This window comes from Mesoplodon densirostris, chromosome X (genome assembly GCF_025265405.1).
Source record: "Mesoplodon densirostris isolate mMesDen1 chromosome X, mMesDen1 primary haplotype, whole genome shotgun sequence".
In the NCBI taxonomy this organism is placed as follows: domain Eukaryota; kingdom Metazoa; phylum Chordata; class Mammalia; order Artiodactyla; family Ziphiidae; genus Mesoplodon; species Mesoplodon densirostris.
This window is the reverse complement of record NC_082681.1, coordinates 34,711,571-34,999,928: the sequence shown is the minus strand read 5'-3', so window position 1 is coordinate 34,999,928 and position 288,358 is coordinate 34,711,571. Positions and strand designations below refer to the sequence as shown.

General features: G+C 38.7%; 1 long non-coding RNA gene, 2 other non-coding genes and 1 pseudogene across 3 annotated transcripts; all 4 read left to right on the top strand.

Annotated features, from left to right (window-relative positions):
* The first annotated feature begins 14,138 nt into the window (after positions 1 to 14,138).
* On the top strand, positions 14,139 to 14,245 carry LOC132482821 (U6 spliceosomal RNA). Its single transcript, XR_009530985.1, has one exon. It is a non-coding gene; the product is annotated as a U6 spliceosomal RNA (small nuclear RNA).
* A 48,181-nt stretch (positions 14,246 to 62,426) lies between these two features.
* Positions 62,427 to 241,386, top strand: LOC132482747 (uncharacterized). Its single transcript, XR_009530945.1, has 3 exons — positions 62,427 to 62,545; positions 175,554 to 175,616; positions 241,285 to 241,386. It is a non-coding gene; the product is annotated as an uncharacterized LOC132482747 (long non-coding RNA).
* LOC132482806 (small Cajal body-specific RNA 20) lies at positions 114,494 to 114,624 on the top strand. The gene has a single exon (XR_009530972.1). It is a non-coding gene; the product is annotated as a small Cajal body-specific RNA 20 (non-coding RNA).
* Positions 165,529 to 166,029, top strand: LOC132482568 (ADP-ribosylation factor-like protein 5A; annotated as a pseudogene).
* Positions 241,387 to 288,358: the final 46,972 nt, after the last annotated feature.

Genomic DNA, 288,358 nt, shown 5'->3' with positions numbered 1-288,358 from the left:
TTCATGTATGCAAATCAGATTCCTGCTATATTTTATTTAATGGGTTGTAATTTTTTTTTCTTATTAAAGTAGCACTGAATGGAGTTAAGCTGTGAATGAGAGGCAGGGAAGTAGATTATAAGGAGCCAGCGTCCTCAAGTCAGACAGAAGTTTTTCCAACTTCAGGGCTACTATTAACAAGTTGAGAACCTCAATTTATTCATCTGTGAAATGAGACTAATAACAGTACCTGCTCCACTAGGTTGTTGCAACAGTTAGGTGAAAAAAACCATACACAGCACCTGCCTAGCTTTCGACAGACACAAAACACTCAATGAATATTTGAGGTTATTAAAATTAGAGTCATAATGATGGTGATAGCCTTATGTTTGACCATTAGGAGCAGCATCTTGTAGAAAATTCTGGAAAAGTATAGATACTATGTTAGTAACTCAGTTTTTTTTTCTCGATTCTAATTTTATATTTTATATTTTTAAATGAGGACATATAGGCATTGTTGTATAGAATTCGAATTACTGTGGTGACAGCAATCCTGGTGCATTTACTGGCAATTCAGAAACTCTGAGCCACTTTACCAGGAGATTTGATTTTCCAAAATGTCAGAGAATTCTTGGTAAAGTTCTGAAGAACTGTGAGAACAAGCTTTCCAAGAATCACATCGTTGTTCTATTCCTGCAAAGTTCAGCATATCTTAAAGCCATATAGAAATAACTTGTGTGTAAAACAGAACAGAGTCAGATTCTCAGCTCAGAAAACCAGGAGCAGGTCCTTCCCAGGAAAGGCAGGCAGGCACAGGACAGTGCCTAAAACAATTGTCAAATACATAGTTCTATAAGATCAGTGATTGTAATAGTATAACTCTAGATATGGGAAGACGCTACAAGAAGGAACCATTTCCTGGATCATAACAGACTAGTAGGACAGACGGCCCAGAGGCTTCGGGCTACTGAGTAACTCAGTTTTGAAGGTGGTGTTAAGCCCTGAGCTGATAGACCTTGTGACTGCTTTGGTTCCAGGGGGATGTTCATGACCAGTATAACAGGTATAACTGTGAACAGTACAAGACAGTTGTTCATGAAGTGCTAAATGCTAAATACATATTAAAGGCTATGATTGATCAGAGAAGGCCTGGATTCATCAAAGGAAACCTAAGGAAATAAAAATAAAATTAAAAAATTAAGCTGGTTATTGAAGGAAGGGGAGGAATTGAGTGGAGCAGGGGAGTTTAGAAGGAAGGGGAATACTTCAGCCAGGGACCATGACAGGAGTCAAAGTAAAGCATCACAATGGTCCTAACACCACTAGCTTGTACAGGTACTCCACTAACTCCCTCCACCCCAATTCCTTTCTAGCCAAAATAAAGTAGTCATTTGTCTCTGAATTCACCCTTAGCTTTTCTGCCTCTATATGTTTGCCAACACTGCTCTGAAATCCTGTCCATCTCTCAAAGTCTGTTGTCAGTCCTGCTTCTTTTTTTTTTTTTTTTTTTTTTTTGCGGTACATGGGCCTCTCACTGTTGTGGCCTCTCCTGTTGCGGAGCACACGCTCCAGATGCGCAGGCTCAGCGGCCATGGCTCACGGGCCCAGCCGCTCCGCGGTATGTGGGATCTTCCCAGACCGGGGCATGAAGCCATGGCCCCTGCATCAGCAGGCGGACTCTCAACCACTGTGCCACCAGGGAAGCCCCATTCCTGCTTCTTTTGTGAAGGCTTTCCTTATCACAAGATGATGTGTTCCTACTATCCTTACTATAAGGTCCCCCTAGTATCTTAGGTGGTCCTGTCTAATGCTACTAATAACACTTGGCTTCAAATTAGAGCTCTTTGTATAATTGTTTATGAGTTCTTTGAGAGCAGGGATTGGAACTTATTCATCTTCATACACTTTGGAGCAACATGCAGAGAGCCTGGGCATACTGATGCTCTCACATTTTTAATACTGAACTGAAGGGTGTTGATCTCTATGTTCCTTGAGAACTCCCCAAACTGGAGTGGAAATGATACTCACTCCATATATCCGTATAATGTTGGAACTGGAGAGCCCTGTAATTTATCCAAATATTTTATGTCTTCTACCCTACTTCCTGGTTTGCTTGTTTATGATGAAGTGTAGCTCATTGCTGGGTATATAGTAGGTACTTTAATAACATAATGAAAAAATGGTAATTCTCAACTGATCTATTTACAAACTGCTACCAAACATGACATGTACAAACACAGATAAAAATTCTTTATTCAGCGATTCAAATTATGATGGCAATTAGAATTTTGTACTAAACAATCACTTTTTGTATTGAGCTCTAAATCTTCCTTTCTTTACACTTAAGCAGGTGTTGATTAGAAATGTACAGATCTTCTTTAGAAGATTAGGTTAGTTTCTCCATATGGGCAGTAATACATACATTTATATATTTCTGGCATGATTGTTTTTATTCATTTTTCTTTCTCATTGATTATAAAAGCCATCAGGGCAACCAATCCATCCTCCACTTTTTTATAACCACCTATACTCAGGTGTATAGCGACCCACCTGCTCATTGTCAGCAGTCAGTAAATGCTAACTTGCTAAAATACAGTGACCTTAAGAGGGTTATGGTGACAGAAACAGTTGGTGAGAATTGTTAGGCAGTAGACCCTGGTTCTTTTAAAGAGAGAGTAAAGAGCGAGACAATTTTAGAGGATTGATTCTGAAGCCTAGTTGTCTGTGTTGTAGATAAACTGGAAATTTTCTTTTAATCTCATTAGATTCTATCAAATAAAAACATATTTCTCACAGTTCTTCGTGGTTGTTAATGAGAGTTAAGTAGAATCATCTCCATTCCCTCTTCCCTGATTGCTGCTGTTTTCAGGCTACATAAATCCTGCATTGATTACTTGTCTATGGCTTGGTCCACAATTATGGAATTTTTTATCTTGCATAATAAGTCTAGAAAAGGGCCTTAGTTTTCTTTATGCATTGGATTCTAAATGACAAAGCAGATTATCCCTCAATGATAGTTATTTCACATACTTGACTATATTATTTTTCAAGGATCTGCTGTGTTTTGCCCCTAAGCAAAATACATAATCCCTGCCACCCAATAAAAAACTTAATGGGCAAAGTACCAATTCCATTTTATCTTTGGAGACTTCTAACACTGAATACATGAAGCTTAAGAGAAAGGTCAGTAAGAAAATATCTATCTCAAAAAAAAGACAATTGCTGTGTCTATGTAGAAAAGCATCATATGAACCAATTTCACTGCAAAGTGAGCTATTTAATAAGTCAGAAGATGTATCCTCAGTAAAAGGAATCACACACGTACTCACAGCTCTTCATTGTCATCAGTTATATATATATATATATATATTTTTTTTTTCTTTCTGGTACGCGGGCCTCTCACTGCTGTGGCCTCTCCCGTTGCGGAGCACAGGCTCCGGACGCGCAGGCTCAGCGGCCATGGCTCACGGGCCCTGTCGCTCCGCGGCATGTGGGATCTTCCCAGACCGGGGCATGAACCCGTGTCCCTTGCATCAGCAGGTGGACTCTCAACCACTGCGCCACCAGGGAAGCCCTGTCATCAGATCTTAAACTGGAGTATCATTTGTGACTCTCCATGTTTTACAGATTAGTTAGATAATAAAAGAGTCCTGCTGATATCTTCCCAAGTATTTCTTTTTACTTATATCCCTAACTATGGTTAAACTAAATGAAAATAATACATTTGAAACTGAAGTTTTTACTAATTGATTTTTAATAAAGGCAATTTCTGGATGATACCAAATGGAAAGGCCTAAATCTCATCTCACATCTCTCTCTCTCTCTCTCTCTCTCTCTCTCTCTCTCTCACACACACACACACACACACACACACACACACACACACACACACCGTGTGTCTATATATTTTGTCTAACTAAGACTAACCACCAAATTTTCTAACTGGATTTTTCAGATGACAACTGAAATCTGAATTGTGTAGAACCAGCATTTGCCAGTGAACTGTATTTATTTTTACTTTGCAACTGACAGACCCATGGAGTGAGCTTTGAGGCATATTTAGAAGAGCATACTAGTCTCTACTCCACTTTCTGCCTCTTGGCATTTCTTACTATAGGTTTTAAGAGCTCCAAGTATTGAAAATGGCCAAAGAAGGCCAGAATCCACCTAGGAATAATACAATAGGACTCCAGTTCCAATTTTTTAGGATTTGGGGATGGGAGCTGTGATTGAGAGGATCAGCACTCTAGACCATGCTTCTAGAGTTTCTTCAGTGACTACAGACCTTCCTACTCTTACCAAACAGAAATTGCCCTTGCTCTCCACAGGGACTCTGAACTCCTGAATTGCCACCCTGGTCTTCTCCTTTGGAAGGTAACATACCAGGCTTACTGAGAAATAATCACATCAGTCTGGTAGCAGAAGAAGCTGTCCTTACTCACTATGCTAATGAAAATTATGATGACACCAAGACAGACTTCTTGCAAAACCTAATTATGCAACAGCAGTATAGCAGAAAGCAATTTGAAGGATAATGTTTACTGTCAAGCATCAGGAAATAAACAGTTTCAGCAGGTGATTGAATGCTCCCTAAGAACTGGAAACATTTGATCACCATAAAAGCACCTTATTGTAAATATTCTCAATTCTGAATGGTATTACATCCCATGACACAAAGAAGAGCATGCAATAAAATACACTTAAACCTTTCTTTCAGTCCATTCATGATCCAAGGTTGAGTTCTATTTTCTCAACCCTGGCTCACGAGTCACTTACTAGCTATAAAAACTTGGGCAAATTGGTTTGAGTCTCAGCTTCATTATCTGTAAAATGAGAATAATAACAATGGTTCTACCTAGCTGGCAGTTTTATTTTTAGCATCAAATAAAAGAATTGATGTAAAGGTACTTCGTAATAATACCATGATGGAATTACTTTCTTTACAGCTGAGCCTCATATCTGTGACTATGAACCCTCCTTTATGGAGAAGGTGAGGGAAAGGAGGCTTATTCCCCCTCTCCACTGATATCCCCATTTTCAAGTTTATAACTGCCTGTGCAAAGGAATAGAATGAGAATACCTTGCAAAATCTGATTCTAATAATCAGCACATCAAGAAACATTGGTTCGTCACTTAATCTGAGATAGCTCTATGGAAATAAAGAACAATGATAAAATACAATCTCTATCCTTAAGACGTTTGTAGTCTCCATGGGATGAGGCAAAAGGAACGCACGCTAAGCTAGTGGTTCTCAAAGTAGGGTCTAAGGACCCCTGGAAACCTCCAAGAACATTTTAGGGTATCTAAAATGTCCATGCAATTTTCATTATAATACTAAGACATTATTTGCATTTTTCAATCTTGATCTTTCACAAGCGTACAGTGTAGTTTTCCAGAGGCTACATGACGTGCAATACAGATTGCATGCAGAAACATATAAGAATCCAGCTGTGTTCTATTAAGCCAGATGTCAGAGATTTTTTAAAAAATGTAAAACAATGCCATTCTTCTCACTAACTTTCTTTCTTTTGAAAAATGTTTTCATAAAAAAATATGTTATTTATGTTAACATGTAATGTGTTTATTATTGTTATTTGAAATGAAATAAACATCTTTTAAAATTCCAGTTTAATTATAAATATGGTAAATATTAAAAGATTCAACCCATATAAACAAATCTTTTTTTATTCCATTTTTAAAATTAATTTGTACTGGAGTATAGTTGATTTACAATGTTGTATTAGTTTCTGCTTTACAGCAAAGTGAATCAGTTATACATATCCATATATCAACTCCTTTTTAGATTTGTTTCCCATATAGGCCATTACAGAGTATTGAGTAGAGTTCCCTGTGCTATATAGTAGGTTCTCATTAGATACCTATTTTATATAGTGTGTATATGTCAATCCCAATCTCCCAATTTAATCCCTTCCCCCTTTCCCACTTGGTAACCATGTTTGTTTTCTACATCTGTGACTCTATTTCTGTTTTGTAAATAGATTCATTTGTATAATTTTTTTAGATTCCACATATAAACAATATCATATGATATTTGTCTTTCTCTGTTTGCCTTACTTGGTATGACAATCTCTAGATCCATCCATGTCGCTGCAAATGGCATTATTTTGTTCTTTTTTATGGTTGAATAATATTCCATTTGTACCACATCAGCAAAGCTTTACTGTGGGGACAGGGCTCTATAATTTTAAGAGTTCTGAGGGGTCCTGAGACCAAAATATTTGAACACTACTACACTAAACAATACAATCTAAGCACTAATCTATGTGCTGCTGACTGTGAGAGTTCCTTAGGACATTGCTATTCAAAGTATGGTCCATGGACCACAGAGTTAGCCTCATCCAGGAGCTTATTAGAATACGAATTTCAAGTTATCTACCTTTTAACAAGAGCCACCATCCTCCCAATGATTCATGTGCACATTTAAAGTTTGAGGAGTATTGGGCTAGATGACACAGGGGAAGTTTCAAAGAAGAAGTGGCTTTGCATAAACACAAGCAGAGGATCAAATCTACAAATTCAAGCTTTGCACACTAGCCAATATTCTAGACCACTGGTCTTTAATCCTGTCTGATCATTAGCATCACTTGGGGGATTTTGTAAAAATCTACAATTCCTAATGAGAATTGGCATGTTTTTTTGTGGAAGGGTGTTTGGCAATATTCATTCAAATAAAAAATTCACATACCTTTTGATCAGAAAATTCTATTTCTAGGGATTTATACTATGTAGACACTTGCACATGTGCAAATATCTTAAGTATGAGAATATTCACTGTAGCATTGTTTTGTGATTGCAAAAACATGGGGAAGAAAATCTAAATCTCCAGCAGTGGAAGACTTTTTAAATATATTGTTGCTTATCCAAACAATGGAATGCTGTACAACGGTAGAAAAAAAAAAGTGGTATTCCTTTGTGTAATAATATGGAACAATTTCAAAACATTATGGGAAGAGATAAATCAAAGTGCAAAGTGGTATGTATAGCTTGTTACTCTGTAAAAAAAAATGATATATACACACATATTTGCTTGAATATACAGAAGTTGTTTTCATAAAATACTCAAGAAACCAGTACCCGTATACTCACTAAACTGATAACTGTGGTTTCCTCAGGATAGGGGGGCTAGAGGAGAGGAGTGAACAAGATTACTTTTTATTGGATACCAACAATTGTATTTGTATCTTGTGAATTTAGAACCATATTTATGCATTGCCAATTACAAATAAATAAACAAATCCCTAGGTAATTAAATATTCTGATTTAGCAGGTCAAGGTGGGGCTCATAAATGTGTATTTGGAGGAAAAATACAAACTCCTGGAGTGATTCTGAGGGGCAGTCCGGTTTGGGAAGTCTTGAACTTATTGACAGTCACTCAGAACTCTCTTCCCCACGAGCACATCACTGTGGGAAATAAAAGGGAATGTGCATACTCTTCCCTCCTCTCCCTATCAATGGTAATGCCCATCTCTCCCAGAAAATAAGAATTTTAGCCCAACCCACTTTGAAAACACGGACTGGTGGAGGGTAGGAAGTAATCACCAGATGTGTTCTATTTAAATTTGTACAAGCTTTTATTGCAGTTTTTTGGCCCGTATCTTCAGGTGTAAAACAAAATATACTATTTTGTAAAAGTTGTTTTCTAATTTAAAAAATCTAATATTTATTATGTGTAGAGATGTAAAGATTTGGGAGGAAAGAGGTTACTTTTTCAATAAATTGTCATTGTACAAAACATTTTTCAGATGTTCTTCCCCTCCCTCCCAGTCCTTACATTATTCATTTCACCCACCTAGGAAGGAGGATACCAATGTACTTTTATTGAGACAGAGGATGAATGTATGGGGAATTGGCTTAAGTCTATGCACCTATGTGTTTTTATGTGTATATAAGCATATACATGTCAAAGTTTATAACTTTCAACTCAGAGGTACAAGACGTAGCTTTATTTTCTATAACACCCCTTCTTGCTCTGGAAGCCCCATCCCTATAACTATAAAGAGAATGACTTCATTTGGAATCAAGGGTGGTAGACTGTTGTCCTCCCTCAAACAGTAGGAGTCCAGATGCAAACTTGCTCAGTTTAGCAAAGCTTCCCCATTGTTCCCTAAGATTGGGTCACGTTATAGCTCATCGAGAATTTCCTATTTCATTAAGTTGAGCGGCTATCAGTAGACATACTTTCTTATCACTTTAAAATGCCTCTCACTTTTCTCCCAGTTTATAGGTAGGATCTTTTTAATCTGGGAGTATTTGTCTGATCTATTGATTCTTGACAAATGAGAGAAATGCAAATGGAAGGATGTTCAGCAGATTGTTAACAAGGTGCTCTGAGTGCACAAGGAGATAAGAAGGGTCCCCCTCAGAACTGACTGTCCAGATTGAGGTCATAGTGGAAGGTCATAAATTCTCATTACGTCTCTGGTTGTTATGGTAATAAGAAGGTGCTGACCTGGAAAGGGGTTATGCAATTTTACAATGGGAATATAAAGTTTTCTCTAAGCCTTTTGAAAATTTTTTTTTGTTTTTTTATTTAAGTATAGTTGATTTACAGTATTTCAGGTATACAGCAAAGTGATTCAGTTATATATATATATATATATATATATTCTTTTTCAGATTCCTTTCCATTATAGTTTATTACAGGATATTGAGTATAGTTCCCTGTGCTATGTAGTAGGACCTTGTTGCTTATCTGTTTTATATATAGTAGTGTGTATCTGTTAATCCCAAATTCCCAGTTTATCCCTCCCTCCCCCCCTTTCCCCTTTGGTAACCATAAGTTTGTTTTCTATGTCTGTGAGTCTGTTTCTGTTTTGTATCATTTTTTAAGATTCCACATATAAATGATATCATATGATATTTTTCTTTCTCTGTCTGACTTCCTTCACTTAGTGTGATCATGTCTAGGTCCATCCATGTTGCTGCAAGTGGCATTATTTCATTCTTTTTTGTATTAAGCCTTTTTTTAATATAGGCTTCGGAGCTAGGCAGGAGGCTATCTTACTCCTGTGGCAAGACAGGAAAAATATTAATTAAAAGCTTTTCTGAATAAAAAAATGATAATAAAGGGGGTGGGAAGAAACTTTGGGAGGTGATGTGTATGTTTAAAGCCTTGATGGTGGTGATAGTTTCACAGGTGTACACCTATCCCCAAACACATTGAGATGTATATTAACTGTGTAGAGCTATATATGTGTATATGTAGGTTCTTCTGATCCTGCCAGCCAAACTTGTGTCTGGCTTCACAGAGATGTTATAGCACCAGTAAGGGCTACAGAATATGGGGACCCTGTACTGGTAATAGATAAGACCATTGGACTGACTCAGTTGCAGCATTTCTTATTTCAAAGCACCCTATTTTATTATGTGTTAAGCATTAGTGATAATGTATATTTAGGAAGGATGTGAAATCCTAACGTTTTAATTTTACAAAATAGGAAAGTAAAAGACATTTTCCTTGATTTTTAGCCTATTTTCTTACTGTATAGGTAAAACACATATCTAATTATTTATTTTTGCTTGAGGGTTAAAAGTTTATTTCATTGTAATTGGGGAAAAAATAAACTGTTACTCCAAGTCACTTTATTTTTCATAAACTTGTTTTCTGTTGGACCAGCTTCACCTTATATAGTAGCTTTTTAAAAATATTTATCTATTTATTTATTTATTTGGTTGCACTGGGTCTTAGTTGCAGCAGGCGGGCTCCTTAGTGGTGGCATGCAAACTCTTGGTTGCGGCATACATGTGGGATCTAGTACCCTGACCAGGGATTGAACCCAGGCCGCCTGCATTGGGAACATGGAATGTTATCCACTGCGCCACCAGGGAAGTCCCTACATAGTAGCTTTATGAAGTCACAAATGTGACTCCATATGCCATTTGGATAGCAGGAGAAAATTATTTATATGTTTAGGTAAATTTTATTCATGATTAGTCAAGACAAATAACATTTTAATGTCTGAAATGTATTCTGTCAGTTCTTAGCTCTGTTGGCCACTGGGAAATGCATGCTAGCCTGTTTTAAGATTCTGGAAGGAAAAGAACCCATCTCTGAGAGATGTGTGTGTGTTTATATATATATATATATATATATATATATATATATATATATATATATATATATACACACACTGTTCTCACTCTATAGGAGGCAAAAAGTCTGTATCATTTTATATCAATAGAGGCACATCCCAGTTCTAAGTTTTGAGCTGTGTCTGCATCAAAGCCCAAAACATCATTATGACCATGAGAAACTATGTCAGTGCCACAAATTATTAAAAGCAACTCTAAGTATACTTTTCACTCTAGTGCCATATATGAAGGCCAAAGGTCCCACAAGTACTTATTTAATATGCTGTACAAAGCCTCTGGATCCCATTTTACAGAGTGTGTGCTTTGCTGATGTCTGGATAAATCCCAGGAGCAAGCAATTTACCATATAAATGGTTTAGATCAATAAAAGAGAGAGGCTTCTAGAATTTGGAGCTGTGAACTCCCCAAGCTCTAATAGGAGATGTGATGAGGTATTAGAAGTTAATTACAAGACTGTGTTAAACCTGCTGTTTTCGCATTGCAGAATAAGACACAAAACAAAAGGCCTCATGACAAATTGGATTGTTTTAAGAGGAAGAATGTTGATGGTGAACAGGATCAGGGAATCCATGTCACAGGAAAATCACTTGAAGGCCTTTGACAGGTTCAGCATACAAAAATGAAGTCCTGGAATGGAGGTGTGGGTGGGAGAAGGTTAAGGGGAAGATGAGAGGATAGATTTTCCCCATGTTTGGAGGTTTTACACAATGAAGAGGTATTAGATTTGTCCTTTGTGATCATGTGAATTCAAATTGGGAGCAGTGGGAGAGCCCAATTTAGGAGGTAGTGAATTCTCAACTACTTCTTGACATTTTAGGGGGATGATTAAGCTTGAGAAGGGTACTTGGACTAGATGACTTCATTTCAACCCCCTTTGTTCACTAATATTTTACAAAATTACAACTACAATTAAGGTAGGAAATTGCTTAGAGTCGACTGAAGTTACCTTCAAGGTTGAAAAATCACCAGCAAACTGGAAAAAAATTACAATACATCATAGATAAGAGTTAAACTCTCTACTATGTAAAAGCTTCCTTAATTTAATAGACAATAAAGGAAAGCTAGGCAAAGAATACAGAAAATAAATTTATACTAAAATTAATATAAATAATAGATAATATTTATATAGCACTCACATTAGGCATTAAGTGCTAAATTCACCTAATCCTCAATTTTTTTTTTTTTTTTTTGCGGTATGCGGGCCTCTCACTGTTGTGGCCTCTCCCCTTGCGGAGCACAGGCTCCGGACGCGCAGGCTCAGAGGCCATGGCTCACGGGCCCAGCCGCTCCACGGCATGTGAGATCTTCCCGGACCGGGGCATGAACCCGTGTCCCCTGCATTGGCAGGCGGACTCCCAACCACTGTGCCACCAGGGAAGCCCTCAAAATATTTTAAGTTGAGTTCAGATGAATAAAAATTGAGGCACAGAGAATTAAATATATTGTCTCAGTCAAATAAATAGCAGATGGTGGAGCAGGTATGTGAATTCAGGAAGTCTTGGCTCTGAAATCTATCCTCTTAATCATTACTTTCTACCACAGGTTCATAAAACTTTTTCTGTGAGGACCAGATAGTAAATATTTTAGGCCTTTCTGGCCACACAGTGCCTGTCAAAACTATTCAACTTTGCTGTCATAGTGAGAAAGCAGCCAGAGATATTATGTGAAAGAATGGATGTGGCTGTGTTCCAATAAAGCTTTATTTATGGACATGGAAATTTGAATTTCATGGAATTTCCATGTGTCATGAAATATTCTGCTTCTTTGGATATTTTTACCAGTGATGCAAAAATATAAAAGCCATTCTTTTTTTTTTCCCCTTGGCCCTACTGCATGGCATGTGGGATCTTAGTTCCCTGACCAGGGACTGAACCTGAGCTCCCTGCAGTGGAAGCATGGAGTCTTAACCACTGGACCACCAGGGAAGTCCCTAAAAACCATTTTTACTTGCAAACCATACAACATCAGAGGGTACTAGGCCAAGTTTGGCACATTGGCTGATTCTGGCCCACAGCCTATAATTGGCTGACCCTATTTCTCTACTGCCACTCAGTAGAGTTCATATAAATGATCAATAAACACATGGAAATATGTTTCATATGTTTATTAGAAATAAAAGGAGTGTCAACAAAAAACAAGATATAATGAAATACTCATCAAATTGAAACAGATCAAAGGAGGAGACGTAATTAGCGTAAGCTTTCTGGTGGGGGCAGGAAACACTTTGACAGTATGATAAAAACTGTGAATGTGTGTACACTTTGACCTAACAGTTCCACGTCTAAGTGTTATCCCAAAGAAGGAATTAGGTGCACAATGATGTGTGTAAAAATATGTTTTCTGGATCTTTGTTTATAATAGAGAAAAAGCAGGAGCAGGAGACATCCTAAATATTCCTTACACAAGATTATTTAAATAAATTATGGTACAACGTTACAGTGGAATAATATCTATTTTATTTATTTATTTATTTATTTATTTATTTATTTATTTATTTATTTATTTATTTATGTGGCTCTGCCGGGTGTTCATGCAGCACACAGGATCTTCGTTGCTGCATGCAGGATCTTTGTTGCAGCATACAGGATCTTTAGTTGCGGCATGTGGGATCTAGTTCCCCGACCAGGGATCAAACCCAGGTCCCCTGCATTGGGAGCATGGAGTCTTAGCCACTGGACCACCAGAGAAGTCTCAGTAATATCTATTTTAAATGATCAATATTTACTGATATAAAAAATTTTTCCATATTATATATATATTATTGCAGGAAACGTCAGATTACAAAAGAACACGTATAAGGTAATCATTTTTTGTTCGTGGCTTTTTATACATGCCAAAAGAGATGTTGGCAGGTCTGTTCATTGAAATGTTCACAGTGATCATCTCTAGACATTTAAGTTTGGGGTGATTGTGTTTTTTGGAGAGAGCAGGGTGAATCTTTTTCCGTAAACTATTTTGTGTTGCTTCAGTTTTTAACCATAATATCTATTGTCTTTATCTTTAGAGAAAAATCAAGGTAAACTTATTTTTGTTTGGAACAATAGTAGTAAGGTTGGATATGAAACATCTACTATACATTTTTTGATGCATAACTTACAACCTATAGTCACATCATGCACCTCATTTCTGCCTCCAGGCCTTAGTGCTCCTCTCTTCTCCATCATTTGTTTCACTGCTTTACTAAGAAGCCTTAAAGCCATGTTGTGTTTTCCCATCCATCTTCATTGTCTCACTAGTTCCATGCTCATAAACTAATTTATTGACTCCTTCTATTCGCCGGGTAGAAATCCCTCCCCCTGCCAGTTCTCTGGTGCTGGGGCAAGATTGCAAAGACTTTTTCTTATAGATATAGGGAATAAAAGAGAGAGGATCTGATCAGCATCACTCTCCAATGTTAATTCTAGAATCCTCTCTATCTGCCTTACAATTCTTTTTAAGTCATTTTGCTACTGTCTTTTGGCCCCCAGAAATGATTATATCCTCCCCAAGGGCTTCAGCACTTGGCTCAGATATTTCTCCTCCATTCTGAAACACAGCTTCACCTCTGATGCCCTGGAAATGTCTATGATAGTTTCTAAAGATTGATTCCTTAAACATTGCCATGGTTTTGCATCCTCCCCAAGTAGCAGATACATCTGAGGTTTCCATTGTCCCAGGATACTCTAAGGCCGGGCCAAGTCTATTCCAGAGTGAAACTTAACACTCTCCCCTGAGGTGGATTCTGTATTGAACTACCCTTTCACCCTAGGATCCTTGGGCTCCAGTAGTGACTTGGTATATCCTGGATTTCTGCTGGCTTCTGCAGATCATAGGGAGGTACCACTCTCTGTTTTGGTTCAAGCCTGATTGGTGTCTGAAGGAGGATGATAAAGACAGGTGAGGAGAGTGGTGGTGAGAGAACTTGCCCTGTACTTGACCGTATTTGATTTGCCACAAAACGTGCCAACTGTGAGATTTGGTTTCCAACTCCATCTTGTCTTAACTTTCCCTACATTGTCCCTCTTCTCATTTAGCTTTATCTTTGATGCCCTTAAAATCCATTTCAGTGCTCGCTTCGGCAGCACATATACTAAAATTGGAACGATACAGAGAAGATTAGCATGGCCCCTGTGCAAGGATGACATGCAAATTCGTGAAGCGTTCCATATTTTTTTATACTCCAATAAAGATGTAAAAAAAAGTCCTAATTATAAATGAAACCTCTCTATTTAGTTGTCAAGCACGGTTTAATCTGGAATCCGAAATATTTTGTATATAGGCAATTCATACAACAGTGTGTACTCAGAAAAAAATAAAACTGAGTTTCTTAATTAAAAAAATCCATTTCAATGAAGTATCAGAGATTTTTCTGTGCTTATCATTGATCCTTGTTTGCTTCTGTAAAAAATATGTATATGACAAAACCAAACCAGAAAGACTGGCTGCTATGGAAGGCCTACTATATAATAATATAACATCACTGTAGAAAAGGTTTCATGGAAAATGTAGTTGGAAAATTCCTGAGAACTGTAAAAGCTAATGACTCCAACATGATCTGCTTTCCTTACCTGAAATGGTGATGCACAAGGATTGGTAATCCATGCTGGAAGTGATTGTGTACAGCAGTGGAGAAATGACAGTGACCAGCTAGCACTGTTCTTTGGTGACCTCCTGTCTTCTATCAGCTGTTAATGGCCATTCAGAAAGAGAGATGAAATTGCACCAGTGTGAGATCACCTGGGCTTTGTCATAAGCACAGGAGGAAGCACTGGGGAGATCCTGAGTCTGAGCCATTTGAAAGAGGTTATACATGTTTGTCATGTCCTACCTGCTGGAGCTGAGAAGGAATGTGTAATCTGACATAGGAGCCTGTTTTCTCCTGTGGTCTTACATTTATACCCCAGGAGAATAGGTATGCGTGTTAATGGTATCATATGATAAGACTCTGAGGATCAAAATCTTCCCTACTGGTGCCTAGAATTCCACCATTAGTGATCCATTTCTTTGTTTTAAGCAATCATTTCCATGCAGAGTTCATTTTAAATAAAATTGTTCCTGGGAAGGAAAACACACAACATCATAAATACTTATTTTGAATTTACTAATTAATGTATCCAAACAGTCATCCCTTAAAAATGGGAAGAAATATAGAGGCTTGCTGCTATATGTTAGACACTGTTTGTTACCTGGGGTAGAATGATTACCCAATCTGTAACCTCAAGGAACACAGTCCTGTGAAGAAAGAGAGAGAATGACTAATTCAACATAGGGTGTTAAGGACGAGATTAATATGGGTTCACAGTCATTTTTACTTAAAATAATATTAATAGACAAAGATAATCTTTGCCTTCTTCAGTTTTGCTCATTTCCCAGTGGCTTGAAGACAGTCATCTGTTCCCCGACTGCAGACACATTTGTAGCAACGTGATGCTTTCCTGCTCATTAATAACTAAACTGATTCTCTCATTTGCCGGGATTTATGAAAAGAGACATTGTAGAATCCAAGACTTGGAAGGGATTTTAGAGGTCACTTAGTAAAATTTATAATCCCTTGCAAAGATTCCATTTAAGACATCTTCACAAAGCACCTTTGCTTGAATAATTTTAGTGATTGGAAACCCCCTTCTTCCCAAAACAAAAAAACGAAAAAACAAAAACAAACAAACAAAATAAACCCTTATGACCCACCTTTATTCTTTAGATCAGGACAGATTAATTTTTTAAAAACTTAAAAAAGTTAAGAATTACCTGTAAATAATAATTTAATTCATTTATATAACCTAGAAGCAAAAACATAAAAAATTAGATGGACAGGATATCGTTTAAAAATTCCCATCTTAAACCTTCCTTATGGGCAAAGAACATAATAAATTTATTTTCCATTAAACTATTTGAAAACCAAAAGAGCTCAAACTTGGTATCCTGAGTTCAAATAATGAAAACGTTCCAGTGTAGGCATATGTACATAGTTACATGTAAAAGGATTTGAAATGCATCATTATTTTTCTCTTGTTAGTTTCATCTTGTGTTGCACCTCAGCATCTTCAGGGCCCCAAACAGTGTAGACAGAGCTATTTTTAAATGATCTACTGTGCATCAGATAAATAATGGGTTTGGAGGACAGTCTGATTTTCACCATGAAATTTGGAAGATAGGGAACTGAAAGCGTAGTCATTTCTTTGAAATGCTATGTGGAATCTCTCAACCCTTGAGCAAGGTAACCACTCCAAAAGCAAACAAAAACCCATTTTAACTAATCCTAATAAAAAAACAGAAGTATTTATCTTTGGCAGATGCAGAAAACATTATATTCTGCTTCACAAGGATTTTTTTTACAATGACTCAATTATGTAATTATATGTTATAGCTGATTACATGCACTTACACTAATTATGTAATAAAGCATAATTATACTAATTACATAAACAGATGATCAACTAAAAATCAATTTTATCCTAGAACCCAAGGATGTGCTCAGATAACAAAGGTAAGAGACTATTTTCGTGAAGCTACCATTCAGAATAGTCTTTAATATTCTCTGACTATTAACATTATAGGGGCTTAGTGTGTAACTTTTTCTGGCCTTTCCAAACCTATTCATCCTATTCTAACTTTTGAAACTCCAGGCCTTTTGGTAACAGCCAAGAAGGTGCTCTGTATTCAGATATGTGTTCAAAGTAAAAGGAGCAGAGAATTTGCATGAAATCTTGCTGTGGAGAATGGACCTAAGTCAGGAAAAGAACTCCAGATGTACTCAGCTTTATGAAATCACTATGTTCCTAAAAAGTTACATAGAAATTTATTTTCCTTAAGAACAAAATGGCTTTGGAATAACACTGCTGGCTGATTTTCAACTGGCAATGCTGCCCATACTCTAACTGTTCCATGGGAGAAACTTACAGAGGATAAGACAGGCAGATGGACTTTTCAGCTTAAAATTTCTCTGTAAAGAAATAAACATGCTGAACAGTACTTGATATTTAAGGAAATCTGCAACAAAGTTTTTCGTAAAGTGATTACTCCCTCAGTGATATCAGCCTTTCTTAGTGTAAGGACACATGTAAAAGGTTAAAATCAGAGGTTCATGTTTATGTGACAAAAATAAGAAGTAGTAAAGTCCTTGCCAGATTAGGCCCTTTTTCCAGCATGACTGCTAGAGCCCGAGAAGAAAAAACATTTTCAAGCTTCACATTCATCAATCATGCTACCAAAATTGCCAGATCTGTCATAGGTCTTTTAAGAATAAAACTCTTTTGGGGACTTCCCTGGTGGTCCAATGCTTAGGACTCTGTGCTTTCACTGCAGGGGGCACGGCACGGGTTCGACCCCTGGTTGGAGAACTAAGATCTCGCATGCCGTGCAGCGTGGCCAAAAAAAAAAAAAAAAAAAGAATAAAACTTTCCCCCTATATTTAGTAGTTTCCCTCAAAGACAGATTCCCTGAAGTAAAAGCTACAGGGCCAAAGATATCTTAAGGCTCTTGATACATATACTGCAAAATTGTTCTCCAAAGGGGCTGTATCAATTTCCACTGTCATTAGCAACATGAGATCGTCGGGGAGGCACTCCCCCGACTATCAACACTTTTCCAAACACATGTCGTTCCCTCTTTCCCTTTAGCCTCTCAAGAACCAAGTGATCATTCTTCTCTTCAGAACTTAACATGGCTCCACCTGTGTTCATGTGCCCTTCCCTTTTGATTCATATTGAATGGTTGGGGTTTTTTTAATTGAAGAACAGCTGATTTACAATGTTGTGTTAATTTCTGCTGTATAGCAAAGTGATTCGGTTATACATATATACATTCTTTTTCATATTCTTTTCCATTATGGTTTTTCTCAGGATATTGAATATAGTTCCCTGTGCTATACAGTAGGACCTTCTTTATTCATTCTATATGTAATAGTTTGCATCTGCTACCCCCAAACTCCCACTCCATCCCTCCCCCATCCCTCCATCCCCCTTAGTAACCACAAGTCTGTTCTCTGTGAGTTTGAATGTTTTTTTAAAAGCCATTCCCAGCAGAGGGGTAGAGGGGTTAGATACTTTGGACTTGCCAATAATTCTTCCTTCATTAACTCACTTTGCCTCCCAGGGTTGACCATGCTCAAAAAGCCCAGTAGGTGTGTGGTCCTCTAAAGAAGGCAAAGAAGAAAGAAGCTGTTGGTTTAGTCAGTAGTCTCTGGGCTATTCCTGAAGTTGATCTTGTGGGGATGGCTGTTTGATTTAGAATCCTGCTGTGGCTTCTAATTTTAGGCTTATAACTTGGACCGTAGTTTAGTTAATTTTGATACACTTGGACTAAAGCAGACTGACAATTGGTTGTACCCTCATTCACATTCTCTATCCTGTTCTCATGCCCAAATCCAGACTCTTCTCTAACGTTCCATGTTACTTACCCTATGAAGTGGTGTGATATGGTAAGAAGGCAGACTGAGTTCTAAACTTGGTTCTGTACAAATTAACTGTATGGCTTTAGGTGAGTTATTACTTCACATCTCTTTATCTGAAAGTAGATACAATACTATTTGTCTTGCTTTTGTGAGGATAAAGTGACAGAGACGACGTGATTATGAAAATAACAATAAGCACAGTAACGATAATATTAAGGGCTATCGTTTGTTGTGCACTGACTATGGAATGCTTTACCTACATCACCGCATTTAAATTACATTTCATATAAGAAGTTCAAAGAAGTTAAGTGACTCTCCCAAGATTACAAAGCTAGTAAGTGGTAGAGACAGAATTTCAACTTCAGAGCCCATGTGAACAACTACATCAAAAATAACTAAAACATGAAGTAGAACGTGACACGATCGAGTGCAGAGAATAAATATGTGATAAGAGTACAAAATCTGTTAGGAATCTCCATATATTGGGCAGTGTGGTATTCCTTAAAATGGACCTTCACACCTTAAAAACTAGGAGTGATGGAAGGGAGTTGGGCCAAGACAGCAGAAGAAAGCCAGATGGTCTTATGGTGACAAAGAGGCCCGTGGTGGGCTCTGGTACTGAAGGCAGGGAGCCAGGCAATCTAGAAATAACTATCATGCTTACTTCTCAGGATGGTGGTGAGGAGAAAGTGAGAAAGGAGATCAAGAATATCCTAATAGCAGTGACTTCTGATGTAGGAATACTTACTATGAAACAGGCACTGTGCTGAATGCTTAGCATATGAGAATTTTGTTTAAACTGAAGATTTTGATTCATTAAGTCTGGGGAGGGGTCTGAGATTCTGCATTTCTATCATACTCCCAGGCGATGCTGATGCTGCTGGACTACACTTAGTATAGCAAGGACGTGCATTACCTCATTTAGTCCTCAAAACAAACACATTGTACAGAGGAGAAAATTGAGCAAGGGAAAGGTCAATTTGCCCCATTGTCATACAGTGGCAGAATGAAGATTCAAACCCTATCTCATCCTCATAACCATAACACTACTGATCCTCATTTATACTTGGAAGAAAACAATACTTTTACATTTATATGACAGTTTTCCATACTCCTCTGAAGGGTCAGTTGTACAGATGAGTTATCAGTGGACATACCAGGTGATCTTCCTACAGTAGTGGTCACCAGGAAAGTCTGGGAAGGATTTGGCTGGTCTTTGTGTTGGCCTGTCATGGACATAAATGGTCAGAAAATTTCATCTGTAATTGATTAACAATCCAGACTGAGAAGTCAGGGAAGTGGTGGAGGTAGATTTTCCTCTCAACTCAGGGACTGGCCTTTGGCAGAACCCTCACTTGGAACTGTGGCCTTGGGCAAAGTCCAGCTGGGCTGATTCTCCATCGGGGGGAGTAAAAGCCCATTGGGTTCACCAGACTTGAAAGGCCAGCAAATGAATGCTGCCTGTATGGAAACCTGGCGTGGCTTAGTTATCCACCTTAAAGTAACTTTAGATTTTCCTTCAACCTAAAGAAATTATGGCATCTCTTAGATTTAAGGAAAAAATGGCTAAAACAGAGATTTCAAAGTGGAGAAAATCATCTGCATTGGCCAAGTGTTTCCTAAGAGGAGAGAAAAAAGTGTGAGTGCTACAGTAGAACTTAGAGATCAACTATTTCTTTTTTTTAATTAAAATATTTTTAATTGAATTATAGTTAATTTACAATGTTGTCTTATTTTCTGGTGTACAGCAAAGTGATTCAGCTTCCTCTCTCTCTCTCTCTCTCTCTCTCTCTCTCTCTCTCTATATATATATATATATATATATATATATATATACACATTCACATACATACATTCTTTTTCAGATTCTTTTCCATTATAGTTTATTACAGGGTATTGAATATGGTTCCCTGTGTTATATAGTAGGTCCTTATTATTTATCTATTTTATATATAATAGTGTGTATATGCTAATTCCAAACTCCTAACTTATCCCTCCTACACCCCTTTCCCCACTGGTAACCATAAGTTTGTTTTCTATGTCAGAGAATCTGTTTCTATTTTGTAAGTAACTTCATTTGTATCATTTTTTTAGATTCCACATATAAGTAATATCATATGATATTTGTCTTCCTCTGTCTGACCTACTTCACTTAATATGAGAATCTCTAGGTCCATCCATATTGCTGCATGTGGCATTATTTCAAGATCAACTATTTCAAATCCTTTCTTTTGGACCAAAGAAAAAGGAGGCTAACAGACTGCCTAAGTTCCCACGCATAGAGCTAGTTAAGGTAGAGTCCATGCTATAAACTCAGGATTCCTGACACCAAATCCAGGGCTCTTTTTCCTAGAGCTCTATGCAAAACTGGGATAGCAACTTTTAAATCATCTGGCTGTATTACCTTTTGGATATTTTGACATATTTCCTCAGTTTTTGAATTGTGTGCACGTCTTACTTTATTCATTAGATATATTATTTTGATTTATGCTTTTGGCAACTTGATATTTTCCCATTTTTTATGTCTTTCCTAGTCCCAGAAAGGATATAACTTGTAACAATAATATAATAAACAAGAAAAATACAAATTACAAGCATTATGTGTTATAATAAAATCAAAACCTGAACTCAGATTTCTTCACTTTCTTACGACATAAAAAAATGTGGTCCAAGAAACATCAGCCTCAGCCTCACATGGGAGCTTTTCAGAAATGTGGAATCTCAGGCCCTGCCCCAGAACTCCTGTATTAGAATCTGTGCTTTGACAATTTCCCCCAAGTGTTTTGCATGCATATGAAAGTTTGAGATGTGCTGCTTTATAGCATGCCATAGTTCGTTGCTCAATGTGTCTCTAAATTTCCCCATGGCACATATGCGCCACTATTTCTATATTTCCAATTATGTAGGCTGTTCTGAGATATAACAGGAGTGTGTAGGTAAGGGATTATTTTGTGTAGAGCATACCTTAACCACTTTTGCAATCCTGATGTAAGAAGAATAAAACTGCTCCAACAACTATAGCTAAGTGCAAATGAGATTTATTGACCCATTTCTACTTCTGTTTCATTATTAAGCCAAAGAAGAGGCATTTTTCCCCAAATTGGCAAGATTGAAAGGCAATTTAGTTAAAAGGACTCTGTACTTGTAAATATCTAATTACAAAAGCAATTTTCCCTCTTGTTTATAAGAAACTGGAATAGTATGCCAGTTTATTCCTTTAGGTGATATCTGTCAAATGAGTGATCCCCGAAAATGTATGTAGCTTTCTTAATATCAATTCTCAGTTTTCCAATAGCCAATTATTTGGTAAGCGGGTTTGCTTCTCTCTTTGTTAGCTCTTTTATCAGAAGATAACTACGTGAAAGAAACCCAAGGATTTAGTCAAATATTTGTTAAGGGAGGTTGAAACCCTGTCCAAACAAAGATTATTTTTTCTTTCATGCATGTTCCATCCTTGCAAGAATAACAGAGTGTACTCTAACATCACAGAGTTAATTAACTCAGACCATCATGCAATGGAGGCCAATGTTATGGGTTCTATTCCTGTTAGACCAATTAAGTTTACCCCTTTTCCTGACAGCTATGTTCTATTTATCATGAAGAGACTGGATCTGGAAATGCAGATAAACAGGTGTAGATTCATCACGTTACTATATTAACAAGCTTTGTGTTGCATTGGCAGCATCATTTCAGTAGAGAGAGGATAGTATTTAGCAGGTATGTGAGAGAGAGATCTTCTATAAGACTGTCCCATTAGTAACTTTGCTACCATTCTTGGATTATATTTAATATTCTAAATACATTAATATCTTCTCTTTTTGATCTGGTGTAGAGACAAAAAGATAAAGCTTACTACCAGAGTTTGGAAGAGTCAAGTCACACAAGAACACTGAATAATAATTGCCACAAATGTGAACCACTGTACAACTTCTGGATGGTAGAGTAAAGACCTCTGTAAATGTGCCCCTCTATAAAAACAGCAAAAACACTGTCAAAGTCATCAAAATTAACTTTTTCAAAATCAACTCTGGAAATGAACCAAAGTCTTTCAACAATCTGAGGATCATTTATTTTAAGAAAAACTGCTGAATGTTGGTAAGGAAAGCAGGGTTTATGGTCTTGTAGTTTAATCTACTCCCCATCTCCCTCTCTGCAGCTCTGCAGTAGCCTTGAAAGTCAGAAGCCTCACAAATATTGGTCACTATGAAAATGAGCCCACTTGCAGTTACAGGAAGGAGGAGACTGTGTATAAAGTTCCTCAAAAAGTCCCATCCCTGGAGCATTCCCATTTCTAGAGCTTTGACACTATATGACCTGTCTCACAGCTCCCTGAAAAAGCCCCACTCCAAGTGTATTATCATTATTAGGACTGGACTCAGCACTCGCTTTGCAGAACAGCCCTATCCCCAGGTCATTTGTCAAAAACAATCAGTGGCAATTGTTTAACATCTCAGTTGCCTGAGGCAGCAATAACAGTTGGAGCCAAGAAGAGGCAGACCAAAAAACTTTTTTAAAATATTGTGGGGAAAAAAGACATTTATAGGGAAATTTGAAAAGCTGTGAAATATTCCCAGGTAATCTAAAAGGCCCCGTGCACATGCAGAGCTGTGTGTATGCTCAGGAAATACCTGAGAGGAAGCCAGTCTTTCATCATTGGCTGGTTTTGAGGCCTTGTACAAGCAGGATATGCAGACTTGTAAACTACCTGACTGAGTGTTGAAGACATGATCCAATATACACAGAACCGCTTGGCAAATTCTGGGAGACTTACTGGATCCAAGCTTTTAAGGAAGTCTTAGCTCAATCATTAGTTGACCAGTAAACTAACAAAACAAAACTTACACTGGCCACACACTCACATACAACAAAGAATACAGACTTTACAGGATTAGCCCAGGAAAGTCATTAAATAAAGAGCAGCAAAAACAACAAAAACAGAGTAGTAACAACAAAACGTGAGAGAGAGTGAGATCTTATTTCAAGAGTTGCCACGTTATCTGAAAGGTCTAGTTTTCAACAAAGAATTGTGAGATACACTAGAAACAGGAGAATAGGTTCCATACATAGGAAAGAAAAAAACAGTTAATAGAAACTATCCCTGAGGAGGTCCAGATGTTGACCTTGCTATACAAAAACTTTAAATCATCTACTAAGAATATATTCAAAGAACCAAAATAAATCATGTCTAAATAATTAAACCAAGTATGACAATGATGTTTCAACAAAGGGATACTATTAACAGAAATTATTTTAAAAAGAAACCAAATAGAAGTTCTAGAGTTGAAAAGTGCAATATTTGAAATAAAAAATGCACAAAAGGTACCACACTCTCACCAACACTTGTTATATTTTGCCATCTTGATAATAGTCATCTTAAAAGGTATAGGTAACATCTCACTGATGTTTTAATTTGCATTTCCCCAGTGATTAGTGACAATGAGCATCTTTTCTTATACCTGTTGGCCATGTGTATGTATTCTTCGGAAAGAAGTCTATTCAGCTTATTTGTACTTTGGTCCTGAATTGTATGTTTCTTATCTATTTTAGATATTAACCCTTTATCAGATCTATGAGTTACCCTGTACCAAATCCATATAAAAACATCACAAGAAAAATATAGCCCTATATCTCCTGTAAATATAGATGTAAAAACCCTCAACAAAATACCAGCAAACTAAATTCAGCAGCATATTAAGTAGATTATGCAGCATGAAAAAGTGAGATTTATCCCAGGAATCCAAGGGTAGTTCAATATACAAAAATAAAGTAATATGCTATATTAACAAAATGAAGGAAACAAATCACATGATCATCTCAAGTGATGCAGAAAAGGCATTTGAGAAATCCAATACTCTCATGATAGAAATCAAATTAGGAATAGAAGAGAACTTCCTCAGTATGATAAAGGATAATTTATGAAAAACCCATAGCTGACAACCATACTCAATGATGAAAACTAAAAATTTTTCTTCTAAGATCAAGACTGAGACAACAATGCCCCCTTTCACCACTTCTATTGAATATTGTACTGAAGTGCTAACTAGAGCAATTAGGCAATAAAAAAATTAAATGCATCCAAATTGGAAAGGAAGAATTAAAATTATCTCTCTTTGCAGATGACATGATCTCATACATAGCAATACTAAAACATCCACACACACCAAGAGAACACTTATGGCTAATAAATGAATACAGCATATTTGCAGAATACAAGTTCAACATACAAAAAAAATAGTTTTATTTCATAAAATATAGTTTTATTTCTATACACTAGCAATGAACATTCCAAACTTCTTCCAAATGAAGTTTATAAGAAACTTCATTTATATTAGCATCAAAAAGAATAAAATACTGGGGATAATAAATTGAACTAGGGAAGTGTAAGACTTGTTAACTGAAAACTACAAAACATTGCTGAAAAAAACTAAAGAAGGCCTAAACCAATAGAAAGTCATCTATTTTCATTTATTCAAAGATTTAATATTGTTAAGATGGCAACACTACCCAAGATGATCTACAGATTCAGTGCAATCTCTATCAAATTCTCAATGATAATTTTCACAGAAATGAACAAACTGATCATAAAATTCATATGGGATTGCAAGGAACCCAAAATAGACAAAGCAGTCTTGAAAAAGAGAAACAAATTTGGAGGACTCACACTTCCTGGTTTCAAAAGTTACTCCAAATCTACAGTAATCAGAAAAGTGTGATACTGACACAACAAAAGACATATGGATAAAATGGAGTGGAACTGAGAGTCCAGAAATAATCACATACATCTATGGACAATTGATTTTCAACAAGGGGGCTAAGACCATTCAATGGGGAAAATAGTTTTTTCAACAAATGGTGCAGGGATACCTTGATATCCACATGCAAAGCGAGAAGCAGACCCCTACCTTACACCATATACAAAAATTAACTCAAAATGGATCAAGGATCTAAATGTAAAAAGCTAAAACTATAAAATTCTTAGAAGAAAACATAGGGATGAATCTTCATATCCTTTGAATTGATAATCATTTCTTAGATATGATGACAAAAGCACAAGCAACAGAAAGAAAAAAAAAGAGAAATTGGACTTCATCAAAATAAAAAAAAATGTGCTTAAAAGGATACTATTACAAAAGTGAAAAGACAACATATGGAATGAAAGAAAATATTTGCAAATAATATTTCTGGTATAGGCCTATTATAGAGAGTATAATAATGACTTCTAACAACAAAAGGACATACAATCCAATTAAACAATGAACAAAGTACTTGAATAGACATTTCTTCAAAGAAGATATGCAAATGATGAAAAATCACATGAAAAGATTCTCAAGATCATTAGTATTAGGGAAATGCAAGTCAAAACCAGGAGGTGTCACTGTACATCCAGTAGGATGACTATAATAAACAAAATTGAATATAACAAGTGTTGGCAAGGATGTGGAGCAATTGGAACTCTTGTATATTGCTTGTGGGGATGTAAAATGGTGCAGCAACTTTGTAAAACAGACTGATGATTCCTCAAAAAGTTAAACATAAAATTACCATATGACCCAGCAATTCCATTCCTAGGTAAATATTCAAAATAATTGAAAACAGGTATTCAAACAAAAACTTACACATAAATGTTCATAGGAGCACTATTCACAGTAGCCTCAAAGTGGAAATAACCCCAAATTTCATCAAATGGTAAATGAACAAAATGGGTATATCCATACAATGGAATATCATTCAGCAATAAAAAAGAGCTGATACATGTTATAGTATGAATGGACCTCAGAACACTAGGCTAAGTGAAAGGAACCAGATACAAAAGGTCTCATATTATTTGATTCTATTTATATGAAGTGTCCAGGATAGATAGATCCATAGGAGACAGAAAATGAACTGAAGGTTTCTGGAGATAGTGGAAGGGAGTAACTGGGTGTGACTGTTTAATGGGTGTGGGGTTTTCTATAGGAGTGATGAATAGATGGAGGTCATGGTTGTACAGCATTTGGAATGTAGTATGTGCCACTGAATTGTACATTTTAGAATGATTAATTTTATGTGATGTAAATTTTATCACAATTAAAAAAATACTCTAATGAAACAGCAGGCATCCTTGTGGTATGCACCATAGATGAAAGGCAAACTCATTCCACTTCCTGCTCGCTACTTGGCTTAGGCTTATTGTCCCAGTCATCCTTCAGGTGATTGACGTTTTCTTTTGCTTTCTCTCAGCAGTGCATCCTTTCTGGGTTTACCAGGGACATAGGTGTGAAGGGTTTGAAACCAGCGAGGCATGGTGGTGCAAGCAGCCATATCTTCTCACTCTTCAGCAGCTTTGTTATGGCGGGTCAGTTGGTGAAGGTGTCAGGAGAGGCAGAGTTGGCTTTAGAAGAAAGCCTTGGGAACAATGCTTGAATGCAAAGGCACCAAGGATGTGGCTGATCCTTTCTTTAGCAATGTTCATTTAAAATTTTCTGTATGCCATTTTATAAATTATGTTACTGTAAATTAAACCCATTGTAAGCTATTAGAAGACCCCTGCTCTGAGCCCTCTGGCAAGACAAAACTGACCCTCTTAGTTACCTTGTAAGTTGTATTTATGGACAACAAACTGGACTGATCATTTGGTGGCATGGTTGTAATGGGGAAAAGGTGCATTTCAGAAATTGCTGTAAAATTTAAACTAGTCAAAGAGCTGAGACTGGAAATTTTAGACTTAAGCTCTACCCTCGGGCTTTTAAATTCCTTTGTATTTTTAACAGTTGAGAAAACATTATTGTGCCCATCTGAGACCAATATTCTGTTATTTTATAAATTTAGCTTAGCAAGTACCTGAGTTCATCCAGCAAATCAAACCTGGAATTAGAAATTTATCCTCAAGAGAAAACATGAGATAGTGGAAGGGACAACTAATCCTGCCTTGGAGGCTGACCACAAGATGATTTACTTCACTTCTCTGGACTTATTTTCCCCAGGTATAAGATACAGGGGTTAGACTTGTGAGTCCAAAGGACTCTTGCAGATCTTTTATTATGTTTTATTCCATTGTGTAGCATTTTGAAAGATGTTCCCCTAATTGGAATCACCTTCCTCATGCTTCTGAAGTATCCACTGGAAACAACCTCTGTCCAAAAACATTTTTTCCCCTTGAGCTTATCCTAATTAAAGTTAGGGTAACAAGACACTAAATACAAACTGTTATGTAAAATTAAATCCAGGAAATGGCAGCATCTGGATGCTCATTGGTGTAACTGCCAAGTTCAACCACTGTTCTTCAAAGGGCTTTAAAGGAAATTATGGCTTAATTGAGGAATTAGTGAATTTTTAACAAAGATATTACAAATATTTATTTTTTTCTGATTATTCTGGGAGAATTTGTGAAATTCAAACATAGTTTTGAAAATATTTTCAAAATAACAGTATTTATCTTAAATACTATTTAATCTGCTTAAAACTTCATAAGAGAAATCATTTTCTTGGGTACAAATATTCAAAAGATAAATTTAGAAGTGTGACAGTCAAGTCAGAATATGTATAATATTAAAGTTTAGCATTCTAAACATCACATTTTAAAACCCAATCTGCCCCTAAATTTGTAATATGTGATTTGTCACAGGGTTATCCTCATTTATACTTCAACTGCAATTTTTAAATGCAAAACAATTTTTTTAATTTTAATTTAATTTAGCTTTAATTTCAATTTTAAAACATTTTCTTTTTTTTTTTTTTTGCAGTACGCGGGCCTCTCACTGCTGTGGCCTCTCTCGCCACAGAGCACAGGCTCCGGACGCGCAGGCTCAGAGGCCATGGCTCACGGGCCCAGCTGCTCTGTGGCATGTGGGATCTTCCCGGACCGGGGCACGAACCCATGTCCCCTGCAATGGCAGGTGGACTCTCAACCACTGCGCCAACAGGGAAGCCCTAAAAACATTTTTTAATTTAAGTGCTAAGCAAATTCTGTGTGTGTGTGTGTGTGTCTGTGTGTGTGTATTGGAGATAATCTAGTAAGTGTAAATAGACAAATTCTGATTTTTAATCATACATAAAAATTGTATACATAACTCTTTTTTCCAGGTCTCTGATCACAATTTATAATAATTATAATTATAATGATGCCATAAAATATATTTTGACACAAGTTTTTTTCTGACAAATACAGCAATATCTTTAAACAACATGTGCAATTCTGCTACTCAGCCAAACTTGGCATTTGAGTTGGTTTCACTCACGCTAGCACCAAAACATTGCTTGACATAGTTGGTCTTAACTGCCTTTGAAGGAATTATTACAATGCTTTAAATCAGTAGCATCTGTAGCCACTAAAAGCTGTGTATGGTCTACTTTGTCATTGATCTGAGATGGAAAATTTCTTCAAGTAGTTCTCACATCACAGACTTTCCACTGTGGTAAAGATCAGAATCTTTTTCACACATTGGAATTTGGAACTCTTAGGAGGAACCAGCTAGACAAAGAATTTGTATCTTTTTCCCAACATAAATCCTTCTTGCAGAACTGTTTGGTTTTTGCATGTGTGGGGGAAAAGTCCCAAACTTCTGGGACCAATTTCTTCCAGTAGAAGAGTAAGTGATGAGGAAATTAACAGGATTGAACTTCTACCCTTGCTCAGCACACAGAAAATTCACAAACTGCCCAGTGGTACCTCAGGTCAGGAGGTGAGATTGGCTGTTGGTGGCTTAATCCAGTATCATTCAGCCTTTGATTTATTTAACAAATACTTGAGCAATATGTTTGGTTTTGAGAGGATTGCAAAGACTTTCTCTCAGCCCTTAAGGAGTTTAAACCTAATTAAGGAGGAAGGATATGTACTGCTTGGTATGATTATTTGTCTTTTCACATAGATAGACTGGCGCCAAACGAAAAAATGAGGACAATTTACCTTGGCAGAAGGAAAAGGGAAAATTTGTGACGTACTTCATGACTATGAGATACAAATGTGTCTAGACTGCTCTTTTAGGAAATGGGGAATCATCAGAAGTCTTTGAGCAGGTTTGTGTTTTTGCCAGTCTTGTCTGGTGGCAGTGCATAAGAATTGTGGGAAAGAGTGATATAAGAATAAAGGGAGCAGTTAGGAGGTCTTGTAATAATCCAGCCATAAAATGATGGACATTAAAACTGTGGTCTTTAGAAGTAAAGCTGAAGAGAAAGACATATGAAAGAAATATTTAAAAAGTGGAATAAGGAAGTTGTGTGTGTGGAGGTGGGAGTGGCTCTTGAAATATAGGAGCCAATGGCTCAAAGAAGAAGAATAAGATGTCTTTGAAATTTTCAGCTTGAATTTCGGGGAGAAGAGTTTCTTCTTCCAGCTAAAAATTGCTAAGCCCTCCTTTTTAATTAAAGTATAGTTGATTTACAATGTTGTGTTAGTTTCCGGTATACAGCAAAGTGATTCAGTTTTATATATATATATATATATATATATATACACACACACACACACACACATACATATATATTCTTTTTCATGTTCTTTTCCATCATGGTTTATCATAGAACATTGAATATAGTTCCCTGTGCTACACAGTCAGATCTTGTTGTTTATCCATTCTCTATATAATAGTTTGCACCTGCTAACCCCAAACTCCCACTCCATCCCTCCCCCACTTCCATCCCCATTGGCAACTACAAATCTGTTCTCTGTGTCTGTGAGTCTGTTTTTGTTTTGTAGATATGTTCATTTGTATCATTTTTTTAGACTCCATATATAAGTGATATCATATGGTATTTATCCTTCTCTTTCTGACTTACTTCACTTAGTATGATAATCTCTAGGCCCATCCATGTAGCTGAAGATGGAATTATTTCATTCTTTTTGATGGCTGAGTAATATTCCTGTGTGTGTGTGTGTGTGTGTGTGTGTGTGTGTGTGTACGTGTACTAGATCTTCTTTATCCATTTGTCTGTCAGTGGACATTTAAGTTGTTTCCATGTCTTGACTATTGTGAATAGTGTTGCTGTGAACATAGGGGTGCATGCTAAGCCCCTTTAAAAGCACTAGGATTTCATGCTTTAGGGGCCAATTAGTTTTAAAAAGCAGACCTCTTCTAGCCCCTACAGTCCCTAGGGTTGCTTTCACTTTTTCTCAGAGTTGCTTTAGGTCTTATTCCACAGTGGAACTGTACTGGAAGACTTATTTCTGAACTGTAGCCCCTTTAGAATCCTTGGGGGTACCCTAAGTGAGTTAATTTCCGAGAAAGGTCTTGGGTTCTTTCGGTAAAATAGAGGAGATAAGAGGTGAATTTAAAGACCAAACTGGGGTCCTAAATTCACTTGAATGAAACAGCATTTAGGTTGTCCTAGGGCGGTGATGCTTATACTGCAAGTGAGCCTGCAGTCACTGAGGATCCATGGGCCTCACCCCAGAGCATCAGGAGCTTACTGATCCAGACTATCAGTAATATAGATATCAGTATGTGGATACCCAGATTTGGATATCTTTTGACAAGCACCCCAGGACATTCTAATGCAAGCAGTTCAAGGACTTCACTGAGAAACACCATCTTATACTGATTACAGATTTCTTAGCTTAATCTTGTCCCTACGGTTGAGAATTTTAAATTTTTTGCAGGCACAGTGTTTGAGTTTGTAGTCCACTAGTGTGTGTGTGTGTGTGTGTGTGTGTGTACATACTCACATGTGTACCACGATGTGTAATAAGCAAACACCAGGAGGTTTGCTATTCCTTTGAGATGCACCCCTGCTCCAGCCTGCTCTTAGAATCACTAGCATGTTACTACTAAGTGGGGGACATGAAATGAAAATAGAGACTTGAAATGAAAAGCTTAATGTGAGAGAAGGAATCTTTCTTTGGCTTCCCATCTGTGTTTTCTTTGTCTTAAAAATCACTTTCCTCCTCCTTTATATTTTGACCAAAGCCTCAAGCAGTCCTACCCGTAAGATCCATGAGCACTGAGCTTTGTTATACACAGTGGAATTTAATAAATACGAACCTCAGAAAGAAAACTTTTACCTTCAGACTTCACAGGTGATAGAATTAGCAACTTTCTATTATCAAAAGGGAGGTGGGGGAATCATTTGGTAACCTTGAAAGATACCTCAGTGACATCCTTTAAAAATAAATGCCATATGGTCCTGATTTCCAATCTGGAGGAAATGGCTGATTTCTCCACCACTGTGAAAAGGTGTATGACATGCCTTTTCAGTGCTGACAGCACCCTGGCTGGAACTCCCTTTTTATGGTAACACCTGCCAGGGAAGCCTGCAGCAGGCAAACATCTGGGAGTTCTCTGATGTAAGGCAGACTGTGATTGTTTCCAGACCAGCTTGGCTTGTTCTCTCACTGAGTGAGTACTGTTCCAAGATGATTAACATATGTCTAGAATGGATACCTAAATCTCTGTATTTCAGAAGCTTGAACGGTGTCAGTGGAATGCCAACTAATTTTGGACCAGCTCAAAAGTGTAGCTAGGTGCTCACAATTTTAATATAGAGAGCACTTCTTTTTATACATGGGCTGATTAGGTATACATCTTTGTCCTGGTCTGTATGCTTAAGGCTAGCCCTATCTGCCATCAAGGAAGGGGATGAGCCAGGCCCCCATGTGGCTGTTTTGGTTGACATGATGCCAAAACTGCTTTCAGGCTGTTAGTGATGGTATCGATAGTTTTGAGGCATGAATGAATACTATCTTAGTTGCTCAAGAGACCCCTGATGCCTTTCAGAGGGCACTGTAGGGAAGTGACCATTAAACTATCTTGCCTCTGCTCAGAATTTCCTCATTGGTGTCATTGCACACAGAAATCTTTCAAGCGATTGCTTGCTAAGATAGCACATGCAGCTGGGGAAAATGAGACACATCTGCTGTTTTTTAGTTATGATTTTATAGATGATATTAGTGAGGGAAAATAATTTTTGACAAATGAATATTACCTTGTAATTCTGCAACAAAAATAAGCCATGAGCTCGCTAGAAGCAGCATAATCAGGTGCTTGTACAACAAGATAGTCACCTGCATTTTATTTATTTTTTTTCTTGTAATATTCTCATCTTTATTTAGTTGTTCAAAAATGAAACTATTATTTTTCCAATCATAAATGTAGTATATGCTAGTCATAAAAAGCAAATAATATAGATATACACACTATATATAAAATATATAATAAACATACAAAGTAGAAAGCAATATTACCCTTCTGTAGTCACCTGTATTTTAATAACCCCCTATGGCGCATGTGGCCATCATGCAGCTTCTTCCCCGGCATTCTCACTTAAGCCTCAAAATGATCTTGTGCTATACTCCATCATAAGTAATGGGATTAAGTGACGGAGATGTCTTTCTCCAAAAAGGTAAATGTAGAGTTTTATTTCCCAAGGAAAAGAATTACTAAAGCCAGGCAGTTCTTTTGTATTTTTCCTATGTTATCAATTCACCCGCAACTCTACCCACTTCTGCTCATTACTTAACTGCAACCCTGTTATGTGTCATTTTTCAAAATATGAGTCATTTCTCAGAGGCAGTAGGAGCCTAGATGGATACCATGAGGCAAAAATCAGGTAACAGGTAAATTTATCTCAATGTATTGAGGGCAGAAGTAGCCAAGAATTTCTGATGAATATGAAGCAAATCAGTTAGATAAAATTTTAGAGAAAGATAAAATGTAATAGTGCCACAGAATTAACTATAGAGGACTAAGAAAAGTGATTTATCAAATTAGAATATTATTGCTTTGGTCACAACATTTCCTTTATTTTGTATGCTAACAGTTGATAGACATCTAAATAATTTAATACACACAGATTACACATGTAATGAATGTGCATCTTTAGTGTGGTATGGCATATTGAAAGATTATATGGTTGGTATAATCATCTACGTACAGTTGCAAAGATGATTTTGAGACCAAGAGACTTCTGTGCATTACTTACAGATCCTTAAATTTAAGTACAATGGGAAACCATCTTGACGTATTCCAACAAACAACATCCAAAAAGAAGCCTGTTAGAAATTGGGAGACCTTTCCAAGTAGCAAATCAATAAGCTTAAGTGTTCGTTGGAAATTACAATTTTAAATAAAAATAGGCCTTAAGGACAGAAAAAGTCTTGTAGCAAAAATTACAATAGGAATATGTAATCATGGTATAAATTTGCATTTATAATATTTCTTTTGCTGTTTTTGTTTATTTGTTTCAAAAAGGGAGGGACATGGAAAGACAATCTCCTCCTGAGGCTATGAGGCTTTGAGAGGAGTGTTGTTAACAACAGATCTTTATCTTGGGGTTAGAGCAGCACTTGAACCTGAAGAGCTGGGGTAGGAGGCTTGGGCACCCGTATATGTTTGTTTAGGTCCACAGTCCCTTACTATCTGAAGCAATATGAGCAAAGGGTTCAGGGCTGGAACCCTGAGCAATGGAACTCAGTGAGTGCTATGGACTAAATGTTTGTGTCCTTCCAGAATTCGTGCATTGAATCCCTAACTCCCACTGTGATGGTATTTGGAAATGAACCTTTGGGAGGTAATTAGGTTTAGATGAGGTCAAAAGGGTGGGGTTCTTATGATAGGATTAGTGGGGCATAGCACAGGGAGATCAGCTCTGTGCATTGTGACCGACTGGAGGGGAGGGATAGGGAGGGTGAGAGGGAGGGAGACGCAAGAGGGAAGGGATATGGGAACAGATGTATATGTATAACTGATTCACTTTGTTATAAAGCAGAAACTAATACATCATTGTGAAGCAATTATACTCCAATAAAGTTGTAAAAAAATAAAATAAAATAATAAGAGATCAGAATGCTCCCCTGCCACCTCTCTTTCACATGCATGCATGCATGCTCCCTCTTTCTCTCTCTTACCCCCCACCTCCCCACTCAGTCTCCCTCTCCTCTCCTTCTCCCTCTCTCTCTCTCTCTCTCTCTCTCTCTCTCTCTCTCTCTCTCTCTCTCTCTCTCTCTATCCCTCTGTGACCCCTGCCCTCCAACCCTCATCATGTGAGGTTACAAAAAGAAGTCTGGGGCCTCCCTGGTGGCGCAAGTGGTTGAGAGTCCGCCTGCCGATGCAGGGGATACGGGTTCGTGCCCCGGTCTGGGAGGATCCCATATGCCGCGGAGCGGCTGGGCCCGTGAGCCATGGCCGCTGAGCCTGCGCGTCCGGAGCCTGTGCTCCGCAACGGGGGAGGCCACAACAGTGAGAGGCCCGCATACCGCAAAAAAAAAAAAAAAAAGAAGTCTGCTCTCTGCAAATCAGGAAGAGAGCTCTCATCTGGAACAGAATCAGCCAGCACTTTGACCTCGGACTTCCCAGCCTCCAGAACCATGAGAAAACAATTTTTTTTGTTGTTTTTTATAAGCATCTTTATTGGAGTATAATTGCTTTACAATGTTGTGTTAGTCTCTGATGTATAACAAAGTGAATCAGCTATATGTATACATATATCCCCATATCTCCTCCCTCTTGCATCTCCCTCCTACCCTCCCTATCCCACATGGCTAGGTGGTCACAAAGCACCGAGGTGATCTCCCCGTGTGAAGCAGCTGCTTCCCACTAGCTATCTATTTTACATTTGGTAGTGTATATATGTCCATGCCACTCTCTCACTTCGTCCCAGCTTACCCTTCCCCCTCCCCATGTCCTCAAGTCCATTCTGCACATCTGTGTCCTTATTCCTGTCCTGCCCCTAGCTTCATCAGAACCTTTTTTTTTTAGATTCCATATATATGTGTTATCATACAGTATTTGTTTTTCTCTTTCTGACTTACTTCACTCTGTATGACAGACTCTAGGTCCATCCAACCCACTACAAATAACTCGATTTCGTTTCTTATTATGGCTTAGTAATATTCCATTTTATATATGTACCACATCTTCTTTATCCATTCATCTGTTGATGGACACCTAGGTTGCTTCCATGTCCTGGCTATGGTAAATAATGCTGCAATGAACATTGTCGTACATGACTCTTTTTGAATTATGGTCTTCTGAGGGTATATGCCCAGTACTGGTATTTCTGAGTCGTATGGTAGTTATATTTTTAGATTTTAAGGAACCTCCATACTGTTCTCCATAGTGGCTGTATCAATTTACATTCCCACCAGCAATGCAAGAGGGTTCCCTTTTCTCCACACCCTCTCCAGCATTTGTTGTTTGTAGATACTTTTTTGAATTTTTGAATTTTTTCTTTTATACATCGGGTTCTTATTAGTTATCCATTTTATACATATTAGTGTATATATGTCAATCCCAATCTCCCAATTCATCACACCACCACTCCACCCCCGCCTCCCACAACTTCCCCCCTTGGTGTCCATATGTTTGTTCTCTTCATCTGTGTCTCCATTTCTGCCTGTTTGTAGATTTCTGATGATGGTCCTTCTGACCAGTGTGAGGTGATACCTCATTGTAGTTTTGATTTGCATTTCTCTAATGATTAATGATGTTGAGCATCCTTTCATGTATTTATTGGCAATCTGTATAATCTTTGGAGAAATGTCTATTTAGATCTTCTGCCCATTTTTTGGGTTGGGTTGGTTGATTTTTTGATATTGAGCTGCATGAACTGCTTCTATGTTTTGGAGATTAATCCTTTGTCCGTTGCTTCGTTTGCAATAGTTTCTCCCATTCTGAGGGTTGTCTTTTCCTCTTGTTTATGGTTTCCTTTACTGTGCAAAAGCTTTTAAGTTTCATTAGGTCCCATTTGTTTATTTTTCTTTTTATTTCCATTTCTCTAGGAGGTGGGTCAAAAAGGATCTTAAGGTGATTTATGTCAAAGAGTGTTCTTCCTAAGTTTTCCTCTAAGAGTTTTACAGTGTCTGGCCTTACATTTAGGTCTTTAACCCATTTTGAGTTTATTTTTGTGTATGGTGTTGAGAAGTGATCTAATTTCATTCTTTTACACGTAGCTGTCCAGTTTTCTGAGCACCACTTATTGAAGAGGCTGTCTTTTCTCCATGCATATTCTTGCCCCCTTTATCAAAGATAAGGTGACCATATGTGCGTGGGTTTATCTCTGGGCTTTCTATCCTGTTCCATTGATCTATCTTTCTGTTTTTGTGCCTGTACCATACTGTCTTGATTACTGTAGCTTGGTAGTATAGTCTGAAATCAGGGAGCCTGATTCCTCTAGCTCCGTTTTTCTTTCTCAAGATTGCTTTGGCTATTCGGGGTCTTTTGTGTTTCTATACAAATGGTAAAATTTTTTGTTCTAGTTCTGTGAAAAATGCCATTGGTAGTTTGATAGGGATTGCATTGAATCTGTAGATTGCTTTGGGTAGTATAGTCATTTTCACAGTGTTGATTCTTCCAATCCAAGAACATGGTATATCTCTCTATCTGTTTGTATTGTCTTTAATGTCTTTCATCAGTGTCTTATAGTTTTCTGCATAGAGGTCTTTTGTCTCCTTAAGCAGGTTTATTCTTAGGTATTTTGTTCTTTTTTTGCAATGGTAAATTGGAGTGTTTCCTTGATTTCTCTGTCAGATTTTTCATCATTAGTTCATAGGAATGCAAGAGATTTCTGTGTGTTAATTTTGTATCCTGCTACTTTACCAAATTCATTGATTAGCTCTAGTAGTTTTCTGGTAGCATCTTTAGGATTCTCTAGGTATAGTATCATGTCAGCAGCAAACAGTGACAGTTTTACTTCTTCTTTTCTGATTTGGATTCCTTTTATTTCTTTTTCTTCTCTAATTGCTGTGACTAAAACTTCCAAAACTATGTTGATTAATTATGGTGAGAGTGGACAACCTTGTCTTCTTCCTGATCTTAGTAGAAATGCTTTAGATTTTTCACCATTGAGAATGATGTTGGCTGTGGGTTTGTCATATATGGCCTTTGTTATGTTGAGATAAGTTCCCTCTATGCCTAGTTTCTGGAGAGTTTTTATCATAAATGGGTGTTGAATTTTGTCAAAAGCTTTTTCTGCATCTATTGAGATTATCATATGGTTTTTATCTTTCAGTGTGTTAATATGGTGTATCACATTGATTGATTTGCATATGTTGAAGAATCCTTGCATTTCTGGGATAAACCCCGTTTGATTATGGTTTATGATCCTTTAATGTGCTGTTGGATTCTGTTTGCTAGTATTTTGTTGAGGATTTTTGCATCTATGTTCATCAATGATATTGGCCTGTAGTTTTCTTTTTTTTGTGACATCTTTGTCTGGTTTTGGTATCAGGATGATGGTGGCCTTGTAGAATGAGTTTGAGAGTGTGCCTCCCTCTGCTATATTTTGGAAGAGCTTGAGAAGGATAGGTGTTAACTCTTCTCTAAATGTGTGATAGAATTGCCTGTGAAGCCATCTGGTCCTGGGCTTTTGTTTGTTGGAAGATTTTTAATCACAGTCTCAATTTCAATGCTTGTGATTGGTCTGTTTTTATTTTCTCTTTCTTCCTGGTTCAGTCTTGGAAGGTCGTGCTTTTCTAAGAATTTGTCCATTTCTTCCAGGTTGTCCATTTTATTGGCATAAAATTGCTTGTAGTAATCCCTCATGATTCTTTGTATTTCTGCAGGGTCAGTTGTTACTTCTCCTTTTTCATTTCTAATTCTGTTGATTTGATTCTTCTCCCTTTTTTCTTGATGAGTCTGGATAGTGGTTTATCAATTTTGTTTATCTTCTCAAAGAACCAGCTTTTAGTTTTATTCATCTTTGCTGTTGTTTCCTTCATTTCTTTTTCATTCATTTCTGATCTGATCTTTATGATTTCTTTCCTTCTGCTAACTTTGGGGGTTTTTTGTTCTTCTTTCTCTAATTGGTTTACATGCAGGGTTAGGTTGTTTATTTGAGATTTTTCTTGTTTCTTGAGGTAGAATTGTATTTCTATAAACTTCCCTCTTAGAACTGCTTTTGCTGCATCCTATAGGTTTTGGGTCATCATGTTTTCATTTTCATTTGTTTCTAGGTATTTTTTTATTTCCTCTTTGATTTCTTCAGTGCTGTCATGGTTGTTTAATAGCGTGTTGTTTAACTTCCATGTGTTTGTATTTTTTACAGTTTTTTTCCTGTAATGGATATCTAGTCTCATAACATTGTGATCAGAAAAGATACTTGATATGATTTCAATTTACTTAAATTTACCAAGGCTTGATTTGTGACCCAAGATATGATCTATCCTGGCAAATGTTCCATGAGCACTTGAGAAGAAAGTGTACTCTGTTGTTTTGGGATGGAATGTCCCATAAATATCGATTAAGCTCATTACATTTAATGTTTCATTTAAAGCTTGTGTTTCCTTATTTATGTTCATTTTGGATGATCTGTCCATTGGTTAAAGTGAGATGTTAAAGTCCCTTACTATGATTGTGTTACTGTCGATTTCCCCTTTTATGGCTGTTAGTATTTGCCTTATCTATTGATGTGCTCCTATGTTGGGTGCATAAATATTTACAATTGTTATATCTTCTTCATGGATTGATCCCTTGATCATTATATAGTGTCCTTCTTTGTCTCTTGTAATAATCGTTATTTTAAAGTCTATTTTGTCTGATATGAGAATTGCTACTGCAGCTTTCTTTTGATTTCCATTTGCATGGAATATCTTTTTCCAGCCCCTCACTTTCAGTTTGTGTGTGTCCCTAGGTCTGAAATGGGTCTCTTGTAGACAGCTTATATACGGGTCTTCTTCTTGTAGCCATTCAGCCAGTCTATGTCTTTTGGTTGGAGCATTTAATCCATTTACATTTAAGGAAATTATCAATATGTATATTCTTATTATCATTTTCTTAATTGTTTTGGGTTTGTTATTGTAGGTCTTTTCCTCCTCTTATGTTTCCTGCTGAAAGCAGTTTCTTTAGCATTTGTTGTAAAGCTGGTTTGGTGGTGCTGATTTCTCTTAGCATTTGCTTGTCTGTAACGGTTTTAATTTCTCTGTGAAATCTGAATGAGAACCTTGCTTGTTAGAGTAATTTTATTTGTACATTTTTCCCTTTCATCACTTTAAATATGTGCTGCTGCTCCCTTCTGGCTTGCAGAGTTTCTGCTGAAAGCTCAGCTGTTAACCTTATGGGGATTCCCTTGTATGTTATTTGTTGCTTTTCCCTTGCTCCTTTTGAGATTTTTTTCTTTGTATTTAATTTTTGATAGTTTGATTAATATGTGTCTTGGTGTGTTTCTCCTTGGATTTTTCCTCTATCAGACTTTCTGTGCTTCCTGGACTTGATTGACTATTTCCTTTCCCATGTTAGGGAAGTTTTCTACTATAATCTCTTCAGATATTTTCTCAGACCCTTTTTCTTGGTCTTCTTCTTCTAGAACCCCTATAATTCGAATGTTGGTGCCTTTTTTTTTTGTGGTACACAGGCGTCTCACTCTTGTGGCCTCTCCCGTTGCGGAGCACAGGCTCTGGACATGCAGGCTCAGCAGCCATGGCTCACGGGCCCAGCCACTCCGCGGCATGTGGGATCTTCCCGGACTGGGGCACGAACCCCTGTGCCCTGCATCAGCAGGCAGACTCTCAACCACTGAGCCACCAGGGAAGCCCTGTTCGTGCCTTTAATGTTGTCCCAGAGGTCTCTGAGATTGTCCTGAATTCTTTCATTCTTTTTTCTTTATTCTGCTCTGCGGTAGTTATTTCCACTATTTTATCTTCCAGGTCACTTATCCGTTATTCTGCCTCCGTTATTCTTCTATTGATTCCTTCTACAGTATTTTTAATTTCATGAATGTGTTTTTCATCATTGTTTGTTTGCTCTTCAGTTCTTCTAGGTCCTAGTTAAACGTTTCTTGTATTTTCTCCATTCTATTTCCAAGATTTTGGATCATCTTTACTATCATTTCTCTGGATTCTTTTTCAGGTAGACTGCCTATTTCCTCTTCATTTGTTTGGTCTGGGGGATGTTTTAGCTCACTCCTTCATCTTCTGCATACTTCTCTGTCTTTTCATTTTGTTTAACTTACTGTGTTTGGGGTCTCCTTTTGGCAGGCTGCAGGTGTTTAGTTCCTGTTGTTCTTGGTGTCTGCCCCCAGTGGGTAAGGTTGGTTCAGTGGCTTGTGTAGGCTTCCTGCTGGAGGGGACTGGTGCCTGTGTTCTGGTGGGTGGGCGTGGGTCTTGTCTTTCTGGTGGGCAGGGTTGTGTCTGGTGGTGTGTTTTGGGGTTTCTGTGACCTTATTATGATTTTAGGCAGCCTCTCTGCTAATGGGTGGGGTTGTCTTCCTGTCTTGCTAGTTGTTTGGCATGGGATGTACAACACTGGAGTTTGCTGACTGTTGGGTGGTGCTGCGTCTTAGAGCTGAGGTGGATATCTCTGGGAGAGCTCTCACCAGCTGATATTATTTGGGGCTGGGAGGTCTCTGGTCGTCCAGTGTCCTGAACTCAGCTCTCCCACCTCAGAGGGTCAGGCCTGACACTCAGCCAGAGCACCAAGACCATTTGAGCCACATGGCTCAAAAGAAAAGGTAGAAAAAAACAATGAAAAATAATTAATTGATTAATTAATTCATTAAAAATTTAAAAATAATAAAAAATAAGAGAGCAACCAAACCAGTAAACAAATCCACTAATGATAACAAGCACTTAAAACTAAACTAATATAAACATAAAAATCAGAAACAAATCAGTCACAGGCAGCAAACCTCTGGTCTACATTTGCTTCCAAAATCCACCACCTCAATTTTGGGACAATTCGTTGTCTATTCAGGTATTCCACAGATGCAGGGCAGATTGTGGAGATTTAATCTGTTGCTCCTGAGACTGCTGGGAGAAACTTCCCTTTCACTTCTTTGTTCGCACAGCTCCTGGGGTTCAGCTTTGGATTTGGCCCTGCTTCTGCATGTAGGTCACCCTCTGGCATCTCTTCTTTGCCCAGACAGGAGGGGGTTAAAGGAGCAGCTGATTCAGGGGCTATGGCTCACTGAGGCCGGGGAGAGTGAGGGGTATGCAATGCAGGGTGAGCCTGTGGCGGCAGAGGTTAACATGATGTTGCAACAGCCTGAGGCTCACAATGTGTTCTCCCAGGGAAGTTGTCCCTGGATCATGGGACCCTTGCAGTGGTGGGCTCTACAGGCTCCCAGGAAGATGTGGATAGTGACATATGCTTGCACACAGGCTTCTTGGTGACTGCAGCAGCAGCCTCCACGTTTCATGCATGTTTCTGTTGTCTGCGCTGATAGCCGCAGCTCACACCCGTTTCTTGAGCTCATTTTGGTGGCGCTCTGAATCCCCTCTCCTCGCACACCCCGAAACAATGGTCTCTTGCCTCTTAGGCAGGTCCAGACTTTTTCCCGGACTCCCTCCTGGCTAGCTGTGGTGCACTAGCCCCCTTCAGGCTGTGTTCATGCAGCCAACCCCAGTCCTCTCCCTGGGATCTGACCTCCAAAGCCCGAGCCTCAGCTCCCAGCCCCCACCCACCCCAGTGGGTGAGCAGACAAGACTCTCGGGCTGGTGAGTGCTGGTCGGCACCGATCCTCTCTGCGGGAATCTCTCTGCTTTGCCCTCTGCACCCCTGTTGCTGTGCTCTCCTCCATGGCTCCGAAGCTTCCCCCCTCTGCCACCCGCAGTCTCTGCCCGTGAAGGGGCTTCTAGTGTGTGGAAACTCTTCCTCCTTCACAGCTCCCTCCCAGAGCTGCAGGTCCCATCCCTATTCTTTTGACTCTGGTTTTTCTTTTTCTTTCACCCTACCCAGGTACATGGGGATTTTCTTGCCTTTGGGAAGTCTGAGGTCTTCTGCCAGTGTTCAGTAGGTGTTCTGTAGGATTTCTTCCACATGTAGATGTATTTTTAATGTATTTGTGGGGAGGAAGGTGATCTCCACGTCTTACTCCTCTGCCATCTTTAAGGTCCCCCCAAAATTTGTTTTAAAGCCACACAGTCTATGCTATTTTGTTATAGTAGCCAAAGCTAAGACAGTGAGGTTAGATGAAACAAAGCTAAAAATTTAAGTGGGGTAAGGAAGCTGATTTTGCCTCAGGGTCCATTTCTATCAGTCTCTAAATTTTATAATTCTTAAAGTAGATGGCATGATTATAATAGTGCTTGATTTACAAAAACTTACTTATGGGGGAAAGTATTACATATGTACAGTTTTTACTCTGTTTGCCATGTCTATAGGGAATCCCACTTCTGACGATATGAACATGACCTTGTATCACCCTTTACCTACTGGCATCTTCTGTGAATCTCAAGCAGTGAGGTCAGGAAGAAACAAAAGACCCTCAAAAGGCAAATATTGCAAACCAAGTTCTAAGCAATGACTGCAAATATCCCTGGACTGATGATTGCCTTCTGAATTATTTTAGTATTCCCAATCAGTGTGAAAGTAGTTATTATATGCCCTCTGACATTTTACATATCCTTTACCTGAAGGCTTAAGCCAAAGTTATAAAGGGACACTGATTTAGTGGTATAATTATGCTGTTGCATACGACTTATGATTGTTTTAAACTTAAAAATAGCACAAAAATGTAGATTTTAAAGTCTCTGGGGCTTCCCTGGTGGTGCAGTGGTTGAGAGTCCGCCTGCCGATGCAGGGGACGTGGGTTCGTGCCCCGGTCCGGGAGGATCCCACATGCCGTGGAGCCGCTGGGCCTGTGGGCCATGGCCCAGAGCCTGTGCTCTGCAACGGGAGAGGCCACAACAGTGAGAGGCCCACATATCGCAAAAAAAAAAAAAAAAAAGTCTCTGGTGGCAGTTGCATTAAATAAGTAAAAATTTGAATGGATTCAGTTGCGAGGCGCTCTGGGACTTTTGAAGTGGACACAAGGAGGGGAATTATTTGTGGGGTGCTTATCATAATGTAAGAGGGAGAGGGAGGACTGTGCCCATTGTAGGTATCAGTACCTAACTGTTAAATGGGGTTGGGTTAAGCAGACACAAGGATGAAATAAATATTTCCCAGCTTTGTCAGGCACCACCCATCCAGGGTAAGATACAAAACTGCTTCATTTTAAGGATTTCTCAGTAGCAATGTAGTTTATCAGACAGTAATTTCGGCTGGGAATAAAGACAGAGAGTGTTGGGCTTCCCTGGTGGCGCAGTGGTTGAGAGTCCGCCTGCCAATGCAGGGGACACAGGTTCGTGCCCTGGTCCAGGAAGATCCCACATGCCACGGAGCAGCTGGGCCTGTGAGCCGTGACTGCTGATCCTGCGGGTCTGGAGCCTGTGCTCCGCAATGGGAGAGGCCACAGCAGTGAGAGGCCCACGTGCTGCAAACAAACAAACAAACAAACAAACAAACAAAAAATAGCCCGTAAAAAACAATCCAGAGAAGTTGAATGATCACAGGCTTTGGAGCCAGATAGCCCTAGCTTTATATCCTGGCTCCATCATATACCAGTTATGTGACCTGGGGCAGTTTACCTAACCTCTTAACCTTGGGTTCCTCATAAATGGGAAGAACAATGTCAACTCATCAGTTTGTGGTAAGGGTTAAATCACAGAGCCTATGTGAAAACACTTGGCGAAATGGGCAGGCACATAGTATATTTTTAAAGTTAAGTTCCCTCCTTTCTCCTTAAAAAATAAAGTTTTTAAGACTTAGGGTTCAAATGTTAAATGTGGTTCAAAGTGGAAGTTACTGCAGCTAAGTTCAGTATTCTCCAAATAGTCATAAGGGTCTTCACTCAACGTTAATAAGAAACATTATTTTTGGTAGAAGAATCTGAACAATTGAGATGCATTCAGAATTAACTTTCAATTTCATAAGGACTACATTCTGGCCAGTAAAATGAGAGTGGTAGTATCATGTGCAGCTTTGGGGAAATGTCCTTAAAAGAAAGGAGACACGTCCTTCTTCACGTTTTCCACCAGTCTGGTAACAGAACAGTTCAGCAACAACTTGGACCATGAGGTGGAAGATGTATGTTGAAGATGACAAAGCGACAGAGTATAACAAACCAGGGTTCCTAATACGTTTATGAATCTCCCGTGCCCACACTGAATTGCTTATCTTTTAATCAGCTCTTTTTGTTTAAGTTATTGTTGCAGTGAAATATTATTCAGCTTTAAAAGGAAGGAAATTCTGACAAGGGCTACAACATGGATGAACCTTGAAGACATTATGCTAAGTGAAATAAACCAGTCACAACACAACAAATATTGTGTAATTCCACTTATATAAGGTATGTAGTATAGTCAATTCATAGAGACAGACAGTAGAATGGTGGTTTCCAGGGCATGTGTGGAGGGGAGAATAGGAAGCTAGTGTTTAATGAGTACAGATTTTCAGTTGGGAAAGATGAAAAAGTTTTCGAGATTGATGGTGGTGATGACTGCACAACAATGTGAATGTACCTACTGCCACAGAACTGTACACTTAAAATTGGTTAAAATGTTAAGTTGTATATTTTATATACTTTATGGCAATTTAAAAAATGCCAGAAAAAGTCAATGTTAGCAACAGTCAATGTGCATGATGGGAATATTTTCCAAAATCTTTGAGGTGCTCCCTTGGATACCAGTAAGATCAAAATTCAAAATGCTATTGTTAGAGACAATGTTACTGGGCTTCACTCAATTTTATTTAATGAAATAAGAAATTAAATGTTAATATAACCACAATTACATGCCAAAGGAAGTGTTATCACCCAACTATTAAATATTTAAATGCTTCAATGCTCTATTCTTACTTCTATTTCAGTTTGTACGCCCTACACTGACATGAGGGAATTTCTTACACATCTAGAGCTTCAATTATCATTTATATGCAGATGCCTCCCAAATGTATGTTTTCACTTATTTTCCTGAGATCAATTATTTTATGTTTCAAAGTCAAACTCAACATGTCCAACACCAAATTCATGATCAGCACCCCCATACTTGGTTATTTCCCATCCATTCAATTGAGTAGGCCATAAAGCCAGGACCTATACTCTCCTTTACATCTCATATCCTAGTATAAGCTACTGTGTCATCATGTACTTCTTGTTATCACTTATCTCATTAATACTTTTACATGATTTCTGTGAGTATTTGATTGATTAATGTCTATGTCTCACACTAGAGTGCACATTCCAGGTGAGCAGAGACTTTTTTTTTTTTTGGTACGCGGGCTTCTCACCATTTTGGCCTCTCTCATTGCAGAGCACAGGCTCCGGACGCGCAGGCTCAGTGGCCATGGCTCACGGGCCCAGCCGCTCCGCGGCATGTGGGATCTTCCCGGACCGGGTCACGAACCCGTGTCCCCTGCATCGGCAGGCAGACTCTCAACCACTGCGCCACCAGCGAAGCCCCGAGACTTTATTTTTGCTCAAAGTCATATTCCCAGAATATAGCACAGTGCCCACCCTTTATGTGGGTGTTTAATAAATATGTGTTAAATAAATCTTTAAGCTCTGAACTCATAATTGGGAAATAAGTTTGATATGAAAAATGTATAAATGTAATTCCTCTCCTTCCTGTCTACATGAAGATTTGAGTTATTCCCCAAGCAGGGTTAGTGTATTACACTTTGACACTCATCTTGAGATTACCCTGGCTATTGCTTTTAGTTCTGCATTTTAGTTCAGTGCCATTTTGTACATTTACCTGAATTTCTTGAATGCTTCTAACTTGTCTAGTACAATGATTCCTGTATCTATCCCCTCTCATTATCTAATCCAAATATACTGTTCAATTCCTTGGGTGGAGAATAGTATATACTTGAGGCTCACAAGTGTAGGTAGAAGTCCTGGGGACGGGGATGAGGGTAAGGGAATGGGAGAGTTTATCTCAGGACTCAAACTCTGTGGGTTCAAGTCGTGCTTTTGCTGCTAGTTTCAAATGAGTTTACTTAACATCTGAATCTGTTTCTGCATTTCCAAAAGTAGACACAGTATTAAAAATACCTATAGCACAAAATTATTGTGAGAACTATGTGGAGGAATGACCCTGGAATTACTTTTTAAACTGTACAGTGACACAAATATACATTAACTATCCCAGTGTGAATAGGGTTGGAGTGAATCCTAAAATAGCAGCGGGGGTAAGGAGGAGGTATTTGGCCAAGACTCACAATTTGTAGGTAACTACTTTTACAGCATTTCTACTTTGTTTGTTTGTTTGTTTTGCGGTACGCAGGCCTCTCACTGTTGTGGCCTCTCCCGTTGCGGAGCGGACACACAGGCTCAGCGGCCATGGCTCACGGGCCGAGCTGCTCCGCGGCATGTGGGATCTTCCCGGACCGGGGCTCGAACCCGTGTCCCCTGCATCAGCAGGCGAACTCTCAACCACTGCGCCACCAGGGAAGCCCTACTTCGTTTTTGAACTTGTTTTTGAAATGAATAATGGAGTGGTTGCAGCAAAGATAAATTTATCTTAACAAAAAAATGGGGGGGGGAGCATTTTTAAAATCTAGTATTTAACCAGTCAATTTAGAGTCTGTACTTCTACCATGTTTCAGCTTCCCGAAAATCCCAAACTCTCCCGTCATCTCTAACACTGTAACCAGGTGGGCGGTTACTAGGCGTTGCCAGGTTTCCTGAAAGCCGGTGTTGCGTCATCAGGTTGTGAGTAGCGCCCCGCTGCGTGTGCTTAATTGTGAGGTCACAAGCCCTCTCCAGTATAAAAGGCTGGACGCTGCCGCGCGTCCCAGTCGCACCAGGCGGTGCAGCGCGCTTAGCATACTGGCCAGCAGCTTCCATGGTCTGGGCGGCTAGCAGCCCCCTGCTTCCCAAGTGCCAGCTGAGTGTTTTGGTGCCCAAGAAAAGTGAAGAGGCCGTAGAGGAGCCATGAGCGGAGTCCTGTTCCTGCTAATGAGCTACTTTCTGTTCACCTTCATGTTTGTCTTCTGGAAAACCCTGTTTCAGGTAAAGTGTACAAGAGCAATTGGAATTAGATGAAGCTCGATGAATACATGGACTGGGGAGGGGCCGTGTTTAAGAGAGTAGAAAGATAGTAAAATAAGAGTAAGGGGGGGCTTCCCTGGTGGCGCAGTGGTTGAGAGTCCGCCTGCCGATGCAAGGGACACGGGTTCGTGCCCCGGTCCATGAAGATCCCACATGCCGCGGAGCAGCTGGGCCCGTGAGTCATGGCCGCTGAGCCTGCATGTCCGGAGCCTGTGCTCCATAACAGGAGAGACCACAACAGTGAGAGGCCCACATACCACAAAAAATAAATAAATAAATAAAATAAGAGTAAGGGGGAGGTCACCTCATTCCTTTTTCTTTTGAAAGAGCCCCAGATGTTGAGTTTTTACCTGCACACTTCTCTCATATTGACCAGTGGTTCCACAGCTGAAGTATGTTATAAAAAGCCCCAAGTCACTAAGTGATATGGTCAGCTTTTCACCCACTTGAAAAGTACAGCAGAAAGCACCCACTCCCCAGCACCACCTCCCATTTTAAGAATCTGTACTTTCTCTCTTCTTTGGCTTCTACTGCCACATGTGTTTCTGTTTGCCTCTTCCTCCCTTGTATTTGCCTTTTCAGCCATCTTTATAAGAGCTTTTGGGGGCATTCACAAGTAATTAAGGTCAAAATGTGGGTTTCCTGGTGATATTTAAAGTTCCAAGTGAAGTACCTTTAGATAGGAATCAGACAGTATCCAAGTATAGACCTACTGGAATGCCCAAGAAATGTAAGCCAAGGGTATGGCATTTGGGCATTAAAAGGCTACTTTAATTTTTTTTTCTCAGTCTGTGTTTGGGAAGGGCATATTTCCAAATCAGTGTATTCATTCAACAGATTTTTAATCTTGGGGGAGGACCATCAGTTCATTTTGGTAAACCAAGACTAAGGATGTTATTTGGTGGTATTTGGATATTACTAAACTCAATAAACTACATATGTATAATTTCCTTCCCTTACAGAGAAACACTGGTGGGGCTTCCCTTGTGGCGCAGGACACGGGTCCGCGCCGTCGTCCGCCGCCCCCTGTCCGCGAAGAGCCTGCATGCCGCAGACCAGAAGAAACAAAAAACAAAAAAAAGTGAAACACTGGTGAAATATCATCAAAATCGACTTCTCTTGTGCTTGTGAGATCATCCTCTTCCACTCAGTCAACTAAGAGCAATACTGGTGTCTTTCAGTCAACAGTCAATGGATATTAATCTCCAAAACTCGATAGCCATGGAGAGGAAAGTATTTGTAAACCTCAGCATCGTGGAATACAATCTGGCTGAATTGGAACGATTCCTAGTTACTAAGGGTTTAAATCGTGCATTAAGTTAACCAGAAATCCAGTAACAAGCCTACAGAATGTAATGACACTGGAGGCAATCATTAAAGGCACTTTGAGTGGAGTCATTTGATTATATGTGTTTAATTATAAATGAATTATTATTTAAAAAGGTGAGGGGAGGGCTTCCCGGGTGGCGCAGTGGTTGAGAGTCCACCTGCCAATGCAGGGGACACGGGTTCATGCCCCAGTCCGGGAAGATCCCACATGCTGTGGAGCGGCTGGGCCCGTGAGCCATGGCTGCTGAGCCTGCGCGTCTGGAGCCTGTGCTCCGCAATGGGAGAGGCCACAACAGTGAGAGGCCCACGTACCACAAAAAAAAAAAAAAAAAGACAGGGAGTGTTTTCATTCGTTTTTTTTTAACAATATCAAAAATGTATTAGGTACTTGTAACATGGGAACGTACGTGTACGTTGGAAGTGTGAGCACAGTGGACTGTGGGATGGGGAAAATGTAGTCACAACACATCTGACCATAGCAGAGTTGCTGAGCACAGGAACTGTTTTCCTTTGCTACTTCTGGTGTCTTGGGCACCCCGTTTCATCCCAGCTTTGGCTCCTCTGGTTCCTACATCCGGCTCTCAGAAGTCTGGCCAGTCTACCCAGAGGCAGCCTCTGCTCTCTGACTCTGGCAGTTTCCCTCACCCTGTTGGTGGTTAGTTTCTTAAGACAGGAACCTCTGCGTTCTCAGGCCAGGTCCTGAGCCCTTGTTGTGTGTTTATTCCCTCATGGAGCATCTGTCACCTTCCACTTCCCTGCAAGGTTGCAGATTCCCATCTGCCAGAGCAAGGGTCATGTGATGCTGCAGGATTTTCCAGGGACTCTGGCTTCATTGTTGCCCTGCATGACAGAAAGTTTTGTGGTTGCCTCTGGGCTCCAATACCTGCACTATCTCCAGTACCTCTTCCCTACTCTGCTTCCAGTGGTTTCTTGCCATGTGTCACCAGGGCCCTTCTTCCTGAACCTGGCTGCCCTGAAAGTTGGAAGCATAAGACTTGGCCCAGAGTTGCCAGTGCATCTTCCTCCTTAGCCCCAGCCATTGCTGTACATTATCTTCCCAAGCTTCTCTGAGACCATCAGCTCTCCAATCTCTCATGTTATCTAATGTATGTCTAATGTATCAGAGGCATCTTGGCATCATTCATAATGATCTGTCTGCTAAAGAGTAGATGACAACCAAACTCCTAAGTGCCTAACTTGAATTTAAGATAAGAACAAGAAACTGAAGTGAAACGAAAACAAGTACTGAGTTTCAGATAAATATTTCTTTAGCACAGGAGGTAGTCATTTCCAAAAGATCTCTCGATGGTTATAAAAAAGATTATTAAAGATTATTAAGGAAAATAATTAGGAAGTGGAGGAAGTCATTGTATTCTTTCTTAACATCACCTTTTAGTTCCAAACTGTATGAACTCTCTGCTGTGAAAAAGTGAAGAAATTAACACCCTAACACTTCTTTCTCAGTCTGCCTTGAAATTTTTATTATTTTTACTTTTTCAAGATTGACAACATTATGTTCTAAAACCATAATACCCACATTTGTTTAGTCTATGCAAATAGATTCAGTGCTCACCACTAGTATTTTTTCAAGAGCTTCTGTAAGTTTTTTTAAAGCTCACCATGTGATTCTGATGCACAGTGAGGGTTCAGATCTGCTGCTGCTTTAGGGTCATTGAGTGAGGACTTTAAAAATAAAACAACAAACCAGGATCTCATTAAATGCCAAAATTCAGAAGATTGCTCTGGAGTTGTGTAATTTCTTTAGGGAAGAGCTCTTTGAGTTTTACATGAGAGGGATGAGAGGGAGAGGCCGGGCCGTCTGCAGTTCTGAGTGAGAGACACAAATAGGGGAAGAAGCATTTACTTTTTTTGTGTGTGTGGGACACGGGCCTCTCACTGCTGTGGCCCCTCCCGCTGTGGAGCACAGGCTCCGGACGCCCAGGCTTAGCGGCCATAGCTCACTGGCCCAGCCGCTCCGTGGCATGTGGGATCTTCCCAGACCGGGGCATGAACCTGTGTCCCCTGCATCGGCAGGCGGACCCTCAACCACTGCGCCACCAGGGAAGCCCCAGAAGCATCTACTTTTAATTCAACTATTGAGATCAGACTCTGCAGAGTTTTGGGGGATTTAGTAGCTTCCTCCTAAGCTGAACATAACAGTGGTTCTCAGAGTGTTGTCCAGAGACCGGCAGCATCAGCATTACCTGGAAATTAGTGAGAAATGTTAATTTGGGGGCCCCGCCCCCCGACCTACAGAATCAGAAACTTTAGGGGTAAGGCCTAGCAATCTGTGTTTTAACACCCCCTCACTGGAGATTCTGATGCACCCTCAAGTTTGGGAACCACCAGGCTACAAAATCAAAATGTGGTCTGTGGATCATCAGTATCCAACATCACCTGGGAGCATGTTATAAACGCACATTCACAGGCCCCACCCCAGACTTACTGCATCAGAATCTGCATTTTAACAAGATCCCTACATATTTTATATGCCTGTTATCATATTTGAAAACTCATCCGAAAAGTACTGCTTTGTGTAGGCCAGTGGTTCTCACCTTGGCTGGACTTAGAGAATTACCCAGGCAGCTTTAAAAAGTCCAGAGGCCAGGGCCTCACCCTGGACCAATTGAATTAGAATCTCGGGGTGAGGGGGGAAGAGGGGTGTTGGACTGGGCACTAGTGGCTGCAAAAGCTCACCATGTGATTCCAATGTGCAGCTAAGATTGAGTACCCTTTCTCCAAGCTGTGGCTTATTGAACCCTCTTTTATCAATTATCACTCCTCTGTCTGCTTCCTGGAATTATTGGTAAAGTGCTCATCTGCTGATGCCACCCATTCATTCACTTGTATTCTATTGACTGTTTTGTGTATATGTATTGTTTTTTATTGTTATTTTAACAGTTCTGTTTCTCTGGAGACCATTAATACAATGAATACACCCTCCTTCCCCAGTATATAGCACGGTCCCTTCTCTAGAGAGGTATGTAATAAATGTTTATTGAACCCTAGCATTCAAAATTCATTAACGTATTAAAAAAGAGTACCATAAAGCAGTGGTCCCCAACCTTTTTGGCACCAGGGACCAGTTTCGTGGAAGACAGTTTTTCCACAGACCAGGGGGTGGGGGATGGTTTCAGGATGATTCAAGTGCATTACTTTTATTGTGCACTTTATTTCTATTATTATTACATTATAATATATAATGAAATAATTATACAACTCACCATAATGCAGAATCAGTGGGAGCCCTGAGCTTGTTTTCCTGCAATTAGATGGTCCCATCTGGGGGTGATGGGAGACAGTGACACCCGACATGTGTTGCAATGTGTCCAATCTACTCCATAATCTCGTTTTGGTTGCTGTCACTGCAGAAAACCCTGCTTCACAAAGATAAGATGTTGGAAATGGAAGCAGGCTTTTCAGTGCTTTTGTGGCAATCTCAGGATATTCCACCTTGACTTTAATCCAGAACGTATGGAGATTTGAAGTTGTCTTGAAAATACTTTTAAGGCCACCATCATTAGGCATTAGATTCTCATAAGGAGCATGCAACCTAGATCCCTCACATTCGCAGTTCACAGTAGGGTTCATGCTCCTATGAGAATCTAATGCTGCCGCTGATCTGACAGGAGGCTGAGCTCAGGCAGTAATGTGAGCAATGGGGAGCAGCTGTAAATATAGATGAAGCTTCGCTCACTTGCCCACTGCTCACCTCCTGCTGTGCGGCCCAGTTCCTAACAGGCCACAGACTGGTACTTGTCCATGGCCCAGGGGTTGGGGACCCCTGCCATAAAGTGATTTTTCTCAATCCCCAAAGGTTATTTATTTATTTTTACATGTGAAGTTCGATGTGAAAAAGGAAGTTTTCGTGGTTATTTTACTTGATTTATCCATGTCCAAAGTATGTGGCAAAAGTTCAAAGTGAAGGGTCCTTCTTGCTGAGCTTTGTTTGAGTTCCCTCAAACAACATATGCCAAAGAAACAAAAATAACAAGCAAAATTTAGTATGCCCTTGGCTTCCTTTAGTAAACTGCCATTTATTGAGCAACTACTAGGTCCTCAACATGGTCAGAAACTGTTCAGAGAATGTAGAAGAGACTTTATTTCATGGGTTCCACTTAAAAATATCATGCAGTTTCTGGTTACTAGAGATAAGTAGTTTCTGTGGTCTTTGTGTATCTGCATGTGTGTGTGTGTGTGTGTGTGTTTTCTTTTCTGCAAGTGGAGTAAAGGAGGACATTTTGATGGCCTAAAGTCTGTCTCAGCATGTAAAAGCGTAAGCTTATGATTGATAACTGTGGTTCAATACCCTACTTTTATTTTTTATTTTTTATTTTTTATTTTTTTTTGCGGTACGTGGGCCTCTCACTGTTGTGGCCTCTCCCGTTGTGGAGCACAGGCTCCGGATGCGCAGGCTCAGCGGCCATGGCTCACGGGCCCAGCTGCTCTGCGGCATATGGAATCTTTCCAGACCGGGGCACGAACCCGTGTCCGCTGTATCGGCAGGCGGACTCTCAACCACTGCGCCACCAGGGAAGCCCATCAATACCCTACTTTTATAAAACAAAATCTAATTTGACTTAATAGCATGCTTTTACATGATGACATCATTAATGGTGCCTACTGCAGAAAATAAAATAAATGTTTTCCTGTGAAACTAAAGTTTAGACTAGTTTTAGATAGATCAGGATATAGCTATAAAATACAATAGTGTCTGGCTTGTCATTAAATATTCCTTATTACATTAAACTCCATTAAAAACAAATGATAGGACATTTCCTATTATACTGAGGGAGCTATGGTAATAGGAATGCCAGCTGTTTATTGACAAAGGAGTATTGAACTGCTTTCTCATCAGAAAATATGAGTGGAGATATTTGCTAATATAGGACAGCAATCCAACAAAGACCACTAAATTCAGATTGGAAACATGATTCACTCTCAACTTGGGCAGTAAAGGAATTAAAATTGCCCTGAAAGTTTAAGTATTTCACATACCTGATTGCTTTTATCCTAGATGGTGATGACAAAAATTTGACTGTGTATCTTATAACAATCATTGTCACTCACTGGATTGTTTTAAGGTCAGTGTTCCCAAAGCTGAACATCAGCTTTACCCAGAATGCTTGTTACAAGGAGGCTCCAGATCTCACCCCAGATGACCTGAATCAGAATCTCTTGGGGAGTGATCTAGGTATATGTATTTTTAACAAGTCTCCCCTAGTGATTCTCATGCTCAAATTTGGAAAACACTGTTTCAGGCTATCAATATTCATACACAGTATGATAGACCAAGAGACCAGGACTGGCCATACACATAAGTCACAATTTACTGGTTTGGCTGTAGGGGTGTGTGGGGTTTAGTGGGAAATTAGATGAAAAGCATCCTCCTTTTCTTGTATCTGAAATTCTGCTATTTGAGATCAGTATTTCCCTCTCTCCATAGTTCTTTTTTGTATGTTAAACATCCTGGAAATATTTGTGTTATAAGATGTGAAAAAGTTTTAGCACATGACAGGAAGAACTGGGCATAATGAAAGCTCTGGGCCTGTATGGGGGATGGGAGCAGAGTGGACACACATAGGGCGGGATGTGTGGAATATCACAGTTATACTGTGCCTGTCCCCAAACCTCCACAGGAAGGCAGCTCCATAGCACATACAGTTCAGAAAAACATCAGACATTTGATCAAGGAGCCAATCTTCTTACTGAAATATTGGACCTCGGCTTTATTCAAATGAGAAAATATACGGAAAAATCAGAGAAAACATTGTACATATTAGACTATAATCTAGTGAAATAATTAGTAACCTATGATTTTTGGCAGGCAATTATATGCTCATGCAATATATATATATGCACACACACATACCCAAACACACACATATATACATATATGTATATATTTAAGTATACAAAAAATAACTTTTGTTTCCAAGAATCATCATAAAATGCTTTCCAATGCTCTAAAAACCTTTGTCATATGGGGAAGTTGCTTATACGAAGCAAAGTCTCTCTCTTGCCAGGGGGATGTTTGCTCATGTCTTTAGTTTATAATGATAGGTGAGTAGTTAAGGTAACTAATGTTCAATGAGCTTTTCAAAACTCCCTGTCCAGGGGCACTCGGTACACCTTCCAGTGCTGGCCTCCTCCTGATTCGGTCATACAATTTAGTGATAAAGAATATGAGCTTTGGGCTTCCCTGGTGGCGCAGTGGTTGAGAGTCCGCCTGCCAATGCAGGGGACACGGGTTCATGCCCCGGTCCGGGAGGATCCCACATGCCGCGGAGCGGCTGGGCCCGTGGGCCATGGCCGCTGAGCCTGCGTGTCCGGAGCCTGTGCTCTGCAACGGGAGAGGCCCACATACCACAAAAAAAAAAAAGAATATGAGCTTTGGTGTTAAAGAATATGAGGTTTGGTGTAGGTTAAACCAGGGCTTGAGTACTGTGTGTATTACTTACAAGTTAAGTGTTAGTATAAAATAATGAATACAAGTTAGTATTTCTGAGTCCGTTTCCACATCTGTAAATTGGTGCTAATAATTTTATAATGGAAATAACTCTTGGGATTAATATAAGGATGAAATGAGGTTTTACATTTAAAGAGAATTTTCAACTTGTATTATAATTATTGAGAGAAGCCTTCTAGGATGCTTCTACCTCTTACTAAAGGGCTAGTGGCCTGACCTACAGTCCATTACTTTCATTTCCATAGGGATCAGAGGAATTCTGGTTCTCCCTAACAGGTGGTGGAGAAGAACAAATTCAGCTGGTCCCCAGAGATGGTTGTGTCTGCCTTCAAGGAGAGAGGCGCTTGGAGTAGACTTATTTGGTAACAGTGGCTCCTTATTACAGAATTGGGATGAGAACCCCTCATTTTGGCCCCAAAGTTTGCCCAGGGGTCATAAGAGTAGAGAATGAGATGAAGAGTGAAAACATACAAATACACCAACATGACATGACCAAAGAAAGCACAGATACATTTCAATAAAGTGATAGTTCAGCATCTGAGATGGAGGCTCTACAATGGTGAGGGTAAAGCGGGCTCAAATTCCGAGACCAAAAAGGTCTGATTAAGTCAAAAAATCAGACATACATATTTCTCTTTTAATGGCATTGTAATGGAGTAGAGGTCTCATCTAACAAGGTAGAAATATTAACAGTTATGTGGTAGAGATTTTTTAGCATGGTCCATTTTCATGGAAGTCATTTTTATCCGGTTCTAAATTATATGTGTTAAAAGGATACACGAATTCATTAAATTATTTTTAACTCAGCTCATTATTACACTCAGCTTAACATCTCAGACAGTTGCTAATTTTTAACCAATTTAACAAAACGTCCTTTGTTAAGAATCATGTAGCAATGCTTCCAACTTATTATCGTTGAAGTAAAAGAAAGCCTTTTAAAGAGAAGATATATGTTTTGAAGGTATGTTGGTATAGAACCATAGAGAATCAGAGCCAGAAAGACCCTAGAAATGATATAGGTCAACCTCTCATTGGATAGACAAGGTAACAGAATCATTCCCTGATACCCACATTAGGGTGATAAACAGCAAATAAGCCATGAACCTATCACGTATTTAGAGACTGTCTAATATATTCAAGGCACTGTGCTACAGGATGAAAGATAAGGAACTGCGTAAGATGTGCCCTCTGCCCTTATAAAAGACTTATGATCTAACCAAAGGATCAAACATGTGCTCGTGTAGCAATGCATAGTATGAGGTAGCTTATTATAAGTGGTACAAAGTGCTACACGAACTAAGAAGTTGGAAAGACCTCTTTGTAGAGTCTTATATTGAGGGAATCTTCTTGGGCAGGGTGATATTTTAATTGACTCTCTGACCTTTGCCCCTACTGTGATTGTATATCAGTTCACTTAGTGATGATGCTTCTGCAAATAGGGAGAAATTCATGGTTCAAATGATGCATAGGGACTAAGGAGGTCTTCTTAAAATATAGCTTTTATGCACGTTATGCTTCTAAATGTGGATGTTCATTAATTTGTTCAACCCATATTTATTGAATGCCGACTATGTACTAGAAGCTGTGGATAAAATAATGAATGAAACAGAGTGCCTGTACTCATGTTACAGTCTAGTCAAGGGAGAAAGACAAGAAACAATGACACAAACAGCCATTGAGTATTTCAGATTGTGGTCAGTCCTATGAGGAAGCAGGGTAAGGACCCAGAGAAGAGTGCTGTGTGAGGTGAAGTGCAGAGACTTGAAGAAAGTGGGGGATTGAACCATGCAAACAGCTGGGGGAAGAGCAGTCTATGCAGAAGAAACAAGTGAATCTCATTAACATGGTTTTTGAAGGAGCACAAAAGACATTTATTTGTCAAGCCTGCTTTTCTTCCCAATCACAAGCCAGGGGAAGGGCTTTTACTCATAACAGAAAGGAGGTAATGAACTGACCACCGTACCAATATCAATGCAGACCTTCTATTGAAGGTTAAGAGGAAAAACAGAGAGGGTGGAAAGGAGAAAAAGGAGACAAGGGCAGGATGGAGCTGAGTGAGGGAAATGAAGGAGTGGAGACAGAGGGAAAGAGAATAATGACAGATAAGACAGGAAAGTCATGGATTTAAATCTCCACATCATCCTGTCCAGAAAAGCCTGTGGTCAGGAACTTATCTCCTGCATCGTAAACAGCATCTGCTGTTGTCCCTGAAACTGCCTGTGCCAACAACACCCTTGTGTAGTGCACCAGGTTCTCATTCTTAAGCCAATTTATTCAATAATACGATCTCTTTGGATACCTGGTGTATGACTAGACCTGAGATAGGGAAGAGACAGAAGAATGATAAGGCACTGCCTTACAGGCAGAAATGACTAGTTATAATAGTCATTTATTTAATATCTTTTTATATAATATCTTTTAATATATCATTTATACAATATCTTTATTTTACAGTGTACATTTCTTTGGATTTCTCTTGTATGCCCCCTACAACCACCCCCCCAACACACACACACACGCACACACACATGGAGTACAGTAAGGTTGTTCTCAAACTTTTATCCAGCCCAACACATAACACAATTGAGGGATATCAAAAAATCCCACGATGACCAGTGACTCACTAAGGCAAAGATTAGCATAGTATCGGAGGATGAATGTAACTCTGATCTGACCTCTCGAGTAAAAAAAAAGCCTTCCCAACCTTTGTGACATCCCAGCATAGGTAGAAAATTATACAAGTGTGCCACGGGTACCCTGAAGTGATGAGGATGCCCCAGGTCCCACTCAGCTGCCCCGAGGACCGAGGAGAACAATGTCTGGGCACATTAGGGACCCATTCGAGGAATATCATTTGGAAGCTCTGGTTTAAGGGATAAAACACAAGATTTTTATTTCAGTTTTTCCCCACTCCTCCCTCCATCATGGTACCTTCTGAAGGAGAAATCAATTTGAAGATGCTGAAATATTACAAAGCCACACATATGAACTAGGCCCTTGCATTGGTATTGTGACCTTTTTCCACGTGAGGTCCATGTTACCTGAAAGCTCACCATCTAATGTCAATAAATAACAGCTAATAGAAAATGCATGAATGAGGCTCCCATTGTATTGTGGTTTGTGATTATCTGCTTAAGACTTGGGCCTTTCTGAGAACCAAAGCTGTGGCATAATACTGCATGGAACAAAGCACAGTGGATTCTCCTTAGGAAACACAAGATGTGAGACTCACAACTTGTCAGATTGAAGCTTATTATGAAACATTACCCCCCCTCAGATGTAAAAATCACTCCCATTGAAACAAAAGATTACAATTCAGGACAAGTGTAGAGAGGATGCTAATTAACAAAGCCGTTTACAACTGCGGCATTTTGAGCTGATGCTAGCCTTCGCCTGCTGCGCAAGGTTTCAGTTTGCAATTGTGGTCCTGTCTTTCTTCAACTCCTGCTTGGAAATAACAAGTTAAGACAATTTCTGTTATTTAGATGGCAAAACATCATACTGAGGCCAGTATTTATGCTGTCTGGAGTAGTTTTCAGAGGGAAAAAATACCCTGTCTTTTAAGGCTAAACTTCTTTTCCTCTTGCAGGCAGTTATACTATTTATTACATGTATAAAGATAGTGATTAATTAATAGGAAGGAGTTAGGGCACAGCGATCTTCAGCTGTAATGGAGGAATTTGCCGATAGAATGGAGCCCTGAACATAATGAAGGCTTGAAAATGAAATCTACCTTATCTGGAGAAAAGCCCTCCCAGCCACTGAAGATATAAATAGGGAAAAATCAATTAGCACAGACTGGAATTGAAAATCATGTGGTTTATTAGATAATGAAATTGTTTTTGGTGAAGGAAATGCAAACGAATCCATGACCAAGATTGATAACACTAATATCCTTCTCTTGAGGGACCGTGTAAAAATGAATGCTGGCCAAGTGACACCCTTCTTTCCTCATTAATTTAACTTCCTACTAGCATGGGGGCAAATATGTAATTTTCATACCCAGATGATAGTAGGAGGCTTAGGTTAAAACCTGTGCTGGAAGGGAGAGGAGAAAAAAATGCACAATCTAATGATTCAGCTCAAGGCAAATGTTTTAAAGAAGTAGAGACTGCAAAAGTGGACGCTAACAAAAGAAGGAAGTAAAAGCTTTATTTAGTACTCTCCCAGGTCACCTATACCCTGACACCTTGATGAACCTATATGCCTTTCCACATTATAGTTTTAAGGGGTATTGGTGGTGTGTACAGTGGTTCTTACCTATCACAGTGAGGGTTATTGACAAAATGAATGGCTGATTATCACACACACCTGGGAATTTCTTAAACTACAAGTCCTTAGGTCTCACTCTCAAAGGATCTAATTTCATAGAGCTGGAATTTAAGCCAGCATCCTAATGGCACTCATGCAGGCAATCTGGGGACTAAACATGACAAAACACTGGCCTAGGATATGTTAAGACAGCACTTACCTCCCTTCCAGTGCCAACCTCTTTCTGTTCACCTCTTATTCAACCATAGGTAAGTCCCCTTCAGTATTTTACCACCCCCCCCAATTTATTGCACCTATGTAGCAGTCTCTTTGATAGCCACTATTTTCTCCTTTTATTTTGTTTGAAGTATAATTGATTTACAATATTGTGTTAGTTTCAGGTCCAGAGCAAAGTAATTTGGTTATGCATATATACGTGTATATCTATGTGCTTTTTTTCGATTATTTTCCTTTTTAAAAAAATTTCTCCTTTTAAACATAAATTCCAAATTATGTGGTAGCTTCTAATCTTCCTCCCAAAATGAGGTTGCTAGGTGGTTGGAATTCATGTCCCTTTATAAATCAGAGGCCTGTCCAGGTTACTTTGTTTTGACCCAGCCTACAGCCAAGTGCACAAACTCCAGTGGGAAATTTCAGTGGAAACATTAGAACTCTTCCTCCACCCCTGTTCCTGGATGTCATATCCAATGCCCTCCTGTACCCTAGGAATGATGCCTCCCTTTTCTGTCACCATGGTAGATATCTCATCAAGAAATTCACCACATTGGTGGTTGAATTTGAACTGTTCTCGGAAGTGTGAGCTAGATTTCAACATACAGAGATAGAGGGGTAAATATGCTAGAAAGAGATACCATCACTAACAGTTTGAAGTTTCTATAACCTGAGTTATCATCAGAATCACCTGGAGAGTTTGGTAAAAATTTATTTGGGGAGAGTGTTAAAAATCAGTCTCAGATTTAAAGTATGGAACGGGCTCTAGAGGGTGCTTTTTTAGCAAACTCCTCAACTATGAAGTATAATGAGGTTTAAGAACTATTTGGGCTGAAGTATGAGGACCTGGAAAAAAAATAAGTAAAGGACCCTGGGACCTTGGCTACACTTGAATGTTTTTTTTTTGGCGGGGGGTTGGGGGAGGGAGGTGTCCGGAAATAATCAGATGGTGACTTGCTACATGCTGTAACTCTCCTTGATTCCCACTGCTTTGCCGTTATGAAGTCTGACGTGGTTTAAGGGAATGCAAACACGTGTTTTACTCCTATACACTCAACAACAAATCTGCTAAGGAGAGGAGAGTGTGGAAATGAAGGGCCGATCTACATTAACTTAAATAATCACCACTCATTACTTCAACCATCAGAATCAGTAGAGTGCCGAAAAATGACCGTGCAGGATTCAGCAATCTAGATGTGCTTTGGAAACCTCCTCTGATGGATTTGACTTCCTTCAGTGTGATAGATGGTTCAGACACCATATATCTGGTGACCCAGGGAAAGAGATTCAATTTCTATCTGTGGAGATGATGCTGAGGCTTTGGTGGCACTTGTATGTCTATGGTAGCGAAAACTTAAATCCCAGCTTTTTAACCTGGAACCAGATATGATGTTCTGGGGTTAAAAAGGCAGGGCTTCCCTGGTGGTGCAGTGGTTGAGAGTCAGCCAGCCGATGCAGGGGATGCGGGTTCGAGCCCGGGTCCGGGGGGATCACACATGCTGCAGGGTGGCTGGGCCCGTGAGCCATGGCTGCTGAGCCTGCGCGTCCGGAGCCTGTGCTCCGCAACGGGAGAAGCCACAATAGTGAGAGGCCCGCGTACCGCAAAAAAAAAAAAAAAAAAAAAAAAGGCTGACGTGGCTAGTACAATTAGTGAGCTCAAATAGTGTCAGTTGTGGGAGTTGGGGAGAGATCCTTATTGCCTATTGATACACTCATGGTGAGATTCTCCCCGTGATGTTCAGATTTGTAGGTATAAATTAAATCCCTCTGGAATAATAACAACAATAACTACTCCTACTGTCATTTTTGGGGGTGCCTATGTGTGCCTGTACATGTGTTATTTAATTCTTAAAACAACTCATACAGGGAGATAGTATTAGCTCCATTTCATGAAAACAGGCTTAGAGAGGATTCCTTCATTCCTTCATCCATTCATCCATTCAACAAATATGCAGTGAAACAAACTAGGCACTGCTCTAGGTGCTGAGATTACTGCAGTGGTGTCCCAGTAGATCACCCTACTTCTAGGCTTCTCCCCGCCACCCACCCCATTTCTTTCTTCCCCACAAAACAGCCCATTATTTAAAAAACCCTCTTTGGTTTCTGCTGGTGGGGCTTTGAGGGGCTGAAGTGAGCTTCTCCAAGCTGAGCCACCTGGTACCTCTAGGTGGGGGAAGGGAATCTCTGGCCCGATGCGAAGAAGACAGTTTCCTAGGCAGGTGCTTGATGCAATGGGATGCTTCCCGTCTGTAGGAGATGAACAGAGGTTTCCAGGTCCATGACTTGTAGTGAGATTTGTCTTGCTGGTGCTGACTTGGTATCTCTGGATAGGGGTGGAGGGTCTCAGGCCATTTTTGGTCTGGGTGCTTACTGGTGTGAGATCCCTTTGCTGGTCCCCCACTGGCCCCTCATCATCCCTCTGGATGGGGGAGGGGAGTCTATATATCTGTGAATTTCCAAGTTTCTACCTTCATCCTGCACCTCCTATACTCCATTATTTACTTAATATGTCCACAGTAATGTCTAATGGATATCTCACATCTTATATATCTTGATTTCTTTTATTATCAACGTTTACTTATTCAATCCCTGCCATAAGGTAGGGTCCTCTGGAATCATTCTTTAAGACCCAGTTGAGCTTAGCTGGTAGGAGGTTAACTAAGAATTGTTATTAATAGCAACACTGGTAGAAGGGAAAGGAAGGAAGCGGGGCTAGACAAAGGGAAAAGTCAAGCTGTGATGCACACCCAACAAGATCCCACAAGGAGCTCTGGAGCCAGAACAATCCTTCACAGCTGTCCCAAATTTGGCCAAGATTACTGGGCCCTGACATTCCCCCGTGAATCATACATTGGATGTGGGCCACCTGGGGAGGGGCGTGGCCTTGGGTGGGGCGGCTATTACGCAAAGCTGCCGCTAAAGGTTGGCTTCAAACAGCACTGGCAGCGTCTGGGGCAAGTCCTTCACTCAAGTGGGGTCCAAACCGCGCGTCAGTTCCAACGGGATCCCCATGTATATGACCATACTCCTGACCACGTGGTCCTCGTTAATCCCAGCACGGTGGAATCGCCCAGGCCGGCACAGGGTGAGTGTTTCCAGTCCTGGAGGCTGGCGGGTCAAGAGTTCTTCCCTCAGCCTTGTGATCTGCTAAAAGTTCTCCTGGCCCCAGTGGTACTCCCTGGGTGCACATCAGAGAAAGTCCTTCCTAGTCGTGGCGAACACTAGCGGAGAGTTTCCCCCAGCCCTGCAGGGCCTGCCAAGATTTCCTCCCTAGCCTGCTAGCTAGGTGAGAGTTCACTGCCTAGGTCACGGTGCACTCTCAGCACCAGACATCCGCGGTCATGAGTGGATAATTTCTTCTTGGGCACCAACCGTCTAGCCCTCAAGAGTTTCCTTTTAGCCCCCCATATGCCCAATTAAGAGCCCTCCTTTTTAATACTGTAATTAGTGTGGGTTTTCTTTTCTGTGTGGTGACGGAATAACGATGAATAATGTTTTGTATGTTTTCACGTGTGCTTACTGGCCATTTGCATGTAATCTTCTGTGAGTTTTTGACTTAGTTTTTTTGCCCAGTTTTGGGGAAAGTTGCTTGTGTTATTATTGACTTGTAGGGGAGTTTTGACTTCATATGGGATTTCATATATGTATATATGAGAGAGACAGACAGAGAAAGAGAGAGACAGAGAGAGGATGTGAGAACAAGATTGATTTATTCCTGGGCAAGCTTGTCTTCTCTTTTGAGTGAACATTACCAGTGGAGAAGCTAATTATCCTGCTGCTCTCTAGGCAAGAACTCATTTTTGCTAACTTACTTAAAGGGCACAGCTGTTTATGATTTGACCACAAACAACTCTGGTCTTTTGATGTGATGCTTCTGACTAGAACCTACAAACACAAGGGCCCTGATATAATTTCAAAACAGCATAATTTTTTAAGTTGCTCTGTGTCATTTGTCTGCATACATAGTTCCTCCCTGAAAACATGACCACCGTACCGCTGGATATTCCAAGCCTAAGCGCATGCCTGAGAATTTAATTCACAAAATGAGACCACAAGGCTAAACCCACACCCAAATGCATTGCTTGAAATCCTTATCTCTAATGAAAATGCAGTGTCACTGCTCCTTAAACAGCAGTCATTCTCTAAGAGGAAGTTGCAGATAGAAGTTATAAACTGATCACTGCCTTAACACAGAACAGAGGTTAAGACTGGAGTTTTTACATTGAGAGATTTAGAGGTGCCAGGTGCAGAGAAAGATGGGGAACAAGCCAACTGAACTGGAATTAACATCGATTTGTTCAGTTGCCATTTAACCTGTCTTGTACATGATATCCAAGCAAAGCCCATGTGTGGTTTTGCCTCTCTGCTACTGGGACCCAAGCAATGGACCTCTATCCTGCAAGTGCATCATATCCTAGAAGATAGTATATACTGGAGTTGAAGCTGAATCACAATAGCCGAAATAGACCAGGCTTAGAAGTTATATAATCCTAAGCCCTCACTTCATAAAAGGTGAAACCGCTTGGAGAGGAAAAAGAAATTTCTAAAAGTCGATTGACTTCGCCTCTGAGCTAGGTTACCAGAGGATTAGTCAGAGATGGTTTCCCCTACACCACTTATTTAAATTGTGTTGCTTTTGGCAATTCAGGTTGGTTTGTGTTAGCAGTGAGTTCTCAATCTTGTTCCTAGGGCTGTCCTTCTGAAGTGGAAAAGGACATAGCTGTTTTCTCGTTGCCTTCCAAGCCAGTTTCCTATTGCTTCTATTTCCTCCTCTTGTGGTGGTATCATTTTTCTGTTCTCTGGGGCCCATTCTGTCTTTTAGAATTTTTCTATTTAAGATTCTGTTGCTAATGTATACCGCTGGACTGTATATCCTTGAAGAGTTCCACTGTCACTTCCGAGAAACAAGCCTGCTAATGAGAGGTGTTTTACAAAATGGTGTACAGGCTCTGAAGAGGAAGCTAGATTTACAGAACCATCTGTAATTCAAAAGCATATAAAGGCATGGTTTTGGTTTCTGTAGGCTCTTCCCATTATGTGCGCTTAGAAGAGAACTAAAATAACAAAAGAAGCCCTTTTTTGACAGTTTTATGGCAGGGGAAATCTATTTCTGGAAGATGTGACATAATTGTTAATATCATAGCCATGTCCGTGTATCAACAATTCACAGTTCTAAGCAGGCATGGGCAAGTTCATTTGGACGTGGGGATGGATTTCTGTACTAAAAGATGCTGTGAAAATCAAACTACTCTATTTTGGTAGCAACTTCCCAGCTGATATAGGAATGGTTCTCATAGCAGGTCAGGGGTTCTCAATATTTGGTAATGAGTCATAGGATTGTATATTAAAAAATAATCCTAGGTGCTTCTCATGTGCAAATAGAGTTGCGATGCACTGAGCCTCAAGAGTATACCACTGGTGTTCGACAAAATTTTAATTTATGTGAGGTTTCCTTTGTTCGATTAATGAGGTATAATTTCCATACCATAAGGTGCACTGATTTTAAGTGTACAGCTCAATTAATTTTGACAAATTTAATACCTCCCTCCCCCAAACTCTGATCTGTTTTCTTTCACTCTAAACTCATTTTGCTTGTTCGAAGACTTCATATAAATACCATCCTACAACCTATACTCTTCTGCATGTGGCTCTGTCACTCAGCAAAATGTTGGTGAGATTCATCCATGTTGTTGTATGTATAGATTGTTCCTTTTTGAATAGTATACCACTGTGTGAATACATCACAGTCTGTTTATCTGTGTTCCTGTTGATGGACATTTGGGTGCTATGAATATTTTTTCACAAATGTTTTGGTGGCCATATGTTTTCATTTCTGTTGGGTAAATACCTAAAACTTGGAAGGTATATGCTTAACTTTATAAGAAACTGCCAAGCAGTTATTCAGTGTAATTGTATCACTTCACATTCCTCACAGAGACGCATGAGGGCTCTGGTTGCTCAACAACCTTGCCAGCATTTGGTAATAGAGACATAATTTACAACTGAGCCATTCTAGTAGGTGTGCAGTGCTATCAGATTGTGGTTTTAATTTGCATTTTTCTCATCACTAACGCTATTGAGCATCCCTTTCTTTTCCAGAGTCATTGAGATATTGTTGACATATAACATGTGAGTTTAAGGTATACACTGTGGTTAGATACATGTATATATTGTAAAATGATATCATATGATATCACTTATATGTGGAATCTAAAAAAATGATACAAATGAACTTATTTACAAAACAGAAACCGACTCACAGACTTCAAAAACAGACTTATGATTACCAAAGGGGAAATGTGGCAGGGAGGGATAAATTGGGAGATTGGGATTGACATATACACACTACTTTATATAAAATAGATAACCAACAAGGACCTACTGTATAACGCAGAGAACTCTGCTCAATACCCTGTAATAACCTATATGGGAAAAGAATCTGAAAAAGAATGGATACATGTATATGTATAACTGAATCACTTTGCTGTACACCTGAAACTAACAGAACATTGTAAATCAACTATCCTCCAATATAAATTAAAAATTAAATTAAAAAAATGATTACCACAATAAGGTTAGTTAATGCTTCCATCCTTTCTCATAATTATCGTGTGTGTGTGTGTGTGTGTGTGTGTGTGTGTGGTGATAAGGTTTAAGATTTACTCTCTTAACAACTTTCAAATACTGTTAATGAACATCATGGTGAATATAATTAGGTTCCCAGAACTTATTCATCTTATAGCTGGGAGTTTAAACCCTTTGACCAACATCTCACCATTTCCCCCACCCCCTGGCAACCACCATCCTACTCTCGGTTTTCATGAGTTTGGCTCTTTTAGATTCTGAATATAAGTGAAAACATACAACAATTACCTTTCTCTGCCTAACTTATTTCACTTATGATAATGCTCTCAAGGTCCATCCATGTTGTAGCAAAAGGCAGGATTTCCTTTTTTCTGGCTGAATAATATTCCATTGTTTTTATATACCATATCTTCTTCATCCATTTATCTGTTAATGGTCACTTAGGTGGTTTCCGTGCCTTGGCTATTTATTGTGAATAATGTTGCGATGAACATGGAGGTGCAGACCCCTCTTTTAGATAGTGTTTTCATTTCCTTCAGATATATCCCAAGAAGTGGGATTGCTGGATCATATGATACTTCTATTTTAAGTTTGTTGAGGATCATACAGTAGTTCCATTTTTAATTTTTTGAGGAACTTCCATACTGTTTTCTGTAGTGACTGTACCAATTGACAATTGACATTCCCACTAATAGGTCACAAGGGTCCCTTACTCCACATCCTCAACACTTGCTATCTCTTGTCTTTTTGGTAATAGCCATTGTAACAGGTGCATGGTGATAGCTCATTGTGGTTTTGATGTGTGTTTCCCTGATGATTAGTGATGTTGAACATCTTTTTCATGTACCTGTTGGCCATTTGTATGTTCTCTTTGTAAAAATGTCTATTCAAGTCCTTTGCCCCTTTTTAAACCGAATTTTGTTTGTTGCTATTGAGTTCTATGAGTTCTTTATTATTTTGGATATTAACCCCTTAACAGTTATATAGTTTGCTAATATTTTCTCCTATTCCGTAGGTTGCCTTTTCATCTTGCTGTTTATTTCTTTTGCTGTCCAGAAGCTTTTCAGTTTGATGCAGTCACATTTGTTTATTGTTGCTTTTATTGCTAGGTTTTTGGTGTCATACACAAAAAGTCTTTGCCAAGACCAATGTCAAAGATCTTTTCCCTATGTTTTCTTAGAGTAGTTGTACAGTTTGGGGTCTTATATTTAAGTTTTTAATCAACTTTGAGCTAATTTTTGTGAGTGGTGTAAGGTAGAGGTCCAATTTCATTTTTCTACACATCGTTATCCAGTTTTCCCAACACCATTTCTTGAAGATACTTTCTTTCCCCCATTTAGTATTCTTGACTCCCTTGTCAAAAATTAGATGAACATATATGTGGATTTATATCTGGGCTCTCAATTTTGTTCCATTATGTCTCTTTTTATGCCAGTACCATACTGTTTTGATTACTATAGCTTTGTAATAAACTTTGAAATCAGGAAGTGTGATGCCTCCAGCTTTGTTCTTTCTCAGGATTGCTTTGGCTATTTGAGATCTTTTGTGGTTCCATATGAATTTTAGGCCTGTTTGTTCTATTTCTGTGAAAATGTCATTGGAATTTTGATAGGGATTATATTGAATCTATAGATGGCTTTGAGTAGCTGGACATTTTAACAATGTTAATTTTTCTGATCCACGAAAATGGAATATCTTTCCGTTTATTTGTATCATCTTCAATTTCTTTCATCAATGCCTTGTAATTTTCATTGTATAATGCTTTTACCTCCTTGGTTAAATTTATTCCTAAGTATTTTTTTCTGTTGCTATTGTGAATGTGATTGTTTTCTTTCTTTCTTTTTCAGATAGTTTGTCATTAATGTACAGAAATGCAACTGATTTTTGTATGTTGATTTCTATATTCTGAAACTGTACTGAGTTTATTAGTTCTAATAGTTTTTTGGTGGAGTCTTTAGGGTTTTCTATGTATGAGATCCTATCTGCAAACAGAGACAGTCTTATGTTTTTCCTTCCAATTTGACTGCCTTTTTTTTTTTTTTCTTTTTCTTGCCCAATTGCTCTGGCTAGGACTTCCAGTACTATGTTGAACAGAAGTGGTGAGTTTGGGCATCCTTGTCTTCCTGTTCTTCATGAGAAACCTTTCAAACTTTCACCTTTTGAGTATGATACTTGCTGTGGATTTGTAATATATGATCTTTATTATGTTGAGGCACGTTCTTTCTATATCCAATGTGTTGAGAGTTTTTAATGATGAGGGGATGTTGAATTTTGTCAAATGTTTTCTTTTTTGCATTGATTGAGAGGATCATGTAATTCTTATCATTCATTTTGTTAATGTGCTATGTCACATTTATTAATTTGCATATGTTGAACTAGCCTTGCATCCCAGGGATCAATCCCACTTGACCATCATGTATGATCCTTTTTTCCCTAGTTTTATTGAGAAATAATTGACATACATCACTGTATAAGTTTAAGGTATACAGCATGGTGGTTTGATTTATATATATTTTGAAATGATTACCACAGTGGGTTTAATTAACATCAATCATATCATATAGATACAATAAAAAGAAAAGAAAAAAATTGCCTCCTTGTGATGAGAAATCTTAGGATCTACTCTCTTAACAACTTTCCTACGTATCATATAGTAGTGTTAACTGTAGTCATCATGTTGCACATTGTATCCCTAGTACTTATTTATCTTTTTTTTTTTGTGGTACGTGGGCCTCTCACTCCCGTGGCCTCTCCCATTGCAGAGCACAGGCTCCAGACACGCAGGCCCAGCGGCCCTGGCCCACGGGCCCAGCCGCTCCACGGCACGTGGGATCCTCCTGGACTGGGGCACGAACCCACTCTCCCTGCATCAGCAGGCGGACCCTCAACCACTGCGCCACCAGGGAAGCCCCCTTATTTATCTTATAATTGGATGTTTGTAACTTTTGACCACCCCCTTTAATTCCCCCTCCCCCTGCCTCTAGTAGTCACAAATCTGATCTCCTCTTTTTCTATGAGTTTGGTGGGGGTATTTTTGTTTCTTTTCTTTTCTTTTTTTTTTTTTTTTTAAGAATCCACATATGAGTGAGATCATACAGTATTTGTCTCCCTCTGACTTATTTCATTTAGCCTAATGCCTTCAAGGTCCTTCCATGTTGTTGCAAATAACAGGATTTCCTTGTTTTTTTAATGGCTGAATAATATTCCATTATATATATATAATCTTCCTTTATATATATAGTATATTCCATATATATATAATATTCCATATATATGTAAGATACAGATAACTTCTTTATTTGTCCATTGATGGACACTTAGGTTGTTTCCATGTCTTAGATATTGTAAATAATGCTGTTATGAACATGGGGGTGCTGAGTTTTTTTCTAATCATGAACAGGTGGTGAATTTTGTCAAATGCTTTTTCTGAATTTGCTGAGAGGATCATGTGGGTTTTTTTTTCTCCTTTTTCACTTAATGTGATATATTACATGATTTGACAATCAAATATTGAACAAATCATTTATTCCTGGGATAAAGTGCACTTTTCTTTGATGCAGTGAACATTTTTATTTGCTGGATTCTATTTGCTAATATTTTGTTGAGAATTTTTACATTTATTTTCATGAAGCATACCAATTTGTAGTTTTCTTGTAATGTTTTTGTCAGGTTTTGTATTAGGGTAACTCTGACCTCTTAAAATGAGTTGTGAAGAGATCTCTCTTCCTCTATTTTTCTGAAGAAGTATATATGAGATTGATATTACTTCTTCCTTAAATATTTGATAGAATCCACCATTGAAACCATCTGGGTCTAGATTTTTTTGTAGGTTTTTATTACAATATTATATTCCCTAATAAATATAATTCTGTAGAACTTTTCTATTTCTTCTCTGTCAGTTTTGTTAAGTAATATCTTGCAAGGAGTTTCTCCACTCATCCATTTGTTGAATTTATTGACCTAAAGGTTTTTCCAGTAATATCTTTTAAATGTCTGTAGGATCTGTAATGATATTCCCTCTTTCAATTTTAATGTTAGCAAATTGTGGGTTTTTTTCTGATCAGTCTTGCTAAGGATTTATCATTTTGATTACCTTTTTCAAATAACTTTGTTAATTTTTCTTTCTGATTATTATTTTTTCTATTTAATTGAATTTTGCACTTAATTATTTTTCCTTTCCATTTATTTTAATTTTTCTTTTTTTAATTCTTAAGGCAAAACTATATAATTTTTTTCAAACCTTTCTTTTCTAATATAGTCATTAAATTTTACACTTTCCTTTAATAACTGATTTAGTTACTTCCCACAGATTTTGATATATTTTATTTTCATTATCTTTCAGCTGAATAATTTTTAATTTTCCTTTTGTTCCTTTGACCTGTGGTTATTTTAGATGTGTGATATTTACTTTTCAAACATTTGAAAACTTTCTAGACATCTCATTATTAACTTCTAATTGAGTTTCATTGTTATCAGATAATACACTTTATAAGATTTCAAACATTTTTATTAATGAGTTATATTTCAGCACTTAACATATAGTCTATCTTGATGAATATTGTATGTGGAGTTAAAAAGTTGTTTTCTGGGGCCTCCCTGGTGGCGCAAGTGGTTGATAGTCCGCCTGCCGATGCAGGGGATACGGGTTCGTGCCCCGGTCTGGGAGGATCCCATATGCCGCGGAGCGGCTGGGCCCGTGAGCCATGGCCGCTGAGCCTGCGCGTCCGGAGCCTGCGCGTCCGGAGCCTGTGCTCTGCAACGGGGGAGGCCACAACAGTGAGAGGCCCGCATACCGCAAAAAAAAAAAAAAAAAAAAAAAAAAAGTTGTTTTCTGACATTACAGAGTGTAGTATTCCATAAATGTCATTTAGGTCCAGTTCATTGATAGGGTTGCTCATATCTTCTGTGTTTTGGTAGTTTCTTTTCAACTTCTATCAGTTACTGAGAAAAGGGTGCAACATGTCCAACCAATAAGGTAGATTTCTCAATTTCTCCTTTTAGTTCTGTCAGTGTTTACTTCATGTATCTTGTAAATCTATTATTAGGACCATACACATTTAGAATGATTATGTTTAACTCTTAAGGTACCCTTTTTATCACTTGCAACATTTCTGTTTATCTCTGGTAATAATCTTTGTTTCATAATCTGCTTTGTCCAATATTAATACAGACACTCTGGCTTTCTTTTTACATTATTTTACTTTCAATCTATTTTTGTCTTTATATTTAAAGTGTAACACCTGCAGAAAGTATATTTTTAAGTCTCATTTTTATCCAGTTTGATAGTAAATGATTCTTACTGTGCTTATTCCATGTATATCTAATGTATTTATCGATATGACTTATTTTAATTCTATAATTTGCTGGTTGTATTTTAGTTGTTTTATGTGTTCTTTTCATTCATCCATTCCTCCTTTTCTGCTTTCTTTTGGGTTAATCACATATTTTTATTATTCTATTTCATTTTCTCTATTGTCCCTGTCATGCTCTGCTTGGCCTCCACCTCTCTGTGTTGAGGTTGGAACTATACACTAATAGAGAACATGGTTCTCATCTCCTCTGTTGCTCTTCTTTGAGTATTGCATTCTGTGTTGCCTTTTGTTCAATGCCTGAAGACAGTTGCTTCATATACTTTGTAAAATTTTATAACTGTTTACAGTGGGAGGCCAAGTCTGGTACCACTTATATCAGCATAGCTGGAAATGGGATTCCGAGGCTTGCTTTTTAGCTTCTCCCAGTCTTCTTTTTTGGTCCTTTTTCTACATCATGGCCTTCTCCCTCCTTTTCCTATCCCCCTTGCATATATCCTGCTTCTAGTGTCTTACTCTCAGAAGCTATGAATAAATAACTTTAATAAGTTATAAAAGCTTATTAAAGCTTTTATAACTTATTATAAAAGCTGATAAAAGCGAGGGTGTGATATTTTCCTGAGTCATTTTCATGATTATTGGGATGGTAGAAGATTTTATAGCCTCTAGGATTCATAGGACTTCATCTCTGGTAGTGGAATGAATACAAGTAAGCTATGCTTCTTGGATGTTTATTGGATATCTACTATGTAGTAGCTATCTTGAGAATATCCATCATAATGCTAACCCATACGTTTCTGTCTTTCTCTACTTTTATGACCAAGACTGTAGGAAGGAGTATGGGATTTGATGGCTAAATGAACACCTTGAAGTGCCAGCACAAATCCTTTGTGGGTCAAAAGAGGAAAGCCAGGGAAAGGATAGAGTGAGAGTTGTAAGAGCTGAGATTTCAGTGTAAGAACTGAACTCAAGAACAGACAAAGCAGAAAGAGGCAAGACATTTGGAAATACATCTCCCACATTCATAGTTGAGCTTCTCTAGTCTTCACCACCTATTACTGGGCTGAGCAAAAGTTTCTGTTTTTACTTCTGACTGCCTCATCTCTTCTTGCTGTTTTCTTGGCTTTTCCCTTTATTGTGCATCTTGATGGGTATATTGGTGTTCTTTTTTCTAGTTTGGCATTTTGTAGATATACCAGGGAGTGAATTTTGTCTACCAGGAATTGATTTGGGTATTATCTTAGACACTTCCACCATATTGGGATTCTCACTTATTTTAATAACTTAGAACTTCCTTTCCAAATAACCTATTTAATAAATACATTATAAAAATTTTTATATGGACTCTACTTATGATTTATGGTAAACTAAGAAGAACACTAAATCATGAATCAAGAAATGGAAATTCTGGTCCTAGTTCTGTCATTAAGTGTATGACCTTTGGGAAGCCATTTAATGTGGAAACTAAGCTTAGATGGTCCTTAAGGTCTTTTCCAACTATAAGATTCCATATGCAAGTAAGATTCCTTTATTTCTTCTTCTCCTCTCATTCTTGGAGATGAATAATACATTTCTCTTTTACGACTCCTTGGTATTACTTATACATGAGAACAGAATATGTCCCAGTGGACAAACTTGTAAGCCCAACACAAACTTACTCCCTGTCCTCTGCTTTGCCTTAATCCTTTTGTCTCCTTTACCCCCAGTATCCTGCAGCATCTTTCCAGATGATTCTGGTATGATTGGCTACTATTAAAAAAGAAAGAAAGAAAGGTGTATGTCAAACTGAAATCTTTGGGTTTTTTCCATTGTCTTTCCAGATCAGACTTCAGCCTACTTTTTAAAACACTTTTTCATAGCTCTGAGAGTATCTTGTAAAGTCAGAACTTGCATTTTTGTATATCAATGATTCTGAGTAGCTTGGTGACCAACAAAACAACTGCATCGATTCCCAGTCTTAAGAAGTAGCCCTTAGAGAAGCAATGTTCTCAACTAAGCCTGCATTGCTGGTGCAGTATAAAGAAAAATGTTTATCAACCTCTCCCTGGAAGCCGAAAGGACTCTGCTTCAATCCTGAAATGGCAGACTTTGTCCTTAGCTAAGCAAAAGGGAACAATAAAAGTTCAGCGTATAGCCAAGTGGGCTGTGTGTGTGCATGTGCGTGTGTGTTTACAAAAGTAGAAGAAAGAACTTTTTGAAACTATGTTGATGTTGTGCCTTATGCCGACGGGTGATCTTTAAAAGGAAAAGGTTTTTGCTATAAGTACAAGGAGTTAAGAATTTTTTCCAATGTCATAGGTAAAAGTATTATTATAATTACTTGACATTTAGAGAGTATTTACCTCTCAGTAAACCCAGTTCTACTTAAAGTTTAAGTTCTTAAAAAATAGTTATGGTAAGCTTGACACATTAAGGCTCTATTCAGAACATGCCAAAAGATCCAGTTCATTCTATCGAAAATTCAGTCTCTAATCTGGTTGGTTTGATTCTAGAAATCAAATTTCTATTTCCCACTAGATCATAAACTGCATAAGGGCAGATACTACGTGTTATTCGTACTGTTTCTGTAGTTCCTAGGACAGTCATGTACTAAATACTTTTTGAAATGAACTAGACTGAACTGAACTGAAAGTTTAGTGAGATTTAACAAATGAAGAATAAAGCATCCAGAGAAAATGACTTCCTCTTTTCATATAATAAGTCCAAAAAGAGATCTGCAACAATTGAGTTCTTTTGGTTCTACCTTCAGTGATCTCCAGGCTAGGTGCTCTTCTTCAACCACACAGGATAAACTGCTGTACCAAATGATGCTGTCAGCTAATAGAATTCTGAAACCTGTAGTCCCATGCAAGTATGTCCTGCAGTCCTAAGACTCCTGATGGTTTGACCCACTAAATCAACCAGACTGTGTAGAACAGATGTTCCTTCACACCTAGTAGAATTCAACCACATGGTCCAAACAAGAGAACCATCAAAAATTGTTTAATATGATAATAAGCTAAAAAACTTATTTTGTGAATAATATATTATATTTGGCAAAACCAAGAAACAATTCATTTTTGTTCAGTCTTTAACATCCTCAAGTGTAATCATTAAGCTCTTGTTACTTTTAATATCTAGTGTGGTTAAAGAGGATTGGACTGAATTGATAAAATGATAATTACATCTCTGTGCTCTTTGCATTTGACTAGGAACATATTTAATTTTCTTGCAAGTGTAGGAAATTAAAGGGCTGAGATTCTAATTGGAAATAGGTGCATGGAAGTTTAAGTGGGAATTTCCAACAAAAGTCACATGAGAGTCAACTTGAGAAAATAGAGGTTATAATGAGGGATTAGGAATCATTAAACTTTATGTTTAAGGTTGAAGAAATTATAAAAGCACACCCAGTTGTTGATCCTTAATATCCATTACCACTATGAGTCTCGGAATGACTGATATATCCTTGCTACTCAGTGTAGACATTCACCAGCATCAGTAGTCACTTGGGAGCTTGTTAGAAATGCCTCACCCAGACCTACTGAATTAGTTATATACTGCTGTGTAGTAAATTGCCACAAATTTAGCATCTTAAAACAACACACTATTATTTCATAGTTTTTGTGTCAGGAATCTGGGCACACCTTAGCTGGGTCCTCTGCTCAGGATCTCGCAAGGCTGCAATTAGGATGTCAGCCAGGGCCGGGCTGTGATCTGAGGCAAGGAGTTCTTTTTCAGGCTCACGTGGTTGTTGGCAGATTTCATTTCCTTGTAGCTGTAGAACTCATAGAAGCTTACTTCTTCAAGGCCAGCATGAGAGTCTCTGACCTTCCCCCTCTGTCCCCTAGACACTCTTTTAATGGGCTCCCTTAATTACATCAGGCTCACCCAGGACAAGCTAGTATTTCTTGTCCATTGCTATGTACACTACACTGTGCTTGGCACTTAGCACATGTGTCATTACATTTAATTCTCATGATAACTCTACCAGTGGGATGGTAGCATTATTATTTTACTGATGAAGAAACTGAGGATCAAAGAGATTAAGATCATACACCTAATATATGGACCTAGGAGTCTAAGCAAGCATGCCTGACCGGATTTTTCTACCACATCATGCTGTGTCCAAAGTGGGAGGAAGGGGCTGCCCAAAGAGAAAGCCCCTGAAGACACAGCTCACAATTTTGTCAAACCCCAATGGGTCAGGGGTTCGAAGACACCTTTCTTTGCCTACCTTGAAAGAAACTGGGAACTCCTGGGTTCCCTGGAGCTTTCAGAAACCAGTAAGTGGAGATGTGACCAGTAGAGAGCACCACTCTCTCCCAGCAGCCTCTGCTGCATTCACTGAGATTTCCGGGAAGAAGACTGTGACCTGAATATGCTGTCAGTGTTCTGAGAAAACCAACTTAAGGGACCCAGCCTGATGATGAAGAGAAAGGCTCCATTTGGTGAGTGCATTGAAGTTCTTGAAAGCCAAAGTGAGGGTAGAATAAATGCCAACTTCACTTTTCTTTTATAATTTTGTATTAAGATATTTTAGAAATGTTGATTAATTTTGGTGAACAAATATCTCCAAGGCTGACATTATTGAAATTTTAAAAATTTTGTTCTTGCTAGATTATTTATTTTGGTTTTAGCATTAAATGTCATCTCAGGTCAGTCTCTAAAAGGGGTTTGTTTAATTCCTAATTGTATAGAAAGCATAGTTTAGTGAATTGTATTGGTGCACTGCCTGTTTAAGTAAGGCCTTACCAGGTGAATCTAAAGCCTACTTTTATTTTAGTTAAAGAAAAAAAAATCTATCAATAATCCATTTTGTGAGTTTTCTCAATTTATTAGCAGGCAAACACAAGACATTAATGTATTCTTTTGATTTACTTCCTAATTATAAAAGCTGCTTCTTTGCAAAAAGAAAAAGAAAAGAAAATAGGGATAGCAGACTTCACATCAGACAATGTGGTGCTATTCTTTTTCTTTCTATTTTGTCTTTCTCTGGCAAAAGTTGACTACTTCAGATATTCTCCAGAAAGCTTTCAGGATAGTACTGATCTCTTCAAAACCAGAAAACATTTAGGATTTTATCTCTAAGTTGCTTTGTAGAGATAGAAAGTAGATTAGTGGTTGTATAAGGTTAGGGTTGTTAGGAGAGTTATGGGGTAAATGCTAAAGAGCAGGAGGTTTGTTTCTTTTGGGCAGTAATGTCAATGTTTTAAAATTGATTTTGGTGATGGATGCACAAGTCTGTGAAAATACTTAACAGCTATTGAATGGTACACTTTAAATGAGTGAATTTGTTGGTATGTAAACTATATGTCAATAAAGCTTTTTTTGATGCTTTTTATGAAATTTTAGTGGATGAGAACAGGTCTCAGATTGAGATTAAAACACTGTATTCCAAATAATACCAAATCTGCAGCATAAGCTTTAAACTAATTTTATAGGAGGATGGTCAGGAACCTTATTTGTAGATTTTCTCTTCACTTTCTTCCTTCCGTGAGGAAGGAAAAACGATAATCAGCTCCCTAAGAGACACTGCTTTGACCCAACCCCTGAATGAGTGGAAGTAATTACTTTTGGCAGAGCCGAAAAAGCAACTGCCAAAGAGTGTCATGTAAACTATTGTTGGCTAGTCTCCTTGCCGTCATGGGACCTGAAGCTCAGAAGGATTTTATAAAGTGGGAGAGTGGTTTTATTTTGATCCACAGAATGAGTATGGAGTGTATTTGGTCAAAATTAGTTGAAAGATGAGTGCGGCTTACTTGGCTTCTCTTTCCATGCTCCCATCTCTCTTCCCTCCCAATTTCTAACTTCTTATGTTTCTTCAGTGCCTCTGGAGAACAGGGCTCACTTCTCTAACTTCTTCCCACAGATATCTCCATGGTTTTTAGGCAGCAGCTCAGCACAGTGGAAAGAGCACTGACTTTGGAATAAGAGCTGTGGTTGACTTCTGGCTCTCTCAGTTACTCTGCTACCTACCTTGGGGAAAAAATAATTTTTAACTTCTCTCAACTTGTTTCATTTCTCAACTGGGGACATAGTTCACATAGAGTGGGTATTAGGTTTACCTGGTGCTCAGTAATAAATGGTAGCTGTTACTATACATATTATTCACTGCATATCAATCTGGAATGTTTCCAGTTTCATGTTTTTGTTTTTGTGGTACGCGGGCCTCTCACTGTTGCAGCCTCTACCATTGTGGAGCATAGGCTCCGGACGCTCAGGCTCAGTGGCCATGGCTCATGGGCCCAGCCACTCTGCGGCATGTGGGATCCTCCCGGACCGGGGCACGAACCCGTGTCCCCTGCATCGGCAGGCGGACTCTCAACCACTGCACCACCAGGGAAGCCCCAGTTTCATGGTTTTTAAACAGATTTAAGGCTTCTAGGTTCTGTGCCTAGAGATGCCACTATCACATTTTACATCCTTGCAGCTCAGTAATATATGAATTAGGTTATCTAGTAGAATATCATGAGGTCTTTCCTAGAAATGTTCAATGTACCCATTTCCTAGGAAGATGTAATTACGAATGTGATTAACTGGTCCTATGTTCTCTATGAGGGAAGGAGGGATGGGGACAGTTCATGTTAAAATAGTCAGCAAAACAAGAAAATGTTTGGAATACCGAAGAATGCTATATATATATATATATATATATATATATATATATATATATATATATATATAATACACACACATATATATATATAATTTTTTTGTCTTGGGTTTAAATGGTATGATATATCTCACAGAATCTGCAATGTGGTTGACATCAGGTATAGCTTTCTCATTCCATTCAGCTTGTCCCCAAACCTCATGGATGTGTGGCCTTAATACTAATGTTTTGGGGTACATCATGTAGCCAGCACTTCAGTTCTATCTATTTTCTTCCATCCCTCATAGTTTCTCGATCATTTGAAAACCAAACAAAGTCCTGCCTTTTGTGTCGGGCCATATGGTAGAAATTGTTAGTAAGTTTGTGTCCTTTGTTCCGTTCAGCTACTGGATGGAGAGCTGGGGACTTTGGATCTTTGAGGTGGGAGGAAGGGACAAAAGTAAGCGCTCACTGACATCTGTGCTGCAGGTGAATGCTTGAAAAAACAAAACCAGGCCCTTTACAATAGGAAAAGTAGTCTCCTCTCAGCATTATATCCTACACTTTATCATGCTTTTTTTTAAAAAAAACTGTACCTTCTTTTCAGCCTCAAGTTATGTCACAAAAGTTCCCTTTTATAGCCTCCAGCTTTCATAATCTCCAGGAAGACAGTTGTGAGGAGGAAATACATCTTGCCCTGCAAAAAAGTTAATAAAAAATGGGACATTCAGGCAGTGTGTTACGTATATATGTGCAGTTTTATTTCCTCCTTTTAAATATAATGTGATTTGAATGTTTTTCCATGGAGATATGTGTCATTTTTAATGTTTGCATAATATTTTATACACATATTATAATTTAGTTATATAACTGTTCTCCAGTTGTTTGGAGTTTGGGCTTTGCACTTAGCAAAGCAGTCTATGACTATTAAGTCCCTATGCACAGATCTAATAAAATAAAGACAAGTGGAAAGAATTTGGTGTGGGATTCCCAGGGCCATTTTCTACCTTCTAATATTCTTTATTTTATTGTGAATCCTTAGTGTGGCCATTTTTGTTTACATCACACTGATTTCTGGATTTTTATTATGAGAAGAGAAGATGGATATAAAGAAAAACTTGGTTGCTGACAAAAGCAGAAGCATTAGTGGTACACTTTCATCATCCAACATGAAACCAAGTAACATGAAGTAAAATACATTAGGCAGTTTTTACCAGAAGTCAGCACATCTGTCAGTGCAGAGGTAACACTTTAAATGGATCTGTGTAAAGTGACTTAGCAAAGCAGTTTATGACTATATATTAGGTTTAAAGCCCAAATGAGAAGTTGTCACCTTTGTGACTTTCTGATGCGAATTTAATACAAAACATTCTGATCAAAGATCACAGGGGAGAAAGTAGAAGAAAACTGTAGCATAATCACATTCTAACTGTGATTTCTTATAGTTGACATCTTGGTAAGATGAATTTGTTCTCAGAATATCTTTATGAAATTGCAATAAGTTATATCACTTTATCAAAATACAGATGCAGTGGACAAAGTCGAAAGAATCACCTGGGCCTTGCTTGGGAAAATTGTCGTGGATGTTCATTTTTGTGGTTGAAATATATCTGAAAGTTAAGAAATGCATCACTCATCACACAGATGCTCAGCATGTGTGGGCCCAAACAATTGATCATTTCCATACAAATACACTCTGTGGATAATGTCTAATAAACTTGTACTTCCCCTGTTTAACCCAAGCTAAAGCTCTCATTAGAGGCTTTTATGGTACAGGTAGAGTGGATTTAATTCAAATTAACCAAGATGTTTAGCTCCTACTCCTTAAAAGTCCCAGTTCCAGGACTCCTCTTGGGTGCCACAGAGAATAATACATCACTCAAGCATCATGTTGTTACCCAAACATAACCTACCTGGTAGTGGTGAGGGGAGAAAGAGATGGTGGCACAGATACGACAAGGGCACAATGAGGAAGATTGTGATTAGTGTTGTAGAAAAATGCATATGACCTGTTATATAATTTCAGAAGAGGAAAGAAGAAAGGGAGGAGTTGGGGATAGGAAGGGAAACATAGCAAGTAACAGTTCAATGCCAGCCGATTGGGAAGCACTGTGAAAAGTAGTGGGGGCAATAGAAGGGTGGGTGAAAACACAATACTTGGCTTAAGGAGTCTATAATCTAGTGGGAGAAATAGACCCGAATGTGGCATGCGCATGTGTGCGAGCACACACAGGCCATGATTGAATTCGGAGTGTGGTAAGCAGAAACTCACATCCGTTCCGGGCCCTCCTGTGGGTCGGGCACTGTACTTGAACTTTCCCTATTCTCAGAACAACCCTAAGGCTTAGTTTTTATTATCTCTATTTTACATAGGAGGAAACTGAGTTTATATAGTTAGTAAGTAGCAAAGTGAGTAATTTAAACCCACAGTCAATAGCATTTTAATAGCTATCATTTATTGAGTGCCTGCTAGATGCTTGCTATGAGTTATGTTTATGTTTTATAATTCTGCAAGGTGTGTATTAAAACCATCATTTTACAGATCAGGAAACTGAGAAAGACATGTAATAACTTTCCAAGATCACAGCTATTATTGGAACAATTAGGATTCAAATCTGGGTCTATCTGATTCTAAGGCCTGTTTTTTTTACAATGCGACTGCTCATTGGAGGGATAGAAGAGATGAATTATGAAGATCTTGAGCAGGTGGCTTTCAGAAAGGGTAACATTTGACATAGGCTTTTAAAATGGCTAGAACTTACACAGGTAGAGTTGGAGTAGAAGAATATTTAAGGTGGCAGGATGAACACAGAGATAGCAGTGTAGTACAAGGCATATTTTGAAGAATGGGTTGAAGTGGTTTGGTATGGCTAGATTGTAAGGAACCTCAGACAAAAAGAAGATAGGAAACAGAGCTGGACACTGGAATAACTCCAGTGTCATAAAGAGTTGAGTTTTTTCTGTTTTTAATGAGGAAATATTGAAGGTTTTGAGCTTAGAATGGACACAATCAGACCTGTGCCTTTGCTTATTATTGTCTGCTTCCCATCGGTAGGTTGAGAACTCCAAGAGAGCAGGGATTCTTTTCTGTTTAGTTCACTACTGTGCCCCTAGTAACCAGAGTAGTGTCTAGAATATAATTAGAGCCGCTGTCTATAGCCCTGAGGTTTATAACCTGCATAATTTCAGTGGGTGGCATTCACATACACTACAATGCAAATATTGTCCCTGAGAGTTGTGCAGTTTTATAAATAATGGACATAATGGGCACTCAATAAAAATTTGTATGAATGAATGATTGATTAATTTGCTTTAGGCGAGTCTGGATGGAGTTTATAGGATGTATTGCAGGAGGGAGAGAATCAGGGAACAGGGAATGTTAGGACAATTTTTAAGTAGTCTAAGCAGGAGATAATGATCTGAGCTCCCTAATTGGAAGTAGAAAGGACAGGGTAGAGGCAAGACATGCTTCCATGGTAGAATTAGTATGTTTTTTTTTTTTTCTTTTTTTTTTTTTTTTTTTACTGACTGGATATAGAAAGGGGAGGAGTACGGGCCAGGGAAAGTTGAAGATAACTCAAGGATTTTTAGCCTGAGTGACTGAAGGATGATAATGGCACTGAATTAGAAAAGGAAAATAAGAAAGAGAAGCAAGTTTGATGGATGGGGTAGGTGGGTGGAAGATGAATTCAGAGATGTATGTATTGAGTTTGAGAAGCCTCTGGGATACATAGATAGGTCTATCTATTTCCTGGCATTTGAATATGCTGACCTGAAACTCAGCAGAGAGATCGAGGATAAGAAGATAGATTATGGCAGTTTTGAAGCCATGGGAGGAAAAAAGATGTAGAGAAATTGTGGAATGAGAAGAGGAGGCAGCAAAAGGTAGCCCCTTAAGAAATGCCTGTAATATTGATAAAATAGTGGACAGTAAAAGCAAAAATACAAGGGCACTGAAGAGATACAGTCAGGATGCAGAATAGGAGCGTTAAGTGTCTCGGAAGCAGGAGAGATGGAGGTAGCCATCTTATGCTGACAACAGTCAAGAGGTCAAGCCAAAAAAGGACAGAGAAGAGGTCGCTGGATTTATTAATTGGAAGGGCATTTCTGTTGAGAGTAAGTCCAGTAAACCAGTGAGGTTAGAAGCTAGATTGCAAGTTATTAGAGGGATGTGAGGTGAGGAAATGGAGACCGCAAATGACAAATGGAAGGATTAGAAAGATAGAACTGTACAGTATGACCCTACTGTATAGCACGGGGAACACTACTCAATACTCTGTAATGACCTATATGGGAAAAGCATCTAAAGAAGCGTGGATATATGTATATCTATAACTGATTCACTTTGCTGTATAGCAGAAACTAACACAACATTGTAAATCAACTATACTTCAATAAAAAATAAATTAAAAAAAGAAAGAACTGTAACTTGAAAAAGAAGCAGGGATAAAGAACAGTTTTACAGCATAGAGGAAGATTTGCATATGTCTGTCGACTAAGGGGAAGGAATCAATGGAGATACTGAAGATGGAGATGATTGATGAAATAAGGTCCCAGAAAGACAGGAAGAGGTGGGAACAAGAGCACAGCAAAAAGATTACAACCTAGGAAGGACACTTCTTTCAAGCTAGGAGGGAAGAGGAAAGGATAGGTAGAGTTAGAAGATATAAAATGGAAGCAAGGCAATTTTTAGGAGTTCATGGTAGATGGCCTCACTCTTGTCTGTAAAGGAGGGGGCAACTCCATCTGCTAAGCTATGGACTCTTTCTTAGATTAAAAGGTTTATGGTATTAAAATACAAATACCCTTAAAGTTATTTGCATTTTGACAGCGAACTTTCACTATACTTATAAATTCTGCTTAAATGTGTTTTTCAAAGTTTTGTTCTAGAAAGCTTGGTTTGGCAACTCTAAGCCCTTTATCAGAAAGCAGTCATATCAGAAAGCAGTTTTATATCTAATCCTATGTGTGATGGTTGCTATGGAAACAATCGAATGCAAACTTCATTTTACATAACACCCAGCTAAGCTATTGATCAGGTGGGAGGAAGAGAGCTTCAAACCATTTCACTCAAGGAGAAGAAAACCAAGAAACATTAGAGATGTGGTTAGGTGAAAAGAAACCTTTTGGTTGGGAAAAATACAGTGAAGGTTTTCACATATATAAATATAGGGCTTAGGCGGTTGGGGCTTTTAACAAAGGTGTTGCAGTCCTGAGTGTTCAGAGTCAAGCAGGGAAGATGACAGAGAGCAGTAATAGATAAAACTAAGCTCACGGCAGTGAAGGAAGGGGTAGGACTGGATCATTAAGTCTTAGTGAAATTAGAGCGGAACGAATGCCTGGGCTTCAAAATCAAATAGAGCCACTACGTAGAAAAGAACCAGAGAAAGTGGCAAAGCTGAAAAAAACAAACAAACCAACCGTGTTTAACTGGAACACATTTAATGTAAATCACACATATCACTGAGCTTTTTTTTATACTCATAAGAAAGTATTAAGTAAAAATAAGGTTATTACCATTGGGTTTTATGTAAGACTGTAGTTCGGGTCTACATGGAGACAGCAAAATCCCCTTTACTTTAGTCCCAGAGATAGTCTGGGACTACCTCTAGTCCCAGACCACGTTAGGGTGTTTATGGAACATAATCGGCTATAGTTAGGTAATTGTACTCTCGTCTCTCCATGTCCTGAGATAGAAATTCTCCAAAACCAGAAAGAAATGAATGTAAACTCAATACATTAGTATAGCCCAAGAAAAACATGTCAGTCACAAAGGACCATATCAGCATAGAAACAATACTGTCACAAAAGATAGATGTCCAAGGAAGTCACAGTAATTTGAATCTTTTAAATAATTCCCCTGGTTCTAAATCCATGCTCACCATGCAGGCTTTTTTGGTTAATGTTATATCATTCAATTGTTTATGCATTATAAAAGTCATATACAAACAGTATAAAGTATAAACTGAAAATTGACTATAGTGCTACCACCTAGAAACGAACATTGTTAATATTTTGGTATATTCCCTTCTCATTTTATGCTTTTAGAACTATGTAACTTGATATGGAGATATATTTCCCCAGGTACACAGAAATATATGTTTAATATATATACAAGTGTTACAAAATTGGAACATTATATAAATCAATATGGTGGTATTTTACTTAACATGCTGTAAAGAACTTTTCCCCCAAAGTCCTTAAATATCTTTTGAGAACATGATTTTTAAAGGTTCCTTAGGAGCATGTAGCAGGGAAACATAATTTATTTCATCAATTCCTTACTGTTAGAAAACTGGCTTATTTCCAGTTTTTTTACATTTAGAAATCTTTGATCAACACCTTTGTCCATGAATCTTAGTGTATATTTATGTAAGTAGAATTTTTAGGTTGATGTTTATGTACATTGTTAAGGCTTTTGTCAAATATTGCCAGACAGCCTTAAAGGATAAGTTTTCAGAGGGACATATTTTAGATTAGAGATTATGCAGATTTTAAGGCTTTTGATTAATAATGACAAATTTCCCTCCAGAAAGATTTTAACAGTTCATCCTCTCAACCAGTATGTGAAGTCTGTTTGTCCCTTAGTCACATCAACACTGGATACCAACATGTTTTTACATGTTTGTAAGATTCATAGATGAAAAAATTGGTGTCTGGATTTAACTTATGTTTTGGATAAATTTGGACACTTTTACATGTTTATTTACCTTTTGTCTTTATTTGTGAATGTTCTGTTCATGTCTTTTGTCCAAATTTCTTTTGAGTTATTCATTTTTGACTTGTTTGCCAGAAATCCTTTACATATAACATTAACCCTTTATGTGTAATGTATGTAACAAATATATTTTTCCAGGCTCTGATTTGCCTCTGACTTTATGGAGCTTTAATGCATAAAAGTTTATCATTTTTAACATAGTCAAGTATGGGAATCATTACCTTTATGGCTTCTTTCAGTGCTTTTATTTTTTTTATTTTTATTTTTTTTTTGCAGTACGCGGGCCTCTCACTGTTGTGGCCTCTCCCGTTGCAGAGCACAGGCTCCGGACATGCAGGCTCAGCGGCCATGGCTCACGGGCCCAGCTGCTCTGCGGCATGTGGGATCTTCCCGAACCGGGGCACGAACCCGTGTCCCCTGCATCGGCAGGCGGACTCTCAACCACTGTGCCACCAGGGAGGCCCCGTGCTTTTATATTTTTTTAAAAATGTTTCTTCTGTTGAGTCAGATACATTTTTACCTTTTATTCTGCTTTTTATGATTTTATTCATTATATTAAATTTTAATGTATCTGGTTTATGTGTATGTGTGTGTATATATGCACACATATATTTGCAAGGGCTTTTTAACTATAAAAAATTGGGGGTTTTTTTGTTCTTGAGCCTCATCCCCTAACCTTCTACTGGAGTTAAATATTAATTCAAAGGCAATTCAGAGGCCATATTACTAAATAAGATGCAATGATTTGTTATCAATCACGTAAATGTTTTTGGTGATTAGGAATCAATGTTTTAAGCAGTTTATATCATAATATGATAGTTTTACTGTGTAGTAGTTTTGTTTTAGGAAATTGGTTGAGGGTTTTCGGTAAAGTATATTGCACTATAATTTTTTCCCATTTAAAGAATTGGAAATATTGCAGTTATTTCCAATATTGCAGTTAAATATTCTTGGTTAGGTCTTTTACACAGAATATCTGATTTTCAGATATGGATTACTGATGTTAAATAGAAGGTGACTGTATCTCTTCGATATCATACTCCTATACACATCCAAATGTAACAATTTGGGGACATCATACTCCTATACACATCCAAATGTAACAATTTTGGGAAACTCAGTTCTTTTATATTCATTGTCTGAATAATGTGTCAATGTAACATATTCTGATAATTGTTTCTTTTAAAATATATTTGGAGGGCTTCCCTGGTGGCGCAGTGGTTGAGGGTCCACCTGCCTATGTGGGGGATGCGGGTTCGGGCCCCAGTCCAGGAGGATCCCACATGCCACGGAGCGGCTGGGCCCGCGAGCCATGGCCGCTAAGCCTGCGCATCCTGAGCCTGTGCTCCGCGGCGGGAGAGACCGCAGCGGTGAGAGGCCCGTGTACAGCAAAATATATATGTGTGTGTGTGTGTGTGTGTGTGTGTGTGTGTGTGTGTGTGTGTGTGTGTGTGTGTGTGTATATATATATATTTGGGATCTGGTACCCTTTTTTTCCCAAACTTTTTTAGTTTTACAATTTATCCTTATAAATGAATTGCTACTTGAAATATCTAGTTGTACTTTGTGTTGTAATTCAATGAACTTATATGTTAAATTTTGGAAATTTTGCAATTCTGTCCACATTTATTCTTCCTGTCAAGGAACTTTTATTAAAGTAAGGTTGTATGTCCTTTGGGAAAATTTTGAAGATTTTCTCATGTAGCCATTGCACTTTTCTTCTTTTCTTGTTAATTTTTTGCATTAATTTTTATTTACATATATTTATATACATATGTATATATAATGAATTATGTATGTATAGTGGGATTTCATACACGTGAAAAACATTAATATTCATATTATAAGGAATGGAATTTTCCTTACTATATCTTCTATTTCTAGCATCTAGAGTAGCTCTTGGTACATCTCATATTTATTCAGATGATTCTCTAGTTTTCTAAGTAGTCATTATCTATAAATAGTGATAATTTATTTCCTTTCCAATAATTTTGTGTTTGCTTTTTGCAACTTATTACTCAAAACTTTCAGAATTTTTTAAAATTCGGAATGGGTGTAGAATTTTATCAAATGCCTTTTGAGCAGCTATATAAATTTTTATGTTGTTTTTTCTGCTATGTCTTAGTGATACTGTGATTCATTAAGTATGCCTAGTAAGAGACCATACCTGCATTCACTGCATAAATACAAGTCAGATATATTATTTGCTAGTACTTTATAGTATTGTTCATATATATTAATAAGTATGATTGTTTTATAATGTCTGTTTTTTCCAGTATTTGTTAAATTTTGGTATCAAGGTATCTAAATTTCATGAAATCATTTGAGAAACTCCCATTTCCATCTATGGTCTAAAATAATTTCTATGCCATGGAAATTATATGCTACTTAAAATTTATAGATCTATCTGGGCTTGGAAACCTCTTTAATGGTAGCTGTTTCACAACATTACCATTTTTATCCTATGGTTATTGATCTTCTCAGGTATGTTGATCTTCTACTAACTAACTGTGTTAATCCAGTCTTTTAGAAAATTAATCATTTAATTTTTTCACATTTATATTTGTATTATTTTTATTAGAGACTTTTTTGTTTGTTTGTTTTTGCGGTACGCGGGCCTCTCACTGTTGTGGCCTCGCCCGTTGCGGAGCACAGGCTCCGGACGCGCAGGCTCAGCGGCCATGGCTCACGGGCCCAGCCCTTCTGTGGCATGCGGGACCCTCCCGGACCGGGGCACGAACCTGTGTCCCCTGCATCGGCAGGCGGACTCTCAACCACTGTGCCACCAGGGAAGCCCTAGAGACTATTTTTGTAGAGCAGTTTTAGGTTCACAGCAAAATAGAAGGGAAGGTGCAGAGATATCTCCTATCTGGTCTACCACACACATGCACAGCCTTCTCCATTATCAACATCCCCCAACAGAGTGGTATACTTGTTACAATTGATAAGTCTATACTGACATATTATAATCACCCAAAGTCCATAATTTACATTAGAATTCATTCTTTTTTCTCTTCCAATTTTATTGAGTTATAATTGATGTACAGCACTGTATAAGTTTAAGGTGTACAGCATAATGATTCTTTTTAGTTTGACTTTTTTTCCCATTTTTTAATGGACATGTAATTTACAATATTGGTTTCAGGTGTACATCATAGTGATTCAGTATTTTTATAGACTATACTGTTTTTTAAGTTATTTCAAAATAATGTCTTTATTTCTCTGTGCTGTACATTATATCCTTGTTGCATATTTATTTTATAACTAGTAGTTTGTATTTCTTAATCCCTCCTTCCCTCTCCCCACTGGTAACCACTAGTTTGTTCTCTATATCTGTGAGTCTGTTTGGGTTTGATTGTTTTATTTTTTTAGATTCCACATATAAGTGATAACATAAGAGTATTTGTTTTTCTCTGACTTATTTCACTAAACATAATACTCTCCAGGTCCATCCATGTTGCTGCAAATGGCAGAATTTCATTCTTTTTTATGGCTGAGTAATATTCTATTGTATACGTATAACATGTCTTCTTTATCCATTAGTCTGTTGATGGGCACTTAGGTTGCTTCCATAGTTTGGCAATTGTAAATAATGCTGCTATAAACATTGGGGTGTATATATCTTCGAATTAGTGTTTTCATTTTCTTTGGATATATACAGAGGAGTGGAATTGCTGGATCATATAGTAGTTATATTTTTAGTTTTTTGAGAAGCCTCCATACTGTTTTCCATAGTGGCTGCACCAATTTGTATTCATACCAACAGTGGAGTTCCCTTTTATCTACATCCTCACCAACATTTGTTATTTGTAGACTTTTTGATGATAGCCATTTTGACAGGTGTGAGGTGATATCTCATTGTGGTTTTGATTTGCATTTCTCTGATGATTAGTGATGTTGAGCATTTCTTCATGTACCTGTTGGCCACCTGTATGTCTTTTTTGGAAAAATGTCTATTCAAGTCTTTTGCCCATTTGTTAATTGGTTCTTTGTTCTTTTGAAATTGAGTTGTATGAGCTGTATATACATTTTGGATATTAACCCCTTATTGGTCATATCATTTGCAAATATTTTCTCCCATTCACTAGGTTGCCTTTTCATTTTGTTGATGGTTTCCTTTGCTGTGCCAAAGCTTTTAAGTTTAATCAGGTACCCCATTTTTTTCTTTTATTTCTTTTGCCTTAGGAGACAGATCCAAAAAAATATTGCTACGGTTTATGTAAAAGATGTTCTGCCTGTGTTCTCTTTTTGGAGTTTTATGGTTTCGGTCTTACATTTAGGTCTTTAATCCATTTTGAGTTTATTTTTGTATATGGTGTGAGGAAATGTTCTAATCTCATCCTTTTACATACAGTGTCCAGTTTTCCCAGCACCATTTATTGAAGAGACTGTCTTTCCTCCATGGTATAGTCTTGCCTCCTCTGTCATAGATTAATTGACCATAAGTGCATGGGTTTATTTCTGGGCTCTCTATTCTATTCCGTTGATCTATGTGTCTGTTTTTGCGCCAGTACCATGCTGTTTTGATTACGGTAGCCTTGTAGTATAGTCTGAAGTCAGGGAGCATAATACCTCCAGATTTATTCTTTTCTCTCAAGATTGCTTTGGGAATTCAGGGTCTTATGGACATTTTAAGAATATTAATTCTTCCAGTCGAAGAACACAGGATGTCTTCCCATTTCTTTGTTTCATTTTCAAGTTCCTTCATCAATTTTATAGTTTTCAGAGTACAGGTCTTTCACCTCCTTGGTTAAGTTTATCCCTAGATATTTTATTCTCTTTGATGTGATTGTAAATTGAATTGTTTCCTTAAGTTCTCTTTCTGATAGTTCATTATTAGTATATAGAAATGCAACAAATTTTTGTATATTAATCTTGTGTCCTGTAACTTTACTGAATACATTTATTAGTTTGAATATTTTTTTTCATGGAGACTTTAGGGTTGTCTACATATGATATTATGTCATCTGTAAATAGTGACAGTTTTCTTTCCCTTCCAATTTGGACATCTTTTATTTCTTATTCTTGTCTGACTGCTGTGGTTAAAACTTCCAATATATGTTAAATGGAAATGGCAAGAATGGGCATCCTTCTCTTGTTCCTGATTTTTAGAGGAAAAGCTTTCAGCTTTTCAACATTGTGTATGAAGTTAGCTGGGGGGTTGTCATAAATGGCCTTTATTATGTTAAGGTATGCCTCCACTATACCCACTTTGATGAGAGTATTTATCATGAAGGGATGCTGAATTTTGTCAAATGCTTTGTCTGCATCTATTGAGATGATCATGTAATTTTTATCCTTCCTTTTGTTAATGTGGTGTATCACATTGATTGATTTGTGAATATTGAACCATCCTTCTGTCCCTGGAATAATTCCCACTTGATCATGGTGTATGATCTTTTTTATTTATTGTTGAATTCTATTTGCTAATAATTTGTTGAGGATTTTTGTATCTATATTCATCAAAGACATTGGCCTATCATTTTCTTTTTTTGTATTGTCTTTGGTTGGTTGATATGTAGGTAATGATGGCTTGGTAGAATGAAATTATGGCTGAAAACTTCCCAAGCCTGTTGTTCATTCCTTCTAGTGAGTTTTTTATTTCAGTTATTGTATTGTTCAATTCTGACTGGTTCTTTTTTATATTTTTTATTTCCTAGTTAAAATTCTCACTATATTCATCTATTCTTGTCCCTAATTCAGTTAGCATTCTTATTACTACCTCTTTGAATTCTTTATCTAGTAAATTGTTTATTTCTGTTTCATTAGTTCTTTTATTCAGAGCTTTTCTGTTGCTCTTCCAATTAAGACAAATTCCTCTGTCTTTTCATTTTGCTTATCTTTCTCTGTCTCTATGAAAATAGGTGAAATAGTTACCTATGGCAGTCTTGGACGGATGTCCTAATGTGGAAGCTTCCCTATAGAGTCTGCATGTGCCCAGTTGCGTGGGTGGGAGAGCTGGATTTGACCTGAACACAAGTCATATCGTTTCTCAGGATTTGCTGCCAGCTATTACCTTGGTAGGATATGGGGCTGGAGAAGGAGGGGTAGGACCAGAGCCAGGAGTGAGGTGGGGCTTCATCTCTGCTCAGTGGCTGTCACCATTCTATTGAGGGTGGGGTCAGCTCCAAAATTGCTGGGGCAGAAGCCCTGAGGGTCAGGTCTTAGCTGGCTCAGTTCACTTTAAGTGTGTGCTCTTCCCCCTCCCAGTACCAGCACCCCCAGCCCCCAGAGGAGAGCAGTGTTGGAGTAAGAGGGGCCAGTGTGGGTATTTAGCGAGGCTTGAGGCATGAGGTGTGGCAGTCTGGCTGCCATCAGAGATCTGGTCTTACTCTGGTGCTCCACCTGCACAATTGACAGTAATGGCTACCTCCTCCCTCTTCAGACACCTCTTAGCATCTGAGCCACTACAGTGACTCACAGCCAAGTGTTTTCCTGGGTCATGGCAGCCCTTGCTCCAGTGTGGAGCTGTGACACAAGGTGAATGGTTCTGGAGCATTTGCTCTGCTCAGGCTGGGGCATGCAACAGGGTGGTCACAGGAAACCAGTCAGCCAGCAGTGCAGTTTCAATCTGCCCTGCTCCAGGAGCAAGCAAACATTCTCGTGCTCCTCATGAGCAGAATCCAGGCCTCCCATCACCCTTCTGTTAGTTCCACCAGCCCCCCAACCCGCCAAGAGGGCTTGTCTTCCCTTTTTTGAATCCCAGGGCTGGGAAGCCCAAAGTGTAGCTTGAACTGTTCATTTCTCAGGGAGAGTCTCCACTGTGTAATCTCTCTTTTCCTCTGAGTCTCTTCCCAGGGGCACAGGTCCCAAGCTGATCACTTCTCTTCCCTTCCTACCTGCTTCCACATATAACCTTCTTACAGCCTTGGTTGTACAGAGGTCTTTCTGCCAGTTTCCAGTTAGTTTTCAGTGAGAATTGTTCCATATATAGATGTATTTTTGATGTGTTCATTGGGGAAGGTGAGTTCTGCATCCTCCTACCCTGCCATCTTGATTCTAGTCTCTAGAATTCACTCTTGGTTTTGTACATTCTCTGGATTTGGACAAATGTATAATGACATTTATCCACCACTGTAGGATCATACAAAGTATTTTCATTGCCCTAAAAATCCTCTATGCTCTACCTATTTATTCCCTCCCCACCCCATCCCCACCATCCCTAGCAAACACTGATTGTTTTACCCTCTCCATAGTTTTGCCTTTTCCAGAATGTCATATAGTTGGAATCATACAGTATGTAGTCTTTTCAGATTGGCTTCTTTCTCCTAGTAATATGCATTTAAATTCCTCTGTGATTTTTCATGACTTGATAACTCATTTCTATTTAGCACTAAATAACATTCCATTGTCTAGATGTGCCAGTTTGTTTATCCACTCACCTACCGAAGGACATCTTGGTTGCTTCCAAGGAAGTGCTATAAACATGCATATGCGAGTCTTTGTGTGCACATAAGTTTTCAATTTCTTTGGTAGATACAAAGGCCTGAATTGTTGAGTGTACAGTAAGACTATGTTGGCAGTTTTTTACAAAACTAGACAGTCTTCCAAAGTGGCTGTACCATTTTGCATTTCTACCAGAAATGAATGAGAGTTCTGTTGTTGCATATTCTCATCAGCATTTGGTATTGTCACTTTTAGATTTTGTCCATTCTAGTAGGTATATAGTGATGCTTCATTGTTTTTTTCATTTTGAATTACCCTGACAACGTATTATGTGGAGCATCTTTTCTTTTCAATTTTTATTTTTATTGTTATTGGAATATAGTTGATTTATAATCTTTTGTTACTTTCTGCTGTACAGCAAAGTGAATCAATCATATTCATATATATATATATATATATATATATATATATATATATCCACTCTTTTTTAGATTCTTTTTCCATATAGGTCATTACAGAGTACTGAATAGAGTTTCCTGTGCTATACAGTAGGTCCATATTAGTTATCTATTTTATATATAGTAGTGTGTATATGTCAATCTCAATCTCCCAATTTATCCACCCCCCTTCACCCCCCGGTAACCATAAGTTTGTTTTCTACATCTGTAACTCTGTTTTGTAAATAAGTTCATTTCTACCATTTTTTTAGATTCCACATATAAGTGATATCATACGATATTTGTCTTTCTCTGACTTACTTCACTCAGTATGACCAGCTCTAGGTCCATCCATGTTGCAGCATTATTTTGTTCTTTTTTATGTCTGAGTAATATTCCACTGTATGAATATTTATGTGTATATATATATACCACATCTTTTTTTTATTAGTTTCTGCTTTATAACAAAGTGAATCAGTCATACATATACATCTGTTCCCACATCCCTTCCCTCTTGTGTCTCCCTCCCTCCCACCCTCCCTATCCCACCCCTCCAGGCGGTCACAAAGCACCGAGCTGATCTCCCTGTGCTATGCGGCTGCTTCCCACTATCTATCTACCTTACGTTTGGTACTGTATATATGTCCATGCCTTTCTCTCGCTTTGTCACATCTTACCCTTCCCCCTCCCCATATCCTCAAGTCCATTCTCAAGTAGGTCTGTGTCTTTATTCCTGTTTTACCCCTAGGTTCTTCATGACATTTTTTTTTCTTAAATTCCATATATATGTGTTAGCATACGGTATTTGTCTTTCTCTTTCTGAGTTACTTCACTCTGTATGACAGACTCTAGGTCTATCCACCTCATTACAAATAGCTCAGTTTCGTTTCTTTTTATGGCTGAGTAATATTCCATTGTATATATGTGCCACATCTTCTTTATCCATTCATCCGATGATGGACACTTAGGTTGTTTCCATCTCCGGGCTATTGTGAATAGAGCTGCAATGAACATTTTGGTACATGTCTCTTTTTGAATTATGGTTTTCTCAGGGTATATGCCTAGTAGTGGGATTGCTGGATCATATGGTAGTTCTATTTGTAGTTTTTTAAGAAACCTCCATACTGATCTCCATAGTGGCTGTACCAATTCACATTCCCACCAGCAGTGCAAGAGTATTCCCTTTTCTCCACACCCTCCCCAGCATTTATTGTTTCTAGATTTCTTGATGATGGCCATTCTGACTGGTGTGAGATGATATCTCATTGTAGTTTGATTTGCATTTCTCTAATGATTAATGATGTTGAGCATTCTTTCATGTGTTTGTTGGCAGTCTGTATATCTTCTTTGGAGAAATGCCTATTTAAGTCTTCTGCCCATTTTTGGATTGGGTTGTTTGTTTTTTTGCTATTGAGCTGCATGAGCTGCTTATAAATTTTGGAGATTAATCCTTTGTCAGTTGCTTCATTTGCAAATATTTTCTCCCATTCTGAGGGTTGTCTTTTGGTCTTGTTTATGGTCTCCTTTGCAAAAGCTTTGAACTTTCATTAGGTCCCATTTGTTTATCTTTGTTTTTATTTCCATTTCTCTAGGAGGTGGGTCCAAAAGGATCTTGCTGTGATTTATGTCATAGAGTGTTCTGCCTATGTTTTCCTCTAAGAGTTTGATAGTTTCTGGCCTTACATTTAGGTCTTTAATCCAGTTTGAGCTTATTTTTGTGTATGGTGTTAGGGAATGATCTAATCTCATACTTTTACATGTCCCTGTCCAATTTTCCCAGCACCACTTATTGAAGAGACTGTCCTTTCTCCACTGTACATCCCTGCCTCCTTTATCAAAGATAAGTTGACCATATGTGCGTGGGTTTATCTCTGAGCATTCTATCCTGTTCCATTGATCGATCTTTCTGTTTTTGTGCCAGTACCACACTGTCTTGATTACTGTAGCTTTGTAGTATAGTCCGAAGTCAGGGAGCCTGATTCCTCCAGCTCCGTTTTTCGTTCTCAAGATTGCTTTGGCTATTCGGGGTCTTTTGTTTTTCCAAACAAATTTTGAAATTTTTTGTTCTAGTTCTGTGATAAATTCCAGTGGTAGTTTGATAGGGATTGCATTGAATCTGTAAATTGCTTTGGGTAGTAGAGTCATTTTCACAATATTGATTCTTCCAATCCAGGAGCATGGTATATCTCTCCATCTATTTGTATCATCTTTAATTTCTTTCATCAGTGTCATAATTTTCTGCATACAGGTCTTTTGTCTCCTTAGGTAGGTTTATTCCTACATATTTTATTCTTTTTGTTGCAATGTTAAATGGGAGTGTTTTCTTGATTTCACTTTCAGATTTTTCATCATTAGTGTACAGGAATTACCACATCTTCTTTACCCATTCATCTCTCGATGGACATTTAGGTTGCTTCCATGTCCTGGCTATTGGAAATAATGCTGCAATGAATATTGGGGTGCATGTATCTTTTTGAAGTATGGTTTTCTCTGGATATATGCTCAGAGTGGGATTGCTGGATCATATGGTAGCTCTATTTTTAGTTTCTTAAGGAACCTCCATACTGTTCTCCATAGTGGCTGTACCAATTTACATTCCCACCAACAGTGTAGAAGGGTTCCCTTTCCTCCACACTCTCTCCAGCATTTATTGTTTGTAGATTTTTTGATGATGGCCATTCTGACTGGTGTGAGGTGATACCTCATTGTAATTTTGATTTGCATTTCTCTAATAATTAGTGATGTTGAGCATCTTTTCATGTGCTTTTTGGCCATCTGTATGTCTTCTTGGAGAAATGTCTATTTAGATCTTCCACCCATTTTTTGATTGGGTTGTTTACTTTTTTGATATTGAGCTGCATGAACTGTTTGTATATTTTGGAGATTAATCCCTTGTCGCTTGCATGGTTTCCAAATATTTTCTCCAATTCTGTGAGTTGTCTTTTCATTTTATTTATGTTTTCCTTTGCTGTGCAAAAGCTTTTAAGTTTCATTCGGTCCCATTTGTTTATTTTTGTTTTTATTTTCATTACTCTAGGAGGTGGATCAAATAAGAAATTGCTGTAATTTATGTCAGAGTGTTCTGCCTATATTCTCCTCCAAGAGTTTTGTAGTGTCTGCCCTTACGTTTAGGTCTTTAATCCATTTTGAATTTATTTTTGTGCATGATGTTAGAGAGTGTTCTAATTTCATTCTTTTACCTATAGCTGTCCAGTTTTCCCAGCACCACTTATTGAAGAGACTGTCTTTTCTCTATTGTATATTTTTGCCTCCTTTGTCATAGATTAGGTGACCATAGATGTGTGGGTTTGTCTCTGGACTTTCTATCTTGTTCCATTGATCTCTATTTCTGTTTTTGTGCCAGTACCATACTGTTTCAATTACTGTAGCTTTGTAGTATAGTCTGTGGTATAGTCTGAAGTCAGGAAGCCTGATTCCTCCAGCTCAGTTTTTTTTTTTCCTCATGATAGCTTTGGCTCTTTGGGGTCTTTTTGTTTCCATACAAATTGTAAAAATTTTTGTTCTAATTCTGTGAAAAATGTCATTGTTAATTTCATAGGGATTGCATTGAATCTGTAGATTGCTTTGGGTAGTATAGTCATTTTCACAATATTGATTTTTCCATTCCAAGCACATGGTAATCTCTTCATCTGTTTGTGTCATCTTTGATTTCTTTCATCAGTCTTTTGTAGTTTTCTGAGTACAGGTCTTTTGCCTCCTTAGGTATTTTATTCTTTTTGTTGTAATGATGAATGGGATTGTTTCCTTAATTTCTCTCTTTCTCTTTCTGATTTTTCATTTTTAGTGTACAGGAATGCAAGAGATTTCTGTGCATTAATTTTGTGTCCTGCAACTTTACCAAATTCATTGATTAGCTCTAGTAGTTTTCTGGTGGCATCTTTAGGATTTTCTATGTATAGTACCATGCCATCTGCAAACAGTGACAGTTTTACTTCTTTTTTTCCAATTTGGATTCCTTTTATTTCTGTTTCTTCTCTGATTTCCATGGCTAGGACTTCCAAAACTATGTTGAATAATAGTGGTGAGAGTGGACGTCCTTGTCTTGTTCCTGATCTTAGAGGAAATGCTTTCAGTTTTTCACCATTGAGAATGATGTTTGCTGTGGGTTTGTCATATATGGCCTTTATTGTGTTGAGGTGAGTTAGCTCTGTACCAATTTCTGGAGAGTTTTTATCATAAATGGGTGTTGAATTTTGTCAAAAGCTTTTTCAGAAGCTTTTTCTGTGTCTATTGAGATTATATGGTTTTTATTCTTCAGGTTGTTAATGTGGTGTATCACATTGATTGATTCGTACATATTGAAGAATCCTTGCACCCCTGGGATAAATCCCATGTGGAGCATCTTTTCATATGTCTGTTTGCCATCTGTATATCTTTTTTGATGAGGTGTCTGTTAAGGTCTTAGGGCCATTTTTCCACAACTTTATTGATAAATAATTAACATATATAATGTAAGTTTAAAGTATATAATGTCATGTGTAGGTGCACATATGTACAGTAAAATGATTACCAGATAAGGTTAGTTAACACATAGATCACCTAATATAATTACCTTTTTTTATGGGAGAACATTTGTTACCTACTCTCTTAGAAACTTTGAAGTCCATAATACACTATTATTAACTATAGTCACCATGCTTTACATTAGATCCCCAGAACTTATTCATCTTTTAACTGGAAGTTTTTACCCTTTGACCAACATCTCCCCATTTCCTCCCAGCCTCCAGACCCTGGCAACCACCATTCTACTGTCTGTTTCTATGAGTTCAGCTTATTTTGATGCCACATATAAGTGAGATCATACAGTATTTGTCTTTCTCTGTCTGACTTATTTCATTTAGCATAAAGTCTACAAGGTCCATTCATGTTGTTGCAAATGGCAAGATTTCATTCTTTTTTATGACTGACTATTATTCTGTTGTGTGTATGTGTGTATGTGTGTGTGTGTGTGTGTGTGTGTGTATATATATATATACTTCATCTTGTTTATCCATTCATCCATTGATGAACACTTAAATTGTTTCCATGACTTGGCTATTGTGAAATATGCTGCAATGAATTTGGGGGTGCAGATATCTCTGGCATCTGGATTTCATTTCCTTAGACATATACCCAGTAGTAGTATTACTGGATCTTATGCTAGTTCTGCTTTCAAGTTTTTGAGGAAGCTCCATACTATTTTCTATAATGGCTGTACAAATTTACATTCCTACCAATAGTGTACAGAGGTTACCTTTTCTTAACATCCTCACCAACACCTGTTATCTCTTGTCTTTTTTGTCATAGCCATTCTAACAGGTGCGAGGTGATATATCATTGTTTTAATTTGCATTTCCCTAATGATAAGTGATTTTTAGCATCTATTCATGTACCTGTTGGTCATTTTGTGTCTTTTTTGATATACGTTTATTCAGGTCTTCTGTCCACTTTCTAAATTTTTTTCTTTTTTGCTGTTGAGTTATATGAGTTTCTTTTATATTTTGTATATTAACTCCATATCAGATAAATGGTTTGCAAATATTTTTTTTCCATTCTGTAGGTTGCTTTTCATTTCGTTGATTGCTTCATTTGCTGTGAAGAAGCTTTTTAGTTTGATGTAATCCCACTCGTTTATTTTTGCTTTTGTTGCTTGTCCTTTTTTGTGTCATATGCCAAATACTGTTGCCAAGGCAGATGCCAAGGAGCTTTTTTCCTATTTTTTCTTCTAGGAGTTTTATGTTTTCAGGTCTTACATTTAAGTATTTAATCCATTTTGAGTTAGTTTTTGTGAGTGGTATAAAATAGGAGTCCAGTTTCATTTGTATGTGGATTTCCAGTTTTCCCAGCATTTATCGAAGAGAGTTACCTTTCCCCATTGAGTATTATTGGCTCTCTTGTCAAAGATTAGTTGATTGTATATGTATGGTTGTGTTTCTGGGCTATAGATTCCATTCCACTGGTCTTTGTGTCTCTTTTTATGCCAGTACCATGTTGTTTTGATTATGATAACTTTGTGATATAGTTTGAAATCAAAAAGTTCAATGCCTCCAGCTTTGTTCTTCTTTCTTAAGATTGGTGTGTCTATTTGTGGTTCTTTATGCATTTTAGGATTGTTTTTTCTCTTTCTGTGGAAAAGGTCATTGAATTTTGATAGGTGTTGCATTGAATCTACAGATGACTTGGGTAGTATGGACATTTTAACAGTATTAATTATTTCAATCCATGAACATGGGATGTTTCCACTTTTTGTGTGTCTTTAATTTTTGTTTTTAATCAGTGTCTTATAGTTTTCAGTGTATACTTTGTTTACCTCCTTGGTTAAATATATTCCTACTGATTTTATTGTTTTTGATACTATTGTAAATGTGATTGTTTTCATTTTTAAACTGAGGTATAATTGACATTGTATTAGTTTTAGGTATAAAACGTAATGATTTGATATATTTATATATTGCAATATGATTATGGCCATAAGTTTAGTTAATATCCATTGCCACACATAGTTACAGATCTTTTTCCTGTGATGAGGATTAAGATCTACTCTCTTAGCAACTTTCAACTGTACAGTACAGCACTGTTAACTATTGTCACCATGCTGTACATTATTACATCCCCAGGACTTATTTATCTCATAACTGGAAGTTAGTACCTTTTGACCACCTTCACTCATTTTGGCTCCTGCCCCCACCCCCCCCACCACCTGACTCTGGCAGCCACCAATCTGTTCTCTGTACCCATGTGTTTGTTTTTTTATATTCCACATATAAGTGAGATCACACAGTAGGATTGTTTTCTTTCTTGCCTTTTCAGGTAGTTCATTGCTAGTATATAGAAATGAAACTGAATTTTGTATGTTGATGTTCTGTCCAGAAATTTGAATTTATTGATTAGTTTTTAACAGTTTTTTTGGTGGAGTTTTAGGATCTTTAATATGTGAGATATCATCTGCAAAAAGAATCAATTTTATTTATTTCCAATTTGTATATGTTTTTATTTCTTTTTCTTGCCTAATTGCTCTGGCTAGGACTTCCAGTATTATATTGAATAGGAAAGGTGAGAGTGGGCAACTTTGTTCCTAATCTTAGAGGTAAGGCTTTCAGCCTTTTACTTTTGAGTATCATGCATCCCCAAACTCTTCCCTTTTACTCTCTTCCCACCATTTTGTTTTTAATGTCATAATTTTCATTTTTTCTATTGTGTATCCATTAACAAATTATTCTGAATTTGACTATATACTTGCCTTTACCCAGTGCGTTTTATACTTTCATGTTTTCATGTTACTAATTAGGGTGTTTTGTTTCAGCTTTAAGAACTTGCTTACAGCATTTCTCTTATGGTAGGTCTGGTGGTGATGCACTTGTAAACTTTCATTTGTCTGGGAAAGTCTCTCTCTCCTTCATTTCTGAAGGATAACTTTGTCAGATAAAGTATTCCTGGTTAGTAGCATTTTTTTCTTTCAGCATTTTGAATATATCATTCTACTTTCTCATGGCCTGCAAGGTTTCTGCTGAGAAATCCACTGGTAAACTTGTGGGAGTTCCCTTGCATTTGAAGAATATTTTTCTCCTGAGGCTTTAAAAATTCTTTCTTTGTCTTTGCTTTGGACAGTTTTATTATGATGTGTCTTGGAGAAGATCTTTTCAAGGTGAAATTTTGGGGGGACCTATGAGCTTCATGAACTTGAATGTCCAAATCTCTCCACCGATTAGGGAAGTTCTCAGCCATTATTTCTTTAAAAAAGTTTTCTGCCCCTTTCTCCCTCTCTTCAGGGCCTCCAATAGCACACAGGCTGTTTCACTTAATGGTATATCATACTTTATGTAGACTTTCTTCATTCTTTTTCACTCCTTTTCCTTTTTCTCCTCTGACTGGATAATTTCAAATAACTTCTATTTCACAGATTCTTACTTCTGCTTGATCTAGTCTACTGTTGATGTAATCTATTGCATTTTTCATTTCATTCATTGTATTCTTCAACTCCAGGATTTTTGTTTGTTTCTTTTTCATGATTTCTCTCTCTCCGTAAATCTTGATGGGTTTTTGTGTATTAGTTTTATGGTTTTTTAAATTGTCTTTCCATGTTTTCTTGCAGTTCACTGAGCTTCCTGAGAATAACTGTTTTGAAAGCTTTACTGGACAAATTGCAGATCTCCATTTCTTTATAGTTGGCTTGGAAAATTATATTCCTTTGGCATCATATTTCCTTGAATTTTCCTGTTCCTTGGAGTCTTGCATTGCTGTCTTCACATTTGGAGAAGCAGTCACCTTTTCCAGTAATTACCAGTCTTTACTGACTTGCTTTGAGAGAGAAATACCTTCCATCAGCCCTGTTAGGGGTTCTGAGGCCTTCCCAGAACTTTCATATGTATATGCCTGCTCCATAATTCTTGTTCTCGCTTGTGGGGGAACTCTTAAGATTGTATGCCTCGTCTCAATCTTGCAGAGCCAGACTGGGTGCTGACAGCCTCTATTTGCTTTCCCTAAGGTGTTGCTGAGTACACAAATCTGTATACTTTCTCCCATTCCCACAGCGTCAGGCTGACTTTCTGCGCATGCTCATGAGACATTTGCAAAGGCTCTGTCTGACCACCCTTGGAGGCATTCATGGGGAGCTAGCCATGGGGTGGGTGGATTGTGGGGGTGGGACACATGGAGTGTTGGGAGTGCCTGTCGGCCAGCTGGGGGAAATCCACAGCTTACATGTCCTCAGCAGCTCATAGGCAGGATTGCTGATGGAGCCTGATATATGGTTAATTGAATGCATGCCTCTTTGATACCCTCCAGGAGCTGTGGATGCTATTCTCTCAGCTGCTCCCCACCCCACAGTCATGAAGCACACCTCAGTATTCTGGATGGGGTGAGAAGCAAGTGGGTCTCTTTGTCAGTGTTCTACATAGCTGGATTAGAGTATTTTTTATTTGGTTTGGCTCTGCTGGAATTACCTATTAGACAGAGAGATTTTTTTGAACCATTGTTTGCCAATAAACAATCATGTGGCCTGTCCTTTCCCCTTGCCAATATCCATTTAGGTTACATTGCCAGATCATTTCTAAATAAATACTACAGCTGACCTTTGAACAATATGGGTTTGAACTGTGTGGGTCCACTTATATGTGAACTTTTTTCAATAAATACTACAGTACTACACAATCTGCAGTTAGTTGAATCTGTAGATGCAGAACCATGGATATGGAGGGCCGACTATAAAGTTATATTTGAATTTTCAACTGCACAGGGGGTCAGCACCCCTAACTCCTACATTGTTCAAGGGTCAACTGTATATATTAAGAGTCCCACACCTGTTAACCCCATAGCAAATTAGCATATATCACATGGTGAAAGCCTCTAGGTGTGGAAAATGCTTGTGCACAGATCCTTTCCGAGTACTTCCTTATATGTAGGACAGGAAAACTGAAATTCTGGACTCTCTTGCTAAAAATCAGGTAGAATTAGGCCGTGATACCTTTGGATGTCCATAGCCTCCCCATCTCAGATCTGTCCTTAAGAATAGGTTGCTATGAATAACTTCTAATTTCCAAAATTCTTACTTTGTTTTAATATGGCTTTGCTCAACTGAGGTCCAATTGTGTACCTTCTGTGGAGGAATGGCTTCAAACTCTGGCTTAAATACCATCTTCAACTAAAGGCAAAGAAGAAAAGTGGGGGTGTGGGGTGAAGGGGACAGCAGTAGAACAGTTATGTGGAGATTGCCAGGAAAAGCGTGGTAAACAAGGGTAAGGTTTGTTACACAGAAGTCAGTGCCTTCTCCATTGATTTTTTTTCTCATGATTTAGTCATCCTTCTCTTCCTTGTACAGAGAGAGAGACACCCTTACAAATGGAGATTTCCTTTCCAAATGTAGATTTTCCTTACAAAAAGGTTTCTACTCTATTTTCAGAACGTCTCCTGTCTCTACTGTTCCTGAAAACAATCAGCTCAAAACGATCATTATGCCAGCCACATACTTTGTTGTGGCAAATTCTGCTACCCTTCAATAAAAATGAACACTTTGATATTCTGATTATATAAGTCAGTATCTATGATATTGGCTTAATATTCCAAGCTTGAGAGTTGTACTTATATTTGCAACTTAATAAAATTATTTGTTCAAGCCTGGCAGTAGGAGAATAAACCTTGGACTGTGATGAACTTAGAGTGATGCCTCTTGGTGAGGACCTGTCTTGGAAACTAGGTGGCATTCCCTGGCATCATGCCAGTCTCTTCATTGTTTGGGTATCTTTTCAGGGTGACTTTTACAAACAGTTATCATCAGCGTTTATGATCATCATGCAGGTGCCCTATAATATCCTTAGTTGGCAGAGAAAGATTATTATATCTATTGTGTAATTCTTTTTTTCTTCTTTTTCCTTTTTCTTGGCCACGCCACACAGCTCGTGGGATATTAGTTCCCAGCAGTGAAAGCACCAAGTCCTAACCACTGGACCACCATGGAGTTCCCCCATTGTATCATTCTTTGCAAGAAAGTGCAATGAATATTCTAGAATTAGTGCTATAATGAAGTCTGAAGCCAAACAGGTTTTCTGATCAACCTTCAATTATTGAAGAAGGCTCCATTGAGAACAACCTCATTTGACTTAAATGAGGATTTATTGAAATACCTCTTGAACATAGTGAGGTTGGAGGGGACATGTGTGCCATGCAGCTGGGAAGCCTGGAAGCCTATGTCCTTTATTGGTTGCCCTGAAGATTTCTGTTGTTAGTCATCTTCCACACAATTCAGTGCAGGGGAAACTCCAGGCTCATATCTGCTCTCCAGACAGGGCTCTGAAAGGGATTTTTGCCCAAACTTGCATTTTGCTCTTCTCACAGCTGTTCAAGACATTAGAGTTTGTCTGATAAATTCTCAGGCACTCACATCCATTGCTTTGAAGTTGAAACTTTAATTTTGATGCAAACTTCAGACAAGTTAAATTAGCACATTTATTTCCTCTCTATCAAGTTTTGCCCTTCACTTGTTCACCCTGCCCAGACAAGCAGAAATTATTTACAAAAGATAATAACCTGGCAGGGCCAACTCACTTGCTATCCTGGGTCCCTGAGGTGTCAGTGATGCATTGTGCTAATCTTCTCAGGGTTCATTGCCCTTTATATGAGGCTCTTGGAGAGGGATTGCTTATCCCACTGGAATGTATCTCCAAAGCACTCTTGCAGTGTGGCAAGAACATAGAATTTGATAACATAGAGAAGTACATTTTCTCTGCTATATCACTAACAGATGTGTACCTTGCACAAGTCCTTAACCCCTCAAATCCTCAGTTTCCTTATCTGTCAGTTGGGGGTAATGATAGTTTTTATTTATTTATTTTTATTAAGTGATTATCATGGTACCTTGCAAGCAGTACATAGTTAGAACTTGTTAGATATTAGTACTGTAAATAACACTTTTCCTCTCCAACACAACTAAGGATACAGCATACATTCATAAGTGACTGGCTCAGTTAGTGGCAGTGATTCTCAATAAAGGGGAATGAGACAAAGTCTCAGAGGCAATTTGAAAAAGCCCCTAGGAGATTCTGAGATGTTCCCTAAAGGAAGTGTGCTTCCACAGAGGGAAAAAGCATTACTCCAGTGGTAAAATTTCAGGAATTGTGGCAATGAGAGTAAACATTCTGGGACAGCTAGGGAATTGCAAGTCACCCCTGAGATCCAGGGATATGTCATTGTTTCTCAAAATGTGGTCTATGGATCACTTTCATCAGACTTGCCTAAGGAACTGGTAAAAAAAAATGCAGATTCCTAAGATCCACCTCACCCCAAAACTACTGTTGTAACAGAAGTTCTACAAGGTAGGACCTAGGGTTATATATTTTCAAAAAGCTTCCCAGGTAGATGTTGCTGTACTAAGGTCTGAGGACCATTGAATGGTTCAGCTGTATAATCTAGAACCTTGGGGGAAGTGATTAACTGTCTCTGATTGTAATCAGTATAGGAAGAATTGGGATATATTGGGTTGGCCAAAAAAGTTCGTTCAGGTTTTTCTGTAAGATGTTACGGAAAACCCAAACAAACTTTTTGGGTCAACCCAACATTTTGCAGAGCTCTTTAATGTAACATAGGCTGGGGGGAGGGAGGAATGCCAGGAGAAATCATAATAGAATGTTCTGTTCACTTGTATCCAGGAGAGTCCCAACGTCATGTGGATACTTCCTTCTCAGTTTCAAGCGCAGCCTGACCCTTCATTCCACCAAGGAATTTACCTGGCTTGTCTCCCTACAAAAAAAAAAAAAAAAATCCTCAGAATGTTCAGTCAACTCTGCCTTCTTCTTACCATCTCTCCTGTTGCTTGGTCTTCTTGGCTACTCAGTGCCCCCCTCCCCCAAAGTATTTTGACCTTCCCTTGTTGGGCACAGGTTAGGCAGAATACAGACCCACCACTATCTGTAGGACACCCCTGAAGCTTTATTTCTTCTCCCTTTGCCTTTTTTTCATCATTGTCACCAAAGACAACATCCCTGGCTGCTGCCACTCTTGATCTCTCTCCAAGAGGTGAGATTCCATTTTTCTACAAAAAAAGCAACCACAAGAATAATAACCAGTAATAAAACAATCCAGTCCAATCTAGAGCCAGAAAACGCTCCCACAGCATGCACCTGGTTCCTTGCAATTCTCCCCCAACTTATCTCCGAAAGGTGAGAAATAATAATCCCTGAAGTTACTGCTTTTCCATGCTTTACCACAGATTTTGGAGACTGTCTTCTTGGGAAGGTGTTTGGGTTAAGAGAAGTATCCTCATCATTGACATAGATAGTACCCCCTACTTTTTTGATTCATGGTCAAAGGCAACTTACAGCAATAATTCTAAAGATACTATACTATCACTACCTATGATTGTTGCTACTACTACTACTGTTACTATAGTACCACCACCACCACCTGTAGTATGACTGGTTAACGTTTATTGACTTCCTACATTGTGCCAGATGCTATTCCAAGTGCTTTACCTATAGTATAGCATTTCATCCTAACAACAACGTAAGTTGGGTTTTATGATTATCACCAGTGTTTTTAAAATGAAAAAACTGAAGTATCGAGGAATTAAACTAATTGTCAAAATTCATACAGCTAGTAAGTAGTTAAGCTGGGTTTAGAATCCAAGCGGTGTGCCCAGATTTCTACTCTCAATTAATCCAATTTTCCAGCAAGAAGGAAATCTTTTTTTTGCCCTCTAAGTAGTCCTGGCCCATGTATATAGTCTTTCACGGAATATTCACAGGGCCTCATACCTTGTGTCCATAGCCTCCCTCAAGTAGTAAGTAATTTTATGTCATTGATTTCATTGTTGTTTTTTGAAATTCTTGGCTATACTTTTTCTTGGTAAGGAAAACAGTCCAGGGTTTAGTTTGGTTTTTGTTTGTTTTGTTTTGCTATTTTTATATTTTGCAAACCAAGACTTGGAGAGATTAACTAAGCCTTTGGTATTCTACTGTCAGACTAGTGGTTAGCAGAGAATGAAAGATGCATTAGGGTCTTACTGTAAGAAATATAAGTTCCCAGCCATGGGAGTATTTTCTGTGTTGTCACTCAGCAGACACAAATACATCACAGTACAAATTTATGTTGCAATAGCAATTAACTTCCTGTCATCTATTTTGAACAATTAATTCTGTTTATCATGTAGATAAAGAGTTATATGACTTTTGAAGATGCAATTTATAAGACATTGATCTGTGTCTTAACAGCCCAAACACATTGCTTTGTATTGAGCATTGTTTTGTGAAGCCAAATTGTGACTTATGTTGTGTCCAAGTCAACTAATCAAGATAAAAATTATTGGAGAACATATAAAAAGGTGAGCACTCCAGCTGAAAATTCAAATCGATGTATATTTTTCAAACAAAATGAAAATGATGGAAACAGCCAGGTTTGGAAACCTTGAAATGTCTTGTAAAAACTGTACTTTGTAGGCGACAAAATTGAATTTAACCCTTAGAAGTAACTTCCTGATATGAAGATGCACGCTTCAAATCAATATGATTTACCTTGGAGTATTATTTGACTGAGTGGTACTGGTAAAATGACACATAAAAATACATGAATTGAAAAGTCAGAAAAATCACAGATTGTCTTATATTCTGAATATGAGAACATGACTAGGAAGACCACAGAATTGCCTCTTGACTTTGGCCTTGAAAGAACGCAATTTAATGTTTTCATGACACGCTGATGCATATAGAAATGGGATGTTATTTTGAAAGTGGATTGGCAGAAGATAGAGCTGAAGAACCAAGAAGGGTTTTTTTTCCCTCATGTTTTTCATTTATGATATGTATGATTGAAGATATTTATACTTCAGAGTCCAGTGGAATTGGTGAAAAGCCTATGTATTAAGCTAAGTCAAGAGCTGTATATTAAGGATACCAGGTTCTAAACTGCAGCAGTTGAATTTATACAAAATCTTCAGAAACACTCAACTGGCAAACTGCTTGACTGATAATCACAGAACTTAAATAGAATTTCTGGAAACCAAAAGCTGGATCTGCCATGATGATGAAGAGACAGCTGAGAAGTATAGTGATGATTATGATTAAGTGGTATAATTAAGAATGAATACAGAACTATTGAACGGAGGACATGGAGAAATGATTTAACATTCTATTGATAATGTTAGAATTATTGTATGAATTACTGTAGGTTATTGTATTGGGTTGAATAGTGCCCCTCCCCCAATTCATGTTCACTTGGAAACTGTGAATGTGACCTTATTTGGAGGTAGGGTCTTTCCAGATGTAATCAAGTTAAGATGAAGTCACACAGGAGTAGGGTAGCCCCTAATCCAATGACTGGTACTCTTATAAGAGGAGGGAAATTTGGACACATACACACACAAAGGTAAGATGGCCATGTGATGATGGAGGGAGAGATTTGAACAGTGCTGCCATAGCCAAGGAATGCCAAGGATTGCCAGCAACCACCAGAAGCTAGAAGAGACAAGGAAGTATTCTTCCTTAGAGACTTTGGAGGGAACATGACCATGTTGACGCTTTTATTTTGGACTTCTAGCCTCCAGAACTATGAGTGAATAAATTTGTGTTTTTTTTTTGTTTTTTTTTTTTTTTTTTGCGGTACGTGGGCCTCTCACTGTTGTGGCCTCTCCCGTTGCGGAGCACAGGCTCCGGACGCGCAGGCTCAGCGGCCATGGCTCACGGGCCCAGCCGCTCCGCGGCATGTGGGATCTTCCCGAACCGGGGCATGAACCCGTGTCCCCTGCATCACCAGGTGGACTCTCAACCCCTGTGCCACCAGGGAAGCCCTAAATTTCTGTTTTTTTATGACACCCAGTTTGTAGTAGGTTGTTATGGCAGCCCTAGGGAACTAATACAGTTATGTTCCTTGAATTCTAGATACAATGTAATGATACACACTGAAGTGCTAGATTAATTTAGCTTTGTAAAATGGAGTTACTGCTAGGAAAATGTCTTTAAAATTTTGATGCCAATAATGATGAATGGAGGACATAAGCAAAGAAATGAGTGTTTCCTGAGATTCCGCAGGAAGGGGCTGGGGTGATGAGACCATACAGGAGAGAGACGAACAGACCAATATGAAGATTCTGGGAGGCTAATGTCCCTACTTAACTGAGGCCTTCAACAAATGTTAGAAATACAAATAAGGATTTTTAAAGCTAGGATGACCAACCATCCTGGTTTTCCCAGAACTGAGGGGCTTCCCAGGACATGATACTTTCAGTGCTAAGCCTGGGACAGTCCCAAGCAAACCAGGATAAATTGATCACCCTATTAAAGCTACATGCAGAACAATAAAGTGGTCAAGAAAGAGAAATTTTGCTGCCTGAGGTATATTAGGTAATGTTTTATAAATGCCAAAAGAAATCACAGTTATTCAACTCTTACTTGACACCTGTGTTCTCTGTCAGTGAGAATTATTTTCACATGGAAAAGGAGAGAACAAAAATGGCTGTGAGGAATTTGAACTTGATGGAAAGATAGCACGTAACTTTATCAAATTAGTTCCTATTTCATTCATTCAGCATCCAGTGCTCCAGACACCAATTTAAGTCCTGAGATACATGGTGAATGATGCTTCTTACTGTCTACTTGGCACCTTGTAACCAACAATAGCGGGAGAGTCTGAAACCTGTCATTGGCATTGCCTGTACCCCTCCCTCCCAGACCATCCTATAGAACCTCTGCAGCTCTGCTTCTCTGCAGTCCTCCCATCCTCCCAGGATTCCTGATTTGCAGCTCTAGAAGTACCCAATTACTTGCTGTCTCCACCCTTCCCAACACAGCCAGCTTCTCCCTCCTCTGGGTTTTGCTCCTGGTCAGAGCCACCACCTGCACTGTGGTCTTTGAATCTGAGTCCCTCCCTTCCTTCGAAACCTGCTCAAAAAATCACCTACTTGGGACTTCCTTGGTGGTCCAGTGGTTAAGACTTTGCCTTTCCACTGCAGGGGCCATGGGTTCAGCCCCTGATTGGGGAACTAAGATCCCACATGCCCTGCGGTGTGGCCAAAAAAAAAAAATCACCTACTTTTGTGATTTACTGGAAATTTGCTAAGGGTTTTTCAGGTGCTCTCGCCACAAACACACACACACAGAGGTAACTATGTGAAGGGATGGATATGTTAATTAGCTTGACTGTAGTAATCATTTCACTGTGCATATCAAAACATCAAGTTGTATACCTTAAACAAATACAATTTTTATTTTTTTAAAAACTCGCTTCCTCCAAAAACTTTTTCTTGATCAAGTTCACTCTACTCTAATCACTTATTATTTCATGTCCTGAGTTCTCATATGCTTTACTCAATAAGTATATTCATTGTAACTGCTATGATTAAAATTGTAATTGTGAGTTTGGTTCAGCAGTTCCAGGATTGGGAATCCTCTGGCAGTCCAGTGATTAGGACTCTGCAGTCTCACTGCCAAGGGCCCGGGGTTCAATCCCTGGTTGGGGAACTAAGATCCCATAAGCCATGCGATGTAGCCAAAAACAAACAAATAAAAACAGTTCCAGGATTATGTATCTGATAGGAGTCAAGGTATGGGTTGTCAAAAGGTAGGTTGATTATCTCTGATCACTTGTGTTTTACCTTGTACATGCTCTTAATTGCTTCCTCCCAAGAGAAGGGGCAAGACGTATATCTCTGTCAGAGTGCAGCAAAGATTGGAGCCCAGTATTCTGTCCTGTGTACTATGTTGTTGATGGCTGGCTAATTCTTGTGAGTGATCTTTTGAACCAGTTAGAATTTGCTTTCCCCTGACTGCTTTGCTATGCAGGAAGAATCTAGGAACCCCTCACACGTGTTGCATCCTAGTTTCCAGGCTCAGATGAATGACATCTCCAGAGCATTGGCAGATACTTCATCACTTAACAGCCCTGAAGGCTACTATCGGTATCTACTTTTTATTAACATTGTTTTTTTACAAGCGTGTTTCATAGAGCTAAATGTTTCACTGTCTCCCTCATTCCAAACTGGGTGATGGAAGATTAGAAATAGACCGAAAGCATCTCAATTTTTAAGAGACAAGAGTGAGCCTGACATTGATCCTGAGGCAAATTCTAGAATGATTTATTAAAAGCATAGATTGTGAGCCAATAGACGAAATGATCACTGGTGTCCAATTTTAGCTTACTAAAAATAAGTCACACCAGTATAACCTAATACCCTTTGATATCAGGGAAATTCACTAAACAAGTGAATCTGAAATTCTTCAGTGAGATTTGATATTTGACTAGGTATAGAATGAAGTATATGTGGAAAAAATAGAGAAATGTGTCTTGTTGTTAGTACAATTATTACGAGGGGAATTATTAGCTGCTTGAATGGCCACACCCAAAGAGAATAATTAGTAGACTGCTGTTCTGAAGAGAGATTTCCAGTGAGGAATCTATTCTCAGTCTGATCCTTCCAGCAGTTTATTAAAGGCTTGCATGTTGTAACAAAGGCATAATTATAAAACCTGTGTGTGTCTAGTAATTGGGAAGGATAGCAAATACATTAAATGACAGAATCAAGATATGATGTGATCTGAATATACCAGAGTGATGGTCAAATCTAATAAGATACAAATTATATACTTAAATGCAGAAAACCAACTGTGGAGCAGCCTCTGTGAATAAGACTTAAATGTTTTCACTGATCAGTATCAGTACTGCTAAGACAGCTAATGCAACCCAAAGCTACAATAGAAATGCAGCATCTGGATGGAGTGAGATGAGAGGTCCATATCTCATAGTCCTTTGTGCTTAACAGACCACATCTGGAGTATTGTGTTAAATTCTGAACCCTACGCTTTAATTGAATCTTTCCTTCTCATTCTACACATTAAGGTAACAGTTTCAATTCACCTGGAAATCAATGATTCTCAAGTCTGTATCTCCAGCCAGAACCTTCCTCTGGTTCTCACACCTACATTTGTTTATTTCCAGTTGCTCACCAGACATCTCTAGTTGATTGTGCTCTTGACGTCTCAAATTCAAGACGTCAAAAGTCAGAGTCATCATTCCTACCCATATGTCACCATCTCCTACAACACCAGTGCTCACACAATAAAACCTGTTCTTCCATGAATTTTTAAAAATCTCTGATAATGGCATCCACCTGCTGTAATCAGAAGATCCTGGGAACTGGGAATTATCCTTGATTCCATTTACCTCACTCCATGTACCCAATGTTAATTACCAATTTCCTATCATTTCTACCATTGCATCTCTCCTTAATCCCTTTATTTTCTTCATATCTGCTTGTCACTGCCTGAATTTCAGGCATCAGTTCATTTCTCAGTCAGATTTCCTGCAGTTCCTTGAACCCCAAATTTCCCTTATGTCTCTGTGCTTTTGCATTTACTGGTATTTATTTAAACCTATGATAGATACACATGTTGAATATTATGCTATGTGCTAGAGATTAAAAACATGTATTTGCCCTCCATTTGCTCATGGTTTAGTGAAAGAAAAAGCCATAAAATTATTATAACATTAAGTGTAAAGATCGAGGTCTTATGGAGTAACAGAGGGGAAAACCTACGTAAGTCAAGGCTGGGGTAGGAAACTTTCTTGAAGGAGATGAGACTTGAGTTCAGAGGGCATAGAGATTAGCCAATTCTGGAATTCCTGGTAGAGGGTATAGAGCATAAGCAAGGTTATGAAGATCAGGAACAGACAAGTATATGTGGGAAAACAGAACGTTTGGTATTGATATACGGTAGAGCGAGAGATAGAAGGCTGACTATAGATGAGACTGAAGAGGTAGGCAGGGCCCAGCTTACAATAACATCATAAGGACCATGGACATTATTCTATGGGCAGCAGTGAGCCATGAAAAGATTTCATGAAGAAAAAATTGAAATCATCTCATTAGTATTTGTAATTTTAGTGATCTTTGATAACAGTGTTTCATATTTTAGCATTAACTGTTTTTTCACAGCCTTACTGAGATGTAATTCAAATGCCATGCAGTGCACCCATTTAAAATATACAATTCAATGTTTTTTCAGTATATTCACAGATATGTGCAACAATTCCCGTGATTTTAGAATATTGTCATCATTTCAAAAATAAACCCCTTACCTTCTTTCTAGATATCACATGCCTATCCTCCCAACCTCTTCTCCCTGCCCTAAGCAAGCACTTAATGTCCTTTCTGTCTCTATAGATTTTTCCTGTTCTTAGACATTTCATATGAATGGAATAATATACTGTATGGTCTTTAGTGACTGGCTTCTTTCACTTAGCATAATATTTTCAAGGTTCATATATGTTGTAACATGTATCAGTACTTCACTCCTTTCTATGGCCATTTTAATATTCCGTTTTATTGATATATATTTTGTTCACTCATCAGTTGATGGACATTTGGGTTGCTTCAATCTTTTGGCTAATTGCAGTATTATGTCTATACATACTCATGTCCAAATTTTTGTGTGGACATATTTTTTCATTTCTCTTAAGTATATACCTAGGAGTGGAATTTCTGGGTCATATTGTACCTCTCTATGTTTAATGTTTTGAGAAACTGCCAGAATGTTTCCAAAGTGGCTGCAGCATTTTACGTTCCCTCCAGGAACATAGGAGGGTTCCAAATTCTCTACATCTTGCTAACACTTGTTAATTTCTATTTTTTTATTAGAGTTATCCTAGTGAATGTGAAGTAGTATCTCATTATGGTTTTGATTTGCATTTCCCTCATGACTAGTGATGTTGAGAACTTTTTCATGTGCTTATCGGCCATTTATATATGTCCCTTGGAGAAATGCTTAGTCAGATCCTTTGCCCATTATTAATTGGGTTATTTTTCATTTTATTACTGAATTGTAATGTTACCAGCTGGAACCGGAACTGAACTCAGGTTCAGCTTCTCATTGCCCCAAAGTCAATGTTCAAGAGACAAGTGTTGGTAAAAAAGAAAGATGCTTTATTCAGGAAGCCAGCAACCTGGGAACATGGTGGACTAATGTCCCCAAAACCATTTCCCCATTGCCGATCGGGGGCAAGAGCTTATAAGGGAAAGTTTCAAGGGTGTGCAGGCAGGGGGCTATGTGTAGAACAGCACAGTCAACTCTGACAACCATCTTGAAACTGGTCGTGTGGTGGTCTGGTCAGTGTCATCTTGATTGTTTTAAGCACAGTTAATCTTTAACTCCAGGATTGATTTGTTCCCATTTCCTGAGGCCAGTTCTGGAATTCTGCAAGATGGAACAGCTTATGTCCAGCTTTTGGAGGTTCCTTAAAAAACTAAAAATAGAATTACCATATGACCCAGCAATCCCACTACTGGGCATATACCCAGAGAAAACCATAATTCAAAAAGCCACATGCACCCCAATGTTCATTGCAGCACTATTTACAATAGTCAGGTCATGGAAGCAACCTAAGTGTCCATCGACAGCTGAATGGATAAAGGAGATGTGGCACACATATACAATGGAATATTACTCAGACATAAAAAGGAATGAAATTGGGTCATTTGTAGAGATGTGGATGGACCTAGAGACTGTCATACAGAGTGAAGTAAGTCAGAAAGAGAGAAACAAATATCATACATTAATGCATATATGTGGAATCTAGAAAAATGGCACAGATGAACTGGTGTGCAAGGCAGAAATAGAGATAGAGATGTAGAGAACAAACATATGGACACCAAGGGGGAAAGTGGGGGGTGGGGGGTTGTGGTGGTGGGATGAATTGGGAGATTGGGATTGACATATATACACTAATATATATAAAATAGATAACTAGTAAGAACCTGCTGTATAAAAACATATATACAATTCAAAAAAAAGATCAAGCAGCGTATGTTATGCCTAGAGTCTAGTCATCATGCAGTTAGCTTTTTCCCTCTGGTGGCAGTTTTAGTATCTGCAAAACAACTCAGGAATGTGCATCAGACACTATTATCTACGTCCTTCAGGGAAGAACTAAACATTCTGTGACTGCCATATGGCTGATTTACTGTTTAAATTGTTACCAGTTCTCCTGGCCCAACTGCTACTTTTGTCACTACATGTTCACATCCTTTCAATCATTAATTCTTGAGCCAGGCTTTTGTGACTTGGGGGAGGCCTGGGAGAGTACTGCTTTTCTACAAACAAGAGGCAGGCATAGGACATGGTGGTGGGGGGTTTTTCCCCAGAAGGCCCCATAGGGTCCTGCTCAGTTACATTAAGAGTTCTTTATATATTCTGGATACAGTGACTTATCAGATATATGATTTGAAAGTATTTTGTTCTATTATGTCCTTTTACTTTCTTGATGTTATTCTTTGAAGCACAAAAGTTTTTAAGGTTGAGGAAGTCCAACCTACCTATTTTTTCTTTTGATGCTTGTACTTTTGGTGTCATATCTAAAAATCCTTTGCTAAATTCAAGGTCATCAAGTTTTACCACCATGTCTTCTTCTAAATGTTTCATAGTTTTGGCTCTTACATTTATGCCATCGTTCTAAGGTGTGTTAATTTTTGTATATGGTGTGATGTAAGGGTGCAATTTCATTATTTTTCATGTGGCTATCCAGTTGTCCCAGCACCATTTGTTAAAAAGACTATTGCTCTCTCCCATAGAGCTGTGGGAGGTCCCTTTTCTCCTCAGCCAGGACTGGAGGCCAAGATCACCCCTTGAGGATCGTTGTCAGGGCTGCCACAAGCGGGGCAGCCTTGTTTTCCTACCTCAGACACCTGTTGTTGCTGGGAGCCCCAACTTGGTCTGTACCAAGCGTGCTGGGCTCACAGCCAGACTAGGGCCTGCTTTCCTTGGATCGGCTCTTGTGAGTCCCAAAAGTAGCTTGGCCCCTGCCTGCCCCACAGACAGGGTCCCGTACAGGATGGCAAATCAGGGGGTGGTGAGGAAGAGCCGAGAGTGGGTGCTGGAGAAGAAGGAGCACCGCCGGTGGCAGGGCAAGGAGGTACGACCTGACACTCAGTACACCGGCCGCAAGTGCAAGCCCTGCTTCTGAGCAGGCGGCCGCGTCCAGTGGGACAGCTCGGGGACCACACAGTTGTGAGCTGTGCCATCCAGCCCAGGCACTTGCTTCTGGAGCGTTTTCTATATTGAAGTGCCTACTTTATCAGCCGACAAAAATAGTGATTTAGAAAAGTTCGAAAAATGTTTAAAGTTCTAAAAGTATTTTCTTTACTAAAAAAAAAAAAAAAAAAGACTATTGGATGGTCCTGCCACCCTTGTTGAAATTAAGTTGACCAGAGATGCATGGGTTTATTCCTGGACTCTCAGTTCTATTCCATTGATCTATACATCCATCCTTTTTCTTTATTTATTATGTTTGCTTTCATTAAGTTTTGAAATTGTGAAGTATGTTTTTCACACTTTGTTTTTCTTTACCAAGATTGTTCGGCTATTCTGGGCCCCTTGCAATTCCATATGAATTTCAGAATCAGCTTGCAATTTCTACCAAGATATAAGCTGAGATTCTGGTGGGAGTTGCTTTGAATCAGTAGATAAATTCTGGGAGTATTGCGACCTTAGCACATTTTTGACCGGAGACGTATTACAGCCACAGGCATTAGTTTCTGCAAAAATCCCCTGGTCAATAATGTGTTAACAATGTTAATTCTTCTAGTCATGGGACATTTTCTCTTATTGAGTTGTTCTCTAATTTCTTTCAGCAATGTTTTGTAGTCATCAGAGTATATCTGTTTCACTTTTTTGTTGAATTTATTCCTAAGGATTTGATTCTTTTTGATGCTATTGTAAATGGAAGTGTTTTCTTAATTTCATTTTTGGACTGTTCATTAAAAGTTCATAGAAATACAACTGATTTTTGTATATTGATCTTGTATCCTGCAACTCTTGGACTTCTTTATTCTAATAGTTTTTAAGTAGATTTCTTAGAGTTTTCTATATATAAGATCATGTCATCTGCAAATAGAAATAGATTTACTTCTTCCTTTCCAGTATGCATGCCTTTTTCCTTTTCTAGCTTAATTGTCCTGGCTAAAATCTCCAGTACAGTATTAAATAGAAGTGGGAAGAACATACATTCTTGTGCCTGATCTTAGAAGGAAAGCATCTAATTTTTCACTATTAAGCATGAAGTTATCTGTGTGGTTTTTTAGATGCCCTTTATCAGGTTGAGGAAGTTCCACTCCATTTCTCAGTTTGTTTTTATCATGTAATGGTGTTGGATTTTGTCAAATGCTTTTTCTGCATCTATTAAGATGATTATGTGACTTTCATTTTAATTCTGTTGATATATTAATTGATTTTCAGTTGTTGGACCAGTTTAGCATTTCGGGGATACATCCCACTTAGTCATGGTATAAAATTCTTTTTATATGTTTCTGGATTTGGTTTCCTAGTATTTTGTTGAGGACTTTTACATCCACATACATAAAAAATATTGGTTTGTAGCATTTTTTCTTGTGATGAGTTGAGAAATCTTCCCTCCTCTTCTGTTATTTAGAAGAGTTTGTGAAGAATTGGTATTCTTCTTTAAATATTTGGTAGAATTCAGTGATGAAGCCGTCTGGGTCTGGGTTTTTCTTTGTAAGTTGCTTTTTTATTACTAATTCAGTCTCTTCATGTGTTTTAACTGTATTATTCAGATTTCCTATTTCTTCTTGAATCAGTTTTAGCAGTTTGTATCTTTCTAGGAATTTGTCCATTTCAGGTGAATTATGTAATTTGTTGGCATACAGTTATTCATTGTATTTATTTATAAGCCTTTCTATTTAGTTAGGTCTGTAGTAATATCCCCTCTTTCATTTTTGATTCTATTAATTTGAATTTTATCTTTTTTTTCTTGGTCAATCTAGCTAAAGATTTGTCAATTTTGTTGATCTTTGCAAAGAACTAGCTTTTGGTTTTATTCATTTTCTCTACTTTCCATTCTGTATTTCATTAGTTTCTGCTCAATCTTTATTATTTCCTTCCTTCTGCTTGCTTTAGGTTTAGTCTGCTCTTCTTTTCCCAGTGTCTTTAGGTGAAGTGTTAGGTATTGATTTCTTTCTTCTTATAGGTATTTACAAATATAAATTTTCTTCTCAGCACTGCATTAGCTGCCTTCATATTTTAAAGATAGCTTTTCTGGATAGAGGATTCTTGGTTGACAGTGTTTTTCCTTTGAGCACTTTGACTATATTATTCCACTCCCTCCTAAACTCAATTGTTTCTGCTGAGAATTCAACTTTTAATCTTATTGGGACTCCCTTGTAAGTAATGATTCATTTTTCTCTTGCTGCTTTGAAGACTTTCTCCTTGTCTTTGACTTTCAGCATTTTTACTGAAACAGCATTTCTGTTTGTGAATCTCTTTGTGTTTATCATCCTTGGAGGGTTTGTTTGTTTGTTTGTTTGTTTGTGGTTTTTTTGTGTGTGCTACCTCAATGTGTAGGTTAATGTTTTTCAATAAATTTGGGAAGTTTTCAGCCATACTTCCTTGAATATATTTTTCTGCTACTTTATCTCTCTCCTTTCTTTCTGGTGCTCCCTTTATGTGTATGTTGGTGCATTATATGGTGTCTCACATTTCTCTGAAACTCTATTTTTCTTCATTCTTTTTTCTCTGTTCTTTGGCTTGCATAATTTTTGTCCTCAAGATCATTTATTCATTTTGTGTGTGCCAGTTCTAATCTACTGCTGATCTCATCTAGTGAATTTTTTAAATTTCAGACCTATATTTTTCAACCCTATAATTTCCATTTGATTCTTTTTATAATTTCTTTCTCTTTGTTGACATTCTGGATTTGATACAACATTGTAACCATACCTTCCTTTTATTGCTTAATCATGGTTTCCTTTAGTTCTGTGAACTAAATGGTTACTTCAATGACTTTTTCTGATAACTTTTGTATCTGGTCTCTCACAGGCAATTTGTGCTGCCTATTTTTATTTTGGTGTATGGATTATACTTTCCTATTTCATGCATACCTTGCAATTTTTTGTTGGAAACTGGACATTTTATATTGCAGCAACTCTGGGTACTGCCCCCACCCTGGGGCTTGTTATTTTTACAATTTCTTTATTTAGTGACTAACTGGGTTATTTTAGTGAAGGCTGTTCTCCCTTACCCCACAGAATTCAACTTCTGATGTTGCTGAGGGAGGCATAGCTTTGGGTATGCCCACAATCACTCTGCAATGTCAGTAGATTTCTCTTACTCTTTCCCTGGCCAAATTCAGCTGTTAAACTCCTCTAATTGAAGCCTATTGTTCTGTTGTTTTCAATAATGCTGTGGGGCATAAATCACTCTGCAAACTAACCCCATCAAACTCTGGCTCTTTTGAAATATTAATTTCTGAAGTTGGTGTGTGATTTTTGTTCTGACCCTGGGAGGGCTCTCCCTAGCTCTTTTATTCTTTGGTTCTCTCCAGCAAACTAGCTGGCCTACAGTTTAGTCTGTATCTTCAGTCTCTTCCCAGTTGCCTTTCACCACAAACTCCTTTGTTTTTGAAAGTGCTTTTAGGCTTAAATTTTCATTCTCTCTTGCAAATGAAGTTAGCTCCTTTGGAAAGAGATTAGGATTTATCTGTTTTATGGTTTGTTTCTTCCCCCAAGTTAAACCTCTGAGTCAGTGTTCTGGAGTGAGGGTTGGGGACAATGGCAAGCTTCTTTCTGAGTGACAACCCTGCTCAGTGGAGTGGGTGGGCAGCAGACTTAGGTATCTTCACTTTACCTGTCCTAGCATGGAACTACCATATCACAAGTCAGGGCAAGATTGATCAGCACCTCAGTATCTCAGTATTCTATACCCAAGGTAGGGCCTCTGTTCCACAAGTGGGGGTTAGGCAGAAGGGAGCCCCAGTCTCTTAGCCACACTTGCCTGGGAATTAGCCTCAATATCAGGTAGCTGAGAGTAGGATGAAAATCACTGCTATCCTGTTCCCCCTAGGAGGAAAGCCTTCTGTCAGGATATTGGGTAGAGAGGGAGTCCTGTATTCTTGGCTGAAAACAGTCTGGAGTGGAGTCTTTGCCTTGCTGAGCTGATGGAGAGGGAAGGTGTGATCTTGGTTCAAATATCACAGTCTCTTGCCTTTCTTACTGAATTTTCATAGATGTTCTTGAATAGATTATTCATCAAGATTATTCATCAAGATTATTGCTATTTTACCCCTTAGGACCATTTCCAGAGGCTTTAAAATGTTTGTTTTGTTTTGTTTTTAGTTTTCACCAATTTCACTAAGGACTGGATCAGTGGAATTGCTCAAGCTGTTGGTGCCGGAAGCCAATTGCCCTATTAGTATTTGCTATAGATCATTTTGGTAGGTGTGATTAGAGTTGATGAGTGATTAAAAGAAAACGACTAGAGTCAGGCGTTATTATGTGTCAAAGATGTAAATAATGAGAACCTGAACTAAGGTAGTGGTTTAAGAGAGATTTGAGGATTTGGTGATTGTATGTATGGAACAAGGCAAAGAAGTCAGAAATACCCCCCCAGGTTTCTAATATAGGTGATTGTGTGGATAAAGCTAGTTCCATCTAAGTGACGAACATGGAAGGAGGACTCTGGTTTGGACATGTTGAGTTTGAGGTGCTTGTGGATCACACACAGATGTGTGAACCCCAGGGGAGAGGTCCAGGATAGAAATATATGTTTGGAAATCACCAACATTTAACATGGTAATGAAAACCACAAAAGTAAATGGAATTGCTAAAAATAAATAGAGAATAAGAAAAGCAGTGTACAGAGAACAGAACCCTGGAGAAGAACAACACTGAAGGGGAAGAGGCAGGCCCAGAAGGAGTCCCTGAAAGGTAAAAGGAATAGTGAGAGCAGAGTGCAGTTTAATAGGAAGCTAGTGCTTCAAGAAGTAACTGATCAACTCATTGTCTAATGTAGCAGAGTTCCTATAGGATAAAGATGTTAAAATACAGATTTAATTTAGCAATTTCTGCTTCCTGTATCCTTGTTCAAATGGAAAATTCCTGTGTAACTTTCAAGACTGATCACACATCACATGCTAAGCCTTCTGTGAATCTTCCCCCTGTCACCCATTCTCCCCTTTCTTTTCCAGGTAGATTTGGACAGTCCTCCTCCATGTTCTCAAAAACTGCTATTCATAATTTTATTATAGCACTTGTCAAAGAGCTTTGTAAATGTTTGTCATTTTCTTGCATTAGACTAAGAGTATCCTGAGAGTTGAGGAATTTTATGCTGTTCATTATAGTGTCATTTCACTTAGTACGGTGCCTGGTACATAGAAGGTACAAAAAATCAATATTTGGTAGTGCATAAGATGACTTGAAACAATTTTTTATAAAAGATAGTTGAAGGAACTGAAAATATTTATCAAAGAGAAAAAAGAATCTTAAGAGTGGTCTACTGTCTTCAGATATTTGAAGGGTTGACATATATATGGAAGAGGGATTTAACTTGTTTTCAGTGACCACTAAGACTGGGATGAATGGAAAAAAAAATGTCAAGAAAGGAGTATTTGCTTTATTTGAGAAATGGTTTACTAAATGATCAATGCAGGCATCAAATGAGTTGTCTTTTAGGTAGTGACAATTTCCTACAACTGAAAGTATCCAGTTAAAAGATGGATGACTGCTTGTGGAGGATATTGTAGATTGCATTCACACATCAAATGTGTGGCTGAATTTGATGATCTTAAGAATATTTTTATCCATCCTAGAGTTTTTTATAATAATGTTTCAAAATTCCATATATTGTCAGCCAATGTACATGTTTCAAAATCAGCAAACCATAGTCTTGGGATCCTGGTCTCAGAAAAAAAGAAAATCAGTGTTGTCAGATTTAGCAAATAAAAATATAGGAGGCCCAGTTTAATTTGAATTTCAGATAAAAAAGAAAATGTTTTAGTGTACGTTTATGCCATGTAATATTTGGGGTATACATACTTTAAAAATTCACTGTTTATCTGAAATTTAAACTTAACTGATTATCCTGAATTTTATCTGGTAACACTATCTCTGATGTCATGTACAAAATATTCAACTGCTATCATTGATAATATAGCAGGTGGGGGGCTTCCCTGGTAGTGCAGTGGTTAAGAATCCACCTGCCAATGCAGGGGACATGGGTTTGAGCCCTGGTCAGGGAAGATCCCACATGCTGCAGAGCAACTAAGCCTGTGTGCTACAACTGAGCCTGCACTCTAGGGCCCGCGAGCCACAACTACTGGAGCCTGTGCGCCTAGAGCCTGTGCTCTGCAGCAAGAGAAGCCACCACAGTGAGAAGCCCATGCACCGCAACAAAGAGTAGCCCCGCTCGCCGCAACTAGAGAAAGCCCATGCACAGCAATGAAGACCCAACGCAGCCCAAAAAATATAAATAAATAAATAAAATTTAAAAATATTATTAAAAAAGAAAAAATATAGCAGGTGGGTTTTTAATATTGTGCCACAGGAAATGTCATAATTCTCAGGTGTTGCTGTGTAAAGAAGGGGTTCCATTTTTGGCTCATATACTAAGGGAAAGTGACCTTTTCTCACTAAAAGTTGCTTATAATACACCACCATCACCACAGTGGCAGAGGAACATTTGGTGTGCAGAGACTAAACACAGAACTGCACCATCATGCAGCAATAGACATCTCCTTTTGGGCATATGTAGAAGCAAAGTTTCCCTTAGAAATAAGTAGATGAAAAACTCACAAGTAAATATTTGTAGTTTGAGCAAGTATATACACAAAAGCAAGAGTTGGTAATAAAAGCCTTGAAGTAAGAAATGGATAGCCCAGTGCATACCAGATGGCATGAGACAACTCATATACAAAGGGTTAATCACCCCAATATACAAACATCTTCCAGTGAATAAGAAAAAGCTAACAGAGAAGTAGACAAAGGATATGAACAGATAGTTTGCAGAAAAATAGATACATATGGCCCTTATTTCCATTTAATTTAATCATATACACTCATAAGAGACCTGCTAATTCAAGTTATATTGAGATGCCATTATCACCTTTTAGATTGAAATAAATCCAAAGGCTAGTGAGGCTCTGGCATGGGGAAATAGCTACTCTCACATATTGCTGATGTGAGTGCAAATTGCACAATCCGTACGGAGTCCAGTTGGGTGATACCTTGCAATATTCAAATGCATTCACTTCTAAGAAAGTAGTCTACAGACTACTATTGACTCTCACAATGTGCAAAGTGAAATATGTGTTGATATATGTACCTGTTTACTAATCGCAGCATTGTTTATAATACCAAAAGCAAGGTAAATATCTACCATTAGGGGCAGACTAGATAAATTATGATATATCCATACAATGGACTGTTATGTAAATGTAAAAAAAAAGAATGATGAAGCTCTATTTACCAATGAAGATTTCCAAGATAATACAATTAAATGAGGAGGAAAAACAAGATGCAGAAAATTGTGTTCAGTGTGCTGCCATTTTAATAAAAAGGAGAGAGCAATAAGACTCCTTATTTTTATGCCTAAAAACTACCAGACAGCTATACAGGAAACTCAAAAGAGTATTTACCTGTTTGGAAGTGGGGTTGGAAATTGGGTAGAGATGAAAAAATGTATGGGAGGGAGACTTTTCAATTTCTACACTTTTAAACTTAATTTTTGCATCATGTGAGTGATTATTTTCAAAAACGTTGAATAAAGAATTCTGTGATCATTAGATTTGGTTGAGTAACACATTTTTTAGTAAGAAACTCTTCTTACTACACCCCATGGACCTACCCATCTAGAACTAGGGATATTATATTGGGCTAGATTGTTACAGTGTCAGTGGCATTTGTCAACATTGAGAAGAACTCACATTTTTTTTGCAGTACGCAGGCCTCTCACTGTTGTGGCCTCTCCCATTGCAGAGCACAGGCTCCGGACGCACAGGCTCAGCGGCCATGGCTCACGGGCCCAGCCCCTCCGCAGCATGTGGGATCTTCCCGGACCGGGGCATGAACCCATGTCCCCTGCGTCGGCAGGCGGACTCTCAACCACTGTGCCACCAGGGAAGCCCAGAACTCACTCTTTTAATCTAACATGTCTTAATATCCAAAACATTAATGTATTAATGTGAAGCTTTAATTTATTTCTTTATAGACATGTTTGTGTGAACTTGTGGACTTGTTCTAATTCCTCTGCTCTGTGATATTATCATTTCTCTTTATATGAATCCCTGTTCACCTGATTTCATTGCCTTTATTTTTCATTTAAAATTTTCTCTTGTTAGTTCTGCCTCATCTCACCTTGGTTCTTCCTGCTTCATCTTCCTGCCCTTTCATTTGCACATACCATGTCTATTAGTCTATCACTTTCAGTATGACAGGGTGCATATGCTTGCAAGCATGCACATCTGCATGGAATTGTGCATACTTATTTCTTGGTTCTGTGAATCTGTGTTGGTGGCATCAGCCTACTCAAACTTCCATGTTTTATATTCTCAAATCCCTTCCAGTTGAAAAACGTCAGTAAACTAACAGATCACATTCAGAACTTCCTATACATATGAAATGATAGCCTGGTGGCTTGGAAAGAGTATGTGCTGTTGAGAAGATGACCATTTCGTCTTTCTTATGCTCTGTGGGACTAGGGTAGGAGCAGGTAGATGTTGATAATAAGAATCTTGACTCTACTGGGATTGGCTCAGGAAGTGGGACAGGCTTGAGTTTATAGGTTGGCCCATCAGATAAAGAGAGAATTGAAAGAGACCAAAAGGGCTGAAAATGTGATGAATGGTAGATTGATGTTAGCTCTTCCACATGCTTTTGCCTGAACCAAGGATCATGTTCTTAAATTAGGGACAGTTTTAGCTGTGGAATTTCTGGGATCAGCCTGTAGATGGGGAACATTTTTTCAGGATAGGGAAAGAGCAGGGTATTTTTTTAATGCTTCTGATATTTACCAAGTTGGTGCCTCTGTGAAAGGTCAGCCTTATTAACCTCCCCTTTCTTATACCTGCTGACTCAAGAAAAAGAAAAGGAAACCCCAGTGGTGGCTACTGGCCTACCATTCATTGGCATGACTCAGGATTACTAGAGGCAGTATTAAAGAGGTATTGAGAGGAGGGGGTTGAGATCTTGTTCCAGGGCATATGTGAGTGGGTGTATGTAAGTGTCCAGTCAAGGTCGATGGGGCTGAGAGTATCGGGTACAGGATAAAGGCATGGCATAGCAGGTCACAGCACAGGCTAAAGATGGTTTCGATGTTTCAATCAGGTGGAGAGAATCCAGTCAATCAAAAACCAAGTAGGATGTATAGAAGATAGGTAGGTGGGTGGTAGTCATGCTCTGGGAGATCTGTGCATAAGGAGAGACTATAGTTGACTAGGGAAAACTATACCATTATCTACCTTCTTCCTTACAACTCCCCATGCAGTCACATGGCTGGGTGAGAAGTTCTAGGAAAGCTCTTGACCCCTAAGGGGATCAGGACAGCAAGCAGGTTAGTTGAGCGATTATGAATAGTAACAATGGGTAACAGTAACATTTAGCATGTCCTTGTCATGTTGAGACCCAGTTAAGTGTGTTAAATGTATCATCTCATTTAATCTTCCCAATGATCCTATGCAGCATGTATGATTATTTTCCTAACTTTACAGTTTTGAAAATTGAAGTTCAAACAAATTGAGTTATTTGTACAGTCTCATAGCATTTCAGTGCTAGTTAGGATATGAACCATGAAATCTGATTCTAGATCCCAAGCTCTTAAACTTTAAGGACCAAAGTAAGAACTATGGACTCAGTCTGGGATGACAGTGGCAAGGGAAAGATGCAATTTGGGGGCAAACCAGGCACCTCTCTGTCTTTAGGCACAAAATCACCTATATATCTGTCAGCCATGTTGAACTGGGAAGCAATTTAGGGACTCCTAACTTGTGACTGGAATCTAGCCTGGGGCTGGTAGTTTAGTTTTTTGTTTTGTTTTGTTTTTGTGGTACGTGGGCCTCTCACTGCTGTGGCCTCTCCCGTTGCGGAGCACAGGCTCTGGACGTGCAGGCTCAGCGGCCATGGCTCACGGCCCTAGCCGCTCCACGGCATGTGGGATCCTCCCAGACCAGGGCACGAACCCGTGTCCCCTGCATCGGCAGGTGGCCTCTCAACCACTGTGCCACCTGGGAAGCCCAGCTTACTTTTAAGTCCCACTAACTGTTATGGTTGAGATTACAGATAAACTGTCTATCTCAGTCAGGAGCTGGGACATACCTGGGCCTAATAGAAGCACCCATAAACTTCAGCTTTGAGGAAAAGAGGGAAGCAGAGGCAACACTATGGCGTAAAAAGCCCTGCTTCCCAGCCAGCGCAAGTCCTTTTCATGTGGAAAGGAGGCCTGAAGTGGTGTCAAGCATGGGGGAGGAGAAGGGTTTGCTGTATTTTCTTTTCTCTGGCAGTCCTGTTGTTCTGTATTTGCCATTCAGTTTACATAATCTTCCTTTGGATCTAGACATTCCTACTTGAGAATGACTAGGTCTTTCAGGTCATCATGGTACCCTTCAATAAACGACTTAAATTTGCTCAACTGGACGCTTGATGACCTGAAAGGCTAGACATTTATTTTGAAAGTGAATACTACTGAGAAGCTGCCAGGGAAATACAAACCCCTCTATTTGAGTGAAAGCACTCCTTGACAGCAGATTTGTGGCCATCTAGCTTTCACCCAACAGGAACAGCTGCTGAAGGGGGACGGTGGCTTTCTGTTATTGTGAATCACTAAGGACCACAGACATTTCAGGAAGGGATTTTGAATGATGTATTAGCAGATTGATTGCCTGCTGTCAATCTAACTTTGAACCCTCTGGGCTTCCTCCTTAAGCTTTAGCACCTCTTTGTAGATACCGATTGGACTTTCCAACAGTGGCAAAGCAGCAGGAGGCAGGAGTCTGCTCGTTTGCTTTTTCTATGTTTGGATAAGCAGTGAATATAAAAATAAAAATTAATATATGACCTGAGTCATCATGTGCCTTTTTTTAGGTTGAGTACTATAGCGCAAAGGCAGGCTGATATCAGCACTGTTCCAAAACCCAGAGGAGTTCTGTGTTGTCACTTGTTCAGCAATCAGCAATGGGCAGACCTTGCACAGTAACTTGCTTACTAAGGACATTTGCACTTCTCCCAGAACACCAGGTCCTGCAAGATGAGTGACAAAAATGAGACAATCAGTATAGCGAAGGACTTCAAATGTCTTTCCTCCTTAGGAACTTTTCCATAATCTCAGTTTGTCTCTTTGATCATAGTTCCCTTGAGAGGTAACACTATTGACAGGGGATTTAGTCAGTTACCAAGGAAGAAACTTAGCAACCATCTCACTCTCCTTTTGCAGAGCTCTCTTGATAGATACAGAAATCCCATGCATTGTGGAGGTTATCAGTCAGCTGGATGTTCTTAGGGGACAGGAAATAAGAAGTCACACTGATGGATGAATCAAGAAAGACCTCCTCAAAGATCACTCACTGCCTGCGGGTAGCCAGGAAAAACCATTGCATGCAATGACCTAAAATCTCAGCAAACATAAATCTGAAGGTCCTTGTCAATTGTTTTACACAACAAGACAAAACACACTGCTTTGTTAAAACACAGAAACTCCAGATGAAGTTCCTCCTGAAATAATCTGTTCCTTAAAGATAAATACCTAATCAGATCCCAGTGCTCACCTCCTAGAGTGTTGGAGTCCCTGTTTGGAATGCAGATTTGAGTGAGGCTAGAGTGGTGCTATAGTTCTGAGTTTGGATTCAGACAATCTATAATCAAATCCCAGCACACAATTAACTAGGTTAGCAGGGGCAGTGCCTTTAACACAGCCTTCCTTTGCCCGTAATACCCATTAACCACTAATTAAAGCCACCATCTTTGCTCTGCCAACAAAACTTCAAGACAAGTCCCTTTGCTTTTCCCTTTGATTACCATTCCTAAAGCCCTCTTTTCCAGAAATTCTAAAGTTATTCTTTGACCTTGCTAAAGGTACTTAAACTTTCATTTTGAAAAAGGTAATAATAGCTTACTAAACCACGTTTCAATGTGGGGAGGTTAAATCAAATAATATATGTAAAGAATTTACCATAATTGTTGAGATATATTCACCACTAAATAAATGGTAGCTTATTATCACCTTTTAAAATTAATAGCACTAATATTTTAATAATAATAAAAATACTTCTTGTTTTTATTATTGGTTGTGCTTAGCTTGACTGAAGGCATTCCCTTTTACCTGGCACTGTTACTTCTTGATTTTTTTTCTTTTGGTTCCAATGGTATTTATACCACATAGGGGACATCCATACCTGAAACTGAGCAATTAAGACTTCTTGCATGCACATTTTTAAATGCTTCCTATTAAAAACTCACTATTTGTATAACCACTTCAAATGTGTATTTAGCTCTACTGTGTGCTAGGCTCTATGTCAAGCAGTGTCATGTTTAGATCAGGCTTGATTTTTTTAATGGCATTAAAATGGAAAGGACTGAGAGGGGTCAGGACCAGGGAACTAGATGTCTCCCTTGGATTGGAGTAGGCTCTGTGAGGCAAACTCAAATGTAGGTCCTAGAAAGAAGTCCAGGTCAACAAATCAATCATGATAATCAGGAGAGAACATCACATGCAAGTAGTTCACTACATCAGTCAACATCAAAGAATCCATTCAGGAAGCAATCAAGTGAGCCCAGGACAGCAATAAGCAATCCTGGATCAGTAGAAAGTCAATTGAGGCAGAGAATTGGAATAAGGGATGTCTGCTATGTGACCATGTAACAGACCATGTCTGGTTGCATGATCCCATTCACTCACTTAGAATATACTATTAAGAGCTGGTCCTTGGGCTTCCCTGGTGGCGCAGTGGTTGAGAGTCCGCCTGCCGATGCAGGGGACATGGGTTCGTGCCCCAGTCCGGGAAGATCCCACATGCTGCGGAGGGGCTGGGCCCGTGAGCCATGGCCGCTGAGCCTGCGCGTCTGGAGCCTGTGCTCCACACGGGAGAGGCCACAACAGTGAGAGGCCCACGTACCGCCAAAAAAAAAAAAAAAAGAGCTGGTCCTTGATAGTCAGCATATAGAATAGTAGAAGAGACATGAATTCTGAAGCCAGGTGAATGTGGTTAAAACTCCAGGTCTCTTACTTATTTGCTAGATGATTTTAGACACATTATATAATCTCTCTGACCTTTGATTTTCTTACCTCTAAGGTAGAAGTAATATATATATATATATAATCAACAATTCAGGATTGTACACAGAATTAAAACAGCTAGACTGTATCTGGCATTTAGGGGGACCGTTCCCTTATTAGTGTTCACTAAAGTTGTGATCAGGTAGTAGAAGCTCCAGTTTTGAGCTTTCATTTTGAAGGTCTTTAGTCCCTGGGAAAGAAACTGGCAAGGGCAAAGCAGGACTTCAGTCTTAGAACGATGGCCCTAGGCTGGTTATAAGACAGGGAACTGTACTCTAACACAGGGAAAAAGTACAGATAAGGAATCCAACTACAAGGACTAAAGGTGGCCACTTTGTCATAAAAACAAGTTAGAAATCCCATCATCAGGGGAGACCTTCAAGGTGGTGAATGAGTAAGACGTGATCACCTTCCTCCCCACAAATACATCAGAAATACATCTACATGTGGAGCAACTCCTACAGAACACCTACCGAACACCGGCAGAAGACTTCAGACTTCCCAAAAGGCAAGAAACTCCCCACGTACCTGGGTAGAGCAAAAGAAAAAAGAAAAAAACAGACACAAAAGAATAGGGACGGGACCTGCACCAGTGGGAGGGAGCTGTGAAGGAGGAAATGTTTCCACACACTAGGAAGCCCCTTCACGGGCGGAGATGGGGAGGTAGTGGTGGTGGGGCGGGGAAGCTTCGGAGCCATGGAGGAGAGCGCAGCAACAGGGGTGCAGAGGGCAAAGCGGAGAGATTCCCACACAGAGGATCTGAGCCGACCAGCACTCACCAGCCTGAGAGGCTCGTCTGCTCACCTGCTTCCATTTCTGCCAGACTATAGGCAAAGTAGACTCTAGTAGCCTGAAGGGAAGACCTCTGAAAAAGTGGAGGTTCCTTAAAAAACTACAAATAGAACTATCATATGACCCAGCAATCCCACTACTGGGCACATACCCTGAGAAAACCATAATTCCAAAAGAGTCATGTACCACAATGTTCATTGCAGCACTATTTACAATAGCCAGAACATGGAAGCAACCTAGGTGTCCATCATCGGATGAATGGATAAAGAAGATGTGGCACATATATACAATGGAATATTACTCAGCCATAAAAAGAAATGAAATTGAGTTATTTGTAGTGAGGTGGATGGACCTAGAGACTGTCGTATGGAGTGATGTAAGTCAGAAAGAGAAAAACAAATACCATATGCTAACACATATATGTGGAATCTATAAAAAATGATTCTGAAGAACCTAGGGGCAGGACAGGAATAAAGACACAGACCTAGAGAATGGACTTAAGGACACAGGGAAGGGGGAGGGTAAGCTGGGAGGAAGTGAGAGAGTGGCGTGTACTTATATATTCTACCAAATGTAAAATAGCTAGCTAGTAGGAGGCAGCTGCATAGCACAGGGAGATCAGCTCGGTGCTTTGTGAGCACCTAGCGGGGTGGGATAGGGAGGGTGGGAGGGAGATGCAAGAGGGAGGAGATATGGGGATATATGTATATGTATAGCTGATTCACTTTGTTATAAAGCAGAAACTAACACACCACTGTAAAGCAATTATACTCCAATAAGGATGTTTAAAAAAAAATCCCATCATCAGAACTGGAGTGCAGAACAAGGGTGGGATTATGAGTAAGAGTAACATAATACTGAGTCTTGTGACCCTGGTTAGAGCTCCTAAAATCCCTCCCAATTTACAGGATTATGATTTATTCTATAAATAAGCGTAAGTGTATAGACATCTCGGGAGAGAGTGGGAAGAGTAGCTTTAAATAAGGAGTTAAAGGGATTCAGGAACTGGGAGCTAGGAAGGACCAAAAATCTACATAAAAGACGCTGGCCTTGTATTCTAGGTCAGTGTTGTCCAACAGAACTTTCAGCAATTATTGAAATTTTCTATATCTGCAATGTCCAATATGGTAGCCATTAGCCACATGTGGCTATTGAACACTTGAAATGTGGCTTTGTAACGGGATTTATTTTTTAATTGTATTTAATTTATTCTACTTGGAGTTTCAGCTTCTTGGATTTATAGATTAATGTTTTTTTCCATCAATTTTGGGATATTTGGGGCTATTCTTTCTTCAAACATTCATTCTTCCCCCTTGTTTCTCTCTTCTCCTTCTGGAAGTCCCACTGTGTGTATCTTAGTGTATTTGTTGTTGTGCCACAGGTCTCTGAGGCTGAATTCATTTTTCTTCATTTTTTCCTTTCTGTTCTTCATGTTGCATAATCTCTATCAATCCGTTTTAAAATTCATGGATTCTTTCTTCTGATTGCTCAGATTTGCTGTTGAGTCCTTCTAGTAAAATTTTCACTCCAGTTATTATACTTTTCAACTCTAGAATTTCTACTTAATTCTTTTTTTTGATAATTTCTATCTCCTTATTAATGTTCTCTATTTGGTAAGTCATTGTTTTCATACTTACCTTTAGTTCTTTAGTCATTTCATTTACTTCTTTGACCATATTTAAAAGCTCATTTAAAGCCTTTGTCTAGTAAGTCCAATGCCTGGGCTTCCTAAGGGGTGGTATCTATTGTATTTTTCCTGTGTATGGGTAGTACTTTCTTGTTTTTCTGCATGTCTCACAATTTTTTTGTTGTTGAAAACTGGACATTTTAAGTAACATGGAAACTCTGGAAATCAGATTCTCTCTCCTCCCGAGGGTTTGTTCTTGTTGCTGTTTGTTGTTTGTTTAGTGGTATTTCTGAACTAATCCTGTAAAGTCTGTATTCTTTGTCACGTGTAGCCACTGAAGTGTCTTGTTTGGTCAGTTTAATGATCAGCCAATAATTGGCTAACTTAAAATAAATTAATATAATTTAAATATAATCACTTGTGACTACTTTATTGAAGAACGCAGCTCTCAGTTCTTAAAATTATTTAGACAATACTTATATATATGAAAAGCTAAATAATTCATCAGAATCAAAAATAGTCAACTTAGTGTTATCTCACATGATAAAAAAAAAAAGTTTTCAGAGTAAGCTCATTAAAAACAAAGAGTCTTTCCCAAAGAAGTAAGACTTGATTTGGGCCTTGAGGGAGTTTTAAGGTTTGTAATTGCATGTATTCCCAGACCAATGCAGGTTTTCCAACAAGTTGAAAGAGTGTTTATGGTAAATTAACCTGGTGATGGTGTACAGGATAGATTGAAGGGGATGAGAGTTGTTTGGTCTCTTCCAAAGCAGAGAGGTTGGTGAAACTTAGAACATCTTGGAGCGTGTCTCTAAGAAATGTAGAGAAATAATTGCCACTCGGGACCCATGTATAGGCAAAAAAAATAAAATTATAAAGGGGGAAGTGTGTTCTTCCAAATAGGTCACTCAAATCATAACTCTTTCTAGAACATCTCCTCTATGCTGTGTGTTCTTTCAGAAACAAAATCTTATATTTGGCAATGTACCCAAATTAAAAATACATATATGTTTGACCTAACAATTGCACTCCTAAGAATTTATCTTAAAGAGATTACAGTTACCCAAAAGTTATACGTACCAGATGTTCAGTGAACATTTTTTAATAGGAAAATTGGAAATACTGTTAATAGTCATCCAAAAAGGAGTTATTAAATAAATACAATGGAATAATATAAAACTGTTAAAAAAGAAAACAGACCCTTTTTTACATACTGATGTGGGAAGATTCAGAGCAGTATGATTAACATGATCTGATTCATTCATTCAGTAAACACTTAGCGAGCCTGGCATTGTGCCAGACACTGAAAATCCGACAACAAAAAAGACATAGTCACTGCCCCCATGAAGTTTACATTACAGAGGGGGCATTTTAAAAGTCACATGATAAGAAAGCACTATATCAATTCATGAAATAATAGACCTTATAATAATTAATGGCATTTTAGGTTTTATGAGATATGCTAAATAAATAAAATAATCATACATTGTAATTTCTACTAAAGACCCCCCAAAAAAGGAAAAGATGGGACCTGAGAGAATGAACAATAGGAATAGGAATGGCCGCTTTAGAAAAGGAAGGCGTCTCTGAGGAGATCATACTGAAGCTGAGTCCTAAAGAATGGGAAAGAGCCGGCCATTAGAATTTTTCTAGAACATTATAAGTTTTTTTTATGACTTGACTTTTTTAAAAATCATGAGCCTGTATTGTTTGTATAATTTAAAATCTCATTAACCAATAGTTATTAAAAAAATAACCCACCATACTTGCTATTTTATATCCAGTATTTATTATTCTAAGATGTAATAATGATGACACTGCATAATGCCATGGATAAACCTAAGGGCCCATCCAAGTGTCAGATTGCTCGTGGGCTCAGAATGTGCTGCTCCTAGGGTTTCAGGGGAACTTGAAAAAGCTACTTCTTATGGCTTTTTATATTAGATTTAGGATACCTAGCAGTGCAATACATCAATAGCATGTGCTGTTTGATGAAGCTGAGCAGCTTCTTATTCTTTCAGTGCCTGGTATGTAGTTGGGGTGTGGGGGGCATCTTGAGGGGTATAATCAACCCTTTTTTTCTAAATGCCTCTTAACTCCCTGAAGAGACATACATGAATTTGGAAAGTAAGTTTCACTGTTTTTATCTTTTGCTTAGTTTTTGTTTTTCCCAAAGGGTGAGATGATGATCAGGGATTTGGGAGGCAGAACTTCTTACTTTAAATTATTGTATGTAGCACTGAAAGGAATCCCTGGGGCTGATATTTGCTGCATTCTCGGTCTGATCCAGTTTACAGTTGTTGCTGTATAGCTGCTGTCCACCAGACAGGGAGACTGATTTGCAAGGATATTAGGCATGGTTTGAAAACATTTCTAGTGAATCTGATTACTCAGTTTGGGAAGTAGTACCACAAACTTTGAACTGTCTCTTTGGGTCAGGGTATAGTATCCTTTTGGGAAAATCAACTGTGGCATAAGTGATTCCATTGTTCCTCTGAGTGACTTCAGGTTGCTAAGTGACTCAGTTCTGTGTTCCTATCCTGCTGTTTCTTCCCAGTCTGTTGTTAGAGTCATGTTACTGTAGCAGCTCCGTCCATTACTAGAGCCACATTATTTATCAGCAGAGGCGTGGGGAAGGGTGAGTAAAGAAAAAAAACCAAAAACCAGAAATAAGGGAAAGTGATTAAATTAGGTATACATACAGTCATCCCTTGGTATCTGCAGAGAATTGGTTCCAGGACTCCTATGGATACCAATATCCATGGATGCTCAAGTCCTTTATATAAAAACGTGTAGTAGGGCTTCCATGGTGGCGCAGTGGTTGGGAGTCCGCCTGCCGATGCGGGGGACGCGGGTTCGTGCCCCGATCCCGGAGGATCCCACATGCCGCGGAGCGGCTGGGCCCGCGAGCCATGGCCGCGGAGCCTGTGTGTCCGGAGCCTGTGCTCCGCAGCGGGAGAGGCCACGGCAGTGAGAGGCCCGCGTACAGCAAAAAAAAAAAAAAAAAAAAACGTGTAGTACAGTTGGCCCTAGCAGCTGGTTCCACATCCATGGAAAATCGATCCCCTGTTAGTTGAATCCCCATATGCAGAACCCGGGGCACTGGAGGTCCGACTCTGTGGAAGAATATTTTTGTGTACTAAAAAAGGCATTAGCTGGAAACATCTTGGCTGTTTCTAGACATTTGGGACCTTTCCCTGTTCAGCCTTATCCCACCTTAGAAATCATATGTGGAGATCAGGTTTTGAAATATCTTTTCCTTATTTAGTTACAAACAGTGGTGTGTTGGTAAATGGTTTTTTGTGTTTTTTTTTTTTGCGGTATGCGGACCTCTCACTGTTGTGGCCTCTCCCGTTGCGGAGCACAGGCTCCGGATGCGCAGGCTCAGCGGCCATGGCTCACGGGCCCAGCCGCTCCGCGGCATGTGGGATCTTCCCAGACCGGGGCACGAACCCGTGTCCCCTGCATTGGCAGGCAGACTCTCAACCACTGTGCCACCAGGGAAGCCCCTGGTAAATGTTTTAACAACTGGCTGGAGGGGGCAGAGTGAGGGAGGCTGATTATAACATTTGCTGACTTCTATGGTATAAATACTCCCACCATAGCTGATTTCAAGCTACCAACATAACATCCCTGAACACATACTCAGGAAGGGATGTGCACAACCAACTTTTGAGGTCACTGTTGATTCTGTGAAAACCTGAGAAGTCACCCTGAAATTGCCACTGGTATTTAGTTCCAACTGTTGACAGAAATAAGCAATAAACAATCTATAATAGGAATAGAAAAGGGTTTTATTTGAGCCAAACTGAGGACTATAACCCAGGAGACACAGATTCAAGAAGCACTTGAATTGTGTTCTGCCAGACTACAAAATGGAGGAGGCTTATATAGGCAAAAACTGCAAAGTTACATAAGTTGTTTGTCAAGAATTATAATTAGAGCTGGCGAGAAGTAAGGATTGGTTGGGGTCCAGAATGGTTGCATAGTTACAAGGGGAGACCTTGAGAGACTATAAGTTTATAGCTGGCAGCTGCTAGCAGATATGATTTTGAGAATGGTTGGTGATGTCCTTGAGTACGATATAGTTCAGGAAATTCAAGTTCTCAGTGATCCAGGAACATGTCTGAAACCACATTCACAATGGCCACCCAGCTCCATTTTGGATGCCTGAATCACAGCCCTTCCATTTTGGGTTTTCAAATGCATTATTTTCTCAAATGGTTAAAGCAGACATACAGTGCATGTTTGACAGGCCATAAGATAGGCTGCTCTAGTTAGCATCAAGCTCAAGCCAAATCATGTATAAGCCAGAATGACTTCCCCATACCTCAGTATGTGAAGCTGTCCTCCATTACAAATAATTCCTACCTCAAGCTCTGCTTGTTGGAAACCCAACATAATAGAGCCCCCCACCCAAATATTTTTTGCATTCATCATTTTGATAATTGCTAAAACTAATTGATAATGTTTATTGAGCTCTTATGAAGCAAACACTTTGCTAAGTGCTATTTGTATTTGTAGTATTTTTTATTTTATTTATTTATTTTGGCCATGTCCCGTGGCTTGCAGGGTCTTAGTTCCCCGACTAGGGATTGAACCTGTGCCCCCTACAGTGGAAGCGCGAGTCCTAACCGCTGGACCGCCAGGGAAGTCCCTGTATTTGTATTATTTCACATAATCCTTACAGCAACTTATGGTAGGGTTATCATTATCATCATTTTATAGATGAGAAAACTAAGGCTTAGAGAGGTAAACTAGTTTGTCTAGTGTCCCAGTTTTTAGGCGGTAGAGCTGGGATTCAAGAACACAGTTCTGTCTGGTTTCAGTGCTCCTGTGTTCTATGAAGTGTTCAGGAGGCTTGGCTTATGGGCCTGCACTTTCTGGGTTAGTGCTTCAATTCTTGCCTTTCCTTCATCACTCTGCAGGCACACAATCAGCCAGGGGCCCTGTAAATTATCTCATTAGCTATCACACTGAGCTTTCCAAGTTTTCTCTTCACAGAATATGTTAGTCCTGCCCACATGCCTTGACCTGCCTGACTGTCCTGGCTCTCAGTCCATTAGAGAAGGCAAATACAATCAGACTTTTCATCACACAATTGCCATCTGCTCACAAATGCCTTTTTAGCTGTTTGGGATCCAAGGGCACTTTGAAAACCAGCATTCGACTACCAGGGAGATGTTTGAGCACCATGATGCTCAGTACTAATGCCATGATGTCTGCATATGCAAATTAGGAAGGCTGGAGCCTCTCACACCCTCATTAGGAGGCCATGAGAGGCACTTCCTGCTTTATTGTCCAGAGGAAAAACAACTGCAGATAGAAACTGCTTCTCTCTGTCGTTCCCTAACAACCCTTTTGTTTTTTTCTCCCTCCTTTGCCCTCAGACCTATCTTAAGCTTATGAAAAACTCTTAAATTTCTGACTAACAGTTCAGCGTTTCACCAAGAGTGGTCTTGTCGCTGGTGATTTATCAAAGGGTGGGTGGTTTGACCTTCAAGCATGAGTGAAAATCATTTAGCTTAAGAACATGTCAATAAGCAATACACCCAGGCCTTGTGCATTTAATAGCATCTATCAAACATTTTCCCTTAAGAATTTGCTGACCTTCCTGTAAGGTGTTCTCTGAAACACACAGGTTCTATTCATCACATTGATCAAGAAGATTGAAGTCTACTCCTTTCCCTAACTGATAAATTAGGTCAACAATTAGTAGAAGCAGCAGTGAAGATTCTAAGTTTGCTCTCTTGTATTATGTTAAGCATAGTGTCTCAAGTCACCTTTGAAATCCCAGAATATTATTTTTGCATGCCTTCTTTTGGTGTCACCAGGGAGAAAAGAAAAGGATCTGTGACACCACCTTGACAGTATCTTTGTTTTTAGTATCAAAGATCAGTAAATAAATAGATGTCAGTTCTGCAATATTGAATACTTAACAATAAAATACATTTTAATGAGTTAGTCATTAAATTATTTTGTAGTTGTCATATGGAAAAATGTCGTGGGAATTTTACAACTTGCAGTTTTTAATTTAATAAGATAGCTGGTGAGAATGGTTTTTCTTAAGAATCTAGACTTTTCTTTGATTCAGATTAATTTCAAATTTTGGGGGCAGAGAACTTTTAACTCCTGAAAAATGTACTCTCTCTGGGGGGAAAGAAAAGAGATTCCAAATGCTGACATGAACATTTAAAATTGAAATTATAAAAGCTTCCTGAATACCTAATGAATTATTACATGTAATGATGAAATTCATTCAAATAAATTCTGGCATCTAAAATTAGAAAAGGAATCTGCCCCCAAATAGAAGCATGAGATCAACTGACATTTGGGATTTTTTGATTAATAGTTTATAAACTTTGATGAGATTCACAGTGCTGTCTGTAATAATTTCAACTAGAATGTCTGATGAAGAAAAGTAACCTCCTTGATTTCTGAATCAAGACAAATAACATCAATGAAGTCTGTACCGGCTGTACAAATATTACTTTATTGACTAAAATTCCCACATTTTAGGGAACAAGCATCATGAGACTTTTCAGTGGTGGTATACTTTTTAAATACTTCAATCTTTTTTAAATATTCTAAAGCTGTACAGCTCTCCGATCTCTCTGTCACTGAGATGGAACTTGCAGATGCACCGAAAGACTGAACAGATGGTGTGCTGGAGGAGTTTGAATATTGAAGGGCCTTACAGAATAAAAAAGCATTTTTATGAGTCCACTATGAATTTCCTGAAAGGGCAATTAATTTTCATTTATCTCAAATTCTATGTAAATATAGTGAATTTATATTTAATGTCATTTAGCCAGAGGTCCTTCCAAAATGAATTGGGAATATACAACGTAAATGTTCATACTCAGATTAAAGCCTGAGCATTGAGTTAAGTCACATCAAATTCTCTCTCCAAAATAGTCTTTCAAATGTTTTCACCATCCCATTAGGCTACTTTTCATCTCCTTTTGCAGTAGTCTGCCAAACTCCTTTATTTCCCAACTGCATGTAACGTTGCCTTTCTCAAAAATGTCTTGAAAAACCAGGGAAAATATTAAAGCAGGCCACTTTTTCTTAGAAATGGTGGGAGCCAACTGATATGCTGATACCATCACCAAAACCATGAGTCATTGTGTCTGAGAGCATGGAAAATTTTATGACATTGATTTTATATTCTGTAATATAGATTCCTGAGGTACATCAGAATCACCTGAGAGATGTTCTTATCCTGCAGATTCTTGGACCCCACTTCCAAGGGATTCTTTTCCATTAGGGCTAGGGTTGAGCTCAGAAATCTTAATATTTAAAATCTATGTATTTGGTGGCAAATACTCAATAAATAGTTTACATTTGTTAAACATTTCTTTACTTGAAAAAAATGCATATATATATGTGAATATATATATGATCAGAAGACCAAGATGACTTGGTGTAATGTCTAAAGAACTTCTAACGGGAGCTTATTAGCAGTTTATCAGATAATAAAGCAAAAAGAATTCCTAAAAAAAAAAGTAAACAACAAGGTCCCACTATATAGCACAGGGAACTATATTCAATATCCTGTGATAAACCATAAGGGAAAAGAATATGAAAAAGAATGTGTGTGTGTGTGTGTGTATATATATATATATATATATGTATAAATAAATCACTTTGCTATACAGCAGAAATTAACACATTGTGAATCAACTAGACTTCAATAAAATAAATTTAAAAATAAAAAACACTACATTTTGAGACACATTAAGATGTTTATAAAACACCTAGCACTGCATTTTCACCACACAACTATCCATTCTTTTTGCTCATATTGGTGCCTACTCTTTAGGACTCAGCTTAAATGCGGCCTCCTCTATGAAGCCTTTCATGAATCCTGCCCTCAGGCCCCAAGCTGTGATCTGTGGTGTTGTGATGGAGTAGAATTCAGGCCTTGAGGAGGGCAGGTGAGAGGGCAGGATTGAGGTGGTCATGAGGACAGAGAGGAGGGTTTCATAATGGGATGTGATATCTTAGATGGATCTGGAATATTTTATTCTGAGATTCTGTACCTTAGATTGTGTAGTGGTATTGAGGTTGTTATAAGTGTTGTAACCTGAATCGACAAATAACAAACAATGACTCTGAGTGATTGGAGCAGTGAGATCCAGCCACATAGTTTTCATGTCTGGGGAGGAGGTTTAGCAGACATTTTATGGGAGTATATGAAGGAAACAAAATGGCTACCCATTAGGCAATTGTTCATGTGCAATGAGGAGGGGGCAGGTAGCACTTAGTGAGAGAATAGCCCGTCTCCTATATTCCTAATAATATCTAGATTATATGCATGCAAGCATGCTTTCCAGTCAGAAGCAAACTGCTTCTCACTGGGATGTTGCTTTCCCCACCTCCTGAATTTTATTTTCAATATATTTCAAAAAATAAACAAAAGCAAAAAATATTTTAAAAAATACCCAGTTACACAGTGCATTTCTTCCACTATTTGGTAATTTGTCATGCATGAAAGAACTATCCATAATAGTCCATGTGATGGAGACCAATGGGTGATGACTGTACATTAGGAAGCCAGAGGTCAAAAACCTTGAGAAAATCTTTAAGTCCTCTAAGAGGGAAATAAATGAAAAGTGTCCTGGAAGAATAATAATAACAAAACAACAACAACAATTATTATTATTATCTAATACTTGTATTTTTTCTAATAGAAGAAGCCAGTTCTAGACATTTGGCTATAAAGTACATATATTTAGACTGCAGGTTAGGGACTGTGTAATGCTCTTCTCAATGTAGCCAGTCCACCTAGGAACCTATTCACTGAAATATTTGCTTGTAGGAAACTTCCAAGTATAGATGATATTACAACATTTAAGAATGATGCACATCTTTTAGCTAAAGTAGATACATTTGAGTGTCTTTCACTTTAACAGTCAGTGTTTGTTTGCCAAGAAGCCTTTTCTGGAATTATGAATTACCATCATCACCATCACCATCTATCTGCATAAGGATGTTGATGGCTATTATTCTCCTGGTATCATTATAATAGTTTCCTTTGCTGTGTTACTAAGTTGTGGTGTAAGTTATCAAGTGTCAGTGTTGTTAGGAATTCCTAAATTTCTTCGTTTAGCTAAATTCTGTAGATAGTAGAGTTTTGCTTGGAAAAAAATAAAACGTTGAATAACAAACCTTGCAATATTAAAAGTCTTGTCTAGGGAGAAATGGAAAACAGTAAATTCCAAATGTATTTTCAGTTCCAAACTGAACTCTATACTCATCTTTTGCATCTAGGTCTCATTTACAGTTCTTGCAGGTTACATGCGTTTTTCATATCAGTTGATTTTCTGTTTCCCTCTTTTAGACTGTTAAGGAATAAACACAAACTAGAGTAAGCGTTCTAGCCCTGAGCTGCTCATTTGTTTGTCTGTAATTTGATCCCTCGAGGCTGATGTTCTCAGCTGAACTGGATGGTTTGTCCTATTACTGTCCCCACATCCTTCCTTAGAGTAGCTGGCTATGCTTAAAGCCTAGCGGTTCGTTTACCTTCTCTCATCATTCTGGCTAACTCAAGGAAGGAAAAATTAAAGAACATAATTAGGATGTGCAAAAGTGAGATGCATTTAGTTCTCTCTCCTGTTTCTTCTTACATCTTTTTGGAGCTGGTTCTTTCTAACCCTGTCCTCCTACCCGATGCCTATTCTGATTTTCATTCATCATCTTAATTACCAACGAATCCCTCCCCATTCTATTTAATTCATACTTATGTGTATGCATATTATATCTCCTCTCCCAAGGTGATAAAGTTCTTGAAAGTAAGGATCAGATCATATTTCTTTTTGACCCTCTCAAAGTACACTGGGCATAGTAGAAACTCAATATTTATTAAAAGAGTGAATGGACTAATGAATAAAAAATGTTGGGGGCTGTGTCCCTACATAAGAACATTGCTATTTTATTTGGTCAGACTGGAATGCTCAGGCCCAAAGGAACAAACTTTTCGGCTGTAGCCCTGTATGGGGCCTCTTAAGCATACTTTAGAGGCAGCATCTACTCATTAGGCCACCTCTAGTAATCACTGTATAGATTAGCACAGTCAATAGCTCAATTTCATAAATGGCTTCTTGCAGTGTTCCAGGGAATTACAGTCTATGAAATCAAAGAAGCTTTGTCAAGTGTTCGTGCTTAATGACTGAACACATCAATTTCAAAGCTATTTGACATTCCCGAATGGAAGCAAGATTTCATGATTTCAAAGACAGCAACATAGGCTTTTCCCCAGTGGATGGTCTTAAGTCTTTCAGTTTCTAGGAATTACACAGTTATATTTAAGAGAGTCAACTCACTTGAATTTAAATGAACTGAAATTCTCAAGCCAGAGCATAAAGTGTGTTTCTCTATCCAAGATCCATGTTAGGCATTTCCTCCCTCTATTCCTCTTTAAAAATTGTCTTCCCTGGGCTTCCGTGGTGGCGCAGTGGTTGAGAGTCTGCCTGCCGATGCAGGGGACACGGGTTCATGCCCCGGTCCGCGAAGATCCCACATGCCGCGGAGCAGCTAGGCCCATGCGCCATGGCCGCTGAGCCTGCGCATCCAGAGCCTGTGCTCCGAAACGGGAGAGGCCACAACAGTGAGAGGCCCACGTACCGAAAAAACAAATTGTCTTCCCTGTGTAACACCTGCCTGCTTTGTAGTGATGAATGATTATTTCTGAGGGTTGATCATTCTGTGCACAAGCAAATCAATCATCCTATATCTCATTATCAATTCATTGCTTATTATTTTCTAGATGCACTGTGTAGGGGAAATGTTAGGCCAAACTCATTAGTGTTTATCACTTAGTACAACTTGCTTGTTTGTTTGAACAAGTATAATTGAATAGATGGCTGTGAAGTATCTTAGTGTGTCCTGAAAAGCTTTTTTTTTTCCTGAAAGTGTCCTGTAGACAAAGCCTTATAAAAAGTTTGTTTGCAAGAGGTTTCCAGAGATAAAGAGAACCTGCCTTCTCATGGGCATATGAGATCAAAGAAACTTCACCTTGGAAACATCGAAGTAAGATAGACTTTCAGATGGGCAGATCAAAGGAAATTGATCAAATTCAAAACCTTGTGTGCTTGGCATAGCAATAATTTAACCTAATGTTTCTTTTGGGTGGCTGGATTGAAGATCTCATGGATTAAGTGTTTTTCTACGAGACATAATTGTTATATTTAAGACATTTCCTCAAACTAACAACCACATGAGAAAGACCAGTTTGTTTCCTTTCTGCTAACCTATGGAACCAGAAAGAAATCACATGGATCATATTTTTAAAATAATGGGGGTTGAGGTCACAATTATTCATGGTTCCATAATCTGTATGCTGCTAGTAAGGGAAAACAAACAAACAAACTGAATTTTAAAATGCCCAAATAACATGTCTTATGGAGTTAATCCATCTGTCAAATATATCTTGTCACAAAGGAAATAGAAAACTATATTCGCACACCAAGAAAACCTTGGTATAGAATTTTGAATAGCTGGCTTGATGGGGTAATTATGCACCCAAATATTTTCACATAAAAGACTATTGGAAATCAGTTATAGATGTGGTTTGTCACACAGGTTTCTGCTGTTTCTTCCATTCTGCTAACATTGATTTGAACTCGTATTCAGATCCTGTGCTGGTAGTCTCATTTTCTTTATTTCCTTTCTTCTCTGTTTTCAGATACCCTTTCTCAACCACACTGGCTGTTACATCACTGGCAAAGAGTTCTGTTTCTGCCTTACCAGTGAGATCTCCTCATTTCCCTGTGAAAAATGAAGAGATACATTCTGTCTCTCATTCCTGCTCAGCTATGAGAATCTTGTCCTTATGAAGGAATCAGTCATTTTATGGGCACTCATTTGCTCAGCAGCCAAAACAAAAAAGACTTTTGGGTCAAATTAGTGCTTTGGTGGGTGGCCCTGTCTGTACAATGGAAATGGTTGATTCAGTTGACTGGAACCGTGGAGACTGCCATCAACTTGCTGAAAAAGGCTGGCTAGCCAACCCATATCTGGAGAAGGGTGGATCCTTCTAGGCCTTCTTTCCCTATACCAACCCGGTCAGGGTGGGCCTGGGAACCAGACACATCTATCAATGAGATTCAACCACGGGCAGACAGCCTTAACAGAAGCCTGAGCTACTTGACAATATCTAAACTGGTTTTCTCTGCCACACTGAAACAGAGATCCTCCTGTTTGAATGAAAATTCTGTCTTTTCTCTTTTCCCTCCTACCTCTTCCCTTCCCCCCACTCTCCCTTGCCCCTCCTTCTCTGTCTCTCTCCTTCTCCCATGCAGTCACTTACACAGAGGCGCAGTACTAGTAAAACTAGTCATGGGGATTTTTGAAATTGAATGGTTTGAAATTCAACACTGCCGCAGTGTCTGGTTGTTGTTGGGTTTTTGTTTTGTTTTTTTCTTTCAATTATTGAATTATTTTGCTTCTTTAGTGAGAATTTAGGCAATTTTTCAAGAGACATTATTAATACCTCTTTCACTTTTTTAATCATCTTTTTGTCAAAACATAGCCTTCTAACTAAACTAATATTTGCTTACAAAGAGTTAGCCAACAGTGATTACAGGTCATAGTAAGAGGGTCTTAGCTGCATTTCTAAGAGTTTGCCTAGGCTCTGGGTATCCAGGCAACTTTATGCCTATGAGTACGCTACCACTGTAATTGTATTAAACTGGCATAACCCGATTCTTTCTCTCTCCATCACAAAATATTTTGACAACAGTTTTCTCTGCCCTTTGGAAAAGGTTACAGATATTCTCACTGGCCTTCTTTTTGGTTCCCTGTTGCTAAGTATCTGGATGAAGATTACAAAATGCAGTCAATTAGCTAGATTTTTCTAAACAAATAGGTATTTAGTATCATAGCTAGGGTCTGCCTTTCTCTATATACAATTAGGGGGACTTTTGAGTTAGGTCTTCATGTCACTCGAGCCTAAGATACACTTTAGTTTAAATGTTCGGCTAATTTTAATAAAGGTGTGAAACTTCTGGAATTATTTAAAAACCACCTCATATCTCTTCATTTTGCATGTTTAAAGACAGACTTTTCCAATATCAGTGCCAGCTGCTAGATGCTTTACATATTTGGCTTCTTTCCCCTCTGCATTGAATTCAAGCTCTTTGATGTAAAATTTGTTTCCATTTGAGAACAGCAATTTCACTTTCTAAAAAAAGGAGTGTAATGCCTCATCAAAGTTAGAGATGTTTTAAACTATCTAGATTATAAAAAAAAAACAAACTTTTTGAAAGAAAAAGATTTGGCATTATAGGTAACCCACACGGAAATGTTAAATGAATAAGTAAATCTGATCAACTCTGCTTTATGAGAGTAGTCAACAGAAATCTCTCCCCTCCAGCCAAGCCTGCTATCTAAGCTGAGTACCCTTTTTTCAGAAGCCCCCTGGAGGGTATTCTGGCAGGCCAAGTTGGGACTGTGCCTAGCTATTGAAGGTCATCTCCCACAAGACTTCAGAGATTCAATATTGGGTGGGACAGATCTCTTTGTTGACTCCATGTGACATTTATTTAGGTGCTCTTGTTCCCCAAGACACAAACCGAAGGGTTTCACCAACCTGTCATAAGAAACACCTAACAAACTACTTTGCAGGTTCCAGTTACTTTCTTATTAAATGTCACTCAGTGTCCCAAATCTGCCTTTGTCTATCCTCTATACAACTGTATTGGCATTCCCTACCATTACCTGAGATGTTGATCATTAAGTATTAATCTGATAGTGTTTTTGGCATTATGGGTTGATGGGCAAATATGGACTCGAGACAAAGGTAGGAATTGTTTATCATGGAGTTGGCCTCTATAATAAATCTCCTTTCTTTAACGGTCATGATGCATTCGAGTCTGGTTAGAAATAGAGGACTTGGTCTGGAATTAAAATATAATGCATCAATTAGGAGTTTCTCTAGTATATTAATTGCCTATATGGCAAACCAAGCTTTGGAGATGTGGATGGGATTTTCTTGGGTAGAAATAGCACATCTGGGCATGAACAGATCTGCTAATAACACTCAGTAGTAAAAAGTGGAATCATATTAGTGGAGAGACTGGGTGGTAATGAGTTCACTAAAATAATAAAAAATAAAATTAAGCACAAAGTTAGGCAATAAAGAGGGAAGGACATAAGCAAAAGGAGATATATGTGTTGGTGGAGATAAATCACTAATTTCTTTTTTTTAATTTTTATTGAAGTATAGTTGCTTTACAATGTTGTTAGTTTCTACTGTACAGCAAAGTGAATCATCTGTCTATACGTATACATATATCCCCTCTTTTTTGGATTTCCTTCCCATTTAGGTCACCACAGAGCACTGGGTAGAGTTCTCCGTGCTATACAGTAGGTTCTCCTCAGTTGAGATAAATCACTAATTTCTATTCATTCATTTAGCACATTATGTTGACTATTGTGTTCCAGGCATTGTCATTCGTCTTAGGGGCATAGTTATGAATAAGACAGCTCAGGAAACTTCCATACTCACTCAGAGAAACTGCTGGAATAGGTACACAGAACCTTGAGAAAGGCCTGGTAGAGTTTCTTTCAGAGCATAAGTCACACTGAGTCAGAATTGTTGGAGGAACAGACTAAGAAAAGGGAATTGTGAGAACCTATTTGGACTAAAAACTCAGGAACTCATTCAAAATAGAAGGCAGATTTTCTAGGACTACAGGTAACAATGAAAGGCAGGGAATCTTAGGAATGAAGACATAAGCAAACAGACAGTGAACATGCAGGCTTGGGCTTGAAAGACAAATAAAACATTATCTCAAACGTTGGGGCTCCGGGAAGGAAATGGTTCTATCTTTCAGAGCTGTGCCAACCTCAGCATTGTGAGATGGTGTGCTTCTTCATTATCTTTAACACACACACACACACACACACACACACACAATGTACTGATGAGGCCAAGAAACTAATTATTGGGTTGGCCAAAATGTTCATCCAGGTTTTTCTGTAAGATGTCAGGGAAAAATCCGAATGAACATTTTGGCCAACCCAATACATAATCAATGGATAAAAGTAAGCTGCCTACTTTGTAGTTTCATCTCACATAGTTTGTACTCTGAGAATTCAACGTTCTACAACAGAGAATATTTGATCCCCTAGAATGAACTGTGAACAAAATGGTAGGTGAGGGTTGCCACCAGCCAGGAGAATGTTTGGAAAGGCCATGAACTGGAAGCATAATGATAACAGTCCCTCCTGCTTCTCCACTTCTCCGCCTACCATGCACCAGACACTACTGGAAGAACATTACCCACATTACCTCATTTAATCCTCAGAACAATCATGAGGAAGGTTCTAGCCCCATTTTAGCGAGGTAGAAATTGAGGAAAAGAGAAGCTACATACATTTCCAGGGTCATACAGCTAATAGGTTGCAGATGATTGAAACCCAGGAATTCTGCCTCCAGAATCAGACTTCTGTTATGTTAAATGCACTGCTTTCATTCCCACATAGTAAAAACAATTACCCAAGAAATGCTGCCACACCATTTTGTAATAGATTCATCTTAGTTCCTTCTGACAAGATGGAAATCCAGACCTCTTAGAGTTAACGCAGAGTAGAGAATCAAAGATATTTGTTATAGTGGGATAATCTTACAAAGACATGTTTTTTTTTTTTACAACAATTAAGGAACTTTTTTTCCCTCCTAGCTATCTCTGGATGTGTGGATGTGTCCTTATGTGATATCTGTACACACCAGGGTTTAAACCATTCATAATCAGGTCAGTCATAATCTAGTTCTGGCCCCCAAAGCAGTCAATCTTTGGTCTAATGACAAATTAGACCAATTTTTTGTCTAATGAACAACTAAAGTTGAACTAGCTATGCTTACAATAACAACTTCTGGTGAAGGTATTAAGTGTTAACTTTAGACACACTCTAAAAGGGGAAGTATTGAAATACCAAATTAGGAAAAACAAGACTATTGCAGAATATTGAATCCTCACTGGAGATGAGCTTCATGTAGGAGTTTTATGCAGTGTTCTCTGACCTTTTAGTCAAATAGCAGATTGAATCAGATTAAAATAATTAGCTTTCTCTTGTCAGAATACTTCCCCATGCTGCTGCTTCTCCATTCTGGTTTGTTCTATCATTGCCATGCCTAATATTCAACAAGTCATTTCCCTTTATTAAAGGGAAACTGCATTTTATTTTTGTTGAGAATGCTTTAATTCATATCTGAATGTGATTTAGTTGAATTTTCCTCCCTTTCACAAAAATTAATGAAAACCAATTTCATGACCAATTTAGCATTAAATGTGTTAGTCAAAGAAGTATTAGCAGAGTAGTTCAGAGTGAGTCTTTTGTGTGGTTAGAAGAGCAGTGTTCAAGTTTTAGTATGTTCATAAATGAATGATGAGTGGGGAAATTCTGACATCCAGGTAGTTATGATTTCTGCATTTGTAGGAGAAAGTTGCAGTGTTTTTCAAAGTATGGTCCTAGAATACCTGCACCAGAATTACTTGGGTTGCCTGTTAAAGGTGCAGATGCCCTAGCCTCACCCCAAAACTAGTGAATCAGAAATTCATACAGTGGGGCCTCCCTGGTGGCGCAGTGGTTGAGAGTCCGCCTGCCGATGCAGGGGACACGGGTTCGTGCCCCGGTCTGGGAGGATCCCATATGCCACAGAGCGGCTGGGCCCGTGAGCCATGGCCGCTGGGCCTGCGCATCCGGAGCCTGTGCTCCACAACGGGAGAGGCCACAACAGTGAGAGGCCCGCATACCGCAAAAAGAAAAAAAAAAAAAAAGAAATTCATACAGTGTAGCCTAGGACTTGACATTTTTAAGAAATTCCCTAAGGGATTCATGAGGAGAGTGAATTTTGAGAACCACAGCCTTACAAGCATATACTCATATCTGATCCACGTAGGCACATAGTTTGCCAGCCTGGTCCTGCAACAGAAATCTGGAAGTTTCCAGCTGGAAGAACTTTTAGAAGTTACCTATGTCATCCCTTCCTGAACTTCCCATTTTACCACAGTGTTGCTAGATTTAGCAAATAAAAATATAGGCCTCCCAGTTAAATTTGAATTTCAGATAAACAATGAGTAATTTTTTTAGCATAGTTATGTCCTATGCAATATTTGGAATATACTAAGAAATTGTTGTGTATTGAAAATTCCATTTTAACTGGGAGTCCTGTATTTTATCTGGCAACCTGTGATGATGAAATTGAGTTCCAGAAAGCTGAAATGACATTTTACAATGCTATGCTGTCCCTAGGATTTCTAGGACTTTAGTTTCTACCTTTGCTATAAATCATTGATTTCTGCTCTACTGAAGGCTTTCTTTCTTTTTTTAATTTTTATTTATTTATTTATGGCTGTGTTGGGTCTTCGTTTCTGTGCGAGGGCTTTCTCTAGTTGTGGCAAGTGGGGGCCACTCCTCATCGCGGTGTGCGGGCCTCTCACTATTGCGGCCTCTCTTGTTGCGGAGCACAGGCTCCAGACGCTCAGGCTCAGTAATTGTGGCTCACAGGGCCAGCTGCTCCATGGCATGTGGGATCTTCCCAGACCAGGGCTCTAACCCGTGTGTCCTGCATTGGCAGGCAGACTCTCAACCACTGTGCCACCAGGGAAGCCCCAAGGCTTTCTTTTTTGACAAGTAAACACTGTTGTAAAAATACATAAATATAGTATCAACTAACTTGCAAATGCCTAAAGACCTAGAATATTTATTTTAGAACAGAGAAATTACTATACATCAAAGTGTCTTCTTTTCATAAATCATCCAGTGCTACTTAGTTTGTCACAAGAATAAAAAAGAAACATGATTCTATACAATTATGATTTTATATATATACTCCCCCTTCTTCTTAGAACTTCCTGAAAATCCTTTTGTCTACCTACCTGCCTCCTACGGACCTATCTCACAGAGTGTCATCAGCTAACCAAGAGCGCATGGGTGGAATTCTGAGACCTCAATTCTGCTAATTTCCCAAAGTATGAGGTTTTAGGAACTATGATAGGTCAGTCTGAAAACAGGATCCTAGAGTTTGGGTGGTTTGAGCATGGAAAGGAAAGCTTGCCATTATGCTTCAAAAAAAATGTGTTTACTGGCAGAGTCGAGTGGGTAGGGGACGAGGGCCATGCCACCACACGCCCTTCCATCTTAAGAATAGAAGGGCCTAGACAACCTGTTAAAAATGTTTTCTCCAGGGCCTCCCTGGTGGCGCAAGTGGTTGAGAGTCCGCCTGCCAATGCAGGGGATACGGGTTCGTGCCCCGGTCTGGGAGGATCCCATATGCCGCGGAGCGGCTGGGCCCGTGAGCCATGCCCGTGAGCCATGCCCGTGAGCCATGGCCGCTGAGCCTGCGCGTCCGGAGCCTGCGCGTCCGGAGCCTGTGCTCCGCAGCGGGGGAGGCCGCAACGGTGAGAGGCCCGCATACCGCAAAAAAAAAAAAAAAAAAAAAAAAGTTTTCTCCAGAGATTGAAGGTTTAAAGGTAATTGGTTCAATTCATTCATGGGCTGTTTCTTTGGGTGCTAAAAGTGTGATAATTCATTAAAAAACAAAAACAGTTTGCTATGTTTGATTTTTAAATAAATGGATTCCCAGAGCATTTGATCCAGTTTCATATACTTATCCAAACTGTATTGTCCTCCACAGAACTCAAATAGATGTGGAAGAGATCATCCATGCATACAGATAAGGGTGTTCATTTAATACAAGGACCAATTGTACCCTGCAACATGTTTCAGGTACAAGTCAACTTCAAATACAGGACTCTGTTTTGTCCATAGAAAAACTTTCCAAGGAGTGGTTAGATCACACCTGGCTTCTTCTCTAAGCCCAATTCAGGTCCATATAAATGCTATGGATGACGTTAAGAAGAAGCTTTATGTCAAGTGACACATCTTTATTACATATTTGCCTAACACATGACTGCTTTTTGTAGTAATAATCTTTTAGGCTTCTATTGAATTTAGTAGGTATCAAAGTACTTTCACATCCATTATCTCATTTAATTCTTACAACAGTCCTGTGGGTAAGCATACCAATTATTATCATCAGATTCTAGGTTTGCACATTAGAAAACTGAGGCAAGTTCAAAGTGATGAACTAACTTGCTCGAGGTTACACAGCACTGTGGCCAAAATCTGTGTTCTTCACCACCATTGCACAACCACCACTACTGCTTTCTTCTACTTCTCTTCCTTCTGTATTTTCTTTTCCTCCATCTGTCTCTTCTTCCTTTACCATCTTTTCCTCCCCCTCGTCTACCTTCTCATCCACCAATAGGATTTATTGAGCTTAATAGGTGCTGAGAATGATGCCTAGTGCTTTAAATCCAGTTTCATTTAATTTGTACAATGATGATTATCCTCATTAAATAGATGTGAAAACTGAGTCTAGGAGAGTGAAATATCACACTGTTAATATGTGATGAGCCACAATTAGAACATAGGCCTCCTAAGAGCTAATTCATTGGTTTCTGACATGAGTATCTGATCAACCAAAGCACACTAAGTATAATGATGCATGTTCTTTCATTGAAACCAGATGAAAAAATGTGATGTAGAAAGGACTTGTCTTTGGAACTTGCATTTCCTCTGCTTTGACTCTTTGGATTTCCTATTAAGTTGAATGTACCTAATGCTATAATGGTATATAAATAATGGTTTAGGCAAGGCCTGGAACATAAGGGATAAAGGCAGTATCCTGATACTGAAACGAGGAGGCAGGTCAGTTGAAAGGCAGTAACACTGACTTGATAATAAACCTCAGAACTTTGGATCTGTGAGTGCAGTTCTTATACTTAACTCATCTAGAAGCTAGGTTTTTCCCTAGAGCAGCAAACCAGGCTGAACCTGCAGGCAGAAGTGAAGTGGCTTTTGCTGAAGATCTTGACAGTGGAGACAGTAAGCCAGGCTTGTCATTATGGTATGTGGATGAAGTGCTGCTTTCATGCTTTGAGAGGTGAGAAAATGCTAACCTGCTATAAACTCAGAAAGTTTACAAGTATCTTCACTCCCCAATGCCTGGCAGATGTGCCTACAGAGCTTTCATAGCCTGTTATAGCTGTCTTTAGTTTGCTTTGGATGAACTCTGGATGCCAAACTTCCATATAAATAATCAGTATTTCCTGCATATTCTTAACTATCCTCAGGTTGTGCTTTCTGGTACCTTACAATTTTCTATTTTAAATTAAGCTTGGAAAAGCAACAAACCACTTCCAGGCAGACACTTTTTCCTGGGTTGTAGAGGGTAATTATACATGTTGGAGGGTAGGGATTTGAAAGCACATGTAATATTATTATTAATAGATGGCTGGGACATACATTCTTCATCTCAATGTAAGTAAGGGTTTCAGCATATCTTGGGGGATTTTTCATTCTTATTAGGGAAAAAATGAAAGATAGCTAGTTTATTTTTGTGAGACATGATCAATAATTGAGCTTCTTGGACATAAATTATATCCCATGCATACTATCTTGTTCCATTTTCTCTAAGTGCTGTTTCATCCCAGTGATTGAAAGACTCATTCTGAAGTTCATTCTTGCCATCTTTTTTGTTTTAGGGAAAAGATATGTGATGCATAGGAAGACCACAGGAAGTAGTTGCCCAGTTTGAACACTATTTCTCTTGGGAGCATTTGTTGAAAGCAACTAGAGGCAATTGTTGAACATTGTGGCTGACTGAGGGGGTGAATAATAGTTGGGGTACACCAGGGGTCCCCAACCTGTGGGCCACAGACCGCTACCGGTCCGCAGCCTGTTAGGAACTGGGCTGCACAGCAGGAGGTGAGCAGCTGGCCAGCGAGCAAAGTTTCATCTGCTGCTCCCCATCGCTTCCCCTCGCTCGCATTACCGCCTGAACCACCCCCCACCTCCCCGTCTGTGGAAAAATTGTCTTCCACAAAACCAGTCCCTGGCGCCAAAAAGGTTGGGGACTGCTGGAGTACACAATAGACTAACAAAAATTAATAGAATTTGTTGCTAGCAAATTTGTCCTACAAGAAATACTAAAGAGAGTTCTTTATGCTGAAATGAAGGGATATAGACACATAAGTAAATCCTCATTAATAAGTGAAGAACATCCAAAAAGGCAAGATAATAGGAAATGTGATAGACACTATAAATGTATTTTTATAAGTTTTTATCTGATTTAAAAAAACAACTGCACAAAGCAATAATGAAAATCTTTGCTGATAGGCATACAGTGTGTAAAGATGCTCAATATCATTACTCATTAGGGAAATGCAAACCACAATGAGAAAGCACTCACTAGGATGGCTATAATCAAAAACATAGGTAATAATAATTGTTGGCAAGAATGTAGAGGAAATGAAACCCATATACATTGATGTTGAGAATATGAAAAGTACAGCCTCTTGGAAAACAGTTTGGAGGTTCCTTAAAATGTTAAATACAGTTACCACATAACCCAATAATTCCACTCCTAGATATATACCCAAGAGGATCTAAAACATATGTCCACACAAAAACTTGTACATGAATGTTTTAGTAGCATTATTTATAATCGTTGAAAAGTGGAAGAGGGGCTTCCCTGGTGGCGCAGTGGTTGAGAGTCCGCCTGACGATGCAGGGGACACGGGTTCGTGCCCCGGTCTGGGAAGATCCCACATGCCGCGGAGCGGCTGGGCCCGTGAGCCATGGCCACTGAGCCTGTGCGTCCGGAGACTAGCTCTGCAACGGGAGAGGCCACAACAGTGAGAGGCCCAAGTACCGCAAAAAGAAAAAAGAAAAAAAAGAAAAAAAAAGAAAAGTGGAAGAAACTCAAATGTCCATCAGTTGATGAATGGATAAACAAAATGTGGTATATCAATACAGCTGAATATTAGTCAGTCATAAAAAGGAATGAAGTACTGATTCGTACTATAAACTAGATAAACCTAGAAAACATTATGCTCAGTGGGAGAATCCAGACACAAAAGGCAACATATTGTATGATTACATTTATGTGAAATGTCCAGACTAGAAAAATCTGTAGAGAAGGAAAGTAGATTAGTGGTTTCCTAACGCTGGATGGGAAAGTGATGAGAGGATTGGTTGATGAAGGATAAAGGGTAGAGTTTCATGTGGGGGTAATGAAAACGTTCTGGAATTAGATAGTGGGGATAGCTGCATTCTTTGTGAATATACCAAAACCACTGAATTCTATAGTTTAAAGGGGTTAATTTTATAGTATGTGAATTATATCTCAGTAAGAAATTGTATTCAAAAGGGAACCAATGTGTAACAAAAGATTAAAGAAAATATACCAAAATATTGATAGCAAAAAAAAAAGTTGTAGAAAATGTTTCTCTTTAAGAATTCTCTGCCATTGGTGGCACTCAGCAACCTAGTTATTGATATAAAATGGAGATAAAATATCTGAGCAGAAAAAGGTTATTAGCAGGAAGTTATTTTGCACTCCATTCTACCTTTTAATCTTTTGAGTGTGCCAAAAGAAAATCCAGGGGCAGGGACAAAAATCTGTGCCAATAGGCCACATATGACCTGTGATTTTTTACATGGTTCAATTAAAATGATTTTTCTTCTGTAAGCAAAGAGAAAGGAGATAGCTTTCAGAGTTATGATATTGATGCTGGAGGACAATGAACATGTAAACACTTGGATAGTCATCCATTAATTAGCTCTTTAATCTGTAAATATGATTCAGTTTAATGTATGTTTGTATGTGTTACTTCAATTTTAAAAAAGTCAAAGAAAAGAAGGTCATCGTGTCACACCCCTCTGGTACTTAAAATCCTCAAATGATTACCATTGCACTAGGGATAAATGCAAACAATGGACCGTGACTTTCAAAGTACCACCTGACCCGACGGTCTGCCTCTCTAATCTCAACTAGCACCCTTTCTTGTGTCTCTACATCTTCCTTTCATTATCAGACTCCTTCCCTTCTTGGGTCTTTACCCTTGTGGTTTCTCTGCCCTAACAGTCACATGGCCAGCCCCCATTTAGGTCACAATTCAAATTGTGACCTCCTGAAGTGACTCTTCTCAGACTTCACTCCCTATTACATCATTCCTTTTTTTTCTCTTTTGAATTTTTATTGGGATAGAACTGAGATACATCACTGTATAAATTTAAGGTGTACAGCATAAAGACTTGATTTGTGTACATTATGAAATGATTACCACAATAAATTTAGTGAACATCTGTCATCTCATAGAGATACAACATTAAAGGAATAGAGAAAATATACCTTTTTTCCTTGTGATGGGGACTCCTAGCATTTACTCTCTTAACAACTTTCATCTATGACACACAGTTGTGTTATATTTATCATGTTGTAAATTACATCCTAGTACTTATTTATCTTATAACTGGCAGTTTGTACCTTTTGACTATTTTCATCCAATTACTCCCCTTCCCCTGAATCCCCGCCTCTGGTAGCCGCAAATCGGATCTCTTTTTCTAAGAGTTTATTTTTTGTTTTTGAAGTATAATTGACTTACAATGTTATGTTAATTCCAGGTACACAGCATAATGATCCAATATTTTTGTACATTTCAAAATGATCATTATGATAAATCTAGTTGCTATCTGTCATCATATAACGACTTGTACTGACTGGCTGGTGGTCCCGGCACTAATAAGCTAGAGGGAGGATTCCAAAATGGCACTTGCCAGCACCAGTGTCCTTGTAGTAGGATGAGCTCCCCAAAATGGCTGCTGCCAGCATCTATGTCCCCAGAGTGAGCCCCAGCTGCCTCCTGCCTCTCCAGGAGGTTCTCCAAGATTAGCAAGTGGGTCTGACTCAGGCTCCTTTCAAATTACTGCTTCTGCCCTGGGTCCTGGAGCATGTGAGATTTTGTGTGCACCCTTTAAGAGTGGAGTCTCTATTTCTCACAGCCCTCTAGCTCTCCTGAAAGTAAACTCTGCTGGCCTTCAAAGCCAAATGTTCTGGGGTATCATCTTCCTCGTGCAGGAGCCCCAGGTTGGGGAGCCCAGTGTGGGGCTCAGACACTTTGCTCCTTGGGGAGAACCTCTGCAATTGTAATTATCTTCTGCTGTGTGGGTCACCTCCCTGGGGGTGTGGGTCTTGACTATACCACATCTCCACTCCTCCTACCCGTCTCCTTGTGGCTCCTTTTTTATATCTTTAGTTGTAGAAGATCTTTTCTGCTAGTCTTCAGGTCACTCTCACTGATAGTTGCTCTATAAATAGTTGTAATTTTGGTGTGCCCATGGGAGCTGATGAGCTCAGGGTCTTCCTGCTCCGCCATCTTGGCCACTCCTCCTACACCATTCTGTCTTAATGCGGTTTTTTTGTTGTGTTTCTCCCCCCATAGTTTTTTGTTGAGTTGATTTAGTTGGTAGCCAAGGTGGAGGACAGCTCAGGAGCAGGAGGCAATTCTCACTCTTTAGGTGCAGGTTGACCTCTCAAGATAGACTCAAACTTGGTGAAATCTGAGAGAGATGCCTTGGCAACAGCTGCCATCCGAACCACTGCCATGTGCAGTACCTTGTGATGGGAACTCTTAGGATTTACTCTGAGGCGAGCAAAAGTCGTAAAAAAGGATTGAGAATTTTAGCCAGTCTCTCCTACGTGAAAGTTACATAGCTGTGACAGTTTCTCAAACTTTCCTTGCTTTTAACAACCTTGACAGTTTTGAGGATTCCTGATAGGTATTTTGTGGAAAGTCCCTCAATCAGGATTTTTCTGATATTTTCCCCATGATTAGACTGGGGTTATAGGTTTTGGAGAGGAAGACCACAGAAGTAAAGTGCCATTCTCACCACATCACATCAAGCGTCCATGCTTCTCACGTCTTATCACTGATGATGTTAACCTTGATCACGGGGCTGAGGTAGTGTTTGTCAGGCTTCTCCACTGTAAAGTTACAATTTCACCCCCTTTCCATATTCTACACTTCGGAAGGAAGTCACTATGCACAACCTCCACTGTGTTCGAGCTCCTTGAGAGCAGAATATCTAGATAAATCTTCCAAAGGGAGACTTGGCTATTCTCCCCCATTCATTTCTTTATTTAATCATTTATATCAATATAGACTCAGGTTATATATTTTGTACTTTGGGCTGTAATTTAATACCACTTTGTTACTCAAATTGTTCCAGCTTTGGCCATTGAGAGCTCTTCCTGTTGGCTCCTGTGTCCCTTTGACATACTCCCGTCATTCTGATTCTTTGAGCATTTCCTTAATTTGTGGCACTAAAAGATGCTCCAGGCTTCTCTTGTATGTTACCTGCCACAGTCCTTGAATCAGCCTTTCTCCAGAGATCCCTGGTTCCTTTTATTGGAGAATAGTAGAAACCAAGATCTGTGTGCTGGGTATGCTCATTACCACTGGGGTGTCATTGCTTCCAGGCCCTTTCAGCTGATAGAGCAAAGAAACATGTGTCTATACCAATCTGTATATATACATGTCTATAAAGATTTCTATAGGCATCTATCAGTATTTAACTAAACATGAGTTCAAACTGATGATTCCTCCTCTAATCCTTTACCACGTGACTATTCACACCTGTTCCCATTGCTTGTAACCTCCCTCCCCAACAGGAAGAAACCCGGCTCCCACCATTTGCCATCCGTTTACTTAATTGTTCAATTCTAGTATACATGTATAGTGGTCTCAGAATTGTTAACCTGTATTTCCATGGGAAATAATTTTATCAACTAGAGTACAGTGTTTATATACCATTCCTTTTGCCTTTAATCTTACCATCCACTCATTTCCAAAATTACTTTTGTCAGCATCTCTTGTGCCTTCTTCCTTCAGTGAGGTTGTTGCACATGTTTGTAATAGTTACATTCTTTTGTCACAGTCTGAATTGCCTCCTAAATTACTTTGGTTTTATAGACATTAAGGTTCACACTTTCTGCTGTAAAGTTCTGTGGGTTTTGACAAACGCATAGTGTCATGTATCTACGGATACAGCTCTTTGGCACTTGATCATATTAACACACGAGACCAGGACATATTGTATGTAGAGGAAATTTTTTTCAAAACTGATGCTTTCGGTGAACACATAACTTTAAAACATTTTAAAAAGAATTTAGTTAAAAAGAATTTATTTTTTAAGAATTTATTTATTTAAAAAGAATTTATTTTCCTGAAAGGTATTTTTCTCCTGAAAGGAAGGTGAATTAGTTAATTCTTAATCTTTTTATAAAATGGTGCCTTATGAGACTGTAAACATTTTATTTTTTTATCTCGTGTGTGTTCTTTCCATTTTAATATCCCTATGTGGTGCATTGCTCTATGGAACATAGCAATCTACTCTGCAGTATCATATTTTATCAAGCCAGGTTTTGTTTGTTTGCTTTGTCCTTGTTTTCATTTTCCTTTTTCTGCAGCAATAGAAATACAGAGTAGTAGGTTCAGAAAGGAACTGCAAGAGAGTCTAATATCAGCAGGTATTTAATGGATAAGTCAGTATTTTACAAAACCAGTTAGGCTCTGGGTGGTTTCCTTTTCCTTCCTGTATTAGTCCCTGCCTGTCTGATTTCAGCACAGCAGAGTATCTCTAAGTTATATATGAGAAAAATTGAAAGCCAATTTGCACTCAAACACCATAATGACAAATATGCTGACACAGGGGTATCACTGATGCAGTGTATCACATACAGTGGGAAACTTGGTGAAAACACACATTCTCATGGCCTATGCTTTACTTGCTAAATCAGAACCTCTGGGAGTTTCTGGGTCCAGTAATGTGTGTTTTAACAATTTCTCAAGGTTATTCCCAATTTTCAGAACCACTGGGTGAGTGGTAACTATTACAGAGCAATGCTTATTCTCTTTCAGTAGGACATTGTCTATTTCATTTTCTTTCACCGTTTACCTTTTTCTTAATTTTCAATGGAAGGATTTGTCACTGAAACATTCGATTACCTCGTTATCTATTTATAAGTGGATAAAAGCCTTTGTTAAAATAGTATAAGCAGGGACTCAATTTATCCCTTTGGAGTGGGGGAAACTGTAGGAGAATGGGTGTATGCATGTGGTCCCAATAGCAGTAGCAGGTCACTGCAGGACTAGATACAAAGGATCATTCTCTTCTTTCTACAATTTCCATTCTTTTGTTGGTCATCATAGTTTAATAGCAAATCTGTTTGGCCTAATATGATCTAAGTCTCCTTATAGAACATAAAGATGACTTGAAAGTTGTGGGGTAACCCTCTCATGCTGGGTGTAGAGATGAGCTGTGAGATCCAGTCTGTAGAGAAAGAAAAATGAAAACATCAAATAGAAGCAACAATGAAAGACCATGAGATCACAAGAAAAGAGAAAGACAAACACACAGGATGAATAGTTCTCAGATGACTTTTCAGTTCATGCTTCCAGTACCTCATGAGGCCTGGCTGTATTTCTGCCCTTGGGGTCTGGGAGAAAGAAGTACATCTTTATAATAAAACCTCCCCGTTGCTTATGTTAGTGTGAGTTTCCATTGCATACCAACCAACCTCCCAACTCCAGGACTTAAATTCTTCTTTTTATACCTAAATCTCTGTCCCACATCTTCTCACACTGCTATGGTTTTTGCTTATTTTGAATATGCTATTGGGTTGGCCAAAAAGTTCGTTTGGTGGCTCTAGTAGCACTTAGTTGTCTTTAACTTCATTTGAAACAATTTTGTTAGATTGCATTGTGACAGCTGTCATATCAGTGTGCATTTAAAAAAAATCAAAATTGGTGAACTTTTGTGTAGCCATTTTAATATTGAAGATGGAAGAAAAAAGCAACATTTTGGGCATATTATGCTTTATTATTTCAAGAAAGGTAAAAACACAACTGAAACTCAAAAAAAGATTTGTGCAGTGTATGGAGAAGGTGCTGTGACTGATCGAATGTGTCAAAAGTGGTTTGCGAAGTTTTGTGCTGGAGATTTCTCTCTGGACGATGCTCCACGGTCAGGTGGACCAGTTGAAGTTGATAGCGATCAAATTGAGACATTAATTGAGAACAGTCAACGTTATACCACGTGGGAGATAGCTGACATACTCAAAATATCCAAATCAAGTGTTGAAAATCATTTGCACCAGCTTGGTTATGTGAATCACTTTGATGTTTGGGTTCCACATAAGTTAAGCGAAAAAAAACCTTCTTGACCGTATTTCTGCATGCAATTCTCTACTGAAATGTAATGAAAACGTTCCGTTTTTAAAACAAATTGTGATGGGCGATGAAAATACTGTACAATAATGTGGAACGGAAGAGATCGAGGGGCAAGTGAAATGAACCACCACCAACCACACCAAAGGCCAGTCTTCATCCAAAGAAGGTGATGTTGTGTATATGGTGGGATTGGAGGGGAGTCCTCTATTATGAGTTCCTTCCAGAAGACCAAACAATTAATTCCAACAAGTACTGCTCCCAATTAGACCAACTGAAAGCAGCACTTGATGAAAAGCGTCCAGAATTAGTCAACAGAAAATGCATAATTTTCCATCAGAATAACGCAAGACCGTATGTTTCTTTGATGACCAGGCAAAAACTGTTACAGCTTGGCTGGGAAGTTCTGATTCATCTGCCGTATTCACCAGACATTGTGCCTTTGGATTTCCATTTATTTCGGTCTTTACAAAATTCTCTTAATGGAAAAAATTTCAATTCCTTGGAAGACTGTAAAAGGCACCTGGAACAGTTCTTTGCTCAAAAAGATTAAAAGTTTTGGGAAAATGGAATTATGAAGTTGCCTGAAAAATGGCAGAAGGTAGTGGAATAAAATGGTGAATGCGTTGTTCAATAAAGTTGTTGGTGAAAATGAAAGATGCCTCTTATTTTTACTTAAAAACCAAAGGAACTCTTTGGCCAACCCAATATAGTAACAGCTGGAAGATGTCTTGGAGTAAGTGTGACTACTGCATTGCAATTAAAATTAGGAAGTAATTTCTTACAACTGTGACATTATATGTATATCAAAGCTAAAACAGAAATGCATTTTCTCCCCTAAATATTAATACGTTTAAAGGTGATACCCTCTTATATATCTTTTTTTTTTTTTTTTTTTTTTTTTTTTTTTTTTTTTTGCAGTACGCGGGCCTCTCACTGTTGTGGCCTCTCCCATTGCGGAGCACAGGCTCCGGACGCGCAGGCTCAGTGGCCATGGCTCACGGGCCCAGCCGCTCCGCGGCATGTAGGATCTTCCTGGACTGGGGCACGAACCCATGTCCCCTGCATCGGCAGGCGGACTCCCAACCACTGCGCCACCAGGGAAGCCCTCTTATATATCTTGAAAGGTCCTCAGAAAGTAAAAGAATCTTTCACAACTGAAGTGACATCGCTATTGATCATTCAAAATCCCAAATTAAACTTCTGATCAAATGCTTTCTCTAAAACATAAAATGAAATCCTTTGTTGTTTCATGAGAAATACTCGTCATTAGAGTTTTGTGTCAACGTTCCATGAGATGAAAAAGTATATAATTATGGTCACAGTTAGCCTTATATTGTTATACTTGCATTTAGGAAATTGAATTGTAAAATTAAAGATGTAGAAAACAATGTTCCAGGGCTTCCCTGGTAGCGCAGTGGTTGAGAATCCGCCTGCCAAGGCAGGGGACACGGGTTCGAGCCCTGGTCCGGGAAGATCTCACATGCCACAGAGCAGCTGGGCCCGTGCACCACAACTACTGAAGCCTGCGCGCCTGGAGCCCGTGCTCCACAACAAGAGAGGCCACCGCAAAGAGAAGCCTGTGCACCGCAATGAAGAGTGGCCCCCTCTCGCTGCAACTGGGGAAAGCCCGCACACAACAACAGGGATCCAATGCAGCCAAAAATAAATACATAAATAAATTAATTTTTTTAAATCTTTTTTTAAAAAAAAGAAAACAATGCTCCAAATCACTCAGTAAAGAGTAAGAAATAAATTGTGGTGAAACAGCAGAGGCCACCCTGCATTACTTTGCTTCTTCCACCCCCAGGCTGAAATAAGCCCGAGTCTCCTTTTTAAGTAATAGCCTTGTAAACACAATCCACACACCCCATGCCATAACTGCCTGCCATTTCTCTCCATCAGTATTAAGGTAATAATTAAGAGTGTAAGAAATTAATCTCACAGAGTGAGTAATCTTGGGCTACAGATAGATACATTTCCAGGTCAGTTTAGTTACTTTACCTAAGATCCTTTTGGGTACAGCTTACCTCTAGCCTCCTCTTCAGGATTGTACATTTTAATTCCATCCTGCTTCTTTACCCCTAGGCCAGGTAGCTCTCACTCAACATCTCTAGATACTAAAGAATTGAGGTTCTCTCTATCAGATCATCTAGGCACAATCTGAATTTTCAGTAGATTGCAGGGATTAGGTCATACCCTTAACCATAATTTTAGGGTCTTCATTAGCTCACATTTCACTATTGTGTAAACTAGAAAAAGTACCTCTTTGGCAAATGTATGCCCTTAGGTTCAAGGCTTGGCGAATGGATCACGGGCTGGATTTCAATCCCTTTTCTCCCATGGCTGGACACAGCCCTGCCTGGCAACTGTGTGTATCTTGCACAGAAGGTTGCACCAGGCAGGCAGTGGATATATGTATACACACAGAATATAGGGAACACCTAAATTTAGCTAAATTGCAGGCCATGCCTTCACAATTTAGGGTAATTCCTCCATCCCTCTGGTTTTTAAACACAGAAGTCTCTCATGGTGAAAGAGAGAGTCAGATGTGCCTTGATTTGAATACCCACTGGTGCTACCTGTTACCTGGCAGCTTTTGAAACCCTGGATAAATTCCTCCATTAAAGCTTCCTCATTTGTAAAAGAGGAATACTATTTACATAGTCTGCTGTGAAGGTTAAAGAAAATTATGTAGGCAAAGCACATTTGGCGTTGTAGAATATCAATACATCCTATTATCTTTCACTGTATTTGTCCTTTAGCCTACTTTCTCTACTTGTTTGGATAGCTGTTTTCCTCTGGAAAGAACAGAGCTTAAAACTCTGTGTTCAGTTCTGTTCTCCTCTGTCAGATATTAATTATCATCATCATAATAGTTAACATTTATTAACTGCTTACTGTATCTAGGGACTATTCCAAACCCTTCCATGTATTATCTCATTTAATGCTTACACCAGCTTTATGAGGGAGGGACAGATGTGGTCAGCGGTTTACATTTGATGAAATGAATCTGAGAGAGGATAAGTCACTTAACCCAAATTACACAAATAACTATTGGCTGAGAGGGATTGGAATTTAGGCTCTTCTACGCTAGAATCCTCATTCTTTCTTTTTTCTTTTTTAATTAGGTGAGGTGGTAAGCCACCCAAATCCATCTTCTCCCATCTCTGCCCTGTTCTGTGCCCCAAGAGAGTGGCCTCAGTGGATTCTATCACCCAGGGGTCTTTGCCCTCTGGTTTGTAGTTGGGTTTGGCCAGTGTGGGGGGAAGTGTCAGGAGATTAAAGATGGGAGGAAGAGACCAGTTGGGATATTTCTTCTTGACACCTCCCCTTTGCCTTGGCACACTTCTGACAGTGGCCGTGTTCTTCTGTGGTCACAGCTGCAGCTTTCACCAAGCTCTGGTAACATTAGTTCCTCCCTCATCTCTTTCTACTTTTGTAGTCATAGGATAGAGTCCTCATTCTTAACTACTCAAATTATACTATCTCCCAGGAAGTCTCTGATTCATTACAGGTTAGCGTTCGTCCTTGTGAACATTTACATCTATCATCTAAAATTTCTCTGCTTTGTGATCAAAGAGAACAGAATGCTCCATACAAAGAATGCAGTCCCAGAATTGAACATGGGTTCTCAGGAGAGTTGTGGTTGAGATGGTGGGTTCTGGATTCTGAGTGCCAGAGTTTGCATCTTCTTGCTGTGGGACTTTGGGCAAGTTGCTTAACCTCCATTGCCCTCCATGCCTGTTTCTTCATGTGTTAAATGGGAGGGGAAAAAATCTACTTTATTAGCTTTTTTGGGTGAGGATTAAGTATTATAATACATGTTTTAAAAAAAGCATTTTGAATAGTGCCTGACGTACATAAAGACCTCAGCAAAAGTTGACATATTAGTATGCATATTTTCATTTATGACCTAGCCACCATATTTCAGATTACAGTGTACACCCAAAAGTATGCCATACCTTAGGAATTCTTGTTATGAGAAAACTGAATTTAATAAAACCAGTGATTGGGGTGATTGCATTTTACTAAATTATCTTTTCAGAAAAACATAAGACCCCTGGATATTTTTAAACAGGGAGCTTACTCCTCTCATACATATAAAATGGAATGATTTATGAAACTTAAATATTTTTCAGAAAAAAATTCACTAATTTACTTATTGCTGCATAGCAAGTTACCCCAAAACTTAGTGGCTTCAAACAGCAAACATTTATTATCTCACAGTTGCTCTGGGTCAGGAATATGGAGCAGCCTCTGCTTGAAGATCTCTAACACAGCTCAAAAGAGGTAGGAGTTGCTTTCAAGCTTGCTCATATGGCCTAAGTCCCTCCCCATGGCTATGGTTAGTGATATCAGTTCCTTACTACTTGGGCAAAGAATTACTCAAAATATGATAGTTGGCTTCCACCAGAGCAGTGAATGAGATAGGGTGAGAGATGGCAAGTAAAATGGAAGCCAGAGTCTTCTTATAAACTAACCTCGAGAAATGACTTCCTATTATATCACTTTTGCTGTATTCTGTTTGAGGCAAGTCACTAGTTCCACTCCACACTGGAGGAGGGATTACACAAGGGCATTCATCTCAGAAGGCGGGTGCCTTTGGGGCCATTTGAGGGACTGCCTACCTGAACTGAAATGGAGGAAAGCAAGAGATACCTATTCATCCATTTTGTCAAACCCAAATTATTAGTTAAGGATCCATTTCTGAAATGTTATCGATTTAGAAGTTTCATGTTATCGATTTAGAAGTTTCTTATTAGATTTCTCCATGCTTAAGTATAATTTTCATGAATGTGTGCTCCTTTAAAATCATTCTCCTTTCAATATTTAGTATAACTTTCCCTGGATGCCCATCTTTTCCTCCTCTTCCATTAGCTTTTCACCTATGTTTCCCACCAAAAATGTTCAGGAAAGAGACAGACTGCATTAAATCAAGAGCATAATTATTTCCATTACCCCGGATGTGATGCATATGGTTGGAGAACTGAGTCCTTTCTTTGAACTGGATTTAATTAAAAGACCATGAAATCAGTATTAAGATGGGGTCAAGTTTTAACAGTACTATGAGACCGTAGATTAGAACAAGAGAAATTGCATCCAGAAATGACTTTATGGGTGTCAGCTGAGTAGCCTACATGATACTTGAAGCTCTTCTAGGATGCTATTTTTCTGCCTGCTTATATGCATTGAAAAAATTGTCAAAATGTGTCAGAAACACACTTGCTCTCATTTTTTGCACACTAACAGTAGTAAAGTTGGAAGCTGGCGGAGTTTGAACATTAATATACATTTCTGTGAGTTTAAGAAGCAATTTATGATTTTTCCTCACCTTTCCACATTCCATTCCATTACGGAAATGGGAAGATTTAATGGTCTTATGCTCTATCTTCTATATTTCTACTTCAGTGTTCAAATAAAGCTCTTGCCACTGGCATCTGGGAATGTCAAGAACATTCTAGACCCTCTTATATATGTATTTAACTAACCTGACTTTGTGTCTTAATCTGGCTCTGCAGACAGAGAGTAAACCCAGGGAGTGCTTCATCCTTATCTTATGTACCAGCCGCACTAAAATTATTGATTACTGTCTCCATACCCATTGATTCTGGCAGTGGCAAAAATACAATGTGCAGGCTAGTATTTTTTTAAAATAAAGATAGGCCCATTTTGTTTTAATGTATTACATAGGCAACAAAGGAAAAAGTAAGTGTAGTCCCATTTTTCATTCCACTCTTTTTTCTGAAGTCCCCACTTTAGCATATGTATATACTTTCAGGATGGTTCTATGCATCCACAATCAGCTATATCTAACTAACCCATTGGGTCTCATATATCTTGTTTATGTGGCCACCTGGCATCATAACATGCGTCTCGTGTTGTAAATTGTTTTATTTGCTTAACAATATATCTCCAGTAACTTTTTCAGGGCAGTATATATAGATATAATATTATAAACCACGTTACTAGCTATGTGATATTCTATATATAATAATAGCTGTATAGCATAATTGAGGTATGATTAATTTAACCAGTCTGATACTGATGAACACTTACATTGTCACCAACTTTTCCCTACTAAAACAATGCTACTGAAAACTATTCTTGCCTGCTTGTGAGAGTTTTGTATGACAAATTCCTTTTGAATCAAACAATACATGCATTATACATTTTTTATAGAGATTGCCAAGTTGTTAGTGAGCTACAAGAGAACAAAGATAGATAACAATATCAAGAAAACAACACACGAACAAAACAAGAATTTCAACAATGAGACAGAAATCATAAAAAAGAACCAAACAGAAATTGTGGTGCTGAGGAATACAATAAAAATAAAGAATTAAAAACTCAATGGAGGGGCTTCCCTGGTGGAGCAGTGGTTGAGAATCTGCCTGCTAATGCAAGGGACACGGGTTCGAGCCCTGCTCTGGGAGGATCCCACATGCCGTGGAGCAACTAGGCCCGTGAGCCACAACTACTGAGACTGCGCATCTGGAGCCTGTGCTCCGCAACAAGAGAGGCCGCAGTAGTGAGAGGCCCGCGCACCGCAATGAAGAGTGGCCCCCGCTTGCCACAACTAGAGAAAGCCCTCGCACAGAAATGAAGACCCAACAACACAGCAAAAATAAATAAATAAATAAATAAATAAACTCCTACCCCCAACATCTTCTAAAAAAAAAATAACTCTGGAGAATTTCAACAGTAGACTTGATCAATCAGAAAAAAGAATTATTGAATTTCAAGGCAAGTCACCTGAGCTAGAGGAGGAAAGTGGTCCACGAGGCTCATTGCAGACAATATGGAGGCAATGTGTGCAAGCCAGAAGAGTGCCCCAGAGGCAGCGTCCAGGCCATGGGTGTGGCAGAGAGGCCTGGGCTTTTGCATCCCTCTGGTTCCTAGGAAGCTGGCCAACAGTCAGTGCAGAAGCAGCAGCAGCAGAGGTGTAGGCTCCAGCACATCTTCCTCCTCTGCTTCAGCCTGAGCTGGGGGTGTCCAGGTCACCCAGGTGGCTGGAAAGGGTGTCAGCTACCCAAGAATGGGAATTCTCTTCACCAGGATATGGAGACTCTTTAAGCACCAGGAGCACAAAGTTATTGTTGGGGTGGATAACGCAAGGGAAAGTATCATCCTTTACCAGTTTTCTGTGAATGAAATTGTACATACATCCCTACAATAGGAAGTAATGTAGAAGAGATAGTAATTAATAATACATGCTTCCTCATGTGGAATACTGGTGGCCAAGAATCTCTTCATTCTTCCTGGAATACTTACTGTACTAACAGAGATTTTGTAATAGTTGTTGTGGACAGTACAGACCAAGAATTTCTGTAATTAGAGAACTCTATAAAATGTTAGCCCATGAGGACCTAAGGAAAGCTGGATTGCTGATTTTTGCTAATAAACAAGATAGTAAAAAGAATGCATGACTGTAGCAGAAATCTCCCAGTCTTTGGAACTAACTTTTATTAGAGATCGCCAGTGGCATACCCAGGCATGCTGTGCTTTTTACTGGGGAGAGACTACGCTAAGAAATTGAATGATTTCACAATTTAAGATTAGATGATCTCTACTGACCTTTCCTCACAGACTTTGTATAAACCAAGTGTCGGACTTTACCTGAAAGCTGTAAAAATGAATGGTTTATATATATATATAGATAGATAGATAGATAGATATAGATATATAGATATATAGATGAACTAATTTTTCTTCTTATAGAAAATGTTTAAGACCACTTATTTGAAAACAAACATGAAGTCTCACCTTCCAATCGGCTTTCTCATTAGCTCCTTCCAAACCAAGGGCTTAAAGCTGTGACTGACATTTTTCTCATCATAAGTCCTCTCGGGACATTGTATAGTCTGTACTAGGTAGAAAGGGAAAGGAAGACATTTTTAACTTTGAGAGCTTTATTATCAGTATATCCCTCCCTTGTTGAATGTTGTTCTCTTCTTGTTACAGTCAAAAGACAAATCAGCACAGATACTCAGTTTCCAATATTTTAAAATGTAATATAGCTTACAAAAAGTATTTTGCATAAGGTTGTTTATGTATTGTGTATATACTTGAAGTTCAAGTTAATGCTTTATGTTCTAAAGAAAAGCAAATTACACAAAAGTTAATATTCTTAGTTATGACCATAATGAGATCAGTATGGGTATTGGTTTTAAGTGCCATTTTATACTTTTTCCCTATGTTCTCTGTATTATACTAACCACCCCCCCAAATCACTGAGCTGCTCTTAAAATAATAATAAAGAAGAAGGAAAAATCTTGACATTGTGTACATACTGTTTTGTTGATCAAATCACATACATGAAACTAAGTAATCCAACTGAGTGAAATATCAAGTTCTTGGCTTAGTATTACTAATGGGCAGAATTGCACATCGAGCAATTATCAGATTGTTGCCTTTATTGGACCCTAAATTACTAAATAAACTGTTAATCCATCAATCAGCCTATCGTTCAGTGTATTTAAAATTATGAAGTGATTTTTTTCAGCATTAATTAAAAACTGTTGTGTGAAACATGTCTACCCAGAAAAGTATCACCCTATAAATATTACCAAATAATTTAGCTAGAGTCTTCTTAGGTATTAAATCATATGTCCAGCATTTAAAGTGAATTTGAGATTAAACATAAAACATATTTTCTAAGCAACAGAGATAATTTTTTAATTTGAAAAGTTCTTATTAGGAGTTGGAATAGTTTGACAATTGTAAAAAAAAAACAACCAAAAAACAATTTTTAATGCTTTCAAGAATTTGGTTTAAAAATTGATCAAGATGATATACTATTTTCACTAAGAAGTAACTTGGCCCAAAATACCTTTCATGTTTTCTTGGGTATTTTCTTTCAGTAGCTGAAAGTTGAAGGTATTTCTATTGTAACTGTAAACAAACTTATACTTAATGTGTTAAAACATATTCTTGAGTATTCAGTATATCTTCATGCCTTGAAACTCTGAAAGCTACTCCAAACTGGCATGTTTTAGAATATTCAAGAAAAAAATAATAACCACTTTTAATACCAGCCTTTTAGATTTCATGAAGATTTTGATGAGGAATAATATTACATGCTATAAGCACTGACAGAACTTTGAAAGTTCCCTTCTATGAAATATAAACTACCAATATCTAAATCCAAGGCAACCATGGGAGATCAGTGTTTAACACTGGATGTTTTGTGTTTTATATTTATACTATAATTGTCAAAATGCAAGTATAACATTTAATACTTGTCAACGTGCTTTTACAAAAGTAAATCCTAAGTTACTAAGCTTTGAAGAAAAGTCATTTTAAATTATACAGTCAGATGAACAAAAAGGAAAAAGAATGAAAAGCGTAAAAAAAAATCCTATAGGACTTATGGGACACTATCAAAATGAAAAAACATGAATTATGGAAGTCCCAGCAAGAGAAGAGAGAGAAAAAGGCAAAGCTTATTTAAAGAAATAATGAATTAAAACTTTCCAAAACTTGGAAGGGAAATGGACATCAAGTATCATGAATCTCTAAGGACTACAAAGAGGGTCAATCCAAAGAAGACTACACCTAGATACACTATAATAAAATTGTCAAAATTCAAGGAAAAAGAGAGAACTATGAAAGCAGCAAAGAAAAGTGGCATTGCACCTAACTAAAAGCTTTTGCTCAGCAAAGGAAACAAAATCAACAGAGTGAAAAGGCAGAATGGGAGAAAATGTTTATAAACCATATATCAGATAAGGGATTAATATCCAAAATATATAAGGAACTTATACAACTCAGTAGCAAAAACCCAAATAACCCAATTTAAAAAACGAGCAAATGACCTGAATATACAGTTCTCCAAAGAAGACTTACAAATGGCCAACAGGTATATGAAAAGGTGCTCAGCATCACTAGTTATCAGGGAAATGCAAATCAAAACCACAATGTGATATCACGTTACACCTGTTAGAATACCTTTTATCAAAAGTCAAAAGATAAGTGTTGGCAAGGATATGGAGAAAAGAGTACCTTTGTACATAGTTGGTGGGGATGTAGATTGGTATAGCCATTAGGGAAAACAGAATGGAGATTCCTCAAAAAATTAAAAATAGAACTATGGTAATGATACAGCAACTCTACTTCTGGGTATATATCCGCAGGAAATGAAATCAGTATGTCAAAGAGATATCTCTGTACGCCACTCCCATGTTCATTGCAGCATTATTCACAATAGCCAGGATATGGAAACATCCTAAGTGTACACTGATGGATGAAGAAAATGAGATATATGTGAGATATGTATGTATATATATACACACATACACATGCAATATATGATTTCATTTAAATGTGGAATCTAAAATAGTCAAACTCATAGAAACAACAGAATGTTGGTCGCCTGGGGTTGGGTGAAGGGAGAAGTGGGGAGATATTGGTCAAGGAGTACAAAGTTTCAGTTATAGAAGATAAGTTCTAGAGATCTAGTATACAGCAATGTGACTACAGTCGACAATACTGTATTTTATACTTGAAATTTACTAAGAGAGTAGATCCTGTGTCCTCACTGCAAAGTAAGAAAAGAAAAAGAAAATTGAGAGTGCGAAGTGATAATTAGCTGGATTGTGTGATTATCTCACAGAGAATATCTATATGAAAACATCAACTTGTACACTTTAAATATATTCAACTTTTATTCGTTAATTATACCTTAATAAAGCTGGAAAAAAGATTAGAAAGAGGCAGTGGTATAGAGTGGTTAGGTGCACCAGCAACTTTCCAACTGGTGTCAGGCAGAACTTTGTTCAAATGCTAGCTCCTCTACTAAGTAGCTCTATAAATTTGTGCAAGTTAATAAATCTCTGTCAGCCTCACTTTCCTCTGCTCATATAATGGCTGTAGTAATAATAATACCTATTGCATAAGGATTCTTAAAATATTTAGCACAGCATCTGGTCCACATTAAGTATTTATTACTTTTATTATAGAGCCTTAATCGAATGACAAATGAACTGCTTGAGTTTTAACCATGGTCTGGTATGAGTCTAGGTTATTGATCCAAGTTGGTAAATTCAGTGTCTTCTGAACTTTACCCCAGCCATGTCCCTTACTATATTGGATACCTCTCAAATATATATTTTATATCTATACTCTTGCCCCAGGCCCATATTGTCTTGTCCATGCTTTAAAGTCATTTAACATTCTCAAGGAATAGTAATTCAACAGATATAGATGGATTTTTAAGATTTTGCTGGTCTGTTTTATTATGGCTTATTGACATATAAATGTGTTAATAAATGTTTAATAACTGGCTATCTAGAAACATGCATACGTGCATGATTGTAAATTTCACTAACAAAGAGTATGTATAGCACACAATTTACAAATAAAATATACTATACTCTATCACAAATTCCATATAATCAATTGATTCTCACTGAATGCTGTCTTTGTTTTTGGTGAGCTTGTGTATTAATAGCCAAGCTGTGGTTGTAATTAACAAACGAATGTAGTTCTGGCATTGAGTGTTGACTGATATTTTTGTTTCTATTAGTGAATAAGATGAAAGTGAAAAAATGGAAAGTGTCAGAACATAGCATGTTCATCAGTGATGTGAGTGACTTTTCTGCTGAATCACCCAATAGTTTTTGAATACTGGAATAGTAATTCCTCAATTTTTTTTGCTATTTAGAGTGTAATGGTCACAGACCTAATTTTAAAGTTTAATCAGCATTAAGATTTTCTCTATCATGTTTTTGCTAGACAATAAAAACAACAACAAAAATAAATAAAGCAAGCCATTATTTGTAGTATTTACCAATTTCTGTGGTGTAAATATTCCAGAACTCCATGGCCAAGTTCAAATGACCCACATGATGTCACTGAACATAGAGTTGAGATATGTAGCAGTAAACATTACAGATAATATTCCCACCACACAATCAATATATACAACCTTATGTATAAATAATAGTATAATATAATTAACTGATGAGTTTTGAGTTTTTATTTCTTTGGTTTTAATATAATTTGCCTAATTCTAAGTTTATATAACTTATTTTTTAATGGCTTGCAAAATTTTTGAAAACGTAACAATTGACTCTCAAGAGCCATCTCAAGCACAACACTGTTATAAATGTCGTAGTATTTGCTCCGCCCCCCCCCCCCTTTTTTTTGGCTGCACTGCATGGCTTGGGGGATCTTAGTTCCCCGACCAGGGATTGAACCTAGGCCCCAGCAGTGAAAACACCGAGTCCTAACCACTGTACTGCCAGGGAATTCCCATGCCCTCAATTTTTAAAATAGCCTTCCATAACTGCTCTTCTCCCTCTGGCCACTTCCACCTATATCTCTGTTTTCTATTTTTGTCAGCCAAAAATCTTTAAAAGTTACTTTTATCCACTCTCCCCATTTCTTTATTTCCCATCAACCCACTACAGTTTAGTTTACTGCCACATTCCTCCATAAAAACAGATCTGGCTAAGGTTACCAGTGTCTCTAAGTTAAATAGATTTTACTATTCTCATTTTATTTGACCTCTTAGCAGCAATGTTTACTGTTGACAAACGACTAAATCCTTCCTGAAAACTCTTTTCCCTTAGGTTCTACCATACTTATTTTACTTCTCTGCTTCTCTGCCCATTCCTTCTCTTCTCCTTTGCAAATGCATCTTCCTCGACCCAGCTGTTATATGTTGTAATCAAGATTGTTCCTAGACCCCACTGTCTTCTAATTCTATAATCCTTCCCAAGATTTCAATTACCACATATATTCAGATGACTAAAATATATATATATATATATATATATATATATATACACATTTATATATCCCCCCAATTTTTAAAGTGTAAAATTTGTTTTGTATATGTATACCATCACCACAATCAAGATAATGAACATATCCTTTACCCTCAAAAGTTTCCTGGTGTCCACTTATAATCTCTCTTTCCTAGCCAATGCAACCACCATTCCCCAAGCAACCACTCATCTGCTTCCTGTCACTATAGACTAGTTTGCATTTTATCAAGGCTCATATATATATATATATATATATATATATATATATATATATATATATATATATATATATATGTATATATAAATGGGATCCTACACTCTATTTTCTGGCTTTTTTCACTCAGCGTAATTATTTTAAGATTCATCTATATTGTTGCCTGTATTAATAACTTATTGTTATTGCTGAGTAGCATTCCAATATATGGATACGCTGAAATTTGTTCATTCATTCACTTATATCAATAAGACATTTGGGTTGTTTCCGGTTTGAGATTATTACAAATAGAGCTGCTATGAACATTTATGTATAAATCTTAGTAGGGGACATATGCTTTAATTTCTGTTGGGTAAATCCCTAGGAATGCAAAGGCTGATTTGTATGGCAGGTTTATTTTTAACATTATAATAAATTGCTTACTGTTTTTAAAGTGGTTGTGTAATTTTGCATTCCCACCAGCAGTGTATCTGATTTCTGCATCCTTACCAATGTGTGGTATTTTCAGTCTTTTTAATTATAGCCTTTCTAGTAGGTATGTAGCAGTATCTTATTATGGTTTTAATAGACACCTTATTAATGGCTAATGATCTTGAGCATAATTTAATGTGCTTATTTGCTGAGTTTCTTTTGTTACATTTTCAAATATTTTGCCCATTTTTAATTCAGTGGTTTCTATTCTAACAAGTTATAAAAGTGTTTTTAGATATTTTAGAAGTTCTTGGTCAGGTATTTGCTTTACAAATATTTTCTCCAAGTCTATGGCTCATCTTTTCACACTTGTGTATCATAGTCTTTTTAAGATATACTTTTTTTTCTTTTTTCTTTTTTTTTTCCCTGCGGTACATGGGCCTCTCACTGTTGTGGCCTCTCCCGTTGAGGAGCACAGGATCCATCTGGACGCGCAGGCTCAGCGGCCATGGCTCACGGGCCCAGCCGCTCCACGGCATGTGGGATCTTCCCGGACCGGGGCACGAACCCGTGTCCCCTGCATCGGCAGGCGGACTCTCAACCGCTGCGCCACCAGGGAAGCCCAAGATATACTTTTGATGAACCGTTATTTACTGAGTATTTTTTAATTCATTTTTGTTGTATTTAAGATATCTTTGTTAAATCCAAGGTTAAGATTATCTCCTGTTTTCTTCTAAAAGTTGTATGATGTTCATTTCTCTATTTGGGTTGTGATATACTTTCTATTCATTTTTATATATGGTGTGATTGAGGTTGAAGTTAAATTTTTCTTTTGTCTATCTAATATTTCCAGCACCATTTTCTCAAAAGATCATCTTGTCACCAGGAATTACCTTGGCAAATTTGTTCAAAAATTAATTGACTATATATGAGTGACTCTCTATATGGAATCTTTCCTATTCCATTGATCCATGTGTCTGTACATCCATATACACTACACTGCCCTGATTATCTTTTTTTCAGCTTTATTAACATACAATTTGACAGATAATATTGTATAACTTTAAGGTATACAATGTGTTGATTTGATACACTTATATGTTGCAAAATGATTACTACATTTGGGTTGTTTCCAGTTTGAGATTATTACAAGTAGAGCTGCTATGAACATTTAGCATTAGCTAATACGTCTGTCACATCACATAATTATCATTTCTTTTCTGTAGTAAGAACATGTAAGATCTAGAATAAGTCATGAAGTGAGGTAGTAAGTCTTCCAGCTTTATTCTTTTTTTTCCAAATTGTGTATATATTAATATGTAAGTAAAGGGGTACATTATAGCAATTATCAAGATAATTCTGATGATCCTCAGTATACCGTTGCTGGTCCTATCCATTGCTCATTGTCTTCAATGGAATTCTTTTTCCACTTTATTTTCCAAATGTAGATATGGGGGTGAAAATTATATAAATCAAAAAATGGTAAACGGAAGGCTGCTTCTTAGGGTACTCAATTTTAATTGCACTAGGTCAATATTAATGAAGTTTAGCCAGGGCATTTATCCGCCAAGAATATTGTGACATAAATTCATGGCTTGGAAAGGCTACCTAAAGGAAATTCCTGAGATTCCATGCCACTATATTATTATATTTTATTAATTTGATGAGATAAAAGTGACTACTAATGAATATGTTGCACCATTCTCTTCTCAATATAGAAGCAACTTTAACGTTATATCTATACAAGCATAAAAGCAACCAGCTACAATTTGAATAATTCAATCAAGTAACTGGATTTTTTTATGACATCAAATGACCAGTTTGACTTTCACTGAATTGACTGGTTGGTTGACACTTGGAGGAGCATTAACTTGTCATCCTCATCATTACCATGACATAGTATTTATTAAGCATCCACAGTTGCAAGTGATATAAAGTTAGCCAAATAATTGTAGACTCTGCCCTTTAGGAGTTTATGATCTGGAAACTCAACATATCCAGATGAGCTAGATGCCATTTAGCAGAGTACTGCTTGTGGGACTTTGAGAAATACTACTAAGTGGCTGTAAAAGATCAATTTTCTACACAAAGTGCCAAACTATGGACTAGAAAGTAAAGTAGTGCACATGGTGGGTGCGGGCAGGTGATCTTCTCACTTGAGATGGTGCTATTTGCGCCGAATTTCAACTACAGATATCCTCTCCCTTCAAAAGATTGAAGCAGCACTTTTTAGAGAGAGAAAATGACATGTCTGAGCTTATCAAAAGCAAATGAGTCCTTCGGGAATCTGGGAGTGAGTAATGATGGTGGGGGATGCAGCAGGGAAAATGGTATTTTTGGCATCAGAATAACTAGGCTGTATTCCAGCTTTGTCCCTCATGGGTGGGCACTGGGTAATTTATTTAACTTCTCTGCATCATAGTTTAATTATTCACCTGTAAAATGAGAAAGGTGTAATCATGTTTATGCCTTCACGATATCTGAAAATTGTGCAGAGATCCTGCAATGAAAAGTGAACCCAAAATGAATTTATACAAGAACAGTCACAATAATGAATGTTTCTTTCTAACTAGGCTGAGAGGGCTATACTTTTGAAGGAAATAAAGAATTTGTATGAAATGCAGTATTTATGGGTTGCAATAGTTTTACCTCTTAAAAAATACTCTGTTATAATCCAGTTAAAGTATTTTGTTACATGGTTCATTTAGAGCTTATTCTTTGCTATTACAAATGAAATATGTCTAATCAATAGTTTATCTATTAGAATTCCCTTTTTGGGGAGGAATCACAGAATGTAAGTTTCAGGAAGCCCATTAGAAATAATGTGATCCTATTCTCTATATGAGAACATAAGGAACCTTTGAGAGTGAACTACTTGCCCAAGGTTGAACGATAAGCCAAAAGGAAAGCCAGTACTAGAATTCAGGTTTCCTGTTTATTTCAGTGCTTCTGTAAAGTATTTCTGTCTCATAATCTTTCATTTCTAGAAAGTGTGTCACAATGGACAACCACTTCATGAACTCAGAAGGGACAGCTGGTATTTCTGAGTGGGCATTACTGTGTGCCAGGTATAGTGCTAAAGGTTGGGCATATGCTATTTCAAATAGTCCTCACACAATCCTGAGGAGGCATTAGCAACTATTCAACAGATGAGGAAACAGGATGAGAAAATTTAAGTAACTTACTCAAAGTCACACTACTAGGAGTAGTTGAGTGAAGGTTCATGTTCCAGTCTGTCTGACACAAAAGCCCATCTTTCCACTACGTCATACACTCTCCCTGGGAAAGTGCCATTACCATTTTGAAAATTCTTCAGGGCCCAACTAGATGAGTCAGCAGAACTAATTGGACATGACATTGGGCAGTTCATCTTAAATTCTGTTTTTCTTCCCATGCTCTTCTTCCACATTTCAGTGATCGTGTTCATTCTTAGACATCCAGCTCTACTCAAGCTGTTCTTAGTATCCTTTATGGGCATGGCTTCCTCAGACAATATTTAAAATTACATTTTCTCATGATTATTCCATATTTATCTGTTGCATTACTTTTTCTCCATTTAAACTCCTGATTGCCTAATTAACTTTAGTATTTATTTGGAAGGAAAATAATATGATGTTTACACTGTGCAGACGTGATAGAGGCTTACTGTATTTTTTTTTCTTCCAGACATTATTCCATTTGCCCAATGACATAAGACAATCGACGTGACACCTTTTCTACATCCATTAGGTAAGAACTGGGACCTCCTTGTCTAGTTTCAGTGCATCAAACTCAAACTATAACTGAAAAAACACAAGCTGAAGGAATTTAGGAACAAATAGCCTGAGAACAATCTATTTATTTGCTGTTCACAGAAAGAATATGGGTGGAGTTTGCAATGCCTATTAGTTATAAACTCTTGGTAATGTTGTTTACATTAAATAAGATAATGAGTATAAAATGCTTAGCACATATGTAAATGCTTAAAAAGACTTAGTTATCATATATTGCTTTGGATGCTACAGAAAGTTGCAGAAACTAAAGAGCATCTGATTAAATTTGGAGTGGAGAAAGGTCCATTTAGGTTTGAGTTATTTTCTAAGTCAATACCTATTGAGAGACTGACTCTGTGTGTGTTTGTGTGTGGCGGGGGAGACTAGCTAATTAAGCGGATGCAATATAGAAGTTCTAGATTATTATGTAAGTCAAACTGATATGATCTCAATTTTTCCTTTATATTTGGGATAAGTTAGTAAAAAGTATTCGTACCTAATGATATAATAACTAAATCCTGAGGCCCTTAACTGTCAAAGATTAAATGTTTTCTTCCAGGCAGATATATGTGAAAAAAATATATTGTTGCTTGTCTCCAATGAAACACATTTAAATGTAAGGATGAAACCTGCACATTTGCATGACCTGATTACTCATAATAGGAGAGAATACTGTATATTTTAATATATAATTAAATTCAGCAGATAAAAAACTGTTCATTCTCATTCTGATGAAAAACAGTTCTTAAAATATCCAGGATTGCATCTACCATGAGATATGTAACAAAAGCCTTTATTTGGCTTTAAAATCATTGATCTGATTTGGAGCTGTCAGGCAGGTATGTTAATACAGACAGTGTTTCTGGCCAGGGCAGTGTCTATTTTGCCTGAGCAGACTGCTCTGCCATCACTGCCTATTTACAGAACAATGTAGAACAGGGTAGGCATATCTGCAGGGCAAAACATTATTTTATCTCAATTGTAGGGTTGCATATTAACCTGGGAGTAGGAAGCTATCCTTTCCTATCACCTACTTTGAAATCAAATGCATAGAGTAATTTTTCACCTTTTGTAAATCTATCACTCGTATTTCTTTCTTGAAAGCTACTACCATGTTATCTCATATTTAGCTGAGTACATAACTTGTTCCAATTCTTTAGGGAGTTTCACTATGTATAAAGCTTAAAATTTAATGAAATTAGACTTTAGATAAGGGGTAATATAAAAGCAAGATTTCTTTTTGATCTATTAGCCCAGAGAAAACTAGAAAAACAGGAGATCACTGAGAAAATTTGGTATTGTATATAACCATTTTTATACAGTAGCTTTGACAAATAGGCATGTCCCACTCCTCTACAGAAATGCTAAATATATATTACTAAACACAGTGATCAGACAAAATAGTGATTTAGGAGAGCAACTGATTGGTTAAATTTTCAGAGAGTTATGTTATTCAATGATCCAAATTAGTGGTGTACTTTGAAAAATTTGAGGGGGGGAATAAAATTGCAGACAACCTATCTGCAGCTAATCAGATCCTTGAGCGTGATTCTGAGGCATGTTTGATGATGTGTTAATCTATTTGAAAATGATGAGGTAGTAACTTAAAACAGGTTTGGAGAATCCATATAACTCAAAATATGTGCTTGATCACAACCTGGCCTCAGTCAGTCTAACCAATAAGCATTTACTGAAGTACTCTGGTTTGGGAAAGGTCATTGTATGATATAAGACACAGTGGAGTCTCTATGGATGTGTGTGTAAATCTGTCTCTGTTGTGGGATGATAGAGGAATTGATATTATTATCAGTAAAAAAGAAACTAAACACTATCACTTCTATAAGAAAATATCTCCTATTCAGCATCTCCTTCTTCCCTTATTTCCAGTATCATGCTGCTTTTAACACAGAAAATAGAGAAGTAGGAGACAGACTGGCTAGTCATGGTTAAAAAACATTCTGTTGATGCTAATAAGAAGTTAATGAACAGACAAAAGGGCTTTCTCGGCCTTCCCCTTCATGCAAGGCACACAAAAAAGACATTATAAAAAGACAATGAAAAATAACCCATGATTTCAATCACTTCTTTTTTTTTTTTTCTTCTGACTGCTCTTTTGTCTCAAAGAACTGTGTCCAATCTGGCCTCATTTCTCCCACAATGTGCCTACTGTGTGGCATCCACATTGTGTAGCCAAAAAAAAAAAAAAATGGAGTTTAGAAACAAATTTGAGTTCCACCACTGTATAATCCTAGGCAAATTGCTTAACGTTTTCTGACATTTACTTTACAAACTGAAAAAAAGATTATGTGAGGATATAATGATCTCTACAGAATTACTTTACTATGTGTGAAATTCTAGTGCTCATAAACTTCTGTTTACCTCTTCCTCAGCCATAAGGATTTTGGTTCAAGTGTTTATCTGAATTTCAAATCATATATGATTAGGATAGTTGTAAATAGGAGGGGGAACTATGGACTACACATGAAATTGGAAAGTAAAGGAAATAAGGAAAATTAAACCATCCTTAGGATTCTCTTCCTCTGTTAGACATGAGAAAGCTAAAAGTAGTGGCAGAGTCAAGGAGTAGGATTCACTCTTCCATAATATCCACTGGCCACTTACATACATATATGGTTACTCTTAAATAAGAATACTTTTTAAACCAAAACAATGTGCTGGGGCTTCCCTGGTGGTGCAGTGGTTGAGAGTCCACCTGCCGATGCAGGGGACACGGGTTTGTGCCCCGGTCCGGGAAGATCCCACATGCCACAGAGCGGCTAGGCTTGTGAGCCATGGCCACTGAGCCTGTGCTCTGCAACAGGAGAGGCCACAACAGTGAGAGGCCCGCGTACCACAAAAAACAACAACAACAACGTGCTGGCTATGTAAATGCAACATCAAGATGAGTGTCCTATAACACTCCTACAACTAGATAAACATAGGTAGAACAATGAAATTGGACCCCTATCTTGCACTAATCATAAAAATTAGCTCAAAATGGATCAAAGACTCAAACCTAAGAGTCAGTGATACCATAACAAACACTCCTTGAAGAATCTCCTTGCCATTGGTTTTGGCAATGACTTTTTGGATATGACACCAAAAGAACAAACAACAAAAGCAAAAATCAACAAATGGGACTACATCAAGCTTAAAAGCTTCCACACAGCAAAAGAAACAACAAACAGAATGAAAAGGCATCATAAAGAATGGGAGAAAATTTTTACAAACCATATATCAGATAAGCAGTTAATATGCAAAATATATAAACAGCTCATACAACTCAATATTAAAAAAAAAACAAACAAGCAACACAATTTAAAAAAGGGCAGAAGACCTAAATGGCCATTTGGATGTCTTCTTTGCAAAAATGTCTAACAAACAGGTACATGAAAAGATACTCAACATCACTGATCATCAGGAAAATGCAAATCAAAACCACAAAGAAACATCACCTCACACCTGTCAGAATTGCTATCATCAAGAAGACAAGACAGGAGACTCTTCAAGATGGCAGAGGAGTAAGACGTGGAGATCACCTTCCTCCCCAAATACATCAGAAATACATCTACATGTGGAACAACTCCTACAGAACACCTACTGAACACTGGTAAAAGACCTCAGACTTCCCGAAAGGCAGGAAACTGCCCACGTACCTGGGTAGGGCAACAGAAAAAAGAAAAAACAGAGACAAAAGAATAGGGACAGAACCTGCACCAGTGGGAGGGAGCTGTGAAGGAGGAAAGGTTTCCACACACTAGGAAGCCACTTCACTGGCAGAGAAGGGGGGTGGGCGGGGTGGGGGGAAGCTTCAGAGCCATGACGGAGAGGGCAGCAACAGGGGTGCGGAGGGCAAAGCGGAGAGGTTACCACACAGAGGATTGGTGCGACCAGCACTCACCAGCCCAAGAGGCTTGTCTGCACACATGCCAGGGTGGGCATGGGCTGGGAGCTGAGGCACGAGCTTCTGAGGTCAGACCCCAGGGAGAGGACTGGGGCTGGCTGCGTGAACACAGCCTGAAGGGGGCTAGTGCGCCACAGCTAGCGAGGAGGGAGTCCGGGAAAAACTCTGGACCTGCCTAAGAGGCAAGAGACCACTGTTTCGGCATGTCTGAGGAGAGGAGATTCAGAGCACCTCTTAAACGAGCTTCAGAGATGGGTGTGAGCCACGGCTGTCAGCATAGATACCAGAGATGGGCATGAAACACTGAGGCTGCTGGTGCCGCCACCAAGAATCCTGTGTGCAAGCACAGGTCACTATCCACACCTCCCCTCCCAGGAGCCTGTGCAGCCCGCCACTGCCAGGGTCCCGTGATCCAGGGAAAACTTCTCCAGGAGAACACATGGTGTGCCTCAGGCTGTTGTAATGTCATGTAGGCCTCTGCCACCAAAGGCTCGCCCTGAATTGCATACCCCTCCCTCCCCCCGGCCTGAGTGAGCCAGAGCCCCCTAGTCAGCTGCTCCTTTAACCCCCCTCCTGTCTGGATGAAGAACAGACGCCAAAGGGTGACCTACATGCAGAGGCGGGTCCAAATCCAAAGCTGAACCCCAGGGGCTGTGCGAACAAAGAAGAGAAAGGGAAATTTCTCCATGCAGCCTCAGGAGCAGCGGATTAAATCTCCACAGTCAACTTGATGTACCCTGAATCTGTGGAATACCTGAATAGGCAATGAATCACCCCAAAATTGAGACAGTGGACTTTGGGAGCAACTGTAGACTTGGGGGTTTGCTGTATGTGACTGACTAGTTTCTGATTTTTAAGTTAATCGTGGTTTACTGGTTGGGTTGCTCTCTTTTTCTTTAAATTTTTAAATTTTAATAATTAAAAAATTTTTTATTTTAATATTTTATTTTATTTTTTCTTTCTTTTTTTGGTCCCTTTTCTTCTGAGCTGTGTGGCTGACAGGGTCTTGGCGCTCCGGCCAGGTATCAGGCCTGAGCCTCGGAGATGGGAGAGCCAAGTTCATGACAGTGGACCAACAGAGACTTCTCGGCAACACGTAATATCAATCGGCGAGAGATCTCCCAGAGATCTCCATCTCAACTCTAAGACCAGCAAGTTCCAGTGCTGGACACCCCATGCCAAAAAACTAGCAAGACAGGAACACAACCCCACCCATATGCAGAGAGGCTGCCTAAAATCATATTAAGGTCACAGACACGCCAAAACACACCACGAGATGCAACACTGCCCACCACAAAGACAAGATCCAGCCCCACCCACCAGAACACAGGCACCAGTCCCCTCCACCAGGAACCCTACACAAGCCACTGAGTCAACCTTACCCACTGGAGGCAGACAACAAAAACAACAGGAACTATGAACCTGCAGCCTGCGAAAAGAGACCCCAAACACAGCAAGTTAAGCAAAATAAGACACAGAAATACACAGCAAATGAAGGAACAAAGTAAAAACCCACCAGACCAAACAAATGAAGAGGAAATAGGCAGTCTACCTAAAAACGAATTCAGAGTAATGATAGTAAAGATGATCCAAAATAGTGGAAATAGAATGGAGAAAATAAAAGAAACGTTGAACAAGGACCTGGAGGAACTAAAGAGCAAACAATGATGAATAACACAGTAAAAGAAATTAAAAATTCTCTAGAAGGGATCAATAGCAGAATAACTGAGGCAGAAGAATGGATAAGTGACCTGACCTGGAAGATAAAATAGTGGAAGTAACTACTGCAGAGGAGAATAAAGAAAAAAGAATGAAAAGAATTGAGGACAGACTCAGAGACCTCAGGGGCAGCATTAAATGCACCAACATTCAAATAATAGGGGTCCCAGAAGAAAAAGAGAAAGGGATTTAGAAAATATTTCAAGAGATTATAGTTGAAAACTTCCCTAACATGGGAAAGGAAATAGTCAATTAAGTCCAGGAAGCACAGAGAGTCCCATACAGGATAAATCCAAGGAGAAACACACCAGGACACATATTAATCAAACTATCAAAAATTAAATTCAAAGAAAAAATATTAAAAGCAGCAAGGGAAAAGCAACAAATAACATACAAGGGAATCCCCATAAGATTAACAGCTGAGCTTTCAGGAGAAACTCTACAAGCCAGAAGGGAGTGGCAGGACATATTTAAAGTGATGAAAGGGAAAAGCTCACAACCAAGATTACTCTACACAGCACGGATCTCATTCAGATTCGACAGAAAAATTAAAACCTTTACAGACAAGCAAAAGTTAAGAGAATTCAGCACCACCAAACCAGCTTTACAACAAATGCTAAAGGAACTTCTCTAGGCAGGAAACACAAGAGAAGGAAAAGACCTACAAAAACAAACCCAAAACAATTAAGAAAATGGTAATAGGAACATACATATCTATAATTACCTTAAATGTAAATGAATTAAATGCTCCAACCAAAAGACATAGACTGGCTGAATGGATACGAAAACAAGACCTGTATATGTGCTGTCTATAAGAGACCCACCTCAGACCTAGGGACACGTACAGACAAAGTGAGGGGATGGAAAAATATATTCCATGCAAATGGAAATCAAAAGAAAGCTGGAGCAGGAATTCTCATATCAGACAAAATAGACTTTAAAGACTATAACAAGGGACAAAGAAGGACACTACATAATGATCAAGGGATCAATCCAAGAAGAAGATATAACAATTGTTAATATTTACGCACCCAACATAGGAACACCTCAATACATAAGGCAAATGCTAAAAGCCATAAAAGGGGAAATCAACAGTAACACAATCATAGTAGGGGACTTAAACACCCAACTTTCACCAATGGACAGATCAACCAAAATGAAAATAAATAAGGAAACACAAGCTTTAAATGACACATTAAACAAGACGGACTTAATTGATATTTATAGGACATTCCATCCAAAAACAACAGAATACACTTTCTTCTCAAGTGCTCATGGAACATTCTCCAGGATAAATCATATCTTGGGTCACAAATCAAGCCTTGGTAAATTTAAGAAAATTGAAATTGTATCAAGTATCTTTTCCAACCACAATGCTATGAGACTAGATATCAATTACAGGGAAAGAAACTGTAAAAAATACAAACACATGGAAGCTAAACAATACACTACTAAATAACCAAGAGATCACTGAAGAAATCAAAGAGAAAATTAAAAAATACCTAGAAATAAATGACAATGAAAACACTATGCTCCAAAACCTATGGGATGCAGCAGAAGCAGTTCTAAGAGGGAAGTTTATAACAATACAATCCTACCTCAAGAAACAAGAGACGTCTCAAATAAACAACCTAACCTTACACCTAAAGCAACTAGAGAAAGAAGAACAAAAACCCCCAAAGTTAGCAGAAGGAAAGAAATCATAAAGATCAGAGCAGAAATAAATGAAAAAGAAATGAAGGAAACAATAGCAAAGATCAATAAAACTAAAAGCTGGTTCTTTGAGAAGATAAACAACATTGAAAAACCATTAGCCAGACTCATCAAGAAAAAAAGGGAGAAGACTCAAATCAACAGAAAAAAAATTTCTTTTTACTCAGCCATAAAAAGAAATGAAATTGAGTTATTTGTAGTGAGGTGGATGGACCTAGACTCTGTCAGACAGAGTGAAGTAAGTCAGAAAGAGAAAATCAAATACTGTATGCTAACACATACATATGGAATCTAAAAAAACAAACAAACAAAAAAACCCATGGTTCTGAAGAACCTAGGGGCAGGACAGGAATAAAGACACAGACGTAGAGAATGGACTTGTGGACACGAGCAGGGGGAAGTGTAAGCTGGGAAGAAGTGAGAGGGTGGCATTGACATATATACACTCTCAAATGTAGAATAGATAGCTAGTAGGAAGCAGCCACATTGGACAGGGAGATCAACTCAGTGCTTTGTGACCACCTAGAGGGGTGGGTGGGAAAGGGAAGGTGGGAGGGTGATGCAAGAGGTGGGGCATATGGGGATATATGTATATGTATAGCTGATTCACTTTGTTATACAACAGAATCTAACACATCAATGTAAAGCAATTATACTCCAATAAAGATGTTAAAAAGACAAGAGGGTTCTGGTTCAAAATGGTAACACAGGAACATCCTGAATTCACCTCTCCCTATACACCGAATGTACAGCTACATATGGAACAATTTCCTCTGGGAAAAAACCTTAAACTAGCTGAATGACTCCTCAGCAGTGGGCAAACAAGAAAAAAAAATCCATATTAAAGTGGGTAAGAGGCAGAGACACAGTCTTGCCATAAATCCCAACCACAGCATGGTGACCCACAATTGGGAGAGATCTGAAAACCTGGATATCCTCCCTGAGAAGTGAATGGTTTGAACCTCTCACATCAGGCACTACATTGTTTAAGACCATATTCTGGAAGATGAGCCGCCTAATCATCTAGCTTTGAAAACCAACAGGGCTTGTGTCCACAAGGACTACAGTGCTATAGTGAACTGAGAAACAGCTGTCAAAGGGCTCATGTGCTGAGACCCACCACCCCAGGGCCAAGTGCTAAAGCAACCAATCAATGATCCCAAAGAGACTCACACCCAGATACATTATAACTAAAATGTTAAAAGTTAAACACAAGAAAAGAATAAAAGCACAAGAGAAAAACTTGTTATATACAAGGTAACCCACATAATACTATAAGCAGATCTGTCAACAGAAACATTGCAGGCCAGAAGTGAATGGCATGATATATAGTCAAAGTGCTGAAAGAAAAAAATAACTTCCAACCAAGAATATGCTACCTGGTGAAGTTACCATTCAGAATTAAAGGGGAGAGAGTTTTCTAGACAAGCAAAAGCTAAAGGATTTCATCACCAAGAAACCAGCCTTACAAGCAATGTTAAAGGAACTTCTTTAAGCTGAAAAGAAAGAGTACTAATTAAAAGAGAAAACATACAAAAGTATAAATCTCACTGGTAAGGGCAAATACATATATAACTACAATAGTTAAGGGATACACATAATAAAGAGATGTACAATGTGACCTCAAAAACCTAAAATGTGGTAGGGTGTAAGGGAGAGTAAAAATATAGAACGTTAGTATGCATTCAAACTTAAGTTTTTATCAGCTTAAAATACACTGTTATAAATATAAGCTGTTATATGTAAACCTTGTGCTAACCACAAAACAAGAACCTATAGTAGGGCCTCCCTGGTGGCGCAGTGGTTGAGAGTCCGCCTGCCGATGCAGGGGATACGGGTTCGTGCCCCGGTCCGGGAGGATCCCATATGCCGCGGAGCGGCTGGGCCCGTGAGCCATGGCCGCTGGGCCTGCGCGTCCGGAGCCTGTGCTCTGCAACGGGGGAGGCCACAACAGTGAGAGGCCCGCATACCGAAAAAAAAAAAAAAGAACCTATAGTAGATAAACAAAACATAAAGAGGACGAAATCTAAGCATACCAATACATAAAATCATTATATCACAATGGAGGAGAGCAAGTACAGAAAAAAGGAACAGAAAAACCACAAAGCAGCCGGAAAAAAATTAACAAAATGCCAATTACAATTTATTAACCAATACTTTAAATGTAAATGGATTGAATTCTCTAATCAAAAGATATAGAAGGGAGATAGCCTCAATCACCAGAGGGCAGACAGCAGAAGCAAGAAGAACTAGAGTCATGCAGCCTGAGGAACAAAAACCACATTCACAGAAAGACAGACAAGAAGAAAAGGCAGAGGGCTATGTACTAGATGAAGGAACAAGATAAAACCCCAGAAAAACAACTAAATGAAGTGGAGATAGGCAACCTTCCAGAAAAAGAATTCAGAATAATGATAGTGAAGATGATCCAGGACCTTGGAAAAAGAATGGAGGCAAAGATGGAGAAGATGCAAGAAATGTTTAACAAAGGCCTAGAAGAATTAAAGGACAAACAGAGATGAACAATACAATAACTGAAATGAAAAATACCCTAGAAGGAATCAATAGCAGAATAACTGAGACAGAAGAACGGATAAGTGACCTGGAAGACAGAATGGTGGAATTCACTGCTGCAGAACACAATAAAGACAAAAGAATGAAAAGAAATAACGACTGCCTAAGAGACCTCTGGGACAACATTAAACACAACAACATTTGTATTATAGGGGTCCCAGAAGGAGAAGAGACAGAGAAAGGACCAGAGAAAATATTTGAAGAGATTATAATCAAAAACTTCCCTAGCATGGGAAAGGAAATAGCCACCCAAGTCCAGGAAGTGCAGAGTCCCATACAGGATAAACCCAAGGAGAAACACGCCGAGACACATAGTAATCAAATTGGCAAAAATTAAAGACAAATAAAAATTACTGAAAGCAGCAAGGGAAAAACAACAAATAACATACAAGGGAACTCCCATAAGGTTAACAGCTAATTTCTCAGCAGAAACTCTACAAGCCAGAAGGGAGTGGCATGATAAAGTGATGAAAGGGAAGAAACTACAACCAAGATTACTCTACCTGGCAAGGATCTCATTCAGATTGGATGGAGAAATCAAAAGTTTTACAGATCAGCAAAAGCTAAGAGAATTCAGCACCACAAAACCAGCTCTACAACAAATGCTAAAGGAACTTCTCTAAGTGGGAAACACAGGAGAAGAAAAGGACCTACACAAACAAACCCAAAACAATTAAGAAAATGGTCATAGGAACATACATATGGATAATTACCTTAAACGTGAAAGGAATAAATGCTCCAACCAAAAGACACAGGCTTGCTGAATGGATACAAAAACAAGACCCATATATATGCTGTCTACAAGAGACCCACTTCAGACCTAGGGACACATACAGACTGACAGTGGGGGGATGAAAAAAGGAAAGGAAATCAAAAGAAAGCTGGAGTAGCAATACTCATATCAGATAAAATAGACTTTAAAATAAAGAATATTACAAGAGACAAGGAAGGACACTACATAATGATCAATGGATCAATCCAAGAACAAGATATAAAAATTATAAATATATATGCACCCAACATAGGAGCACCTCAATACATAAGGCAAGTGCTAACAGCTCTAAAAGTGGAAATCGACACAATAATAGTGGGGGACTTTAACACCACACTTACACCAATGGACAGAACATCCAAAATGAAAATAAATAAGGAAACAGAAGCTTTAAATGATACAATAGACCAGATACATTTAATTGATATTTATAGGAAATTCCATCCAAAAACAGCAGATTACACTTTCTTCTCAAGTGCGCACAGAACTTTCTCCAGGATAGATCACATCTTGGGCCACAAATCAAGCCTCAGTAAATTTAAGAAAATTGAAATCATATCAAGCATCTTTTCTGACTGCAACACTATGATATTAGAAATAAATTACAGGGGGAAAAAAGGTAAAAAACACAAACACATGGAGGATAAACAATATGTTACTAAATAACCAAGAGATCACTGAAGAAATCAAAAAATACCTAGAGAAGACAAATGACAATGAAAACACAACGACCCAAAACCTATGGGATGCAGCAAAAGCAGTTCTAAAAGGGAAGTTTATAGCTATAAAAGCCAACCTCAAGAAACAAGAAAAATCTCAAATAAGCAATCTAACTTCACACCTAAAGGAACTAGGGAAAGAAGAACAAACAAAACACAGAGTTAGCAGAAGGAAAGAAATCATAAAGATCAGAGCAGAAATAAATGAAATAGAAACAAAGAAAACAATAGCAAAGATCAATAAAACTAAAAGCTGGTTCTTTGAGAAGATAAACAAAATTGATAAACCATTAGCCAGACTCATCAAGAAAAAGAGGGAGAGGGGGCTTCCCTGGTGGTGCAGTGGTTGAGAGTCCGCCTGCCGATGCAAGGGACACGGGTTCGTGCCCCGGTCTGGGAAGATCCCACATGCCGCAGAGTGGCTGGGCCTGTGACCCATGGCCGCTGAGCCTGCACGTTCGGAGCCTGTGCTCCACAGGCTGTGGCGGGACAGGCCACAACATTGAGAGGCCCGTATACCGCAGAAAAAAAAAGAGGGAGAGGACTCAAATCAATAAAATTAGAAACGAAAAAGAAGAAGTTACAAAAGACACTGCAGAAATACAAAGCATCCTAAGAGACTACTACAGGCTACACTATGCCAATAAACTGGACAACCTGGAAGAAATGGACAAATTCTTAGAAAGGTATAACCTTCCAAGACTGAACCAGGAAGAAACAGAAAATATGAACAGACCAATCACAAGTAATGCAATGGAAACTGTGATTAAAAATCTTCCAACAAACAAAAGTCCAGGACCAGATGGCTTCACAGGTGAATTCTATCAAACATTTAGAGAAGAGCTAACACCCATCCTTCTCAAACTCTTCCAAACAACTGCAGAGGAAGGAACACTCCCAAACTCATTCTATGGGGCCACCGTCACCCTGATACCAAAACCAGACAAAGATACTACAAAAAAAAAAAGAAAAATACAGACCAATATCACTGATGAATATAGATGCAAAAATCCTCAACAAAATACTAGCCAACAGAATTCGACAACACATTAAAAGATTCATACACCATGATCAAGTGGGATTTATCCCAGGGATGCAAGGATTCTTCAATATACGTAAATCAATCAATGTGCTAAATGATATTAACAAATAGAAGAATAAAAACCATATGATCATCTAAATAGATGCAGAAAAAGCTTTTGACAAAACTCAACACCCATTTATGATAAAAACTCTCCAGAATGTGGGCATAGAGGGAACCTACCTCAACATAATAAAGGCCATATGGGACAAACCCACAGCAAACATCATTCTCAATGCTTAAAAACTGAAAGCATTTCCTCTAAGATCAGGAACAAGACAAAGATGTCCACTCTCACCACTATTATTTAACATAGTTTTGGAAGTTCTATCCCTGGCAATCAGAGAAGGAAAACAAATAAAATGAAGAGAAATTGGAAAAGAAGAAGTAAAACTGTCACTGTTTGCAGATGACATGATACTACACATAGAAAATCATAAAGATGCCACCAGAAAACTACTAGAGCTAATCAATGAATTTGGTAAAGTTCCAGGATACAAAATTAATGCACAGAAATTTCTTGCATTCCTATACACTACTGATGAAAAATCTGAAAGAGAAATTAAGGAACCACTCCCATTTACCACTGCAACAAATAGAATAAAATACCTAGGAATAAACTTACCTAGGGAGACAAAAGACCTGTATGCAGAAAACTATAAGACACTGATGAAAGAAATTAAAGATGATACAAAAAGATGGAGAGATATACCATGTTCTTGGATTGGAAGAATCAATATTGTGAAAATGACTATACTACCCAAAGCAATCTACAGATTCAGTGCAATCCCTATCAGTTTACCAATGGCATCTTTTTGGAACTAGAACAAAAAATCTTAAAATTTGTATGGAGACACAAAGGACCCCGAATAGCCAAAGCAGTCCTGTGGGAAAAAAATGGAGCTGGAGGAATCAGACTCCCTGACTTCAGCCTATACTACAAAGCTACAGTAATCAAGACAGTATGGCACAGAAACAGAAATATAGATCATTGGAACAGGATAGAAAGCCCAAAGTTAAACCCACGCACATATGGTCAACTAATCTATGACAAAGGAGGCAAGGATATACAATGGAGAAAAGACAGTCTCTTCAGTAAGTGGTGCTGGGAAAACTGGAAAGCTACATGTAAAGGAATGAAATTAGAACACTCCCTAACACCATACACAAAAGTAAACTCAAAATGAATTAGAGACCTAAATGTAAGACCTGACACTATAAAACTCTCAGAGGAAAACAGAGGAAGAACACTCTCTGACATAAATCACAGCAAGATCTTTTTTGATCCACCTCCTAGAGTAATGGAAATAAAAACAAAAATAAACAAATGGGACCCAATGAAACTTCAAAGCTTTTGCACAGCAAAGTAATCCATAAAGAAGACGAAAAGACAACCCTCAGAATGGGAGAAAATATTTGCCAATGAATCGACGGACAAAGGATTAATCTCCAAAATATATAAACAGCTCATGCAGCTCAATATTAAAAAAACAAACAACCCAAATCAAAAATGGGCAGGAGACCTAAACAGACACTTCCCCAAAGAAGACATACAGGTGGCCAAGAAGCACATGAAAAGCTGCTCAGCATCACTAATTATTAGAGAAATGCAAATCAAAACTACAATGAGGTATCACCTCATACCAGTTAGAATGGGCATCATCAGAAAATCTACAAACCACAAATGCTGGAGAGGGTGTGGAGAAAAGGGAACCCTCTTGCACTGTTGGTGGGAATGTAAATTGATACAGCCACTATGGAGAACAGTATGGAGGTTCCTTAAAAAACTAAAAATAGAATTACCATATGATTCAGCAATCCCACTACTGGGCATATACCCAGAGAAAACCGTAATTCAAAAAGGCACATGCACCCCAATGTTCATTGCTGCACTATTTACAATAGCCAGGTCATGGAAGCAACCTAAATGCCCATCGACAGACGAATGGATAAAGAAGATGTGGCACATATATACAATGGAATATTACTCAGCCATAAAAAGAAATGAAATTGAGCTATTTGTAATGAGGTGGATGGACCTAGAGTCTGTCATACAGAGTGAAGTAAGTCAGAAAGTGAAAGACAAATATCGTATGTTAACGCATATATGTGGAACCTAGAAAAATGTTACAGATGAACCAGTTCACAGGGCAGAAATTGAGACACAGATGTGGAGAACAAACGTATGGTCACCAAGGGGGGCAAGCAGCAGGGGGTGGTGGTGGTGGTGTGATGAATTGGGCGATTGGGATTGACATGTATACACTGATGTGTATAAAATTGATGACTAATAGGAACGTGCTGTATAAAAAATAAATTATATTAAAAAAATACACAGAAGGGCTGAATGGATTAAAAAACAACATATGAAGAAATCAAAGAGGAAATCAAAAAATACCTGGAGACAAACAAAAGGGAAAACACAACAATCCAAAATCTTTGGGGCAAAGCAAAAGCAGTTCTAAGGTAGAAGTTTATAGTGATATAAGCTTACCTTGGGAAACAAGAAAAATCTCAAATAAACAACCTAAACTTATACCTGAAGTAACTAGGAAAAGAATACAAACAAAACCCAAAGTTAGTAGAAGGAAGGAAATCATAAAGTTCAGAGAAGAAAAAATATATATAAAAAAAACACAATAGAAAAGATCAATGAAACTAAGAGCTGGTTCTTTGGAAAGATAAACAAAATTGATAAACCTTTAGCCATACTGATCAAGAAAAAAATGAAGGCCCAAATCAGTACAATCAGAGGTGAAAAATGAGAAGTTACAGCCAACACCACAGAAATACAAAGGATCATAAGAGAGTACTTCAAACAATGATATAGCAATAAAATGGACAACCTAGAAGAAATGGACAAATTCCTAGAAATGTACAATCTCCCAAGACTGATAAAGGAAGAAATAGAAAATTGAATAGACCAAAAGAAACTCCCAACAAACAAAACTGCAGGGCCACATGGCTTCACAGGTGAATTCTACCAAATATTTAGGAAAGAGTTAACACCTATCCTTCTCGAACTATTCCAAGAATTTCAGAGGAAGGAACACTGCTGAACTCATTCTATGAAGCCAGCATCACCCTGATACCAAAACCGGAGAAAGATATCACAAAAAATAAAATTACATGCCAATATTACTGATGAACATAAAGACAAAAATCCTCAACAAAATACTAGCAATCCGAATCCAACAATACAGTAAAAGGATCATACGCCATGATCAAGTGGGATTTATCCCAGGGATGCAAGGATTTTTCAATAGCCAAAAATTGAAGAATAAAAACCATATGATCATCTCACTAGATGCAGAAAAAAGCTTTTGACAAAATTCAATATCCATTTATACAAAAACTCTACAGAAAGTAGGCATAAGAGGGAACATACCTCAACATAATAAAGGCCATATATAACCATCTACAACAAAGGACGCAAGAAGATAACAGTGGAAAAAAGACAGCCTCTTCAATAAGTGTTACTGGGAAAACTGGACAGCTACATGTAAAATAATGAAATTAGAACATTCTCTAACATCATATACAAAAATAAATTGGATTTAAGACCTGAAACCCTAAAACTACTAGAAGAAAACATAGAACTTTTTGACATAAATCACAGAAATATTTTTTGATCTGTCTCCTAAAGCAAAGGAAATAAAAGCAAAAATAAATAAATGGGACCTATTAATATATATGTATGTATATATATATATATATATATATACATACCACACGTATACACACATACACACAATGGAATATATTCAGGCATAAAAAAAGAATGAAATCTTGCCATTTGTAACAACATGGATGGACCCTGAAGGCATTATGCTAAATAAAATAAGTCAGGCAGAGAAAGACACATACCATATAATCTCACTTATATGTAAAATCTAAAAAAGCAAAAATAAAACACCAAGCTCATAGATTCAAACAACAGATTGGTGTTTGGCAGGGGGTGTGGAGGTGGGTGATAGGTGAAGGGAGACAAATGGTACAAACTTCCAGTTATAAGATAAATAAGTCATGGGGATGTAATGTACAGCATGGTGACTATAGTTAATAATACTGCATTGTATAATTGAAAGTTTGCCAAGAAAGTAGATCTTAAATGTTCTCCTCACAAGAAAAAAAAAATTGGTAACTATGTACGGTGACAGACGTTAACTAGTCTTACTGTGGTGATCATTTCACAATGTATACAAATACCAAACCATTATGTTGTACACTTGAAACTAATATAATGTTATATGTCAGTTATACCTCAATTAAAAATGTAAAAATGCAGGCTTCCCTGGTGGCGCAGTGGTTGAGAATCTGCCTGCCGATGCAGGGGACACGGGTTCGTGCCCCGGTCCGGGAAGATCCCACATGCCGCGGAGCAGCTGGGCCCGTGAGCTATGGTCACTGGGCCTGTGCGTCCGGAGCCTGTGCTCCACAGCAGGAGAGGCCACAACAGTGAGAGGCCCACGTACCGCAAAACAACAACAACAACAACAACAACAAAAAATGTAAAAATGCATCACAATATAGGGTTAATGAGAAATCAGGGCAAATTTTAGGAAAATCAGGCAACAGCCTTAACAAAGAAAAAATATCCTACTTCTTCTTCCAGTCAGTATTTCTTAGGTGATATTAGTTGCTAAAGCAGGAAATGAGAACAATTATTATGAACAAGTATTAATATTCTTTTAGCCTAGTGACATGAGCAATACACAAAGGAGGTAAGAATTTCAAGATGAAAGTTAGGTAGTACTAGAAAATGTGGATTAGATTGATAGAGCTAAATTTTGGAGAACAGATTTTTTTAAGGCTTAGAAAAAAAAAATCAACCAGTAGGGGCTTCCCTGGTGGTGCAGTGGTTGAGAGTCCGCCTGCCAATGCAGGGGACACGGGTTCGTGCCCCGGTCTGGGAGGATCCCACATGCCATGGAGCGGCTGGGCCCGTGAGCCATGGCCTCTGAGCCTGCATGTCCGGAGCCTGTGTTCCACAACGGGAGGGGCCACAACAGTGAGAGGCCCGTGTACCACACACACACACACAAAATCAACCAATAAATACACTGGAAATGGAAGAGGTGAAATTTTCATAAGTGAACTATATTATTTTGAATAAGTCATTTTCCCTCTCTGAACTTCAGTTTCCTCATTTAGTAAAGTGGTTAGACTAGATTATCTTTTTACAAAACAAATGATTTATTTTGGACTAATTTTAGCTTTACCAAAAAGTTGCAGAGGTAATAAACATAGAGTCCCCATATACTCCTCCCCCAGTTTCTCTTATTGTTAACATCTTACATCAGTATGGTAGACTCATCAAAACTAAGAAACCAACACTGGTAACTAACTATAAACTAAACTTCAGACTTGCTTCAAATTTCACCAGTTTTCCCACTACTGTCCTTTTTCAGTTCCAGAATCCAATGAACAGTGCCTTTAGTTATCGTGTCTCCTCAGTGTTCTCTGGTCTGTGACAATTTCTGTCTTTCTTTGCTTTTCATGACCTTGACAGATTTGAGGAGTACTGGTCAGATACTTCCCAGAATGTCCCTCAAGTGGGGTTTGTCTAATATTTTTCTTATGATTTGACTGAGGTTATGGGTTTTGGGTAAGGATACCACAGAGATAAAGTGCCCTTCTCATCACATCATATCAGGGAGTAAGTAGTACATGATGCCTGCATGACTGATCATTGGTGATGTTAATCTTGAAAACTTGGTTAAAGTAGCTCTGTAGTAGTTTTCTATGGCTGACATAACAAATTGTGAAAACCTAATGGGTTATAAAAATTGTATTATCTTACAGTTCTAGAGTTCAGAAGTCTGACATAGAACTGAGCTGAAATCAAGGTGTTGGCATTGCTGCATTTCTTTCTAGAGAGTCTAGGGGAGAATCCATTTCCTTGCCTTTTTCCAACCTGTAGAGCCCACTTGCATTCCCTGGCTCACTGCCTCCTTCCCCTGTCTTCAGTCAGCCACTGCTGGCTGAGTCCTTCCCACACTGCATCATTCTGACGCTGCTTCCTTAGTCATATCTGCCTCTGACTAGCTCGTTTTTCCCTTCCTATTGAGGGACTCTTGTGAATACTGGACCCAGCCAGTTAATCCAGGATAATCTTCCTATATAAAGGTCATTTGATTAGCAACCCCCCTTTTCCATGTACCCTAATATATTTGCAGATTCCAGGGATTAGGACATGAACAGCTGTGTGTGTGGGGGGGGGGGCGGTGGATATTCTGCCTACCACAGGTAGTATTTGCCAAATTTCTCCACTGTAAAATGTTTTATTTTTATCTTTCTACACTCTTTTCTTTAGAAGTGAATCATTAAATTCACACTCAAGGGAGGAAGGAGATAAACATGCATGCACATACACATACATACAATTTGTAATTCTTCTATAAGGAAAATTTGTCTCCTCCATTTATTTACTTATTAAAACATTTGTGTCTATCAGTATTGACTAATGGATATTTATTTTATACTTGGATTATAATAATAAAATGTTTATTGTGTTGCTTAGATCATTTCTTTCATTTTTGTTATTTTCCAAAATCATGCACAATTTTTAGTTTTAAAAATGACCAATATAGAAATGTGTACAGTAAAAGTTAAAAGTCTCTTTACCCTTTCTCGATCTTATTTCCCAGAGATAATTGTTATCAGTTTATATATATATTTTAGACTTCTTTATATATATTTTAGACTTCTTTCTATAAATATATAATTATTTGGATATAATGTATAAAGATGCTTTTTTTTACTTTACATAGGACAGTACTTCACATAATGTTACACAATTTTCTCATATAATAATATGTCTTAAAGATCACAGCCTATCATGCATTTATATATGCCTGAGTCATTCAGTTAAATGGCTATCTCATTCATTTTAATGGCTACACAGTATTCTCCTAGTATGTATATACCTCATTTATGTAGTCTCCTCTTGATGTACTCATAGGTTGTTTCCAGTTTTTCACTATTGCAAGCAATACTGAAGTGAACTTTCTTGTACATTTTGTACAGTGTGCTCGTATTTCTATGTAACTAAAAGTTTTCAGGTCCTTCTAGCTATGATTTTTTTCGTATTCCTAGAAAAAGAAAACCAGAACTGGCAGCATTGGCATTAAAGTATAATTTTCAAAGAATTAAAACATGACTCTTGTAAGACGGGATACTATAAAACTTTTAGAGGAAAATATAGGCAGAACACTTTGACAGAAATCTCAGCAATATCTTTTTGATCCATCTCCTAGAGTAAAGGAAATAAAAACGAAAATAAACAAATGGGACCTAATGAAACTCAAAAACTTTTGCACAGCGAAGGAAACCACAAACAAGACGAAAAGACAACCCTCAGAATGGGAGAAAATATTTGCAAACCAGGCGACCAACAAGGGATTAGTCTCCAAAACTTACAAACAGCTCATACAGCTCCATTTCAAAAAAGCAAACAACCCAATCAGAAAATGGGCAGAAGACCTAAATAGACATCTCTCCAAAGAAGATATACAGATAGCCAAGAGGCACATGAAAAGATGCTCAACATCACTAATTATTAGAGAAATGCAAATCAAAACTACAATGAGGTATCACCTCACACCAGTCAGAATGGCCATCATCAAAAAGTCTGCAAACAATAAATGCAGGAGAGGGTGCAGAGAAAAAGGAACCCTCCTACACTGTTGGTGTGAATGTAAATTGATACAGCCACAATGGAAAACAGTATGGAGGTTCCTTAAGAAACTAAAAATAGAGCTACCATATCATCCTGCAAACCCACTCCTGGACACATATCCGGAGAAAAACATGGTTCAAAAGGATACACGCACCAGTGTTCATTGCAGTGCTGTTCATAATAGCCAAGATGCGGAAGCAACCTAAATGTCCATGGACAGAGGAATGGATAAAGAAGATGTGGTACATATATACAAGGGAGTATCACTCAGCAATTAAAAAGAATGAAATAATGCCATTTGCAGCATGGATGGCCCTGGAGATTTTCATACTAAGTGAAGTAAGTCAGACAGAGAAAAACATCATATATCACTTATATGTGGAATCTAAAAAAAAGGTACAAATGAACTTATTTACAAAACAGAAAGAGACTCACAGACTTAGAAAATGAACTTATGGTTACCAGGGAGGAAGGGTGGGGAGGGATAGATTGGGAGTTTGGGATTGACATGTACACACTGCTATATTTAAAATAGGTAACCAACAAGGACCTACTGTATAGCACAGGGAACTCTGCTCAATACTCTGTAATAACCTGAATGGCAAAAAATTTGAAAAAGAATAGACACATGGAGATATACAACTGAATAAATCTGCTGTACACGTGAAACTAACACAACATTGTTAATCAACTATACTCCAATATAAAATAAAAATAAAGAAAAAACATAAAAAACATGACTCTCATGTAAATTAAAAAATGAAAATGTGAACAAGGTTTTATGTAATTAAGTAATGAAGGAAGCAGTAGGATTGTGAGACCAGTTCAAATAAGAATCAGGAAGATGGATAAATAATCACAAAGGCTTCAGTGAACTTATTTGTAATTACAACACCAGTTAATAATCCATAAAGCAATAAAATGCAGTGTTTGAGATTATCTTTTCTACAGGGCAGAGTCCCTATGAGACAAAACGCATTTGCATATCTATGGTCAGGAATCACTTTCATTGCTATAAGTTTTGTACAACTAACAGATATCACACAATATAGTAAAGGAGCAAGTTAATTGAAGGTGCCTACAACTGTGGAATCCAACAGACTCTACAGAGGATCTACTACCTAACGTCCAGCAGTCTTCTGCAATGACACTCAGAAATAATTGTCAAAGGCTTGAAGATGGGCACTAGACATTACTAACACTGGAATTAGTGAACCACAGAGATGCCATACTTATACCTAGAAGCATGAACCACTGTTCAATGACTCTCACCTACACTTACCTATAAAAAGCTAAATTTCCCCCTAGTTAGCATCCATGAAATTAGTAATACCATCTTTGGTGTGTGTACTGCTGTCACTTTATATATTTAAGTTCACTGGTATAGGGGAGCAATAGTTTTTTCTTAAGAACTTCTCTTGCAATTCAGGTATGCTACCACTAAGCATGGAATGAATGGTACCTTGATTAGAGCCTGCCATAATGTGTTTGATGGAGAGAGAAGTTAGATGCTAGTAGTTTTCTTCCATCTTACCCGGGGCTCTTTTGTCCTTTGACGTTAGCATGAATAGAATAAGTGTATGAACTATGACACATACCAAATGAGATACAAACTTGCTTATGGTATTCTGGCAAATTAGAAAATGACCTCAGCTTATAACATATATACCATTTTAAAATAACAAGACTTTAAAGCACATATAAAGGGTAAAACACCTATGATGAACACACAAATGCAAAAACACTGAATCTGCACTGTTTCATTTAATTCCCCTGCTAACCTAATGAGGTAGGTAAAACAAGTACCTGCTTACAGATAAGGATGCTGCAGAGTTGCAAAGTTATCTCACTTGTCCATTGTCACACAGTGAGTCCGTTCCAGAATTGGGATTAGAGGCTCCATTTCTTGACTACTAGTTGACTCAGTGCTCTATTACATACTGCTTGGAAAGTATTCTTGTAAACAGTTATATCCTCCAGAAAGATCATTCAGCATGCTATATACAATCATATGACAAAGCATCTTCTTCACTATATCTATCAAAAATATTAATTGGGACCTAAGAATAGGGCACTCTATGAATGCTATAGGAGATGCTGAGAGATACAGAATATAGTTTTTTCCTTCAAAGAACTTGAGAATTTAGTTCTGCACATAATATTCATTAACTTAACAAATGCTTATTGGGCTTCCCCGGTGGCACAGTGGTTAAGAATCTGCCTTCCAGTGCAGGGGACATGGGTTTGAGTCCTGGTCCAGGAAGATCCCACGTGCTGTGGAGCAACTAAGCCCATGCACCACAACTACTGAGCCTGCGCTCTAGAGCCCACGAGCCACAACTCCTGAGCCCGTGTGCCACAACTACTGAAGCCCATGCTCCTAGAACCCGTGCTCCGCAACAGGAGAAGCCACCACAATGAGAAGCCCATGCACCACAATGAAGAGTAGCCCCCACTCACCACAACTGGAGAAAGCCCACGTGCAGCAATGAAGACCCAATGCAGCCAAAAATAAAATAAATACATTTTTAAAACACCAAAAAAACAAATGCTTATCGAGTACCAACAATGCAGTAGGCATTGTTCTAGGTACTGGAAGTATACTAAAGGACTTGCCACAAGGTATGAAAGCTGAGATCACAAATTTGCATGTCTACAGGTGCTAGCAGGTAACACAAAAGTGAAACGGGCCTGACAGAAGTGTTCAGGACAATGACAAATAAAAGAACGCGTGCAATATCTAAACAGGACAGAAGCTGCATTCCCAGCTGCTTGTTGTCACATGGGAAGGCAGACTCGGAGTTGCCAGTTCTTCAGATTTCTAGGAAAGAATGAAATCTGGATTTTTATGTGAAACACTGGAAACTAAGTTTATTTTTTTATAAAATGCTGAGCAGGGCAAACAAAACACATCTGCCTGCCAAATCCAGTTCATCTGCTGACAACTTGTGACCGCTGCATTAAAAGATAACATCCAAATGGAGGACAGAGACCATCAGCCCTATTTTAGTACCAAGGAAAAGAGAGTAACTAGAGCCTGCGGTAGCCAGGGTAGATTTCATAAAGGAGGTGGGTACTGAGCAGGACCTGGGAGACTGAGCATACAATGCAGGAGCCCTAGCCCTAAAGCACTTCACTTACCTATGTCCTCATATGTTAACTGAAATCACCATGAGTCAATGGCATCCTGTAACTGCAATGACGTCCATATACTACAAGAACACAAGACCTGATCATCGCTGTCCTCTGCCAGGGACATAGGCTAAAATTGTGGTGTCAGGTTTGCAATTAGAGGCTGCCTGCAAGAGGAACACTGAAAACACATGGAGCAAACCCAGAGTCAGGTAACCAGAGTAGTAAAAGAATTGGAAGTGGGACAGATATCTATAGCCCAAATGAGCCATGAAATATAGGGCTCATACATGTGGCTCATACCACCCCCTTACTTAAAATCTTTCCAGGAGATTTTGAGGGCAGTGTACTTAAAATTCAATATCTTATCATGACCTACAAGGCCCTAAAACTCTGACTTCCATCTGCCTGTTTGCATTCGTCTTGTATCATACTCTCCAGGACTCACTATACTCCAGCTACAATGGCTTTCTCTCCATTCCTCATAATTTCCAAACATCTGCATATGCTGTTCCCTCTACCTGGGATACTCTTTACCATGGTTTCTTTGAATAACAGATTTGCCTTCACCATTTCCTCTAAGACCAGGAACAAGACAAGGATGTCCACTCTCGCCACTATTATTCAACATAGCTTTGGAAGTCCTAGCCATGGCAATTGGAGAAGAAAATAAATAAATAAAAGGAATACGAATAGGAAGGTAAGAAGTAAAACTGTCACTGTTTGCAGATAACATGATAGAAAATCCTAAAGATGCCACCAGAAAACTACTAGAACTAATCAATGAATTTGGTAAAATTGCAGGATACAAAATTAATGCACAGAAATCTTGCATTCCTATACACTAACAACGAAAGATCAGAAAAGGAAATTAAGGAAACAATCTCATTCACCGTTGCAACAAAAACAATACCTAGGAATAAACCTACCTAAGAAGGTAAAAGACCTGTACTCAGAAAACTATAAGACATGGATGAAAGAAATCAAAGATGACACAAACAGATGGAGAGATATATCATTTTCTTGGATTGGAAGAATCAATATTGTGAAAATGACTATACTACCCAAAGCAATCTACAGATTCAATGCAATCCCTATCAAATAACCAATGGCATTTTTTCACAGAATTAGAACAAAAAAATCTTAAAATTTGTATGGAGACACAAAGACCCCGAATAGCCAAAGCAAACTTGAGAAAAAAAAAAAAGAGAGCTGGAGGAATCAGGCTCCCTCACTTTCAAGACAATATGGTACTGGCACAAAACCAGAAATATAGATCAATGGAACAGGATAGAAAGCCCAGAGATAAACCCATGCACCTATGGTCAACTAATCTATGACAAAGGAGGCAAGGATATACAATGGAGAAAAGACAGTCTCTTCAATAAGTGGTGCTGGGAAAACTGGACAGCTACATGTAAAAGAATGAAATAAGAACACTCCCTAACACCATACACAAAAATAAACTCAAAATGGGTTAAAGACCTAAATGTAAGGCCAGACACTATAAAACTCTTAGAGGAAAACATAAGAACACTCTTTGACATAAATCACAGCAAGTTCTTTTTTGACCCACCTCCAAGAGAAATGGAAATAAAAACAAAAATAAACAAATGGGACCTAATGAAACTTAAAAGCTTTTGCACAGCAAAGGAAACTATAAATAAAATGAAAAGACAATGCTCAGAATAGGAGAAAATATTTGCAAACAAATCAACAGACAAAGGATTAATCTCCAAAATATATAAACAGGTCATACAGCTCAATATTAATTTAAAAAAAACCCAATCCAAAAATGGGCAGAAGACCTAAATAGACATCTCTCCAAAGAAGACATACAGATGGCCAAGAGGCACATGAAAAGCTGCTCATCATCTCGAATAACTAATTATTCGAGAAATGCAAATCAGAACTACAATGAGGTATCACCTCACACTGGTCAGAATGGCCATCATCAGAACATCTATAAACAATAAATGCTGGAGAGGGTGTGGAGAGAAGGGAACCCTTCTGCACTGTTGGTGGGAATGTAAACTGATACAGCCACTATGGAGGACAGTGTGGAGGTTCCTTAAAAAACTGAAAATAGAATTACCATATGACCCAGCAATCCCACTCCTGGGCATATACCCAGAGAAAACTATAATTCAAAAGGACACATGCACCCCAATGTTCATTGCAGCACTATTTACAATAGCCAGGTCTTGGAAGCAGCCTAAATGTCCACCGACAGACAAATAGATAAAGAATGTGGTACATATATACAATGGAATATTACTCAACCATAAAAAGGAACGGAAGTGGGTCATTTGTAGAGACGTGGATGGATGTAGAGACTGTCATACAGAGTGAAGTAAGTCAGAAAGAGAAAAACAAATACCGTATATTAACACATATATGTGGAATCTAGAAAAATGGTACAGATGAACCAGTTTGCAAGCCAGAAATAGAGACACAGATGTAGAGAACAAATGTATGGACACCAAGGGGAGAAAGCAGGGGGTGGGTGGTGGTGGTGGGATGAATTGGGATTGACATATATACACTAATATGTATAAAATAGATAACTAATAATTACCTGCTGTATAAAAATTTTAATTTAATTTAACTTTAAAAAAAGAAAAAAGAAAACACAAATGCTGTCTTGGATAAAGAATACATAAAGCCATGCAAACAAAGAACTCACTGCCTGCATCAGAAAAGGAAAGAACAGGGAGGGCTCTAAAAGTATATGAAATAAGAAAAGTAAGGTTGAATTAGGGGAAAGGAGAGACAGATCTGGAGAGATGGGGCACCATTTAGCCTTACTGAAGAGTTTGGTCAGCAAAAGAACAGCCTGAGGACTCACAACATCTGGGAGTAAGTTGAGGAAGATGCCGAGAGAGCACGGTACTGAAAACAACAGCTGCCATTCACTGAGGACTCGCAACGCGCCAGGTACGGTGCACATACTGCCTCGATCCAGCCTCACGACACCCCCCCCCCCAAGTAGGAGATATTATCGCCATTTTCCAGATGCAGAAACTGAGAATTTGTGAAGAGAGATTAAATTAAACTTGCTCTGGAACACCCAGCTGTATACACTGTGGTGGAGCTACAATGTCACCCCAGGTCCGTCCAACTCCAGAGCCAATTTTCCCACACGATTTTGGCCAAGAACCCATGGGCTACGTAGCAGGCAATGAGTAGATGCTGGGGGAGAGTCAGCAGACCACTCCTCTGCCAGTGAACGGAGGGCCATGCCAGTTCTCTCTGTCAGAGCAGCCTGCCTTGAAGCCACCACAGTAGAAGGGGCATATCAGAGGCTCCAGCCACAGAACTGACTTCCTACCTGCCTGTAAGTCCACCTTCCCATATGGGAGACTCACACCTGTTAGAATCGGCATCATCAGAAAATCTACAAACAACAAAGTCTGGGGAGGGTGTGGACAAAAGGAGCCCTCTTCCACTATTGGTGGGAATGTAAATTGATACAGCCACTATGGAGAACAGTATGGAGTTTCCTTAAAAAAACTAGAAATAGAATTACCATCTGATCCAGCAATCCCACTTCTGGGCATATACCCAGAGAAAACCATAAATCAAAAAGGCACATTCACCACAATGTTCATTGCAGCACTATTTACAATTGCCAGGTAATGGAAGTAACCTCAATGCCCACAGACAGATGAATGGATAAAGATGTGGTACATATATACAATGGAATATTACTCAACCATAAAAAGGAACGGAAGTGGGTCATTTGTAGAGACGTGGATGGATGTAGAGACTGTCATACAGAGTGAAGTAAGTCAGAAAGAGAAAAACAAATACCGTATATTAACACATATATGTGGAATCTAGAAAAATGTCACAAATGAACCGGCTTGCAAGGCAGAAATAGACACACAGATGTAGAGAACAAACGTATGGACACCAAGGGGGCAAAGCAGGGGGTGGGATGAATTGGGAGATTGGGATCAGCATATATACACTAATATGTATAAAATAGATAACTAATGAGAACCTGCTGTATGGCATAGGAAACTCCACTGTACAGCAGAAACTAAAACAACATTGTAAAACAACTATACCACAATGAAAAAAACAAACATTTGCTTTCATGCTTCAACTCTTAGCTTCATCAGTTTCTCAGAGAGATCTTACCTGACCACCATATCTCAAGTAGATTCCTCCCCTTTTTCTCTGCCGTGGCCCCTCTTTTCCTTCTTAGCTCCAGCAGGGCAAGTTCTAGGTCTTCCTGTTGACTGTTAAATCGCCAGCACATAGTACAATGCCTGGCACCAACAAGGTACTCAATGAAGGTTGTTGAATAAATAGATGACTATAAGTAAATGAGGTCTGAGTACTTGTTTATATATCTGAAGGGATATTATGAGGCAGGGAGAATACCTCACAATTATGGCTCCCTACAGAGTACATACATACTACCCTGGAAGCAATATAGGTGGAGAGCAAGGACAAGCATAGTAGTAGGTAGAGAAACGGCTAAAAACATTTTCTGGGCTAATGATCCCGTTAATCGCACACATTCATATACTTTCTCTCATAAAGGGAAATCGATTTTCCCAAATGCAGATATCAGAAGGAGAGTTTGATCATCTCTCTCAGGCGCTGTGAGAATAATCATTAATTACCCTAGTACAGTAGGGATATTTGCTAAAAGCAGCATTTTGTTAGTCATATCATAATTGGGTTCAGTTATGTCTGGCAAACATTTTTTACCAGTCCCCATCCTCAAGGAAATGCAATGACAGCCTCCCACCTGCCAGCTCCCTGTAGTCTTCAGTACCCCTTTTATCCAGCAGCCCGAGTGAGCTAGCCAGCTGAAATGCAAACACTGCAGTGAGTCCAGGGCAAAAAGACAGTGGCACTACCTTTTAATACAAATGGCAAAAGAAAGAAAATTTCAGAAGGTCATATAGCAGGTTACTGAAGAAAGCAGAAAATGTCAGGGGGATGCAAAACGACAAGGAAAGTGTCAACTGTAGGTAGACAACAGGTACACTTTATCCTACTCAACTCAGTGGGAGTGACTGAAAGTCAACATTTTATGCAGCATCTGCATGCCCAGAATGGCTTACAATCAGCAAGCATGCAAATAGATTAAATTTGTCGACTACAACTGCACAAGGATGAAAGAAAGACTAAGAGGGCATGATATATTGAGGAGGGGTTTGAATAATTTAATGGTGCTAATTTTGTCTTCAATGCCATCTCAGTTGAGGTACTTCCAGGGGCAGACAGCTAAATAAATGATAGAAAGTTTGCAGTATATAAGCCAGATGCTAGATCCATTAATCAAATAGCTCATTTTGCCCCTATTCATGTACTTTATTCATTTTATTAGAGCTAGAGGCCTAATATATATGGTAAAGTCTTAATTATCTTAATGAGGAAAGTATAAGCTAGAGCAATTCAATAGACCAAAAGTGGATGTGAGTTTTGAACTTCAATTCTTTTAAATGCTAAGCCTTCACCCCAAATTTTTATATACAGTGTCACTTGCTTACCAGTATATTTCTCCACTTTGGCTCTATCTGAGATGGCCCCACGGTACTTGAGAAGAAAAGAACAAAGGGAAGTAAGGAGAAGGGAAGAGAGAAGAATCAGATCATCTGGGTGATCTACTAAATCAATGAATAAATGACTAGGGGAGCGATAAATTAGGAGTTTGGGATTAACATACACACTACTATATATAAAGTAGACAGTCGACAAGGACCTACTATATAGCACAGGGAACTCTGCTCAATATTTTGTAATAACCTATATGGGAAAAGAATCTGAAAAAGAATGGATATATGTATACGTATCACTTTGCTGTACACTGGAAACTAACACAACCTTGTAAATCAACTATACTCCAATATAAAATTTAAAAAAAAACAAAAACAAAACAGAAATAGACTCACGGACATAGAAAACAAATTTATGGTTACCAAAGGGGAGAGGGCAGAGGGAGGGATAAATTAGGAGTATGGGATTAACAGATACAAAGTACCCTACATAAAATAGATAAGCGACAAGGACTTACCATATATAGCGCAGGGAACTATACTCAATATCTTGCAATAACCTATAATGGAATATAGTCTGTAAAAAAAAAAGTATCACTCTGCTGTACACCTGAAACTAATATAATATTCTAAATCAACTATACCCCAATTTAAAATTGAAGAAAAGTGAAGAATAAATGGCTAATAAAAAGTTAGTTTCCATATACATTGTCCACAAAGAAGCCCAGAGATGAAATTGAGTTCCGTTTCCCATTTCATAAACACGCTGGGTTCGTTTATTTATGATGACTCGATGCTGATCCAGCAGATGAGATTAGCTCACTATATAGAACTGTACTCAAAAAGTTGAGATAATGGGCTTGATTCCGTATTCACCCATACAACCCATTTACTCATACACAAAGCTTTGAATAACCATCTGAGTATAGCGAAAAGGGTATGGGACCTAGAATTCCAAGACTTGGCTTCCAGGTGAAGCTCTGACACATACTCATTTTCAGTGACTTGACACTGGACAAGCAACTTAAACTTTCTGAGCCTCATAAAATGGGTATGGCCACAGCTTTTCTGCCTGCCTTACAGGGCTGTTGTGAGATAATGGATGTGAAAAGGCTTTGTGAACTGTCAGATGCCACTCAACTGCTACTGTTACTTATCAACTACCTCTTATAGAGGAAAATTCTGGCCCGTTTTCACAGTCTATCATGTTGGACGTTAGGCAAGGGTGCAATTTGCAGACTGGGCTGGACGAGCTAAGACAAAGTCAGGAAACAAAAGAGGAGGAGAGTGTGTCTTGTTTCCACAGAATACAGAAAAATTAGATTTCAAATAGATTTTTTGCAGAAGCACAAAGTCCAGAAGAGGGAGTATTTCCTGCAGAGGCAACCCTTCCATCTGTGCTCTGGATTCTCATTCCTTTCCATCTTCATCACCACATTCTGTCATTCACTCCCTTCTCCCGTATCTTCAATATCTCCCTCTCTGCTCGATTTTTGCTTCACTCCTCCCCATTGCCCTCCAAATAAAGCTCAAATTTTCTGACACAAAAAAAGCCTTCCAGGGCTCCCCTGGTGGCGCAGTGGCTGCGAGTCCGCCTGCCGATGCAGGGGACGCGGGTTCGTGCCCCAGTCCAGGAGGATCCCACATGTCGTGGAGCGGCTGGGCCCATGAGCCATGGCCGCTGGGCCTGCGCGTCTGGAGCCTGTGCTCCGCAACGGGAGAGGCCACAGCAGTGCAAGGCCCGCGTACCAAAAAAAAAAAAAAAGCCTTCCATGAAGTGGCTTCTGGCTTCCTGTTTTGCATTTCCTTCTTTGCTACTTTCTGTACCTCTGAGTTGCTTGTAGGTTTCATCACACACAATGTTCTTTCTCAGCTCCGTTGCCTCATGCTGTCTATTCTGCTTAATATGACCTTCACCTTCACTTCACTTGGCTAAATCCTGCTTCTCAGATGCAGTTCACATCTTGTCTTCCAAGTCACTTTCCTTGACACCTCAAGATCGAGTTAGGTCCCTTTTCTATAACATATTATATCCCTATCATTGCAAGCACCACATTGTATTAATAATTTCTTGTTTATATGTTTTTCTCACTCTCAAGACCATAGGTTCCTCAAGAATGGGGGCTTACCAGATCCATAACAAAGGGTGTGGCACATAGCAAACACTTTTACTACATGGATGAGGTTACCTAAAGCCAGCAAAGCTATGTGGGAGGATAAGGAACTCTCAGTCACTGACATAACAGAGTGAATGAATTCAAAATTATGCCTTTCTCTATGGAAGCAGCCTAAGTGTCCATCAACAGATAAATGGGTAAAGAAGATGTGGTATGTATGTATGTATATATACACACACACACACACACAATGGAATATTATTCAGCCATAAAAAAGAATAAAATTTTACTATTTGCAGCAACATGGATGGGCTTGGAGGGCATTATGCTAAGTGAAATAAGAAAGACAAATACTGTATGATATTCCTTATATGTGGAATCTAAAAAAATACAACAAACTAGTGAATATAACAAAAAAGCAGGCTCGCAGATACAGAGAACAAACTAGTGGTTACAGGGGATGGGGGCGTGGGGGGGGAGTTGCAGCGCAGGCAGTATAGGGGTGGGGGAGTGGGAGGTACAATCTGTTGGGTATAAGATAGCCTCAAAGATGTATTGTACAACATGGGGAATAGAGCCAATATCTTGTAATAACTGTAAATGGTAAGTAACCTTAAAAATTGTATCAAAAATTTAAAAATATGCCTTTCTCTTGATTCACAATTAAAATAAACTTAGCAAGGAAATGAGAATTTTGATTGGATGGATTCATCAAATCCATGGATTTGATGATGGCACTTGGATTCATAAGTAGGTAATTTGAGGACATGGGACATTTGGCATCTCAGAGAAAGCCTAGGCAAAATGCTACAATGGAAGGCACTGATCAGATCCAGGTGGAACAATAATGGGCAGGTAACTCTGGATACAAGCATATCCAAGGACCACTTTAGTCCCTGGGAGAACACGGATTCAGGGTAACACAGCCAGGTAAGCAGTCTGCAGAGCAGAAGCAGACCTGGTAACCCATAAGATAGGACAGTGAAAACTCTCTCGCCCATTCTCTTCTTGCTATAAAATGGCTAGGCTAGGTCTGGAAGTGTCAGTGCTGGTGTGAACATCTTAAAAAGGACAACAGGTCATTGATTGATGACAGTGGGTAACCTAATTCTCCAATGAGAACCTTCCACCTACTCCCAGTATGTTCTAAGGAGATAGCGTTGTATGCTTCATGAAAGCTCATGACCACCAACTGGGCAATTCCCAGGTATTTTAAAAGGGTCAATGGTATCATTTTCATAAGTCGAGCACATTTTCTTCTTTTTTAGTATGACAAGAGGCAGGGAACAAATGTGTTGATCTGGCTATTAGTTCACCAGATATTCAACTCAGCTGACTGACAAAGCTGCTGTAGCAGCCCCAGGACATGCTTCCCAGGCTAAAGTACAGAGTGTGTCATTCAGCACTGTCATTAACAAATGTAACAAAAATCACAATATGAGCTATAGCCTTCTAATGAAAACATTGCTGGTAATTAGACCCTCCACTTGTTCATCTGAATCTCTTGCCACCACTCCGGATTGCTTATAACATTGCAGCCCATAAACTGAGTCAGAACTTTTTATAGGCACATTTTTATTTGGAAATGGCGAGATCACCTCAGACCAACTCAATCATCAGGGCACACTTTCAAAGGTGATTAGCAGTAACAGGAATATTATGTGCCCAGTGACTCTGAATCTACTAGAGAATGCATTCATCACAGTGAATTTGTGAATTTTCGGATGAATGATTATAGATAATCAAAATAATAATAGGGACTTCCCTGGTGGTCCAGTGGGTAACAGTGCGCTTCCACTGCAGGGGGCACAGGTTCGACCCCTGGTCGGGAAACTAAGATCCGACATGCGGCAGGGCACGCCCTGCCCCCGACCCAAAAAAACAATAGTAATAAGTAGCTACCATTCATCAAGAATTACTGTATACCTGGAGTTTTATGTACATTATTTCATCAATTCCTCACAACAATGCTAGGAGGCATGATTATAACCTCCACTTCACAGATGGAGAAACTAGGAATCACAATGATTAGGAGACACATCCGTGGCCACATGGAGATAGTAATAAGCACATAGCAGATCCAGGATTTGAAGCTACGTCAGTAGAACTGCAAAGCCTTTGCTGTTAACCATGATGCTGTGCTGTCTTACTATACTTTTCTCTATTTTCCCAAATTTTCTAGAGTAGTTGTATGTTATTTAGTAATAACATTTTAAAATGTCATTTAAACTGGGTGAAACACTTAGGATTTCAATTCAGTTTAATTCCAAAAAAAAAAGAAAAAAAATTGTTGAGCCCTTTTACAATATAAGGAACTCTGCATGATGCTGGGGAAACAAATTCTAGCTGCTACCCTCCAAGTAACAGAACTGGTACAATCTGTATGAACAGCCCTACAATAACACTACAAAATGTTGGAAGTCCCAATAGGAAAGTGCGAACTAAGTGTTAGGAAAGCACTAAACAAGGAGAGGTTACTTCTGGATTGGGGAGGGAAGAAGAAAAGGCTTCATAAAGGGTATAACCTATAAGCCAAATTTTAAAAGATACTTAGGGACTTCCCTGGCGGTCCAGTGGTTAAGACTCTCTGCAGGGGGCACGGATTCGATCCCTGGTTGGGGAACTAGGATCCCCGCATGCCGTGCGGCACCACCAAAAAATAATAATAAAAATAAAAGATACTTAGTATTTATTTTTCATTAATTTTCAAAGTAATAAGCAGCTCATTGTTGAAAATAGAAACGTTTAGGGAAATTTTAAAAGCATAGCAAATGACCTGTGAAGAGCTACTGTTAACATTTTGGAGTATTTCCTTACAGACTTTATTCTCCATTAATCACTTTCCTTTAAAGAGTTGAGATCCTCCTGTGTATGTTATATCTTGTATATTCAGTAACATCATAACCTATGCATTTTCCTGTGCATGCTTTTCTGACCATTAGAATATTTCTTTATCTTTGCCCTCCCCCAAATATCAAAGTAACTCTCACTCCAGTAGCTGTCAAAGTGTGATCAGAGGGTCCCTGTGGATCTGAGAGCCCCCTTCAGGGGATCCACGAGGTCAAAATCATGTATAGTTAAAGGGTCCATTCAAAGTAAAAAAAGTAGATGAAATGGTTTTAATATAACAGAGTATGAAAAGTTCATTGATAGCGTTTCAGATTCCATATTGCAGCTAACCTTTGATAAATTGCCACCTGTTGAGTTTTGGTGTAGTGTCAGAGAAGAATATCTACAATTATCTGACAAGACTATTAAAATACCCCTCCATTTTCCAACTACATATCTGTGTGAGGTTGGACTCTCTTCATAGTCTTCAACCAAAACAACACATCAAGAAAGCTTGAACTCAGAAGCAGATGTGAAAATCCAGTCTTCTATTAAGCCAGATACTAAAGAGATTACTAAAAATATAGGTGCCACTTTCCTCACTAAACATTTTGTGGTTTGTAAAATACAGGTCTTTGTTATTAAAATAATAAACCTATTGACATACACATTTTTAATTGTCAATTATTCTAAATTTCTAATAGCAAGTATTGAAATATGTATGTATAACCCATATAGACAAAAGCTCAATTATTTTTAAGAATGCAAAGGGGTCCTGAGACCAAAAACTTTAAGAACCACGATCTTTCCATGTTTCAGGCATTCCTAAAATATGACTGCCTCCAAGAAGCTGCCCTTTACCTTTAGACGAGGTTAAATGTCCTTATCACCCCCACTATTATCATTCAAGCACTCAGCACACCTCCACTGAGTTCCTCAACATCTAAACACCCCACTCTAACTTAAGCTTTGTGATGGCATCAGCTGTGTCTGTCCTTTGAACCTCTGTATCCTTGGCACGTAGCAGAGTGTCTGGCATGTAGGAGATGCTCTATAATATTTGTCATGTAAGTGAACAAATGTTTAAAACCCTTGTAAACCATCATGTTAACAGCCACAAAGTATTCCAGGATATGGATACAGCATCCTTTTACTTAATCATTCGAAACTGATAGGATTTTGAAAAGAAAAAGTGGAAGGGCTTCTTGACAGGAGAATAGAGTATGAAAAAGCACAGAGGGGAAAAGTATAATGAAATTGTGGAGGCACTTGGGTTCGCTGGAGCTCAGGGAATATAGAGGGAAGCAGTAGAATACATGGACCAATAATTAGGCGGTAGCAGACTGTCAAGGATCTTGAATACTATATTAATGAATTTAGACATCATTTAGTAGATAATGCAGAGCCATTGACTATGCTTGAGTATGAGCATGACATGTCAGATTCGTGCTGTAGGAAGATTAATCCTGAAGTAGTGTCTAGGATTGTTTAGAGCCAAAGTCCAGAGGATGGGAGAGCAGTAAAAGGAACTCCTTCCTGACATCTTCCCCACAAAAAGTTATGGAATAAATGTTCTCTCACAGAGAATAGAACGAATAGTCATTGGATGATAGAAATGCCTAAAATAATTAGTCAGAATGGTCCAGGAAGAGCAAGAGTTAAAGACGTGAACCAAGTTCTCAGTCCGTGTGACTAACAGGACGGTAGCACTATTAGCAGAAACAGAATACAGACAGAAAAGCTGTCTCACATGGTAAGCTGTTGGCTTTAGCTTGGCCATGTGAAGATGAGACATTGGTGATGTCAAGTACTACAATGGTATCTTGAAGATTTTGGGGCCAAGAGCCAGTGAACTGCACTTAACCCATTAAAAATAGAAAAGTCCCAAAGTGGAGAGAATGGGGAAGCCTGCCTCCTAGAAAGGTGTATTGCAATCTCTTGGTTAGGGAGGGTCTGAGGCATGGAGGAAGAAATAGAGAGCATGTATAATTTCAAAAATCATATCCAAAAGGCCTATAGATGTCATAGCTCAACTGAGAGTTAATGCTCATTAACCATTTCCTCAATTTGTATCATTCATGTGTTATATTATTTAAATCAACCTACTTTGTCTAACTCAGCACCATAATAAGCAATGAAATCTATTAAAACATGGATTTTAAGATTTAGTATAACTATTAAAATTTTTTAAATATTCATCCTTGTGCCACCTAAAATCATCTCATGAATCCTAGTGGTGAATATCAAATTTGGGAGGAGATTGCTCTACAAATCTTAGTTGATGGGGATATTACTGAAGATAGAATAAGAAATCATTGTGCATCTAAAAAATAAGGCTAAGAAGCTCTGCTTTAAAAAATGTTCCCTTCTTCTATGACTCTAGGCTGTTTTCAGGTTCCTGCTCAAGCAAGAGGAGCACTAAGAAAATTTCTTTGGGTTTTTCAAACAGGTCACTGCCAACCTTCTAGGAAAAGGGTTGGCAAACTATAGCCCACACACCAAATCCAGTCCACTGCCTGATTTTGTAAATAAAGTTTTATTTGAACACAGGCAAGCCAACTCATTTACATATTGTCTATGGCTGTTTTCACACTACAAAGGTAGAGTTGAGTAGTGGCAACAGAGACCAAATGGTCCACAAAACCTAAAATATTTACTGTTTAGCCTTTTAGAGAAAAAGTTTGCTGACTTTTGTTCTAGGGCACTGGATTTCAGACTTTTTATGGCTCATTTGTTCCCCTATGGGAAGCCACTCCCACTCCATTTAAGGTGGCTCTAGTCATCCTCATCCCTGGTTCATGCCCTTGGCTTGGTCAGCCAGAACATTTCATGTCTCTAGCCACAGTGGTTGGTTCTGGGACAGGCATGTAAACAAAGTTGGTTCAACAAGACTGAATAGATCCAGAAAGAGTTCTCATCTTCCTCCCTGACTCAGATTTTCATTCTCCATTCTAAAGCTAACTGCTTGCCTATGTTTTTTAGCATTTCTTGCTCTCACCTTTTCCATCAATCAGCTCTCTCCCAATGCTTCTTTCTCCTTTTTAAATAAAAAACATGTTCAAGATGTCTTCATTTTCTAAAAGTAAGTGTTGAGGACTGTACTCAAGAAGAGTTATTTTCACTTTGGTTCCTAGAGTTACAGAGGTGTTTCAGGGGTCACCATAAGAGGGCTCAATAGGTCACAAGTGACAGAAACTCTACTCAACTTAGCTTAAGCAAAAATCTAAAACTGTACCTTATAAGCTTATATAACAAAGGCTAGGACTATATGTAGCTTTAAGCTGGGCAAGATCCAAGGGGACTTAAACAGTGTCTGTCTGTCTGTCTCTGTGTCCCTGTCTCTATCTCTCTCCCCTTTTCGTTCCTTTGTGCTCATTTCTCTTCCAGAAGGTCCTTCTTCACTTGGTGGGCCCTGACAGATCTAGGCTAGCACACTCATTATAATTAACAATCTCAAAGGAAAATGAGCTCTCTGAAGATACCAGGAAGAGAGGAAAAGATAATTCAATTTCCTACTCTCTCTTCCATTAATCAACAGCGTGTGATATTAACCTTGAAAAGGAAGAGGGAAACTCTCCTTAAAGACAGGAGGAAAGCAGAGGAGGTCCTAAAAATGTGAGAAAATATATCAAATGACCTTAAAATGCTCTACAAAGTAAAATACAGTTGACCTCTGTATCCGAGGCTTCCACATCCGTGGATACATAGGGCTGACTATGGGACTGAGCATCAGAGGATTTTGGTATCCATGGCAGGTCCTAGAGTCGATCCCCTGCAGATTCTGAGGGATGACTGTGCCACCTACAAATTGGCACTTGCCATCTGCCTCTCCAAGGATTAAGTCACATGCCACTGCAGCCTCTGACCTTCAACACACCCTGAAAGGAGTTCAGGGTGGAGATCAGGTATGAGGAGCTCTGTGCTCTGGGAAAAACTGGTAGAACAGGCTTTCAGACAGAAATTTTCAGAAGATTTTATGAGCCTAATTCTTGCATCTCCTCATATCTAGAAAAGAACTAAAATCATTGAGTGACATCTGCTCCTTGTGACTAGCAGCCAACCTCTGCCAAAATGCGTGCCTGACTGCACGTCCCCCTTCACTAAAGTCATATGTAACACTGACCTTCCCCCCTACCTCTTTGGAGCAGTTTCTCCAAGCTATCCGAGATGCTGTGTCCCAGGCTATCGTTCTCATTTTGCCCCAAATAAAACTTAACTCACAACTCTCACATTGCACATATTTTTCAGTCGACAACTGTATACAGTTACTTGCTGAGAATAGGAGGAACAAAGGGCAGAGGGTGGCTTGAGAAGAGTGGAAGAGTTTGGAGTATCTCCCATGCAGAATTTAATAGTTAAATAAACACATTGCTAGACAACAGTGAGAACTCAGATGAATTAAAAGAAGAAATCGACAGTGGTGAAACCAATCAGCAGAGAGAAATGATTCTTCAATAATGTTACCATCCAAGGAGTAGAAATACAGAAAATTGATGATGGGATGAACACAGGTTTGGAGGTTGGGAGTGAGAGCAGAAAAAACCCACTGTCTCACATCTTCCGCAAGTGAGGAAATAGCACCATCATTCACCTCGTTGCTCTTTCCATCACCCCACCAGCTACATAAAACATACCTGGAAATCTTAATAGCTCCATCTTAAAAAATAAATACTAAATTTTACCTTTTATCACCTCCTCTACCAATGTTACTCTTCTCCTAGCCACTATCATTTGAAACATTTCACCAAAGGTGATTCCTCTTTTGCACTTCAAAAATCAAGTATCCATTAAACATCCTAAGGCATTTTTAGCATATAAATTTGATCATATAACATTCCTTGGCTCAAAACTATCCAGAAGTTTAAATCATACTTGGAATAAAATGCAAATTCCTTCTTGTGGTCTACAAGGCACCATGATGACCTGCTAAGGACTTTATTATCTTTGAAGGATTTGAATGCCTAACATTTGTACAAAAATCACCTGGTTAATAGGGAGTTATTTTAACATATCTGAATAATTATCTTTATATTTTTATATCCTTTTGGATATTTGGCATTATTGAAACAGAGACTGGTGTCCTTTATTGAACTTGCCTTACGCCTTTGCCTGACTCCAATTAACTTTTATTCTTCTACTACCAAAAACCTAGCCGATGATTTCTAATTTTTTTGGAGCTATAATACCCTTTAAAATGTATACACTTACCTTTGATAGTCTGATTTCTAGCATTCTCTCCTTCCCTAAGCAAATATGCTACATGTTATAGATATTTTATAGTTAAAATTAATTTGTAGCAGAGAATCTGGCCAGTGTCCCTAAATATCTGGAGTTACTGATGGGGTGTCAAACTGGGCTTGGACAACACTATACTTGAATTAAGCTGTATGTAGAGGCCAGTCCCACAATGTTTTGAGGAAACTGAGATACATAGAAGTTAAATAACATATCCAAGGTCATATAGATTATAAGTCTTACTCCAGAGTCTATGCCTCTGCTATTATTACCTAAATGAGTGAAGAAAGCTAAGCTATCTTCACACTAGTTTCCCACTAAGCAATATAATCATGCCATACCAAAGATGATACCCAGCACCAAAGACTTTAATGAATGGAAAACTGGACATGAAACCCCATACCATCTGCAAGGATCTTAGTAAAGAATAATACACCACAATAGACATTAGACTTTTTATCTTTGTGGGCCTGCCCATACTCAAATCTTCTTTGGCCTGATCATACTGCAAACTTTGGCCTTTCAAATCTCCATGAAATTTTGCCACACCTTCAGCCCTATGTCAAAGGCAGGTTGATAGTCAACCAGTATGTAGTGGCATGGTATTAATGTATTGTTAGGGTCAGTGCACATTCTCATTGACCAGCTGAAAGTTCTGAATTGTAAATGCTCACACAGTATTAGGTGTTAAATATTCTTAATATCACCCTTGCCTAAATGCTAAACATACTAGACAAAGTGTAAAGATGAATATGCAAGATAGAAGTATGCCATAAATCATCAGATAAAATATCAGATTCAAAGAGAAAGAATACATCTGATATCTTTCATCAAAATGAGGATTTTAAAAGATTGTTTTATAATGTTTAAATAACTAACAATAATAGTGGTGGTAGAAAGGATTCACATTTATTGAGCAACTTACCATTCTAAATGCTTTATAAGAGTCATTTCATTTAACTTAAGCCTCACTGACAACACTCTGATGTAGACATTATTTTTCCTACCATAGAGATGAGAAAACTGAGGCTAACATAAGTCACAATACATGACTTGCTCGAGGATGCCACAATATTGGAACCAAGATTTCAACCAATCTGCCTGACTACAAAAACCCATGCACTTAATAGCTATTCTATTCCATTGCCTTCTATTTATGCTACTTCCCTATGAAACATTATATTCTTTTAAATTAATAAAATAAATTCCAAATCAGTTACTATAAACTGTAAATAATAAAAACTAGGGGTGGTCATATGTCATGATTTATGGTTGTATAGCATCTTATTTAAGTTCAATGAGTGGGGTTAATTTCATTAATATGGTTTAGTGTTATATCCCAAATGACTTAAAGAGTATACAGGAGAATGTCATGCAAAGCAATTAGAAATGCAATGCAAACTTTATTAAGTGAAAATTTAAATTATGGACAAGAGAAAAAGTTATTGTTATTAAGGTCATGTCAAAAAACAATTATAAAGAGAATTGAAATATTTGCACCAAGCATCAATAATTTGGCAAAGTTTACTATGAGACATTTACCAGTTTAAAAAATTAGCTTCACAATTTGCAAATTACAAAAAAAAGAAATAAAAAGAGACAACAAAATTTTCTATCAAGAAAGACTAGATTTGACGCTCTGAACCAAGATGGCGGAGTAGAAGAACGTGCTCTCACTCCCTCTTGTGAGAACACCAGAATCACAACTAGCTGCTGGACAATCATCAACAGGAAGACACTGGAACTCACCAAAAAAGATACCCCACATCCAAGGACAAAGGAGAAGCCACAATGAGATGGTAGGAGGGGCACAATCACAGTAAAATCAAACCCCATAACTGCTGGGGGGGGTGACTCACAGACTGGAGAACACTTATACCACGGAAGTCCACCCACTGGAGTGAAGGTTCTGAGCCCCACGTCAGGCTTCCCAACCGGGGGGTCTGGCAACAGGAGGAGGAAACCCTAGAGAATCAGACTTTGAAGCCTAGTGGGAATTGATTGCAGGACTTCGACAGGACTGGGGGAAACAGAGACTCCACTCTTGGAGGGCACACACAAAGTAGTGTGTGCATCAGGACACAGGGGAAGGAGCAGTGACCCCAGGGGAGACTGAACCAGACATACCTGCTAGTGTTGGAGGGTCTCCTGCAGAGGCATTGGTGGGGGGGGCTCTGGCTCACCGTGGGGACAAGGACACGGACAGAAGAAGTTCTGGGAAGTACTCCTTGGCATGAGCCCTCCTAGAGTCTGTCATTAGCCCCACCAAAGAGCCTAAGTAGGCTCCAGTGTTGGGTTGCCTCAGGCCAAACAACCAACAGGTAGGGAACCCAGCCCCACCCATAAACAGTCAAGTGGATTAAAGTTTTACTGAGCTCTGCCCACCAGAGCAACAGTCAGCTCTACCCACCACCAGTCCCTCCCATCAAGCCGCTTAGATAGCCTCATCCACCAGAGGGCAGAGAGCAGAAGCAAGAAGAACTACAATCCTGCAGCCTGTGGAACAAAAACCACATTCACAGAGAGATAGACAAGATGAAAGGACAGAGGGCTATGTACCAGATGAAGGAACAAGATAAAACACCAGAAAAACAACTAAATGAAGTGGAGATAGGCAACCTTCCAGAAAAAGAATTCAGAATAATGATAGTGAAGATGATCCAGGACCTCAGAAAAACAATGGAGGCAAAGATCGAGAAGATGCAAGAAATGTTTAAAAAAGACCTAGAAGAATTAAAGAACAAACACCTAGAAGAATTAAAAAGCAAACAGAGATGAACAATACAATAACTGAAATGAAAAATAACATACAAGGGAACTCCCATAAGGTTAACAGCTGATTTCTCAGCAAAAACTCCAAGCCACAAGGGAGTGGCATGATATACTTAAAGATATAAAAGGGAAAAAACTACAACCAAGATTACTCTACCTGGCAAGGATGTCATTCAGATTTGCTGGAGAAATCAAAAGCTTTACAGACAAGCAAAAGCTAAGAGAATTCAGCACCACCAAACCAGCTCTACAACAAAAGCTAAAGGAACTTCTCTAAGTAGGAAACACAAGAGAAGAAAAGGATCTACAAAGACAAACCCAAAACAATTACAAAAATGGTCATAGGAACATACATATCGATAATTACCTTAAGCGTGAATGGATTGAATGCTCCAACCAAAAGAAACAGGCTTGCTGAATGGATACAAAAACAAGACCCATATATATGGGGCCTACAAGAGACCCACTTCAGACCTAGGGACACATACAGACTGAAAGTGAAGGGATGGAAAAAGATATTCCATGCAAATGGAAATCAAAAGAGAGCTGGAGTAGCAATACTCATATTAGATAAAGTAGACTTTAAAATACAGAATGTTACAATAGACAAGGAAGGACACTATGTAATGATCAATGGATCAATCCAAGAAGAAGATACAACAATTATAAATATATATGCACCCAACATAGGAGCACCTCAATACATAAGGCAACTGCTAACAGCTCTAAAAGAGGAAATGGACAGTAACACAATAATAGTGAGAGACTTTAACACCTCACTTACACCAAAGGACAGATCATCCAAACAGAAAATTAATAAGGAAACACAAGCTTTAAATGACACAATAGACCAGATAGATTTAATTGATATTTATAAGGACATTCCATCCAAAAACAGCAGGTTACACTTTCTTCTCAAGTGCGCATGGAACATCCTCCAGTACAGATCACATCTTGGGTCACAAATCAAGCCTCAGTAAATTTAAGAAAACTGAAATCATATCAAGCATCTTTTCTGACCACAACGCTATGAGATTAGAAATCAATTAGAGGAAAAAAGCATGAAAAACACAAACACATGGAAGCTAAACAATACGTTACTAAATAACCAAGAGATCACTGAAGAAATCAAAGAGGAAATCAAAAACTACCTAGAGACAAATGACAATGGAAACACGATGATCCAAAACCTATGGGATGCAGCAAAAGCAGTTCTAAGAGGGAAGTTTATAGCTATACAAGCCTACCTCAAGAAACAAGAAAAATCTCAAATAAACAATCTAACTTACACCTAAAGGAACTAGAGAAAGAAGAACAAACAAAACCCAAAGTTTGCAGCAGGGAAGAAATCATAAAGATCAGAGCAGAAATAAATGAAACAGAAACAAAGAAAACAATAGCAAAGATCAATAAAACTAAAAGCTGGTTCTTTGAGAAGATAAACAAAATTGATAAACCATTACCCAGACTCATCAAGAAAAAGAGCGAGAGGACTCAAATCAATTAAATTAGAAATGAAAAAGGAGAAGTTACAATGGACACCACAGAAATACAAAGGATCATGAGAGATTACTACAAGCACCTCTATGCCAATAAACTGGACAACCTGGAGAAAATGGACAAATTCTTAGAAAGCTATAACCTTCCAAGACTGAACCAGGAAGAAGTAGAAAATATGAACAGACCAATCACAAGTAATGAAATTGAAACTGTGATTAAAAATCTTCCAACAAACAGAAGTCCAGGACCAGATGGCTTCACAGGTGAATTCTATCAAACATTTAGAGAAGAGCTAACACCCATCCTTCTCAAACTCTTCCAAACAACTGCAGAGGAAAGAACACTCCCAAACTCATTCTATGAGGCCACCATCACCCTGATATGAAAACCAGTCAAATATACTACAAAAAAAGAAAATTACAGACCAATATCACTGATGAATATAGATGCAAAAATCCTCAACAAAATACTAGCAAACAGAATCCAACAACACATTAAAAGGATCATATACCATGATCAAGTGGGGTTTATCCCAGGAATGCAAGGATTCCTCAGTATACACAAATCAATGTGATAAACCATATTAACAAATTGAAGGAGAAAACCATATCAGCATCTCAATAGATGCAGAAAAAGCTTCTGACAAAATTCAACACCCATTTATGATAAAAGCTCTCCAGAAAGCGGGAATAGATGGAACCTACCTCAACATAATAAAGGCCATATACGACAAACCCACAGCAAACATCATTCTCAATGGTGAAAAACTGAAAGCAGTTCCTCTAAGATCAGGAAGAAGACAAGGATGTCCACTCTCTCCACTATTATTCAACATAGTTTTGCAAGTCCTAGCCACAGCAATCAGTGATGAAAAAGAAATAAAGGGAGTAGAAATTGGAAAAGAAGAAGTAAACCTGTCACTGTTTGCAGATGACATGATACTATACATAGAGAATGCTAAAGATGCCGCCAGAAAACTTCTAGAGCTAATCAATGAATTTGGTAAAGTTTCAGGATACAAAATGAATGCACAGAAATCTCTTGCATTCCTATACACTAAAGATGAAAAATCTGAAAGAGAAATTAAGGAAACACTCCTATTTACCACTGCAACAAAAAGAATAAAATACCTAGGAATAAACCTACCTAGGGAGGCAAAAGACCTGCAAGCAGAAAACTATATAAGACACTGATGAAAGAAATTAAAGATGATACCAACAGATGGAGAGATATACCATGTTCTTGGATTGGAAGAATCAATATTGTGAAAATGACTATACTACCCAAAGCAATCTGCAGATTCAATGCAATCCCTTTCAAATTACCAATGGCATTTTTTATGGAACTAGAACAAAAAATCTTAAAATTTGCATGGAGACACAAGAGACCCCAGATAGCCAAAGCAGTCTTGAGGGAAAAAAACGGAGCTGGATGAATCAGACTCCCTGACTTCAGACTATACTACAAAGCTACAGTAATCAAGACAATATGGTACTGGCACAAAAACAGAAACATAGATGACTGGAACAAGATAGAAAGCCCAGAGGTAAACCCACACACCTATGGTCAACTAATCTATGACAAAGGAGGCAAGGATATACAATGGAGAAAAGACAGTCTCTTCAATAAGTAGTGCTGGAAAAACTGGACAGCTACATGTAAAAGAATGAAATTAGAACACTCCCTAACACCCTAAAAATAAACTCAAAATGGATTAGAGACCTAAATGTAAGACCGGACACTATAAAACTCTTAGAAGAAAACACAGGAAGAACACTCTTTGACATAAATCACAGCAAGATCTTTTTTGATCCACCTCCTAGAGTAATGGAAATAAAAACAAAAATAAACACATGGGACCTAATGAAACTTAAAAGCTTTTGCACAGCAAAGGAAACCATAAACAAGATGAAAAGACAACCCTCAGAATGGGAGAAAATATTTGCAAACGAATCAACGGACAAAGGATTAATCTCCAAAATATAGAAACAGCTCATGCAGCTCAATATCAAAAAATCAACCAACCCAATCCAAAAATGGGAAGAAGACCTAAACAGACATTCCTCCAAAGAAGACATACAGATGGCCAAGAAGCAAATGAACAGCTGCTGAACATCACTAATTATTCGAGAAATGCAAATCAAAACTACAATGAGGTATCATCTCACACCAGTTAGAAAGGGCATCACCAGAAAATCTACAAACAACAAATGCTGGAGAGAGCGTGGAGAAAAGGGAATCCTCTTGCACTGTTGGTGGGAATGTAAATTGATACAGCCACTATGGAGAACAATATGGAGGTTCCTTAAAAAACTAAAAATAAAATTACAATATGATCCAGCAATCCCACTTCTGGGCATATACCCAGAGAAAACTATAATTCAAAAAGACACATGCACGCCAATGTTCATTGCAGCACTATTTACAATAGCCAGGTCATGGAAGCAACCTAAATGCCTATCGACAGTCAAATGGATAAAGAAGTTGTGGTACATATATACAATGGAATATTACTCAGCCACAAAAAGGAACGAAATTGGGTCATTTGTTGAGATGTGGAAGGATCTAGAGACTGTCATACAGAGTGAAGTAGTGAAATAAGTCAGAAACAAATATATATTAACACATATATGTGGAACCTAGAAAAATGGTACAGGTGAACCGGTTTGCAGGGCAGAAGTTGAGACACAGATGTAGAGAACAAACGTATGGACACCAAGGGGGGAATGTGGCGGGGTGTTGGGGGTGGTGCTGTGATGAATTGGGTGATTGGGATTGACATGTATACACTCATGTGTATAAAATCGATGACTAATAAGAACCTGCTGTATAAAAAAAATAAAATAAAATTCAAAAATTCAAAAAAAAGACTAGGTTTAGGAAAACATATTTTTTTTTTTTTTTTTTCGGTATGCGGGCCTCTCACTGTTGTGGCCTCCCCCGTTGCGGAGCACAGGCTCCAGACGCGCAGGCTCTGGACGCGCAGGCTCAGCGGCCATGGCTCACGGGCCCAGCCGCTCCGCGGCATATGGGATCCTCCCAGACCGGGGCACGAACCCGTATCCCCTGCATCGGCAGGCGGACTCTCAACCACTTGCGCCACCAGGGAGGCCCAAGGAAAACATATTTTAAGAATTTTAATAATAATAATAATAGCTCCCATTTACTGAGCAACTATTATGTTCCAGGCATTGTGATAAGTGATGCATTATCTTTAATCTTCACATTAATCTCACAAAGTTTGATTTATTACCCCAATTTTTGAAGAGATAGAGTGAAAGATTAATAATATAAGCATGTTAAATATCTTTTTTAAAACAGAATCTGAATTTTCAATGATTATCAAAATTGAATGGGAATATGAGGTCATTTAATTCAACCTTTCATCAACTGTAGTTGTTAAAGTTTCTTATTGCCCTATGCCTTTAATTCATGAGGTCTACTCCTATACCATAGAACCACCTACCACCACATAAAAATAGGCTGCAAATACCCTCTTGTTGCTTAACTACCTCTATGCTGGACTGTTTACTCTGATGCACCTCCTACATCGCTTCCTGCCCTGTTCTTGATTATCCTGACATGATTACCTTGCAATTCACTGACCTCGATTTGCCCTTCTGACCAGGTGCCTCAAAAGCTTTAGTCCTTTGTCTCCATACTTGACCATGTTTTAAACTCTCTGGGGTCAGCACTGTGTTGGATCCTGCCTGACTTCCAGGATATTATATCTCATGTCAGGCACTTCAGTAGCACCTCCATTTGAAAGTCTTTTCTTATTTCTGGCTAAAATTTCCCTTCCTACAATGTCTGCCTTTTGATTTTAGCCAGTTATAAAATTGTTTTTAACAATACAATGTAACTTTTCTACCAACTCCCACCTTTATTCTGTTCTACATCCAAAGCAAAGTGATGCAAGAGAAACTCGAGCATTAAAGACTAGGAAGACCAACTTGTCCTGGTTTTCTCACACTGTCCTGGTTTTGAAACTGGAAGTTCCCCTTCTCATGAACCTCCTCAGTCCTGGGAAAACTGGGATGGTTGGTCATCCTATATTTTAAACTCCAGTGTTCCTGTGCTATACAATAGCTTTCAAAAACAACCATTTGATGAGCACAGTCTAAGTAAATCTCTCTCACACATACACATAATTCCTCGAATGTAGAAAGAGTGCTAAAGTCATGACTGTACTTAGAGTTGTAAATTTCACAATCTAGGCATTACATGCCTTCCCTACTCTCCAGATAAGTGGAATAGGCTGAAAAAAATCAAGAGGCTTCACTGGATATTTATGCAATTTATTATGAATACCCAGGGATGGACCCTGTCTAGAAATTTGGTTTAAGAGTGAAAGGATTCAAACTTGTGACACTGATTTAATTCACAGTCCTTCCTAGTTTTTTGCTTCTTTGTCATAAAACTAATAGGAAACCTAGGCTGGGGTTCTCATATCGAAATTACCTATGCCAGTATTCCAAATTTCATGGTCTAATTGGTTACTCAGGATACTGAGGTGTGGGTCGGGAAATGTCACGAAGATATGAAGAATATTTCAAAACTATTTAACCCTTGGAGGATAGAGACAATTGAGGGTTAGCCCAAGGATGTGTTTTCTTTGGACCATAAGGTGTATTCAAAAAAACAACAAACAAAAAACTGAATTAGTTGCCAATCATTGAAAGCCAAGAAGAGATGTTCAGAATAATGTGAGCACAGGAGATGTTCCATGAACACGTACAGCACAGTTTAAAGATGCTCAATAAAAGAAAGCCAGATTCCTGACTTTTCTTGAAAAATCAGATCTGGTCACACCGGGCTTGCATTAGTATAGACAGTGGTTTGAAAATGTTGTATTGGATCAGAATCCCCTGAAGGGCTTGTTAGACCACTGACTGCTGCCCCCCACCTCTGCTCCCAGGCACCAGATGTAGATGCAGTCAGTGGATCTGGGGGCAGGGCTTGACTTTTTGCATTTCTAACAAGTTTTCTTCTGATGCTCCTAGACCAAGTCCAAGCACCACACTTTGAGAACTCTGAGAACAATTGACTGGATTACAGTCACTGCTGCTGCCCCGTTCACCACCCTCATGTTTGATGGGGTCTGTAGTCTCAAGTTCACCATAGTCTCCATCTGGCTCGCCTCCCTCATTTGTATTAGCAGCCCAACCTCTATAACTATGTGAGGTTTCGACTATTTGATTACCCAGATTTTCACTTCACTTGTTAGAGTGTGGATATTTTTCTTGTAAGCCCAAACTCAAGACACTTAAAAGGGACAGGGTGACCATAAAGATCGAGGGGAATGAGAAAAGGAATCAAGTAGGTTGGACCTAGAGCCAAATTTCTGGTAGTTTTCCTTTTTTATTTCATTCCTTCATTAGCTGGAGGCTTGGGTGGGATAAGATGATATGGACCAGTGGCTCAACAAGCCTGGCTGGACAATGAGAATCACCTGGGCAGCTGTTAAAACCACCATCCTGGACTTCCCTGGTGGCACAGTGGTTGAGAATCCATCTGCCAATGCAGGGGACATGGGTTCGATCCCTGGTCTGGGAAGATCTCACATGCCGTGGAGCAACTAAGCCTGTGCGCCGCAACTACTGAGCCTGTGAGCCACAACTACTGAGCCCACGTGCCGCAACTACTGAAGCCCACACGCCTAGAGCCCGTGCTCCGCAACAAGAGAAGCAACCGCAGTGAGAAGCCCGCGCACTGCAACAAAGAGTAGCCCCCGCTCGCTGCAACTAGAGAAAGCCCACGCGCAGCAACGAAGACCCAATGCAGCCAAAAAACCCCCCCAAAACCAAAAAAACCCACCACCCCAAAGCAGCTAAATCAGAATCTTAGTATTAAAACCCAGGTAAGCTCCTTGAATGATTTTACTATGTATAATATGAAAACCACTATCATAAACCTGTGAACTCCAGGTAAATAACTGTTCTCACTGGAGGAAACAACTTTTATCTCAGTCTTTCTGCTCTGGGCTTTTCAAAGTAGTGTTTCCAAATATAAGTCACAAAGTTCTATCCAGACAAAGAATGCTCTGAACACAGGAGATGCTCCATAGACACACATAGTATAGAGTAAAGGTGCTCAATAAATGTTTGTTAAGAGAATTGAATGCTAGAGAGCAATCGCCAGTGTTCTGAAGTTATGTAATCACTCTGAATTGTAAAACAGGTGCAGTTGCTTAAAAGAGATAGGTATACCGGTAGGAAGCTGAACTTATGAGCTTGCCTAATGCTTTGAAAATCAAGACATGTCACCAATTAGCTTATATTACATTTACGCTTTTGCCACTTGGAAAAGGTCCATTACAGCCTTAGGCTTTGTCTACATGCTGCCAAGCATCTGAACAAACAGTGCTAGGTTCAGTTAATCGTTTGGGTAATAATAAGCCCTTCCATTTTGATAGTACTTCTAGGTCTTTAAAGCATTACCAAATTACAGTCTCATTTGATTCTCACAGCAATTGGGGATCATTTAAAATAGCTTAGTGGTGCAACTCGGGCTATAGAGTCAAACAGATTTGGGCTCAAATCCCTATTCCTACATTTACTAGTTACAAAACATGGCTTTTGGCAAGCTACTTAACCTCTCTGAGCATTAATGTGTTTGACTTAACATGAGAATAATAATAGTAACCATCTCATCAGACTGTTGTGATGATTAAGTGATTATGAAGGTCAAGTACTAAGCATAAAGCACAGAACATAGTAAATGCTCATAACTGTCAGCTGCCATTATTGTAATTATTATTACTAATATTAATTTGGATATTGTATTAGTCAGGGTTCTCCAGAGAAACAGAACCAATAGGAGATAAATAGATAAATAGATAGATAGATAGATAGATAGATATACATATAGATATATATGAGGAGATTTATTATAAGAATTGGCTCACGTGGTCATGGAGGCCAGGAAGTCCCACCAGCTGCCATCTGCAAGCAAAAGAAAGCTGAAAGTATAATTCAGTCTGAGCCCAGAGTCTGCAAACCAGAAACTCCAGTGTCCGAGGGCAGGAGAAATGGAAGTCCTAGCTCAAGAAGAGTGAGAGTTCACCCTTCAGCTGCCTTTTTGTTCTATTTGGGTCCTCAACAGATTGGATGATGCCCACCCACATTAGTGAGGGCATATCTCTTTACTCAGTCAGATTCAAATGCTAATCTCTTCCAGAAACACCCTCACAGACACACTGAGAAATAATGTTTTAACAGGTATCTGGGCATCCCTTAGCCCAGTTGAGTTGACACATAAAATTAACCATCACAGATATTATCCATCTCAAAGTAAAATCTTTACATGCTTAACTGTGTCTTTCATTTTACCATGTAGACAAACCACGGTAAGATGGGAGGAGAGGGGGGGATTCATAACATTTTTGTCTAAACCACAGAAAGGCATATATCAGAAGGTCAAGAGCTTCAAACTCCTTGTACTCTTAACATTGACAGCTTGAGGTAAGGGCAAGAATTAGTCAAGAGATTGGTGGCAGCAGTGGCATACAAGATGATTCTTAGTACTGCAACACACAGAATGAAGGAAAATGTGCAGGCAACCCTCTCCCTCTTTCTGAACAAACCTTTGGCTTTCCTAGAGTGACAAATAGTCTTAGCCTAATAAGGATCACTGCTGAATGTCTACCCTGATAGGCAATAGAATCATTATTCCTATTTAACATATGAGGAAAGTGAGGCTAATAGAACTCAAATAACTTACATAAGATCACACTGATAGGGGCTTCCCTGGTGGCGCAGTGGTTGAGAGTCCGCCTGCCAATGCAGGCGACGTGGGTTTGTGCCCCGGTCCAGGAGGATCCCACATGCCGCGGAGCGGCTGGGCCTGTAGCCATGGCCGCTGAGCCTGCGCGTCCGGAGCCTGTGCTCCGCAACGGGAGAGGCCACAACAGTGAGAGGCCCGCGTACCGCAAAAAAAAAAAAAAAAAAAAAAAAGATCACGCTGATAGAAAAATGGTTGAGGTAGGAATCAAACCCGTATCTGTAGTCCTCCAAAACCCATGCTCCTTCCATCATATCATGTGGCTTTTCCTGTACACCTCAGGATGTCATCCACCACACTTCATATGAAGGCAGCTATCCCGGTGGTCATGCACTGCCTACTTGTCCTCCCTCCTGTGAAGGAAGGTCACCATGGCCCACTCACTCATAAACTCATGACATAATAAATAATCAAGAGTTGGCATGCTGTTCTAGAAATACTGTGATATATTTGCCCACAGTTCATGTGGTTTTAGGATCAGCTATAAAATGTCTTCATCCTTTTGGTAAGGGCTAGGGAACAGTATCGGAGTGGGAGGTCCTGAATCAGAGTGGGAGGTCCTGAGGATGAGAAAGGGAGATATTTTTCTCCAGATATCTTCCACAGGAGCTGGAAGGAACCCTAGAAATCTAATACAGCCCCCTATTTTTATAGGTGGAAACACTGCCATATTAATAACAGATGAGGTCTCATTCATTCATTTATTCATTCTTCCTGCTTCCCTCCCCAGTGCTTACCAAAACCTGAAACAGTGTCTATGGGTGAACTTCCTTTCTTAGGTGGCCTAAATTTCAAACACTGAGTAGGCTTATAAGGCAAGCTTCTAAGTAGTAGGCTTCTGTATCAGGTGGCATCTATTAAAGTGGGCATGTGATGGAGCTACACAAATATGCTTGGACTAGTAAATTAGTAAGGCTTTCATTACAGATGAAAATGCCGCCCACCCCCCCCCAAATCAGGAAAAGGCTAAATACTATATGACTTGTTTATAGATGAGAAAGTAGGATCAGACCACTTGAGATTTCAAATGGTGAATGGAGCAGGCCCATCTCTGGAGGAGCTGGAGCAGACAGAGGCAGAACAAATGAGGAAAAGTGCTGAACCCACTATCTATTACATGATGCTATGGCCCAGAGTTTCTAATGCTCTAGACAGTTTGTTTGATTAGTACAAATAAACTTACCTACATGGACTTAGGTATATGTATGATACTTTAGTTCTCCATCACTAAAATAAACATAGCATTAATATATCTTTTCCATTTAGGCCAAACTGGAGTTAATAAAAGACATCTAGTGACAGTTCAGAACAATTATATCTTGCCATAAAAGACGATATTAAACTATAGAATGCTCTAGAAATGATTCAAAATGGAAAGTGCTGGATGCAGTGGTTATGTTTCATTCCAAATTCAGCTGGAAACTTGCAAAAAAGAAATGAATCAGCAACTCATCAACTTCTGAAACAGCTTTTCTTCTGTTTGCTGGGCAGAGTCATCATTGAAGCTGATCATTTATCTTTCCTAAAGGGATTTTTCATTGAATGGGATTCTGGGATGTGCTTCTAGAGATATGTCAAACATCATAAAATAGTTATTAGTTCCATATGCTGAATTTGCTTCCAAGTGCACCTGTAATGTGTTGTCTCGCCCAAGAATGCCCATATAGTTTTATGTTTTCCCTTTCCTCATTCCTCAATATCCCCTGGAGCTCTTGATTATAGGAATCAGTCAAGGAGCTTCTCAACAGGTATATCTTTGCCAGTCTGCTCCATTGGACTTTTTTGGAGACCTCCAACTAGAATCCAGCCTCCTTTCTTGTAATGTCATACAGACCACGTGCAAGTTTTGGTCATCCGCTCAGGAAAATTCTTTCTTTTTAGTATTTCAACTGCTACTTGCTCTTGATGCACATTGAACATTCAACCCATTTTCATTTGCTAGTTGACTTTATTTTCCAATTCTTGAGCTTCTTTTTCATTTTCAAACTTAACGGGATAAATTGCAAATTTAGGAGGCCATTTCAAATGATTTATTCATAAGGTTTCAAATCTGAGCAAACTGTTTTACACAACTCTTCCAAAAAGTTAAAAATAAAATGTCTACCTATGCCAAAGTAAGCACAGAAACAAAGCTTCTTTTCGAATGCAAAAATGGTTCCTTTTAGAAATATACAGGAGCATTTTTAAAGTGCAAGTTTTAATTTCCTGGTCTATGATATAAAGATGACATTCAGAGTAACCAGGAGGCATAGTAGATATAAACCAAACTACAGTTGACCCCATCTCTCTCACTCCCCTATCCTATCCAATTCATTGGCAAGGCCTGTTGATTTTGTGTCCTAAACAATTCTCCAATCTGAATACTTCTCTCCATCTCCATTGCCACCTGGTCTGAGTTACAATCATCTCCTGCTCAGATGGCTACAGAAGCTTTGTGACTGGCTTTTTGCTTTCATCCGTTACTCCTGTGGTAGACTAAATAATGCCCCTCACACACCCCTCCCCACAACACACACAGGAAGATGTCTACAAACTATTCCCTAGAACCTGTGTATGGGTTCCCTTACATGGTTAAGAGGGATTTTACAGATATGATTAAGTTAAGAATGTTGACATGAGGAGATTATTCTGGATTATAGAGTTGTCTCCAATGTAATCACAAGGGTCCTTATAAGAGGGAGGCAGAGTCAGAGAGAGAAAATGTAATGATCGGAGCTGATGTCAGAGAGGAGAGAAGATTCTACATTGCTGGCTTTGAAAATGGAGGAAGGGGCTTCCCTGGTGACACAGTGGTTAAGAATCCGCCTGCTAATGCAGGGGACACGGGTTCGAGCCCTGGTTCGGGAAGGTCCCACATGCCGTGGAGCAACTAAGCCTGTGGGCCACAACTACTGAGCCTGAGCTCTAGAGCCCGCGTGCCACAATTACTGAAGCCCACGTGCCTAGAGCCCATGCTCCGCAACAAGAGAAGCCACTGCAATGAGAAGCCTGCGCACCGCAACAAAGAGTAGCCCCCGCTCGCCGCAACTAGAGAAAGCCCACACGAGCAGCAATGAAGACCCAATGCAGCCAAAAATAAATAAATTAAATAAATAAATTTTTTTAAAAAAGAAAGAAAATGGAGGAAGGAGCCATGAGGCAAGGAATGCAGGAGGCCTCTGGAAGCTGGAAAAGGCAAGGAAACAGATTCACTCCTATAGCCCTAAGAAGGCACACTTCTGCCTTGATTTTAGCCCAGAGAGCTGATTTTGGACTTTTCACTTGCAGTACAGACAATAAATCTGTGTGTGTTTTTAAGCCACTAAATTTGTGTGAATTGGTTACAGCAGCCATAAAAAATTAATATAACTCCCCACAATAGATTCCCCACACAATAGAAGGATCTTTTTAAAAATTAATATTCCTCAATGGCAGCTCTAGGAACTCAGAGAAGAGTCCAAAATACTAACATATTCTCCAAGGCTCTGTGTTATGGGTTGAATTGTGTCCCTCCAAAATTCATATGTTGAAGTCCTAACCTCCAGTACCTCAGAATGTGACCTTATTTAGAGAGAAGGTGTTTGCAGAAGTAATCAATTTAAGTGAGATCATTAGAGTAGGCCCCAATCTGACTAGTGTCATTATATATATGAAAAAAAAAAAAGAAAAAGGAGATGTATACACAGAGGCACACAGATAGAGAGAAGACAATGTGAAGAGCCACAGGGAGAAGAAGTGGCTACATAACAAGCTAAGTGGACAGTCCCGGAACACATCCCTACCTCACAGCCCTCTAAAGGAACGAACCCCACCAACAACTTGATTTTGGATTTTTAGCCTCCAGAACTATGAGACAGTAAATTTCTGTTGTTTTAAGCCACCCAGTCTGTGGTACTTGTTACAGCAGGGCTAGCAAACTAATTCACCCAGCATGACCTGGCCTCTGTCTGCCTTCCCAGGTTTATCTTGAGCCATCTTTCTCTCTCTCTCTGCCTGCAGCCACATGGGTCTCTCTCTTCTAAGCCTTCACACATGCTATGGGACATTTATCCCCACCTCCCACCTCTCTTTACCTGATTAACACCCTATTCATCCTTCAGGTGTCCGCTTAAATGTCACTCTTCAGAGACTTCCCCTCATCGATTTGAAAGGTGTTACCAGTCTCCATTATTCATTCATAACACCCTGGCCTTTTCTGTAATAGCTCATATAAAATTTTTAATTCCAAATCTATCTTAATATATGTTATTTTAAATAAAAATAATTTTTTAATAAAAAAATTAATGTCTGTCTATGACAATGGCTATATTGTTAACTACTGTATACACTGTGCCTAGCACATTGCCTAACACGTAACAGGTACTCAATAAATAATTTGTTGAACGAATAGATAAATTCATGCCCTGAGACAAAAGATCTCTGACAAAACCTGCTTCAAATTCACATTCTCTCATCCAGGCCTCACATTTCAAGAACAGAAATCTGAGAGGCCGTCCCTCAGTGTCTTGGTAAAAGGCTCTAGAAACAGAGATGCTCCTCTCTCCACCCTTACCTTGTATACTGAGGACCCAGAATCCCAGGTAAATGGATATCACTATTGATAGCTCATTAGATGCCCCCCACCCAGTTTCAAACCCAGGAAGACTTCTGATATACTGCATCCTCAGGATGGTAACATTTCTGATATGGACAAGCAAGGAAAAAGCTCAGTGCAAGAAATGAAACTATCAAATAATCACCGTTGCAAAGAAAAAAAAGGGCAATTTAAAAAGAAAGCAAGTTTTAAGGAAATTTGATGCTCATAAAGTTTGAGGATTTCATGTTCCCCCACCCCCAGTGAATTTCCTTGGTAAGAGATGCTGCAACCAGAGTCATCTTGAGAATTGCTGCAACCCCCCATTTCACCTTATATGTGTAGGCATTGCCATCACAGTCACAAGTGGAGCCCAAAGTCATAAAACTAGATGGATACTTAAGCCTTAATGGACATATACAAATCTTTGCTTCATAATACTGCCTTTTATTTTTAAGTGCTAATGTCAATTCAGTATTATACAGTTTCCTAGTACATGGTAAAATGTCACTTCAGGACATAAGGGAGCAAGGAACATAGGTATCAATTTGCAATGACTCCTTCTTAAAATTGCTCTTGCGTGACAAGCTTATGGGTCATGATGTTTGTGCTATAAATTCATTATAGATTCTCATATCATGGTCCATCATCATTTTAACTTGGCATGCTTTCAAGGCTTCTCAATAGCACTAGAAATTTGTTGTTTTTCTTTCCGGCTGCTTTAATATCCTACCCTTTAAAATGTTGATTTGCGTTATGGAAAATGCCCTCAGTTAAAGTTGTCTACTGCGACACCAATTCTGAGCTAGCTATCATGAGTAAGGGCTCCAGCTGAATCTGAAAATCAGGTTTTGAAGTTTCTGTTAGGGATCTCTTTGAGATGTTGGATGGTGTTCACCTATCACCATTGATTCAACTGTTTTCACAGTTCAGTTTGCTGTTTCAGTCACCATCACAGTCAAACCATCGGGCCCTTTTGGCCATGAAGAAGACCAGATCAAATCAACTGTTCAATCTCCTGGCAATCGACCCATAAAATGGTCAATATAATCAAGGCTGCCAAGCCAGCCTCAACCCTACAGGAGAAAGCTGCTAAAACACCACACTTTCGGGGAACGCAGATTGCTTTGCTTTCCCTGTCAGCTAGTGCAGAATTATGTTTTACTGATCCTATGGGAAAGGCATCTTTAATAACTAATGACAGCTTAGTACTTATGTTGGTTGAGTTTCAGGTTTTTAAATATTAAAGTTCACAACATACCTATGCAAATGATGTCAGTTTATTTATACATACATGTGTGCGTATTGATATGTATATGTATAAATGTACACACACACACACACACACACACACACATATACACACAGAGCCATTGGTTGCCTTTGGTCATTCATAAAACTCAGTGTGCATTCCTTTATGTGACCAGAATCTTAAAAGTTAAATAGCTGAAAAATGAATGAGGACATAGGAATCACAATGAAGCACCATAAAGGCAGTTATTGAACTACTGAACACAATAGAAAAATGACAGAACACTTTGTTGAAAATTAATTATTTGGGCATATGTATATGTGGGGCCATCAAGAAATGAAGAATTTTGAGAAAGTATGGGTATTTTTAAAGGTACAAATAAATCATAAAATGTTGACTGAGACATTCCTAAGAAAAAAACTGAACTGTTTTCTCAAGCTAAAAACCATAATTCTTTGTAATTTTTGTTACAACTTGATTTCAGTAAACAACATTTGTAACATTTGCAAATGAGATTAGGAGACAAAAATTATGATGTTTCCATCCTATGATTTTATATATTAGGAGCTGTACAAGGTCTTAATGTTTGTTACTCCTTGTGGGAAGCCAGGCTAGCTATACTATTTCCATATAAATTTAGAGTATTCTATTTTACATCTTAAAATTGGGTCATTGCAGCCAGAAAATTCATACCAAATTGCAGTTCCTGGGCACACTGGCAGAGTTGTCAAAATATTCTCATCAGCTGAGTAAATTTTTGCTCAGAGCAAAAACAACAGACTGCAAAACACAAGTACCCTGTAAGCTATCAATTAGCCCACACATGAGAATAAACTCATATCAAATAGAAATTATGTCTGTGACATAAAACACACACACATGCACACACGCATACAGAGCTATCCATTTGATGGCATTCCTTTGAAATAAAGTTTTTTTTGAGAATGCCTCCTTGGCAGAAATCTTTGTCTCTGATTAGAAAATGGAAGGTATTATCATCATTTACTTTCAGTTATAGGAAAAAATTTCATTGTGTTAGATGCCAACATAGCAACAGAATCAAGAGTCACATATTAGCCTCTGATAATGGAACCTATAAAGAAATCTAGGGCTGAAGAAAACAGTAACAACCCAACATCATCATCCATCTCAAGGGGTTGAGATACTAGGCTGAAATCAGAAATCAGATAGGAGGGGCCCCTTATGGGTTCTCCAGTAGGAAGATTGTTTCTGGAAAAGATTTTGGGAGAGAGTTCCAACAGCCACTTGCAAAGAAGAGTTTGAATGAGAACATAGAGAAGGAGACAAACTATAAATTACTCAGGTAAAAAGCAATGAGGTCCTGGATTAGGGCTGATTATAGTGAAAGCTATGTCTGAATGGTTTTGTGATAAAGGAAGATTCTATGTGACTGAATGCAAAATGGGTTAAAGTATTGTCATGTTCCCCCCCCCTTATGATTAAGCCAGCTACTTGTGCTCTTTACGTGCTACAGAAACATGCTCTATTAATTATTCTTTTTGTCTCTTATAACTTCAGTCACTTCCTAGTTATTGGGTCTTTCTTCTCTGCCTGCAATTAACCACATACCTAGATGGCTAAAAATAAAAAAGAAGAAGAAAACAAGCCTTCATTCAACCCTGAATCTTCCTTACCTAGCTGATTATCGTTCTCCATCCCTCTACTACTAAATCCTTGAGAAAGTAGTCTATAATTCTTCTTCCTCCCTTTGGTTCATTTCAACAATTCAATGAACATTTAATGAGCATCTACCATGTACCAAGTGATAATACAAGGGTCTGAGAAGAAAAAGGCAAATACATAATCCTAAATTTCAAGAAGTATGCAGCTAGTAGGGGAAAAATGATATAAACAAATATAAGTATTTGAGCTCTTGTTATACTAACATAGAAACCAAATATTTTAGGACACATTTTTGAGTTAAGACAGATATTCCTCATTATCTGACTCTTACTACTCATGACTCAACACTCAGGAACCAAATATATTCAGATCACATTGTGTTCTCTCTTATCTGAACTGCCACAATCCAAACTTGGGAACTAAACAGATGTGGACAATGAGGGAGGCTTGGTTTTATAATATGATGTGATACTTCAAATAGTACAGCTTCTGCTATAAAACCAACACTAGGGACTTCCCTGGTAGTGCAGTGGTTAAGAATCCGCCTGCCAATGCAGGGGACACGGGTTTGAGCCCTGGTCCGGGAAGATCCCACATGCTGCGGAGCAACCAAGCCCATGCGCCACAACTACTGAGCCTGTGCTCTAGAGCCCATGAGCCACAACTACTGAGCCCACGTGCCTAGAGCCCGTTCTCTGCAACAAGAGAAGCCACTGCAATGAGAAGCCTGTGCGCCGCAATGAAGAGTGGCCCCCGCTCGCCACAACTAGAGAAAGCCCGCGCGCAGCAACGAAGACCCAATGCAGCCAAAAATAAATAAATAAATAATTTTAAAAAAAACCAACACTAATTTCATGTTTGACAAATCTAATACTGAAGGTTTTAAAACTGTTGGTAAAAAATAAAAACAAAAGTTAAAACTGTTGGTGACTCCCTCATTCTTGATACTCTCCTTCACTGGCCTCCAGGACAAAATTTGTTCTCTACATTTCTCCTTGCAACTCTTATTTTTTCAGCACCCTTCAGTACTGTCTTCCCTTCAAACCATAGAGATTAGACCCTAGGTCTATGCTATTCAAAATGTGGTCTGTTATCAAACAACATCAACATCATCTCTGAGCTTATTAGAAATGCAGAATCAGGAATTCCTGGCAGTCCAATGGTTAGGACTCCACGCTTTCACTGCCAAGTGCCTGGGTTCCATCCTTGGTCAGGGAACTAATATCCCACAAGCTGGAAAAAGAAAAAAAAAAGAAAAGAAAAAAGAAATGCAGCATCTCCGGCCCTCCCAGACTGAATGAATCAGAACCTATAATTTAATAAGATACCTAGGCAATTCATATGCACATTAAATCTCAATAAACACGGTAAAAGCATTTGGCAAAGTCCAATCTCCATTCCTAATAAAAACTCTCAGCAAAGTAGGGTTATAAGGGAACTTCCTCAACCTGAGGAAACTACAAAACTACAGCTTTCATATTTAAGGGTAAGAGATTGAATGCCTTCCCTCGAAGATCCAGAACAAGGTAAGAATGTTTACGTTCACCACTCATATTCAACAATGTTCTGGAGGTACTAGCCACTGCAAAAAGCAAGAAGAACTAAAAAGCACACAGATTGAAAAGGAAGAAATAAAACTGTCTCTATCTGCATATGATATGATTGTCTATGTAGAACACCTCAAGCAAAATACAAAAGAGCTGACAGAACTAAGTGAGTTTAGCAAGGTCTCAGGATACAAGGTTAATAATGTAAAAATAAATTGTATTTCTATATACTAGCAATGAACAGTTGGATATTGAAGAAAAATGTACCATTTACAGTAGCATTAAAAAGTATAAAATATACTGGTATAAATCTAGGAAAATATGTGCAAGATCTGTATGTGTGGGGAAAAAAAACATCCTGCAAAACATTATTGAAAAATGTCAAAGAAGACCTAAATAAATGGAGAGACACACCACAATAATGGATTGGAAGACTCAATATTGTTAAGAGGTCGAATCTCCCCAAACTGATCTACAAATTCAACTACAATTACAGACAAAATTTTCTAGCAGTGACCTACCTCCTAGAGAAATGGAAATAAAACCAAAAATAAACAAATGGGACCTAATGAAACTTCAAAACTTTTGCACAGCAAAGGAAACCATAAACAAGGCGAAAAGACAACCCTCAGAATGGGAGAAAACATTTGCAAATGAAGCAACTGACAAAGGATTTATCTCCAAAATTTACAAGCAGCTCATGCAGCTCAATATCCAAAAAACAAACAACCCAATCCAAAAATGGGCAGAAGACCTAAATAGACATTTCTCCAAAGAAGATATGCAGATTGCCAACAAACACATGAAAGAATGCTCAACATCACTAATCATTAGAGAAATGCAAATCAAAACTACAGTGAGGTATCACCCCACACCAGTCAGAATGGCCATCATCAAAAAATCTACGAACAATAAATGCTGGAGAGGGTGTGGAGAAAAGGGAACCCTCTTGCACTGTTGGTGGGAATGTAAATTGATACAGCCACTTTGGAGAATAGTATGGAGGTTCCTTAAAAAACTAAAAATAGAACTACCATACGACCCAGCAATCCCACTACTGGGCATATACCCTGAGAAAACCATAATTCAAAAATAGTCATGGACCACAATGTTCATTGCAGCTCTATTTACAATAGCCAGGACATGGAAGCAAACTAGGTGTCCATCAACGGATGAATGGATAAAGAAGATGTGGCACATATATACAATGGAATATTACTCAGCCATAAAAAGAAACGAAATTGAGTTTTTGTAGCGAGGTGGATGGATCTAGAGTGTGTCATACAGAGTGAAGTAAGTCAGAAAGAGAAAAAGAAACACCGTATGCTAACACATATATATGGAATCTAAAAAAAAGAAAAAAAATGTTTTTGAAGAACCTAGGGGCAGGACAGGAATAAAGACACAGACATAGAGAATGGACTTCAGGACACGGGGAGGGGGAAGGGTAAGCTGGGATGAAGTGAGAGAGTGGCATTTACATATATACACTACCAAATGTAAAATAGCTAGCTAGTGGGAAGCAGCCACATGGCACAGGGAGATCAGCTCGGTGCTTTGTGACCACCTAGAGGGGTGGGATAGGGAGTGTGGGAGGGAGGGAGACGCAAGATGGAAGAGATATGGGGATATATGTATATGTATAACTGATTCACTTTGTTGTAAAGCAGAAACTAACACACCACTGTAAAGCAATCATACTCCAATAATGATGTTAAAAAATTTTTCTAGCAGGAACTTTTTTTTGTAGATGTAGACAAGTTGGTTCAAAAAACAAATTCATATGGAAAGGGAAAGGAACTAGTATAGTCAAAGCAATTTTGAAAAAGAACAAAGTTGGAGGACTCACTCCACCTGATAGTAAGGCTTATTACATTGCTACAGTACTCAGAGAGTGTGATATTGGCAGAAGGATAAACATATAGATCAAAGGGACAGAATAGAGAGTCCAGAAATAGACCCACACAAATATGGCCAACTGGTTTTTGACAAAGGATAAAGGCAATGGTGTTTGTATAATTGGATATCCACATGCAAAAAATCAACTTGAATCATACCTCACATCATACACAAAAATTAACTCAAAATGAATTATAGACCTAAATGTAAACCCTAAAACTATAAAACTTCTAGAAGAAAACATAGAACAAAATCTTTGTAACTTTGGTTTAGACAAAGGTTTCATAGATACGACACTGAAATATGATCCATGAAAAAACTGACAAATTAACTTCAAAAAACAATATTAAGATAATGAAAAGAGAAGCCACAGACTCGGAAAAAAATATGTGCAAATCACATGTTTCATAAATGAGTTGTATCCAGCATATATAAAGAACTCTCAAAACTCAGTATTTCTCAAAAAGTTAAGTACAGAGTTACCATATGACCCAGCAATTCCACTTCTAGGTATACAGCCAAAAGAACTGAAAACATATCCACACAAAATTTTCACATGAATGTTTACAGCAGCATTATTCATAATAGCCAGCAGGGAATTCCCCAGTGGTCCAGTGGTTAAGACTCTGCCTTCCAATGCAGGGGGCTTGGGTTCAATCCCTGGTTGGGAAACAAAGATACCACATGCCGTGTGGTGCAGCAAAACAAAACAAAACAAAACAGAAAAAACACATAATAGTCAGCAAATGGAAATAAACCAATTGTCCATTAACTGATGAATGGATAAACAAATTGTGATATATCCATACGATGGAATACTATTCAGCCCTAAAAGGAATGAAGTATTGGTTACATGCTACAACATGGATAATCCTTGAGTAAATTTATGCTAAAATGAATACACAAAAGGCCATATATTATATGATTCCATTTATATGAAATGTCCAGAATATGCAAATCCATAGTGATATAAAGTACATTAGTAGTTGCCAGGGGCTGGGGGTAAGGAAAATGGAGAGTGACTGTTAAAGGGTATGGGCTTTCCTTTTGGGGTGATGAAAATTAGATAGTGGTTAAAATAACACTCAATAAAAATGGGAAAAAACTGTCAATAATAACAACTCAATTAGAAATGGGCAAAATATTTGAACAGAAACTTCACCCAACATATACAGATGGCAAATAAAGATATGGAAGGATGTTCATATTTAACCATAGGGAAATCACATTAAAAACACATTTAGATATCACTACACACTATTTAGAATGCTATAATATTAAAAAAAAAAAAAGAACTGACATTACCAAGTACCAGCAGGGATGCAAAACAACCAGAACATTCATATAGTGCTGGTAGGTACAGCCACTTTGGAAAACAGTTTGATAGCTTCTTATAAACTTAAACATAAACTTACATTACAACACAGCAATTCCATTCCTAGATATTTACCAAACTGAAATTAAAAATCATATTCACCCAAAAACCTGTATACCCCGAAGTGGAAACAACCCAAACTGGTAGATGGATATACAAACTGTGATGCATCCATAAAATGCAATATTACTTGCAAATAAAAAGGAATGAACTACTGATACACTCAACAACATGGATGAATCTCAAATGTGTTACACTATAAAGCATTTTTACACTGGCTTCTTTTTATACAGTATATTATTCATTTTTTATGACAATCTGGAAAAGGCAAAACTATAGACAACTAACACATTAGTGGTTGTCAGGGGCTGGGAGTAGGGGGAAGGTTTGATTACAGAAGAGCAAGGGGGATGATTATGGGATGACTGAATTGTATACTAAAAAGGGTGACTTACTGTATGAAATTTACACCTTTAAGGAAAAAACATGCAGCTCAAATATCCCTTTCTCTGTGAAACCTTTTCTCATGTTCCGTGTCAATTAAATTTGTCCTTTTCTTGCAACTTCATCATAGCATGTGTCAACCTTTATGTTATTATTAGTTATGTAGACATCCTTATTTTACATTTGACTATGAGCTCCTTGATGGCAAGCGCTCCTTCTACTATTTAGCACAGCTGGTCCTTGTACAGAGTAGGTGTTCCAGAAACATTTTAAGTGAAGGAGGGGAAGATTTCACGCTTGTAAGCCTGAATCAGTGAGACCATGATGGAACCACTAACAAAGACAAGAAGCAGAGAAAGGAGGGCAAAGAGCACGAAATGGCACGATGGACATGACCCGGTGCATTTTCCCCACCTCACTACATGCCACAAGCCTTCAGACTGAGTGAAAATCAGAGCCTAGTGGGATTGATACTGGGATTACCACATATAGAGAAGAACCAAGAGACTAGGCAAGGCTGAGACAAGTTGGATAAGCAACTAAAATACAGCAATATGGAATACATATCAGAAGTGGGAAGACAATGACCGAAGGAAAAATCCAAAATCCAAAGGCCACAAAATGGGGTTTTGGCCAAGGAAGACAATAAAGCAGCATCCTTGAATAGTTTGATGCAAAGAGAATAATCTAGAGTCTAAAGCACAAAACTTAATGACAATGGCAACTACACTTGCATAGCGTTTTCTGTTTTTCAAACTGCTTTTCCAGTCATTATCTTGTTTGGTCCTTGTAGATTTTTAATTAGCAAAATTATTTACATATTATACATATTTATCATCCTTTCTCACTACCAAATAAAGCAATAACATTTCCACAGATATTTATGATTCATTTCTTATTAGTTCAACACTCAAATTTTCCATATTTTCCCTTCATATACATAGTTTATTCAGTCTCCTCTCTCTGATCCAACATCGTTTGTTCTATAGGCCAATATTCCTTCTGGATCTCTTGTTTATCTATAGTATGTCTGCCATCTCCATGAGTCTTTTTTTCATATATATATATATATATATTTAGATTATATACTATATATTACATATTATATACTTTATTGAGATATAATTGATATTAGTTTCAGATTACAACATAATGATTCCATATTTGTATATATTGCAAAATGATCACCACAATAAGACAAGTTAATATCCATCACCACCATTTTTGTCTTCTTGTGACAAGAACGTTTTTTAAATCGAAGTATAGTTGCTGTCCAATATTGTATAAGTTACAGGTATACAACATAGTGATTCACAATTTTTAAAGGTTATACTCCATTTATAGTTATTATAAAATAGTGGCTATATTCCCTGTGCTGTACAATACACCCTTGTAGCTTATTTTACACCTAATAGTTTCTACCTCTTACTCCTCCACCCCTATCTTGCCCCTCCCCTCTCCCCTATCCCCACTGGTAATCACTAGTTTGTTCTCTGTATCTGTGAGTCTGTTTCTTTTTTGTTATATTCACTAGTTCATTGGATTTTTTAGGTTCCACATATAAATGATATCATACAATATTTGTCTTTGTCTGACTTATTTCACTTAGCATAATGGCCTCCAAGTTTATCCATGTTGCTGCAAATGGCAAAATTTTTACAAGCACATTTAAGATCTACTCTCTTAGCAACTTTCAAATATACAATACAGTGTCATTAACTATAGTCATCATCTGTACATGAAATTCCCAGGACTTATTTATAACTGGAAGTCTGTACCTTTTGATCACCTTCACCCATTTTGTCCGCCCCTCAACCACAGTGAATTTCTAACTCCCAAATCATGATGCTAGATCTTTCTTCTTGTCTGCTTTCCTCTAATAGGACCTGATGAATTTTTCTGGAGATCCAGCAGTCCTGCTATTGCCACCCCTAATGTTATCCATAATCCAACTCAAAAAGATATTCAGTGAGATACCTCCAAAGATGAAGAGCTAAGGTATCACTTTCTTCTATTATCTTCTCTTGAGCAGGTATCGTATCTCTTCTGAAACTTTGCATTAATTTTAAGCAGTTGTTTATTATATAAAGCAAAACATTATAGTTTTGCCCCAATTCTTCTAGTTCCTGCAATCACTTAAAGATATTTAAATTTTTTCTCTTCATTGAGTTTATCAGTTTCAATTTCACAAGTAGAATCTTTTGATTTCTTATTACCCTTTCATTTCTCACTTGTTCTAAATCCTCAGTCTTTAGTGTCCATTCTGCAACAGTCCTTTTGGTCTTTAAAAATTATTTTCCTTTTGAGCAGAGAAAAGGCTTCTCATTAATCATTTCTGCTTTTCTCTTTCAATGCTATGAAGACAGTCTATGACATGCTCCAACATGAATGAACCTTGAAAACCTTATGCTAAGAAAGTGGAGAAGCCAATCACAAAAGACCACATACTATATGATTCCATTTTTATGAAAGGCCCAGAATGGGCAAGTCCATAGAGATAAAAAGTAGATTAGTAGTTGCCTAGAGCTGAGGGGATGGGAAAATGGGGTATTACATTACTAATTAATGGAGTTTCTTCGTAGGGAGACGAAAATTTAAACCTGGTTTGTGAGAAGAGTTGCACAACTCTCTAAATTTACTAAAAGTCACTGAATTGGACATTTTAAATGGATGAATGTCTGGTATGTAAATTACACCTCAATGGAGATGTTTTAAAAAAAAGACTGCCAATGACAACTGTGGTATAAAAGGCAAGCTTCAAAGAGTCAGATCATACCAGACTGTCCTGTGACACAAAGCTGACTTTCTCCTGACTCTGCCCTATCTGTCTAAAAGGCCTCAGTCATTAAATTTGTGCAGGGTATCAGTAGGAACTATATGTTACTAAAATATAAGAAAATTGGCACCACGAAATGAATAGTCTTGCCCTGTATTCTAATGATTCCAAATCTTCCACGATTGCCCAGGTACTGGCCACCAATCTGCCTAACTCTCCACATACTACCAATACTATTTTTCTTTGCTAGACCTCCAGTTCTTGTTACTAAGCTTCAAATATTCAGGTACATTTCCTCTTATATCCATAATCTACTGTGACACCAAGTGCCTATGCAACATTGGTGGGAAGATTTGACCCACCCCACCACTGACAAGCTCTAACACATAATTCGTAAGTGGAAAAAAAGTTTTACATGTTTCAAATGGGACTTAAACTTACAAGCTTTTGCGCAGCAAAGGAAACCATAAACAAACAAAAAGACAACCTACAGAATGGGAGAAAATATTTGCAAGTTATGCAACCGACAAGGGCTTAATTTCTAAAATATACAAACAGCTCACACAACTCAACAACAAAAAAACAAACAACCCAATCAAAATATGGGCAGAAGACCTGAACAGACATTTCTCCAAAGAAGACATAAAGATGGCTAACAGGCACATGAAAAGATGCTCAACATCGCAAATTATTAGAGAAATGCAAATCAAAATTACAATGAGATACCACCTTACACCAGTCAGAATGGCCATCAGCAAAATGTCTATAAATAATAAATGTCAGAGAGGGTGTGGAGAAATCGGAACCCTCCTACACTGTTGGTGAGAATGTAAGCTGGTGCAGCCACTATGGAAAACAGTATGGAGGTTCCTCGAAAAACTAAAAATAGAGTTGCCATATGATCCAGAAATCCCACTCCTGGGCATATATCTGGACAAAACTATAATTCAAAAAGATGCATGCACCCCTATGTTCATAGCAGCACTATTTACAATAGCCAAGACATGAAAACAACCTAAATGTCCATTGACAGATGAATGAAGAAGATGTGGTGCATATATACAATGGAATACTACTCAGCCATAAAAAGTGAATGAAATAATGCCATTTGCAGCAACATGGATGGACCTAGAGATTATCATACTAAGTGAAGTAAGGCAGAAAGAGAAAGACAAATAACCATATAATATCACTTATATGTGGAACCTAAAGAATGACACAAATAAACTTATCTACAAAACAGAAACAGAGTCACAGACATACAGAACAGATCTGTGGTTGCCAAAGGGGAGGGGGTGTGGGGGAGGTATGGAGTGGGAGTTTGGGGTTAGCAGATACAAACTAGTATATATAGAATGGGAAAACAAGTTCCTACTGTATAGCACAGGGTACTATATTCAATATCTTGTAATAACCTATAATGGATAATAATCTGAAATATATATATATATATATAACTGAATCACTTTGCTGTACAGTAGAAATTAACACAACATTGTAAATCAACTATACGTCAATTTAAAAAAAGTTTTAGGAATTTCCTGGTGGTCCAGTGGTTAGGACTCCGTGCTTTAATTGCCAAGGGCATGGGTTCAATCCCTGCTTGGGGAACTAAGATCCCACAAGCCTTGTGGCATGACCTCAAAAAAAAAAAAAAAGAAAGAAAAGTTTTACACGTTTCAGATCATTTAAATGATGCTACTTACTGTAAAATGTTGAAGGAAAAAAACACATATTAGAAAAAGAAGAATATCCACTGCCCAGTTATAATTAGCTAACCTTTTATAATTATATCTTCCTAGATAGACACATAGGTAAAGATGAAATGATTACTAAACATGAGGTTTTATAACCTGAATCTCTTTTCATATAAGTAAATACAGTCACATATCATTTTAAGGGCTGTATATTATTCTATCATAGTGATTAATACAATTTATTAGTAGTAATTATTTAAACTGGTTCTCAAGTTTGCCAAATATGAACAACATTGAAATGAGCATCCTTATACATAGATATTTGCCTATTTGCCTGATAAATTTCTAGAAGTAGAACTGCTGAATGAAGGACTATCCACTTTTCAATTGAGGTTGATTTTATAAATTTCCTCCTAAAAATGTATTAACCAATTTATGTTGCTATCAGCAGCAAACTAGAACACACAACTTCCTCACAATCTCTCCAACACTATCATCAATTTTTCCATCACTGTAAATCTGAAAGGGTTTAAGAAGATATAAACAAATTTTGTTTACATTGCATTTATCTAATTACAATTGAGGTTGATTTTTTATTTTCATTCAAAATTTATATTTCTACCCTTGTTTTTGGAGATGATTTCTAAATGCTTTAGTTTCAATATGTATGCCACTGAGTTAGATGCCACTGTGGCACTGGTGGACCAGTTTTTGTGGCTGGTTATTTATGTGGAACTCTTTCTGGCCAGGAGTCTTTGTCACTAGTATCTGTCATTCTGTCATTTAGTTACCTCTCTGATTTTCTGTAGATGTTGCCAAAGTGCTCTATGTTTTTTCCACTCTTAAGTGAGTTGCTGAGCCTAACCCTCTGACCTTAGGAAGCCATACTCTTGTGATTACTGAATCTGTTTGCAATATAATGTAATGAGAGATAGTATAGAGTAGTCGTTGATAATATGCATACTGAAATTAGATAGATCTGGAGTTGAATCCCAGTTCTGCAACTTAGCGGTCCAATCCTAAAAAGTTGACTTGATTTCTCTGAATCTCAGTATCCTTATTTATAAAATGGAATGAATGATAATAACCCCCTGAGAGTTATTTCGGGGATTTAATGAGATGGTAGATGTTATGTATTGTACAGTGACTGCCAAAAAATACTTGATACATAGGACTTTTAGTAGTACTATTATGAAAGAGATGAAGGACAGAATAACTGGATTCTTTGAAAGTGGAACTTTCTCTTGCACATACATTAGAAAATGAGTAACGAGGCAGAAATCCGTTTGAGTTCTAGCATCTATAGGAGCGTCAACTGAACCTAGAAACCACCATAGCAAAATGATGCTAAACACAAACCAAGTATATATAGTCTTAGCTAATTCTACTTCTTTATTCCCAGTGTCAAATGGCTTCACCATGCTACAAACCACCATGCTATCAACCAAATAATTATAACCTATAAAGGAGTACATGCCCTAGATATGAGCAAAAGAAGTAGTCATTTACACCTTTTGGGCTGTCTTCTCAGGCCACGACCTCATCTATATAAACAACACCGCTACCTACCCCCAGAGATAGACGGCCAACTTAAGAGTAGCCAACCCACTGGAATACCAGTAGCCATGACATTTTCTCTCTCAGAAATTTGAACTAAGCACAGAAAGTGAGAATGTGGAGCTTAAGCTGATTTAAGATTAGTTTTCTTACTTGCAAACAGGACTTACATAAAACAATGAGGAAAGAAATATATATTTTTGCCCTCAACTTAAAAAGCTCAACAAAACTCTCCATCAAAGGTAAATAGGCAACTTAGAGTTGCCTTAGATTTAGAAGTTGGGTGTGGCTGATAGCTACTATAATCAGAGGAAGCAAAAATTTTAATTTCAGCAGAGCAAAGCAGGAAACCAATGTCCCCAAACTGCAAAAGGCTGGTATACCTGGAAAGCTAGAACTGTGGGTTTACCAAATAACTTGGCAGGCAGGAGGACCACCAGGGATTATATAGGAAAAGTTCCTTCTACTTTCTCCCACTTGGAAAGAAAACATGAATGTTCTTGATTGATGGAAAGTCCATAGTCTTTCTAATCACAGATAGGAGGGTGTGGGGACAGAATTCCTGAACTACTCTGTGAGTTCAGTTCACCCCAGAATGGACCATGTGGCAGCTCCAGGGAACTACCTTGGAAAGTATTCTTCTTACCAGTCAGAAGAGTAAATAAGGTTGGGAAACTAATAATTATTATTATAGGAAAGTAATAACAGCTAGCATTGATATAACATCTACTATAGGCTTCTTCACTAAGAGTTTTACACATATGAACACCTTTAATCTTCACAAGGCACTATTACAGTTATTATCCCCCGTTTTATAGACACAGAGGGGTTGAGCAGGCTTGTTTCCCAAGGTTGCAGGCTTGTTAAAGAATCAAGCTAAGATGGGAACACAGGTTTTCTGGCCCCCAAGTTCATGCTCCTAACCAATGTACTATCCTGCCTAAAGACTAGTGCTTAGCTGACTTAGTTGGAGAGAACCTGGCAAACCAATCCCTGATTATCAGTTCATAAGACAGCATCTTATAAATTGACCTTTCATAGAGGAATGTGCATAAGGAGACTCTAGAAAATAATAATTAAAGTAAAATAAAATAGGAATATTATTAATAGCAAAATCTTAGGCATAATGGCAGGTACTGGAGGAAATACGTGAAGAGAAAACTTCTAGGCATCCTCTCTCTTACATACACCATTCCTAGAGTAAGGAGGGCACTGCAGTATATGTTGTTATTTAACGCTTTATGTACCTTTTGCTGAGGCTCAACTCTTCACTTTCATCTTTCCACACTTCCTACCCTGCTACTGTCTCATCATTTTGATGGTTCTTCCTTGAACTCTCCTAAAGTTTGCCACATGTCATTTGAATTAAGCAGTCCATAATGAGATACAGTACTCTAGGGAAAGTCTAAGCACTGCTGAGTCTAATGCAGTTTTGAGATCCTGTATTTCTTTTGGTTCACTGAAACATTAAACAATAAATTTCTGACACAGTCCTACCTTGTTATATCCTTTTACTACTTTAGCAAGGATTCTTAACCTATACTCCAGCTATAAGATCCATGAATGGGTTTCAGGGTTTTTTTTTTTTAAATACACTTATCTCACTGTATTAGTTATCTATTGCCGCGTAACAAATTATCCCAAATTGGGCAGCATAAAACAAAAAGCATATATTATCTCACACCATTTTCGAGCATTAGAAATCTAAGAGTGGCTTAGCAAACTGGGTGACTTAAGAAGACAAATGTATTCTCTCACAGTTCTGGAGGACAGAAGTCTGAAGTCAAGATGTCGGCAGGGTCCTGTTCCCTCCAAGGACTCTAGGGGAGAATGCTGTCTTGCCTCTCCAGCTTCTGGTGGCTGCAGTATTTGGTGGCTTGTGGCCACATCACTCCAATCTCTGCTCTACCTCCACGTGGCCCTCTGTGTGTGTGAGATCTCTCTATGCCTCTCTTTTATAAGGACATGTGTGACAGCATTTAGAGCTAACTGGATAATCCAGGATAGTGTCTTCATCTCAAGAGCTTTAATTATATCTGCAAAAAACTTTACCATAGGAGGTAACATTCACAGGTTCCAAGGGTTAGGATGGAGCCATATATTTGGGAGCCATTATTAGCCTACCACACATAGGTTTGCCATAAGGATTAACTAAGTTAAATCAGATAAAGTGTTTAGAGTATGCCTGAAATATAGAACATATTTTTTAAAGAAAAAAAGTGGTAGAGAATCAGTGGGTGATGGAAAGAACTGTGAGTAATACCAGATATTTTCAGGGGATCTTTGAACCTCCTGAAATTATATATCAACCATGTGCATGTGCCTAGGTGTGTTTTGGGGGAGTTTCTAATGCTTTCATTCATTCTCAAATTGATTTGTAACAAACAAAACAAAACCAACAAACACCTCTTCCAATTCTCATTCTACCACTCTTGAACTAAGCCGGAATAAGCACGGACTTTTTTTGCTCCAGTTGCTTCACAATGTACGAATTTCAGCTGAAATCAAATCACAGAATTATGGTGCTTGATGGGACCACAGACGCCATCTATACATGACCTCTGCTGGTTACCTCCTTCCACAACTGGGGCCGTTGCTTCCACACACCCGCCACACACACACACACACACACACACAGAGCCCCAGTCTAGTTGTTAGGATGGGTCCTTACTTTAGGAAGGAAAAAAAAGTTAAGGTATATCAGACCAACTTTTATGGTATATTAAATCAACTTGGCTTTATATTCACCCATAATCTTTTATTTTTTATGTGTTTAATAGTTTTATTGAAGTAAAATTTATATAACATGAAATCACCCATCAGCCATCATCTTTTACCTCAGTTCTCCTAACTAGATTTCTGCCTTATTCCTTGCTCCATGATTCAGATACGTGGACTCTGCTTTGTTCTCTGCACCTGAGTCCCTGTGTCTTATAATGTTGCCGGGACCATAGTCCCTCTGTTTCCCTAATCTCCCTCCGATGGACTGGAGTCCTGTTCCTTTTCCTTTTCCAATGTTATCAAGGAAAACAGCACTTTTTAGGCCCCTACTATATTTTAGGCACTGCTTGGTGTTTTATATATGTTCCCTTTGTTAATTCTCACAGCATATTGAATACATAATGTGTCCTCATTTTTCACATGGAGAAAATGAGGCTTAAAGATGTGAAATAATTACACAAATGAACCAATCTATGAAACAGAAACAGACTCACAGACACAGAGAACAGACTTGTGGTTGCCAAGGGGAAGCGGGGAGTCAAGGAGGGAAGGATGGGAGTTTGGGATTAGCAGATGCAAACTATTATATATAGAATGGATACACAACAGGGTCCTACTGTATTGCACAGGGAACTATATTCAGTATCCTGTGATAAACCATAATGGAAAAAATATTAAAAAGTATATATATATATATATATATATATATATATATATATATATATATATATAAAACGGAGTCACTTTGCTGTACAGCAGAAATTAACACAACATTGTAAATCAACTATACTTCAATTAAAAAAAAGGAAGTGAAAGAATTCACCCAAGGCCATCTAGCTACTACATGACAGAATCACAAATGTAACAGAGATGACTAGTTGTAAAATCTATGCTTTTGTCACTGCTCTACATTCTCCAGATCAAATATCTACTTAGATCTTAATATTATTTGATCTTTTATTCCATTTTCCACTTGGAAAAAGTTTCCACCTTTCATTCCTATTTCCACATTTTATTCCATTTTATTCCATTTTCCATTTCTCTGGATACCAGCTACTTTGTTTTCTATCTAGAAAGCTCATATTCTTTTTTTCTTTCTACTCTACAATCTCTTTCAGTCCCCCGACCCCGATCCATTCCATGCCCTTCTACCCCATGCCACTTCCTTGAGTCAGTCAAAATGTTAATTCTTCTTCCTCTCTGTCCCTCAGATCCATTCCTGGATCTCCATTCTCTGTCACACTCTTGTTCAGACTCCGTCATCTCTCAATTACTGTTACCTTTCTCGTTGCTCTCTCTGTCTTCAGTCTTGCTTCCCTTCCCCTCCATTCATTCTCCCCCCAGCATCACAGATTCATCATACCATCCCCCTATTTAAAACCTTCAATGGTTTCCAACTGCATGCAGAATACAGTCCAAACTCTAACGCATACAAAGTTCCTTTGTGATCTGGTCCCTGCCTTGCCTCTCCAGCCCCATCTTCTGCCAACACCTACTTCATACACCATTGCCCTAAGTTTTAGCCACACCCAATAACTAGTTAATCCTTGGACAAGCCACATTATTTCATAACTTTAGGACTTTGTACAAGTTGTCTGATTATGATGCTCTGCCTTTGGTATTCACATTGTGAAATTCTAAGTATCCTGAAAAACTAGTTGAAAAGCTAATGTTCAATGTAAAACCTTCAACTTCCCTTAGAAAAATAAATATTACCCCTTTGGGGGTTCCCATTGTGCCTTTTTGCATGCCTCCATCATAGTACTTACTACACTCTAACTAATGACATGTCTCTCTTCCCCACTAGAGTACAAACTCATTACTGGCAAAAACTGCCTTATTGACTTTCTATCCCCAGCATTTGGCACAGTGATGGGCATCCATTAGGTGCTCAATAGGTGCCTATTTAATGGAGGAATAAATTAGCTTTGCCCCCCCACCCCAAGATGTCCCTTTCCTAATCCCTAGAATCTGTGAACATGTTACTTTACATGGCAAAACGGAGAATTTAGTTTGTAGATAAAATGAAGTCTACTCATCAGCTGACCTTAAAATAAGATTATCTTGGTGGGCCCGATGTAACCATAAAGGTCCTTATAAGTGGAAGAGGAAGGCAGAAGGAGTCGGAGGGAGATGTGAGTAAGGAATAGGACCAGAGAGATAGCAGCATGAAAACTCAGCCCCATGTTGCTGGCTTTAAAGGAGGACGCGAGCCAAGGAAAGTGGGCAACCTCTAGAAGCTGGACAAAGCAAGGAAATAGATTCTCCCCTAGAGCCTCCAGAAGTGAACACAGCCCTGCACATACCTTGATTTGCACCCAGTGAAACCTGTGTCAGAATTCTGACCTACAGAACTGTAAGATAATAAATGTATATAAATTAAAACCTACATAAATTTACGTTCTTTTAAGCCACACCTTTGGGGTAGTTTGTCAAAGGGGCCATAAAAAATTCATACAATGCCCAAAGTAAGTTTTGCTACCAGAAGGGAGTACTACAATTGTGATACTTATCTTAACTGCAGGTCTAAGCTTTCATGTCCATCAGGATCACTTGAATATCCTCAAAATGCAGATTCCAGGACTCCCAACCCCCTGATGGTCTGATTGAATTGGCCTGGTGGGTTGCAACTCAGAAACCTGCATTCTGACAGACCTACAGGTAATTATGATGCATGTAGTAAGGGGACTACATTTTTTGAGAAACACGAATACTGTTCATGTTCGTGGGCTTTGGAGTTAAAGGGACCTTGATGCAACCCATGTACTAGTTGTACACACAGCCCCCACTCCTCTCATATACCACTGCTGCCTCTCTGCTTAAAGCTCCCCTTATCCTAACTACTATCAACCTCTGTTGGATTAAACAGTGAGTCTTATTACCTTCTCTTTATCCTCTCTACCTCCCCCCTCCTCTCACACTTCCTGTGCATATACAACTGACCAGTGACCAGCTATTTTATCTCATTTTGTTCCCAGTATTCTAACGGCTAAGTGTTTTCCTAAAGGTGGTTGCTATGTATATGGTTGGCATTCCTTGTTGTGACCAATCAAACGTCCAGTTGTGGTCACTTGAGTATTGGTTTCGCAAGCTTACGACTCTTGAATGAACGTGTGTCCATGGCAGTTGTGAGCCAAAAGCTTTGACTAGATTTCTTATCAAAATATCCTGCTGCCCTTTAGGGGTTTCTCAAACATAAGTGTGCAAAAGAATCACCCGAAGAGCTAATTAAAAATGAAGGTTCCTTCCTGTACTCTCAGAAATTCTCATTCGGTAAGTTTGAGGTAGTGCTCAAGAATTTGCATTTGAAATAAGCACCCCAGGTGATGCTGATGAAGGTGGTCTACAGACCTGCCTTTGAGAAGTTAAGTAACTTTCATGAGACTAACATTGTACCCCTTATATTAATTTAGTGATGGAAATATTGCAACCTTTCTGAGCATCCTAAATTTTTTTGCTCAAGACACTTCCCTTCCCCCTAGCATTGATTTAAATTTATTCATTATACAAGGAACCCAAATTATTTCATTGTGAATCCTGTCTGTCTGTAGACTTTAAATGTCATTATAAGATCTCCCTTGTTAAATGTTGCAAAGACAATTTTTTCTTGGAATACAAGGTTTAATGAAGGGTAAAATATCACTTTTAGAAATACATGATGCTTCTGAGGCTATTGAGAGGAATAAACCCAGGATGAAATTCTAATACAGATAGGTCTAAAAGATTTTCTAATGTAAAACAGGCAAACCACCATTGTGACTACTTTCCATTAGTACTGCATCTATGGAGAAGAGTGGCGGAATAGGATTACAGTACAACTAGGGCAATATTGTGTGTTTATAAAACTCCATTTAGCAGATTTTAGCATGAGCGGTATCTCCGGATTTAATGAGACTGAACATTTGCCATTTTCAACACTTTGTGTCTTGACTGATTGCCCATTCTGCCTCTTCCTCCATTGTTAAGGAGCCATCTAACACAGGGAAATAGCATTAGCCTGCAAAACAAATGACCCCTTGAAAAGGTCATAGGAACACAATTTTCATTCTATTTCAAAAGAAGAGATGGAAATTCTAAATTGCGGAGCCCTCAATCCCACCTCTACAAAGCACAAATGCTACTCTAAAAGTTGGTCTTTGATGCTCATCAAAGCCCATTACAACACATCAGACTGTATTTATTCAGTCAAATCCTTTCAGTATATAAATTACTCTCAGGGGCTTTCTGAGGTGCAGTAACTCTTTGAGGCCCTGGGAGGTGAGTAAGTGCATCACAGCAGTGATTTACTAATCGACCCTGTGGCCTAAATTCGTTAATGCACTCCCCAGGGGACAGGCTGGTTTAATAGTCTAGTCATCTATTCCTAAAGGCCTTAAAAAATGCATATCATTATGGTGACACCATCCTTTCAATACAAATCTTAAGCCTGCCGTACTATATTACATTTAAAATATTCTAGAACTCCTACAGAACAACTACTGAATGCTGGCAGAAGACCCCAGACCTCCCAAAAGGCAAGAAACTCCCCACATACCTGGGTAGGGCAAAGCAGAGAGATTCCCGCAGAGAGGAGCGGTGCCGAGCGGCACTCACCAGCCCGAGAGGCTTGTCTGCTCCCCCGCCAGGGCGGGCGGCGCTGGAGCTGAGGCTCGGGCTTCGGTCAGAGCGCAGGGAGAGGACTGGGGCTGGCGGCGAGAACTCAGCCTGAAGGGGGCTAATGTGCCACAGCTAGCCGGGAGGGAGTCCGGGAAAACTCTGGAGCTGCCGAAGAGGCAGGAGACTTTTTCTTCCCTCTTGGTTTCCTGGTGCGCGAGGAGAGGGGATTAAGAGCGCCGCGTAAAGGAGCTCCGGAGACGGGCGCGAGTCGCGGCTGAAAGCGCGGAGCCCAGAGACGGGCGTGGGACGCTGGGGCTGCTGCTGCCGCCGCCAAGAAGCCTGTGTGCGAGCGCAGGACACTGTCCACGCCGCCCTTCCGGGAGCCTGTGCAGCCTGCCACTGCCGGGGTCCCGGGATCCAGGGGCGGCTTCCCTGGGAGAACGAACAGCGCGCCCCGGGCTGGTGCAACATCACGCCGACCTCTGCCGCTGCAGGCACGCCCCGCACTCCGTGCCCCTCCCTCCCGCCCGGCCTGAGTGAGCCAGATTCCCCGAAGAGGCTGCTCCTTTAACCCTGTCCTGTCTGAGCGAAGAACAGACGCCCTCCGGCGACCTACACGCAGAGGCGGGGCCAAATCCAAAGCTGAGACCCAGGAGCTGTGAGAACAAAGAAGAGAAAGGGAAACCTCTCCCAGCAGCCTCAGAAGCAGCGGATTAAAGCTCCACAATCAACTTCATGTACCCTGCATCTGTGGAATACATGAATAGACAACAAATCATCCCAAATTGAGGAGCCAGGAGTCAGTGCTGTGCCTCTGAGGTGGGAGAGCGAACTTCAGGACACTGGTCCACAAGAGACCTCCCAGCTCCACATAATATCAAACGGCGAAAATCTTCCAGAGATCTCTATCTCAACACCAGCACCCAGCTTCACTCAACGACCAGCAAGCTACAGTGCTGGACACCCTATGCCAAACAACTAGCAAGACAGGAACACAACACCACCCATTAGCAGAGAGGCTGCCTCAAATCATAAAAAGTCCGCAAACACCCCAAAACACACCACCAGACGTGGACCTGCCCACCAGAAAGACAAGATCCAGCCTCATCCACCAGAACACAGGCAGTAGTCCCCTTCACCAAGAAGCCTACACAACCCACTAAAGCAACCTTAGCCACTGGGGACAGACACCAAAAACAACGGGAACTACGAACCTGCAGCCTGCAAAGAAGAGACCCCAAACACAGTAACATAAGCAAAATGAGAAGACAGAAAAACACACAGCAGGAGAAGGAGCAAGATAAAAACCCACCAGACCTAACAAATGAAGAGGTAATAGGCAGTCTATCTGAAAAAGAATTCAGAATAATGATGGTAAAGATGATCCAAAATCTTGGAAATAGAATAGACAAAATGCAAGAAACAGTTAACAAGGACCTAGAAGAACTAAAGACGAATCAAGCATCGATTAAAAACACAATAAATGAAATAAAAAATACTCTAGATGGGATCAATAGCAGAATAACTGAGGCAGAAGAACGGATAAGTGAGGTGGAAGATAAAATAGTGGAAATAACTGCTGCACAGCAAAATAAAGAAAAAAGAATGAAAAGAACAGAGGACAGTCTCAGAGACCTCTGGGACAACATTAAACGCACCAACATTCGAATTATAGGGGTTCCAGAAGAAGAAGAGAAAAAGAAAGGGACTGAGAAAATATTTGAAGAGATTATAGTTGAAAACTTCCCTAATATGGGAAAGGAAATAGTTAATCAAGTCCAGGAGGCACAGAGAGTCCCATACAGAATAAATCCAAGGAGAAATACACCAAGACACATATTAATCAAACTGTCAAAAATTAAACACAAAGAAATCATATTAAAAGCAGCAAGGCAAAAACAACAAATAACACACAAGGGAATCCCCATCAGGATAACAGCTGATCTCTCAGCAGAAACTCTACAAGCCAGAAGGGAGTGGCAGGACATACTTAAAGTGATGAAGGAGAAAAACCTGCAACCAAGATTACTCTACCCAGCAAGGATCTCATTCAGATTTGATGGAGAAATTAAAACCTTTACAGACAAGCAAAAGCTGAGAGAGTTCAGCACCACCAAACCAGCTTTACAACAAATGCTAAAGGAACTTCTCTAGGCAAGAAACACAACAGAAGGAAAAGAACTACAATAACGAACCCAAAACAATTAAGAAAATGGGAATAGGAACATACATATCAATAATTACCTTAAATGTAAATGGACTAAATGCTCCCACCAAAAGACACAGACTGGCTGAATGGATACAAAAACAAGACCCATATATATGCTGTCTACAAGAGACCCACTTCAGACCTAGAGATACATACAGACTGAAAGTAAGGGGATGGAAAAAGATATTCCATGCAAATGGAAACCAAAAGAAAGCTGGAGTAGCAATTCTCATATCAGACAAAATAGACTTTAAAATAAAGACTACTAGAAGAGACAAAGAAGGACACTACATAATGATCAAGGGATCAATCCAAGAAGAAGATATAACAATTGTAAATATTTATGCACCAAACATAGGAGCACCTCAATACATAAGGGAAATATTAACAGCCATAAAAGGAGAAATCGACAGTAACACAATCATAGTAGGGGACTTTAACACCCCACTTTCACCAATGGACAGGTCATCCAAAATGAAAATAAATAAGGAAACACAAGCTTTAAATGATACATTAAACAAGATGGACTTAATTGATATTTATAGGACATTCCATCCAAAAACAACAGAATACACATTTTTCTCAAGTGCTCATGGAACATTCTCCAGGATAGATCATATCTTGGGTCACAAATCAAGCCTTGGTAAATTTAAGAAAATTGAAATTGTATCAAGTATCTTTTCTGACCACAATGCTATGAGACTAGATATCAATTACAGGAAAAAAGCTGTAAAACATACAAACACATGGAGGCTAAACAATACACTACTTAATAACGAAGTGATCACTGAAGAAATCAAAGAGGAAATTAAAAAATACCTAGAAACAAATGACAATGGAGACACGACGACCAAAAACCTATGGGATGCAGCAAAAGCAGTTCTAAGAGGGAAGTTTATGGCAATACAATCCCACCTTAAGAAACAGGAAATATCTCGAATAAACAACCTAACCTTGCACCTAAAGCAATTAGAGAAAGAAGAACAAAAACATCCCAAAGTTAGCAGAAGGAAAGAAATCATAAAAATCAGATCAGAAATAAATGAAAAAGAAATGAAGGAAACGATAGCAAAGATCAATAAAACTAAAAGCTGGTTCTTTGAGAAGATAAACAAAATTGATAAACCATTAGCCAGACTCATCAAGAAAAAAAGGGAGAAGACTCAAATCAATAGAATTAGAAATGAAAAAGGAGAAGTAACAACTGACACTGCAGAAATACAAAAGATCATGAGAGATTACTATAAGCAACTCTATGCTAATAAAATGGACAACCTGGAAGAAATGGACAAATTCTTAGAAATGCACAACCTGCCAAGACTGACTCAGGAAGAAATAGAAAATATGAATAGACCAATCACAAGCACTGAAATTGAAACTGTGATTAAAAATCTTCCAACAAACAAAAGCCCAGGACCAGATGGCTTCACAGGCGAATTCTATCAAGCATTTAGAGAAGAGCTAACACCTATCCTTCTCAAACTCTTCCAAAATATAGCAGAGGGAGGAACACTCCCAAACTCATTCTACGAGGCCACCATCACCTTGATACCAAAACCAGACAAGGATGTCACAAAGAAAGAAAACTACAGGCCAATATCACTGATGAACATAGATGCAAAAATCCTCAACAAACTACTAGCAAACAGAATCCAACAGCACATTAAGAGGATCATACACCATGATCAAGTGGGGTTTATTCCAGGAATGCAAGGATTCTTCAATATACGGAAATCAATCAATGTGATACACCATATTAACAAGTTGAAGGAGAAAAACCATATGATCATCTCAATAGATGCAGAGAAAGCTTTTGACAAAATTCAACACCCATTTATGATAAAAACCCTGCAGAAAGTAGGCATAGAGGGAACTTTCCTCAACATAATAAAGGCCATATATGACAAACCCACAGCCAGCATCGTCCTCAATGGTGAAAAACTGAAACCATTTCCACTAAGATCAGGAACAAGACAAGGTTGCCCACTCTCACCACTCTTATTCAACATAGTTTTGGAAGTTTTAGCCACAGCAATCAGAGAAGAAAAGGAAATAAAAGGAATCCAAATGGGAAAAGAAGAAGTAAAGCTGTCACTGTTTGCAGATGACATGATACTATACATAGAGAATCCTAAAGATGCTACCAGAAAACTACTAGAGCTAATCAATGAATTTGGTAAAGTTGCAGGATACAAAATTAATGCACAGAAATCTCTGGCATTCCTATATACTAATGATGAAAAATCTGAAAGTGAAATCAAGGAAACACTCCCATTTACCATTGCAACAAAAAGAATAAAATATCTAGGAATAAACCTACCTAAGGAGACAAAAGACCTGTATGCAGAAAATTATAAGACACTGATGAAAGAAATTAAAGATGATACAAATAGATGGAGAGATGTACCATGTTCTTGGATTGGAAGAATCAACATTGTGAAAATGACTCTACTACCCAAAGCAATCTACAGATTCAATGCAATACCTATCAAACTACCAATGGCATTTTTCACAGAACTAGAACAAAAAATTTCACAATTTGTATGGAAACACAAAAGACCCCGAATAGCCAAAGCAATCTTGAGAACGAAAAATGGAGCTGGAGGAATCAGGCTCCCTGACTTCAGACTATACTACAAAGCTACAGTAATCAAGACAGTATGGTACTGGCACAAAAACAGAAAGATAGATCAATGGAACAGGATAGAAAGCCCAGAGATAAACCCACGGACATATGGTCACCTTATCTTTGATAAAGGAGGCAGGAATGTACAGTGGAGAAAGGACAGTCTCTTCAATAAGTGGTGCTGGGAAAACTGGACAGGGACATGTAAAAGTATGAGATTAGATCACTCCCTAACACCATACACAAAAATTAGCTCAAAATGGATTAAAGACCTAAATGTAAGGCCAGACACTATCAAACTCCTAGAGGAAAACATAGGCAGAACACTCTATGACATAAATCACAGCAAGATCCTTTTTGACCCATCTCCTAGAGAAATGGAAATAAAGACAAAAATAAACACATGGGACCTAATGAAACTTCAAAGCTTTTGCACAGCAAAGGAAACCATAAACAAGACCAAAAGACAACCCTCAGAATGGGAGAAAATATTTGCAAATGAAGTAACTGACAAAGGATTAATCTCCAAAATTTATAAGCAGCTCATGCAGCTCAATAGCAAAAAAACAAACAACCCAATCCAAAAATGGGCAGAAGACCTAAATAGACATTTCTCCACAGAAGATATACAGACAGCCAACAAACACATGAAAGGATGCTCAACATCTTTACTCATTAGAGAAATGCAAATCAAAACTACAATGAGATATCATCTCACACCAGTCAGAATGGCCATCATCAAAAAATCTAGAAACAATAAATGCTGGAGAGGGTGTGGAAAAAAGGGAACACTCTTGCACTGCTGGTGGGAATGTGAATTGGTACAGCCACTATGGAGAACAGTATGGAGGTTCCTTAAAAAACTACAAATAGAACTACCATATGACCCAGCAATCCCACTACTGGGCATATACCCTGAGAAAACCATAATTCAAAAAGAGACATGTACCAAAATGTTCATAGCAGCCCTATTTACAATAGCCCGGAGATGGAAACAACCTAAGTGTCCATCATCGGATGAATGGATAAAGAAGATGTGGCACATATATACAATGGAATATTACTCAGCCATAAAAAGAAATGAAATTGAGCTATTTGTAATGAGGTGGATGGACCTAGAGTCTGTCATACAGAGTGAAGTAAGTCAGAAAGAGAAAGACAAATACTGTATGCTGACACATATATATGGAATTTAAGAAAAAAATGTCATCAAGAACATAGGGGTAAGACAGGAATAAAGACACAGACCTACTAGAGCATGGACTTGAGGATATGGGGAGGGGGAAGGGTAAGCTGTGACAAAGTGAAAGAGCGGCATGGACATATATACACTACCAAATGTAAGGTAGAGAGCTAGTGGGAAGCAGCCGCATAGCACAGGGAGATCAGCTCGGTTCTTTGTGACCGCCTGGAGGGGTGGGATAGGGAGGGTGGGAGGGAGACGCAAAAGGGAGGGGATATGGGAACATATGTATATGTATAACTGATTAAATTTGTAAAATAAAAAAAAAAAAAAAAAAAAATATTCTAATTCTCAGAATGAAATTTATTAGGGCTAAGATTTACATCCTTTTACCAGCTTATGCTCTCACCTCCATTAGTGTAAAAGAAACTCTCCCAAAATGAAACTCTAACCTTCTCAACAGCTAATAGCTCATCCTAGTGAAATATCCTAGGGAAATAATTAGGACAGTTTAAGCATTAAAATAATAATGGAGTTGAAGGGCAAGTTTTAGGGTGCTCCTGAATCTTACAAGAGCATGGAGATCTGCTACAGGGTGAAGACTTTCTGGGGTGACACAGAGGAAATGAAAGTTACTGTGGACATAGGGATTGGAGACAAGAAGAGATACTCTGGTCAAACTCTTCCCCAGACCTTTATAGAAAAACATGGCCTTGTTTCTTCAGACAATGGCACATATACTGCTGAACTGACTTTAACTTATACATTGCAAAATATCTACAGTAAAGCAAAAGTCAGAAAGGAAAGGAACACTCAAGTACAGTACTTATGACTAACCTAATGTAATGTTGGCTTATCTTTTTCCCACCTACAGGCTGTCTCAAGCCCTTTCAAATTTTCTGGTCTCATGGTAACATTTTCTTCTCAGCTACTATTTTGAGTACAGGTATTCATTTTACATTTATTTATTTAGACTCCTACATTGTTCTTAAAAGGAGTTAAAGCAGGACAGGTCTTAATTACTTATTTAAAATCTTTTTCAGTTACCTTGCGAGTGAAGGACCTGAAGAGAATAGTGTTTTCTTAACCCACACAGCTTTCTCCTTCCTCTGTGGGGCTCCACACTACTAAGATTTGCCTGTTAATTGTTTCTCCAGCAGCTCTGAACCACCTTTTAAAGAGTATACAAAAGCCTGCCCTTTCAGGCTTCCCTGGTGGTGCAGTGGCTGAGAATCCGCCTGCAAATGCAGGGGACACTGGTTCGTGCACCGGTCCGCGAAGATCCCACATGCCGTGGAGCGGCTGGGCCCGTGAGCCATGGCCGCTGAGCCTGCGCATCCGGAGCCTGTGCTCCGCAACGGGGGAGGCCACAACAGTGAGAGGTCCGCGTACCGCAAAAAAAAAATAAATAAATAAATAAAAATAATAAATCCTGTCTTTCTACTTTTGTCTTCCCCTCCCCCCAGTTTTCATTGTTGTTTCTAATTCGCTCATTCAAGTCCACTCCCTTTGGACATCATCCAGTATTTAAAGGTGCTATCCACAAAGAATTTCAAACAATGTCCCTAAAAACACTTGAAAACTATTCATGTTCATGATTTTCACATAACCCTGTATACTTACTTTTATGTACAGGAACTCTTCTGAACATTGAATCTGTGTCTGTGTACAATTCCTCTATGCTGAAGCTGCTCACACAAAATAAACTGGCAAACATAAAATGAAATTTCTTACAGTTAACCATAATTATGGTCAAATATACCTCATCAGCTGCAGCATGGTTGAACCTTTGCATCCTCTATACATGGTGTTAACAGTTAAGGGAGTCCAGGAGATTATTAACAGTATATATTTGCATGCTGTTTTATAATTCATAAGCCCTTTCACACACTGAGGCTACATTTAAGCAATGAAGGATGAAGGCTCAGAGAAGAAAATGGATTTGCCAAAGATCACAAAGCTGAGAAGTATCAGAATATGTCATTTTCACCTGGCATTCAGTAATCTGTGAATACACAGACTAGATGAGTACAGACTAGAGTCCATGAGAACATTGTAACCAAGGGCCCAGCATGGTACCATTGTAAATTTTCAATTAATACTAATTGAATCGTTCCCAACTCATTTTGAGGATACTCAGCAAAATAAAAAGCAGTTCCAGCAAAATAAAAAGCAGTTCCGGAAGCTTTAATTAATTTCCTGCCAGGGCTCTAGCCCCATTCTGAGTAAAGCAGACTGAGGGAGTTCCTTCTGCATAAAGTTGCCATGGCTCATGTTGGGGAGGAAAATTTTCCTCTACCCATCTAGGTTCTTCTGGGAGGTCTAAGAATTAAATTGACACGAGACAGATTAACAGGAGAAAACCACACAAAAGCTTAACAACATGTATACTTACTTGGGAGAGACCCAGGAGAAATGAGAAACTCACCAAAATGGCTGAAACCGCCATCTTAAAATCATTTTCATTTTTGGATTGGGTTGTTTGTTTTTTGATATTGAACTGCATGAGCTGCTTGTAAATTTTGGAGATTAACCCTTTGTCAGTTGCTTCATTTGCAAATATCTTCTCCCATTCTGAGGGCTGCCTTTTGGTCTTGTTTATGGTTCCCTTTGCTGTGCAAAAGCTTTTAAGTTTCATTAGGTCCCATTTGTTTATTTTTGTTTTTATTTCCATTTCTCTAGGAGGTGGATCAAAAAGGATCTTGCTGTGATTTATGTCATAGAGTGTTCTGCCTATGTTTTCCTCTAAGAGTTTTATAGTGTCTGACCTTATCCAATCCAAAAATGGGCAGAAGACCTAAATAGACATTTCTCCAAAGAAGATATGCAGATTGCCAACAAACACATGAAAGAATGCTCAACATCACTAATCATTAGAGAAATGCAAATCAAAACTACAATGAGGTATCACCTCACACCAGGCAGAATGGCCATCATTAAAAATTTACAAGGAATAAATGCTGGAGAGGGTGTGGAAAAAAGGGAACCCTCTTGCACTGCTGGTGGGAATGTAAATTGATACAGCCACTATGGAGAACAGTATGGAGGTTCCTTAAAAAACTAAAAATAGAACTACCATACGACCCAGCAATCCCACTACTGGGCATATACCCTGAGAAAACCATAATTCAAAAAGAGTCATGGACCACAATGTTCACTGCAGCTCTATTTACAATAGCCAGGACATGGAAGCAACCTAAGTGTCCATCGACAGATGAATGGATAAAGAAGATGTGGCACATATATACAATGGAATATTACTCAGCCATAAGAAGAAACTAAATTGAATTATTTGTAGTGAGGTGGATGGACACAGAGTCTGTCATACAGAGTGAAGTAAGTCAGAAAGAGAAAAACAAATACTGCATGCTGACATATATATATGGAATCTAAAAAAAAAAGTGGTTATGAGGAACCTAGGGGCAGGACAGGAGTGAAGACCGAGATGTAGAGAATGGACTTGAGAACACGGGGAGGGGGAGGGATAAGCTGGGACAAAGTGAGAGAGTGGCATGGACATATATACACTACCAAATGTAAAACAGATAGCTAGTGGGAAGCAGCCGAATAGCACAGGGAGATCAGCTCGGTGTTTTGTGACCACCTGGATGGGTGGGATAGGGAGGGTGGGAGGGAGACGCAAGAGGGAGGAGATATGGGGATATATGTGCATGTATGGCTGATTCACTTTGTTATAAAGCAGAAACTAACACACCATTGTAAAGCAATTATACTCCAATAAAGATGTTAAAAAATTAAATTAAAAACAATTTTTTTCAGCTAAAGAGAAAAGAAGATGTTGCGGGTTGGAGTTTGGGATTTGAAAGGGGAGGAAGCCAATTCACAGGGAGATGGAAAAGCAAACGTTTGATAAACAAATGTATGCTGGGCCAGGCAGAGACAATGGGACACAGAGAGGAATTTTAACAGACTTTGCTAGGTTCCTCCCTGTCTACACACCTAGTTCATATTATAGTTATCTATGGTGATAACCCTTCCTGGAACAGGTCCTCAGTCTACATTCTTTTAGGCAGTTTGAGGGAAGGTCAAAGGTTCTTCCTGAATCTTTTGGGCCTTGAATGTTTTCAGCTCAAAATAATCTGCATGCCAAAAAGATATTTTGGGGTGGCAAGTTTTGCTCCCCTGCACTCATAGGCCCTGTCTCGAGTGACAATTAGTAATCGGTTCCAAGTAGCTGGTTCCAATTAGTAATTGGTTCCAACGTCATAGGCAACTATATATGGCTTGGACACAGGGAAGGCCAAATAGCTGTGGCTTATTTGAAACTCTGCCCAACAGGGATAACCCAAATTGGATGATGATTAACTAACTAGATTATGTATAACTTCTGGTAGATATAAAGTTAGGGACACACAGAGCTCAGGCTGTAGGCCAAAGGGTTGTATCCTAAAGCCTGAGATTTCAAATGGTCCGTTGCCCAGCTACGGCAACACTGACACTCAAAGTGACTATACCCTCTGACAAAGAGCATGTGTCCACACCGTCACACTTATGTATCTTGTCATAGATCCTTAATAATGAAGGTAAAATGAGTCTATCTCTCATGTTCACTCCTAAGGAGCCAGAATAAAATATTCAGGTTCTTATTTCCCCTTTTATTACACTGAAAATGTGATTTGAATCACATGGACTATGGCTATTGCCATGCACACATTCAGGCACTGTCAGGGAGAAAAACCTCTTCCTTTCTTCTCTGGTGTTCAGTAATTGGGAGGCCTGTGAATTAAACTGACGAAAGATAGATTAGTAAGTGAAAAAAAAAGATTTAATTATGTATGTATGCATGTTGAGCTCCCAAAGAAATGCGACTCAAGAAGACACTTAGAATTGGGGTATGATATACCATCTTAAAAGGGGATGGAGAAGGGTAGAGGGGGAGAACTTCTGGGAGAACAAAAGACTTTTAGGAAAAATAAATGGGCCTTTAGGAGGATAGGTAGGAAATGTGATAGTTTTAGGACAATGTCTATTTAGGCGATTTCTTAACCAGTTGCTAACTTATCTTCTCTTTAGTGATCAGCGTCAATGTCTGTGGTTGTGAAACTCCCAGGGAGGGGATTTAGGACAACTGAATTCTTTGGGGACGCTTTGCTTTCAGGAAGATAAAGAGAGTTTAGAGAAAGCCTCTTCCTGCTGCTGTGGATTCTCAAATGTCTTCAGCTCCAAACGATGCCTTTGCTGCTGTGGCATGTTCTAGACCCCTTCAGCACAGAAGCTTTGGCCTAATGGCACCACAGATCCCTTATTAGCTAAGGAGACTCTGTTTTAATGTTTTCTTCTCCAATAAACCCTTCTGGCAATCAGTTCTTCACTAGGATCCATAAACATTCATTGGTAGCTGGTCAAATATACTTGATGATAAAATAACATCTTTACTGTCTTGGACAAATGAATGTCTATTTATTTTGTCATTAAAAGTATCCTGATATTATTTAGAGTTCCTGCAAATACCTGAAATGCTAGCATCACAAGTTGCAGTGGAATATAACTGGGTGATAGATCGAAATATGCATGTGCTTTTTGAAAGGAAGGTAAAAGATCAAGGAGGGTAAAAGGCTGTTTGATCGATGGCCTGTGTAGGATTTAAATGGAAACATTGAATGCACATGCATTGCAGTGACAAGGGAAGGATGTCTGTGGAGGAACTATTAGGATTCCCAGGAGTTCTTTCTACTATGTCTTTAAGTTATATGTATGTATGTGTGTGTGTGTATGTGTGTGTGTGTGTGTATAGATACGTGTGTGTGTGTGTGTATTTTGTTTTCTCCTTATGAGAACATGTTTCTGAATTCATAATGAAAGTAAATAGCAATGTGTAGTTCAGTTTTCAAATATCTGCTTGATAAACAACTTTTTAGAGTGTGCCTACAGTAATAGGAAAAAACAATTGCTAAATTTATTTGTGGCAAGCAGAATAATGACCATCCCCAAGATACCCATGTCCTAATAACCAGAACTTGTGAATGTTACCTGATATAGCAAAAGGGACATTGAAGATGTGATTACTTTGAGGATGGGGAGATTATCCTGAATGATCTGGATGGGTCCAATGTGAGCAAAGGAGTCCTTATAAGAGGAGGGAAGCAGGAGAGTCAGAGAAGGAGGTGTGATCATAGCAGAGGTCAGAGGGATGTGATTGCAGGAAGAGGGCAATAAGCCAAGGAATGCTGGAAGCCTTTAGAAGCTGGGAAAAGCAAGGCATAAATTCTCCCCTAATCCTTCAGGAGGAAAGCAGCCCTACCCACACCTTGATTTTAGCCCAGTGAGACACGGCGCTCTCCTGACTTCTAGAAATGTAAAATAATACATTTGTGTTGTCTTAAGCCACTAAGCATGTGGCAATTTGTTACTGCAGCAATAGGAAACTAACATAGTATTACTTATCATTCTGCTAATACTTGCATTTCCTTATGCTTAGTCCCTGGCACTCAATACAAGAATGTGACATTCTGATATTTTTGCAATGAAAAATACCACTTTTATTCATTAATGTTCTCCATAAGATGTCAAACCATAATTAATTAAAGAAAAAAACCACAGCTTATTCATTTGATGTGTAACAAAAGCATAATCCAATAATTGTTGTTCTTCCCTGGGGCACCCAAAGACACAAATTTGTTAAGACCAGAGTAAGAAATTCACTTGTAAGAACTCACATCCTAACCACAGAAAAAGCATCCAAAGTCCACCAGAGAATGTGGCACTGCCCTTAGGCGATAACGTAGGAGGATGCTAGGTAGACGAGGATGTAGCCTCTGACCTTTCAGAATAAGATCTGCTTCTGCGTCTGAGCTGGTGAGGACCATCTAGGCCAGCTTAAAAAGGAAGGGCCTCATTCACCTTGGTCCCTGACTGGAATGAGCAGCTTCCATCAAAGCCTGCCTTCTAGTTATCCTGCCCTGCTTCTTGCCCCTGATCATAACCTAATTTCTGATCTAAGGATCTGCAAACATAAAATGCCCCTCCACAGCTTATTTTGACTACATCCAGTGGGTACCCACAGCTAGTTTAAACATAGCCTGTTCCCACCATATATTTCTTGACTCAGAATGTGTGTCCCTTTACAACTGGCCTATACTCCAACCCATTTGTTCCCAATTTCTGTTCTTCATTGATGCAGCACCACTATTTTTTCCTAGGTTGGGCAATCAGAAATAGCTTAAGCATTTAATATTAAATATATTGCAATTTATGCGGCAATATTCAGATGGCTTGTGAGCACTGTCAAAGCTCACAGCAGCTGCACCTAGCAAATGGAAATGCTGGAACTCAAATCAGGTCTGCCTGATTCCAAAGCTCATCTCTTAAACATTATCATATATATTGTCTCTCACTCAGAAAATCCCAAGAAACTTCTGTATCTACCATCAATAGAGAACCATTCAATCCCTGTGCCCACACACTGTTGCCAGGATATGCCCACCACAGCTATCTCCTAATAAACCGTAGAACTCCAGCGATACTGTCTTCTGTCCCAACCTTGCCCCTCCACTCACTTCCTAAATCATCTTAGTTAATAGGATAAGCTTTTATATGCTGAATAGTTAATGTGACCAGGCTGCATTTCATCAGAGTTTACACTCATAAACCAAAGCAATGATGGAAATGAGAATTTCAGGGCCTAAAACAAGCATACATTTTAGTGATGCCTTTCCATGTTCCTAAAAGAATCTGAGAATGAAGCTGCCTTCATATAGGAAAAGTTATGTTCATAAAACACTTGAATTAATATCCTAGAAATGAAAGAAAGCCTTTTGAGTACTGTCTGCTGCATTCTAAAAACTAAAGATCGATGGCTGTTTCACAAAAACACTTTGGCCCAGAAGGAGGCTCAGGGCCTAAGCCAATGCACACTTAGACTGCTAAAGAAGAATGATAATTGTCCTCGCTGTTCTGGGATAACACTCGAGTGGCCAATAAAAATTGGGAGAATCACCGGGTATTGAAGGTTGATGGGCCCCAACAAAGTTTTGTCAGTGCAGAATTTGATTTTTCTATAATGATATTCATTCTCTTTTAGAATAGAGGCTGAAAAGAAGCCATAGCCATATTAATAAGGATGGCAAATTTGCAACAGAATGAGGACATAGGTAGCAGTGGGGGTGGCATTCACTTGCTTTACCGTCTTTTCTTCTTGTTATCGTATTTTCCCCTTTGCACAGCAGTTCTGCAATGTGCTACGTGAAAACAGTTGATTATAGTTGTTAAGAACTGAATAACATGAAAGAAATGTTCAACATCGCTAATTATTAGAGAAATGCAAATCAAAACTACAATGAGGTTATCACCTCACTCCAGTCAGAATGGCCATCAGCAAAAAGTCTACAAATAATAAATGCTGCAGAGGGTGTGGAGAAAAGGGAACCCTCTTGCACTGCTGGTGGGAATGTAAATTGGTACAGCCACTAAGGAGAACAGTATGGAGGTTCCTTAGAAAACTAAAAATAGAGTTACTATATGATCCTGCCATCCCATTCGTGGGCATATATCCAGAGAAAACTCTAATTTGAAAAGATACATGCACCCCAATGCTCATAGCAGCAGTATTTTCAATAGCCAAGACATGGAAGGAACCTAAATGTCCATCGACAGATGAATGGATAAAGGAGATGTGGTATATACACACAATGGAATACTACTCAGCCATTAAAAAAGAATGAAATAATGCCATTTGCAGCAACATGGACGGACCTAGAGATTATCATACTAAGTGAAATAAGCCAGACAGAGAAAGACAAATATCATATGATATTGCTTATACGTGGAATCTAAAAAAAAAAAGATACAAAAGAACTTATGTACAAAACAGAAATAGATCCACAGACATAGAAAATAAACTTACGGTCACCAAAAGGGAAAGGGGAGGGATGGATAAATTGGGAGATTGGGATTAACATATACACACTACCATATATAAAGTAGATAACCAACAAGGACCTACTGTATAGGCACAGGGAACTATACTCAATATTTTATAATAACCTATAAGGGAAAAGGATCTGAAAAAGAATATACATGCATATAACTGCATTACTATGCTGTACACCTAAAACTAACATGACATTATAAATCAACTATACTTCAGTAAGAAAAAAAAAAAAGAAGTGCCTAAGAACTGAGGCTTGGGAGTCAAACAAACCTAGATTCAAATTCTAGTTCTGCTATGCAAAAACCATGAGTCTTTGGAAAACATGACTTCTCTTAACCTCAGAGTATTGCTATGAAATTTAAATAATACAACAGACTGACATACCACAATTCTCAAGAAATTTTTGTTGTTGTCATCAAAAAAAAAAAAACACCTTCCAGAACTAGAAATTATCTAGCAATTTTGCAAACCAATCCAAATTGAAAAGCTTCTCTTCCACTACAAATATAGAGAAATAATTGATAAAATAGATCAAAACTTTATTTAGTGTGGTGAGATCTTTTATTTCTGCTTATGATAGAGGAATCATTACTGGACTTATCCTCCTGCTGTTAAAAACTCTAGAAAACTGGACAAAAATGTGAAACATCTATTTTCATACATGGGACAATACACAGTGCAGATTCGAAATCCTTGAGAAGAAGGAAAAATAAGGTGGGTCCAAGAGGTCCCATGATGTTTTTGGCTGGCTAGGAAGTTGTTCATGCCTAGGGTGACACTCTGTGAGGCCAGGCAAAAATCAACCGGAGGGGAGATATAAACTGAACAATTCCCTGCTCACACATGATTAGAAAATATTCTAGTTCTCATCAGCTAGCAGGGGTCAGCCAACACTTTCATTAAAGGATGGGATAGTAAACATTTTAGGCTTTGCGGGTCACATATGATGTCTGTAACATAATCTTCTCTTTCTTTTAAACTATGTTTTAAAAAGGGAAATATAATTCTTAGCTCCCACACTATTCCAAAACAATCCACAAGCTGGATTTGACCCATAGTTTATTCGCTGCTGAGCTCTGAGCTAGATTGTAGAGACCTTTTTGAGCACCAAGGGTATTCAATAGAGACCCAAGAAGGTCACACCTTGGTAATAGCACTAAAGTAGACATAAAATAAAAGATAGTCTTTTGACTCACACTAGCAAAACTTAAACACAAACTTCAAATGAATCAAGAACAAGAAAAGGATTATAACATAAGAAGAAAAGAGAGAATATTACTAACATCTTAGAGATATTAACAGGGTAATTAGGCAATATTAACGATAATTTTATGCCAATAAATTCAACAATCAGATGAAATGGACAAATTCCATGAATGATACCAATTATGAAAAGTGACACATTTAAATAGAAAATCTGAATAACTTCATAACTAGTAAAGAAATTGAATTCATAATTGAAAACCTTCACACAAAGAAAACTTCAAGCCCAAATCTCTTCTCTGGTAGGTGCTATGAAACATTTAAAATGTTAAGTAATACCAAGCTTAAACAAATACTTCCAGAGTATAGAGGAACACCTTCAACTCATTCTATGAGGCCCATATTACCCTTGTACTAGAACTAGACTAAAATATTACAAAAAAGTAATCTATTCACCAATAACCATCATGAACATAGAAAAAGTCTTCAGATAAATTCATAGAAAATTGAATCCAGCAATATATTATATAAAAAGTATAATGCATCATGACCAAGTGAGTCTTATCTCAAGATTGCAAGGCTGGTTCAATGTTTGTATATCGATCAATATAAATCACCATATGAACAAACTAAAGAAGAAAAACCACATGATCATCTCAATAGATGCAGAAAAAGTATTTGTCAGAAATTCAACACCCATTCGTGATGTAAATTCTCATTAAAAAGGGCATCTACAAAAAACCCACAGCTAACATCAGTACTTAACAGTGAAAGACTGAATGCTTTCCCCCAAGGTCAGAACATAAGGCTGTGCATACTTACACTTTATTCAACATTGTATCTGATGGCCGAGCAAGTGCAATAGGCCAAAAAAAAAAAAAAAAAAGAAATAAAAGGCATATATTTTGAAAAGTGTCAGTTACTCTTCCAACAGCATGAATGGGTTTTGTCTGTTTTGTACAATTAATTTTTGTGTTTTGAGCTTAAAGCCTGTGAACTCACTAAACTCAATTATTAGTTCTAGTACTTTTTGGTAGATTCTTTAGAGTTTTCTAAAAGACAGTTTTAATTTTCCCATTCCAATATGATTGCATATTTTATAAAAGATACAAAAACAGACAAAACTCATCTATGCCCTTAGAACTTGTCACACACTCAGTAAATGTTAGTTACTATTTTATTTGACTTACAAGTATTTTAAATTAAATTGAAAACACGAGAGTTACCAACTTTATAGTACACATACACCTTATAATGACTTCCCAAACTCTTGAAAGACCCAAGATGACTCCGGAAATCATCTGTCAGGTCTGCTGTAAAAGAGATTTTTCTGGGGATAAAAAGTTGTTTTAGCCTTAGGTGATTTATATGATTAAATTAATTCACACTAAGCTATTAGTTTTGCCCTCTAAATGACTGTTTTTAATATTTTATCAGGGTATAATCTACAGATGGTGAAATGTATTAATCTTAAATATAAAGTTATATCATCTTTGACAAATGCATACAACTGTGTAACTAACACCCCTATCAAAACGTAGAACATTGCCACCATGCTCAAAAGTTCCAGGGTGCTCCAACCCAGTCACCCCTCCCCCACAAGACAACCATTGATCTGTTATCACCCCAAATTAGTTTTCCTTGTTTTAGAACTTCATATAAATGAAACTATACAGTGTGCTCTTTTCTGTGCCTGGCATCTGTCACTCGGCATAATGCTAATATTTTTATTTTTATTTTATTGTGGTAAGAACACTTAACATGAGATTTACCCTCAACCAATTTTTATGTGTACAATAAAGTACTGTTAATTATAGGCACCATGTTTGTACAGAAGATCTCTAGACCTTATTCATCTTGCTTAACTGAAATTTTATACCTGTTCAATGGTAAGTCCCTGTTTCCCCCTCCCCCAGCCCCTGGCAACTGCCATTCTACTCTCTGCTTCTGAGTTCAACTACTTTAGATACCTCACATAAGTCAAACCATGCAGTATTTGTCCTTCTCTGACTACCTTATTTTACATGTACCTGTGAGCTGGAGGGGAACCAGATCCCTCTTGATCCAGGACACTGGTTAAATTCTTCTACCCTTCAATCCCCCTCTCCCATGAAAAGCACAAATAGAGAACCATCTGGTCAACCAACCAAAGTCAATGAAAAGCAAGGTTTTTGCTTTTCCTTTTTCAGACTACTGGGATCTGAGGGCATTGTGGTTATAGATCATGCCATTCCCAAGGGAAAATTCATATATATTTTGATTGGAGGTTAAGGACTATATAACTATGTAACATGGATATAGGGTCCCTATTTTCTTCAGGACTGTTATTTAACAATAGTAGGAGGCAATATGGTATAAGGCAAGAATATTTGCAGCAGACCCAGGTACTAATCCCAGCTCCAGTATCTACTAGATACGTGTCATTGGACAAGTTACTTCAACTCTACGAGCCTTGGTTTCCTCATCTGTAAGTGGGGCTAATGCTACTTTCGTTGCCAGGGTATAGTAAAAATTTGAGACAATCTGATACTTGGTACTAAAACCAGCTATTACAATGCCGGGCACACAGAAGACATTTAGTAATTGGAATTATTAATAAAAAGAAAACTTTCTGCCAAAGTGCCACCATTAAAAATTCACTCCTTTGGGTTAATGAGCTACTCACTTAAACAGTCATTCCTAGCCAAAGTTGTAAAATATGTAATTTGCCTTTAGCACCTATATTCAGACTCCCCTTTTTATGCCCTTCTGTCCTTAAATTGGTATTTGGTTAGAGAGAGATCAGAGAATGCTTGGGAGAAAATGGAACAAAGAAAAATTCCCATTTCTACTTTAGATTCGGAAGTCACGTGATAGGTGTGACATATTTAAGAACTTATTTTTCCAGAAAATGGAGCTGGATCAGGCATATAATATAAATTTCCCTGATGTTATGATAGAGTTAGTACACTATCATTTAAGTGCTACTCTTCAAATGACTAAAATATATATGTATGTGTCTTCCCCCAACTTCATGTATTCCTGATTACCTTAATCATTCATTACTTTCTCAAACATTACAATGAGGAATGGCTTCTAGTTAAGAAAATTTGCAAGAGAGAACATAATAATATGGAACAGTTGCAGCCATGAATTTTATGAATGCTTTGTTGAAAATAACATTAAATGGCAAAATCAGTTCACAGATGAACTCTGCAGCATTTTATGCTATGCAGAAAATTCATTCATCATTCTTGCTTATCCATGATAAGAAGAACATGGAATAACTTACCTTGATTTTTTTTACTAGGTAGAAACCATCATCATCGTCCTCATCACCATCATCCCTCTTTCAAGGACCTGGTATATGAAGGGTAACATGCAAGAAGCTGTGGGAAAAAAGACAAGATGCATACATTCAGAGAACTTAAATCAAATTAGGAAACAGACTGTATAGACAAATATGAAAGCACCGTAGCAGGATCAGGGATGATTGGTAAATATCCCTGGTTATCAGGCACTATCTAGTTCCTGAGCTCTGGATCCTTTGTCTACCTAAAGTGGACACCGTCAACCTATCCACACAATTTCTGACCTTAGTAAATACAAATTTAAGGTTTTTCAGATCAAATTTGGCAAAATTATGCCCCATAAGCCAAATGAGGCCCAGGAACAGATGTGTTACACTGTACATATATATATATATATATATATATTTTTTTTTACTTATTTATTTTTGGCTGTGTTGGGTCTTCGTTGCTGTGCGTGTGGGCTTTTCTCTATCTGCGGCAAGCAGGGGCTGCTCTTCGTTGTGGTGCGCGGGCTTCCCATCACGGTGGCTTCTCTTGTTGTGGAGCACGGGCTCTAGGCGCACGGGCTCAGTAGCTGTGGCTCGCTGACTCTAGAGCGCAGGCTCAGTAGTTCTGGCGCAGGGGCTTAGTTGATCCGCGGCATGTGGGCTCTTCCCGGACCAGGGCTCGAACCCGTGTCCCCTGCATTGACAGGCGGATTCTTAACCACTGTGCCACCAGGGAAGCCCACACTGCACATATTTTTAATTTACTCTTCAAATTGGTGGTTCCCGTTTTTATATTGTTTTGTTTCCCTTTATGATTCAGACTTCCGGCTTCTCCAGCAATATCAAAAGATCTGGCAATACTAGATCCATTCTGCACATTACAACAATTAGCTGTTGCTAAATAGTAGAAGCCCCTTTTAGACAGGACAGAGGACCTCCGTTCCTTTCATAGGCCTCATCACGCCTTCTTGTTCCTTACACCTGGTGTGCTTCACTCCCTTTACCTCTCAGTCTCTGTAGGCACTTGAGTTTGTGACCCATGATCTAGCCACACTCTCAGACTCAGCATGTAGTCTCACTCTGGTCTAGTTCTGACCTACATTTCAATGTTGTTTCTCTTGCCACATTCCTTATCTCAGTAATCCTCCAGCACTGGCAAATCCTGACTTTTGACTTTCTGCTCCTACCCCCATCCCAACAACACTTCTTATTGAAAACCATACCCCCAAAGAATTGACTCACACCTTATTTTAAATTACGTAATGACTGTACCTTTACCCATTGCCCCTGGATGTAGTATAATCAACAGTGATGAGGAGATGTGGTTGGCTGATTAGTTACATGGAAAAACTGTATAATGTATGTATAATGCATGTATAATCTGATATAGCAAGTTCATATGCCTCTGAACCAAGCAAAGATCTCAGCAAAACCACTATCTCCCTTCAAAATATGTAAGAATAGGGCTTCCCTGGTGGCGCAGTGGTTGAGAGTCTGCCTGCGGATGCAGGGGACATGGGTTTGTGCCCCGGTCCGGGAAGATCCCACATGCCGCGGAGCGGCTGGGCCCGTGAGCCATGGCCGCTGAGCCTGCGCGTCCGGAGCCTGTGCTCCGCAACGGGAGAGGCCACAACAGTGAGAGGCCCGCGTACCGCAAAAAAAAAAAAAAAAAAAAAAAGTAAGAATAGGCAGCGATGAAAACCCCACGGAAGTAATTGATTTGCACAAGGACCCTGAAGGAAAACAAAATCTATTATGTGACAGATTGATGGGAAACTCCATATTTACATAGTGCCCAAGGATCACCCGCTTGGATTACTTGCTAGCTGAAAAGGGGCAAAAGGTTAACTTTTCAATAGGGCAAGCTGACAGTCATCATCTTAACCCAATCATCACATTAACCCAATGATCCTTTCACTAATACAGAGTCAACCACACATTATATGGCTCTCAATGGGATGCAATCTGCAACACGCAGCCTCATCTATGAAGCAATCCTATGAAAAATGTTTAACCTCAATCCAATAAGGTATAGTTCTAAATTCCAGTTTTCAGAACTACAAGGATTAGAGGAATAAGTTCAATGACACCACAAGGAAAAACAGGTAAATCCAAAAGGTGAGTTACTCTACAGAACAATATCCCCAATCTCTTCAATTATCAAAATCATGGAAAGAGGAGGAGAAAAAAATCCACACATACATATCTGATCAGAGAGAGATTGATTTAATTTTAATTAAAAGCATGGGCAGGACATTTTCAGTATAAGCAGTGGTTTGATCACTCACAGAAAGAGAAACTGTTGCCATAACATCTGGGTACAGCAAAAGCTGTGAGTACAGATACAGGTAACCACTAGCCCAGAATGGTTCAACTTGTATCCATCACCAGGGAATCGATTAAATATTAAGCCTAACTCCTCCAGGCTTTCAGATCTCCCTTACCTATCCTTTCCTTCATGAAATTCTTGCTCAGTAGGTCTCAGCTTAATCATTCCTCCACCAGTTTTGCTCTAGCTCCCTTCTTGTGCGTTCCCACAGTGCCCTGTTCTTCTGTCATAGGACTTAATGTCCTAAATTACTTATCTGTCTCTCCCTCTGGCGTGAGAGTTCCTACAGGACAAGGCTAGTTATTTCCCAAGTGTCTCATCCAGCATCTGGCACAGGACAGGCATTCAGTAAATATGGCAAACCTTGTGACTAAAAATTGAATTATTTCTAGGTCCTCTCCTGAGATTTGAAACCTAGTTCTTAATCGCTCCTAATAACCGAGGCCCAGTTATCTGACAAGATAAGATTTCATTGCCCAGCTGCCTGCAAGTATGTCTGAATATCGCCTCCCAGTGGAATTTTATCACACTGCTCTTTTCATGTCAATGCAGCCCTGTTAATTAATTTTCTAAAATGTCAAACTCAATGTCACTCTTCTTTCTGGTTCTATCAAACTGCTGTGGGGATTTTTAAATACCTGAGATAGGAGTAGGTTGGATGGCATTTTAGTGACACCTTAGCCCTCGAAGTCCATTATCTGAATGGTAGTTAAGCTTGGTGTGAAAGAGTCATCCAATTGAGTTGTGCCTATTGCATGTGATCCAGGTATTCATTTATTCTCACTGTCACTCTCCCCTAACTGTCAGCACTTTCCTCCTGTAAAATCCCAAAGAGGCTATCAAATGGAAGTCTAGTTTAAAGTTTGAGTGTCTTACTATTTCTGGTCTTGTCGACATCTCTGACATAATGGGCAAGTCTACAAGTATTTTGACCCTCTAATAGAAGGCAGAAGTCACTGCCTCCACATGAATCCAAAACAGGATACATTTAGTAGTAAGGCTACTTTGGTAGGGTTGAATAGAGAAGTACCACTAGACTTGGGGACCAGTTATCTTCAAATCTTCCACTCGTCAGGCAGCATTTCAGTGTAAGGATGTTTGTTAGCTAGCTATTACTTACATTTTTTGAAAGCACCAACAGCCTGTTTCACACAGAGAATCAATGAGGTCCTATAAAGATCCACACATCGCATGAAACCTCTAGGAAGCAATCTAGTCCTCATTCTGGAGGCTAATAAAGGGTAATAAATAGTTTCATGAGGTTTAAAAAACATGACTATTTGGACCAGTTTGTCCAGAACATGCAAAAAAAAAAAAAAAATCAGAGTCCAATACATCCTCAGACTTCCAGAGAGAAAGGACATTCTCTTTATTTGCCTCACTGCTGACTTTGGTCAATTGTCAGTGGGGCTGGCTGCCAGAGTTCTAGTCAGCACCCTTCAGCCTTTTTGATTATCTGCCGTTCTCTGCTTCAAATGCAGCACCCAGCACAAATGGCCAATGCTGTGATCTGCCAAACAAGTCCTTTCTTTGACTCTTCATTAACATACTGCAATGTCATATTCATTCAAGGTCCTCAAAGAGTACTTACCTCACCACCCTACTTTTCTCCATTTTTCTTCATAGCAATCGCCACTACATCTCTATTCCCTATTAGAATGTAATCTCTATGATAGCAGAGTTCACCACTCTGTAGCCCCAGTACCTGCAACAGTACCAGGTATATAGAAAGTGCTCAATAAATATTTGTTGACCAAATGAATAATCATGGCATCCAACACATAGAAAATTTATCATGCCATGCACTGCTAAGTGCTTTCAATATTTTACTGCACTTAATCCTCATAAATATTTCTATGAAGGAGGTGCTATAGTTATTCCTATCTTATAGTTGAGGAAATTTAAGATCAGAAGACTGAATTTTGCTTAGCACTTATTATTGTTACTGCATCAGTATTTCATAAGGAATAGTAAGGGAGTAAGGGATATTTAAGAATTTAATACACCCTGGATGCCTATGGAGACTAACAACGGCTACTTTCTATGGGCCAAGCCATATTAGACTTTACATCTCTTTAAATCTCACAATAACACTATGTGTTCGGCACTGTTATTATTCCAATTTTATAGATTCAGAAACCGATGCACAGCAACTTGCCCTAGGTCTCACAGCGAGCAAGTGACAGAGCTTAAATTCCAACTTGGTTAGGCTGGTTCCTGAGACAAATCCCTGAAGACGTCTGTGAATGGAAAGGAAATAATATTTTATAAAATGTTAGGGATTTTTTACATTGATTATCGAAATGTTAGAGACTGGCACATATTTTATATAACCCTCAAAAAAAAAAGAGACTATGTTCTATTATCTTCAGTTCATGGATGAGACAAGGGCTTAGAGAAGTTTCTAGTCCAAGGTCATGCAGTTAATTTCCAGGTCTATCCCATTTCCACTATCCCTACACTGTCTGGAGGATAGGTTGGCTTAGGGAGAGAAACAGGGTGGAACTGAGCAGAGAAACTAACAGAGAGTAACCAACTGAAGGAAAGTCTAACCTGAGAAGAGCAGACTACAGGAATCAGACAGAGAAAAAACAAGAAAAGACCAAGATTTAGTTCCACGATGACAGAGACAAATTTTGGTTTAGGTATGGTGTATTAGTCACATGATGTAGTCAATTAAGAACATTGTTCAACTTGGTTCAGTTTCTAACTGGGCCCCTTACTAGCTGTGTGAATTTGGGTAAGTCACTTCAACTCCCAAAGCCTCAGTTTCCTAACCTACAAAATGGGTATTCTAATACTGCCTTCCTCAGAACGTTGTTGGGGAGATCACCTGATATGTAACATGCGCTCATTAAATGCTAGTGACTGTTATCAGTGGAGAAACAAGGGACAGACAAATGCTTAGTTCCATTACATGCACTCACCACCCAGCCCTGGCCTGCTGCCTGCTTTTCACACAGTATTAGGCACCAGAGATAGGAAACATAATGCTTAAGAATCCTTTATATCGAATTGCTGTAATGCTTGAGCATTGTGAATTTGAATAATGACTGGATTATCTTGATCATGTTTTTGAGTAATGGCTGACCCTTTCAAGCCTGTCCATAAATTTACTGGGCACCTGAAAGATGGCCTAAGGTTGCAAATGGTCACCAGCATTTAGGCTCCAGTGTCTATGGGATTCACACTGGCCCTTTTCTACATATCTTAAGACTCTGAACAAAGGCTCCGTAAAAGACAGCTTCCCACTACAGTCCCAGTTGACCCACTTGCCGTATCTGTTATTTTCTGAAATACCTATAAATCAGTCTTCTCCCAGTTACTTTGTCTTTTCTAGGTAATTTTCCAGTATCATTTGCCAGTTCTGTATTTCCAAGCTTAGTTCTGTCCCACCCATGGTGCGTCAGCCACTGACTGCTAGACCACAGGCTCTTCAGCCTCTAAAAATGGTGAATTTGTCCTTGGCTTCTTGAATAAGTGGGAGCTGTGTACTAGGAAGTGTCTTGGGAGCTTCCACAAGAATTATCTCCCTAAATGATAGTAATGGCCCCATGAGGTTGGGATCCTCTATCCCCATTTTAGAGAAGGAAACTAAAGCTAAAAGAGGATAAGGTGACTCTCTCAAAACTACACATCTATTTGGTGGTGCTATGGTCTGAATATCTGTGTCCCCCCAAATTCATATATTGAAACGTAACACCCACTGTGATGGTCTTTGGATGTGGGGCCTTTGGGAGGTGATTAGGTCCTGAGGGTGGAGCCCTCATGAATAGGATTAGTGTCCTTATAAGAGTGACCCTTCCTCCAGGTGAAGACACAGTGAGAAGACATCAGTCTATGGACCAGGAAGCAGGCCCTCACCAGACACTGAACCTGCCAGCACCTTGATCTTGGACTTCCCAGCCTCCAGAACTGTGAAAAACGAATTTCTCTTGTTTATAAACTACCCAGTCTATGACATTTTTGTTATAGCAGCCCTGAAGGACTAAGACAGGTGGCAATGCCAAAATAGCTAATGAGGACCATTAGACTCAAAGTCCAATGTCCTGTCTACTTTGCTAAGGGGTGATATTCAGCTGAGCTTTAGGATAGCCTGTATCTTGGCTTAAACAGCTTATTTCTGCTTGTACTGTAGGGATGTGAGGTACTGTGCATGCTCCTGAGGTCACAGTAAACATGCTTTTTTGCTGGAGAAATGTCAGTGATAATAATTATCTGCTGATGGGCTAGAATGTGCTTCATCATCCTTTGCCTCTGTCCAGCACATTCTGCTCCTTCTGATGAGAATATACTTTCCCTTCTTCCTTTACCTAATGAAACTCTACCCTACTGTGGCAGGCAAAATAATGCCACCTCGACAAAGATATCCTAATCCCCAGAAACTGTGAATGTTACCTTACCTAGCAAAAGGGACTTTTTAGACGTGACCTCCATCTTGGGATGGGTAGATTCTCCTGGATTCTCCAATAGAGCCCAATGGAACCATATGGGTCATTATAAGGGAGATGAGAGATGGAAGAAGAGGGCCATGGGCCAAGGAATGAAGGCAGCTCTAGAAGCTGGGAAAGGCCAGGGAATGATCATCTCCTAGAGGCTCCAAAAGGAACACAGTCAGGTCAACACACTGATTTTAGCCCAGTGAGACATGTATCGGCCTTCTGACCTCCGTCAGTGTAAGATAATAAATTTGTGTTGTTTTGAGGCACTGTGTTTGTAGTAATTTGTTACAGAAGCAATAGGAAACTAACATGCCTACTTTTAGGACTTAGTTCACATATCACCACCTCCTAAAAGGCTTCTATACCTCCCAAGGCAGACCGAGGTGTCAGTGTTCCCATTGCTTGGAGTATGACTCTATCTCCATTACTGGATTCATCACCAAGAAGCTGAATTCCACTCCATTTTCATCCTTTTCCTCTCTTCTAGACGTCTATTAGTGCGTGAAGTGAGGAAGAAGAGAAGTTCAGGTCACTTCCACACTTTTGCTACAAATGACATCTGGGCAATAAAATGAAATCTACAGGACACAAACACTGACCTTTTAGCAACTGAATATATTTTTCTCTATCTTTTTGGAGCTTCTTATGGTATAGCAAGCTTGCCTACATGGGCAAGAAACAGAGTCATTCACCAATCTGGCCCTAACCATCTTTCCAGCCTCATCTTTTCCACTTCCTGTTCTAGACTGCATCAGTTGGAATCCAGCCAGGGAAAGAGAACCCACACCAGCTAGCTCCATAGAGGTCATTTAATACAGGAAACAAGTTACAACCGTGTGAGAAGAACAGGAAGAGCAATGGGGGAAAGATGAAGCAACCTAGACCTTACTAACTGCAAGAAGCTGCTACCGCCCTTACGGCTGAGGGACAAGGCAGGAGATAATATTACCAGGGCCTGGGAACCAGGAGCCAGGAACACCAGAGAGGAGCTGGAACCTTGGAGGAAGAGCCACTCAATAGAAGCTGAGACCCTGGAGCTTCCCAATAAGATCTAGAGCCACAGAGGAAACAATGCCAACTGCCAGAAACCCAAATGAAAGCCGAGAGGAAGGGGGGGAGACCATGGCTTCTCCCCTTCTCTTGCCCACCAGTGTCTGACTAGCATCTCCTATGGGTCAAATCCAACCAGAAGCCGTTTGGCAAGGAAGCCCAGAAAATCTATTTGGCCAGGGTCAAAACCCTCACAGAGCAAGGGAAGGACATAGGATGACTCTAAAAGCAAAACTAAGCTTCTTGCAGTTTCCCAAACGTACTCTACGTTTTTCTTATTCCCTTCATTTGAATTGCATCCCCCTTCTCCTCTTATCTCACATGTTATCTCCTCTGTGAAGCCTTCTCTAACTATTGCAGGCTTCTGAACTCTAATATCTCTGCAGACCACACCATTCATCTGGTAATGAACCTAACCAATATTGAGTACCAGCACTGTTGGTCACCTTTGCTTACATGTACAGCGTGACTACCTAAATACTCTGTAAGCTCTTTGTGGGGCAGGGGGATCTACACATCCGCATCTCCCATGGACATCCAGCACATGGCAGGTTTTTGCTAGGCTGCCCCTAGCCTAATTCTAACCACAGAGTGGTATTCTCTAGAAGCTGGAGATTGCCTGTGACCTTCAGGGGTAATAGTCAAATATTAGCAATCAGTATGGCATGGGCACTGTGCAATCAGAATCTGCCTCAACCTCAAAAGAACAGAACAGATCCTGGTTATAAACAACTAGTACACCTGTCCCAGGGCATTGCATGCTGAACATCTGTCTGGGAACAGGATCTGCAGCCAAGAGAAATGACCTAACTGCACTATTTGGGTATGTGAGCCTAATTATTAAAATAAAAGAGTGCTATTAAATAAAACAGATTATAAAATAGCATGTTCTCTAAAAAAAAAGTTGTAAGACATTATATATATATATATACACACACACACATTATGTCGTGTGTATGGCATTATAGTCTATTTTTTGTTTTATATATCTAATACATTATATATTAATATATATTATTTATGACCATCTATATTTTCTTAGACAAATGCATATATGCATAAAAAAACAGAGTGTAATGCAATGGTCACCTCTGTGTACCCATTAAGGGTGATCATTATTTTCTTCTTGTTTTGCTTATTTACATCATCTGATTTTTCTACAACACTCAAGTATCACTTATGGGATAAGAAAGTTATAAACTAAGTGAACTTCTTCAAATGTTTCATTAATCTCTGGCAGGTGGATGGATGATGAATGAAAGGGAGAAAGGGGGATGAGGATTATAGTACATGCTCTAAGAATACATTTTTAAAATACCCAATAGCACGGAGAGATTTTATACTCTAAGCATGCTCTCTACCCCTCAGAGAATCAAAGTGAAAAATTAAATTTTATCCAAAAGCACTGTTCTTAAGCACTTATTTTTCCTTCTGGAAGGAAAAAAAAAGTAAAGAGAAAAAAGGCTTATCATAAGGCATGGCTTAAAATTTGAATGGAGATCAGTATTTCGTAAAACGTTGAGGAGATTGGTTTAGAAAATTATCACTCTTCCTCCTCACACAACCCACCTGCCACCCCCAATGACACCTCAGCAGTCTTTGCATTTCACTCACTGCCAAAGCTGTAAATATCCCGTGACTTGATCACTCAGGTCAACCATAATCGTCGTCTCCTCATCATCAGGCCAAGCTGAGCGTTCATAGCCAGCATTTGGATTCACAGCAGGGAAACAGAGGGCAGGCAGACAGACCCATCAGAGATGTGGTAACACAACCTATTTCTGTCCTGACCGCTCAGATGAGGCGAGCTGCCCATTGTGGGTGCCACGGGACTAAAACTCAATGTTACCAGTGTGACATCTTTGGTGATCTGCATATAACTCTGATTGATTTTCTTTACCGAGATTCTTTATTGCTATTTTCGTTCTATAATTACTTCTCAAAAACCTCCTGTCATGATGACGCCTCCGTTCTCTCATTCTCATCTCAGGCTATTACCAAGACAGCGACAAACCCCGTGTTTTTCCGATTCTGGTGGCTTTCCATTAACTTTCACTTTGACTTAGACCTTGAAACTAACTAGGTCAGCTCAAAGTCTCAGCATTTAATTTCTTCTTTTCCAGCAATTAACATCACTTATTAATAAGCCTTGTATTTTAAAGAAAGGTTTAGCAAAATGTCAAACACATCCCTCGTCTATAAAGATAAGAGTTATATTTAGCTAGTTCTAATTAAAAATAGCTAAAGTGCTGCTTGGTATGGGATGAGGGGGAAATCTGTTCGATGCATGTCTCCTTTCAAAAACTGTGACATTTGAGTTTCTTTAGTGCTGTTTATGGTTTGAATTAATATTGTTCCATTTAATTTGAAATACAGCAAGCATCTAAATTGTATTATTGATTCTCATAGAACACTTCCAGTTCCCCAGTCTCACATGCAGTAAATCCTGGGCATGTGAAAGGGGTTTTGTGACTCTCATTGATAGTTAAAAGTATCCAAACCAGAGAATTGGCTCCCAGGTAAATGGTCCCAATAGTCATACTGAAGGCTCCCTAAAGTAAGGGATATGAGGCTGTCAGTGAGTTTGCTATGCAATCATTGCCATTTGACAAAAACTAGGAAGCCAAAACTCAAAACCTGAACCAATCTGAGACCTGAGGCTCAGTTCTCTATGGAGCATAAAAAGAACAGAGATCTGCATATTCACAAACCAGTGTCAGTGCATCTATTTGTCCTTGTGTTCCCTTTAAACATTTCTCCATGATTTAAAAAAAAAAAAAAAAAAAAAACCTCTCCAGGAAAGGGAACTCACTCAATGTTAAAGAGGTGAAGGGAATAAGTTGTGATGTGTGGCCTTCCTTGGGACGGGTGTTGAGACCCCAGGAAGGAGATTCCTAGGGAGAACTGACACTTCTAAATCTTGAAGCAAAGGTGCCCATGGGGGGACAGGGGAGGGGGTGTGGTGTTGGGGGGTTGGGAGGTGAGCCATTGAACTTCACCTCATACAATAACCCAGCTCCATAGAAGAAAGCAGCAGGAGCCAGTGGCTGGGTTCAAGACGTTCCAGTGTGCAAACATATGTGTTTGTCAGTGTGTGTGTCTGTGCCTGTGTGTGTATCAGAGTATATGTAAATGTGAGGTGTGTATGTGTTTGTGCATGTGAAGCCCTGTGGCCCAGGTTGTGTGTATGTGTAGCTCAAGGGAATCTTTCAAAGCCAAGAATAGAAATAAGCTCTAGGTATCATTCTCTTTGGCCTTTTTCTGTCATAAGAACGCCTTCTCTATTTTTTGAGAGTATTAGCCACATTCTTGACATTACACCTTATGTAGGGAGAGGTACCAAGGAATAGCAGGTGAAAAAATGTGACTTTTCTGACAAGAAAGCCAATACGTGTATCACCTTATGATAGCTGGTTGACATTTCCTGCTCTGCTTTAGTGTGCATTTGGAATTATCAAAAGAAGCCAAGAAGGTGGGAAAATGGGCCTTCCAGAATCTGCTCTTGTGTTAGCTGTCCCCAAGGTCTAACTGATATCAGTAATCTAGAATGGCTTTCCCTTCTGTTTCTTACCTGATACTTTTCACCTCACCTAATTCCACATTAGTAGGCTAGGAGCATCTTAAAGACAGGAATGTGGGGCGGGGGGCGGGGAGATAGGTGAAGGGGATTAAGAGGTACAAACCTCCAGTTGTAAAATAAATAAGCCACAGGGAGGTAATATACAGCATAAGGAATATGGTCAATAATATTATAATAACTTTGTGTAGGGGCAGATGGTTACTAGACTTATCATGGTGATCATTTCATAATGTATGCAAATGTCAAATCATTGTGTAGCACACCTGAAATGAATACAATATTGTATGTCAACTCTATTTCAATAAAAGATTGAAATTTTCTCTTATTGATCTCTCTATTCCCAATACTAACATAGTACCTGATATGAAAGTTGGATCAATAAATATTTACTGAATTATAGCAAATTTTTCTTCCACAGAGTCAGGTTTCCCTTGCTCTTCCAAAGCAAGATTGACCCTTCAATTCAGCTATATATCCTCAACCTTATTCGTGGTAGAACTCAGTACAGAAGCCCTGAGCTGATTAATAAAATTGTTTATCCAAGTGCCGCCTGGCCTAACACCCTGATGATGTCATTTCCCTCCTTAAAAGTCTATAGTTAAATACATATCATGCATGAATTGATTCCATTAATATTTCCTGGGGTGCCTGTTATGTGCTTGGCATTGTGTCGGTTCTGGGGCGAATATAAAGATATATGAGACAGTCTGTCCTTTGGGAATTTATCCTTTAAGACAGATAAAACATAACCAAATTACTCTGGTATAGGCTATACGTGTTAAGTGCCATGGGAGTGTTTGTTAACAAGGTGCCGGTTCAGAGGAAGATGACATCTCTTCCCTTTGGTTTAGTCACTAAAAGCTTCCCAAAGAAGGGGACATCCTAGCTGGACCTTATATGACGGATGGGATTTGCATAGGCAAAGAGGAACAGCTTGCATGCTTGAAGTAGAAGGCACAAGGTGATAATAGTCACAGAATTGGGAACTTCTAAGAATCCCCATCTAGGGCTTCATTGTGTATGTTTTCCAAAGAGGTAAAAACTTGTTGTGAATATAATGTGGACAGTCTGTCAGCTTCTGGAGTACAGCCCCAAATGCTGTGCTTTCCAAATCAGACAGGGAGGAAGTAGGCTCTTTTCTACAATGGTATAAACCTAGTGAGCTGACCACAAGATGGGTTGTTCTCGGCTATGCATGTGCCTTTCCTTTTGAATATGTCATTGCCTGTTTAATAGACAGCTGCATTTTAAAGAGAATGGGATGGAATGAGAGGGAGCAAAAGTGAATTTTCAGCAGTTCTTTAACAATGGTATATTTCTACCAAGATTCAAAGTTCACACACACACACACAAAATTCCACGAGAAACTTTTCAATAGAAAGTTTTCTCATTGTGAATGAAATTTTGTCTACAGGATGCCAAGCATCTACCTAAAACAAACAAAACCACTCAGCAAGAATGCTGCCTACTTGGTATTAAACTTATGGAAATATCCAGAGATACTTGGCTATTCAGTCAAAGTTCTATTTTCCCCAGTATAAAACAGAGAAATCAGCATTGTGTACACACAGCCTCACTCTGCTTACTGGGACGCCAAATCACTGAGTGGGCTCCCCATCAAAACACCAGGCACTTCTGCTCGAGTCCCTAACGCCTCACTGATCTTGAAAAGGAAATGTGTGCTACAGTATGGAGAGACTGGATTTTTTATAATAGCGATTCACCTAATTTGCCCTCAATTTGCTACTAGTCATCCTGCTAAGACAATTTAAAAGCACCATTCCCTCTTAAGCGACCCATTTAAAGAGGATTCATATCTTGTCGGAAAATTGGATACCAAGTGCACAAGTCCTAACTTTTCACTAGAATCCTTTACGAAGTGTAGTTAAGGCTAAAAATATTTAAAGTGGATTAAGAATAGAGCAAAGAAATGAAGTGCAACTGTGACAGGCTATGAATATTAATGACACTTTCTTTTCATTCCTTTTCTTATAGTAACATCCCTTCTGCTTTTTGATTCAAGATCTTACTTATACTGCAGCACTGAATACCAGCCCTTGGTGCTCTGTGATATGATACATATATAGAGATACAATTAGTCTGTAGTCTAATATCTGTCTCACAGATAAGGTGCTAAAAACCATGGTATTTTGACTCCCCGCTGCCTAAGGGATAAAGTCCGATCTCCTTAGCCTGGCAGATAAGGCCCTATACAGGCTAGCCCCAATCAGCTTTTTCGAAATCATATCTCACTACTCCTTTACACAAATCCTCTGCTACAGACAAAGCTGTCTCTTCACTGCCCCCTGAAGAAACCACGACTAGTCTTTCCTGTGCATATTTACTTACACTGGGTTCCTCATTTAAATTCTCACATTTTCCAGCTTCTACCCATTCCTCACGTCTCAGGACAAATTTTTCTTATTTAAAATGTTTTTTTAATGAAAAACACTTTGATTGAAATATAGTTGATTTACAATGTTGCATTAGTTTCAGGTGTACAGCAAAGTGATTCAGACCTATATCTGTCTTTTTCAGATTCTTTTCCATTATAGGTTATTACAAGATATTGAATATAGTTCCCTGTGCTATACAGTAAGTCCTTGTTGCTTATCTATTATATATATAGTGGTGTGTGTCTGTTAATTCCAAACTCCTAATTTATCCCTCCCACCCCCTCCTTTCCCCCTTGGTAAACATAAGTTTGTTTTCTATGTCTGTGAGTCTATTTCTGTTTTGTAAGTAAGTTCATTTGTATCTTTTTTTAGATTCCCCATATAAATGATATCATCTATTTGTCTTTCTCTGTCTGGCTTACTTCACTTAGTATGATAATCTCAGGTCCATCCACGTTACTGCTAATGGCATTATATCATTCTTTTTATGGCTGAGTAATATTCCATTGTGTATATGTACCACATCTTCTTTATCCATTCATTTGTCGATGGACATTTGAGTTGCAGCACACATTTTTCTTCTACAAGGCTTCCATCAGCCACTCCAAGCCACAACGATACCTCCCTCTCCAAACTATACCTGTCTTATGACATACAGTCTTATTTAAGTAACATGTGTATCTCCAACTATAAGTTCCTTGAGGATGGGGAAAATGTGTTTACTTTGCAGCCCCTCACGGCTCTTAAAAATGTAGCACAGAGCTGCACTAAATAAATCACTTATAATGTAAATTAATGAATAGATGAATGGATATAAATAACATGAAAAGGCCTATATGGCACTCCATCATCACTGGTTTGTTTCCTTTCTGTTGAATACCTCCAGGATTTTTGTCCTCTAAAATGTAAATATTCTTTATTTAAAAATGCATCAACATATAGACTTACAGCAAAGCTCAAAATATTCCAGATGCCTAGATCTCTGTCCTGTGACTCCTACAGACTAACTCTAATTGACTTCAAAGGACACTGTGTTGAGCAATGCTTGGAGAACTTGAAAAACAGCCTTCCTTTTAATAATAATAAAGTACTGAGTCTAGAAATTGTTCAGTCAGAAAGCCTCTATGGTATTTCAGGTGCTGAAGAAAAATACAGCAACGGGGAAGTAAAGCTACTTGTTTCAAGAAAGGTTCAATAAAAGTATATAAACTCAGCAAGAACTATAAACTCTCAGTGGACGTACCTCTAAAATGTGCCACTGACATACATTCTACGTACAGCATAGCATCTATAACCCAATTTTGCCCCTCAGAAAAAAAATAGGAGAAATTTCACTGAAGCTTTAAATGTCACCAAAGCAAATAATTAAAGTGTTTATATTTATCATAAGGAATCACCTCTCTTCCTTAAAAAAAGCAATCTTAGAACTCACCTTCCCCAGCTGACCTGTCCCACCTCCCATCCTTACCTTTCACCCTCCCACCTCAGAGGAAGAAATGTCCCTCCTCACGGTCAAGGGGACACCTCCACTTGAGTTCTCAGGATGCCCAACTCTCCTGTCTCTTGGTCCAAGTCTGTTTCAAATTAAATCAAATTAGTGCCTTTGCTCTTTGGCCCTCAGCTTGTACTCAGCTTCAAATATATCACTCGTGTTTGTATATATTATTTTCATACATTCTTATGACATTGCAAACATGGCACTTTGATCTCTCTAACTAGATTAGAAGTTCTTTAAGGCCAAGGACTCCTCGCACAGCCAAGAGAAGACTGAGGACATAGCAATCAGTGTTTCGCACCTACATAAGCGTACAGAGCTCAAGTACTGTTATTGCCTGACGTCCTTTACCTTTAGGAAAGGTGACATAACCATGTGGCCCTGAACCTCATCTCAGTCCTTGAGACAATTCCTTCTGTAGCAATTATGACCTAGCTTCTGTCATCCTCCTTCACGCGTCACTGTGATTCAGCCAAGCAGGTGTGTCCCACAAACCCTACCCCCTCCCCTTTGTGTGCCTTTCTATGCATCATTTCCTTCTCCTAGAATGTGAAGACTGCAATTCTGACTCGAGGAATCTGAGGACTCTTGTGAGGGGTAATGGTGGTAGCATCCTAAATTGGGCCGTGAAAGATTGATAGCAAGTGACAAGTGAGCCAACCTGGAGAGAAGATATTCTAGGAAAAGGATCACATTATAAGCATAATGCCCTTTTATTGAGCACTCTCCTCCATGCGAAGGTAGTTTCAATCAAGGTTCATTAAAAGTAGTCTCCGTGGATGTACCTCTAAAACGTGCCACTGACACACATTCTATATGCAGCACAGCATCTGTAACCCAATTTTGCTCCTCAGAAAAGAATCCTATCAATGCAAATCCTATCTAGACCCACCTTAAGTCATATTTCCTCTGTGAAGCCCCCCTTAGAAA